This window comes from Vitis riparia, chromosome 16, assembly GCF_004353265.1.
Source record: "Vitis riparia cultivar Riparia Gloire de Montpellier isolate 1030 chromosome 16, EGFV_Vit.rip_1.0, whole genome shotgun sequence".
In the NCBI taxonomy this organism is placed as follows: domain Eukaryota; kingdom Viridiplantae; phylum Streptophyta; class Magnoliopsida; order Vitales; family Vitaceae; genus Vitis; species Vitis riparia.
The window spans coordinates 20,359,527-20,647,884 of NC_048446.1; the positions used below are offsets into that span (position 1 = coordinate 20,359,527).

The 288,358-nt window shown below is 31.5% G+C and overlaps 17 protein-coding genes, 1 long non-coding RNA gene and 4 pseudogenes across 28 annotated transcripts; 7 read left to right on the forward strand and 15 right to left on the reverse strand.

Moving 5' to 3' along the window:
- Positions 1-8,054: 8,054 nt before the first annotated feature.
- LOC117933872 lies at positions 8,055-12,445 on the forward strand. The gene is made up of 2 exons (XM_034855443.1): positions 8,055-8,218; positions 9,312-12,445. The coding sequence occupies exon 2, from the start codon at positions 9,381-9,383 to the stop codon at positions 11,724-11,726; it is 2,346 nt and encodes a 781-aa protein (XP_034711334.1). The 5' UTR covers positions 8,055-8,218; positions 9,312-9,380; the 3' UTR covers positions 11,727-12,445.
- A 6,610-nt stretch (positions 12,446-19,055) lies between these two features.
- LOC117933472 (trehalose-phosphate phosphatase B-like) lies at positions 19,056-26,733 on the forward strand. Of its 2 annotated transcripts, none has more exons than XM_034854846.1 (11): positions 19,056-19,172; positions 24,083-24,156; positions 24,494-24,654; positions 24,780-24,920; positions 25,021-25,092; positions 25,281-25,406; positions 25,519-25,575; positions 25,658-25,759; positions 25,877-25,954; positions 26,049-26,189; positions 26,268-26,733. In XM_034854846.1, exons 3-11 carry the CDS (start codon positions 24,505-24,507, stop codon positions 26,436-26,438), a joined length of 1,038 nt encoding a protein of 345 aa, XP_034710737.1. In that variant the 5' UTR covers positions 19,056-19,172; positions 24,083-24,156; positions 24,494-24,504; the 3' UTR covers positions 26,439-26,733. The 2 variants fall into 2 exon arrangements, with proteins under 2 accessions (XP_034710737.1, XP_034710738.1); XM_034854847.1 differs by having other exon boundaries at positions 26,280-26,733.
- Positions 26,734-27,784: 1,051 nt separating this feature from the next.
- LOC117933488 lies at positions 27,785-41,180 on the reverse strand. Its single transcript, XM_034854866.1, is given in 11 exon segments — positions 27,785-28,506; positions 28,867-29,083; positions 29,086-29,464; positions 30,377-32,853; positions 33,189-33,374; positions 33,485-33,587; positions 33,671-33,853; positions 33,972-34,064; positions 36,892-37,080; positions 39,834-40,116; positions 41,016-41,180. Coding segments are annotated over 10 exon segments (4,068 nt in total). The 5' UTR covers positions 40,065-40,116; positions 41,016-41,180; the 3' UTR covers positions 27,785-28,496.
- Positions 41,181-58,988: 17,808 nt separating this feature from the next.
- Positions 58,989-63,349, forward strand: LOC117933630 (abscisic acid receptor PYL8). Its single transcript, XM_034855085.1, has 3 exons — positions 58,989-59,387; positions 60,477-60,692; positions 62,313-63,349. The coding sequence occupies exons 1-3, from the start codon at positions 59,265-59,267 to the stop codon at positions 62,529-62,531; spliced, it is 558 nt and encodes a 185-aa protein (XP_034710976.1). The 5' UTR covers positions 58,989-59,264; the 3' UTR covers positions 62,532-63,349.
- A 1,888-nt stretch (positions 63,350-65,237) lies between these two features.
- LOC117933697 (ATP-dependent zinc metalloprotease FTSH 11, chloroplastic/mitochondrial) lies at positions 65,238-78,317 on the reverse strand. Its single transcript, XM_034855188.1, has 17 exons — positions 77,514-78,317; positions 75,770-75,923; positions 74,785-74,877; positions 74,472-74,560; positions 74,146-74,269; positions 73,837-73,956; positions 73,297-73,347; positions 72,381-72,442; positions 70,790-70,847; positions 70,343-70,468; positions 70,186-70,266; positions 69,418-69,547; positions 69,115-69,263; positions 68,469-68,750; positions 66,372-66,461; positions 66,231-66,284; positions 65,238-65,682 (listed from the first exon to the last, which is right to left on the reverse strand). The coding sequence occupies exons 1-17, from the start codon at positions 78,086-78,088 to the stop codon at positions 65,527-65,529; spliced, it is 2,394 nt and encodes a 797-aa protein (XP_034711079.1). The 5' UTR covers positions 78,089-78,317; the 3' UTR covers positions 65,238-65,526.
- Positions 78,318-79,486: 1,169 nt separating this feature from the next.
- Positions 79,487-92,853, reverse strand: LOC117933394 (polypyrimidine tract-binding protein homolog 2-like). Its single transcript, XM_034854759.1, has 14 exons — positions 92,448-92,853; positions 90,286-90,537; positions 89,201-89,471; positions 86,299-86,354; positions 85,976-86,221; positions 85,637-85,846; positions 84,183-84,245; positions 84,025-84,098; positions 83,600-83,695; positions 83,340-83,397; positions 81,786-81,890; positions 81,620-81,701; positions 80,498-80,610; positions 79,487-80,245 (listed from the first exon to the last, which is right to left on the reverse strand). The coding sequence occupies exons 1-14, from the start codon at positions 92,802-92,804 to the stop codon at positions 79,892-79,894; spliced, it is 2,337 nt and encodes a 778-aa protein (XP_034710650.1). The 5' UTR covers positions 92,805-92,853; the 3' UTR covers positions 79,487-79,891.
- An 838-nt stretch (positions 92,854-93,691) lies between these two features.
- On the reverse strand, positions 93,692-100,296 carry LOC117934164 (plastidial pyruvate kinase 4, chloroplastic). Of its 2 annotated transcripts, none has more exons than XM_034855800.1 (5): positions 100,180-100,296; positions 99,457-99,553; positions 97,648-98,078; positions 95,205-96,854; positions 93,692-94,061 (listed from the first exon to the last, which is right to left on the reverse strand). In XM_034855800.1, the coding sequence occupies exons 2-5, from the start codon at positions 99,514-99,516 to the stop codon at positions 93,926-93,928; spliced, it is 2,277 nt and encodes a 758-aa protein (XP_034711691.1). In that variant the 5' UTR covers positions 99,517-99,553; positions 100,180-100,296; the 3' UTR covers positions 93,692-93,925. The 2 variants fall into 2 exon arrangements, with proteins under 2 accessions (XP_034711691.1, XP_034711692.1); XM_034855801.1 differs by lacking the exon at positions 100,180-100,296 and adding an exon at positions 100,064-100,150.
- A 1,849-nt stretch (positions 100,297-102,145) lies between these two features.
- LOC117933978 (spermine synthase) lies at positions 102,146-109,946 on the reverse strand. 3 transcript variants are annotated; one of them, XM_034855563.1, is made up of 11 exons: positions 109,754-109,942; positions 107,947-108,167; positions 107,758-107,802; positions 106,638-106,714; positions 106,385-106,507; positions 105,539-105,643; positions 105,374-105,446; positions 105,175-105,246; positions 104,680-104,875; positions 104,126-104,255; positions 102,146-102,649 (listed from the first exon to the last, which is right to left on the reverse strand). In XM_034855563.1, the coding sequence occupies exons 2-11, from the start codon at positions 108,134-108,136 to the stop codon at positions 102,551-102,553; spliced, it is 1,110 nt and encodes a 369-aa protein (XP_034711454.1). In that variant the 5' UTR covers positions 108,137-108,167; positions 109,754-109,942; the 3' UTR covers positions 102,146-102,550. The 3 variants fall into 3 exon arrangements, with proteins under 3 accessions (XP_034711454.1, XP_034711455.1, XP_034711456.1); XM_034855564.1 differs by lacking the exon at positions 109,754-109,942 and adding an exon at positions 109,698-109,721; XM_034855565.1 differs by lacking the exons at positions 102,146-102,649; positions 104,126-104,255 and adding an exon at positions 104,419-104,614 and having other exon boundaries at positions 104,645-104,875; positions 109,754-109,946.
- A 10,870-nt stretch (positions 109,947-120,816) lies between these two features.
- Positions 120,817-123,686, reverse strand: LOC117932873 (protein phosphatase 2C 51-like). The gene is made up of 3 exons (XM_034854174.1): positions 122,845-123,686; positions 122,410-122,515; positions 120,817-121,539 (listed from the first exon to the last, which is right to left on the reverse strand). Exons 1-3 carry the CDS (start codon positions 123,562-123,564, stop codon positions 121,199-121,201), a joined length of 1,167 nt encoding a protein of 388 aa, XP_034710065.1. The 5' UTR covers positions 123,565-123,686; the 3' UTR covers positions 120,817-121,198.
- Positions 123,687-127,790: 4,104 nt separating this feature from the next.
- Positions 127,791-130,901, reverse strand: LOC117933052 (pentatricopeptide repeat-containing protein At3g49170, chloroplastic-like). The gene has a single exon (XM_034854411.1). The coding sequence runs from the start codon at positions 130,869-130,871 to the stop codon at positions 128,295-128,297; it is 2,577 nt and encodes an 858-aa protein (XP_034710302.1). The 5' UTR covers positions 130,872-130,901; the 3' UTR covers positions 127,791-128,294.
- Positions 130,902-141,592: 10,691 nt separating this feature from the next.
- LOC117933395 (rust resistance kinase Lr10-like) lies at positions 141,593-142,195 on the forward strand. The gene has a single exon (XM_034854760.1). The coding sequence runs from the start codon at positions 141,593-141,595 to the stop codon at positions 142,193-142,195; it is 603 nt and encodes a 200-aa protein (XP_034710651.1).
- LOC117933396 lies at positions 141,796-158,200 on the reverse strand (annotated as a pseudogene).
- An 11,878-nt stretch (positions 158,201-170,078) lies between these two features.
- Positions 170,079-171,112, reverse strand: LOC117933397 (rust resistance kinase Lr10-like). Its single transcript, XM_034854761.1, has 2 exons — positions 171,091-171,112; positions 170,079-171,007 (listed from the first exon to the last, which is right to left on the reverse strand). Exons 1-2 carry the CDS (start codon positions 171,110-171,112, stop codon positions 170,079-170,081), a joined length of 951 nt encoding a protein of 316 aa, XP_034710652.1.
- Positions 171,113-172,816: 1,704 nt separating this feature from the next.
- Positions 172,817-177,084, reverse strand: LOC117933636 (rust resistance kinase Lr10-like). 2 transcript variants are annotated; one of them, XM_034855105.1, is made up of 9 exons: positions 176,610-177,084; positions 176,315-176,576; positions 176,180-176,224; positions 176,031-176,054; positions 175,710-175,757; positions 175,561-175,584; positions 175,184-175,234; positions 174,703-174,723; positions 172,817-174,097 (listed from the first exon to the last, which is right to left on the reverse strand). In XM_034855105.1, the coding sequence occupies exons 1-9, from the start codon at positions 177,024-177,026 to the stop codon at positions 172,971-172,973; spliced, it is 2,019 nt and encodes a 672-aa protein (XP_034710996.1). In that variant the 5' UTR covers positions 177,027-177,084; the 3' UTR covers positions 172,817-172,970. The 2 variants fall into 2 exon arrangements, with proteins under 2 accessions (XP_034710996.1, XP_034710995.1); XM_034855104.1 differs by having other exon boundaries at positions 176,315-177,084.
- Positions 177,085-177,771: 687 nt separating this feature from the next.
- LOC117933638 lies at positions 177,772-181,301 on the forward strand (annotated as a pseudogene).
- A 10,895-nt stretch (positions 181,302-192,196) lies between these two features.
- LOC117933634 (pentatricopeptide repeat-containing protein At3g49170, chloroplastic-like) lies at positions 192,197-195,193 on the reverse strand. The gene is given in 4 exon segments (XM_034855096.1): positions 192,197-192,814; positions 192,817-193,026; positions 193,029-194,480; positions 194,483-195,193. Coding segments are annotated over 4 exon segments (2,568 nt in total). The 5' UTR covers positions 195,165-195,193; the 3' UTR covers positions 192,197-192,590.
- A 9,170-nt stretch (positions 195,194-204,363) lies between these two features.
- LOC117933637 (rust resistance kinase Lr10-like) lies at positions 204,364-207,942 on the reverse strand. The gene is made up of 3 exons (XM_034855106.1): positions 207,280-207,942; positions 205,733-205,759; positions 204,364-205,562 (listed from the first exon to the last, which is right to left on the reverse strand). The coding sequence occupies exons 1-3, from the start codon at positions 207,920-207,922 to the stop codon at positions 204,463-204,465; spliced, it is 1,770 nt and encodes a 589-aa protein (XP_034710997.1). The 5' UTR covers positions 207,923-207,942; the 3' UTR covers positions 204,364-204,462.
- Positions 207,943-216,628: 8,686 nt separating this feature from the next.
- On the forward strand, positions 216,629-220,325 carry LOC117933635 (LEAF RUST 10 DISEASE-RESISTANCE LOCUS RECEPTOR-LIKE PROTEIN KINASE-like 2.4). Of its 6 annotated transcripts, none has more exons than XM_034855097.1 (6): positions 216,629-217,528; positions 217,793-217,822; positions 218,482-218,517; positions 218,673-218,735; positions 218,831-218,854; positions 218,998-220,325. In XM_034855097.1, the coding sequence occupies exons 1-6, from the start codon at positions 216,688-216,690 to the stop codon at positions 220,119-220,121; spliced, it is 2,118 nt and encodes a 705-aa protein (XP_034710988.1). In that variant the 5' UTR covers positions 216,629-216,687; the 3' UTR covers positions 220,122-220,325. The 6 variants fall into 6 exon arrangements, with proteins under 6 accessions (XP_034710988.1, XP_034710989.1, XP_034710994.1 ...); XM_034855098.1 differs by having other exon boundaries at positions 218,685-218,735; XM_034855103.1 differs by having other exon boundaries at positions 219,927-220,058.
- LOC117933398 lies at positions 220,275-233,702 on the reverse strand (annotated as a pseudogene).
- Positions 233,703-234,078: 376 nt separating this feature from the next.
- On the reverse strand, positions 234,079-234,599 carry LOC117933495. Its single transcript, XR_004654295.1, has 3 exons — positions 234,515-234,599; positions 234,336-234,420; positions 234,079-234,226 (listed from the first exon to the last, which is right to left on the reverse strand). It is a non-coding gene; the product is annotated as an uncharacterized LOC117933495 (long non-coding RNA).
- Positions 234,600-244,843: 10,244 nt separating this feature from the next.
- LOC117933399 (loricrin-like) lies at positions 244,844-262,703 on the forward strand. The gene is made up of 4 exons (XM_034854762.1): positions 244,844-244,887; positions 245,037-245,413; positions 245,842-245,932; positions 262,343-262,703. The coding sequence occupies exons 1-4, from the start codon at positions 244,883-244,885 to the stop codon at positions 262,701-262,703; spliced, it is 834 nt and encodes a 277-aa protein (XP_034710653.1). The 5' UTR covers positions 244,844-244,882.
- Positions 262,704-284,037: 21,334 nt separating this feature from the next.
- On the reverse strand, positions 284,038-285,180 carry LOC117933400 (annotated as a pseudogene).
- Positions 285,181-288,358: the final 3,178 nt, after the last annotated feature.

Consider the following 288,358-nt stretch of genomic DNA (forward strand, 5'->3'; position numbering starts at 1 on the left):
TGGATGACATGTTAATCTTGAGTGATGACATGAAAGGAATAATAGAAACGAAAAGGTTTCTATCCTCAACCTTCAAGATGAAAGATCTTGGAGAAGTTGATACTATATTGGGTATCAAAGTGAAAAGAAATAGTGGGGGTTATGCTTTGAACCAAACCCACTATATTGAGAAAGTAGTTAGCAAATTTAGTCATCTCAAGATTAAAAATGCTAATACTCCATTTGATTCAAGTATAAACTTGAAAAGAATGATGGTAGATCGGTGGCTCAACTTGAGTATGCAAGTGCAATTGGAAGTCTTATGTATACTGCTCAGTGTACTAGGGCTGACATTTCATTTGCAGTTAGTAAACTAAGTAGGTTTACTAGCAATCCAAGCGTGGAACATTGGAAAGCTATTGGTAGAGTTCTTAGTTACCTAAAGAATACCAAAGAACTAAGCCTCCAATATTCAAGGTTTCCTGCTATACTTGAAGGGTATTCAGATGCAAGCTGGATATCGAGTGTGGGAGATAATTTATCTACCACAGGTTGGGTGTTTACACTTGGTGGTGGGGCTGTCTCTTGGGGATCCAAGAAACAGACTTGTATATCACACTCAACCATGGAGGCAGAGTTTATAGCTCTAGCTGCAACTGGAAAAGAAGCTGAGTGGCTTAGGGATCTCATGATGGACATCCTTTTACTGCAAATAATGTGTCAACAGTGTCGATACATTGTGACAGTCAAGCCACTCTAGCTCGTGCGTACAGTGGAGTGTACAATGGGAAGTCTAGACATATAAGCATTAGACATGATTATGTGAGACAATTGATTCAAAATGGAATCATCTCAATCTCATTTGTGAGGTCAAGTGGAAACTTGGCGGATCCTTTTACTAAACCTCTTACAAGAGACTTAGTAAGGATAACATCTAGAGGGATGGGACTAAAACTCCTTAAATAAAACTCACCAATGATGGTAACCCAACTTAATACTAAGAAATGACTAGTCTTAAGTTCAATGGGTAAAAACAAGTCATTGATAAGTGGGTTGTGGCAGCATTAGAACATGTGAGTTCCATCCGTGATGATTAATGCTGGTTGTTACCGTTGGAGGGTTAAGCTTAAAGCTTTTAATGAAATTCAGTCTATGTGTGACAAGCATCTTAAAGGTAACAAGGATGCTGGAAGAATTTCACCTATGTGAACTTAGGGGTGGTGCCGCCTCTCATGAGAGTTAGAGTTTCTTTCAAGAAAGTTCATGAATGGATTGAGCACATGGCCATAAAAGTGCTAAGCAAGAAAATAATGGGCACTCGTGTGGTTAGTGGAAGTGTGTGTGTTGTTACCGGTTTCGTTACAAGGAATAACTGGTTCAATGCTACAAGCAACCTGGGATTTCAACGGAGCTTTGTGACAATTACACTAAGGTAAAATTCAAATCGAAAGATATTTTATTTTATGCATTTTCACTGTTAAGGTTATAAGGGTTGATGTTTATTTTTAACCAAGTGGGGGATTGTTATATTTATATAAATATATTATTGTTGGTTAAAAAATAAAGTGTAAGAAGAGTTACACTTTTGAAAAAATAACCTTTGAAAATAAAGTGTAAAAAGGGTTACACTTTTAAAGTGTGAATTAAACACATGATTAAGTTTTGAAATGTTACAAAACTTGAAAGGTTAAGGAAGACAATGAGTCTTCTCATCTTTGTAACTTTACAAAACTTAAAAGGTATTTACACATATGATTAAGTTTTGAAATGTTACAAAACTTGAAAGGTTAAGGAAGACAATGAGTCTTCTCATCTTTGTAACTTTACAAAACTTAAGAGGTATTTACACATATGATTAAGTTTTGAAATGTTACAAAACTTGAAAGGTTAAGGAAGACAATGAGTCTTCTCATCTTTGTAACTTTACAAAGCTTAAGAGGTTAAGTGTAAGAGAGTTACACATTTGAGATTAAATCATGTTTAATGTGTGAATTAAACATATGATTTAATTTTTGAATGTTACAAAGATGAAGAGATTGAGGAAGACAATGGGTTTTTTCTCATCCTTGTAACCTTTTTTCAACCCTAAGAGTGCTATATATATGACTTTTCTTCTTTTGAAATCTTATGCAGAAAAGTGAAAAGGCTTGATCAATCCCAAGACTATTTCCATTAGTTCCCTAAAGATTTCTAGAGGTGGGAGGAAATAGAGTCTTTGGACAAAGTTCCAAGAACTTGTTTGAGCCTTTCTTGTGTTCTTCTTCTTGTTGTTCTTATTTTGTATCTTTGAGAGTTTCATTGTATCAAAGTGAGTGTGTGAGAGTGTTTCTTTTCTCCATTGTATCCAATTTTCGTCAACAATTTTGTATTTCCATCATGCCAAATTTTAGTAAAGTTCACTCCATGTCGATTTGACTTCATTATTCATAATTTACTCAACGTTGCTTACATATGTAATCCCGCATTGATTTTGATGTAAAATAAGGCTTTTGGGTTACTTAATGAAATACCCAAGAAATCTCGATTAATTGTTTTATTGATCTATTTTCTCGTCTCAAGTCGTAAATGGAATTACAAATACAAGAACTATTTTTTTTTTTTTCACAACACAAGAGCCTTGACCCCGACCCAATAGATTTTGTATAACTTCGAGTCTTCATAGGTAATGTAAATCACAAGAAAATATATAGTCCTAGATGAAAATGAATGAAACAAGATTATCGAATTAATTTAATATCCTAACAATACCACTCTCGACAATTTTGTGATAAATATAGGTTACATAAAAATCCCTCAATACTCTTAAACCGAGTTTACATACTGCTCAATTTCGCTCGAATCTTAACCAAACATCCTAAAGATTAATTTTGGATATCTGCAACTTGTCCTAAAAAGTCACCTATGATATGCACACACTTTACCAAGCATACCAATGAGAAACAGTGTGAGAAAGCAAATTTAAAAAATGCAACATAGTCACAGTCCATAGTCCAATCAACAATAATTTAATCAATACAAATCCAATTATCCAAGTGAGGTAACTCTGAACCATAACATCAGGCAATAAATCAATCAATTATATGCTATCCCTCCCCCCCCCCCCCCCCCCCCCCCCCTTTTGTCACAAAATGACAAAGAATATAAACAAAGAACACATGATAAAAATAAAAATAAAAAAAATAAAAAAATAAAAAAAAGCTTGGAGAATTTGATTTTGTTTTTTAAATTTGTGCAAGACTAAGATATGTTGTTTTAGGGATATTGAGCAGTAAGAGCACTTGAGTTATCCTACTATTTTTTTTTAATAATTTTCTTGCCTAATTAAAACCCGAATATGTTTGGTTTTTGGAAAGGTTGAAGGAAAATGTGAGGAAACAAAATTGAGAGGAAAATTAAAAAGAGGGAAAAAGTGAATGAAAATAAAAAAAATAAATTTAAAGTAAATAAATTATTTTTATATACCACTTTAGTTTTTTTTTTTTTTTTTTTTTTACTTATTTAACTTTTTTATACAAATATTTAATAATTAAAAATATAAAAATTTCTTAATAATTTTAATTATATTTTATTGTCCCTTATATTAAAAAAAATTTTAAAAAATATATGACTAAGCTTATTCAATTTCTTATTAAAAAAATAATGTTCAAATTTTACAAATTTTAAACTTAACGTATGCAAATGATCAAACAATTGAGGATAAGCAAATATACTAACAATGAATGAAATAGAAATAAAGGGAAGTGAGATGCAAACATTATTTTATAGTAGTTCAGTCCAATCTTAAATTATGTTAACTCTCCTTAAGCTTCATTTGTGTGGAACATTCCGTTATTTCAAAGCTTCAATTCAAGCTTTCACTTTATATAATTGGATTACGGTTCAATGAACTATTTACAATTTTTACTCTAGTGAACATCTCTACACTTGAATCTCTCTCTCAAAGTTCTTAAATAAAAAAGAGATCAAACTAATCATAGTGTGCAAATTTAGCTCATCAAACACAATAGAAGCTACGATTGAATTAAGGCATTCTAAATTTTTATAAATGGAATTTCAAATGTACTCAAATTTAATATTTAAAAACTCTTTGGATAATAAACAATGGATTTCTCAAAATTAATTAAATGTGCTTTTGAGTTTATATAAGTGTGTGGGAAGCATGACAAATCCCATAGATACAATCAATTTTATCGATCGAGCAACCGATTGATTAGTCATCGGGGGATGAAAAAGACATTTCCTGATCGTTACAGTCAAAAGCTCAATTGGTTGAGCTAGCGATGACAACGGGACGAGGTTTTTCGGGTACCCGCCCCACCCTACCCCTAATGGGACAATGTTTAAATTTAATAAACGGGTTTAGGATGGGTATGAGATTTTTTTTTTAAACCCAGGGCGGGTTTGTGTATTGCCCCATCCCGCCCTGTCCCCCCTGTTTACATATAAAATTATTTTTAAAATTAATTTAATTTAAAATTTTATTTTACTATTTTTAATATATAGATAATAATAAAAAATGTTAATAAAATAAGTTATAAAAAATATAATAATTTTATTATTTATAAAATATATTTATTTTAATGTAATTAAAAATTTTAAAAGTAATTAAATTAAAAAAAAAAAAAAAAAAAAAAAAAAGAAGCTAAATGGGGTTTAATTTTTTAAACAGGACGAGGATGTGAATTGTTTTTAATAAACGAGGCGGGGTTGGGATGGGGACGACCTATCTCGAACCCGCCCCGTTGTCATTCTTAGGTTGAGCAAATGGTTGAAACATTATTCTATTATAAAGTGCAATTTCTAACTGGCCTTGATCATTTCAATTGGTTTCCTATTTTTTAGAATTTTTTTATGTAAATTTAGGACTAATTATCAAATGGGAACTACGGTTTGAAACTACGTTTATGTTTTCAAAACACTCGATAAATCCTTTAAATATGACTTTTGAGATGATTGGAGAATGACTTTCGTTTAAAACATAAATCCATTCATTTTTTAGATTTCAAGATCAATCTAATCATGAGATGAATGAATTTGAAAACAATGAAGTGCAGGCAAATTTTAAAATAACCCTAACACATCATGAAACAATCTTACCTATGACCATTAAGGTTCTTGAATGTGTTTAAGTCTTCGTTGATTTGAACTCATCCATCGCTTTAACACTTACTTTGATTTAATATCTTAGAAATTGAAACGTAAAATTCAATAAAACCATTAGTATCATTAATCTTATTTTATTATCATCAAAATTATATTAGAAGAATTTTAGGCTAACAAATGATTCTTAGACATTAAAAGAAGTTTAATAAAAAAAGTATAAATTTTAATACAAAGAATAGAATTTAAGAAAAATTTAGGTTTTATTTTTATTAAATTTTAAACTTATTTTTATTTTTATATAAAAGGCATGCAATTGTTAATATCACCATTCACTTGTTATTCCTTACAATTTAATATCAATTATTGAATTACATCTCTTTATTATTTTTTTTTAAAGAAATAATAATTCTTAATTTATACGTTATAAACTATGAACTTAATAGTGATCTAATAGATCTCTTTGAAAGTTCCATGGTAACTTAGACAAATGAAAAAAGTCAACGAAGAAGAATAACATGATATCTAATAATAATAATAAATAAATAAATAAATGAAAATAAACTAAGTTGTTGTTTGTTCTTTTAACTTTTTCCTTAAAACAACTTATTTTCAAATTTCAGATCATTTCTTTTTCTTCTTTTTTTAATCAACTTATTACTTATTTCCTAAATTTTTTTATTGAATAAAAAGACCAAAACATCTAACATTTTCTTAATACTAAAAGTAACATGTTGGGTTTTCTTTATTTTTTAATACTTAACATAAACAAAATATTAAAAAAAAAAACAACTTAATACTTAAAATTTTAGGTGAATCACTTAAAGAGCGGGGGAATTGAATAATGTTTAAATTTTACAAAATTTAAACTTAATGCATGCAAATGATCAAACAACGGACAATAAGCGAATAGACTAACAACAAATGAAATATAAATGAAGGGAAAATAGATGCAAACATTATTTTAAATTATGTTAACTCTCCTTAAGCTTCATTTGTGTGGAACATTCCATTATTTCAAAGTTTCAATTTAAGCTTTCACTTTATATAATTGGATTACGGTTCCAATGAACTATTTACAATTTTTTCTTTAGTGTACGTCTCTAAACTTGAATATCTCTCTCAAAGTTCTTAAATAAAAAAGAGATCAAACTAATCATAGTGTGCAAGTTTAGCTCATCAAATACAATAGAAGCTAAGATTGAATTAAGGCATTCTAAATTTTTATAAATGGAATTTCAAATGTACTCAAAATTAATATTTAAAAACTCTCTTAGATAATAAACAATGATTGCATAGGGTTTTCTCAAAATTAATTAAATGTGCTTTTGAGTTCATATAACTATATGAAAAGCATGACATATCCCATAAATACAATCAATTTTATTGATCGAGCAGCCCTTGATTAGTCATTAGGGAATGAAAAAGACATTTTCTGATCGTTAGAGTTAAAAGCTCAATTGGTTGAGCAAACAGTTGAAACACCATTCCATTAGAAAGTGCAATTTCTAACTAGCCTTGATCATTTCAATTGGTTCCCTATTTTTTAGATTTTTTTTTGTGTAAATTTAGGATTAATTATAAAATGGGAACTACGGTTCGAAACTATGTTGATGTTTTCAAAACACTCGATAAATCCTTTAAATATGATTTTTGAGATGATTGGAGAAGGACTTTCGTTTAAAACATAAATCCATTCATTTTTTAGATTTCAAGATCAATCTAATCATGATATGAATGAATTTGAAAACGTTGAAGTGCATGAAAATTTTAAAATAACCCTAGTACATCATGAAACAATCTTACCCGTGGCCATTAAGGTTCTTGAATATGTTTAAGTCCTCATTGATTTGAACTCATCCATCGCTTTAACACTTACTTTGATTTAATACCTTAAAAATTGAAACGTAAAATTCAATAAAACCATTAGTGTCATTAATCTTATTTTATTATCATCAAAATTAGATAAGAAGAATTTTAGGCTAACAAATGATTCTTAGACATTAAAAGAAGTTTAATAAAAAAAAGTACAAATTTTAATACGGAGAATAGAATTTAAGAAAAATTTAGGTTTTATTTTTATTAAATTTTAAACTTATTTTTATTTTTATATAAAAGGCATGCGATTGTTAATATCACCATTCATTTGTTATTCCATGCAATTTAATATCAATTATTGAATTACATCTCTTTATTATTTTTTTTAAAGAAATAATAACTCTTAATTTCTAGGTTATAAACTATGAACTTAATAGTGATCTAATAGATCTCTTTGAAAGTTCCATGGTAACTTAGACAAATGAAAAAAGTCAACGAAGAAGAATAACATGATATCTAATAATAAATAAATAAATGAAAATAAATAAGTAAATAAAATTATAAACAAACCATAAAATAAAGTCCCACATGAAGGAATCATATCTGGATCCCACTTGGTATAAATGGCCAAAATGTGATGCTTATTAGAAAAGTAAAAAGGAGCATCACATATCCATTTATTTTGGAGTAAAAAAATAATAAGTTACACCTAAAATATCTCAAGTGGGTCTCACAAGAGATTAGAGTAAATTCTTCACATACCTAGTAAAAAAAAAAAATTATCAAAATTTAACTTAAAAAAAAAATTAAAAATATTTAAATATTTTCTACAAAACATTATGAAAAATAATAAATTAAAGTATAAAAAATAAATGAGAATAAATATGAAAAATATGACTCAAGTACCAAGAAATAAATCAAAATAATTTAAATTCAATGGCCAATTTTTTTCCTTCTTGTAAGAAAAGGAGCCAAATTTTACCCCTTACCCGTTTTTTTTTTTTTTTTTTTTTTAAAGAAATTATAGTTATTTTAAGAAATATTACAAACCCAACTCAAGAGTAAAAAATTAACCATGGTTAGGGGACCAGGTTCCAACCCATTATAAAAAGGTGCATTAGGGTAACCAAAAAGTTAAATATTAACCAAACCTTCACTTGCTTTTTTGTTGTTTCTATTTTTGGGTGAGAGGGGGCATTTGAGGATTGTTCTTAGGTTTTCAAGGGTTTTGACAAAAACTTCAGTTACCTTGTGGTGAAGGTCTGTTGATGGCGCTTCTCAGATTCAAATTCCCTCATCTACAGTGACTTTCTCCAAATGGGTATCCATTCATGTCTCTTAATTTCTCTTTAGCTTTTCAAGGAATCTAGTTTTACTAATTATGGTTGAGTGGCGGTGAAGATCAGAGATTCTAGGGTTTCAGTTTGAAGTACTGTGTTGGAGAATTCAAATTCTGAAATTTGACCGTTAAATTTTTTGGTTGAGTCCTCTGTTTGCGTAGATCAGTTGCCAGTTTCTTGTTTGATTCTAGATTTTGAGTGAATTTTGACCTTCATAAGTTGTTCTTTGTTGCTCAAGATTCATTTCTAGGGTTTTGATTTTGTACATTATGTGTCCATGTTGTACGGTTGCTATTTTCTTATGTAGAAGGATTAATTCTGTTGTCTTTTGTTATAATTTGGAGTTCTGATTGGGTTACTGTTGTACATTCACTGGCGCTATATGAAGATTGAGCGTTTAAATTTATTGAAATTTTGGTAATGTTCGATAATTATTTTCTATTATTCTTTTGTCTTAAACTGAGGGGTGGTGATCCTTAAGCTTCAAGTTTTATAAGGTCAGGTTCAAACAAACAAAAGCCTGAATTCGTCAGCTCCGGCCGTGAGCTTTCAAAAATTTTCAGTTTAAAAAAAAATTAAAAAAAGTAAAAAAATAAAGAAGAAAAAGAAGTATATAGAGTCATTCTGAGTCCCTCTACTGAAACAACTCCAAAGCAGTATTGGAAATTTTAGGATATAGCTGAAGAGTTTTCTTGCTTCAGATCCACGTGTGAAGAGTTTCCTTGAGAGTTTCTTTGAAAGTGTCATATTTGTCTTGCTTAATTTTCCTCTTAGGTTGTTTAAGGTTTGCATTTCTTTTGTTTATATAATACCTATTTCTGTGGGTTTTTCTGCCTACTTAATTGGGAAAAAGGGAAAAGAAGAATTGTTCTTATAATTTGAGGTTTTAATTAGGACAGCCTGCAAAGTTGCCTTTAGTAATACTTTTCACCTAATTCCTGTTTTAATTAGTTCTTTATATTTTTTTCCATGTTGAATTGTAACTGTCTTAGAATGTAGACTATCCCCAAGCTGTAGAATCTGACAATTGTGGATGAATTGCTGCTAATTCATTGATTTTCTAAATTGTTTCAGTGAGAAGATTGGAAAAAAAGGGCATAGCTGCGTGAGGAGAAACGCATAGAGGAGACGTGTAGGAATATTATGGAGTGCAATAAGGATGAGGCCTCTAGAGCGAAAGATATTGCTGTGAGGAAGTTCAGAGAGAAAGACTTTTTGGGTGCAAAGAAATTTGTTTTAAAGGCCCAAAATTTGTATCCTGGGCTTGAGGGTCTTTCTCAGATGTTAACTATACTTGATGTGTACATCTCAGCTGAGAAGAAAGTAAGTGGAGAAGTGGATTGGTATGGGATACTTGGTGTAAGCCCCTTGGCTGATGAGGAGACTGTGAAGAAACAATACAGGAAGCTGGCTCTTATACTTCATCCTGATAAAAACAAGTCCATTGGTGCAGATGGTGCATTTAAGCTTGTTTCAGAGGCCTGGAGTTTATTATCCGATAAGGGCAAGAGATTATCATATAACCAGAAGAGGGATGTGAAAGGATCGCAGCAGAAAGTTCCTAGCCAGAATGGGGTTCCATCCGCACCTGCTAGTGCAAATGGTGTTCACAATTTTACCAGTGGTGTGGCTTCCAATGCAAGGACTCATAGCAATGCCAATCGTCCGAGCCCCACCTCGGTTCCTTCTCCATCCCATAGAAGAACTGATACCTTCTGGACTGTTTGCAATCGATGCAAGACACAGTATGAATATCTCAGGATTTATCTCAATCACACTCTGCTTTGTCCCAATTGTCATGAGGCGTTTTTGGCTTTGGAGAAGGCTCCACCTTCAAATGTTCCAAAATCATCCAAGTGGTCTTCCCGCCAGCATCCTCAGAGTTCAAATCATTTTGTCTCAAACAATAACTCATTCCAGACAGACTTCCAGTGGGATACGCACTCTAGAACAGCGGGTGTAGGTGGCGTGGTTGGATCAGCTTCCTCTGCTGCTCAAGCTGCAAGTGAGAAAAAGAAGAGAGGTCGTGAGGAAGTACAAGCTTCTGGATGGGAGAGGGGCCATTCTAAGAATATGAGTGGTTCATCTTCCGGGCATCCTAGTTCCAATTCTACTTCTGTTCTCAAAGGGGAAAAAACATTGAAAAAGAGAAGAATAGATGATGATGGCACCAATGGTTATGGAGGGAACATTGTAAATCAAACAGCCACTGGAAATGGAGGAACCGGTGCCGTGGGCACAGCTGGATTAAGAAAGGGCAGTTTTGAAACAGAAAGGGTTTATGGTGTTCCTGGGACTAATAATAAGCCCAATAGTTATAAAGAGATGTCACTGTTTGAAATTCGGAATATGCTGATGGAAAAGGCACGGAAAGAAATTCGCAATAAACTTTCAGAATGGAGCTCAACAGCTGCAGCCAAGGCTGGGAACAAAGAAAAAGAGAAGGTGAAACTGAAAGAAAAACAAAAAGGTGCAGTGAATGGTGATGGTCCCGATCCAAATAAAAATTCCAAGAAAAGAGACCAAGCTAAGAAGTTTTCTCCTGGCACTTCAGCTGCTGATACAGATAGCGAGGCCCCTGCGCCTATGGCAATCAATGTTCCAGATTCTGATTTTCATGATTTTGATTTGGACCGAACTGAAAGTTCCTTTGGAGATAATCAGGTCTGGTCCGCATATGATGATGATGATGGGATGCCTCGGTTCTATGCACTGATTCACAAAGTGATCTCTTTGAAACCATTCAAGATGAAGATCAGTTGGCTTAACTCTAAAAGCAACAGCGAATTTGGTTCAGTAGACTGGATAGGTTCTGGCTTTACCAAAACTTGTGGGGATTTTAGGATTGGGAGGCATGAAATCTATGATTCACTAAATTCTTTCTCACACAGGTTGGTTGAATGGACAAAAGGTACACGTGGGGCCATTCGCATACTTCCTAAAAAGGGGGATGTCTGGGCCCTTTATAGAAACTGGTCCCCAGATTGGAATGAAAATACTCCGGATGAAGTGATACACAAGTATGACATGGTGGAAGTCCTTGATGACTATAATGAGGATTATGGTGTATCTGTTACTCCTCTCATCAAGGTTGCTGGTTTTAGAACAATATTTCACAGGCATGAGGACCCCAAGGAAGTCAGGACAGTTCTGAGAGAAGAGATGTTTTGTTTCTCTCATCAGGTTCCTAACCGCTTGCTTACAGGCCAAGAAGCTCAAAATGCTCCAAAGGGTTGCCGTGAGCTAGATCCTGCAGCTACCCCTTTAGAACTTCTTCAGATAATTACAGAAGCTACTGAGGCACCGGTTGTGAATGTTGGAAAGGATGAGGAAGGGAGGTTGCAAAGTGCCCAGCAAATTAAGCTAGACAAAATGGTGGACTATGCTGCAAAATCTAATGATGGGGAGATTGTAGAGAACAGTGAACAAATCAAGTCAGAAGAGATAATGGGGCATGCCAAAGTAGCCAGGGAAGCAGGTGGTGGATAATGCTGAAAAGGCTAATTAGAATGCGGCAAGTGCTATTGGCATGCCTATCTAATTCTGTTCTTTTGATATTGCAAGCCTGACTGACATTGAAGAAATTGATTTCTTGTTGCCAAGTTGGATCCAAAATGATCTAGCATTCTTGGGTTTTTTGTGTCCATAGTATTTAAAACTGCAAATGCATGACCATCCTCAAAGTAAGTCTAACTCAGTTTTGTCTGCAAACTGGAGATAGTTTAGAAGATGAAGGTGCATGATTCTTCAGTGTTATAGAAGAGAAAGGTGAATGCTTCCCTACTTACTGGATCTCCCTTTAAGTTTAGGGGGTGTATATATACATATATTTCCTGCTGGAGCTGATTGTAACCCACAAAAACTGTCTTCTTTCAGTTGCAGCTTTGCATTTTAGCCTATGAACGGGCTATTATCTTGTTCTTTTACAATGATCTGATCCAATCAATTTCCTTTTTCTGCATTGAAACTTGCCGACATTGCCCCCCCTCTCCCACTTTTTTATTTCTTTCTTGTCCTCTATAGCCATTTGAAGACATGTTTCATGTTCTACAGATGAAATCAAGTGGTGAATTAGTGATCTCAGTTTGTTGTTTGAATTATGGGTATTATTGTACTAGGGTCAACCTTTTGACCCCTTCAATTGTTTTTGGTTCCATGATGGATCTTATAAACGACAATTTTAATGTTACTTCACTGCATTGATCTTTTCGGATGTTGTACATATTGCATTGCATATCGCAGTTGTTTTATAAATATTACCTTGCCTTAGAAATTGACCTCTTACCCAGGAACTCTTGCAAGAGCTGTTTGACTATAGAAAGTCTCTCTTGCCTTTGGCTGATCTCGGGCTCTGAGGATTTACCTTAGCCATCTTTCACATTCATATAATCCTATCTTACTTTGTCAGATCTTGCAGGTACCCATCGGATCTGTGCTCTAGCAGGTAAATTCTGAACCAAATCTGTTCGGTTTTGGAGATCCCACTCAGCTTGAAGAAGCTTCATCAGGATCAGGTATGCGGGCTCTTGTTTTTCCATTGTTCTCGGTTTAGGACCATATTGTCTGGTGAATGAGGCTGTCATTTCTTTTCATCGTCTCTACTCATCGCACTATATTGCATTTTGGAACACATGCAGCTACTAGCAGTGCAACTTGGGCGGTTGGCCGACCTAACTTTGACTTTTGGGTAGACTTACACAATCATTTTAAAAGTTAGGGTGGCTTGAGTTAAATTTTTTTCAACCCAAACTCGATTTGGGTTAAGGCTCGGTCCAGGGTTTGAACAACTTAAGTCTAACTCGAACCCAATTTAATATTTTAATAATATTTGTAACTTATATTATCTTAGACAATACCATGTATTTTATTAACTTTTTTTTTTTTTAAGAAAAAAATTCAAATTATAATTGTATCATATATTTTTTTTATTTTTCTATGAAAATATATAAATTTATTTTACATTTTTTGTCATCATCTTGAAATTTTGTCCCCTGTACTATTTAAACTTTGGTATGAATATATAAAAAGGCTTTTAAAAAACATTGAGTGGATTTTGAAAGTATAATACAATGAATCCGAGCTTAGAAAAATGGGTTGGATTGAGTAACTTGAGTTAGAGGTCGGGTCAGATTTTATAATTTGGGTTGAATTAGGTTAGCCACCGATTTGATCCGATCTGTCCCAGTTGCAGTCTTTATTTATAGTATTAGATAATTGGGCTGTCTGGTTCAAAAGCCCACTAGGACCCTTTGTTTTTTGGGCTATGGAATAGGCTAGGTAGGTAGGAAACATCATATCTGTGAGCCCAATCCAGGACAACCCCACTAGAGCTTGGCTGTGGCATGTTTGTGTAGAACATTGAAGTAGCCCCACCAAAGTTCAGCGTCTCTTTTGACCAAAACAGTTGTAGAAATTATATTATTTACTATATATTCAGGAACTTGGAAGTGTTGGAAAGTCCCAGGAACCTCTCCAAAACCCTTGAAATTTAGTATAGATGATTTCAGGAACCTTAGACTCATTGGAACAACCAACAAGCTCAGACACCCATGGATTAAGAATAGACAAAGCTGCTAGACAATGTTGGGCATCTATCCCAATGGACCTTTTTACATTAAGGTCATGGGCTTGTATCTTATTCTTCATTTATTTATAGGTAACTTGTAGAATGTCACCCGGTGTCCTCGCAGAAGACATCCATGGATGCCCAGAGTCGCGTGGTGCAGGCGGAGAATCTTAAGAAGGGTTTAATTATTATTAAGGGCATGTGGTCCTAATGAAGAGACCACCAATGAAAGTCTAAGGAAGTTGCATGAGCAAATTCCTTTATAATGGGGTCAAGTTCAAGGTATATGAAGGACCTCCTCTTCCCCTTCCTTGAATTCTAGAACAGGGCTGAGGTTGATGATAGTCTTTAGCATTGGTGTGAACACATGCTCCCATGTGAAGGTCTTCTCCTTCCCTTTCTTCTTCTTCTCTTATTAATTTATGAATTTATTTACATTTGTTTTATTTATTTTTGGGTGAGTGTGGAATTCTGGATGTCTTAGTGTGAATGATGTTTTGGGATTCTTCACCCAATAAAGACAAATCTTGTAATGATGGCATCTTTAATGAGCTTTATTTTAAGGAATCAGTGAAGATCACAAGGTGTTTTTAAAAATATCTGTCAATAGTCACTACCCTTGTTTGTTTGGCCAGAAAATATTTGGAATCTTTTATATTTTTAATGGAGTATTGGTGGTGTTTTTCAAATACAAAAAAGTTCAGTACTCCACCCTTTTATTTATTTTTGTATGTTCCAAAATAAAAGCATTACCTTTGTATGGTTACAATTACGACTTCACTCGAGTCATTAGCCCTACAATCAACATCCATCGATTCGGTTATCTTATTATGACTTCACTTTAGTCTTATGGTTAAGGAAATGACTTGGGGTATGACCAGTTCTTCATGTGTGAATTGGGGCGTGACCAACTCCCCAAATGTGAATTAAATTCATTGTCGTATGACTAACCAATGATTACTAACAATTTTAATTTTATACAGGTGAGTTATTGTAATTTGGATGTGAAGCAACGTCAAATCAAAATAACTAAGAAGCATTGCCTTTGGTATGGTTACAATTACAAATTCACTCGAGTCATTAGCCCTGCAATCAATATCCATCCAGTCGGTTATCCTGTTACGACTTTGCTCTAGTTTTATGGTTAAGGTAATGACTTGAGGCATGACCAACTCCCAAGTGTAAATTGGGACATGATTAACTCCCCAGGTGTGAATCAAATTCATTGCCACCTAACTGTGAATTGAATTCATTGTTATATCGTTGACCAATAATTACTAGCAATTTTGGTTTTATACAAGTGAGTTATTATAATTTGAACAGAGGACTTTAACCCATTTATATATGTGCGTATGTATACTCTCTTAAGTCCATCCCTACTATATAAATATATTATCAACCGTTCCTCAAATCCAAAGCAAGTAGGGTATAGTTTAGGATCTATTTCGTTTTTGAAAATAATAATTAAAAGGTAGTTTTTAAAAATAATTCTCAATTATTTTTAGGACAAAATCCTTACTAAGAGTTCAATGAAAAATGATTTTTTTAGGTTTATTTACCATGAAGGTAATATACATTTATTTATAATACAAAAATTTCAAAATATTCTTGATAGAATGTTTTTTTTTCTTTAATTTTATTTTGGGTTTATTTACCATGAAGGGTATATATATATTTATTAATAATATAATTTATTTTAAATAAATTTGTCAATATTTTTAATTGTTACTCAAAATATTTTATAAAAAATAATTGAAAAATTCGTTTTCTTTTTGTTATTAAGAGCTTGCCAAATGTGGTTTTTATCATTTTTCTGTTCTTTTTAATATAATAATTTAGAGAAAATAGTTTTCAAACATATCATTCACATAATTACCTTGTCTTGTTAGATAAATAATTACAATTTTTTTTTTTGAAAGTTAATTTGTATATTTTATGTGTTGAAAAGGAAAAGAAAGGAAGAAAATTTTATTTTACAGGGTTGATATACTAAAAAATGTTATAAAATAAAATTTCAAATCTTTATAGACTCTAGATCTTGATGGCACCTCTCTAAATTACCATTAATGAGGATGAGGGTTGATGGATTTACACATAATCGGGTTGATGGACTTACACATAATCGTATAGATATTGTTTGTTTGTTTTGTGCTTAAAGGGGTCATTACGATTTTAAAACATTTATAAACTTAAGATGAACTCATCCTTGTATATTATTAGGAATTTTATTCTCTATCCAATATAGGATATCATAATCATCTTCTTACACGCAGATAAACAAACATCCCTCATGAGGCAAAATAAACTCCACGTTAAGATTATGAATTAATTCTGATATCATTTGTAATATCTCGCACTTAAATGTATAGATATTGTATTTTATGAATTTAATGAACCTTCACGATTTTAAAATGCATTTATGAAGTTAAGAAAAACCTATAGATATAAAATGTCATAAACTTCATTTTTTTTAGGTTCATATCAGATAATATTTACATAGTTGGGTGTGGATTATTAATAATTTTAATTATTAAAATAAATAAGCATAATATTTTTATTCATTTAATACATTTGTAATATGTTTTAAAAAGTAGAGGAAAAAAAAAGATAAAATGATTTTCTTTATAAAAAAAAAAAAACTCGTCCATGAAATTACAAGTTGCATAAATTTATATATAAAAGGATTTATTTATGAGTATTAATTAAAATTTCGTTTAAATGTTTTTAGAAATAGTGTTTTCAAAGAAAAATTAGGTATTTAACAAAATTTAAGAAATGTTTTTAGAAAATTCACTTATAGTAATTTTTGAAGAAACACTAGATTTGTGATTCTTCTAAAATTGCTTTTAGAATTTTTTTTTTTATCTAAAAATAATATTAAATTCATTCTAAATTATTAATATTTGAAGTCATGTAGCATGTAAAACTCTTCCGTGCTCATGATAGTGGAAAAAAGGTTGTTTCACAATATTTTTAAAGACGCTTCTAAAAAATAATTTTTAAAAATAATCACTTATTTTTTAAAATAAAATTTTATTTAGAACCTAATTATAAAAGATGGTTTTTCACACTTATTTTTCTTAAACTTACTATATATTTATGTAGAATACAAAAGTTCTTAAAATATTCTCAATTTTATCAACTTATTATTAAGAATATTTTATGGAAATTAACTAAAAAATGCTTCAAATTTATTTTATAAAAAAAAATATTTTTCAAATAAGCTATGAAAAAAGAAAAAAGCTTTCAAAAATACTAATGAAAAAAATTATTTTCTATTGAAAGTTTGTAAAATATGTTTTATAAGTTAAAAAACTATTTTTTATTCTAAAAAAGGGAAAACAATTTTTAATAACAGTTACTAAACTTTTGGCCTCTTATTTTTCCTTTATACTTAATTTGGAATAATATTTTTCTAAAATTTAAGATAAGTTAAAAATGGAAATAAAATATATTAAAGAATAATTTGGATATATGAAATAATTTTTTTTATTGAGAAATAGGAAAATATTTCCTTTCAGAGTTAAGCTTGTTTTAGAAGCATTTTTTATATTAAAATTATTATAAAAAAAAAGGCTTATAAAAGAAAAAAAAAAGACAAAGTTAGAAATGAAATAAAAATTTTAAAAAAGACATTTTTTTTTTGAAACATTGGAGTCATAATCATATCTTTTAAAATGTAATATTAATATTATAAAAATAAATTATTAAACATTCTTATAATGCTTTTCTTCTACACCAAGTTATTTATTTTAATAAAATTATTCAAATGTATACCGAACTTTTCAAAAGTCCATGGGCATAAAAGTTAATATTTTTATATTAAATTAAAATAATTTCTTATTATAATCACTTAAATATAAATAAAAATTTATTAATTTAAAAAACCATCTAAAATAAATTAAAAAACATACCCTCAATCATTTTAGGCAAGAACAAGTATGATTGCAAATAGTTTAATTTGTCAACACCACATCAATTCAACAACTAGAATTTGTGCTTATTTTGTTAGCGTGACGTGATCTGAAGTTTCAATATAAAAAAATATTATAAGATTCTTCTTAATTTAAATCAATTATATGACTTTTCGTTAGTGGATATTCAAAGTAAGCACGTCATAATAATATTCAACCTTTCATTGTATATAATATGTATAATTTATTGTTCGTGACACATGCTTGCATGAATTCATTATTAAGAAATATATTACCATTATTATTAAGTCAAAATCAAACCAAAATCGTGTTAAAAAACTATGAGCATGTTTGGTAAGGTTTTTGAAAATAATTTTTTGATTTTTTATAACAAAAATCTATTTAAAAACTTAAATATTTTTAACTTGTTTTTAATATTTTTAAATATATTTTAAAAATAATTTTATATCTAATGTTTTATTTTAAAATATTTTACATGTTTGTATAATTATTTAAAAAAAAATAACATAAAACAACTAAAATGTGTTCTTTAAAAACACAATATTTTTTATTATTAAGAATAGAAAATATAAAATAGTTTTTGGTTTGTAAACGTGTTTTTTGAAATACAAAAAATTGTTTTTAAAAACAATTCCCAAACAAATATTATTATTTTTTAATTAAAATTTATATATATTTTTATTATTTCAACTTTTCTTTAGAACCAAAAATAGAAAATAATTTTTTATTATCCAACTTGTTTTTTGTATTTTTTTTATTTTGAAGAATAGAAAACTGTTTTAAAAAATAGTTTTCAAATTGATTATATTGTTTTAAATTAAAAATTAAATATATTTTTTCTTATTTCAATGACTTCCACATGTATATATAATGGGATGTTATTATCCATTGAATGTTCGGATTAAGTGAGACATAAAATTGAAATAATTTGTCACTTGTGATGATAATAAAGTTTACTATTTATAAGAGATATGACGAAATCACAAAAATATTTGTATTAATGAAATGTATTTTTTTATTTTCATATTTATTTTCTTATATTATCGATTTAATGATTGAAATGGTATAATTTATTGCTAATAATATTAAGAAATCCTACATTTATAAGAGAGAGTGGAAGTTTCGAAGAAGTCAAAAAGAGATTGGTAATAATTTCGGAAAAAGTTAAGGTTATTTTGGACAATTAACATTAATTTAAAATACATAAGAAAATTAAATTTAATTCAGAAGATGCTGGTACAAATTTTCCAATCCCTACTCCTCAACTCTATAAATAATCCTCGCTTCCACACTTCTCCTTCCCTCTCTCTTGTTCAATATTTTCTCTCTCTAGCTTTCTGAAGCACATTTTTCTCTCTTTTTCGAGCTCGTCTTCTTCGACTATTCAGAGGTCTAGATTCTCGACCAACTGCGAGACATCTGTAGGCTTTCTCGGTAAGTTTTTTTTTCCTTATATTTTATTGCATGCAGTCACTTTTTTGAAGAATCTGCACCTCGGACGTGTTGAATCCATTTTACTTTTGTAGCTAAAAAAGTATCGGAAAATTTTGAGATTCTGTCGCTTGAATTTTTCGTTTTTTGGCCCCCTGGAAAATTGGAAGGTTTACTCACTCGGCCTAGTGCAAGTCATTTGGCTTAATTAGGGGTGGGTGTTCAGAAATCCTAACATTGTTTTCCTCTATTTTCTCGGCAACCAAACAGAGGTTGAGAAAAAAAAATTATACATTTTCCGGTAGTTTCCGATGCATGTTATTGATGTCTTGCTATGCTAACATTGCGCGGTTCTCGCCTCCGGCAGCTTCCGGCGAAGACCGGAGACTGTCGAAGCTGGTTGAATTTTTAATCTCTCTTCGAAATATATGTGGGCTTAGGGTTTCCTCTGACGTGGGCCTTTTACCGGCGAGGCCGGTGGACGTGTCCATCTCGCTGTTCATGCTTTTCCGCTTAACCGCCACATTTGGCGTTCACTTTATTGTCAAATTTCTTATTTCGGCGCATTTTAGCGAAAGCCACTGCGATTTCTGAGGGGGGAACAAACGAAAAAGCGGTTGGTGTTCGTTTTTTTACCTTACGTATACCCTAGGTTTTCCACACGCGACGTTAACACGCGCAGCAACACTTCTCATCCCACCACTTGTGTGGAACTTAAAATTTGTGGTTTGAAAATTGAAAATTCTTCACACGTAGTTGGAATCCTCTTGGAGGCGAACCACAAATTCTACGATGGAAAAATCTTTGAACTATGACCCAAAATTATCTTATATATTTTAATAATTATCGAAATATTTTTCAATTTTTTTTTTGAATTTAAATTATATTATTATAATATAAAAATAAATTATTTTTCCAAAATTCGTAGCTGAAAATTACCCAAAAACAAATGTTAAATTTTAATTTCTTATCACATTTTTTTAATTCTACATTCGATGGTGAGCATCTCACGCGCCATGTTGAGTTACTCTATTGTATATGTGCTCACTTATTTTCAGTTACTGATTTCCTTTTTAAAAAGCGTGTACAATGTATGGTCAATGCATCCTACACGTGTCACCTCGTAAGGCCCGCATTTTGACTGGGCCAGAGGCCCAGTTGACCCATAGGATCCACTTCACGTCTCATCAGAGCCACATCAAGAACCTAGTTTCAAACCAATCACATCAGCCCATACCCTGGTGCCGCCACGTGTTCGGACCAGATTCTAGGGGCCCACAGAGGAGTCACTCTCCAGAGAAACAACCTCTACCTAATAAAAACGGTTGGTGCATTTTTTGACGGCGAGTGGTTTGGTGACAGCGCTAAAGTGGCATGCATTTTGCCGACTTTGGAGGGGCTTTATGCTCGGTACTTAAAATAATTGGCTTTTGTTTCTAAAAGTACAAATTTTGATAAATGCTTTTTAAATATTACACTATCATTGGTTCTTTTTCTCCCTTCTCCACTTCATTCATTGTGAATCTGATTATACTATTCTTAGTAACATTTCAGTGGATTTGTTTTGGCCATTATCTAGCACAATGATACCTTATTTTTTTCAGCTTTTGTATTGATTCACATACCTAAAGAGAAGCGCTTTTTTACATGGTACATTGAATAAATAGCTTACCTTTTTTTTTTTTTCGGGTTTTTTTAAATATTATATATGCTTCATCTAATCACTTTGTTCCCTAGTTGGTTGCAATGGGATTTGTCGAAATCTCTCGTTTGGCACTTTAATAGGTTTAGATTCTGATACGCTAGTTAGCGTCAAAAAGATTAAGAATATGTTTGGCCCGTGAGGGAAAGAAAATAATAAAAAAAGGAAGTGGAAAAGAACTAACAAAAAAGAAAATAAAAGATGTATTTAAAGTTAATAATTTATTTTTATATGTTATTTTTAACTTATTTTAAATTATTTTATCTATTTTATATAAAAAATAAATAATTTAAAATTATATAAACTTTAATAAAACTAAATATGACAAAATTATTTCTCTTTCATACTTTTTTGGAATCAAATATAACATTATTAAAAGTTGAATAATATGGTTTTTCAAAGAGAGGGCTATATGTGGGTTAGGTATGTGTGAACATGTGTAAATATCTCAAAATGATATAATTAGCCACGTTTTCGGTGACAATTAATTGATTTAAGATTATTAAAGAATTTATTTGATAGTTTTTAAAAAAAAACTTGAAGCGTGTGATGAAATTTAGAAAAACACTTTTAAGAAGTTGAAAAATGACTTATGATATTTGTTTAAATAAACATTTGATAGGTGAAATTAATAGACATGCATTTTGTTAAGGTAAATACATTATTATTATTGAAATGATAAACAAATAAGATTAGAATTTATGGGAAATATATGATGATCATCCATGACATGCAACTTCATTATGTGCATTCTTGAACTACATTGTAATATATGCATGCATGCATGCATCATATGAGAGGGAATATATAACTAATATCCAAGTGGTAGCCGGGTAGGTGATTTATCTAGACTCGGATGTTTCGTCCTATGCAGCATGGACGATTCCACTAGACTTAGCCCACAGACTCACCGGTCCAAACCGTGCGTAGAATCTGTAGTTGTGTCGACCCGACACTACCACACAGGTCCAACCCTTCTGGATCACCTCTTCTGCTAATGACACGTGACTTTTGTCTTTTTTAATTCACCCCTTTCTCGCCTAACAATTTATATTCATATATAATATAATATTTATTTTGTAAATATCTCTTTAGTCCATAATCTATATAGTCTAGTCTTCCCCTTAGGGTAATTACCGGGTTTTGTGCTTTCACACTTTCGGTTTGGAAAAAGGTCAAGGCTTTTTTTTTTCGGCCTTTAAAATAGAGGGAGACAGATCACTTCATGGCATCATAGGATACACGTGTGCTCACCTTACGTGTCATACGTACACTCTCTAGTCTCTAGGGTTTTTGTCCGTCTCTGGGTTTTGCCTTGTGAAAGCGCAACATGGCTTCTCGTTATTCTCAAAGAGGAGTTTGGCTTCTTTCTTTTCATCCTCATTCCCAGTACTCATGTTGGGTACGCTCCACAACATTTTCCCATCAATGTCTCCCCTCCTCGCTAGTCGTGTATATATATATATATATATAGAAGTAGTTCACATCATATAATTATAGTACGTATCAACTTATACTTTAATTAATTTTTTGAACATTTTGAAAATATACTTTAATTTCCTTTCTTTTTGTCCCTAAAAGGTTTTTCCACATGGAACTTGTGTTTGATTCATTTTATTACCTCTGGATTGCAGGTAACATGCAGTTGCATCATAGGAAATCCCTTGTTAGAATAATGATGACGAAATTGAACTTCACTTTATTATAAAAACGGGGGGAAGTTGTTTCACCATTTTTGCTCGGGAAAAGACTTGTATTATTATAGTAGTTTTCCAGCAACGAAAATCATTCATATTTTATATATAGTGGTCGGGTTTCAATTTCTCTTAATTATATAAATGCATTTTAAAATTTGTAAGATCCAGTAAATTAGAACTTACGATATCTCATATGGATAGACTTTGTCTCTCGACTCTTTCTACCTTAAAATTTTGTAATGAGTTTCGTTAAAGGGGGTAAGGCCGAAGGGAGAGAGCTTGAATGTTGAATTATAGAAATTGGTATTATTTCTATATTCTCTCTCTCTATGTGTCTCGTTGTTTTCGAAGATTGGTAGGAATCCTATACAACACTAGTGCGTGATTTCAATTCCATTGACTAGATGAGGAGTTGGGATGAGGTAGGAGGAGTAAAGCTAAAATATAATGGAGTATTTTATGTTTCACAGGTCATGTCATAGTCATCTGAATCAGCTGATGGAACCCTACTAAGATACATTTACTTTCATAATTAGCCCTGTAATGTCCGAGTCATCCCTATTTAACTTATTCGATCCTGTTATTTTTTATTTTGTTCTCTTCCTGCTTTTTCTCCATTCATATTTCGAAAAAGGTTTCATTTGGAAAACGACGTCTCTTAAACTAAATTTATCTCCACTGGGCCCACACCTCTAATGATTAACACCTGTTGTGTGGTGGTCTTAAGTCTTAACACACAATTGCTTGGAAGTTGCCTATGAGTATGTCTTTGACCCATATTTTGTTGTGTTTTTCATGGGTGAAAGTGATTTTCATTTTTCTTGTGGAAATAAAAGAGACCTTTTGTTTTTTCTTTCAAGCCAAACAGGAACTCTGAATTATTCCTAGGAGTTATTTTTCTCTTTATTATTTTTACTGTTATTATTATTATTTATGTGGATCTAATTGTGATTGGGCCTTTTAGCCCGCTAGGCCTGTACAGTCAAGGCCTTATAAACATGGGCCAAGTCTTTCTGGTTCTCACGGCCTAACCTTTGACCATTAACAGAAGGCCACATCATCCGATGAAGTCTAGCGTGTCTAATCCTAGGTCCTAATACCCACCACTAATCAAATAATGTCAAATGTATTTTGTAGACTTCTACTTCGGTCACATTGTTTTCTACCCTCATCCAACGGCTTATATTTCACTACAAAATATTCATCAATGAAGATAATAATTAGGTACTTTAGTATTTTTCACATTCCAAAAACAAAACAAAACAAAGATATCATTTCCTAATATAAATTAAAATGTAATAATAAGAAAAATGCTTTGAGAACATTGCCATTGTGGGTCCCACCTTTTTTATGGATAAAAAGGTTGGGCATATGGCTCAGTGTAACATGGACCTCAAAGGTGGGCTTTAGTAAAGCCTTGAAGATGTGGACCTTAGCCCACTTGCGACTTATGCCGAAAATTGCTGATCTATTCATGAGCTCTCTTTTGTGGGCTGATTTTAGTCTAATTGCAGGTCAAAGGACGCAGAGAAGCAGTCTAAAGTTACAAGAGTTACCTAGAGCGAATAACTGGGTCTCAGCCTTTCAGGTACGTAGCCCAGCCCATCATTGAGAACGTCTTGACATGGGCCTGAGTCAACCAACTGGGCCTAGGCAGATAAAATACTTTTAGGTTTTTAGCTACCACCAATATCTTGTTAATTGCTCTGCAATTAAGGTCGTGTTTGGTTACCTTTTAGCAAGCCCAAACCTCTTTTTTAAGCTTAGAATGAGAGGGATTTTTGTTTTTTGTTTTTTTTGTATAAGAAAATCTATCTTAATAATTTTATTCTTATAACATTTTGCTTATGGATTGGATTCATTAATATTTAGTATATATGTAAATTGGTATCCAAAAATAACATATCATTTTCATTTTTTGTTAGTAAAATAGAGAATGAGGAGAAATTTGTTAAAGGTTTGGAAGGCATTTGGATTCCTGAAAGCGGGGAATTCGCAGAATAAGGAAACAATGACAAGGGTTAAGAATGATGATTGCGATGCTACCACTAATGGCCTCTCTGATGAATGTTACAAGTCTTGGATGGTAAGGAATACTAGTGAAATCATTCAAATCCTCTTAAGCATACACATAGGTTAGGTCAAGTCAAACCTCTTGTTGGTTTTCAACTTTAATAATTCGCCCTTTTTCTAATTATGAAATGTGATCAGATGGAACACCCATCAGCAATAACCTCGTTTGATCAGATGGTGAGCAAAGCAAAAGGGAAGTCCATTGTTGTGTTTTTAGATTATGATGGGACCCTCTCACCAATAGTGGACGATCCTGATCTTGCTTTCATGTCTGATGAGGTACATAATCTTTGTCTTCTTAATCTTACCCTGCACCCTAAACCACTCTATCCTCTCCTCCCCGTTCTCATCCTTCCATTACGTTATAAACTTATAATAGATGCGTTCCGCTGTACGTGAAGTCGCAAAAAACTTTCCAACCGCCATTATTAGTGGTCGAAGCCGAGAGAAGGTAACATTTTACAGCCAAATCTGCTTATTCATCTGAGGATTTTGACAATTTTCACTGATTTTCAGCCAAATTTCTTTCTAATTTTTATGGATTATTACACCATTGCTGAAGTATATTATAAGATTTTAATTGAATTTAAGGCTGAATTTTGCAATAACAATTAACAAGCGTGTATGGGTCTTGTCTAGGTGTATGAATTTGTACAGTTAACAGAGGTATACTATGCTGGGAGCCATGGGATGGACATAATGGGTCCACCACACCAAGTTAAATCCTGTGACGCGCAGTACCAAATCAAAGCCCTTGATAAACAGGTCAACTTTATTTCCAATCATATTACTTTTTTTCTTCATTTTTTTTTTTTTTTTTTTATCTTTTTGGATATTTTTATTATAAAAATTAGTGAGATCAATCTGTGTAATGCAGGGCCATGAAGTAATCCTATTCCAACCTGCTAAAGATTTCTTGCCTGCAATCCAAAAGGTATGCCTCTAATTAATTTTCCTCTGCATTTCCCTCAATGTATTTATCACCCTCCATGAATTCATACATGTTTTCATAACAGATATCCAATGTGTTGGAGGAAAAAACCCAGAAAATAGAAGGTGCCCTGATAGAAGATAATAGATTTTGCATTTCAGTGCATTTTCGTAGAGTTCATGAGAAGGTAATCAAACTTCACTCCTCATGGTTTCCTAAGAAATCTGTACATCAGCTTCAAATTTTGCTACTGAAAGGTTGTGAGTCCTTGTTTTAATTGATTGTTGATTGTTAACATGTGTAGGACTATGACACCTTGGAGGAGAAGGTGAAGTCTGTGGTTAAAAATTATCCCGAATTTCGGCTGACAAGTGGTAAAAAGGTGCAGAAAATCTCAAGTTTTTTATGTGATGAAGTTTGTTTATGAAGGGCAAAAACATGGTTGGTTACTGAGTGTGATATATGATGATGGGCAGGTCATGGAAATTCGACCATCCATAAAATGGGACAAAGGCTGTGCGTTGGAGTATTTGCTGGACACTCTAGGGTTCAGTGACTCGAGCGATGTTCTCCCATTGTACATTGGGGATGATCGAACTGATGAAGATGCTTTTAAGGTATCCTCTATTTTCATTTGAGATCGACATAAAAGATAGTGGCAATTGGCAAAGTGGCATTGTATAATGTGGTAGTAGTATTTGTTGAAGGTTATACGGAGGAGAGGAGAAGGGTATCCGATCATCGTGTCGGCCACTCCAAAGGAAACCAAAGCTGCGTATTCTCTCCGCGACCCATCAGAGGTTTTATCCTTCTTAACTCATCTTGCAAAATGGAGAAACTCATTTTCTGGTCATTCTGTTGATTAGAGCTGGGTTTTAGGCGTTTACAAAAACAGGGGGAAAAAAAAGAGAAAGCGCTTTGGCCCTTTTGGGGTCTTGTAGATAGGGTTTATAAGAAGGCTCAGTTAAAAAGATAGGTGAAGGAAATATATGTTTGGGGGAAAGGAAAAAAAAGGGTGGTGGGGTTCGAGTAGGTTTCAATGTGTAATTATTTATTTGGCGATCCACATTTATTTTGTGGAGTATGAAAGCAGCCATGTGTATGTTTCAGCTTGTAGTTCAGTTTCTCATGAATGAGTACATCTTAATGTTTAGTGTTTAATTAGAAGCAATTTTCTCAACTTATTCTCAACAAAAAATACCATGCATGTATATATATATATATATATATATATATTTAAAAACTAATATAATATATAAAAATAAATTGAAAATTATTAAAATTTATTCTATAAAAATTTAATTGAAAACACTTAAAACTTGTTGTCAAATACTGTTAAATTATTGAAAAACTATTTTTTTTTTTTTTTAAATTTATCAAAGATAAATTAAAAAATTATTATTTTTTATCATAAAAGATAGAAAATTATTTCAAAAGTAGTTTCCAGGGAAAACCTTAGACCCTTTGTTTAAAAAATAATTTTATATTCATTAAAACAAAAAAGTAGTTTTTTGTAGCAATAAAACAAAAGGGACACATTTTAGGTATTTTTAATTAATTTTTTATATTAAAAAATAAATATATGACACCTTTCTAAAAAAAAATGAAGGTTTCATATTAGTGTTTTCAAAATGAGGCACAATTTCCCAATTTTAATTCATAATAATAGTAAATATTGAAACCAATCGGTGGGAGACTCAGGACATGAAAATGCATACGCATTAAGTGTGGCCAATCTTACAAGAAAGAAATAGTAGAAGAAATTCACACAAGGCCAAAATTTGAACTCCAATTGCTTCTACAGGCTGTTTGCCAGGGAAAGAAATTTTGTCCAAATAGCTTGTAGCTTTTCTAGACACGAACTCCACATTGGCAAATCTCCATCACAACGAATTTTTCCCCAAAAACCTCAAACCCTAGTGGCTTTCAAGCTTTACCATGATAGCCATGGAGTTTATGTATAAATGAGGAAAAGAACTTCCCAAGAGGAGCAGTCTTCTGTGATACGGTTACCAGCTAATTGACCTCTCTCAATTGGAAAGCAAAATAAGAACAGACTAATTAAACAGCACAAAATGCTTATAAACACAGACTAATCGTAATGTAAAAATCACAAACCATGCCAAAACACAAGATGACCAAAATTTTGGTCAAGATTGAAGACCCAAGATCAACCCAGGTTGCGCTTGATTAGCTGATTTCTTAGCCTGGGTTTAATGCAAAATAATCAACACGTAAGATATCATTCAGAAAATGTGTCAAAAGTAACAAGGATTAAGAATTTTTTTTTATCTAATTTATCTCTTGACAATGATAATTCTACATTATGCCATTTGAAACAGGGCTAAAACAGAGGGGGGTCACCCTAATGGACAATTGAACATGAGTTATTTGTGATTTGGGGGAAATCCGAAATACTAATAATACATATAGAACAGAGCAAGTCTGTGATATGAAGAAGGAAAGTAAAACCTTTAGTGCTTTTACCTGAAAGGAGATCAGATCCCTCGAGAGTAAAGACACTACAAACCTCTGGCTTCCTCATCTTTGTCATCCCACTTCTGTACCATGGCTAACTCTGGCTGCTCCCCGACCCTGTTTTAAAGAAATCAAGCCAATACCTTCCCTTCCCCTATTCTGCTTCTACCACAAATGGTTGTAGGTAAAATCTATCTGATTCTGTAGAGTGCAAATGACCAGTTGGGTGTGTTACCTAATGGTCATTTACCTGAGTGCAGTCGATGGATGAATGAAGAAGACTGATACTTCCCTTGGGTTGGCCATAAACCAGGCGGTCTTGTAATGGGAGGGTTTATCATTGTAGTTGCTGTCTCCCACAATATCTCCTTGGTTCGGGAAGAGAAGGTTGTGGCAGTTCTTCCTTTAACTGTTGATTCCTCTGGGTCAAGGTTCTGCTGAAACAGTTAAGTCCCCCTGTAAGGACAATACATCAACAATATCATGAGCAAGACCAAGAAAATGGTAGGAACAAAATGATAGAAATGGAAATGGAATGCTTTTCCAAGTAGGAATGTAAAGTTACTGCTGATCAGGCCAAAACAGAACTCTCAAGGTCCACTCATGTATCAAAATAAATCATGGCCGCCAGAAAAACAGGGATGCTAAACTACGTGAAGTAAAGAATGAAGGGACACATGGAAATATTCCACCTGTGTGAAGCCCCAGGCGATAGAAGGAACAAACATATGGGTTGAAAGGAACCTCTGAGAAACTTTGGTGGTGTTATCTGCCTATTACTCGCAGCAACTTTAGATGAACTGGAAGAGAATTTACCTTTGAATCTTGGGCGAAGAGGGCTGATCTGGTGAAGAAAGTGCAGAATCTCCTTGGAAATTTCGCAAATCATTGACCCCCCTTGATGAAACTTCACTGAGTTGAGACACTTCATTTATACCTGAGAAATGAACAGGCCCAAGAGACCCAAACTCAAGCTGATCAGTTGGAGACGCATAGCCCATGTTCTGGTCATATGGATACAGCATAACTACAGGGGCACACCAGTTCCAGATGGAGAAACACCATTTGGATTCATGACTGGCATTGGATACATGCCATATGCCATATTGGCAGAACCACGGTTAGTGGAGTTTGAGGAGCTAAGAGGACCGTTTTGGGAGTAATATGAGGGGAAAGGTTCATGCTTGAATGTATCCCATGATCTATCAGATTGGCTGTTACTTGATGTTGACCGATCAATCCTTGAGTTTGGCTTATCAACTTGGTTCCGACCTTGAGCACGACCAGAAAATCGTGGCTTAGAGTTGATGTTCCAGTTTCCGTCCCTGTCACCATGGTGATCCTTCCTATCGTAACCATAATGCCCCCTGTGGTTTCTGGTATTTGAAGATTGCCGGTCCCTAAAAGACATCTTCTGAAAAAAGGGGAAATTACAAAGGAAAAGGAATCAATTCCTGATGAAAATGGCAACATAAAATTGCTCTAGAGAGCTGGATCAAGTGGAAAGAGGTTAGGATGGGGATGTGGGAGAGTCCACATTTGGGTCCTTGCAGGAACACAAAACAGAAGGCAATAAAAAACGTAACATTCAAAAACATGCATTAGGTTTATGGAAGTTCAACAATATGAAACAAGCATTAAGAGAATATCACAACTTGTTATATATTTAAACAAAGAGTATCTACAACAAAAGAAAGAAAGACATACATGAAAACCACACCCTAATTTCAATAGGCAGCAGCAGCCAGAAGCTAACAATCTGACATTAAGGAAACAATTTTACATGAAAAGAATATCAAAATAGTTCAAAAATCACCTGAAATGCCCAAAAATACAACTCACCAAGAACATCTCAACTTCTTAGATAACCGAATATTTTTCTCTCAGGGAGGGAGGGAGGGAGGAGAGTGTCGACACCCATCAATTTGAGTCAATTAAGGGTAGTTTGAATGCAGAGAGAGAGAGAGGGAGGGAGGGAGGGAGAAAGGGAGTCTACACTCTTCAATATGAGTCAAATAAGTGTAGTTTGTTAAATAAAGTAACAAACAATGAATATAGCTCAATTGAGATAAGGAAAGATATTGAACAAAGACTAGTTCCTGTCTTGACAGAGCTTACGCACTCATCACTTATCCTTTCATCCTACTTGCCTGGGCAAGATTTCAATAACATGGCACCAAAGTGGTAACTCAAATCACCAACATAAATTGTAAACCACATTCATAGAAATAAAAACAAAGTTTCTAATTCAAATCACCAAAGTATTGAACATAAAGTGGAAACCACATTCATAAAATTAACAACTTTTTTGAGACAGAAAACTTACAGGATTTGGCAAGTAAGTCCCAGTCCCACCACGATATCTAGGAACTTCATCACCATAATGTTGATAAACACCAGTAGGCCTATTAGACCCAGGCTGGAGAGGTGAAACAGGAATGAGGCGAGGACCATAACCCATAAGCTGTGCAAAGAGGTTCATGTTTGTAGATAGAGGTCTTCCAGGACTGTCCCATGGACCCTGAAAATACATGGGTGGCATAACAGAAGAAGGATAAAGCAAAGGCTCATGATTTCTGGTATTCAGGCAAAGCCGCCCATATTGCAGATTCTGCCAATGACTAGCAAAATCACTGTTCAGAATGTCTGACTCGTGCTCATCAGAAGGCTCCATAGAAGCAGGCCCTTTCATAGAATTCAAATTATTGAAGATCTCTGACTGATCAAGGTTCTCAGGTGAATCCAAGTTCTGATCAGACTGGCTTGCATTAGAGTTACTAAACTCCTCATCCCCATCTAAATGGCTTGTTGATGAACTGGAATTTCCCATCTCATTTGGGAAATTATATACAGGAAAAGGAAGCATTGCTACAAAAGGAATCGGTGGCCCCATGGGATAAAATGCAACAGGTACCATTCCATGGTTATCAGCTCCTCTCTGTCTTGAATCGGAACCCACAAGCATTGGAGAAATGGGAAGCATTGAACTTGATCCACTCATCTGTGCAGTTTCATAACCAGGAATTAAGTTAGTACGAACATGTGAAGAATCAACAGTTCCAGAAACTGTACTTTCTGCCCCCTCATTGCCTGCCGTTGACAATTGAATCCAGTTTCTGCTGTCATTATCTGGCAGAGAAGAAACATGCTCAGCCAATTCACCCTCATATTGCCGCCCATTCTTACCTGACCTATACGTGGTAGAAGGTTCTGCAGAAGGAGCAGTTCTCCTTCCCCGTCTGTCCCTTGCTGACCTTGAAACCTTTGAAGGTGATTCATCCCAGGAACCTTCAGAAGACAACTTGCTTCTTGCAGGAGGGGCCTGGGAAGCAGGTATAGATCGTGAACTGGCAGCAGAGTAAACATCAGTTCCTTTGATGTTTTGATATTGGGAATTGTCGCCATAGTTTTCCCTGATTAACCCTCTGTTTTCTTTTGTTACTCCTTGAGCTTTCATTAAATAATTGTCAGAGCTGCTTGGTCGAGATGAGGTACCAATGTTAAACCCCACTGAATTTCCATTATCAGGATCAAAGTCTCTCATGGAATCTGAGTCACGCTCAGACCAGAAACCATGATCATTATTCTCCTGATTAATTTCAGTTGATCCCAAATTATCATCAAGCGGTTCAACCATTTCTTTATTTGAGGTCATTCCTACACTAGGAAAATATTGAGAAACTGGCAAAGAAGTTAAACCTTGAGAATAATGAATATTTGAGCCCCAAGGAGGCCCAAATGAAGCCATATTTGTTGGAATCATACCAGCCACATTTCTGTGAGCATGTCCTAGTGAAGCTAAAATAGAAGGCGATATTGGAACCGGCAGATGAGCAGAAGCTAGATTTACTGGCATCTGAATCTGTCCACTAAAACCATGAACCCTGGAAGCCATCATGTTTACACGATCTTGCTCTTCCTGGTGCATCTGCATGGTTTCAGCAACAGAAGGATGGTCTTCTCCTACAGTACTTAAGCCAGATTCACCATGATAGCTATTAGAAGCACTATTTGAATTGACAGCAGCATCAATACTTCGATGGGATGAGCCATGCCTTGAAGATGGTGAATTTTCAGTTGAAGATCTAGCACTATGGTAGTCTGGAACTTCAGAACCCAAGTTTCTTCTCCTGCTATAATCAGACCTTGCAGGAACCGTCTGGCCTTTTCCTGTTTCTGATGTCCTGTTACGCCTTCCTCTGGATGGAACATCGCTAGATGCATCAGTAAGCTCAGGACTAGAATGTGTCCTGGCAAACTGATATCTGGCATGCACTTCATTTCCCAAGTAATCTGGTCTAGAACTTCTCCCCTTGTCAGTATGAATGTTCTCATTGGAACTTGTACTCTGTGCAGTCTGATGATTCTGATCGGCAGTAATTGAGCTAGTTAAGTTGGCATAGGCCTTCTGGTTTTGAGTATGAGAAGCAGCATATACAGCAGCAGTCCTAGAAATTTGTTTTGATGGATAGTTTCCACGCTGTGAAGAAACACTGTGAGAAGCATGAGAACCACGAGTCACCTCAACCTCAGACTCGTGACTAGTAGAATTCTCTTTCACTTTCTTTCTGTTTGGATTACTCCTGAAACCGTCAGATCCTTCAATATGATTTGAGCTAGCCTGTTGCAAACCATAAAGATCAGGACTAGGTGCATCAGGGCGATCGCCTTTCCCATGTCTTTCCCATGTGTTCATGAAAAACTGGTTGACTTCCGCAATGACATTGTCCTTTGGACAATCAAGTAATCGGGCTAGTCTTTGAGCCCCAAAAGCAAAAGCACTACGAATCCTAAAAAAGTTACCTGAATGAAAATATAAAAGCAAACAGTTTGAGGAAACAAACAGATGAAAGGCCATTGAGGGAAAAATGCTCCAAATATTTTGTAGGATAAAATCTTATCAGGCAGCTAAAATGCATAAACCACCACTAACATCCATATCAAGAGAATTAAAACATCAAATAGGAAGCATGGCAAGAAAATGAAAGGAGTTTTACCCCAGATGCCAGCTGGGCACTTGCAACATACAGCATGGTTTTATTTATATTCTTACTAACAGCATCATAAATAACAGTCGTGGTTCTGGACGATGTTCATAAGTGACACATTATTTCAGCTTGAGTTTAGAACTTAAATACCTTTACTGACACTGCGTCCAAGATTATTGTTTGTACGCAATGGATCAATGACATTAAAATATTTGGAAATGAAGGGTTGCTCTGGATTTTCTTGTCCAACAGGCAAAACAGCATATACAGAGCTCCAAGCATCAAGATATAATTTGCTGAGTAATAACTCCCCGCTATCCTTTCGAGGAGGGTCCGCTGTAAAGTATTTTCAAAAGAAAAATCAGCATCAAATGACCCAACTTTATTTGATGATGAATGTCATTCTATCAGGAAATACATAAAGTTTATAGTTAACCCTCATGTACCTGTCACATCAGGAAGCAAACTAATGGGTACTGGACCCCACAGACTAACACAATAATTTTCCCAGTCAAATTTACTGAAGAACTCCAGGAAACGATAAAGTACCTGTACATGTAAAGGAAAATCTTCAGGTGGCTTGGGCAAAAACAAATACAGATTGATAAAGATTACAAATGTCACTATATCACCTCAAGTGGCCCAGCAAAAGAATTATTGAAAACACGAAATATGTACAAAACCAATGTCTCCAGAGCGTAAGTCGAAATAAGTCCATGATGAGCGCCCAAAATACGGCTCTCATAGTAACACCAAGCTTTAATCAATATTATGCTGCGCTTGAACAGGTGCTTTTGCCTTATCAAATGGTCAACCTTCAAAAGTGGAAGTTACTATTTAGTGAGAACTATATGAGAGAGAGACAAGATGTACACATTAGAATCCACCAAAATAATTTTGGAGTCTGGTATCCAAAACAATAACAGCTCTCACCTCCTCAAGGAAGCAAAGAGTACATAACCCACCAATCTGGTTAAAGGATATGTCCACTACGATATTTTCCACTAGGCACTTTATTATCTTGACCTAGAAATAGATAGGCACCAGAAAGAAGAGTGAGTTGAGAAAGATTTATATATTAGGAATTAGAAAATCCAACAGCAGTATCACAGAATTTACAAACTAATTAAACATAATGATCAATGGCAAGTAAGCGAAAGAAAAGCATGGAGATAAGTAATTAGTTAAAACACAGCCCACTTGAGCTCTCCAAAATGCAAAACCACCCCAGTATCAAGTTGAGCTAGTTGAATACATAGAGAAAGGGACAATATGGCTAATGCCAAGCAGAACAGACAATATGGACTATGTCTCTCCTCTCTCTTATTGAGGACTTCCATGCTACACAGACAAAAAAAACATGCTGACATCTCGCCATTCAAGAATTTTATTTTAGGAAACTATTACAAATAAAATATACACCATGGCTATATCAAAAAATTGGAAATAACACGTTCTATACACAATTGCATGAAGCAGAATTGCAACAACATCCAATGATACAGTGAATAGGATCACATATGGGTGTTGGGATGGGTCAGGGGTGGGGGGGGATGAGGATGGTGGTGGAGGACTGCCAATCCTCATTTGCCTTGGAGGAAATCCTTCCTCTAAATTGTATTTAGAAAGAGAAAACTCTAATCCAATACTAATGATGCAGGACAGGAAGTAAAATGCAAGTACAGTAACGGCGTAATTGAAAGAACTCTAGGAATCTCTCCTAGAAACCTTTAGGCTTCACACTCGAGTGCTCTTTGTATCACACAAAGAAAATAGTGGCTGCTTGAAATTTAATCATTTATTCATTTCAAAAGACTGATCAACTACTATGTAGAGCTTTTCTAGGGACTCAGAACTTCTTGGAACTAGTTACATAGTAGTAATGCAACTTGAAAATAACAAAACTTGGACTGACTACTAGACCACATTAAAGACCCTTGGAAAATGACAATATTAATGACTGAAAGTAGTAACTTATAACCATTGACTAGGCCATAGTTTTAAAAGGCTCAAGGCGCAAAGTAGTCCTGGAGCTTGAGGCGCAAGGCGCACCTAATGCGCGGACTTTAGTGAAGTGAGGCGCACCCTAATTTATATATATTTTTCCTCTATTTTTCTCCTATTTTTCCTCCTCTTCTTCGTCTTCTTCACTTCTCCACTGCACAAATGAGACTATGGCAAAATTTGAAAGAGTTGTCGGGTTGAAAACAACCAGAAAAGGGGGCTAGAAGGGAAAACAGGGCCAAAACGGCGTTGTTTTGGCCTGTTCTTTTTAAAATAAAAAGGGCCAAAACGACGTCGTTTTGACCCTTTTAAAAAAGGTCCAAAACGATGTTCGTGTCTCAATGTTACTTAGCCGAATGTGAAGGATATTAAGCTGGTCCACCATCCAAATCGGTATTGACTATCAGTTAGTCTTCCTCTAAAACTCCTAGATTGTGTAGCCATGATATTACCCTTGCTTTGATACCAAAATTGATGTAGGACAAGAAGCAAATTGCAAGGAGAGTAGTGGTGTAGTTGAAAGAACTCTAGGAATCATTCCTAGAAACCTTTAAGCTTCACACCCAAGTGCTTTTTGTATCACACAAAGAAAATAGTGGTTGCTCAAAATTTTATCATTTATTCATTTTCAAAAAACTAATCAACTACTATATAGAGCTTTTCTAGGGACTTATAACTCCTTGGAACTAGTTACATACTAGAAATGCAACTTGAAAATAACAAAACTTAGACTGATTACCAGACCACATTAAAGACTCTTGGAACATGACAATATTAATGACTAAAAGTAGTAACTTATGACCAATAACTAGGCCTATAATTTGATTTCTGGAAAGTACTTTCGAGATTGAACCCATATTGAATTAAGATCCCAACTAAACCCATTATCATTCAGAGTGCCAAATTAAAGTTTGGGCCTTGAAGCCCACTCCTTTGCGCCTTTTATAAACTTTTTTGATGGGTTTGCACCTTTGATAAACTTTTAAAGGTGGTTGTCACTGTCTCCATCAAATAAGCCACAAAGTCCCATTCTTGTCTTTATTTTGTGCAGTCAACATTTTAATTAGTGGAACTCACTTCATTATTCAAGTATATGCCACTAACTTACTTTGGAGGAGTAAAAGAGAATAATATCCAGAACAACCATCAAAGATCCTTTTGAAGCTTTACTGCTTTCAAGCTATACAATTCAATAGCCTCAAAAGTCTTCACTCTCCTCATCAATTATAATCAACAAATATAAGAGTGTGCTTTTACATTGGACCCAAAAATATCTTATGCTTCACCTATTACATTACTCAAACGTATCCATTGAACAAACACTTGGAAGGAGCCAACCCCAATAAGATGTATATGCTTATGTATGACAAGATCATCTTAATCAGTTGTTGGTAAGATACTTCTTAAATAAAATAGAAAAAATGGCCAAGAAGGATTAAACAACATTCTGCCAGTCCTTCCAATTTGACTGTAAAGTGGCAAAAAGCATGACAACATTCTGCCTGTCCTTCCAATTTGACCATAAAATGGCAAAAAGCATGCTTGTCCACACAAAAGGACTGTAAATGCCACTATACCAGGTACCCAAGGTACTTGGAAGTCAACAAATGACTGGATCCTGAACCCATGCCATAAAATTCTAGCCAAAACCTGCTCTGGATGGTCCAGAACTTGAGGACATTTTAGGAGCCTTTTAACATGCTCAGTGTTTGATTGTAAAAGTATCAATCACATAGAAAACGGATAGGAAATCACATCGGTAGTTGACATAGTAGCAGATAATGTGAATTAAATGCAACATAGACAGACATTCTATAGTTGAAACAGAAACGTGATAGATAGGGCGTACCTCTGCCTGGATGTATTGAACTTCTTTTACACGGAATTCAGCATCCCCACTCTTTTCTTCTCTCTCTAGAATATCCCGTACCTCATTAGCCCAAGTGTCCTTCAAATTTGGGCTGGTACTGAATGCTGTTAGATCAATGTCCCCATCTGGTAGATAAGTCTTGAGGGGTACAGACCCAAAGGGGAACACCTGTTGCCCCAAAAACCCGGGAAAAAAAATTAAACAAATTATTTGATATCCATGGCAAAATTAGTGCAGAAAGCTCTCTTTTCTCCCCTCCTTTTGTGCTATAGATTCCACAAGTGGGACATGCTTGAAAGCACAAATGCTTGATAGTCTCACCAGTTTGCGATATCATTTCATGCAACATGACATCAGTAGAGCCCATAACTTAATGGATGAATGGCAGGGCCCAAATGAACTTCAACAAAATTAAATAAAGAAATCAAAGATGAAAGATATATAGGTACTTACCATGACAAGCGATCACAATTTAGGTCAAACTTGGCCCATTTGGTATGTACTCTATGATTCGTAAGGAATTTAACTGTTCTTCCAAATATTAATGAGTTTTTCCATCAGCATCTAATACCAAATATTAGTTATTGAATGTCAAATCTTTCTATTACCCGGTTTTGAGGTTTTCTTTGGTGAGCTTTACTGCTAGTCAACCCATCCATGACAATTCTCCTCAAGACTAACTCAATTACTCTTTTATGGTTGATTTGAAGGAAAAGAACACATGATATATAATTTATAGTAGAAAGTCCTTGATGAAAGTTGTGACTCTAGTTAACTTTAAGTCATTAATAAAGGATCCCATCTGGTTTCGGTCTTTTCTCTCTAGTTCCGGTTTCTCCAATCAAGGATTTCAAGGTCTTATTTTTCATTATTGCACCTATAAATAACACATTCAGGACTCAAAAAGATAGATTTTCACATGTGGCTTTAGATAGGTCCAACATATGAAAACAATGCACATTGGCAGATAACCATGAGTGAGAAGAGAGGAGGTTTGATACAATGTCTACTAATAGAGCTTAAATCTTAAAAATAAATAAAAAATAACACATTGCTCGGAAATTTGAAATTTTTTTATCTGGGCATTGCTAACATTTTGGACATACTTATCTTTTTCTGATGTGCAACTTAGAAAAGCCAAAAAAGACCTCCTATATCTCCTAATCATATAGTCTAAATGGTGCAAATTATGGCAATGAACATGAGATCCAATGTTGTTTTCTCCATTATATCCATGTTCTTAAATGGTTTTTTGGACAGGTAATAATTTACCCCATCAGACCCTACCAACTCAGCCGAGACAACATCCAATCACCTTAATGCCCCCTCTCAGGTTACAAGCTCACATTACTATCCTTGACATGTTTCTTGAATGATAAAATCACTATCTCCAGAAACATAACAGGTTTGGCTAAAGTTAGGTCAAGATCTCATACATGATGTATTTTACTCTGAGATAACCCATGCTAGAGAAGTAAAGCTTCTTAAAAATCATGTCACAATCCAGAAAAAGGTTTAGACAATAACAATGCATGGGAATTCTCCCAATCAAACAACATATATTCTTCAATTATTTTTTTTGACAAGTGAGCGCATATATATAAAATCAGGCAAAAAGCCACAAAGCATACAGGAAGTATACATAGTAGCCTACGCAAAAACAAAAACAACACTCACCACCCCTTAGGGAACGGCAAGCCATTCCAAAAAACCTAAAAGCGAAGAGGACTCCTCTCCCATATACACCCTAGCCCAACTCCACAAATTACAAACAAACGAATTCTTTAGCTTCTGAATAGCTAGAGAGCCCCCCCTAAAAGCTAATCTATTTCTCTCCTTCCAAACCGTCCAAAAAATACACAACGGAATGGAAGTCCAAATCCTTTTCCTCTTTTTCCCCACAAAAGGGCCCCTCCAACTTACTAACATCTCTATGACTTTCTCTGGGAACACCCAATTAGCCCCAAACAAGGCCAAGACAATCTCCCAAAGAGCCCTTACAACTGTACAGTGTAAAAGAATATGATTTACAGTTTCCTTGACCAAGGCTCGAGTCCCACATCTCATTTACCGATGCGTTCCTTTGGACCGCCAAAGCAAACAACTAGGGAAAAGCTTGGGACAGCGCCTCATTTCCGCACCACAGGTCAGTCCAGAACCTTACCTTAGTCCCCTTTCCCACTTTGAATTCTATATTCTCCCAACACCAAGACGACTCCTTCAGGATATCCCTCCAAACCCCCACCCCAAACGTTCCGCGGGCCTCCTTTGTTCTCCACCCAAAACCTAACTGGCCATATTTCACCCCAACCACCTTCCTCCAAAAGATATCTTCCTCAAAGGCGAACCGCCAAATCCATTTCCCCAACAGGGCCTTATTCAAGAGATCAATTTTCCGAATACCTAGACTGTCTGGTAGTGCAACATCTAAAAAATTGTAATATTGTTCCTTTAAGCATACTTCTACAAAATTCAAATATTTCTTGTTAACTTTCAAATACATGATCTTAGACAAACCAAAAATAAACTATTCAACAAAAACCATGCCTATTTGGAAAACCCAATCTTTTGAACACAAGATATTTGTTTTTCTTCCTCTCTTTGCTGTGCAGCAACTAAAGGGGGTGGTAACAGTATGCATCATAATCAAAGCCAAAATGCAACCAATTGAAAAAATAGCAAATTTATGGCTTTTATACCATGTAACTATTCAGGGATGCAATTCTCAAAACTCATTCATTTTATTTAGCATCACCCAGTCGGACAAAAGGAAAATGAAAATCCAAAATAACAATGACAAAGGTGATAATAATAATGCTGATAACAACAGCATCAACAATCCAAAATGATAGCAACAATGGTGATAATAATAGTGCTGATAACAACAGCGTTAATAAAAACAACAATAATGATATTGGTACCTTACAAGAGAAGCATTTCATGATGAGACTCTTCACATAACTCGCAACAGCCTCTCTGCGTTCCTCAGAGGGTTGGTTAGGCTGAATGCAGGCAATCAGCTGTTTAGTTCTCTCTTCAGCAAGTGACAACCTCTCCTGGTCAAGTGTTCTAGTCACAGAGGCTGCTTCATTGGGCAATAGACCATTTGGAGAAAAGCCATTGGGCTGTGCCCAGCCCTCATGACCACCCATGCAATATTACCCGTTTGCAGTCCCGTACTGTCTTGCAGCTCCACGTCTATGCCTTCTTTGAGAGAGAGAGTATTAGCAAACTTTATCTCACAATTTGTGGCAGAAAGTCAAAACATCAACTCTATAATGCTTTTCACGACCTTCCTTTTGGTTGCTAAGAAGACTGAGCAAATTGCTGAAAAGGAAATCAAAATTATCGCAACTTGGCCAAGTATTAGGGTCAGTGGGATTGATACTAGGTTTTCAGGGATCAGAATAGGATTAAAATTTACTAATTTCTTTTCTTTTGTATCTCCCAGCAACCAGACAAAGCACAAAATTCACAGCTTTATATATATCCATGATCAAGTAAAAATTTCCAACGCCGCATCCAAATTCAATTGTTTGAACCAAACGAGGAGCATATTTTCCAAATTATAGGCTTTGGAATCCAAAATACTACCAAAAATAAATAGCAATGCAGGAGTGCGAAAAACAGCAGTAAAATTATGTGCATTTCATCTTCAAAATACTTATATACAAACTCCATTTGGTTGCTGAGAAAATACAGAAAAAAAGGGCAAGAAATTGAAGGCCCCAGTCTCCATTTAACCTAAAACAAGTATTCCCATTCTGCTCTAACAAAGAAAGGAACAAAAAACACAAAATATAAACCTCAAACCCTCGATTATCTTCCCCTCGCCTCAATTTTCTCGACATCCAAAAACACAAGGAAGACAAAACGAAACCCAAATTCGAACAAGAAATTAAAAAAATAAAACCCTAACCTCAAACTAAACACGATCAATCCAAAGCAAAAGTGAACGAAACCCAAACCCGAAACACCCCCAAAAGCTCCCCATTCCATAGACGCATAGTAGCGAAGTTCAATCGCAGCCGTTGATCAACCCAACAAAAAATCCTCAGAATCAAATTCGGAAGAAGAAGAAGAAGAATAATCAATCACAATACCTGTGGAAATGAATCGCCAAATCGGAGGAAATCGCGGCGTGGGCGGAGAGATTTCCCGGCGACTGGAGGGCGGAGATCGCAGGGTTTGGAGATAGAAAGCAGAAGGCCTTCTGGCGTGGGAAAATTTTAGAGAAAATGACGAGAGAGAAAGAGAGATTGAAGGGGGTTTACTGTAGCCAGGTATATTTTTTCTGTTAAGGTTTTAATGGGAAATTGGTTATTATCGTCTGTTGCTGACGTAAATTGGAAAAAATGTTTCCCACCTATGCGCCACCCGATGTGGTATTTTTTTTGTTATTTTTATATGATATTTATTATTTTCTTTTTATTTTTGTCTCATAATTATTATTAATTATTCTTTAATGACTTGGCTGTCATATTTACATTTTAAATAATTTAATACTTTTTAATTATTATTTTATTTCATAAAATTACACTATTATGAATTAATTTCCACTAGTGTCTTTGTAAGATTTTGTAAATTTTTAAATATGTCAAAAAAATTATTTTTAATAAATTCAAATATGAAGTTAATTTGATTTTTTTTCTTTATATAATCGTAAATATTTTAGGCCCACTTGTTCTCAAGAATCTACAAATATATGTTTGAGTGGTTTTATTAATAATAATTCCAATAGGAATAAATAATGAATAATTTAGGCTCATTTACTCTTAGAATATTTACAAATATATGTTCAATTAATTTTATTAAAATAATTTAGGATTTACAAAAGAGTTTGTTACGAAATATATGACAATATTTTTGTAAAAAAATCATACCCAATTGTATAGATATTATTTGCAATTAACTCAAATGAGTTATTACAGTTTTAAAACACGTTTATTTGATAAAAAAACTTCATAGTTATATAGCATTATGAACTTTATCTCTTACCTAATATGAGATATCATAAATAACCTTCCATGTAAATACGACGTTCGGATTACGAGACCAAATAAATCCCCACATAGTAGTTGAGGATCAGTTTTGATACTATTTAAAATGGTTCACACTCAATCGTACATAAATCATCTATTCTAGACTTAAAAAAACTCTCACAAGTTTAAAACATGTTTATAAGGTTAAGAAAAGATCATACTTATATGGTGTTAAAAACTTTTTTCTCTATTGATACTATACATAACAAACATCCTCTATATAAACACAACGTCCTCATTGTGTCTCATAAGATTATAGGGTTAAAAAAATAAACTTTCCTTATGGGCCCAAATAAACTTCTATGCAATGATCAATAATCGATTTTGATACAATTCGTAATGACTTACACCTAACTGTATAAATATTGTCTACTTTAGGTCTAAATGAACTTTCATGGCTTTAAAATGGGTCTACTTAGTTAAAAGGAGTTTATACTTATGTATCATTTTGTTTTTTTGAATCATGTAAACGTGTTTTAAAGCCATAAGAGCTCATTTGAATCGAGAGCGGAATCTATATTTATGTAGCATTATGCTTTTTCGAACCATATAAACGTGTTTTAAAGTCGTGAGAGTCCTTAAATCGAAAGTGAATAATATTTATATGGTTGGGTGGAAGTCATTATAATTTTTTAACTTATACAAAAAGTTGTTTCATGTTTAATCCTAAAACTATCCTTTTAAATTATAATTTCGACATAAGTTTCAATCGAAAAGTGTCCCGAATTATGGCTTTAAATCAATTTCATAAAAGTGCTTATGTTATGTAGAAGTAAATTGAAGAAGTTGATGATGGGGATGTTCTTTCCAAGGGCCTCCCCATCAGTTGGGCTAATTCGAATTAAATGACTGAAGGCCCATCAGTTTAGGCTCTCTGTTTCTTATCTCCGTGGGCTGGGCTGATCTAAGGCTTAGTTTAGAGCCCAAGCGGATTTTATAAATAGAAGAAGAGTGGAACCCGTTTGAGAGCGAAAATGAGAATTTATTTTTTATTTTAACACAAAATATAAAATTACAAAAATAATATTGATTAGACGTTTTTCAAAATCCATCTAAGTGATTTTGATTAACCTAAATAATGTTTTTTTTTTAAAACATGTTATACAACTAAAAAGCGATTTTTTAAAAGAATCATCTATAAATAATTATCCAATAATTTAATGGTCCACATTCAACTCTATAAATATTATTCACTCTAAACCCAAAAGGGTCCTTATGACGTGTTTACAAGTTTAAGAGAAAAATAAACTTACCGTCACTTCATTCCTGTCCTTTCACTCTGTAGCTGGTGAAACGTGGGCCATGACAGACTGTTGTGATGACGTGCAAAACTTGCTTACTTTTGTCAATGATCCGGACAAACATATCCGGATAGGTTATGTCGGTTGTTCGGATGTAATGTTTGTGAGTGTCGTGTGCTTTTTCTTTTAGGAAGTCCGGACAGGAGAAGCGCGTCACGTGTACTCTTGGGGAAATCCGGATGGGGATACTCCGGATAGGATTGCGTGCCACGTGTCATAAGGGGATGTCTGCCACGTGACATCAAGGGGATGAGTCCTTACAATATGTACATGATTGAGTGTCGGTCATTACAAATAAAGTTTAAATGATATTTTAGATTTTTATAAAATTTTAAAAGTAAGTTTTAAAAATTTCACCTACTTGGAATAGATAATTATATATTCTTTTAATATAAATACAACTATGAATATATTGGAAGGACCAATGTATTTCTAAATATCTTGTTACAAAATTAATTTTCGCTTTTTGAAATATGTTGTTAGAATTTCAACTTCAACAATCTACTATTTTCACTTTTGGAAAAATCATTTTTATACCTTCTATTAATTGATAACAAACACGGTAGGTGAATTTGCTACAACGTTGACTTTATGGGTGTAAGTAGAATTGAACAAATGGAAAAGCAATCGAAACTAATTAAAATCAATCATATTAGTTTGATTTTCAATAATTATAAAGTTCGATTCGATTTGAAAATTAACTTTATCAATTTAGTTTTATTATTTTTAAATTGATAAAAATCGAATCTAACCAATATTCTAAGACTTATAATTGTTTCATATTTGTTAAGTTTTTTTATATTAGACTCTATTAAAGTAATTTATTGGTCTAAATTAAAATATTATTATATTTTTTTGGCTAAAAAATTTAAATATATTTTAAATTATAAATTTAAATTAGTTCTAATTAATTTTAACCGTAACTTAGATTAGAGCTTAAATTAACTTTCATCAAAATCAATCGCAAATCAAATAAATTTTAATCAAGTTTGATTTGGTTTGGTTCGATTTTTTTCATCACTAAAAGGTGAGTTTATATTGTTTAGGTTAAGAATTCTCTCTCAATTTTCTCCTTTTTTTTGAATGGTAATGGAGAATGAGGATGACGCATTGCATTATGTCACTGCCCACAACTCTCTCTCTTACCATTGGACTGTTACCTTTTCAACAAAATCTTTGGAAATGATAGAGTTCTTTGAATTAATGGGATGAGTCAAATTTCCAAATTTAGGTTTTTTTAACAAATAAAAAAATGTTTAAAACATTTGTTCCATACTAAAATATTAAAGTTTATTTATTTATTTATTTTTAACATTGTCTTATTTTATCTATTTATTTAGTATATCAAACTAAGACTAACAATTGATATTCAAGCATATCACAAAAGTTCCTTTTAATTAAGAATATTTATAATAAGATGTTAGAACTGTTTGAGAATATTTTTAATGTTTGTCTTAATTTTTTAAAATTAAATAATAAAAAATATTTAAAATTTTAAAATAAAATAATAAAAATATAAATTAAATAATATTTTTTTTATTTAATTGTGAGAATACAATATTTTAGAATGTTTTTATTTAATTTGCAATTAATTGGATTTTTTTAGTTCCAAATTATTCTTAAAAATTTTAAAATTTATTAAATAATTTAAATTATTAATTATGACGCACATATATAATTCAGAATTGATAAATCTAGTAAAAAATTCAAAAAATATAATTATGTGTATTAGATAAATAGTAAAATTGTGACTCATAATATATGAATTTTGATTTATTATTTTTATAGTAATTAGATCTATTTTCAAGTTCCATTTTTTCAATTGTTAAATCTACTAATCAATTCAATAAAAAGTCTCACTTTATTTGAAGTTCATTTCTTTAGTGAGAAAATGTATAAGTATATAATTATGTGCAAAAGAAAAATAATAGTTATTGTGAGTCAATTTTTATCCATAAATTATGATATTAATGGGTTCACTATTTGAATTCCAAATATTTTTAAAGATTATTAAACTCATTAATAAATCTAAGACATCAAGTCTTGTTTACTTTGGAGTTTATTTGTTTGATAAAAAAAATGATTCTATGTAAAAGAAAAACACTAGAGTAGTTCGAACTAATTTTTGTCCATAGTTTTTTTTGTATTAACTGTATTACTATTTGAGTTTTAAATTATTTTTAAAAATAATTAGACTTCTGATTGAATTTAATGTATTAAGTTTTATTTAATATAAAATTTGTTTACATAATATATATTTGAATTAAATTATTTAAATTTTGATTTAAATTATTTTTTAAAATTATGACTTTTTAATGTTATTGAGTTTCAAGACTTTTTAAACTAATTAAATTGGTTTTTGAGTTTCAAATATTTTTAAAAGTTAATAAATTTTTGTATCAAGTATAGTTTGATTTAAAATTTATTTACTTAATGAAAAACTTTAAAGAAGTTAAAATAAATTAAAACAAACACGTGTAATTTAAAGAAAACTTATATTTGAATATTTTAGATGTCGGGATTGGATCATAGAGAGAGAAAAACACTGGTATAATGTTGAATTTTATTTATTTTTTAAAAACAAGCAAAAATAACTTTTACTTATTTTCTTATTTTCTATTTCACTTGGTTTTTAAAAGCTAAAAACAGAAACAACGACTAAACAGTGTTATAAATTTTTAAAAATAATTTTCTATTTTTAAAAACAAAAAAACTCTATTATTAATCATACCACCCAAAAGGCTTAAATTATACATATGATAAAAATATGTATTACATTAATAAAAAATTACATTAGTTGAATTTTTTTAGCCATTTTATTAGTTAAAACAAATTATGACCATTGAATTAGTAAGAAAAAATATTTGAATGGAAAGAAAAATTTTAGAATATTTATAATTGTACATGTATAAAAACCCACGTGGGTAGAGAATGTTTAATAAGGGAATAATTCTTTCTTTTGTCCAAGAAACTTGCTAGTAATTTTTTTCCTTCTTATATTTCACATTTATCTTTAAAATGATATAGTTTATTATCTTCAAGCCACATGCTAATGTCTTCCTAAGGAATCTTCAAAGTAATTTTGGTTTGTTCTTCTATGTTTGTCAATGACAAGAATAGGATAAAGAAAAAGGACAAAAAAATTTTAGCCCTTTTATGCCTTGGTAAGAAAGAATATATCTATCACTTTTAATTTAAAGATAAGACACACATAAGAATAAAATATGCCCAATATGATGTTGATTTATTATGTCTTATTTTAAATAAAAGAAGAAATTAGGTTTATTTTACTTAAGTATATCAGATTTAAAGTGTGAGGATTAAAATAGACAGTATATGAGAATGAATTATTATAAATGATATCAGAATCAATTTTTAACCCTAATGTGACTCGATTAGAACTTTATATTTGTACGAATGTGAATGCAATATTTCATATTGGATCTAATACTATTATGCATGTAACTGTGAAATGCTACATGTGAAATTAGTAAAGCCTAGTTCATCATGTTTTCAAAAGTATTTTTTCTTCTTATTTTATTTTATTTTATTTTACACCTAATAAACCCATTTTGATTTCATTTAGATTCCAAAAAACATGTTAGAATCCTAGTTAATCTTGTCCTTTGAAGTCCATCTTACCCTACCAAAAGATTCTTCCAAGGAACCTTCCAAGTTTAAAGTGTCATTTTTCTTTAAAGCTATAAAAGATGGCTTGAGAACCTCCTTTTGGGTGGTTTGTATAAGTGAAAAACAACTGCATTTAGTGGCATACAAAAGAGGACCCACTCTCTTTACAATGAATTTTTTACTTTTTCCTCTTTTTTTTTTGGGAAAATGTTGTTTTGTGCATTGAAAAAGCATTGGAGGAGAGTGAGACAAGTGTTTCTTCTTCATCATTTATGGGAAATACTTTTATTTTGGTGCCATAGTATTTATTTCATATCAAATAACACTTTTTGGTATCATATCAAAGGTTCTTATTCCATCTCAATTCCATGCATGTAAAAGAATATGATTAAAAATATTAAAAAAAACCCAAAGCATAAAAAATATAATCAAGAATACGAATAACATAACTCAAATACAAATACGAAACTTGAATGTTATTTCGTTTCATAATAATTGATTTTAAAAACTTTGGTATAATTCCTTTTTGATGTGATGAAATTTTGATACTATTTTTAACTTGGTAAGAATTTACATGATAAGTTGTTATATTCATATTAGGTTATTAGATGATTGAGGGATAATTTCAAAAAATAAAATAAAAAATTGCTCATTATTTTTAAAAATGGATTTTATGGATGACAACCTTTAGAGATGCATAATTAAAATACTATATTTAATTCACTTTAAAACTTATTTATTAAAAAAACCCAAAAAATAATATAAAAAAATTAGCATTTAATTTATTTGGGTCCCCAAATTTAAAAATAAAACATGAAAAAATTAAAAATTTAAACCCCCTGAATGAAAAATAAATAAATAAAAAATCATATCTACAAATTGAAAATATCTTCTTTGTGGAATGGGTATATGTTATCACTAAAAAGGACCACTAGAGATTAGCCACACAAAAACATTTTTTAATGACATAAACTATTGATTTATAAAGTATAATGAGAGGACTTTTTGGAGTTAGATGCAGAGATTATAGAGTAAAGACAATCTCATTAATTAAATTGTAACAATGGTGGGTCTGCACCAAGCTTAAATATCTTTATTTTTATTTTTATTTTATTTTTAATTTCAAGTACTTTTCACATACAATATAATGAATACTACAAAGATATCAAGAGATTATACTATGCCCATTAATCTTATTAATTTAATTCTTTGTGGATACCCTCTTGGTGGTTTATGGTTGTCCACAAAGCAAGTGATTCTTATTGATTTGATTAATTATAATATCATTAATGGATCCACAATTTAATAATTCAACAAATTATGAGATGAATTGATGCTTGATCTTTGTTGGGTATGTTCCATTTTTGTTAACCACTAGTTTCTCATACATAGGTGGAAAAAAATTAATTTTTTTAAAATTTTTTTAATTAAGAATAATGTTCTAAGTGGAAGATTCCACTTGAAAATGTTAGATTTATTCAAATTATTTCTTTCTTATTTATGAGTTATGTTAAGTTCTAATTAGGAAAATATGGCAATAATAAGCTCTAAACCATTCAAATTTCTTTTCTTTTTTTCAAAAGAAATTATTGGAAGTGTTTTGCATGAGGTTTTATATTGTTTAAAAATAGAAAAATCGATGACTTAAAAGCCCATTTTAACTAAATTTGTGATAAGACATCTCAATAAAAATAAATAATAATCATATTTTTTATGAATTAATTCATTAAAGCAAAAAAAAAAAAAATCAAAATTAAATAAGAGGTTCTATGCATATTTAATTAAACTTTTATATTTCTAGATAAATGTCAAAATCAAATCTAGATGTTGTGATGAAGTGTAACCAATAACTTTAAAGATAGGATTTTAAAATTTTATAAAATTCCCACACCAACATCTTGGAATAGAATTTTGATGGGAATTATAACTACACCAAAGAAAAAGAAAAAAAACCCTAAATATGACCTCAAAAGCAAATGAGAAGAAGACATACACTAAACCTCACATGCCACTTTTGGGTTCATATAGGGTACAAGGTCCACCAAAATCCTCAATATGCCCTAAGGATTTGTTGTGCCCCAAAATCTTCAATCATACAATTTGAATGCAGAAAAGCCTCAATGGAGGCATGACACATAGCCCCACAAAGTGGAAAATGTACTTCACTTTCACATTCCCATGCAGCCCATGTTGTGCACATGGAATCATGCAAGGCCCTAGTCCTCAGAATCTAGACACCCACAAGTGTCAAAAGCCCTACAAGTCAAGCACTTGGGTGTTCCATTTTCTCCATGAAAATTGCTTCATTTTTGGCCTCAAACCAAACCCTAAATTTTCCACCCACTCCCTATATGTACTTCTATGAGGGTTTTCACCCACCATGTAGATGGGTGGGTTATATGTTATATATTCTATACTACTAAAGGTGATTTGAGTTTGCAGTGTAATCTTGTCTCTTAACCAAGGTGCGTGCACCTTTATGGTTTAATGGGCATGGGCATGCCTTAATGGGAGAGATTTGAATGATTTTTGAATCATGGGATTGTCATTTTTCCATTTTAGTTGGTCAATGGTTTGGCCATTGAGTCTTGTCGTTTGGACAATGTTGGAAAAAAATGTGTCTCTTAAAGACCATTGTACTAATGGGGGGTTGGCACTATTCACTATTATTAGCATTATTATGAAAACAACTTCAATTGATCAAGCATAATCAATAGTAGAGTAAATCCCAATGACCAACCCCTTAAATTAGGGAAAAGTCATTGTTATGACCATGTTTGAATCATGTAAGACTATTTGTCACGAGCAATCTTTTTTAGACTTATGTAAAATTGATGATCACATTCCTCATAAAATAAGATTATGATATTATATTATATTATCAATTTGATAAAAAAATCTTGGGTTGTGTTTGGTTTTAAGAAAGTATTAAAAAAAATAATATTAAGAAAAATGATTTTCTTATATTTATTTTTTTAATATGAAAAATAAAAAAAAGTCAAATATAAGTAAAATTAATTGAAAATTTATGTATTTTAAAATTTTTAATCTTCGTATATAAAAGTTAATGTAAGTGAAATGAATTTAAAGTAGTATATGAAAATAATTTATTAACATTAAATCAGTTTTTTATTTTCCTAACTTTTCATTCTTTTTCATTTTCTTCTTTATTTTCTTGTTCCCAAGAATCAAACATGGCTTTAAAATGTTAAGTAATGATGAATAATCATACATGTGGAACAAATTTGAATTATAACTCTAGCATTTAATGGATTGTAATTATGAGTTCTAAAAGTGATGAAGAAGGATATTTATATGAGAGAGGATATTAAACTTTTACCAATAAGAACAACCCATTAATCATTGTTTGAATTTGATAATTTTTTTCACATATTTTTTTCTTAATGAACAAATTTTGGCTACATTGCCTAGAGGTGACATATAAATGCAATTGGGGCCCCTAATTAATGCCCATAATCTACTATTGCATGCAATTTAATTCACTAAAACATGAGAAAAAAGTCATGGTGCACTTTGAAAGCAAAAAGAAAGTTTTTAATTTCTATGTAGGTGGATTAAGAAGGAAATATTACCATTATTTTTGTGTCTTAGATTGTATATTTGGGGACGGATAATTTAATTTTATACCAAAAACTTTGTAATGGTTTATCAAATGAAATTAGGGTTCAAAACACGCCCAAAGATGTGGGTATAAATTTTAATAATTGATTTTTTTTAAAGCTATCATATTAATGATTTTTTTTTAATCTATTTAGATGATTATGTAACAAAAACTATAACTTAAAAAAAGAAAAAGATGTAATAAGTTATGAATAATATTGACTTTGTGGATATATGGTCACCATCGACTACGCTTGTGTTTATTGCAACCATAGCTTTTATTTGGTTTTACCTTTTTTGGGGGGTTTTTTTTTTTTTTTAATAATTTGAAATTGGGTGGTGATGTGAGGGTTAGGAAGAGAAGAGATTGACATGTGAAAGAGAAATAAGTAAGGAAGAGAAAAGGAACAAAATTAAGATTAGAGTTTTGAATAAGGTTCTCGGAGGCAACAAAAGATAACATGGTTTTTTCGATATATTTTTTTTTATAAAAAAAACTAGAGGGGATATGCTTAATTTAAAAAGTATATGCTTAATGTAAAGGGATAAAAAATAGAGTTCTAATTTGATTAGAATAACTTTTTTTGTTAGGCAAGAAATGACTTTCATAAGAAGTAAGTTTGTTTTCGCTTTTGCATTAAACATTTTTAAGAAAATTTTTAACTTTCAAATAATTAATTCTAACATAACCTAAAGTTATAATATTTAATCTTTTAAGCTTGAAGCTTTTTAAGAGGAATTTATACCTTTATGCTATATTTGATTCCCGAAAATATAAATAAAAGAAAAAAATATTAAAAAATAATTTTTTTATATTTGGTTTATCATGAAAAATATGAAAAGAAATCAAATATAATTAAAATAAATAAGAAAAAAAGTAAAAAAAAAAAAATTAAAGAAGTATATAAAAATAATTTATTAATTTTAAAACTATTTTTTATTTTTTCTGCATTTTTTTCCTTCTTATTTTTTTTTATTTCTCTCTCATTTTTTCCTAAATTTTTTTGAAACCAAACATAGAGTTAAAGATACTAATAGATAATTTTTAAGGTGGAGATTTGCAATTTTTAAATTTTAGACAGTAGAAAAGTTTATTTTAGAAGTTGTGGTGAATAGAAATTAAAAGGTGAGCAAATATGTGAAGGCAAAAAATGTTTGAAAAAGAGCCAAACAGTCCATATTTACATTCAGCCACCTTTTGCGCTATTTAATCCAAGGCAACTCAGTTGGTCCCATGTCAGCCAATTTCTTTGCTTGTTGGATTCATTTTAGAATGATTCTGGAATCATTCCATTTTCTTTTCCTATTACCACTCTTATATTGCTGCTGCCAATATTCTTTTAAAAACACTTTCCCTTCTATCACAATCCATGGAATAATGAAAGCCAAAGGGCCTTGTGGTCCATATGGCATCCAAATAATTTGGTCTCCTTTTTGGAATAGGGGAAACACAAAAAACACTTTTCCCACATTTTTTTTCTCTTGCATATTTATTGAAGTAAACACTCACTAAAAATCTATACTTATCAAAAGAGGGAAACCTAACCCTAACTTCATAAAGTTACCCAACATCATCATAAACCTAATTATAATCATAATTTCACAAAATTATCTAATAACACGGTGCCACGATGAAAAAGCGATAAAATTTTTCAAAATTAGTGGAGAGGCACAATTAAGTTAGGCACAAGCAACACCTTGTATAATTATTAGGTCCATTTTTTATTATGAAATCGATCAAGACATGCTCCAAATTTAGAGAAAGGACAAAGCATTGCAATATATCTTCCCTAACTAGACCATTTCATTCCCTTTTGAGAAGGTTGACCGCCTTTTTGTCCATCTACATGATAGATACATTTTACTTATGAAACTACATTTAGATTATATATTTTCTAAGCCTTAAATTTATTTTTATTATGAAAAAAAATGATTAGTTTGATATATTGTTTTTTGGTTCTATTAAGAATAGCTATAGATATATGTAATTTTGTATAATATTAAGGTTTTTTTTTTTTTTTTTTTTTTTTTTTAAGTTGGCTTTAAAAGTGATATATAAAGTGGAAAAGGTGATCTTGAAAATAGGAGATTTGATTTTGATGAAATCTGACATATTGACATGTATTGAATTTTGGTTCCATACTAGAGAAATTTCCAAAATCAAGGAAATAGTTATCTATTTTTAGTTGATGTAACGATTGAATGATAAGTGTGTGGACAAGCGCAAAGCTTTCCTACGCATGCAAGTTTGATCCTCGGTTAGTGAAAGACATTAAACAATGGAATGCAATATAAATATACAAATTCATAGATAAAAATGTATGTATTATGTAATAAGTTATTTTAAAAAAACTATATCTTGGATATAAATTTGATCTAAAAGTATGAAACTTATGTTGGCCATGACTTAAGATTTGGGCCTAGATAAGGTTGATTATTAAAGATGATAATAGGATAAGATATTCGGGTAATCTACACTAACTCACCTTTATTGAATGGGTAAGTATGGAGAGGTCTCAAATAGAATAGGTGCAAGTTTGAGTTTAAATGCTTCAATTTGATCTAGGTTAGGTTGCAAGTTGGGTTATATTATAATGGCTAGCCTCACTTTGTCCAAGTCATTTATGAAAAATCATAATTTTCATTTAAAAGTCTTGATTTTCATATGATTCAACCTAGAGGAGCTAAATCCAAAATTGTTACCATGTTACTGCCTTCTTCTTTCTCCATCGTTGACGACAACTAACTCCTCTCAATCTTTGCTCTAATTCAATAAAAGAACTTAAGACCTTAATCTCTCTTAATGCAAACTTAATTTTCTTTTATTTTATCTAGTCATACCATGTATAATAACTATTTAGTTGTTTCTTATTTATGTTTTATATCATAAAATAGATGATGATCTTTTGGTGATAATCAATTTTTTGTTTATCGTGCATGAGCTAAGTTCACAACAGAGATACTAAACTTTTGACGAGAAAAAATGGCTCATGACAAAGATGATTAACTTTTGGTGATGAAAGATCTACAAGTGTTAAAACTTGTGAAGAAGTATATGAGAAAGAAAATGACAACCTATTGATAACGAAAGCACTTTACGTGTTGAAGTGCATGAGAGGAGTGTAAGACAAAGATGCTAATCTTTGACCAACGAAACATTTATGGTCAAAGTACACGAGTTGAATGTGTTTTTCTTGTTTTTCTTTTTAATTATAGTTTAAGTAACCTTCAATTTGGTCACACATCAAAGTACATGAATTGAGCATGCTTTTGTGATGTTGTAACATTTAATCGAGTCAATGCATCTAAATGCATGAGATCAAAATATTCTCGAGGTTATACCAAAGCTTTTTGCCGTAAGACAATGAATTGCAAAGTTTAGGTTCGTAACTCTATCTATGATTGATTTTAGATTACAATTATTAAACCTCCATGAATTTGAACAAAATTACAATCGAGCTACTATAATAACAAAATTACATGAATGGTTAAGTTACCCTTTTGATAATATATTAATTTGAAAATGTTGAAGTTGTTTAATTACTTTTTCCTTTCTTCGATTACGATATGCATGATAACCGTGAATTTGTTTTTTTGTTTTTGTGTTATATCATGAAATAGAAGATAATTTTTTGACGATGATAAAGACTCACACATTAATTTAATGCATGATAAAGAAAATAATCTTTTGATGATGAAAGATATACACCCATTGACATGCATAAATTGCATGATAAAAGTGACAACTTATTGATGACAAAACATTTGTTTGTATTAAAAGTACATGATATTTATTTTTCTTAAAAGTACATGAGATAAGTACATGACAAAAATGATAACCTTTTGTTAACAAAACATTTATATACGTAACGTGCATGAGTTGAGTATAATTTCCCGATATCACCACTTATGCAACATTTAATTTGCTTATGCATCAAACAACATGAGTGGAGCGTTCCTTTTTGACACCTTAACTTTTGTAACTCTCAATTCGGCTATGTGTCATAATTTTCTGATACCACCACTTAAGAAACATTGAATTTGCTTATGCATCAAACAACATGAGTTGAGTGTTCCTTTTTGAAACCTTAACTTTTGTAACCCTCAATTTACCCTTGTCATAATTTTTCGATACCACCACTTATGCAACATTTAATTTGCTTATGCATCAAACAACATGATTTGAGTGTTCCTTTTTGACACCTTTAACTTTTGTAACCCTCAATTTGGCTATGTGTTAAGGTGCATGAGCTAATTGTGCCTTTTTAAAGCTACAATTTTTGTACCATTCAATCAAGTCAAGGGTTATACCAAATCTTATGTACTACAAGACAATGATTTACAATCATATTCATTAGGCCTTCACAAATTTGAAGAAAATTACAATCAAACCACCCTAACAAATACAATTACATAAATGATGACGTTACCCATTTGTAACAATTCCTTAAATCGATATTTTTTAACACTAGGTTAATTTTTCATTAAACATTAGAGAATACTAATGTAATTTTTATTTTTTATTTTTACCAATACTTCCATTTTGGGAGGCGCATTCCCCTTAAGTTTGATGAAATCCTCTTGTATGATATAAAGTAAATAAAAAAAAATATCCCCCATCATTTGAAATTATTGAGAATCCAATGATTATTTTAATGAATAAATAAAAAAATTCCTAAAAAAGAAATTAGTTTGACTTTTCATTAAATTCATTTTCCTAATATGTAGTTAAATATGTTTTCCATTAAAAAATAACATATATTATATAACTTTGCTATAAAATTAAAAATATTTTATATTTTCGATTTTGTTATACTTAGTTTAAGAAGTTTTTTCAATCTTTGAAACATGATAAATTTTGCTTTCAAATAACAATATTTTTATCTTCTATTTTTTGAGGTATAAAATTAAATAAAGGTAGTATTAACTTATTTTCTAAAGTATAAGAAATCATTTCCAAGGTGGGTTGGTGCAACATGCACATAAATTACCCTTTATCTATTTACATTTCTAAATAAGATTGTGAAATTTAACCTTAGCTTCTTGCTACTTATGGCAAAATAAAAAATAAAAAAATCCTATACCTTCACCTATCTTTGTTTCTTGAAAATTTGGAGGATAAATATTAAAGAAAGAAAAAAACATGAAAAAATAAAGTTGATAAGTTATTTATATATGTTTTTTTAAACTTATTTTTTCTTTTTATGAAAATATTAAATAATTTTAAAATATATAAATTTAAAGTAATTTGAATGATTTGATTTTTAATGATTTTATGGCAAATCAAATATGAAAAAAAAATATTTTTTAATAAAATTTTCTCCTTCATTTAATGCATTTGGGATAAAATATTAAAAGAATTTCCTTAGAAAAAATAATAAAGATAAAAAAAAAATACAAGACTCTTTGCAACTGCTTTGAGAACAATTTTTTTTTTTTTATAAAAAAAACATGATTGATAACTAAAAACTATTTTGTGTTCTTAAATATTTTGAAAAAATATTTTTTAATTATTTTTACTTGTTTTCTTATGACAGTTTTAAAAAATAATTATATAAATATATAAAATGATTAAAAATAAAATAATAGATATAAATTTATTTTTAAAATATATTAAAAATATTTTAAATTTTCAAATAGAATTTTATTTTATGAAACATCAAAAAATAATTTTTTAGAATTAAAAATAGTTATCAAACCGTGAGACACCACATTTTATATATATTTTTTTTCCTCACATTTTCCAAAGGTAACAAATTAGAAGTTCACCTTTTGATTAAATCGAGAATGATCTTTTATAATTAGAAAAGGAAAATGGATGAAAAAGAGAATAATTTTTAATAATAATATAATTTTTGAATTCCATTAGATCAATCTTCCCATCTGCTAACCAAACCTTCCAATCAGTCACGTGCACCTGACCTTTTCCGCACGCATCCCCGAGTTTTTTTTTTCTTTCAGCGAAAACCCATCGCCATTTTCCCCCATGCGCGTGCGCAACACCTTCACCAATACGTGATACAGAGATCACGCAGCTTCGTCTCCACGAACATTAACGACCGTGGGAAAGGAAGCGTTACGGTCTAACGACCCCATACGGTATTCAGAGCGCGTGGGACCCACTGCTTGATAAATTAATAATGATAAATGTGATGTGGGGAAGATTCGAGAAGCGTGTAAAAGCTATGGATGAGCAAGAGCCATGATAATACGACAAGCAGGTGACCTAATCATTGTCATGGATATATCAACACGTGGGATTCTTATCCATCGTTGATTCATGCTTAGCTCCAAAAAAATGTTAAAGTTTTGAAATACGACAAATTGATCACTCCTTGTTAAAAAAAATAAAAATTTATAGATTTTATTTAATTTACTAATAATATTTTTTGAAATTATTATTAATAATTTTATTTTTACATATTATTTTAAATTTATTTTACTTATTTAAAAATTAAATAATTTAAAAATATATAAATTCTTACAAATCATATTTCTCAGTACCATGTTGAGAAATATTTTAGAAAATTGATAAAAAAAAAACAAAGAAAAAAAAGAAAAAAAAATAAATTATTTTAGAAATTGTTTAAAACTCATTTCACTTTTTTTTATTAAATAATTTAAAATGCATAATTTTATAATTAATTTTAATTCATATATTTTGTAACAAATCAAACATAAAAAATTATTATAATTTTTGTTCTTTCTTTAATATTTTTTACTATTAAACATAACATTATACGTTTTATCAAATAATATTTCCTTATATTTAAATCCCGATCTTTTTATATAAATCTATGTAAAGTTTTTATCAGATAATATTTCTTTATATTTAAATCCCGATCTTTTATATATATTTATGCAAAGTTGAAGACTTTAGATTTTGATTTTCTTGAAGAATCAAGATTGCTTAGAATAAGTATCAATTTGGTAGCTTATAATTTTCTCATTTCATAATTATAAAATAATCATAAAAAATTATCCAAAATAAGAATTTAATTCACTTATAAATGACGATTATTTTGTATATTTAATGATGTAACCTAATAAATAAAAAAATCTTAATTTTTATTCAATAACAAAAATATCAATTTTTATTTTTTTATTTTTTTATTTTTCGTTGCTTTAAGATTGGCTTTCTGGGAAATGGAAAAGCCGAGGATATGGTGGCGCCTGCGGCGGGGTGGTGGTGGCGGCGACCTGAAGGAACATGGTTCAGTGACGGAGGAATTATATACTCAGCTGCACACTGGCTCGTTACGTACACTCTCCGATACTTTCCCATGTAAAGTAGTGTAGGTGTCGTTGGTAATCTGTGATGGCGCGTGGAGAAGCCTTTTTCTCTTACAGCCTAGACCTTTGAAAAAGAGTAGGAAAATGGAATATTTATTATTAAAATAATCAGCAAGTGGTATAATATTTGTTTTTAATTGGAAGCATAATGACAATACTACCCTTCCTTATCAAGTAATGTCTTGCAGGTTTTGTGTTAGTTGGATATCCTGCAATCTTTTTTATTACGTGGATTTTACAGTTGTACTTTTAATAAATATATAATTTTTTTCATAAAAATATTTTATAATTTTTTAAATATTTATTCACAATTTTTTTTTAATATAACCCTTTTATAAATCCATAGTTTCGCTCTGTTGAAAGAAATTCTGTTTTTTCTTAAGAGTGATACGTCTAAAGTGCTTTTAGTACGGTTGAAGTACTTTTTAATAGTATTTTTGTTTAAAAATATTTTTATTTACGATAATATATTAAAAAATAAAAATATGATTTTTAGGAATTATTTAAAATAATTTTTTGTATATTTAAAAAATTTATAAATAATTATAATACGTTTTATCATGATTCTTAAAAATATTTTTAATATTTATACTTTAAAATATTTTGAAGGAATCACCTCTTTACAAAAATATTTTATTAAGATGAATAAATATTCAGAAATTGGATGATTTTTTTGTTTTTTTTTGGTTTGTTGATTTGTACGATGATTTGCTCTAAATAAAATAACATATTCCGACAATTACACGTTAAGTAGGTCCAATAATGAATGAATTTTGACATGCAACAACAAAAGCAGCCATATAAATTGAGCAATGTTACATAAATGGGAATTAAATGGACCACTTTCTACTATTATAACACACATAAATGATTCCATTTTTTGACGACAAAAATGACCTTATTTCATCGCCGACATTTTCCCACCAACAAAAGGACAAAATCGGTCGTTTATAGTTTTTACCGTTACGTTCTCTTTACAATTTAAACCGGATAGGCACGTAAATAGACAATGAGGAAAGGGCATTTTGGGCATAAAGCATAGAAACAGAAAACGACAAAATATGCCACAGTTGTAAATAAGTTCAATTTTGAGGGTACAATTAAGTCTGGTCAGGGATAATACGTGACCAACGGCCATAAAGGGATTGGAAAAAGCAGTTTTCATTACCAGCAGAAAAAAATAAAAAAATTTATTTAAATTATTTTATTGGAATTATTATTATTTTATAGTGTGTTGAAGCTATAGAGCTATGGCGGTGGGGTTCAGAGTCTTCTTCTAATCTGTTGAGAGACTTCATCGGAGACGGTGGTTTCCGGCGACTCTCTCTAGGGTTTCGGCGACTGAGAGAAGAGGCGTTTCGCGGCGGCGGAGTAGGTGGAGGTGGCGGTGGCCGCGGTGGTGGTTGTTGATGGTTGTTGTTGCTGTTGGCGGTGGTGAAGATAAAGAGAGGCGAAAGATACAACCATGAACGGTAATGGATTGAGCAGTATGGAGTCGGAGTACATTCGGAGGCACCACAGGCACGAGCCTGCTGAGAATCAATGCAGTTCTGCTCTTGTTAAGCACATCAAAGCTCCTGTTCCTCTCGTAGTCTCTCTTTCTCTCTCTCTCTCTCTACATCTCCGTCTTTCTCTCTCGAAAAATTTCATATATGTATGTGTATATATTTATGTACGTATTGATATATTTTGTGGTTTTTATTTATCTTTACTTGTTTGCTTTTTTCCCGATTTTCGCTCTCTAGAATTGGATTGTGTTTGTGGAAGATTTTCCTCTCTAGGTCTCTGTTTGGATCGGTGGGCTAATATGTGGATTGAGCTGGTGGAGGTTGTGGAGGATCGGTGTTTGGATTTGAGTTTTTCTTGGGATGATTTCCTAGTTTTTTTCTTTTTTTTTTTTGTGATTTATTATTATTATTTTTTATATTTCGCTTTTTTTTTTGGGTGAGAGGTAATTTGAGTTGCTTTTGTTGATCTGTGGTGTTTTTGTTTCATTTCTGATGATTCTATTGAATCTGATATTTCGGTCTTGGTGTGTTTGATCATTCGGACTTCTTTTCTTTGTAGGAACAAGTTCTGGTGGTTGCTTGAGGATAAAGCTGAGGGAAGTTCATAAAAGGAAAAAAAGAAGAAAAGAAATTGAATTTATGTTCTATAACGATATTTAGTCTTTTCTTTTTTTCTTTTTCTTTTGGTTTCCAAAAGAGGAAGCCTCATCTCTGCTAAAAGAATGACTAGGAGGAGGTCTAGTTCTTTGAAGTCCAAAACAATAAAAAAAATCTGAGACTCAGAATTTCCTTTTCTTTTCTTTTCTTTTCTGAACTTCTCTCAGCAACCAAACAGACCAATTCCATATGAAACTTAAGGAAACTGACATTTTAGGATTGTGTAATTGCAACAAGTTTCAATTTTGGTCAAGCCTGTTGTGGTTTTTGATTGGGGCTTTAAAGATTCCTTTTGTGTTGGGTTCAACAGTTTTCCTCATCGGGAAAAGAAAATATTTAAAAAAGGGATAACTGATAAAGAATTAATCTTTGTGAAACAATCTGGTCTGCAATGATTACAGAGCTTGAATGCTATTTTTGTGGAAGTTGGAGCATATATCATATTAGATTCTAGTTTAGTTGATTTTACTGTGGCTACTTTAATTGGCTCCTGCTTCTCATAATTTGATCAGGTTTGGTCTTTGGTGAGGAGATTCGATCAACCACAGAAGTACAAGCCATTCATCAGCAGGTGCGTTGTGCAGGGAAACCTTGAGATAGGGAGTCTTAGAGAAGTTGATGTCAAATCAGGACTTCCAGCCACTACCAGCACTGAAAGGTTGGAGCTTCTTGATGATGACGAGCATATCCTCAGCATGAGGATTATTGGTGGAGATCACAGACTCAGGGTATAGAATTACTCTCTTTCTTGAAGTTTTCTCTGTTCACTTTGCATGAAACGAATTTGGCTATTGCTTTTTGGCTCAGTTCGTCTGTGATTTCCTAAAAGAGTTCATTTGTGAAGTTTTTGGCTTGTTTCCTCTTCATTTGTGGGTTTCAGTAGAAATTTATTAGACTTTCAGCTTGTGCACTTAAGATGTGAGCATAGCATGAGTCATCTAAAATTTTATTCTTCAAAATATGGAAAATCATGTTTGCAGTCCGATATGTTTTTGAAGTCACAATCACAGTGTTCCCATCACAATGGAGCATAGTAAATTGGGGTTTCTCAGAGCATGGTTTTTAACATTTTTTTATATGGTGTTGAGATTGATTCATATATGATGTTAAATTGAATGCCCCGGAATGTGAAAACAAATTTTGTAGAAATCCGTGTGGTGCTTTAATCTCCTGCCAAAGCAGTGACCCGGATTCCTAACAAATTTTGTTAGGAATCCATATGCACTGCTTTGATCTCCTGCAAAACCATTGCCTGCATTGTCCTCAAACAATTAAAAAGTGAAGCAGGATTGAATTTGGATAACAGTGCTGATCTCAACACTGCTTTAATCTCCTGCCAAAGCAGTGACCCGGATTCCTAACAAATTTTGTTAGGAGTCCATATGCACTGCTTTGATCTCCTGCAAAACCATTGCTTGCATTGTCCTCAAAAATTAAAAAGTGATGCAGGATTGAATTTGGATAACATTGCTGATCTCAATACTGCTAATTTAATCTTTTTATCTGCTTTCTTCTTTCTCATGATGCCTGTACTCAGTATTTTGGAATCACCTAGTTTTCCACACCATGACATTAACTCCGTATGATTCTTAGAAAAGGAAAGGAAATGCTCAAAAAATCTCCTCCTCTATTACATGCATTTTTCCCGTCAATAGTATAGTGTGCCTATTTATCTTTCCAAATCTGGTATATCTCCCTGTCAAAATTATCTAGTGTCAGGTGACCTCACTGTCCAGATATTTTGCATTCTTTTAAGGTGATTAGAAGAAAAATATAATTAGCAGTTGAGAAAATTTCCTATCTGGTAGGTAGAGAAGGAATGGGTAGTTGTGAAAATTTCTAATTATGGAAATTCAGGTGATTCTACCAAGAGATGGTATGAGCATAAAAAAATATAACAATGCTATCTCTGGATTGTGGTTCCATCATTAATAATGCTGCATATTGGGCTGGATATTTGGGTCAAACAGTGACGAATTGGACTTCAATTTCAATTGTCCTGGACTCTGGGCCAGATATGCACCCCTATATGCACACCCCCTTATACGGTTGGCAAACCAAGAAAGGTATTTCCTGCTAACTAAGGTGGGCCTTCTGAAACAAGTTATTGGGACAAATATCTAATTCCACACAAATCAGATTATCAAATTTGGTGAATTTTCTGGAATTCAATATATGAAATCATTTGTTTATGCTGATGACTTAGTCAGAAGCTTCAAGATTTCATTGCAGGAGCTTAGTAGTATGAGAAAGATATGAGTTTGCTTTCAGATTGCTGATCTCTCTTTCTTCTGTAATAAGCCAAACCAACTGTGCTGCTTTTTCTTCAACCATATTTTCTTTTTCAGAACTACTCTTCTATCATTTCCCTCCATCCAGAGATCATTGATGGAAGACCCGGGACTATGGTGATCGAGTCGTACGTGGTGGATGTGCCAGAGGGAAACACCAAGGACGAAACTTGCTACTTTGTTGAAGCCTTGATCAAGTGCAATCTCAAGTCACTTGCTGACGTCTCAGAGCGGCTTGCAGTGCAGGACCGTACTGAGCCCATTGATAGGATGTGAAAGTGGGAATGGGGAGTTGTTGTGGAAGGCTCTGATCGCCATGGATGAAGCTTCCGAGGCTTTCGATTCTCGGGGGTTTTGGAGACTGACTGGTGGTAGCCCTTCTTCCATCTTCCAGATACACTCATTCTCTCTCTCTTTCCTTTTGTTTGCTATGCTCTTTGTCTTCCTTTTAAAACTATGCTGGTTTTCCTTGTCTTTGGTAGCTCAAGAACCACAGCTCTTATAAAGGTTTCTTAAACCTGTTCATGAATAAAAAAAGCTAAAAAGAAAAAAAAAAGAAAAAAAAGAAAAAAAGAAAGGTTAGGTTCTCTTTATCTGTGGTTTTTCAGGGTTTTGTCAGTGGCGGTGTGTCATGCTTTGTCGTTGTATATATACGTGCTAGAAAGAGTTTATGTTTGTATATGCGGTTGCAGTTGATGAAGCATGGAGGAGGAAATGAAACTTTATAGGCTTAGCTCTGAGTCATGGTAGGGAAGCTTGTAATTACTGTTTTATCAGTTCTATGATTATCTTAATCTTAAGCTTGTTCTTTAGGTGCCATGGGATCCTAATCCTGAAATTCGAAAAAAGAGGGAAGTAATCCTTTCGGATTCTGGTCGGAGGAGCACCATCAGAACTATTATATGAAAATTAGCCCCATTTCCTACTCATAATTGCTTATGCCAATTTGTGGTTTTGCCCTGTTTTTGCTAAGCCACTCTGCGATTTTGTCTCTCTACTAGCTTGTTTCTACTTTCAATGAAATTTCTGAAATTTGGTGATGGCTTTCAAGTTCATTCTTGTATGTTGCATAAGCCATGGCTTATTTGTTCCGAATTCCGAGTTCCGGGTTGCCCTTTTTTCATGAAATTGAATGATATGGTGAATTATATGTGTATGGATATGGATTGTCATTTTGGAACTACCTTTTTAACTGCATTCTTGCCTTTTATCTGAAAATGAAGCATGAAGTGAAAAGGACAGAAAAGCATCTAGATCGGATCCATTCCCTAAGGAAATGCCAAATAGTGTATGCCACTAAATGAGGTTTCGAAAGAACTTGTTTCGGGTGCCACTGAAAGCGAAAGTCACGTGTAATTGGAATGATTCCATATCTCTATGATTTGAGCTACTCTTTTTATCTGTATCTTTCTGAATCATTAGCCCATGAATGATATAAAGCATTAGCATTCTCACTCAGAATGTATTCGTTGAATTCCAAAATTGTAATTAGAAAAGTCAACCATATGTGGGAATTTTTGTGGACTTCAGAGCGTAGATTTACCAGAAAAGATGCGTGTAGGGTTCAGACTACAGCCGTTGATGCTCAGCTCCAACGAAAAATAAGCTGCGTAGGCATGCTAACCCAGATTTCCATATCCAATTTCAGACCTAGCTCATCAGAGTATTAACTTTTAGGTTAGTTTTTGGAAATTTTGTGGAAAATATTAGGAAAAAAAAATAGAGAAAAATAAAGGGAGAATTATGTTTTAGGGGTAGATGGATCCCCAAATTAATAAAAGATCTGTGTAACTTTTCAAATTGAGTTGAAGGATAGGACAAATATACCCTTTAAGAACACATAAAATATTTTATAAAATTAAGTTAAATAATTTTTTTTCAAAAATACTAAATTAAATAAAAGTGGTTTTCAAAAATATTAAATTAATTTTTTTTTTCAAAAATATTAAATTAAATAAAAGTATTTTTCAAAAATATTAATTTTTTTCTCAAAATTAACAAAGGGCATTTTTAGAAATACTGAAGGATAATATCTTTCAACTTAATTTTCATACTTTCATTGAGTCTTGGGCTCAATTTAAAGAGTTACACGAATCTTTTGTTAATTTGGGGGCCCATCTACCCCTAAAATATAATTCTTCCAAAAATAAAAAGAAAGAAAAAGTAAAGGAATATATATATATATATATATATATATATATATATATATATATATATAATAAATTATTTTTAAATTTTATTTTATTAATTTATTTATTATAAAAAGATTTAATAATTTTAGGAAGTATAAATTTTTAATTAACTTTAATTACATTTGATTTTCTTTGAAATTAAATATGAAAAAATCTTTAGTCCTCAGGAATTAAACCTAGTGTTAAAACTTTTTTTATTTATTAAAAGCATATATTTTAATTTTTTATTTTTATTTTAATAACCTCGGAGCCTCACCATGGCAAGGTCCTTTGGGCCCACCATGGGTCACCAAACCCCAAATCACTAGCACCAGTCAGCATCGTGTAATCCGTCAGGGCCAGTAATCTGCCTCAGCCAGTGTTGGATAATCCATACTTAGTATCAAGTAATTTGTCACCGTCGACACCGGGGTGTAATCTGGGAATTGAATTCCCAGTGGTAAAATATCAACAACCTAACGGGCTAACTCATCCATCCTATACCACATTCTTGGTGCACACTTTCCAGGCTGAGTTTGAGTTCTAATTCAGCAGCCTGGAACATGATCATATCCCAGATACTCTTTAACTCCTAACTCTTCTATCCAGCAAGTATAGAACAAAGTGGTGATGTTTAATGGTACTATAAAAATTTCGGCTAAAACAGGAGCATGGCATATATCTCACGAGAGGATAATGAAAATTGTACAAACCCGACTAAAAATTACAAGAATAGGAGTAAGATTTTTTTTTCTTTTTTTTTTTTCCCCGAAAAAAAGGGGAAAATAGATAAATCATTTATTCACTAAGGTTAAGCAAAAGAGTTCCTTCCAATCTCAAAGAATTCAAAATTTCATCCCGAATGGGAGAATAGCAAGGATGAAGTTATGGTTTTCCTATCAGATTCTAGGCGGGGTTGTCTCGATGGGATGGATCATAATAAATGTCGTACTCTGGGTTTTTCCGACAGTTGAGAATGCAGGGGGGAAATAATAATTTTGTATAAATAAATTTTTTTTACCTGATGTGATTTGAATACACTGTACAGAGGTCCCCCTACAGGTTTTTAGTAGCTTACACATAAAGATGAGACCTGCATTTTAAGCCAACGCCAGCTCCTCATCCACCTCTGGCTGCGTTTGTTGCTCAGGCAGCCGGCCTTCTCGGTAAGGAAGAAGGATGCGTTTGATATCTTCTGCATTGAGGGTTTCACACTCTAAAAGTGCGTTTGCCAAGGCATGTAGCGCCTTCTCGTGCTGAAAATATGTCAAACATTTTTAGAGTTAAGTGAAGCCCCTTAAGATCAAAGCTGGAAGCATCTAAACACTGAGAAAGGTTTCTGGTTCTTCAAGAAACCAAAACTATACATAAAATTAGAGTCATTAATTCTAGTTATGACGATGTAAGTGTTGGTGTAGCCTGAAATCTGATGACCTAGGTCTTGTGTCAAAACTGTTTTTGAAAATAGTTTTTTGTTTTTTTTCAACTAGAAAACAGTTCCTTGATAATTTGTTCTTAAAATAGGGTTTTTTTGGTGCAATGTTCTGAATAACAACTAAAAATATGGAAAATTCTGTGAAAACTTTTAGTACATAATTACTTTAATGGAAAATAAGCCAAAAAAAAGCTATTTTTTATATTTGAGTTTCCAAACATAATTTTATTCTTGAAAACAAATGTAAACTGGTTCTAAGAACTGTTCTCAAAACCTGGTTTTTGAGAACGATCCCAAACTGGCCCCTAATTTTCTCTCTTAGCTTACTAGTTAGAAGAACTATAAATTATAGAGATCTGATGGACAAACCTTCTTTAGCAGGGCTTTCACACGGTCATAGGCTTCTCTGAGGAGCTTCACCACCTGTACAAACCCGAATGAACATATGAACAACCAAAAACAATTATCATATTTAAAGCAGGATGGGGGATTCAGATATCAGAAACATACTTCTGCATCAATTCGCGATTCCATTTCTACACCTGGTCGATCTTTGATATAAATTGGCCCAATTGTATCACTCATCCCGCAAGTAGATACCTTGCATAGAAAGGGTTGCTCTCAGCATTAAGAGAAATAAATGAAGAAAGCTCTTATTAAGAGGTTTCAGCCATCAGCTATTCCTTAAGGCTATGTTTGGTTCTTGCAAAATTTAAAGAAAAATGCAAAGAAAAGAAAATAAAGAGGCAAAGCAGAAGTAATGAAAAAAGTGAAGGAAAATTTAAAATATATTTAAAGTCAATAAATTATTTTTATATATTACTTCACTTATTCCACTTCCATATAAAGATTAAATAATTTTAAAATGAATAAATTTTTAACAAATTTTAACTATATTTGATTTTCTTACGTATGTTCTATATTAAAACCAAACATGAGAAAATTATTTTCCCTAACATTTTTTTTCCTTAATACTTTCCGGGAACCAAACATAACCTAATATTTTGAGGTATTAGAAATTCCTAGGAGGCTTTGAACTCATGGTTTTTCCAAATTCCTTAGTGAAACTGCTCTATGTTACAGAAACAAAATCCAAGAGTTAGTATAATTTTTTTTTAATGGGTAAAGAAAAGTCGTATATAAAGTAAAGAGGAGACACCAAAAAACAGTGCCCTCAAAGTATATAAGAAGTATACAAAAGAAGTCAAACGGCTCAAACCAAAGGAGGAGGGATAGAAACAAAAAACATCACCTGCCCTTACTTAGAGCCTAACCAATCAATGAAGCTTAAAAGCATAAAAGGGCTCAAATCTATAAACACCCTACTCCAAGACCACAGGTTACAAACAAAAGAATTTTTCAATCTTTGGAGCGAAAGCTCCTCATTGCCAAACGCTAACAAATTCCTTTCATTTCATACTGTCCAAAATATACACAAGGGGGACATTTGCCAAGCCTTTTTACGAGCTTTCCACAAATGACCCATGCCACCCAAGGAGAGTTTCCTTCACTGAACAAGAGAGAATCCAAGACACACCAAAGAAGGAGAAAAGAAGATTCCAAAGAACCCGAGTCTTTGCACAATGAAGAAGAAGGTGATCAACCGTCTTTGCTTCAAAGAGGCAAAGAAAACGCCTATTTGCCAAAAAATGGCCCCTCCTTTGAAGTTGGTCTAGAGTTAAGACTTTCCCCCAAAAATCCTCTTAAGCAAAGAAAGCCGCATTAGGAGGTGCGCTCGATCTCCAAACACTACCACTAGGGAACAAAGGAGAATCTCCGGGCTCCAAGATAGAATAAAGAGATTTGACCAAAAAGGTCCCACACCTCAAAGCTATCCAAATCACTTTATCTTCTTCATCCCTGTGCACCCTAAAAGCTTGGATCTTATGTAGAAAACGCTCCACCAACTCTAACTCCCAATCATTAAAAGGCCCTCGAGAAAAGAGAGGTTCATCCACCCCCATCACCTTCAGGGTTTCCAAATATCAACCACCCAAGCTTCCTTAGACGAAGAAGGGGTAAACAATGAGGGGAAGGACTCACAAAGTGGCTCATCTCCACACCACTTGTCCACCTAGAATCCCACTCTCTGACCATTACCCACTTGGTAGGCCAACCTGCCCCTCAAATAATTCCACTCCTTCCTAATAGCTTTCCACAACCCCCCACCATATCTCTCACTCACCTTGCGGGAGTGCCACCCCCCATCATCATCACCTTACTTTTGACTGATGACTTGCTTTCAAATGGCCTCTCTTTCATTGGCATACCACCAATTCCACTTGCATAAGAGAGCTATATTCATCAACGAGGGATTTCTCACACCCAAACCACCTTTCCTTTTCTCCAAGCAAACCGTGTTCCACCTAACAAGATGCGGTTTTTGCACAAGAGCTCCACCACCCCAAAGAAAATCCCTTTGAACCTTCTCCAATCTCAGCCTCACTTGTCTTGGCATGCAAAAAAGAGACATGAAATATATAGGCATGCTAGACAAAGTGCTTCGAATTAGAGTGAGTCTTTCTCCTTTTGAGATATACCATCTCTTCCACATATTGGGAATAATTAATATTATTAAATGCATGGACTTTGAGAAAATAAAATTACCATATATTGGGCAAGCTCTGTGGCTGTGTTTAGATCACTACTTGCTCCGGTTGTGACATGGTCTTGACCAAAGATAAGCTCTTCTGCTACTCTTCCTCCCATACAAACATCAAGACGAGCTAATAACTGCTTCTTGCTAATTGTTGTCTCATCATTTGAAGGAAGCTGAGTAACCATTCCCAAAGCAGATCCCCGAGGCATAATTGTTGCCTTATGAATTGGATGAGCACCATCTGTGTTGAAGGCAACAATTGCATGACCACTCTCATGATATGCAGTAAGCTGAAAAGAGATGAAGCAAAGTAAGCACATAAAACCAAAAACCGTGGTGCAGAGGCTCTGAATGGATCTAATCAAATTCAGAGTTAGTAGCAATTTACAGGGATATCCCAGCTCAGAGAAGGCCCCTGACTTAACTATCTTTAGCACCTATTGTTCGGGAAAACACATCCTTATCCTTCTCAGTATTTGGTTCCCTTCCCAGCCCCCAAAAAAAAAAAAAAAAAAAAAAGACGTGAGAGGAACATAAATATGCATAAGCCTTATGGTTGAATCTGTGACTCCACAGTAATGAGGTGAAGCATCAACCGAGTGAGTCACAGGTTAAACAGCTAGCCTTGACAGGTCTCGTAAATGATATTCATACCTTCTTTGATTCTTCTGATAAGAACATTGTTTTCCGCTCTGTTCCCATGATTATCCTATCTTTTGCGAACTCCAATTGTGAAGCATTTAACTTGTCAGCACCTTCAACAGCAGCCTTAATGGCAGCTATGTTTACCAAATTTGCAAGATCTGAGTGAGAAGCAATAGAAATGAGAATCATTGATGAGTGGGTCCTGACATGTCCAACCAATTTTTGCAGGGATGCATTCATAGGCTGGACACCTGCTCTCGAGAATCTAAATGAATGAAATGATATTTGAATAGAATGAAAAAGAAAACTCACCAGCCCCATTGAACCCTGGGGTGCCACGAGCAATTGCTTTGACATCAACATCATCAGACAATGGTTTATCCTGCAGATAGAGCTCCAATATCTCTTGACGGCCCCTCACATCTGGATTTGGAACAACAATCTAGAAGCAAATTTTTGTTAAATTTCACTCTTTCCAAAAGCAGAAAAAATTTAATTCAGAATAAATTGATGAGAAAATTTAGAAATTATCCCAAGAAGACGCTCTTAAATAGATTCACTACTCACCATAAAAGTCTAAAGTTAAGCTGCCACTATAATAAGGAATTGAAATCATATGTATCAAAAGACTTATCGATCTCCAAGTATTTATGGGCACCAAAACTAAATGGTAAATACATTCAACTGAATGATAGAATTTCAAGGTTTTTAGGACAAGGTAAAACATAAAAGTGGGGGAGGTTTCTGTTAAGGAGAAGTGCATCGATAAGACTAAAACATGTCTAGTTAATAGAGTGCATTTGAGGTTTCACGTTTGTAACAATCAGCATGATGCCTAACTTCTTAGGTATCATTGTAATTTGCCAAGAAGCTGGACCAGATAAACATTTAAAAGTTGAGATAAGAAGTCAGCCAAATGGAAATAATATTTGGGAAAAAAAAAATGACACCTAAGATAATAGAAATATTCACTTCGTTTTATCACAAAAATCATCTTCAGTATAGGATAAATTATTCATAATGAACAGTTTTAAGCTTCAAGACTTTGCAAACTATTATGATACAGAGAAAATAACTTACATGCCTGTCAAATCTACCAGGTCTTGTTAAAGCTGGATCAAGAATATCAGGCAAGTTTGTTGCTGCCATCAATATTATGCCCTACAAGAAAAATATTATCCAAGTTAAAAAATGCAGAAAAATATTCACTAATAGCACAAGTTTGTCCATATGTTACCTCATTCTGTTCAAAACCATCCATTTCAACAAGCAGTTGGTGCAATGTTTTTTTTGTATGGCCTTCCCATTGCTTTCGTGTAGATCCAACAGCATCTATTTCATCAATGAAAATGATGCAAGGAGCCTATGAAATAAGAAAGTACAAAAAATGAGCTAAAATTTAATGGATCTCCAATTCCATATCTGAATTAACACCATGTACATAAGTAAAAATCTACATAAAGGGAAAAAAAGGAAACACGCTTCAGAGGCATGAAAACAAAAATTAAATATTAATTTCTCCAAACAAGAGAGAGTTTAGAAGTATGTGTTATGACATACAAATTGATCACAAAGATGAAAAGTACCACACTCGATCTCATATTCACTGTCAGAATAGTCATTGATATTCAAATGTTTTTATTTGATTAAACCCACCACAAAGGGTGCCTCTGAAACAACTTACCTTTTTTTTAGCTGCTTGAAATAAGGATCTTACACGCCGAGCACCAACCCCAACAAACCTGCCACACAGAAAGCAACTTGAGCTTCAAAGTACCTGACATCTATATAATGCCTAAAATAATAATAGAGCAACTTCCAGATTCAATCTCTATCAGTTTACTCCAAAGCCATTCATACACAAAAAGAAAACCTTTCCTCCAATCACATGAACAGAAATCTTGGGGTTACTAGTTTTTTATGTTACGCTAACTAGCAACTACTGCAAACCAGTTGGTCAAAACGGAATGGAGATAGATATCATGAATTTTGGCAAGAAAAATAATGCCCCCATATGGAGAACCAAATATTTATTTTCCATTCAAACCTCTAGAAAACAACCACATAAAGGCCTTTTCAGTAGGTTATTCAAATCTAATAGGCAATCATGTTAGTTGCTGTTTTCAGTAGCCTAGTAAAATCAATTAAGTCAGTGCATGAGCACTACTATGTTTTTAGCTGCCAAGTAACAACAATCCAAACTGCTGTTGGTAACCATTTGTCAACAGCTGAAATGCCATGATGACCAATCCAACAACCAATGAAAAGAGGCTTGGACTAATCCAAGTGCTTAGGACAGTTAGTTATGTAGTATCAAAAAAGGCTTCTAAGTCTATCCAATAACCTAAGGGGCAAAACAGACTCAAAAGAAGCTTTTGAGCAGATTTGAGGCCAAAATTATGAACTGCAAGGAAAACTGGTTTGAAATCATACTACTTTATAATTCAGGATTTAAAGGGTCTCACAAAAATTGGCCTGTAAGGTTGCTTCTCAAAGGGTGACACAGGAAATATGACCTACCAAAAAAAAGGCGTGGGAATGTATACCACATATGGAAGAGAAGAGATCCCAAAAGATCTTATAATATAACAAAGTAAACAAGGGAAACATTGCTTAAATGAGATAAGGACAACACACATCAAGCAAAAATTTCTATGTCATTGGAAGGGCACATGGTCTCATGAGAGAAATATGCAAGTATAAAAGGAAATTATCCAAACCAGACCAGAGTCCCGTTGTGGAGATAACATCCAAGGGGGAAGGGACAGTCTAATGATTTGGTGGAGGGTTGTCATTTGCCCTAGAGGAACTGAAGTCCAGCCAAAAAAGGCTTCTCTGTTAAGAGTACTTCCTTGACATCCATCAGGACAGTATCTCGATGCCAATAAAGGAGAAGATCGACCATAGAAAAAGTGAACCTGAATATGGAGGATCCAAAAGAACATCTGAAAATATTTTTGAAGGCTTTATGATAAAAAATCAATGGAACTTTGACTATCAAAGGAAACAACTGCCATCTTATTTAACTAGACCACAATGGAATAGCTATCAAAGGAAACAACTATCATCTTATTTAACTAGACCACAACGCAAAAAGTTCAATAATTCAAAGTAATTATCATCATCATTATCATCCAAACAAGTTAGAAAAAGAGAATATTCCATAATTTGGTTTCACCTGGCCCTCACAAAAAGCCAGCATCAGCGATTAACAACAGAACTAAATTACTATAAGCTAGTGAAGCTTGTATTAAGGAGAGCAGAATATGGCTCACATTTCTTCAAATTCAGAACCTGCTCTATAGAAAAATGGTACTCCAGCCTCTCCAGCAATAGCCTTCAAAGTTCCAAATGAATCAAACCATAGATTAGAATGTAAAAAATATCATTGATTAAATCAAAGACAAATGAAAAGGGCAGAGAAATTAATATGGAAATTCAAAACATCAGAGAAGCTCATATGCAGACAGAAGTTTAATATAGATAATGTCTCTTTGTTATTACAAACTTATAAAGCTCAATGGCCACAAAATCAATACAAGCATGGATTCTCATCCATCTATCGAAAAATTTTAAGATGCATTCAAAAGCATAAACCATTACTTCATCTGATCAACAAGTAGTCAATGTTCCATCATTTGGTATGCAAGGCATGTATGAGAGAATTACCATAGAATACCACTGGTAAACAAGAACCGATGAGGACATGAATTTCATTTAAGCATGAACTGAGCTTGTGCATTAACTGTGGCACAAAAAATAGAGCTTGTACTTTTCCATGACACTTCATTGTATGCATAAACATAAACAGTAAAATGCTTTTATTTCTATTTGTTCAAATAAAGCTTGGAAGCCCAACAGAGACCATGAATTTCTAATCATCTCAGAATATTCATTGACCCACTAGTATTGACTTCAATTTGCAATAGCCACAATTCAAAAAATGAATCACTCTGCAATGTCACATGCAAGAAAAAGAGACCAATCATGCCAATCAAGCTCAATAGTACTAGCTCATAACCCGTTGGACAAGCTTTAGAGGCAAAAGGCCAAGAAAGGATTAAGCTGATATCCACAGCCCAAAGAAGTAATTAAATTGCTTACATTCAGCTACAAAAAAGAAGTCCATATATATATATATATATGAACCAGTAAAGGACCATTTGAAAGAGTAAATAAGAAAGAACATACCTTGGCAAGCAGAGTTTTTCCTGTGCCAGGTGCTCCTGTCAAAAGAATTCCCTGCAAACATGTATGATTTAGACTAATATAATAAAACATTAACCCAGCAGAAGTGAACAAGCAATGGACAGTACTATATATATAATTAAAGTTGTAATTCAACATGGACAGTAACCAAATTTGGGGCTATGATTCCATACTCCAAACAAGAAGATAGTGGTGGAAGTACATGCTCTAACATGTAGAAGCATTAAAGCTAAACCACTGAATCATAAATTTACACATATATACTCATCCACAATTTATTTATCTAGGCAGGTAACATAAAACCTTTTTTTCTTATAGGTTAATTTTTGTTCCCATTGGGACTTGAACCTCCCACAAACCCTCCCCAACCCTTTACCACTTGAGCTAGCCCTCAAGGGTAGACAACCCAAGACCTTAAAAAATCAGAGAGATCCATCATCCATGGTATTGAGCAGAATATATGCATAACCATTTTGTGCAATAAGATTATGTACTTGAAGAACAAAATGTCTTCTTACAAACCTTTGGCAATTTCCCCCCAAGTCTAGTAAACTTTGCAGGGTTTTTGAGGTACTCCACTACTTCCTCAAGCTCCTGTTTTGCATCATCACAGCCTTTCACATCCTTAAATGTCTTAACATTCTGCAGCAAAGGCAACTACTCAGAGAAAAATAGCAGGACTACAATTAACTGGCATGCTTCAAAAAACAGGATGGTCCATATGAAATGAATACAACTCTAAATCACTTGCACAACTTGCTCAATAGACTTGAAATCTCCAGAAACACTCTTAAAACATATAATACAAAACATGTAACATCAGATATCCACCTTCTCCGGCATAACTTCTTTATTTAACTCTTTAGGCGCATAGGAAGAGCTTGAGCCAACACCTGATGCACCTATGCCACCTAAGCTACCTATGTACTTCTGGAGTGCAGCAGCACCCATTACCCTGAAAGTAATATTCAATTAATAATAGAAACGGGAACAATAATCAGTCAGGGAGCACATAAACCTGCATGAGTGTGAGTGACAGTGCAATAGACTTGATTCTCTTTTTTAGACTACTTTGTAAAGATGATTGTTTACAACTCTATATGAAAGAGAGATGATAGTAATCAAGTAGACTACACAAGGAAATGGAAAGCTCATACCACACCAAACCAACAGCAACTGTGAACAAGATGGTTGAGATCAGCTCTTGTGCAAAACGTGATGATCTGCTTGAAACTTTAGGATCAACCTAATAAAGGATACAACATAATTTAAAATTTTAAAAACAAAATATACACACACAGAAACACACAAGATCCCAATGGAATCTAGGGAAAATAAGTTAAAGAAAATGACTAAAATCATCAGTCTTGCAGCCTATGATCAAAGATCATGACAGAAGCAAATTTGTATTAATTCTTTACCCTCATACCAAAAAAGGGGAACCAAAACTACACTTTGTATAATACTTACCATCACAACATGCAATGGCTGCTTCTCAGATATGCCAGGGTTCAAAAAGGCTTCATCCATATTTCCTGAGGCACGCTGCTTCAATTCTTGCAACTACACACAAAATTTAATAAGCATTTAAATGAAACTATCACATCAAAGACAAATTTGGGGAAATACCAAAGCGACATATTTGAATCCAACCATGATAAATAAGATTCAAAAGGAAAAAAAAAAAAAAAAAAAAGGAACATGCAGCCAGCCTACTACAAGCAAAAGGAAGAGCTTACACAAAAACATTAAGACCAGTTTTAATAATTAGATGAGAAAGTTGAGATGGATAAGCAAGAAAACAGCAAAGAAGTAAAATAAAATAAGGGAGGCTAAACGAATTGGAGTCAAAAGAATACAAATGCCACAGCAAGTAACAGTTGGCACAAGATGAAGGATCTAAAGATAAAAGGGAACAATACAATGCAACAAGGGCATCAATATGGTCAAAATGAATAACATACACACATATCTGAAGAGAACTTTTGAATGCTTTACTAAGATATGGCATTAATACATTAGAGGATCTAAAATGTCATTTATTTTGCCTGAATAAAGCACAAAAGCTAAAGCCCCTTGCAAAACCTACATCAAGGAGAGTAATAACACATAAATTATAAATTTATTCACCCATTTTATGGTCGCATCGCCTATCTGTGTCTGCGCAGAGTGGGCTTCTAGCCTTCTCAAATTTCATGCTTTTTATATGGATTTTATACCTTTGTTATCCATGTATAGGCCACTATCCAGTCATATCAACTTGCATGACAAAGTGACTGATACTGATACTTCAAATAGGTGCAAGGTCAAAATCTAATAAGAAATAATAAAATGAGAACCTATAAATGACACCTCACATCAGAAGACAATAAGAATGCTACCATGGGTTTTAACCTTTCATGGTAATTGAAAAAATGACCAAAAAATAACAACAATAAAGGGAACACTTGATTACCAATGTAGGAAGGCTAGAAGGTTTTCCAGATTGCTCATCTGGAAGATATTCAGAAATTGCATTAGTGACCACTAGAGCTCGAAGATATTCTGCAACTCCTCTACTGTCTACTGCATGATCCCTTTGTTCAAATCTCTTGATGACAGACTCAGGACTGAAAAAAAAAAAAGAATGGAACAGCTAAGCACAGTGCTTTTTGTTAATCACTTCATTTGTAAAATAAAAATAAAATATAAAACATGCATAAAGTTATTGTGATATTTGACGACATCCTAACATACTGCTTAGCTTTGGACTGCCACCACTCGCAGCACTGTTCTACTGCCTAAAACAAAAATAGATTTCTAGTTGACACACTAAAAACATCTTCAGCAAACAGGCTAAAGGGATAGAAGTAACGCTTATTAATATATTTAACCAATGTTCTACCTTCATTTTACCTTATATAACACTATGTTTGGTTCCAAGAAAGCACTAAGAAAAGAAAAAAAATTACTAAGGAAATTTTTTTCTTATGTTTGGTTTTATCATGGAAATTTTTTTAAAAAAAATCACAAATAGTTCAAATTAGTTAGAAACGTTAGTCTTTTCAAACTTCAAATTATTTAATCTTTATATTGAAAAGTTAAAATAAGTGAAATGAGTTTGAAATAGCACATAAAAATAATTTATTAACTTCAAAATTATATTTGGTTCCTAAAAAGTACTAAAGAAGTAAAAAATGTTGATGAGAATGATTTTCTCATATTTTGTTTTAACATGAAAAAAAAATACAATTAAAATTAGGTAGAATTTTTTTTTCTTTGATAGATAATGAAGCAAATTGTATTAAAAAGAGCCACCAAAAAAGCGATTCCAGGTATACAAGAAACAAACATCCCACTGCCACCAAGGCTCAAACAGGAGTGAATTAATAAATCATAGGAACTTTTAAAATTTTAAATTATTTAATCTTTACATGGAAGATTTAAAATAAGTTAAATGAGTTTGAAATAACATACAAATGGACTTCAAATCTATTTTTATTTTCCTTCACTTTTTCTTTTCTTCTACTTTTCCTTTCTATTTTTCCTCAATTTTTTCGGCAACCAAACATAGCTTAAATCTGTTTTTTGTTTCCTTTACTTTTTGTTTCCTTTTAGTTTGCTCTCTATTTTCTTTTCCTCGCATTTTCCCTCAAATTTTTTGGAATCAAACATAGCATAAGGAACCAAGAAAATTCACCATTCCTCTCCTATCAATGGTGCAATACTTGTTAGCTAATTTAGATGACCTCCATATCATCAACAAAATGCACTTGATGAAACTGGCATAAAACTAAAGGCTTTTTCAGTTGAACAGTCTCGAAACTTTATTTCATTTTTCCTTTTCTTGTCATGAGGCCTCTTGACAAACTCTATGATGATGATTCTCTAAACACTATCTGTTAGAGGGATTTTTAGAGAGACCTTCTTAGATTGTTTTATAAGATAAAACAAGGTACTAATGGTACCTTTCCTTCCTAAGAAGGAAGAAAAGAGGAGGAAAAAAAAAGACTAGCATTTAGAAAAATGTAAGCTTATCATATTTCAGATTCTAAAAGCAAAGAAACTTAATCGAGTCTACAGAACCATTCAAAAACTCAACCACGGTTTCTCCATTTTCTTCTGAAGCCAAAATCACAGGAACCACAAACTGTTTTACTCCGTTTTCTAGTAAACCAAACAGAGCATAAGCTAAAATCCGAAAGCCATAAAACCATAACCTGTGTTTATTGAGTTCAACCAGCAGCGCGCTCTGCTTCTCAACATCCTTAGGATTCGCATCCGCCTCCGAAATCAGCCGCTCCAACCGCTTCTCCTGCCGCCAAAACGGCCACCAACTGAACCACTCCGACCCCAACACCTTCTCAAACCATGTCCTCACCGCTCCCCACACTCCCATCGCAAACACCACCACCGCAAGCCGACTCTTCTTCCCCTCATTCTCCACCAAACCCTCACTCTTCCCCTCACTCTCCACCGCCTCCAATCCCGAAACCCCCGGCTCCGCCTCCACCAATCCTCCCTCCGATTCCCCTGAATTCATCACCAAATTTTCCACTTCCTGCCACTCACCCTCCATCTCCGCCGCATCCGCCGCCTCCGGCTGCAATGTGCATCGAATTGACAACCGGTGATTGCGAAATCTCGACTTCGGGGAAACAGCTTTGAATGCAGAGAAAGAAATCCTACAAACAGACAGTCTAGAGAGACAAATACGCCTCGCAGACGAAGAACAATAAGGCTTCGAAAAAGCCAATGAAGGTTTGCAGATAAGAGAAGCTTGAAGAGTGGACATGGCTACTAAGCACTTAGGGTTTCGCAGGACAGACAAAGGGAGATTCTCTCTTCGCTTCGCTTTCTCTCTCTACAAGTTTCCGAGCAAGCGAGATAACAGAGATAGGACGAGACAATGGAAACGCCGTTTTATTTTGTATCGAGAATGTGAGCCACAAGGAGAGAAAAGTCGAAGATTAGAACTCCAGGAGAGAAGCTGAAAGCAAGGAAACCTTATCCCTCACCCCTCTATTGAAAATATTATTTCTTGGCGCCCCACTCTCTCATTTACTCATCACACTATTTTATTACATAATTTAATTTATTTTCCCATTTTTTTTTCCCCTCCTTTATTAAGTTAATTAATTATTATTAATATTATTTTTATTTTTAATGAAAATTTTTGAGTTATTTTTCATTTTTTTTTAATGATTTTAACCGTACTACAACAGTTATCGGATAAATTTAAGGTATTATCTGTGGTATGATTCCAACTCGAGAATGTGCTTTTATAAAAATAATTTAATGGATTATTTGTTTTTTCAATTTGAAAAGTTCGGTCTCAGACTCTCAAAGAAGGTTCGGTGTTATTTTTTTATTTTATTATATATATAAATGAAAAATAAATTATATTAACCAATGCACGTGTAACATTACATTAACTGCCAAAAAAGAGGACCTTGTCCATTGACCAATTTCTGTGGAGGAAGCTCAAAACAATCTTACTCATACAAAGTGGAGATCCTTATCCTCATTGGATTTATCATTAAATTTCATAAATAAAATTATTACAAGGTTATTTAATTAAATAATCTCTAATTTGAAAATTTAATTTTTCCTTTTTCATATAAAAATAATCTTATTTTTTAAAACTTACACATAAATAATTTAAATTACGAAAAACATTTATATAAAAAATTAGTTATTTTTTAAATTCATATATGGGTTGGAATAAATTTATAAATTTGAGATATTTTCATTATTTTAGTCAATTAATTTTTATTATAATCCTCAAAATTATTCTTATTTTTTATTAAAAAAAACCATTTGTAAGATATAACCCCAATTATGAAATCAATTGCATAATCAAAATTATTTATCTATTAAAAAATAAAAAAGTAAATTAGTATTTGCTTGAATATATTTCTTATATTTAAAAAAAAATAGAAAATTCCGTATAAAAATAAAACATCCTATACAAAAAATATATCTTTTAAAATTACTTTTAAAAAATGTTAATATTTAAACCATCTAAATTTTTTTATACCTCGATTTTTTTAATAAGCTTTTAAAAAGATTATTTTTTTTCTATCTTAAAGAATTCTTATACCTTATATAAAAATTTATACCATTTCTAATTTTCAAAATAGAGCACAAAGAAATATCCAAATCGACACTTAACAAGCAGTAAAGAAACAGAGGAAAATAAGAGGATTTGTGGGGCCTAGGCACTGTGACCCTTTTTTATCTGAACAATCACATGAGAAGCCGCAAAGGTTTAGGCCACAAGAACGTAATGATAATGGAGAAAAATAAAATATTTCACAGTAGCACAAACGGAAGATCAATTGGCAACGCAAGGCCGCATTGCCCGGAACCTTCATTTCAAAATCTAGAAAAAGGTAAAAAAGAAGAGATTTGAATTTCTGGAAATGGGAGGTTCTTCCCCACATGTAGAGGCTTAGTTTGGGTGATGGACATTGCCCTCTCCCTTGGATTTGCAGATTCCATGGAGGCAGGCTGCTGCTACCATTCACAAGAAGACTGATACCGACATTGGAAAAAAAACTGATCTGAGAGATGATGATGTTGTTGTTGCAGCTGATCAATGGCTGTATGGGGGCATTGCTGCTGACTTAGGTAGGCCAGTCTGGGTCTGCATTGGCATCATTCCAGGGACTGGTTGAGGAGGCATGGTCCCAGGTGGCATGTAGGGGTGGTTGTGCTGCTGCATTGGCATGGACTGAGGTGGTGGTGGTGGTGCTCCTGCTGCTGCAGCAGATGTGGCCCATCCTGCTGAAGGCTGATGTATCACCTGCTGATCCGAAGGTGAGGCATACTGGGCTCCTTCAAACTGATGAGTGGAGGGACCTGGAATTGGAACTGGTTGTTGGCCCAGAACAGAAGGTTGGGAGCTCAACACGGGGCTAGTGTAATCTCTGCTCCTATCATTGTTGACCTTTATACTGAAATTACAATATACCAAGCTCCTAACTTTAGGACATCACCTTATTTTTCAAGGAAGAAGCAAACCGGTTGTAGAGATATTCTGGTTAAGTAGTGCTTTTTGTAAGAAAAGTTACAGTACAGAATATATTCTTTCCTTTCAGGAATTCTAGAAGAAGAGTCAAACGTCATATGACTTCAGTTCTCAAGCTTATATCCCAAGAAAACAATCTTCATCTTTGACATAAAACAACTCAATGTGTACCTTTATACTGAGATCTGTATGGCGTGAATATGAGATGTGGAGCTTGCAAAACCCTCCATCATAAATGCAGTGTCCTTCCAAGGCTTCCTTAGCAACAATTGCTGTCTGAACGTCTGCAAGTCCATTGGATTGTCAATAGACCCGATAGCTCATTCTTATTTAATATATAAACAAACTCCTCAAGATATTTATTAGAAATTCTGATGGATTTGAAATCCATTTTTCTTAAACAACCACTCCTAAAAACAGGATTCATGACCACATTTGGAATAGTTTTTTGCTTTTAACTTCCAACCGCATGGAAGCCCTTTTCATAAAATCATCCAACCACAAGAAGCTCCTATTGAACTTGAAAAAGAGCTTTCAACTTCAAAAAGTCAATCCAAACAGACCTCTGAATTACATTTCAATGCATAAAGAAAATTAAGGCATCAACAAAAACCATATGAAAAGCAACTTCCACTTGACCAGGAATGAGTGATTGAGAAGTTTGAGTCAATGTTATGAGGTTCTATTCTCCCCACCTTTTTATGGAAAGTAATATCAGAAAGGATGAAACACATTGATTCCTTTAAAAGACACCATAAAAGCTAAAAAGAATTTTGAAAAGGTATGGACTATGTTTATACATGAGACAAAGTCACCATTTCTTTTCTTTTTCTTCTTTTTTTTTTTTTGGTTGTTGTTGTTGTTGATAGGTGAGATGATAAACATGAGACAAAGTCACCATTTCTTTTCTTTTTCTTCTTGTTTTTTTTTTTTTTTTTGTTGTTGTTGTTGATAGGTAAGATGAAGACACATCTTTGATAACATGTAGCATTTTACATCTTATGGGTTGCCCAGATAAACAGGGTTGTGAAAGGAGTATGAAATTATTGCCTTTTAAGAATTCTCCCCTTACATTTAAAAGAAGAGAAATCAATAGTCAAGAAAGGTATAGAAACTCATTAACACACAAGTGAAACTAGGAGAAAATCGGGTGTCAATCATTGAGAACGAGGAATTGCTCCAATTTCTCTATGCATTGATTTATGTCATTTTTCTACAGATGACCATGTAGGAACTTGGGCTAGAACTTGCCTAGGCATTTCAACATACATGTCAGTAAGGTTTGAAGGTTACCAGGGTATTGAATCAAAGCCTGAACTCCTCCATTCTTATCAAACATTGCAATCTTTTGGATAGGCCCAAAAGCAGAAAAAACCTGGCCATAAAAGAGCCAAAGAATCAATATTGAGAAAGGAATGATTAACAGAAAATGTTAAAAATCATTGGTCAAAGTAGATACCATGTGTAAGACATCCAAGGTGACGGCATACTGCATGTTCTCAATAGATGCAAGAAGAACATTACTTTCAGGTTCTACTTTTCTTCCATCAAAACCCATGCTAAACTGCATTGATGACAAATGAAAACTATTTAATTTAACCACTAAAGACATCAAAATATCAGTTAGTTCCATAAAAATGACGCAAAAATCTTATACATCAGATGGCAGAAGTATGGATCGCCGCCAATTGCATGTTAGTGCACTTCAACACACATGCAAATGTTTAAAGCAAGCACTCTTAGTTACCTAAGGTTTTGTGCATAAAGGAAGAGCCAAAGAACATATCTTGCATTGGCTCAAAGTGAAATGTATTTTGGGCACTTGCATTTACATAGGTGCAATTATATGTGCTATCTTTATATTTCAAATTATTCCAGCACCATTTGACACCTCAATGACTCAATTAAACACCTTACAGAGAAAAGCTAAGCATAACTTAAACAAGTTCTACTTAGCAGCAGCATTGTCTCTGTAATTCTACACTAAGGTTTTCTAATGTGGGCAGGTGCATAGGCCTACAACATAAACTGATCTCATAAATAAAAAGACACCCATTATATCTAAATCATTTTTCCTCCATGTTTCCATTTGTGTCCAAAAAATTATGACAGTCCCCATTATGTTTCCAAGACCTATTAAATGCTTTTCCTTACGAGGCCAATGAAAACAAATCATTGAAATAAAACATAATATGAGGAGAGAGCATTCAACACAAACATTTTTTTGATAAGCAACAGCAGAAAATATATTAGAGAAGGCCGAAAGGCCGCATCGCATACAGGAAGTATACAAAGCAGCCACAAGGCCAAAGAGCCAAAAACAAAAACACCTCACCAGCCCTTAAGGGGTCGCAACCCACTCCAAGAAGCCTATGAGCGAAGAGGACTCCTCTCCCCTATACAACTTAGCCCAACTCCACAGACTACTTACAAAAGACTTCTTGAGAGTCTGAATAGCCAAGAGACCCCCTCTAAAGGCTAGCCTATTTCTTTCTTTCCACACCGTCCAAAATATACATAACGGAATGGTCTTCCAAATCTTCTTCCTCTTTTTGCCCACAAAAGGACCCCGCCAACAGAACAACGCCTCTTTAACCTTCTCTGGAAACACCCACTGAACCCCAAATAAGGCAAAGACGATATCCCAAAGGGTCCTAGCCACTGTACAGTGTAAAAGAATGTGATTTACATTTTCCTCTTCACAACCACACAAAAAACAACAATTTGGAATACATGTAATATCAAATGCTTGTTGGAATACATGTAATATCAACTTAGCCCAACACAAACATTGTAATAGTTTCAATAACAGATATTATCAAATGCTTCTGAAATTTTTGCTGGCCATACTAGGGAATACATGTGGATGGATGGGTTATATTTGGCATCTGAAGCCTCTCATGAGAAACAAAATAAACAAATTGATTGACCCTGGAATGTATATAACAAGTAATCAACATGTCATAGTATAGGTATGTCATCTTCTACTCAAAATAAAATTCCAGAACCTTACTTGACCACTTCCATCTATGGCTGATGAAGCAACAGGAAGATAAGGGTTAGTGTAGTCCCTGAATTTGCAAAAAGGAAAAATATGATCAAACAGAGTGAACAGAGGGTAAGAATCAAATTTGACAAAAGAGGCAAAAAGGAGTCAGCAATGAGCTAAAGAAAGAGAACTTGTTAACACAAAAACCAATACTTGAACCTGGATACCAAAACGGCCCAATACAATACACACATATACCAAAAAAAATTATAAATCAGTAATACCTGCTGCGGTGGCTTTGGAATTTCACACTCAAATCTGTGTGTGCAGAAAATGTAATCCTAAGAGTGCATGGTCCCAAATGCTCTGGAAGTAGGTACCTAATACCCAAGACAAGAAAGGCAGTTGATCATCAAGCAGGTAAATTGAGTGCATATAGCATATGGATGCATAGCAATAACAGAGTAACACAAGAACGTGATAGGAAATACAATTTTCCAGTCTAAACTTTGAACATAAAAGAAATAAAAAAGGGTATGACATAAAAAAGTTTCAAAAGTCTAGAAGTCTATCTGAAGTTTGATTGGATCATTTATACCATAAAGATTCTCAAAAATAGGGCCAGCAGATATCCAACCAAGTGCATATGCACTGAGGCTACAATCATAAAGTTGGAGTACAACCAGTGTCTAATTAACAAATGTTTTACCTCGGGATGCTCCTTCCATCCAAGGCATTTTTTGCAGCAGAGGCAGTTTCTGAATCTGAAAATTGCACCAAAGCCTGACAAAGATAAGCAGACTCATGTTTGGAGGTAGAAGAACCCATTAATAGAAACCACAACAGAACTGAGTTAAATTTATAAACCTGGAATCCGGCTGTCTTCTCAAAGGTAGTGATCTTATGCACAAATCCAAAAGCAGAAAACACCTGCATCACTGAAATAACTTCAGCAAGAGATTGAAACAATAATCCTACAAATTTAGGAGGCTGTTCCATCTGTTACCCTCTCTGAGTACTGTTACAGAAATCAGGAAATGTAAACGAATCCAGCCATCTATTTTTTGGCAAACAGAAACAATAACAGATTTTATCATCTATATAAACAGGTTGGCAAAATAATCAACACATCATCAGTGACAAATGAACATTGAGAATAACAAGAAAAAATATGAAATTAAAGATAAAAAGGATCACCTACACCATCAGTTTTAAACTTTTAACCAGTGCCAGGAAAACTGTAGTTTTATTGTTCTGTATCAAGGTCATCTGAAAAGACTAACTACCTTAACCATAAAAAACAGTTGCACCTTGTTGGAAACTGAAACGGAACCGACATGTTATTGATAAAGTAATAAGCTGTGAATTGCAAACAAAGGGCGACCACTGTTTGCCTATGAAACTCAGACTTTTACTCCAGGGGAATGTGAACTGTATCATTCATCTTCCACTCAGTATCACTTATTTAAATTGCATCAAATGAAGAATCTGAAACTCTTTACAGAATTTGAGATTTTGTGTTCTGCATTGGAAGGATAGCTTTAATTGGGACAATATATCAAAGTAATAAAAGTGGGCATTTTTGCATCTTTCCTTGGACTGAAAACAAACTTCTATAAGACTTGTTTATCCATTCCCAGATCACTGCAAAAGTAAGAAATCTCTAGGATTGAACTAAACCTTCCAATTATCAACTAAGAATTCTTCTCCTTCTTTTCTTATGATGCTCATTACAGTTCCTTGGACAAAGCAGTGAAAGCCAAGTTTTCTTGAAGCTCAAAACTTCAACCCTTCTATTTTTTAGTAGGCAAATTATACTTATACCTTTTTGGTTTGTGATGTATGTGTGTGTGCTTCCATAGAGGAAAACACAAAATCACCTCATTCTACAACACAATTATGAAACATCTATACCAAACATAAAAAATGCAGTGAATAATTGACCTACAAGTATGGCATTCTGGCACAGAGCATGCTGTATGGAAGGGAGAGGGATGCACAAGAGCAAAGAAATCAAAGCATCCTAAACTCTTAGAATGGTAGGGAGAGGAAGATAAGGAGGAAGAGTAGGGAAGAAAGAGTCAGTTTTAAGGAAAGGAGAAAGAAGACAAACACACATGTGCCCTTTCTCCCAATGCATTAAGCTGCCATCGAAGATATTGCTGTGACATGGGCCTGCTGATTCATTCACATTCATGTCAAACAAATGCCTTATGAAGCATCACAAACTACAACCTAATCATAGAAACTCACAGCAACATCCTTTTAGTGACAAATTTACCTCCCATAATTGTTAACAGAAAAGCATGCAACTTGCTTACCAAGTGTAAAACGTCAATGCTCACAAGGCGTGCATCAGCACCCTCGATTGTCACCAGCAGTACATTTCCAGCAACATCAGCTGATGTTTTGTTGTTTACTATTTCTTGCCGGTTGGAATATTGTAAGTAGACGGTTTTCCCCCGTACTTGAGCCGGCTCTGAAGATGAAGCATAATATGATATCATTGCAATAGCTTGATTCAAATCTGCCTGGAAAAGATTAAAAAATATAATAAGTTCAAATAGTTGACAGAATGGAACAGATATTTAAAAAGGACAAAGGGAAAAAAAATGGAGGAAATAGTGTGTCTAAGAAGATAAAGAACAATTCACACTCACAAATTCAATAAAAGCTTGATTCCTGTTTGCACCAACATTGCATTTTGTGTTGACAACTTTACCAAATGGCTTTCCCAGCTCAATCAATTCCTCCTCTGTGCACTCCCATGGCAAGTTCCTTAAATGGAGCACCTTGGATGGTGGTTGAGTGTAACGGAATTGCGGTTGACTTGATACAGATGCCATTCCGTACAATAACCCCAATTGGTTGAAGGACACCGCAGAGATATGAAGTCCTTTGGACCCCTATGATAAAAGAGTTGTTTGGTTATTATGTTCATTATATTCCAAAAATGTCTGCATATTTGCTATAAGATGCTAACTTGCGCGTCACACTTCGTAAGGAAATCTTTCCACCCCACAACAATGCCTATTGCCACTGCACCATATAACAGGATTCTAACAAAAACAAAGAGCACAACAAGGACAAAAGGCTTCAACATTTTCCATAACACTATGTTCTTGAGTGTTGTCTTGGGTTGTCATTCCAAAATGAAAAGTTTCAGAAAGAATTTCTAAACAAGATAAATATAACCTTGAAGTGCAGAAAATGTTTGGAATTGATGGAAATTTTCGTAAACATAACAAGGACAAGGGGAACAGTTTTAGATGATGCAATGGCAAGGTCAATATAATGGGAAATAAAGCTATTGGAATTTAATATAACCATCTTCATAGTAAGAGATGTAAAAAGGGCCATGCACTAAGACTTGAGGAAAAAAGGATCAAAACCTTTTGACCCACAAAATAAGATACAAAAACTAAAGCTAAGGCCCTTTATTAAGTGGTTGATAATACATTTCATATTGAAGTAATATTAAAACATATAATGCCAATACTTTTCTATTTCTTATATCTACATCATTTTCTTGAAATATCTATAAGTTCAAAACATTTGACAAATGATTCATAGGTTAACCCTATGTTTTGAATTGAAGCAAAAGCCCTTTCCTCAGCTGCTAAAATTAAACCTTCAAACTTTCAGAAACATTTCGTTTTTCAATCAGAAACATTTCATGGTTGAAACAAATTCAAACAAAAGCTCTTTTGAACTTCTGAAATTTGTCAATTGAAAAAACTCAGAACATTGTATTGTGTTTTTGTTTCAGTTAGCTAAAACCCAGGATGTTTTTTGAAGCCTATTGAAATTTCCAAAATATACCATGTCGTGTTTTGTTTCCACTAGTTAAAACTTGAGACATCATTTAAACTTTCATCACAACTGTTTACCAAAGGGAAAAATTTTCTGATCCAAAAAGCTAGAATCCCACATATATTTTGGTGGGCAGATCCAAAATATATTCATAACGAAATCAACTGGTTCACACCATTGAAATCACATTCAAAAGGTTAGATTTAACAGTCCACCAAACCATTTTTTGTTTGACTTTATTCTTTCAATAAACTGAAAGTACAGAAAAATCATATACAGAAAGTACTCAAATTGCTAACCAAAACCACATAACAAAATGAAAAAAAAAAAAAAGGAGGGGGGGCGGAAGTGGAACCAATCAACACGCGAAACACATAAAACTCCACCAGAGAAGGAAAAAAAAATTCAAAAACAACCTACAACATTAGCAGAAAACTGCAACTTCCAATAACAAATTAAATATCAAAATAAAAATAAAAATCAACACGCAAGCACATAAAATCCGCCTAAAAAAATATATAATAACATACATATTAGCAAAATTTCAAGTTCCAAGAACAGATTACACATTAATCTCATCATCGCCTGTTCGATTTCAAAGGAAAAAGCGAATAGTAACAACAAGAGCTAGATCAATAAACAATTTCGATGCATAGCTTTGGAGAGATAAATAGAGATCCAAGCATAATACCAGAAATTAGGGCAAGAACTAAAGAGAATTGAATATTTGGGTTGAAATACCTAAAAGACGAGAGGACCGAGGCCTCGTTTGCAATATTCACAAAATTTAGGGTTCACAGAGAACAGAAGATGAGATAATACTTCTCCTTTATCGCGATTTAGGGATGAATTTTGGCGCGGGTAGGAGTGCGTACGCGCACACCCTGCGCATGTTAACAGAAACAACCCCAAGAGCGTTACTCCAGGAGGCGTACGTTAGCTGAGGGTAGTTGATATCCAAATTTAATATATATATACAAAATGCATTAAAATTTTGAAAAAGTAAAATATATAAATTTAATAAAAATCCATACAATATCAATTATATATATAAAAATAGATTTTTTTTTTTCAATATCCAAACCTTTTATTGCCAAACCCTTAGCACTCTTAATTGAGACTCAAATCTCAAGGTGCTGACCAACTCACAACAATCAACACTGGTAAATTTAAGGTATTATCCGTCACATGATTTTATCTTATTTTTGTTATTAAGATATAATAAAATGTAAAAATTAAATTTTAAAATTTTTTAATAAACACAAAATATATATTTTTTAATTTTTGTTCTATTTTATCTTAAATAAAAATCCTTCAACTTAAATCACCCCGTTAAATGGAATTAATATCATTTGGTATGATGAAGTAAAAAAAAAATTGGCATGATTCAAAAATAAATAAATAAATAAAATTTTAAACCATATTTGATAAATGAATTTTTATTTTATAATTTTTTGTATTTTTAATTTCACACTTTTACATGTTTTTTTATGATTTTTTTTTTATTTTATCCTATTTATTTATATAACTTTATCATTTTTAAATTATTAATTTATTAAGAAATAATATATTAACTTATCTATAGCTTTTAAAAATTTATTAAAATAATACTAGACTCATAAATTTAAATATATAGATTTTTATTATAAAATCATATATTTTTAATTTTACAACAATAAAAGTATTAATTAATAAATAATAATCATTATATTAGCTTTTATATACTTATTTTATTATTTTAAATTTTAATAATGTCAAGGTGCAATTGCGTATCACCTAACAATGGAGAAAAAGATGGATAGTGACAAATACAAACTCTTAAATGTCAAATACAAGCCCCATCACTAAACCCAATTCAAATTTTTGGTAACTTTCCATGGCATATCACCTAACAAGGAGCATTGTAAGGTAAAAATCAATGGGTGGAACATAAAGATCAGAGTCAATCATCAAACACATGCATGCAAGGTTACGATATAAGCACCAAATAAGAGGAGGAAGAAGAAGAAATTAATCGAAAAACCGAGGCGGGGCGGGGCGGGTCGGGTCTTTATCGGTAAGCAATGCTGCTTAACTATGGCCTACAAGGACATCCCTGTAAGGAGTTGGAACCACAACTGGCAATGCTTCCTCCACATGTATTTTTCTCCTCCTCTGATCTTCTAGGATGAGAGGGATTTGGCCTTCCCTTTCATGAATCAGTCTCTCTTGTGCCCCTCCTCGGAGTTTTTCGAGCCTTAATCCATCCATTTGCTGCATTTTGAACACTTTCACCACGTTCATTAGGCCCCCAATGAAGAACAGTAGCGACCCAAACATGCCTAACCACACCCAAGCCATACCCTGCCAAGAAAAAAGACAGTCATCCAAGGTTGTCCCGCAATATTTCTATATGGAAATTTCAGCTAAAATTTCATGGAAACCCTTCATGATCATGCTAGAATGCTTGTTTGTCATGCACCATACAAGGCACGTTTTGCACAAACCTGAAAATTTTGATTAGATATCTCTTAAACTCGATAAATTTCATTCAACATTCCTTCGTTGGTTTTTGTTTTTTGGCTGAATAGAAAAAACCAAAATATTTAATTTTTTATATTCAGCTAAAAGTACTTTATTGATATTAACCAACATCATTAAAATAAATTTGTTATTAATAAGTTTAGTTTAATTATATTAGTTGATGTTAATGAATCACTTTTAATTGAATAGAAAAAACTAAATATTTTGGTATTTTCTAGTTAGCAAAAAAAAAAAACACTACCTTAGAATGGATACAATTTGTGGTATGCTTTGTGCTAATACAAATGCCTTCTATCCATTCTATGAAAATTTATGCACCAAATCATAAACCCGATTAAAGATTCTCTTAGATGCACCATTTCACATTTGCTCAAGTCTGTTTCCGTTTCTAGACTATCAAGTCATTCTTCATGATAGTTACTCAAAGCAAACCAATATTATGAGTTGGTAGATACTCGACAAATAGTTTTTCTTAAATACTTCTCTGAATTATTGTCCGTCTACTTCTAATCGTGATAGTTGTATAAGGGAAATAATTCAATTTAGTAACATGTAATGGCATAACATATAATTTTTTATACCTTTTTTTTAGCAAATCTCTTAAGAAAATAGAACATCGCTCTTTAGAACTTACCAATAAGTCTATACCATGATGAACGAATCGTGCTTGCTCATGGCAGTTTAGAATTGAACCCACCATGAACAACAAGCTTCCCATTAAGAATGGGATGTGGACGCTCTGCTGCAAGATTTGGATGTGTCCATCAGCTCTCTCGTAGATTTGGCATGAGTTATGGATCGAGCCGAGCACCCATAGAACAGGGCCAGCAATAAGCATGTTCAAAGCATGCCTCTCCAATTTGAAGTAACCATAGCCTTTCTCTTCCTGCAATTTTCAGATCCAATATTGTGACAATACATTGTTAAAAAGTTGGACCCACAAAGCCAAATTTGATTTTATAATGATATTATATGGTAATAAAAATTGGTAAAAGGTTTATATGATTCAAAATTCAAAATTAAGACGATCGGACAAGGTTTATATGATAATTTTTTGGTGCAAATGTTATAATATAATGCGACTAAAATATAAAATATTAAAATCAATATTTCTCAACTCAATGTACATAAAACCCTATTGTTTTTTCTTTTTCTTTTTGGGAATGATGGACACTATTTTTTTTATTTTCTTTATATAGAGAATTGAGCTCAAAAAAAGGGAAAAGGTGAAAATACTCTCAATTTTCAAAAGATTAGAAGGGAAAAGAATTAAAAAGCTTATAAAATGTAAAATATAAAAAGAATATAAATATTATAAATAATAAAGGGTCATGAATATATATGAGTTCATGTATACCCAAAATTAATGGTATGTTTAGTTGTGTGATTTAAAAGTAATTTTTTGTTTTTAAAATAACATGATTGTTGGTATGTGAAAACAATTTTTAAAAATAAAATAAAATAGAAAATAATTTTTAGAGAACAAGTATGAATTGTAATCAATTTTAAAAAATAAAAGGAGAATATGACCTTATTGAAACTTGTTTTTGAGTTAAAAAATTAAAATAAAAAGTTTTAAAAAACATGGCTAAACTGAATCTAGACATCATCTTAAAAGTAGATTTTTTTTATATTAAAAACTAATTCATTGTAAATGATGTAATTATTTTTCGCATAGTACCAAATTTTAATAATAAACAAATACAATATTATTATTATTATTATTATTATTATTATTTGACATTATTATTATTATATAAAATTTTAATATTACCCTTTCCTGATGAAACATTTCTATTCTATAAAATTTAATTATACTATTTTTATGATAAGATATCATATCTATATATGTGTTGCACCAAAAGTAAATTATTTATGATTGTTTCCCACTTTGATTCTTCGGTTCTTTTCCCCCTCCTTCGTAGGAAAATATTCTTCCTTCCCCTCATCTTAAGAAAGCATCCACTCTTCATGGCATTTCAAATACTTCAAGTTACCTAAATAGTTGGGATTAAGTCACTTAATCCACTGAATGCACCTCCACCTTATATACATATATATATATATATACTAACAAACCTGATATCAAGTTGACTTGCCACATTGTTATGCATTCTATTTATATATATATATTTTTTTTAAAATGATAATTGTGTTTTGGTCCCAGACCCAAAAATTAAGATGTGTCATATAAAAATTACATAATTGATGGAAATGATATAAAATATGAAGAAACTTATATATTATTCAAAACTATTTTGAATATTTCTATCATATTAAATATTATGATATTAATTTTTTTAATAATTATTCTAAAATTTTATTATTTTTAGAAAACTATTTTTAAAAAAATATATCATTTAAAAAAATAATTTTAACATATTTTTAGTTATTTTTTATATACACTATTTTAAAAATATATATTTTTTAAAATGTTTGATTTTAAATAATAATAATAATAATAATAATTTATTTTTATTTTTTGGAAAATGATTTATTTTTTTCCAAATCATTAAATTAAATTAAATTATTTTAAAGTTTACAAAATAAATAAAATTTAAATTAATATTTTTTTACTTTACATTTAATAAAAGTTATTTTTGAAAAGATAAAAAATTCATATACCAAAGCTTAATTTCTCGCCAACTAGGTTCAAAAAACACAATTTTACCAAAAAAAAAAATCAAATAAACTCAAAAATCTTTCTTTTTTTATTATTTATTGGGAAAAAAATATGACCAATGTAGAACATGGGTATGGGTATTAGATTCTGTGATGGTATATGCTTGAACGTACCTGAAGGAAGAGGAAGAGAATGCCCAAGAAGGAGAGGAGATACCCCATGGCCTGAACAAACGGAACCGAGAACTCCACAAGCCCAAGCTGAAGATCAAACTCCATCAACCCTAATCTGTAATCGATCCCGGCCATGTGCGCCACCAGATCATGAACATTCACCACAAACAAGAGCCCTAATCCTATCATCATCAGCGCAAGCCCCGATTTGGGGTCTCTGGAGAGCTGGGAGACGAATCCGCTGAGGAGAACGATGGTGGCGAAGACGTAGAGGCCGGCGTTTATGTACTCGAAGCGGTTCCGAGCGAGGCGAGTGCCATAGAGGCGACTCTCTCTGGCGGATGCGAGCTTCACCATTGGAGGGGGAAAATGTTGTGGAGCTTGAGATGGGTAGGGTGGATGATCGAGAGGTTTGAGTTTTGAGCCTGCGAGAAGTTGGGGGAGGTGTGGAGAGGGGTGGGTGAGGTGGCGAGTGGCGAGGGTGGTACGTGGCGTTGTGCATGGAGTAGGGTGAATGTTTCTTTGGGAGACGTGGCGGAGAGGGAGAATTGCCTGAGTTTGTGGAGACGCTGTGAAACGGTGCGTTTTGTCGGATTCCAGGTTTTTGTGGGGTTCCTCCAAAACGATGCGTTTTGAGAAAGATGAAAACGGTGTCGTTTTTTAGTTTCTTCTTTTCTAATTTTTATCCGTCTTGGAAGGTTGGCTCGAAAGCTTCTTGGCTGGGTTCGTGCCCGTGTCGGACTAGGCCACAAAATTTCATGTTGGATTCAGATAGCAATTGGCTTTAGGCTTTTTGGATTGGGCTCGTGTCGGGCTAAGTCACCCACACTGGGCTTGGCCTATAAGTATTAGAGTCTAATCGAGTTTAAATACCAATGCACTATATTTGGTTTCCATAAAATACTAATAAAAAAAATTTGAGAAAAATAATTTTTTTTGTTTGATGTACGATAAAAAAATCAAATAGAATTAAAATTAGTTAAAAATTTTATATATTTTAAAATTATTTAATCTTTATATAAAATAATTAAATAAATAAAATCAATTTTAAATTATATATATATAAATAATTTTTTTTTTCTTATCTCAATTTCCTTTCAACCAAACACAGGCAAGGCCATTTATATGCCTGCTCATGATAGGAGAAACAAGATGGACTTTACATTCTATTAATTCAAAATCAGTACAGCATTGCTCACGTACATAGCCATTTTTTTTTTCCTATGTGCCAAACAATGACCCAATTTCTCTCCAGAAAAGCTGATGGCTCCTGGGAAACTTGCCTTGAACCAATCCAAGACAGGAATTATAAAACGAATGCAACTACAAAACAAATTATATTACCCTTTTCAAGCAAATAATATTTACAGGACCTCTGATGGCAATTCTCATGTACTGAAATGTTGCAAATATTTCAAGAAAGCCGCTTAACGTTCTACAAGGAAATTAATCGCTGGAGATTAAGAAGCGGACTGGCATTAAAACAGGTGGCTAGATAGTACAAGAGGCTTGAGCTCTGCTTTCATCTTTGTGGACTTGCCTTGCAGGATGATATCCAAAGTAGAAACTGCATCCACAATGTGCTTGCCTTTGTTTAACATGATGCAACTTGCCCTGTCAAAGCAAAGTGGGGTGAGAGTTAATCCATCTTGCAGTTTATTTTGTTTGTGAAAACCAGGATCATTAGCTGTTAAGACAGAATTAGAAACAATGGTGGTGGGCATTTGATATTGATGGTGATGCATGGGACCATGGGAGTTGACAATTACTATCTAAACATGCATGGAGAAACACCTTTCCAATTATGGAATTATGCTGATTCCAGGAAAAAAAAAGGTTATATTTGGTTCTCAGAGAGTAATAAGAAAAAAAAAACAAGGAAAATAATTTTTTCATATTTGATAAAAAAAATAAAATACAATTAAAAGTAGTTAGAAATTTACGCATTTTTAATTATCTAATATTTATATAAAATAGTTAAAATAAGTTAAATGAATTTAAAATAGTACATACAGATAATTTATTGACTTTTGTTGAACTGTAAATAAAATAGGAGAATTATTTTCCTATTATATTACTATGTGTATAATCAATCTAATAGACAGAATTTATTATTTTTCATCTCATATTTCGTGTCAACTTTAAATTTATTTTTTATTTTCCTTTACTTTTTCTTTCCTTCTACTTTTTCTCTCTTTTTATTTTTTTCCCACAATTTTTTCGGGAACCAAACATAGCCTATTTACCGCCTAGCATCATAATTGTGACATCCTCTAGTCAACTAGTAGGAGGGGATATGATAGAGACTAAAGAAAGAGCTTTGCCTATCATCATAATTGGCCTCTAATTGATACATTTTGGCTTTATTTTTTTTTCCCCGAGGAAACTAAAAAATAGATTTAAAGTCAATAAATGATCTCTATATACTACTTTAAACTCATTTTACTTATTTTAACTCTTTTATATAAGTATTAAATAATTTGAAAATACATAAATTACTAACTAATTTTAATTATATTTTATTTTTCTTGATATTTTCCGTAGTATAATCAAGCATAGAAAAATCATTTTTCTTCACATTTTTTTCTTTCTTTAATATTTTCTAAGAACCAAACATAATCTTAAATTTTCTAAGATGCTCCAAAGTGAGAAGCAATGCATAAAGATGGTTACGGAAACAAGCATTAAATTTTGCAAAGACATTCTCTAAAAAATAAATAAAATAATCAGGAAAGAGTATCTAGTTTGGTCAGTTACCTTCTTCCATTGGCCACATCTGTAAGTTCAGCTCTAGTAGGCACGCCAGACTTGACAAGCGACTCAAGAACCTGAGTAGCCCAAATGACTGGTACATGGGCAGCACTACAAATCGATAGAATTTCTTCCTGTATATCCCCCAACCTTTCCCAACCGCACTCCACTGCAAGATCTCCTCTGGCGATCATAACTCCCAAGGGATTTGGTGATTTCATTGCCTCCAACAGTAAGAGAGGCAGTTTATCAAACCCACTGCTTGTTTCAATCTTTAACACAATTCCTAGGTTGTGAAGCTTCCTCTTCTCCAGCTCTGCACGAAGCACAACAATGTCACGAACGTCTCGGATGAATGAAATTCCCACCATGTCAGCATGAGCAGCAACAAATTCAAGATCCATGAGATCCTTTGTAGTGAGGCCTTCAAACCTGATATTGCTCTCCGGGATGTTGATTGATTTCTCTGCACCAAGTTTAGTGCCTCTTGGACTTGCATGAGTGATTGATACAATAATCTCTGAAGCACTTGTTCCTTGGATTACACCCCAAATCTTCCCATCATCAAAAGCAATGGGCTCGCCTGGTTTGACTGAATCAAAAAGAACACTAGATGGACAAGTTACCCTATAAGCATCAACTGTAGGTTGAGTCAGCTCATCCTGTTTGATTGAGCTATCTAGTGATATGATCAGCAAGTCTCCAACTCTTAATCTGACAAACTGCTCAACAGCGGGAACGTCCACCACTTCTCCAACAGAGGACTTGTGTTTCTGTCCCTTAATGTACAGTCCAGTTCCTGACTGAACATAAGCAGTCCTGTTGCACTCGGCCATGAATGCAGTACCAGCAAAGACAGGAAATCTATTACAAATCTTCAGTGTCCTTTTTTTTCCTCTTGCATCACGGAATCTCACAGTATCACCCAACTGAAGCTTATTGAGAAATTTTTGGCCATCTATAGATAGAATTGCATCAGGGGATATATGCCCAGCAGGGGGATTTGCTCCTTTGTGACATAACCAAACTTGAGCAGGTAGCATTATATCTCCACAAGCATTCTTCTTAGGAGAGATTTTAATCACACATGGACCAGCCTTCATGTTGCCTGTCCGTAGCTTTGGTCCAGCCAAGTCCATGAGAATTCGACATGGCTTCTCCAGCATCTGAGAGCTTCTTCTCACCCTTCTGATTATTTCACTCCAGATGCTCGGGTTTCCATGTGCGCAATTAATCCTAATAATGGTGGCCCCACTCTTGAGTATATCAGTTATAAGTGTTTCATTCTCAGTCACTTCTTGCCCAACTGTTACCATGATATGAGCAGTTCTTTCATCTGCAAGTGGGCCCAATAATATCTTCATATTGGAGGATGCTTTCTTCCTCATTGTATCTATGATAAATTCCCCTTTCTTTTGTTTGTCCAAACTTTTTTTATTGGAAATTTCTCCACAAGCATTATCTTTGATGTTCAGAGGGTAAGATTTCAGGTTTTCCAACATCTGGATGCCAGCAGTGAGATTTGCAATGACACATGGATTGATGGTTTCCAAATTCAGAAGACCTACAGATGAAAGATCTTCTTTGAGCTGCTCAACATCAAGGCATTTCAATGCCAGGTAATGGATTAAGTTTGTAGCACTTGCCATGTAATTTCTGCTAAGATAGAAACATGGCATATTAGAAAGTGCTCCCAAAGTGAAATGCTAGAAAGGTACAAGAAAAACTAAGCTTGGCTTTGGTTCTGAGAAACATGAAAACATTTTCAACTCATCCCAGCATTTCTGCAATCAAATGATCTTGAACTATTTTTTTTTTTTTTTTTTTGATAGGAATGATCTTGAACCGTTATTAACAGTAACTTTTCTAAGAAAAGATATCAATGAGTTTTCAACTACCCAAACTAAGGATACCGAATTTTCTACAAGATACTAAAGAAAATACCTGGCTAACAGCAAAGGAAATATTCATTTCTGAAGACGATTCATAAACCATAGACTAGTGATCACTTTCATAAATAATATTCAAACTGGCAAACACTAATTCAGTTTATTAAAATGAAAAATAAATTAAGAGTGCATAGATTACTACAAATAGATGTGAATAGAATGGCGAGTTTGAAGCTGCAAAATATAGACAACAAGATGGACAATCAACCAAATAATCCGAATCAATGTCACATAGCATATAATTAGATCATATGATGGATAAGTAGGCATCAATTTTAATACATGATGCAAAAATTTCATTTAACATATTATATAATTTCCATTTTGGATGGTTCATGATGTCATTAACTGGGGGAAGAAGCCAGGATAAGTAGTTCACATATCCCAGAAAAAAAGATTTACCAAGATAGAAAAATGAATTTGTTCAATAAGAACAGTACAAAAAAGAATATCGGTATAAAATTTAAATTGTTAAACTGTTAGAACGAAATTAAATATACCTGTGGCATAATTTAATTCGGGAAGCATTCCATTGTTCCATTGCCAATATATGCAAGTGAACAGCCTTTAGTTTGTCAAGAAGGTTCCCTTGGTTTCCCAGCTGCACAGCACTTTGAGAGAGATCTGCCTCTGAGAGCGTGATGGAAGCAACTTCCACATCTGGATCCCTAGAACCATCATTATATTCCGGGGCCATATGCATTTGATCTTCAATGCAAGACTGAGAACTGCCACTCTCAGATTCATCACTTTCTTTTTGCGCAGCAAAAACTAAAGTCCTTGGGGTTAGGCTCCCCTTCTCTTTCATGAATAGTGGAAAGATTTGATACCTAAAAACTGAATTTTTTACTTTTAGTCTAAACTGAAGAGCTCCGACATTCCCACTTGGCATGAAAGAGCTAGAATGTGAGAGATTAGCTGTTCGAATGGCCTGAAAAACAGATGAAGATGAGTTATGCCTAATGTAAATAGAACTAGAACTTCTGATTAGCCTCAACTTCATAGTTCCTAAATCCAAAATAAAAATATTATAGCTAAATAATAAACTCCTAACTTGTCTCATATCAACTGAACTATGGCAATTCACATGGATTGTCCAACAATCACTTATTAGATTTAAAAAAATTGATCGATATTAATATAGGACAACCCTAAGATGGTTGCCTACACTTAAAAGTAGATGGGTTAGGGTTTTGTTTTTAGGGTGTAAGGAAAGAAACAAAGAATAAAGTTTATGGTAAAGAAAAATAAAGAGAAAGAAGAAAAGATGGAAAACCTTGAAAGTCTCAATGGAGAGTTGCAACAATTACAATGAAAAAAATATAACATTATTAATGTCAATCAATTCATCTTTTTTATATGCATTGATTAGTCTTATTTATAGGCGTCTCTAAGAAATCCAAAGTCTATTAGGATTCTAATAATCTATTATGACTCTAATTCTAATTATCATATAACCTAATTAGTTGATCCTAATTTGACTCCAACAAATACTAATCCTAATTTAATCCCAATTAATATAAATTCTAATTGAAATCCAAAGTCTATTAGGATTCTAATAACTTATTATGACTCTAATTCTAATTATCTTATAATCTAACTAGTTAATCACTCCAACAAATACTAAACCTAATTTAATCCTAATTAATATAAATTCTAATTTAACTCCAACTAATATTAATCCTAATTTTATTCTAAGTAATACTAATCTACTTTAATTACAACTTATACAAATTCCCTTTCTTGATATATATCTTAGAGATTCATCCTCATCAGATATGCATACAAATGCATGCATATCTTAGATGTAGTAGATTTCTCATCAGATATGCATACAAATGCATGCATATCTTAGATGTAGTAGATTTTTCTAAGTAAGAGTATAAAAATCAATTAAAAAATCAGTAAAGAAACAAGCCCAATAGACAGATAACTAGGAAGAAAAGAAAAGCGGAAATGGGAGATGGCAGAAAATATAGTATTATAAAAAGCGTATCAGGTTATTAAAAGGGAGCTAGAACCAGCTTGTTTTGAGGATCTCCTAACCTTTCCCAATCTGGACACCAAAAGAGAGCGAGATTTCAAATTAGATGCTAATTCGCAAATTTCTTTCATCAAATGAAATAATCTCCAGGGTTTAAAGCTTTTAAAGGCCCAATTCAGTGCTCTGGGTGACTCCTACTCAGTGATCACAATATAAAATGTTTACAGGTTCAGAAACGAAGAACTTCTTTGCAAAAAACAATATACATACGCTTAAATATAACCAAGTATTATGACTTCGGGAGTTAGAGCAAGTGGATAATTACATGATTAGGAAGTGTGCTTCCTTTAGCACCACCACAGGTTGAAATTATACCCAGCGCCATCTATACGTCTATATGCAGCAACATATACAGTACGGACCTGCAAAGGGAAGGTAAGCAAGCAAAAAGTTCATATAAAAGTGAAGTTTTTTATCAAAATAGGCATAAGGTCATGGAAAATCTAAAATAGAACTGCACAATAAATCTATCATTAATCATTAAACACTCAGATTAAACAGAGACTATGAGATGAAGCTATTTCCAAAACTCAATCAGATGTGGATCAAAATTACACTAGTCATGATTTCTAATTTTACTTCAATAAATCACAAAAAGAATAAAGTTTTTTCATAATTCCATAACACTATGCAAAATCTTACTTCCATTTTTCAGCAACGAAACTAGAAAGTGATAAAGCATAATCTATTCTTCATTTCAATATCCAGACCAAACTATCAACAAAAATACCCTAAATTTACAAGATAAAAACTTCCGATTTTCAAATAACTCGCAAAAATCCAAGAAACAACACGCAAAATATTCTGCGAACATCCATTTTATCTCTACAACCTCTGTTTTTATCACAACAAACAATTTCACAGCGCCTCACCTGAAAATGTTCTATTTTCTCGGTGCAGGACTTTGCCGGAAAATGATAGAGAGAGAAGGAGATGAGAGAGAGTTAAAATCGATAAACCTAGAGAGAGAAACAGGAAAGAATGGAACCTTTTCAAATTTTCAAAGCCTTTGGGCGCACGAGAAAGACTCGAAGCTTTTTGGAACTCGGAAGATAAGACGATTCTCCTTTTTCTACAGCAAGAATTTTCTCGAGAAAGGAGAGGAAAATGTGAAAAGAGACTAGGGGGAGTGTGGCCAGCACATGCTAGATGCAATAAGATTCGACACGTGTCAGAATCTAAAAGGTCAATTTTTTTTAAAAAAAGACAAATAATAAATAGACGAGTAATTCTCGATGTTTACCCTTTTTTTCTGGAATTATTTTTAATTTTTATATAAAAAAATTCATGTGATATATTTTATTTTAATTGAAGATTATAGTCTGAAAAATAATAGTCAAAGAAAAAGAAATAAGAAGAAATCTCATAATTTTTTTATTTGATTTATTGAAAAAAAATATAATAAAAAAGTCGAAAATAATTAAAATTATTTTTTTTTCTATTTTCTTTTTCAAATATTTCCTTTTATTTATTTATTTTGAATAGGTGGTGGGGTCTATAAACGAGCCAAAAGCTTATAATTTTATTACTTCAATAATTACTTTTGTATCGTATGAAATTTGAGGGTGTGATTTTTGCTCAAAGGGAAGAAGCTTCTGGAGAAGCTTCCACAGGACAGCTGTTCAAGTAAGTCTCCAGACTCTCCACTAAGCCCAAAGTTATCCAGCTTTTTTATATAGATCATCACTACAATCTTAACGTTGATTTTTTTTTTTTTTTTTTTCCCTCTCTTGAGCTTATTTTAATAGCTTTTAAGAAGTGAAAAAAGCACTTTTCTATTCAAATTTATTTTCAAGAAAATCACCCCATTTTTAGCCCAAAATTTATGAAACATAATTCTAAATTTGAAAAAAAAAAAAATTAAGGTTATGTTTGGTTCCCAAAAAATTTGAAGGAAAATGCAAAAAAAAAAAAATATAAAGAAAAAGTAGAAAGAAAGAAAAAGTTAACAAAAATTAAAAAAATAGATTAAAAGTTGATAAATTTTTATTTATTTTTTACTTCAAACTCATTTTATTTATTTTAACTCATCAATATAAAGATGAAATAATTTAAAAATATATAATTTTTTAATTAATTTTAATTATATTTAATTTTTTTTATATTTTTCATAGTACAACCAAATATGAAAAAATCATTTTCCTTTGCATTTTTTTTCTTTTCTTAGTATTTTTCGGGACAAAAAAAAAAATCAATTTTCAAAGGTGCTCTTTCCACTTTGTTTGAAATTTGAAGAAAAAAATAAGAAAAATAAAATAAAATTAAAAGATTAATTTTACATTTATCTTCAAACTCATTTAATTATTTTTTTCTTTTATATAAAAATTATTTTTCATGATAAATAATGTATGAGAAAATCATTTTTATTAATTCAAATTTTAACAACAAACATATGTCCTATTAGAGATTAGAGACATGAGAACTGGACAAAGATATCGTTGCTGGACATGTGCCCAAACGTCTCTCTAGAGAACGAGATAAATTAATATGAAAGAAAATGTATCCCATGAAAAACTACAAAAACTTTTTTTTTTAAATTATTTTTTATTTTTTAACTTAAAAACAAATTTTAAAAAATATAACCAAACGGATTAATGCTTTCCTTTTCTAAAAAAAAATTAGTAAAAATAACTTATTTATTAAAAAAAATTATCCATTTCACTTTGTATTTAAAAATTGTTTTCCAAAAACAATATCCAAACAATAAACAGTTTTCTATTTTGAAAAACAAAAAACTATTTTTAAATAGCACAATTAAACAAACTCATAATGTTTTATTTTTAATCATTTGCTTGTATAATTATTTTTTAAAACACAAAAAATAAATAAAAACAACTAAAATATTATTTGAAAATATCTTATTTTATGCTTTCTAATTATCAAACACATTTTCCTTTTTTCCACAAAAAAATAAAAAACCACTTTCAAAATCAATTATCAAACATGGAGAAAAATTATAAAAAGTAATCTCATTATCAGTGTCTTGAAAGTACAAACACAACCCACACAATCACAAATTGCGTTTTCCCAGAACAGAGACGGCTCTCATTTACATATACATATATAGATATAGGGAGAGAGAGAGAGAGAGAGAGAGAGAGAGAGAATACCCATGAGCCATTAAGCATATAAGGTCACACAACTACCAGAGAGAGTGGTGAGGTAGGCAACTGTTATGATAGAAATGATGTTGCAAGTGGCTCATATTACATGCTAGATTTTCTCAAAACCCTCAAGACCAAAGCTTGGTTGAAACATCTACATATATATGATTATGTGATAATTGGCTATTTTCCCATACTGGAAGTGTTGTTCTTCTTTATCCTAAAAATAAAATAGGGACTGCTGCTAAAAGTTGGCTAAGAAACACAGATTCGTTGTGCTGGGGTTGGAGAATTGTGCAGAATGCTCACCTCCCTCCTCACAAATGAAGGTAATGCAAAAGCAGCCGAGTGAATCTGTCAATTAAACCACAAAAAGAAGAAGCTTGAATCATTTTCTGAGACTGCAAGTAATTGTTTCTTGAATTCTCAAAGAACAACTGAACTGTCATATATTTAACAACTGAGGAATTATCATTAGCATTCATGATCAATAGCAGTGGATATATCAATGAATTTCCTATTTGCTATACTGCATTGGGGCACGGAGAATTCCTCGGTTATCGTCTTCTGAATTGAGTTAAACTCAGTACTCTTGGGATTGTCTAAAGTAGAATGGAATAACTCATCTGGTTTTTTTACAATTGTAACAAGATTTATGAGAAAATATAAAAGCACCAATATGCCAATCTAGTTAACAGCTTTTGGGTTTATTCTATCCAACAATTACAAGTACTTAGAACTTTGGCCTTTTGAATTCCAAATTCCATAACCAATCAGGAGAGACCTTAAGGCTACGTTTGGTTCTAGAAAAGTTCTGAGAGAATGAAAATAGAGAAGGTTGCTATGTTTGAAGGAAATAAAATATAAAGGAAGAATATATAGAGAAAAAGGTAAGTAAAATTTATAAATTTTTTATCTTATTTGGTTGTGCAAGAAAAAGTAAATGGAAATGAAATTAAATTGTTGAGGAATGCATTTTGCTCAAATTTTTCTCACTTTTATCTAAGGAAAATACAGAGGAGTTTCTCTTTTCTTTAGTATTTTTTCCTCCACATTTTCCATGACATTCAAAACATAAAAAAATAATTTTCTTTAGCATTTTTTTTTCTTAATACTTTCCAAGAACCACACATATATGAAAAGAAAAAGATGAGAACTCTTTTAAAAAAGAAAAGGATTTTCTCTTATTTGGTCTTTCATGGAAAAGATGAGGAAAAACAAATAAACTATTGAATAATGCATTTTCCCAAAACTTTCCCCACCTTTTTAAAGGAAAATGAGGAGGAAAATCTTTTGGCAGTATTCCTCTCTTTTCTTTAGCAATTTTTTTCTTCCTCAGATCTTTCCATGTTGTCCAAACATAAAAAAAATAATTTTCATTGGCATTCTTTTTCCTTTCCTTTGTAATTTGCAGGAACCAAACATAACTAAAAGTTTGAGAAGAAGTAGATTGCCAAATTTAGAGTTAATTATGGAGGTTTCAAATCTTTTTTTGATGGACATGTTGAACCATAAGGAATCTGAAAATATTAAGTAGCATGTTTAAATTTTCTACTAATTTTAAATTTGTTCTGGATTAACCAAATGGTATGCACACATGACTTACCAACACAGCATCCAAGCAATTTCTCATCAACAAAGGAGATGCAAGGATGAGACTACATCCTGAGTTTTAAAATCAAGCACTTAAGCCTTACTACTGTAGGAGCAATCAGGAAGGATTTGCTGGTGAATCCAATAAAAATAGCAGCTAAAAGTCCATACTCAAGCTAAAAAAAGGGGGATAACACATTAATTTAAGCTAATTTGAAAGATGAGCAGGGTTCTTACCTCCGAGTTATAAAACCTAAGTTCTCTACCACACTTGAGATTGCCTTCTAACTTCTCAATCGGGTTAACAGGATGCAAGAAATCCACAGGTGGCCCCTCAGTTGAGCACAATAGAAATCCAATCACACCACTGTATAAAAATAGAAAAACAGTCGGCAAATAAGAATGACTTCACAGTTAGCCAAAAGTCAGACAATAAAAAAGAGAGAAAAAACCTAAACATTTTGTAAGTAATTATATCTAAAAATTACCCAGCGTCTGAATGACAAGTACAAATTTGCCTCAGAAAAGAAATTATATTTAAAAAAGGAAACAAATTTTTAAGTATCAACTTCACGGCAACAAGAGAACTTTGTAAAAGTTCATTCTATCATTTACATCAAGTTGTATGAAGCAACAATGAACATAACAACATTGAAGAATAAGCAGGACTAGGAACTTGATAGGGTTAAAAATCTTCCAAATCACCCTTACCATTTCTGGAAAGGGTGATAGACAAAAGAGAAAAAATTAGTAGAGCAATTAGCCATATATAGAGATCAATACATGATTACCTTGGATATGTAGGAACACTTGCCCATGCATAATGGACCGAACCCTTGAATGTTTCACGACAAATAGAAAGCATGTCCTGAATAAGATGTGTGTGGAGCCACATGCTTTCAGCCATGTTACAAAGAACACCACCAGGACGCAAAGCTCTGGCTGTTGTCTCAAAAAAGGGTCTCTCGACAAGTTCTTGAGCAGGACCTAAATGAGGAAAAGAAACCAAACAAGGGAAGTAAATAATTACCTTATTTGCCACAAATCCCACTTATTGGGATATTACACCTTGAAGACATAAAAAGTTCAGAATGAGAAAAAAGGAGGCCTTCAGATGTTCTCTCTTCTTGGTATTATAACAGTATCTTTCCTGAATTTGAGAAACGCTTATTTGGCCACCAGAGTCTCTCTATAGTTTTTATTCCAACCCCAACCCTGCTCATGGACACACTATACACACCCAACTTCCCAAGAAATAAATAGAAAAATTATGGAAAAGGACATACCCACAGGATCTGATGAATCAACAATAATTGCATCATACTTCCCTTCAGGTACATGTCTAAGAAATTCAACAGCTGCCAAAATCATGAAAATGAAATCAAGAAGGTACAGCAAGATTTGGAAAAAAGCAGCTGAAGTCATTATTCTAGTTACATGGAATAAAGTAAGATCTCTTTGAAATTATTTTGAAAATGAACATACCATCCCCAACATGAAGCTGGACACGAGGGTCTTCAAACCCAACGTATAACTGTGGGAAAAACTTCTTACACACCTACAAATAAACAACAGAAGGGAGTTGGTTTAAATCACAATGAACAAGCTAAGACCTAATAACATGAAATGGTACATCACACCATCACTTACATCTATAACCATCTTATCTATCTCACAAATATCAATAAGCTCAACAGAGCTATGGCGAGAAATTTCCCTAAGAACCCCACCATCACCACCACCAACAACCAGAACCTGCATCCAGTACTTCAATTAAATCCAGTATACAATCAGCTTGAAGGGAAGTTAGTGCAAAGGCATTAAGACAGAAAGAAATCCAACTCTACAAGCAATATAATCATTATTATTAATGAGGTACCATATAATACATATACATACGGGTGCAATTAAAAAAATCCCAATTTGAAAGAATTATAATAGTTTCCAATATACTTTAAATTAGGTAAGAATGAAATAATCATATCCCACAAAGAGTGATTGTTATCCATCTCATTTCAGTTTATTTTCCTTCTGTTTTTCTCTTCACTAAAAATATGGATATTTATGATAGGCAGGTTTGGAAAGAGGATAAGCATACTATTCCTTCAGATTCATTTGCAACATTACACCCCAGAGCTTCACCAGGCAATTGTATTTTCAATGTTATCATGTTTTTTGTGCAAATGATATGGTAGAATGATTCTCAAGTTTTAATTCTTACATATTTAAATGGTCAAGTTTGAGCATTTTGCTTCTCTCTTAAAGCTTCTTCACTTTATTTTATTGTAAAATCTAAAAAATAGCAAAGTGAACTAATTTCACATTAGTTTTAGATAAAAATACCTTTCCATAATGAAAAAAATATAAAACAATATGAAGAGTAAAACATTGGCAAAGATGGCAAATTAAAAATGGTTGTGAGAAAGATATAATCCAAGTCAAAAGGACATTGACAACATGGAATAAAACTCCAATGCTTGGAAATAGTGAAATTACTCTCTTGGGGGATTCAATTGAACAAAGGGGAAGGTGAGCAATCATCTCCTGATAGGCACATTCATCTTTCTCGCTCAACTGAACAATGCCATCAAGCACAAGCACTTTGCCATATGCTGACGACTGCAAATAAAAGAATCTGCATTAGCTAGCTAATATAGAAGAAAGAAAAGAAGAACATGACAGATAGATAAAAAATGGAAACTAAGTCAGCTTCGAACAACACTAGTATTTGGAGTTCAGAATGCAGAACCTCAAAAACCAGGATCTCTTGAAACTCAGACTTTCCCTGGAATAAAATATTTTCAACTTTCAGTGAATGTGCTTCTCCTGCAAGGAACACAAAAAGGTATCAGACATAAATAGTAAACTTTAAGTAACAGATTAAAACACAAGTTATTACTTTCTAGTAAATATGAGGTGTACAACAAGCTATTTCATCTATCCAGAAAGGAATAACTACTTTGATTGCTACCTAACCTTCTAACCATGTAGGAAACAATCATCCATCAACATGTACCTTCAAGCATTTTTCAAATCTTAGTCTTCATTTCAATTGCAAGAAAATTGAGGAAAACAAAGAGGGATAAAATTTGAATGTTATGTTTACTTGACCCAAGCCAAAGAGTTTTACTTGGAACAACTCATGGCAGTTTCTGGTTCCCAAAAAATAAAAAATCTAAGACTCAAATACTTCAGGCCTGTTTGAGAATTGTTCTAGGTTAGAAAACTATTTTTTGTGAATGGAAAATATATTTGACAAATGATAGAAAACAGTTTTTTCAGAATTTATCAAGTAAACATATTGTTTTTTAGAACAAATTTAAGGTGGTTTCAATTGTTTTTGTACATTGCTTTTGCAATGTACATAAGTGTATAGTACATTCATAGAGAATAAGCCGAAAAAATTGTTTTCATATTTGAGCTCCCAAACAAAATTTTGTTCTTGAAAACAATTGAGAACTATTTTTAATGAAAAGTGTTTTAAAAAATGTTCTTTAATAACTGTTTTCAAAAAGTTTGTTAAGCAGATCCTTAATTTCTTGTCTTTTCACACCTTCCCTCAACAAATAAATGGGGCATACAGGGCAAAAGGATAGAGGTTTATTGGTTTTTTTTTCAATTGTGAAATGTTGCAGAATATGTCTAACCAATCAGAAAAATCACCAAGTAATCATAATATCATCATAATGGGAGGAAAGAAAAAGGTAGACTCCAGTAATGCAGGTATAAAAAGTTAGGGGGGCCAGGGCTGCTAGTTGGAAACTTAAAGGGAAAAAATGTTAATGTGAAAAGTATTAAAGCATATACTATATTCTACAGTAAAAGAAAATCACAGACAGTTATATATTCTACAGTAAAATAATATATACCAGGCCACATCGGGTTGTTGAAATACATCAGATCGCCAGCTTTATCTGGAATAAAAAAGACAAGGAAGAAAGGAAGTTAAAAAAAAGATCCATTTACACCAATTGACATGCTTATATAAAATCCAAGGAAAATTCTGTAGAATATATCAATTAAAAAACAATAAAGCAAAAATAGAAATTGATAATGACCAGAGCATGACTGAGGTTCTGAGAACCACCCAGAAACAACAGTTGAATGGCATTTTGCATCATTCTCAGGGGCCGAAGCCTTAGCTTTTAGGCAACAAGAAGGAATGGCCTTCTTCAAACCCTTCCCATTACTCGCCTTCCCATCCATAATCTTCGGGCATTCCAAACCTTTTCCTGCGCCGCCCTCCATAGATTATCTTTTTCTTCTCCGGCTCCAGTCTCTAGAAATCAAAGCATATTTATAAGAAGAATGGAGTTTCTCATAGTAGAAAAGGCAGTAGCCATCATATTGAATGTTTCACTTCAAAATCCCATCAAAATATGGGCCATGTTTTTTTCCCAAGGCTATTCAGTTGCAGGGAAACTGAGGACAAAAAAGGAAATTTTATTATTATTATTATTATTAACACTCTCCTGGTCAGCTCCTAAGAGGAAAAAAAAAAAACATCTTTAATCCATTCTCCTATTTGATTGATTAATTAAAATAATGAAAAGTAATGTTCACACCATCTCTTCTCTATTTCTTTTCCACAGTTTCTCAAGAACCCACAATTCAGTTGAATCATTTGTCTGAGTTATTATTTCAACAGTTCAAAATTACACAAAAACTGCTTATAACATGATGAAGCCATAACACAGGAAAAGGTAAAGTGTAAGTATAAAATCTGAAGAATTTTCATAAGTTCAGTCCTAAACTAAAGCTTATATAATTCATAACCAACTCATCATTAAGAGAAAGGAAAGAAAATAATAAAAATAAATAAAATCAAGGAGTTTGAAAACTAGACTTCCCTAAAATATGGAAAATATAGCTTACGAAGATGGACTAAAAAAATATTGGGGTGCTATATTTTATACACAAGAAAAATCTAAACTATAATGCTTCAAATAAAAAATTAATTTTTTTCAGCAACTTGATATCAAATCAAATGATGATCTATTTTTACAGACTAATCACGGATTAACTAAAGAAACCACAAAAATTATAATTGGATTCTCACTCACGCAAGTACTTTATGTTATTGAGGAACCATTAAGTTGACCGCCTGTTTGGGCGCCCAGAAAAATAGTGGAAAAGAGAAAATTTTAACTTTTTGATTTCCAAGAAATAGAATATCAACTAAATAAAATTGACCGATGATTTTTTAATTCGGACTCCCAAACAACCAAAAAAAACTAATTTTTAGCACGCAAAAATTCCACTATTTCTTCCTACATTTTCTCAGCAATCAAACAGAGTGTACAGGAACCAACTCCCCCAAAAAGATCGGATTCAAGAATTCCAAACCTTTATTCCTTCACTGCCAAAAGAGAAGGCAAACATTTATACGTCATCCCGAAAGGAAAAGGAAAATCAGAACAGGTTTGTACAAAAGAAAAAAAAAAACCTAAAAAAAAAAAGCTAGAACAAAAACCTCAACCTTTTTTATAATTGGCAGCCAGAAACGTTTTGGCAGTTTCCACGACGACACGAAGCAGATGATTGCATAGCTCAGGCAAAAACTGCCGCAGAAGCAGCCAAAACACTCCGGCCCAACCATTCCCCTCATTTTCCCACTGCTTTCCCGGTAGCCAAACAGTCCCCTAGGGTTTAAAAAAAAGAAGAAAATTCCCTACAACCCCAATACTCAACCTTCACTAAAACTCACGAAAAAGTGAAACAAAAAGAGAAAAAAAATCGCACTTCCCAGTTGCCCCAAAGCAAGCAGATTCCAAAGAAACACTAACACACACATACATGTATCATTTACGTGTAGTAGTCACATATAGGAAATTATAGAGAGAGAGAAAGAAAGAGAGAATTTGCCTGAAGGGAACGCGAACTTGGGCAAGAAAGAGGGAAAGGCTAAAGCAAAGAGTCTTCGTTCCGGCTCCTCTCTCTTCTCTCTTCGCTGTTGAGGTTTGAGACAGGCTTTCAGCTCCTTTGGGCGGAAAAGGCTAATTAGACATCTATATATAGTCTCAGATTTGAGTGCCAAGTTGAATTCAAGTCTTGAGTTTGAAATTTTAAGATTCCAAAAAAAAAAAGAGAGAGAGAGAGAGAGAGAGAGAGAGAGAGAGAGAGGGAGATAAGATGATGTGTAGTGATGCTGCTTTTTGCCTTTTATTTTTTGTATTTTTTTTTTTTGTTTGGGAAAAATGCTGTAAATAATGAAATACAATAGAATAAAATTATTAAAAAGAGTTATTTTCCACTTTTTATTTTACATTAGGCCTAGATTATTATTATTATTTTTTAATATTTTTATCAATTTTAGAAATTAAAAATAATTATTTTCCTTTTTTACTTTTTTTACTTTTTTTAAGAGTTATTTTTTAAAATAATAAAATAAATATGATGAATAATGAAAAATAAAAACACTACATATAAATTTCATTTTTAAAAATATAGAAAATAAGTTAAAAATATTCTAAGCCACTAAAAGACTATTTGAAAACAGTTTTCTAATCTTCGTAACAAAAAATATAAAAATATATTTGATAATTAAAAATTATTTTTTATTTTTAGTTCTTAAAAAACAGAAAACAAAATGTTTTTTTATAATTTTTTTTGTTTTTTTTTTTTTGTTATTTTCACTCATCTTTTTATAATTGTTTTTAAAAAATAATTATGCATGTGGAATGATTAAAAATAAAATACTAAATATAAAATTTATTTTTAAAATATTAAAAACAAGTTAAAAGCATTTTAAGTTTCCAAAAATCAAATAACAGTTTTCAAAAACTATTTTTTTTTAATTATTTTTTAAACCAGTCACCAAACAGCCCCTAAAATTTTTTTAAATATTTTATTTTTATATTATTTAATAAAAAACCATAAGTATGACTTTTCATAATAAGTCTCCTCCTTGTTTAAAACAATGTGTTTTGACAAGTCTCCATCAAAATTGGAAATCAACTTGTGTAGAGTAGTTTAATTAATTAATTAATTAAATTTAATTTCTTAATTAGGAAAATATTATTTATATATTTTTCATTAAGAAACTAAAAATAAATTAAAACCCATTATTAATTTGATTTTTTTTTCTTTGGTATTAATTTTAATTAGTTAGACATGTCATTTTGAATTCTTCTTCTCATCATAAGACATGTTCCTATTGCAAAATTTGACTTTTGATCTTTGAATATTAGGGGAGTATGCAACATAATTTCCACACATTCAAAAAATGTGCCCTTTTTAGCCACCAAAATTAATTTTATTAAATTAATTAATTATATTATAACTTTTCCTTTAAAAATAAACATTTTTTTATTCAATCAACTGTTGTCTTTGGATTTGTGTTAGTGTTTTTATTTAAATCAAACTTATATATTTATTTCAAATTAATTGATATTAATTAAAAATTTTAAATAAAATAATTATTCACTATTTTTTTTTTATATTTGATAATCGTGAATGTCCACGGACCAGGTAAAACCTCCAGTGGCCCTTAGGGGACTCGAACTGGTGACCATTGGGAACAAACCCAACCAACTAAACTACCCCTTAGGGTTAATTACTATTTTTTTAAATCACAAATTTTCATAAAAAATTGTTTTTTCCATAAATTCTTTTACCAACACATCCAAATTTGCCAATTATACCTACATACTAAAAATTAATATGATAAAAAAAACTTATATATTTTTTAATTATTTAATATCAAATGATTAAAATAATAAGTAAAATAAATTCAAAATAACACATACAAACCATTTATTAACTTTAAATCTATTTTTTATTTTCTTTTATTTTTCTTGCTTTTGCTTTTCCTCTCTATTTTTTTCCTTTATATTTTTCCTCAATTTTTTTTTACAAAACAAAAATGACTTTAAAAATAATTTCTTCTTTATTTTTTATTTCTTTATACTTTTTCTCAATGTTTCTTTCTCTCGTATTTTTCTTCAAATTTTCTATAATGAAACATAACCTAAGCGGTTCAAAAAACTTTACGGAATAAAATTTTAAAATTACAATTAAAAAAAAAAACATTTTTGTTGTTGAAGAGCTTTCCCCAATATATTCAAAGTAACTAAAAAAAATCACTAAAAATCAAAACACAATAAATAAATAAAAAAAACAATTAAGAGGTAGTAATAATGTCCAAATTTTATTAAGATTCAAAATTAAAATTATTTTAGTAATGTTTTTTTTTTCACTAGCTTTTAACCACATCCGTTCCTTTCATACATAAGATAAGGCTTTGATTTGACCATTGATGCATACCCACCATTGTTACATAGTATAATTATATTACTTTATATGGTAAATAATTTTTAAAAATATATTTTCTTTGACCACATTAAAACCAAATTTACTTGATAAAAATGGTGTTTAAAGATTCAAAGGGCATTTGGATAAATACATAAATCGTAATTTCTAATCCATATAGTTAAGGGTTTGTTTAGTAACTGTTTTCGAGAATAAAAAAAATTATTTTCTTTTTTTCTATTCATAAAAATAAAAAAAATAAGGTGTTTTGATAAAACATCTTCTAATTATTTTCAGTTGTTTTATAAGAGTTATTTAAAAAAATAATTATACAAACATATAAAATGATTAAAAATAAAATATTAGGCATAAAAGTTATTTTTAAAATATATTTAAAAATATTAAAAATATTTTAGGTTTCTAAACGATCTTTTATTTTACAAAACATCAAAAAAACAGTTTTAAAAAATAGTAACCAAACAAACAGACCCTAAAATTATTCTCAAATTTATTTAAAATATTTTAAAGCAGGGTATTCAAACCTAAATTTAATCCAATAGTAATTATTTTTACTTCTATCTTTTCTATCATTCGATAACTCCGAATAATAATAATATTATTATTATTCAAATCACCTTGATTAGTCCACTTTATACTATTCCTCTTGGCCACAACAATGGGCTCACAAAATTTATCTTTTGGGGACATGTTGTGCCTGAAATGTGGTTAGTTTCTCACCTTTGGTAGTGCATTTTTTCTAAAGCAAGCCTTCAAATTTGATAAAGTAGAGGCATAGTGGAATCCACAATTGATGGATGAGAACATCATGGGTACTATTTCAGTATTTTGTTTGGTGTACCTTGAAGACAGAGAGTCTATCCATTAGGTCATGAAAATGACAGCAACAGGGTGAATTTTTAGTGTTGTTTTTAACACACCATCTAGCATGAGGTAAGAATCCATTGTGTACCTTTCCTTTATAAGACTTTAGCTTTTTCTTGAATGATTTTGGTCATTGCCTTGTAATCATTGCTGTAAAATTGACCACTTTGTACTTATCTTCCTATTTATGGGTAATTTTATAAAATAATATATAATATAACTTTATAATTTATTAAAAGTTTTTTAATAAATAAATTTATTATTTTTAATGAGAAACAAATTTCACATTAAATAAATTTTATTATATTATCAATTTTTATTATTTTTTATGAAATTAAAAGTTTGTTTCACAATTATTTTTTAGAATAATTTTATATTCTCAATAACAAAAAATAAAAAAATATGTTTAATAATAAAAAATTATTTTATATTTTATATTCTTGATAATATTTAATAAGAATTTTTTTAAATAATATCTTTTAATTGTTTTCACTTTTTTTAGAGTTGTTTTAAAAAATAATTATAATAAAATAATTAAAAATAAAACATTGGATATAAAAATCATTTTTATAATATGTTTAAAAATATTAAAAACGAGTTAAAAACATTTGAAATTTCAAATAGACTTTTATTATATAAAACATTTGAAAACAGTTTTGAAAATTTTTCTTAAAAATTATTTTTTAGAATTATTTTTTAAAATAATTTCTAAATAGAACTTAAATACCTTATATTTTAGTTATTTTTAAAAATTATTTTTTAAGAACAATTTAAATTTTTCTTAATTGTTTTGAGGAATAATATTTTGTTTGGGAACTAAAATATAAAAACCAATTTTCCTTATTTGCCCCGTCAAACTACAATACATTTATATATAATATAAAACTTTTTAAAGTATTTTTCATAATTTTAATTGTTTTGAGAAACAATATTTCGTTTGAATACTAAAATATAAAAAACCGTTTTCTTTACTTAATAAGCATTTTTTATATTTTTTTATTATTACTTAAAACATTCAATAAAAAAATAACTAAAACATCAAAAATTATTTAAAAAAATAACTCATTTTTAGAAAAAATTATAAAAAAAATTATTTTTGTCAAATTTTTATTAAACGTATTTTTTGAATTAAAAAACTGTTTTTGATTTTAAAGAATAAAAAATTATTTTTGAACGAGGGTCTTAGCCTTTAGGTTTTAGTTCTCTCCATGGACCATTTTTTAACGTGTCCTAAATCAATCTTCACATCATTTTCCTTAGCATTTCTCCCAAAAATTATAGACCTTCAATAAAGACAACCCTTCTCACGTGTTGCTTTTAGAAGAAGCTTTCACTTTTTGGCTAGACTTTTCCTCTTTTTTTTTTTTTTTTTTTTTTTTTTTTTTTTTTTTTTTTTTTTTTTTTTGGGTGGTTGTGACTTGTGGGTAAGTGGAGGGAGGTCTTCTTTTTAAGTCCTTTGATTCAAGGCCTATGGGTTACAAATTGGGGAAAAAAAGGGGGTTGAATGGTCCTTTTCAAAGGTTCCATGAAGTGGAGATTTGAACACATTTCCCCTAGTTGGAAAATGACTTGGGGGTTTTTTGGGGCAGCTACCAAACCAAAGAGAATCTAAAAGACCTCCAACTCATCTCTATAGAAAACGACACATTGCAAGATGACAAGAAACATATGTAACTTCTTTGTTAAAGTGTCACACGCTCCTGCTATTATCATGCAAAATTAAAATCCTATTCAGTGCTATACTTCTTCCTACCCAAGATAATGACAGTATACAATAATATATACGTTATAAAGTGATGTCATGTATACATTTTTAGGTCCCGTGAATTTGTATTTTATTTAACGACTTAAATTTTATTATACGTATGTAATGCTAAAGATGAAGACTCCAATAGGTACCTCCTTTAACAAGGAGGTAATAAGTATGTTGTTTCCATGGTAGAAATTACTTATTTATATTTGTCATTCGAGTCTTTTATGATATTTGACCGTTATCATTCGTGTGAATTATCCTCGAGCTTAAGTGCAACACTATCATCGCCTCAATCATCCCTCCTCCAATATTAATTATTAAATCGAATTCTAATCATCTCATCCGAAAATCAATTGATGTCTAGTGAAAATATGTTAAATCTTATTACATTCGATTATCATCATTTAGATGATCTATTATCAAGCTTAAAAGCAACATTATAATACCTTAACATTATTTACTAAAAAGAGTTTAAATTTTATATTACTAAATGTAAAATTTCCTTAAAATTATCACCCGATGTTCATACTTAGCAACTTGAGGGAAAAGGAGTTTTCATTTTATACCTAATAGTTATGAGTAAAAGAATATAATTTAATGATTTTCGACTTATTTTATAATATTTCAATAGAGTTTTCCCAAAGTCATTAAATTTTATCAAACATCAAACTACAAATAATCCTAAAATATTATGGACAATTAAGGACTTGTTTGATAACTATTTTTTAGAACAGTTTTCTATTTTATAAATAAATAAATAAAAACTAGAACACATATTTGATAATTAGAAAACTATTTTATGTTATTAAAAAAGAAAAAAAAAAGTGTTTCAAAAAACATCTTTTAATTGATTTTAGTTATTTTTACCTTTTTTTTAGAGTTGTTTAAAAATAATTATACAAACATGTATAATCATTAAAAATAAAGCTTTAAACATAAAAATTAATTTTAAAATATATTTAAAAATAAGTTTAAAACATTTTAAGTTCTCAAACAGACTTTTATTCTACAAAATATTAAAGAACAATGTTAAAAAACTATCATTAAAAACTATTTTTCAAAATCGTTTTAAAAAATAACTATCAAACAAGGTTTAAAAGTGCGTTCGGGAGTGTTTCTATTTGAATTATTTTTAATCATAGTGTTTTTACCTGTCAAGTGTTTCTCCAAAAAACACTACAAGTTATTTTTTAATATTACAAATAATTTTTCAAAATTTTATAAGCATTTCCTAAATTTTACTTCAAAAACATTTTTTAAGTTAAAAATGTTTCATAAAATTACTGTAAAGCAGAGTCTAATATATTTTTTGGCATATAAATTTCAAATCCTCTCGTCTAATATGTTAGAAAAATACTATAAAGGAATTGATATTATTTAAACATCAAACTATTTTTAAAAATAAAAAATAAAAAATAAAATATTAACACAATCACTCTAAAAAATGGGCACATCCTAAGCCATAAATATAATAGAATAAAGAAACGTGTCACACATAAACTCCTATGGTAGCAAAAGCTAGAGGGACATAACTTTTTCTCTTTTTTTAACTTTAGATATGTGCCTGTTAATTGTTATTGAGATATGATCTTTCTTTCTTTTAAGTACATACAAACCCATCTTGTGGTGTGACACATCTAGATGCTAGATTACTATGTGGGAGACAAAGATAGTGATATCCATATTATTTATGAACCACAATTTAAAAAATAAAATAAAATTAAAAAGAGTAATGTTTGTGATAATAGGGAATAATAAAGGCTAGTAGCACTAGTAATGAAATAATAAGGCTTTTAGTGCTAGGGCTTAATGTGGAAAAATCTATGATTATGTAAATTAATATGTAATATTTCATTATTATTATTATTATTATTTAGGTCACGCGGTCTTGAAAATTTTGATGAGAAAAAAAATAAAAAATAAGAAAGGAAATTAGAAAAAAAATTATCAAAAGTTTAATTTTAAATATAGAAATTAGAAACAAAAAATATAACTCAATATTTGAATTACATACGTGCATAATTAGAGTTAATTTGATTCAGACCCTATGAGATTTAGTATAAATACTCTATGTCTTGAGTTTTATCTGTAAACACCCTTATAAATCTTTTTTAAAATTGCTAGATATATCTATCTCAGATCTTTCTAAATAGAATAAATATATGGGGTGCTAACTAATAAAATTTAAAACCAAGAATAATTGGATATATTTATGCTAAACCTCGAAATCGGAATCAAATGAACTCTATATGATTATTTTTCTACTAATTTCATTGTTTTTCAAACCCTAAAATTGTTGAACAAGGAGAAAACACAACAATGGGGTGTGAGAAACATGACATCAATATAACAATGTGTGGACCTTGCATTTCGGCTCATGCGCTTTCACTCGATGGCGAGTTTGTTTTTTTTATTTGAAAATGATTTATTGATTAAGAAAATGACTTAAAGTCGCCACTTATTTTTGTTTTATCTTTAAATGGTAAACAAAATAAGAAAAAATCTTAAGTGTGACTCCTTATTTGGAAAAGGTGGTCTGTGAAAAACCAAATCAGGGTTCAGGGGTCAGGTTACTTATCGAAAAGGTACGGTAAAGACCGTAATACCCCTCTAAGTCCCTAAAAACAAGTCTCTACTAATAAAATAAAGCAATCATGACAATCAATAAGGGAATCGATGGATACTCAGAACGATCATGCACACAATGCAAATGGTAGATATGGGTCCATTATGTTCTTTCATTTTTCATATTCTCGATTGATTGTACCTTGGTGCAAATATTTAATATTATATTTTTGTGTCACACATTATTCCATTATTTTATATACATGTATTTCACATTCCAAATCAATTATTAGACTTTATGTTTAATTTTATTCTCATTTTTTTTTTTTTTTTGGATACCAACCACTCTTTTGACTCCACGAGAATAAATATATTCATTCAAATCTAAAAAAGAGTGGTCATTTACAAAAAAAAAATGATCTAAGACCAAACCTTGGCCATTATTTGTCACTATTTTTTTTCAATTATTTAAAATTTTATAAAAATCTTGAAAATTTTAAAAATGGTTTCAAAGTAAATTTAAACTATTAAACATATATCAAATTAATATGAATGACTCCTAAGCTGAGGTGTAATTTGGACGGATCGGCCTTATCTAACTTAAACCTAACCAGATGTTGGATGAATTTGAACAATCATTTTCAATACTTGAGTTGAGGTTGTGTTAGTTTTTTCAATCTAAACTCGATTTAGGTTGAACTCAAGGCAAGGTTCGAACAACTTAAGCTTGACTCGAATCTAATTTAATGTTTTTATAATATTTATAATAAATAATATCTTATATAATAATATTTATTTTCTTTTTATATTTTTAAGGAAAAATATCAAATTATATTATATCATATATATTTTATTTTTGAGAAAATATATAAATTTATATTTATTTTTTTGTTGTTATCTTTATTATATAAATTTTCATATATATACATAGATTTTTTTTTTTATTATAAAAAAACATTATAAATAAATTTTAAATTATGTAACTTGTTTAACTTCATAGGAGTCTAACTTGAACAACTTGACTATTAAGTTAAATAAATCAAATTTAACTTGAGTTTAGATAAATAAGATTGGATTAGGTTTTGGTTGAATATCTCTCGTCTGAAGTTAGGTCGGGTTGAACTTAAATTGATTATTATTATTTTTTATTTTATTTTATAATTGGGTTGTATTTGAATTAGTTATATAAAAAAAAATTATATGCACAAGCATTTTGGTAGAAGAAAAAGAATAGTAACCCTAACCCACACTCAATGCCAGAGATTCCATTCCCATTCTTTTTCCCATGAGATTTCCATCATAAACAAAAAGGTTGAAATCAATGTGATTGGACAATTTCTTTATGCCATGTGGGACAATTGAGATATGCCATGTGGTTTTTACAATAAAATATTCATTTTTTAATGGACAAACAAAATAAAATATAAAAATAAAAAGACTGTTATTCCCCAAGCTCAAGAAGCCAGCTCCTTCTCTTTAGAGGGTGAAAAAGGAAATTCCAAAGTCTATGCAGAGTGGTTGGTGAAGGGCTTAAGATTCTAGAATAAACTATTTATTAATATTATCTTATAACAAATGTGGAATTCCTTTATCATAAGGGTGGAGAATAACTAATATAATATATTATATAAAGTTGGTGACACTATTAATTAGAAAAATAATGATTGATTTGTGTAATTCATTAGATTTTTATGTTGGTCCACTATGACCTTGGACATTTCTTTTATATAGTATTGACTTCTAAGTCTATAAAATTAGAAGTAGATAACTTATTCAATTTTAATGACTATATTTATAGAACTAGATAGAATTTTTTTAATTTTATAAGAATATCTTAAAAATGATTATTAAATTGAATATTTTAGAATGGGTGTTATTTCAAAATTAGATCGGTGTCGAATATAGCTTTGAGTAGTGCGCTGACTATAGTTTTGGGTAATTAAGTGCGCTGACCTAATCCAACCCGATATTTTAAAGTTAGAGAGAATAATTTTTGGGAGGTTTTTTTAATTACCTATCAATTTCTATTGGAAATATAAAAAAAAAAAATGAAAACTTTTTCGTTTTTGAAAAAAATAACAAAGGTTTTTTATTTAGGCTCTTGTGAAATTTTTGTATGATTTTTGTATTTGCAATTCTATTTACAACTTGAGATAGAAACTTACTAGTAAAATAATCAAATTTTAATTTTTTTTATTAACAATAAAAAATAATACATTGTGCTTTCTTAAAAAAAAAAAAAATCTAAATGAAATATATGAAATCATAGTTGCAATAAAATAAAATAAAAAAACTAAATATTGATAAGAATAATAATTAGGAATTATTTGATCATTTTTTTTTCATATAAGAAAGGGACTATTTTGAAAGTAATTTATAATTGGAGATCAAATTAATTAAGAATGAAAGATTCAATGTATTGAGATTTATAATATCGACCTATTCATGACATGACCTAAATAAGAATTTGTCAACAAGCATCTATGTAATTCTATTTATCGTTTTCATATAAAACTTTTTTCTTAAATCATTGAAATATCATTATTAATACAACACTGACATTATTTGATATATGATTCCAAGAATAAACTCTTTAGATTCTATTAATTCATATATTATTATTAAGTACCTAATACAATTATTAAATAAATCATTATTTGAACTAAAGGAATAGAAAAATCCTTAATATGACTTGCATAATTCATAATGGATTATAAGGAGATAATTTGAAAAAAAAAAAAATCATAAAATAACTTATTATAATGGTGTTATTTAAACTTTTTTCTACCATAATTAGAAATGGTAAGCTTCTTAGTTTTGGCCAGAATTAATAAAAAATAAAATTTTATTATTAATAAAAAATAAAAGGAAGTTTTTTTTTTTTTCACTTAATTATCCAAGCAAGTGGGAGTGAAAAACTAAGTATAGGATAGTGACTTGAATGGATTGGTGGCTAACTTGAACCTAATTTGAATAAAAAATAATCAATTCAAGTTCAATCAAATCTCGATCTAAACCCAATTAAATCTCATTTTTCTAAACTCAGATTGATAAAATTGAATTAGATCAGTGTTAAATTCAAATTGATGGAATTAAATTAAAGTTGATTATATTAAACTCAAATTGATCTAATTAATTAAATTATATAATTCAAAATCCATCCATATTGATTTTTTTTTTTAAATTCTATATATTTATACAAAAATTTAAATAGTAAATAAGACAAAATTGGAAAATGACAATAAAAGAAAAAAAAACTTATAATCTAATATTTTTTTCTTAAAATTTAAAAAAATGAATATTATTATATAAGATATAAACATTATAAATATTATAAAAATATTAAATCAAATTTAAATCCAACTCAAATTGTTGGCTTAAACCCGACCCAAATTGAGCATACGTTTTAAAAAGACTTAACTAAGAGTATTAACATATTTACTCAAACTCATCCAAACATTTGTATCAAATCAACGGGTCCAAGAAGCACCAAAAATTTCATATTTTTCACTACAACCATTCCAATTCAAGCTCCAACACAATTGAAGATTGCTTTCCCTGAAACGAAGGCAATATAATTCAGAAAAGCAATTCAAAGAAAAGGCAATATAATTCGGAAGAACAATTCAAAGAACAAGAAAATTTTCTTTCATATATATATATATATAAGCAAAGGCAGCGAAGGCAATTCGGTTGATATAATTAAAACCCTAATCAATTGAATCGTTGGTTAGTCTCCCACTTCCAAACTGTACATTTCATCTCTCAGAACTACCAACTTCAAGTAAGCCGATAATCCGATGGCAAAATCCACGATTAACCCATGATTAGAGCGATGTTTTGAAGCTAAAAAACTTGGGCTATTCACAGAAATTTCCAGTTTTGGGTTTCTTCAGCTCAACTACTATGGCACTTATGTTATCTCTACTACCTCGTCCCATTGCCATCTCCACCAGCAGCGTGGCTGCCTCTGCAACTCGACTTTTCGCTTCAATTGCATGTGATGATCTTCCATTTTCAATCTTCCGAATTCGCCCCGCTTGGCCGTCCAGACATCTCCTCACAACTTGACATGCTACCTCATTCGATATCACGTCCCACAGGCCATCGCTTGCTAGAATTAGGAACTCGTCGGCGTCGGTTCGCTCACTCACTGTGACTTCTGGTTCTGATATCACAAATGGCTTGAGGTGCTGGTCGCCTGTGTTCAAGTCCCCAATTCTTGTGAGAAAATAAATTTTCCAATTAAGGGGAAAACTTCTTACAACATGTATGAATGACAGCAGAAGGTGACAAAAGAACTAATCTAAGCATGCAGATCCATGTTTGTTTCTGTAGAACTTTTTTCTTGATCAACTTTTTGGGAACAAAGATAAAGTTCATCAAACTTATCTTTTAAGACGATTATAAGCCGAAAACACGAAGAATGAGAGATCTGTGGGTAATCGTTTATGAGATGATCAATTAGTTTTAGGAGACCGATTCGATTCTCTTGTACAAAATGTGAGATAATTTGTACATGTTTGTGACACTGGAATAGAGAATGGGAAAGAGAAATCAATTCCATTCCCATTCATTAATGTGTTTTGAATTGTTTATTAGGCTCGGAATAGGAATAAAAATTCATTGTTATGAAAATCAAATCCCGACCCCATTAGGATTTTTATTCCTCTTTTCTACTAAGGATTATAATTCACCCCATTCTCATTCTATTTCCATTTATGTTCTTACATAACAAAGCCCTAAGTATGTTTTGGGAAATCGATTCCATTCCCATTCATTAATGTGTTTGAATTGTTTTTCCAAAATGTCATTGTCGAACTAAATGTCAATTTCACTATCATTTTAATTCACCTCCATTCTCATTCTATTTCCATTCATATTCCCACAAACCAAACACATCCAATACATTTGCGCTTAGGACAAAGCTTTAATTGACGATTATATATCGATGTAATTAATTAATTAGGATCTCAATTACTAACAATTAAGCACTAACATTATAGAGATCAAATTGAAACTCCATAAAAGACTAGCATATAAGTAATGTAGTGGATTGATTTGTAATTACCTATAGATCTCGAAGTGGCAAGTACTCCCAAGACTCGATATCCGTCCCAATTTATGACTCTTCCTCCCGCGGCTTCTACCCTATCCAGTTCATCTGGTCTGTTTGGCTGTCCACAAAAGACAAAGGTTTTTACTTCTACAAATCTACTGAAACCCAAATGTTATGGTTTTTCTATGAAAATTTGTCCTTTAAATGAAAGATTCTATATTGCAAATTCTGTAATTAATTTCTTGGATAATGAAATGGGTTGATTTGCTGTGCGTTTAGAATATACTATTCATCACTGTTCATGTGTTTTTTTTTTTTTTTAAACTTTTTTTTCGTGGGAACCAAACAGAAAGAAGGATATTCTTTCTTTTTGTAGAGGGCTTTATTTACAAATGTCCAAACAGGGCTAAAACCATAGGAGAATACTGATAAGTATAAGAGGTTTACCTTATGATCGTTTGACAAAGGCACGGCGACACCATCTCTGCAAATCACAGCTCTGGAGTCGCCGCAGTTGGCCACCACTACCACCTCCCCGCCCACCACCGCCACCACCGCCGTCGATCCCACCGTGTTCACTGCCCCGTTCTCCTTCCGGCACCACCCTCCACTCACCACCTCGTCATCCACTTTCCCAAAACATCTCTTCATCGCTCTCTCCCACCCACCGCCACCACCGCAATTCTCCTTCTCTATCTCCTCCGCTAGCACCCTGTGCAGCCTCTCTCTGCACACTTCCGCCACCCTAACCCCGCCATGCCCGTCGTACACCCCAAAGAAGTCGTACCTATCTCCGCCCCCGCTCCAAAACCCCAGTTCCACCCTCACCGCATCCTCCATTTCCCTCCTTCTCCCAATCACCGACACCGTTCCGTACGACGGAGGCGGAAAACTTCGTGCAACCTCTGTCTTCTTAGCCGGAATTGCGTCGTTCTCCGAGGACGACGGGGATGACGAGGAAAACGACAGCGATATCTCTGTCGAGCAGTCTTCCACATTGGATTTCTCTTCCTTCTCATCGACGCCGGTCCCGACCCCTACGTCGGTCTCAGATTGGCATTTCGGCTTCATTCGCCGGAACTCCAGCCTCCTCCGTCGAGCATTCCTGACTCGCTGTGCATTGAGTCGACTCAGTCTCCTATCATCCGACGTCGTTTTACTGACCATCTCCCTGCATGAAACAACCCCCAATACTCCAACCCCAAATACATAGCCTAAAAAAGAACAAATCTCAGCCGTCCATTCTCCAAACCCTCCGATGATAGCCACCTGGGCAGATATGCGGCGGTCTTCTAATGGAAACGGAACCACTCTCTTGGATTATTTACCAGGAACGTGGACGGCATGGATCAAAAGATGGAACACGTGGAGATCGGATCGTACGTATAGTGATTATCGTGGGGCCCACTTGGGATCTGGAGAGTCGCTACGTGGCGAGTGGTGTTGTCACGTGTCTTTAACTTTTTCTGATAAAGAAATTTTCAGCTGTCAGATTCGGGGGGAAGATTTGGTGGGACACGTGGCGAGACTGTGGGGGTCGCGTCTGGGGGCTGAATGTGGGCGCTTGGGATTTCGTGTTGGATGTTGGGAAATTGAAAATTTTTGTTGCGTGGTTTGTTATGAATATTTTAATCATTTGAACTTAAAAATATCTGGAGTGGTGATTAGACTACCTGCGTGGGACATAGCTACCTCACCGCTGCAATCTTATTGGATGGACATTTTTGGTCTTTAGTTTTTGTATTTAAAATTAGAATAGCCAGAGTTATTATTTTTTTAAAGTTTTTTTTTTTGAAAACCAGACATTAATACTCACAATTCACATGTATAAATGGCGAAAACAAAATTGTTTCCAAAGATATACTTCTATTTTTTGTATTTTTTAAAAATAAAACATAAAGGTTTTTTTATTTATTTTGTTTTTCATTTGTATTATTTATTAAACATGTTTTGTAGTTTTAAATTTGATACTTATTTTTTAAAAATAAAAATTTAAAATATATTGGTAATTATGCAATAAAAAAGTAAATGTTTTTGTGATTTTATCATGATTTTTTATTTATTATTTTCCAATATTCATAGGTTGCTTGATAAAATGTATTTAGTTGGTCACTTTTAATATATCCTTAATTAATTTGTATAATATATATGATATTGTCTTTGTATAATATTATTAGATTATTTTTTAAACATATGTATTTATAATTTATTAAATGATTTGCAAGTATTTACAGATGATATGAAAAAATAGTTACAATGATTTTCATAATGTTATAGAACTACAAAAGTGAATGCATATAAGATTTTAGACTAAGCTTTACGAGGATCTAAAAGATAGATAATAGACATCGACATGTCCAACCATTCTTTTGAATAAGATAAATCTATGTTTGGTGTTTCACGAAAATGTTGTAGTAATAAACCTGTTTCAATGTTTTCAAGAATGTCTATCTTATTAATAAATTGATGGACAATTTATATCTAGTTGTATATAATTTCCAAAATACGATAATGTGTCAATCGCATTAAGATATATTATTATTGGATTAAGTATTTCACCATTACTTTCTTTAGGACTAAATGTAGTTCAAGGTTTTTTCAAAGGTAATCACTCGAATTTTTTGGAAGCATATAAAAATAATTTATTGAGTTTAAATCTATTTATTTTTATTTTATTTTTTCATTTTCCTTTTAATTTTCTGGGAATCAAACATAGCCTTTATGCATATCTTCTAGTTAGATAAAACATAAAATAATATTAATTATTTATTCATAGTTTCTTCTCATAAAAAATTTAGAAATTATAAAATATTTCAGTACTTTTTATATGGTTTTTGCCCATGAGAAATTATAAAATAATTTTACTATTTTTCTTCACAATTTCTACATATGAAAAATTATAATTTACGTTATAAGATCAAATAATAATAATAAAAAATTATAAAAATGGTAGGAGAATACAAATGGGAATTTTGCCATGCACCTTCCTTGAAATTATGGAAATGGTGACTAAGTAGTTAAGGTAACAAAATCGTTTAGTCCACGGCTAAAAGGATTCTCCACAAGTAAGATCATAACTACACGGAGTCTTCCACGAATTTTCCTTACCTTTTCACTTGGAATAAGGAAGAAGATTGAAGGAAGATTACCTCTCATTGACCTTAAATTTCAAGGTTTTGTATAGGCTGAGGGTAATTAAGATTATCTCTCAAAAATATGTTTTGTAGAACAATGTTTTTAAAATACATTTTTTTTCTAAAAAAAAAAAGAAAAAAGAAAAAAAGTATAAATCCTATTTTAATAGTTATTTTTAAAAATAATTTTCCATTTTCAATAAAAAAAAATAAAAAAGAACAGTTGACAACCAAGAAACAGAAAACAATTTTCTATATTCATAGGTTGCTTGACAGGGGAGAATGATATATATAAGTTAACAAATGAGTGTTAATTTCCCTTAGAAAATTTTAAAACATAAATTTTAAAATTAATATTTTTTTGTTGCTCCTTTATTTTTTTAATTTGTGTTGTCAAAATTTAAACTTGAACTACAAAAGTGAATACATATAGGATTTTAGATTAAACTTGATGAGAATCTAAAAGATAATAGACATCCACATGTCTAATCATTTTTTTGAATAAGATAAATCCATGTTTGGTGTTTCATGAAAATGTTGTAGTAATAACCCGATTTCAATGTTTTCAAGAATGTGTATCTTATTAATAAATTGATAGAGAGAGTTGTATCTATTTGTATATAATTTACAAAATATATTAACGTGTCAATTGCATTAAGATATGATATTTTTGGATTAATTATTTCTCCATTACTTTTTTTAGGACTAGATGTAGTTCAAGGTTTTTTCGAAGGTAATCAATCCAATTTTTCTGAAGTTCATAAAAATAATTTATCGAGTTCAAATTTATTTTTTATTTTTCTTCACTTTTTCTTTTTATTTACTTTTCCTCTCTATTTTCTTTTCCTTACATTTTCCTTAAATTTTCTAGGAACCAAACATAACATTTCTGGATATCTTCTGAGAAGATAAACATAAAATAATATTAATCATCTCTTCGTAGTTTCTTTTCATGAAAAATTTAGAAATTATAAAATATTTCATTTCTTTTTATAAAGTTTTTACCTATGAGAAATTATAAAATAATTTTACTATTTTTCTTCGTAATTTCTACATATGAGAAATTATGATTTAAGCTGTAAGATCAAATAATAAAAAAAATTATAAAAATGGTAGGAGAGTACAAATAGGAATTTTGTCCTGCACCTTCCTTGACATTATGGAAATGGTGACTAAGTAGTAGTTAATGTAGCAAAAACGTTTAGTCCACGGCTAAAAAGATTCTCCACAAGTAAGAGCAGAACAACATGGAGTCTTCCACGAATTTTCCTTACTCTTTCACTTGGAATGAGGAAGAAGAAGATTGAAGGAAGATTACGTCTCATTGACCTTAAATTTCAAGGATTTGTATGGGCTTAGGGTAATTAAATTTTGGTAAATGTTTTTGTGGATAAACCAAAAGTAAATTATATATGTAGTCACCCACAATTTCCTGTATGTTCCCTTCCATTAGTTATAATTTTGAAGATTTAAAAACTGTTTTTAAGAAATATTGTATGAAAATATATATGCTATTTTGAAAAAAATAATCAAAATCCTTTCTTAATTTTTTGTGTTCTAAAAATTATGAGTGCTTTGTTCATAGGAAAGAGTTACAAAATAATAAGGCTTTTATTTGGGAAGTGTTTTAAAAAATAGTTTAGAAAAATATTTTGATATTTCGTAACAAAAAAAAAGTCTATCTGGAAATTGAAAATGTTTTTAATTTATTTTATATGTTTTTAAATATGTTTTAAAAACAAATTTGATATATAATACTTTATTTTTAATTATTATTTGTATTTGTATAATTATTTTTTTTTAAAAAGTGAAAATAATTAAATGATATTATAAACAAAAGATCATATTCTCTATTTTTTAAGAACATAAACATGTTTTATATTTTTTGGTTGGTGAAACAATGAATCGTATTTGACAACTATTTTTTAAAATACTTTTTATTTTCTAAAACAAAAAAAGAAAATAAATTTAGATTCTATTTTAATAGCTATTTTTAAAAACTTCAATAAAAAAAAAGAAAGTACGATAGACAACTAAGAAACAGAAAACAGTTTTCTATTATTAAAAATATTTAGTTATTTTAAGTTGTTTTAAAAGACTATTTAAAAAATAATTATATAAATATGAAAAATGATTAAAAATAAAATATTATATATAAAATTATTTTAAAACATATTTAAAAATATAGAAAACAGATTAAGAATATTTTGATTCTCAAATAGATTTCAACATAATTCCAAAACAAATCAATCACAAATGTTCCCAAATCAACCACAATGGTTCAATTTATTATACATAATAGGGTTTTGCAGATGAAGGCAAACATCCTACTTTTACAAGGATGCAGCAGATATCAACTACATTCATATATAAGCACTTTTATTCTGTTTATATGATATCAAAACAATAAAAAATGTCTTAGGCTCTGGGCTGAAAGCAAGTTTGCCTAAATCCAACCAGAGAGGCTCCTTTTTGAAGAGACTTTTCATAGAATCTGAGAGAACCCTTTTGAGCTTTAAGCTTGAAAGAAATCAATCCATGCATTGCTTCTGAGTTTGTGAAAGAAGATTCCTTCATATTGAATCTACCGTACCCAAGCAACCTCTTCAGATTCGTCAATGTTCAACTCAATCATTCCCAGTGCCAACAAGTTCGTGAGACTGGCGTTTAGGCAATGGCCCTGCCTTGAACATAGAACTTGTGTTCGGTAGATTTCATCGTCTGTACTCGGTTCCATGTAGATTATCATTTCCATGTAGGTTATCACCAGTAATCATTACAAGAGCACACCCCATTCTTTATATGATGAAACCGGTTAGAGTCCCTTACTACTATTTCTCTCCCTGTTGCCATTGAAATGTACTTTATTGCAGTATGGCAATCGCCACAGACGCGAAGATTCTTAAATATCCTGATGGGTTTCGACTGGATTGTGCTTATAAGCCCAAATGCCACTGCTATTTTCTCACTGTGTTGGAACAAGAATTGCTCCTTTTGTTCTTCTTCTATGTCGTGAAGAACAAAGTCTGTGTCAGGGATGTAACCCATCTCCTTTATTTTGGAAGCCAGTTGGTCCAGTTCTTGATAAATCTGCCAGGCTTGAGGGTGGGAAGTCTCCCCTACATGGAACCTGTGCACCCTATTTTCTACCTCAATCCAACTACAGCCAGCTTCTTTGATCAAATTACGCTCTTTCATACTTTTTCTGATCTTCACTACGTCTTTCCACTGACCTGCTGAAGCATGCAAGTTTGATAGTAAGATATATGCTGCTGGGTCATCTGGTTCCTGCTCAAGAATCATCTCTGCAGCATGTCTTCCAAGCTCTGTATTACCATGAACACGGCAGGCTCCAAGCAGTGTTCGCCAAACCAGAGCATCAGCCATGAGGGGCATTGAGTTAATGAACTCCATGGCTTCTACAAGAAGTCCAGACCGGCCTAGTAAATCAACCATACATGCATAATGCTCCATTCTTGGGACAATTCCATGTTCTTTGTACATTGAATTGAAGTGTTTCTGTCCCTCAGAGATCATACCAACATGGCTACAAGCTGATAATACGGCAACATAGGTGATCTCATTCGGCTTTGTCCCTGTCTCAAGCATTTTATGGAACATTTCCAAAGCTCTGGTTGCAAATCCATGTTTTGCAAAACCCGTGATCATTGAAGTCCAAGATATCACATTCCGATCTTCCATCCCATTAAAAACTTGAAAAGCAGCTTCAATGTTACCACACCTAGAATACATAGAGATCAAAGCATTACAAATGCATTGGTTTGACTTGTAGCCTCCCTTCAATAACCGACCATGAATCTGCTCACCTTTGCCCATTGCACCTATACTTGCAGCCCCACTCAACAAGCTAGCAAATGTAAAAGCACTGATACCAATACCAGTATCTGCGATCTCATTAAAGAGTAGAAAAGCTTCTTCAGACTTCAAGTTCTTGGCATACCCATCAACAATTGCATTGTAAGAAACCAAATTCTTCTCAAAGAGAATATCAAAAGCTTTTTGGGCATCTTCCATTCTTCCACTCCTAGCATACATGCTAATAAGAGAATTCCCCACACAATTCACTGATGCTATGCCCAGTTTCACTGCATAGCTGTACACCTGCTCACCTGTATATGGATCAGAAAGGTTTCCACATGCCTTGAGAACACTTGAAAATGAGAAATGATTAGGCCGTATATGACCGGATATCATCTTGCAGAAAAGTTCAATAGCTTCCTTATCACACTCTCCACTTTGCACATACGCTGTGATAATTGCAGTCCAAGACATAACATTATGCTCAGGCATCCGCTCAAATACCTTCCTTGAATCATCCACTGACCCATCTGCTGCACACTTTGCATACATGTCCACCAAGCTACAACCAACACAAACATCCAATGCCAATCCCAAACGTATTACTCGTGAATGCAATTGCTTTCCTAGTGCTAACAATCCTAATTCTGTACAAGCAGAAAGGACACTACTATATGTAAAACGGTCCGGTACATAACCACTCAATTCCATATCTAAAAACAAATCAATTGCATCTCTTGCACAACCTAATTGCGCAAATCTAGTTATCATTAAAGTCCAAGTAACCAAATTTCTCTCAGGCATTTTGTCAAACACCTTATAAGCTGAGCCCAAATCACCACTACCCTTCACAAACATATCAATCAATTCGCACCCAACACAGACATCAGCCTCAAGGTACCCGGTTTTCACCACAAACCCATAAATTATCTCCCCAACCCAGGCGTAATTGGCGTTTGAACAAGCCCGAATCACGGCCGCAAAGCAATACTCATTCGGGTAAAACCCCAATTCAAGCATATCAAGAAATGTCCAAATTGCTTGCAACTCCATACTGTTATTCGCAAAACATGAGACCATCGCACTCCATGAAACCAAGTCTCTCTTATTTCCCATTCCCTCAAAAATCAACCTAGCGGTTTCGGTGTCGCCACATTTTGAGTACAAGCTGATCAGAGTGTTCAACACAACCGAGTCGAGCTCGAGTCCAGACTGCATTAGCTTCCGGTGGACGAGTTTCCCGAGTTGGAAGTTGCGGAATCGGATGCAGGACTTGAGGAGGATGGAGTAGGTGGTGAGATCTGGTGGGGCGTTTTGCTGGGTCATGAGATCAAGGGTGGAGAATGCATGGTGGAGGCGGCCCACGTCGAGTTGGCGGATCAGACGGTTCTTGAGGGGCTCGAAGTTGGGGTTTTTGAGGGAGAGGGAGGAGGGGATAATGTTTTGGCGGGAAGGGTTTAGGGTTTTGGAAGAAGGTGGGAGGAGGGGTTGGGCGGGAGAGGGAAGAGAGAGAGTTATCATGGTCTTCCCCTAACGGCTAGTTTGAGAGAAATGAAGTTGTTCAACGCTTCAAGCTCATAAAGGAGGAGTGTTTGGTTTACAAAAAGGATTTTTGAGTAATTGTTGGATTAATATTTGGGCAGGGGTGGAAAAATTTTATTTCGATTATCTTCTATTAATTACTATATTAAACCTCGAGGTAACATTTTTATTTGCTGTGGTATAAAAAAAGTTAAAAGGGTTTTTTTTTAAAATTGTTTTTATCAAATATAAAAATTAAAATTTCAAATTTATGGTAATTTATAAGAAATTAAGAGTGTATTTTGGGAATATTTTTAAAATTAGTTTTTCAAATTCAAAAACATGTTTCGTTATTATTATTATCATTTTTTGATAAAAAATAGTTTTTGAGAAATAATAATAAAATTAAATTTATTTTTTGAAAGTTATGGATAACTTTTATTTTAATAATGAATTAAATTACCTATATTTTATACTCTTTGAATGAGAAATGAATTTATGATAAATTAGCAAATATGTCATCAAGAAATACTTTTTTTTCATGTTTCTTAAGAAAATTTAAATTTTTATTTTTATGAATTGTTACTTAAGAATCAAATGTAAAAATTATTTAATTTAAATAAGAAATTAATCTAAAATAAATCCCAAAACTTCAAAATTGAAACTATAATTTTATCACATAAGTTTATTATTTTTGTCTCATAATTTATCCAATTTTTAACAAAATTAAATTTCATAAATTGTAATTATTCAGATTTAAAAATTTAGACAAAAAAACCTTAATATTATATTATAATGTGATTGCCTTCTTATGAATTTTCATTTTCTTGTTTATTGCTCACTTGCTTTCCCATGATAAACTACATTTCTTTTTGCCTTGTCTTAATAAATCAAGAACTGTTTTAGTTATTTGTTTTAATCTTGAAATAAAATTATTTAGATTTTATGTATTAAGAATCAATGTTTCTGAAATTGATTGATTATACTACTGCTAAAGGTAAGATCATATCCTATAATGACTTAATTTTAATTGTTTTCAAAAGAATTAATGAGAAAGACCTTTAAGAGGTGTCAGTTTTCAAATTTAGAAATATATAACATTGTGAGTAGCAAATGTGGTTAACTAGGATTTTTTTTTTGGATAAAAAGAGATTACGAAGCATAATGCTTACAAAGTCGATTGAAAGATGAGTCATAATAATATTTAAAATTAAATTTTTTTAACATTTTTAAGTTACAAGTATTAAAATAAGATAGAAAAACTTGACACACTCAAAAAATGTTTTCTTGTTATTTTTTGGTGAAGAGACAACCATTAATGAATTTTTTCCACAAAATTTATGGGAAGGAGCAATGTTGAGGAAGATGCATGCCAATTAGAAACAATATTAAACATAGTTTGTAATAACAAGCTCTTAAGAAATTGTATGAAAAACTTTAGGTCATATTTGTTAACAGTTTTTTAAAATAATTTTTTTATTTATTTTAAAAAGAAAAACATGTTTACTAATAAGAAAATAGGAAAATTTTCTGATTTAAAAAAATAAAAAGTAAGGTATTTTTTGAAAACATTTTTGGGTTGTTTTCAATTGATTTCACTTATTTTCATTTATTTTTTGAGAATTGTTTTAAAAAATAACTATACAAATATAGATAATAATTAAAAATAAAATACTACAAATAAAAGTTACTTTTAAACAATATTCTAAATAGGAAAAGAAAATTTCAAATTTCTGATAGATTTTTGTTTTATAAAATATTAAAGAACAATTTTTTAGAATTATTTTGGAAAAAACTTTCCAAAAAATCTTCAATTTCATTATTTTCATAAAAAAGTGGGTGATTTTGATTGCAAGAGATTTTATAAGGGAAGGGCAACTAAATGGCAACTTATAGTTTCTTATTTTCCATGGAGAACATGCATTGACTTTTTCCATGAAACACTAGGGAAGGAATAATATTTAAGGTGTCAATTAGAAACATTAAGCATTGTGGGACAATTTCTTCTAAGAAGCCCTTCAGAAAAAAATCTTCAAATCCTTTGACTTTGATGATTCTTGTTTTCAATGGAAAATGGTGTTATTGGTTTCATAAGAATAAGGGGAAGGGCTCAGGAAGGTGTCAACATAGAAAAATTAAAATGCTGTGGGATCGTTGATGGAAATTAAATAAGGGCAGACAAGCTTGAGTAGTTTCTTTGGTTGTTTCCTACCATGGGAATCATAACCAATGATTTCTTGTTTTCCATGAGAAATGGAACTGGTTGGGAAGGTGTCAAAATAGAAACATTTGAGTATTATGGGGTGGTTCATGTATTTAATAAGGATAGAAGCAAGGGTAGAAAATCTTGACTGATTCCTTTTGTGAGTTTTTTTCCATGGAAAACTAGGCAGGAGAAAATTTTCCACAAAATGGGGTAGGAATAATGTCTAGAATGTGCTGACTAGAAAAACTAGACATGATGGGGATTGATAACCAATAATTTTTTTTTGTGAGAAGATAAGTGGTACTATTTTCAAAAGAATTATTTAGAATAACCTTTTAGGAAGGTATCAACAAAAAAATAATAAATATTGTGGGGTAGTTGATGCATGTAACTAAAATAGAAAAAGGGTAGAAAAGCTTGACTCATTCCTTCGGTAATTTCTTATTTTCCATGGAAACACAGGCATCGAAACCATTGTCTTTTGTTTTCCATGAGAAGATGAGTGCTATTGGTTTCAAAAGAATGACTGATAAGGACTTTTAGGAAGGTGTACATCAATATAGAAACATTAAGCATTGTGGGGTATTTGACGTATCCTGCAAGAATTGAAAGGAGGAAAGCTTGATCGATGGTTACACGATTTCTTATTTTCCCTGGAAAAATTGGCTTTGAAATTTCTCCACAAAATTTATGAGAAGGATATGTTTAGGAAGGTCTTAATTAGAAACATTAAACCTTGTAAGGTAATTTCTATCGACAAGCTCTTAATCAAATTCATATAAAACTTGACTAATTCTGTAATGGATGATTTCTTATTTTTCATGAAAAATGGGACTTATTGTTTTCAAAAGAATTAAGGGGAAGGCCAAAATTAATTAATGGGAAGACCATAAAACTATCAAACATATAGAAGACTGTTTTTTAACTATAGTTAATGAGGAAATCATAGAAAAGCTTTTAAAGCACTATCTCTCGTGTGGTTCAATTCACAACTACGCTTTTTACTCTAAAAATGGGTGTTTATCCCAAAGAACACAGGTTGTCTTTTAAAGGCAAACTCAAAGCAGGATTTTACTTTGAAGCTAACTAGCTAAAAAGAGACAATTCCTAATGGAGTTGGTTGAACATGTCGTTTGCATCCTATTGGTGAGATCAATCAAATAGGAGATGTTTGAAAAATATCATTGTTTCCCTTTTACCTTGTAGTGGTTTTTGCAAGTTCTTCATAGTCATGACTTGTTAGCTATTATTTATGAATTTGAAATATACCTATATAAGTTCGTCCAAGACTCTTAGGAAGAAGAAACAACAATCCACAATTTATAATCTAGAACAAATGGAATTAATTAGTATATTAATTCTTTGTTATCTTAAGAGCACATGAGATTCACTTCTTCCTAAAGATATCCTGTAGTTATCTATTGATTGGGATGGACTCTACTCTTCTTGTATCTTCTCACTTGGGGCTGCAAAGTAACAATCCCTAGTTGGAACTTAGAGGCTAAGTATTGATTTATGGCAATACTATATCTGAATTATACTGGATTGGAATGCTTCTGAACAATCTATATATTCTATCCTCTTAATTTCGTCTTATTATATGGAGAGACAATGTTGGTACCCTAGCTCAAGTGCAGCACATTCAGGTGTTGATTACCACTTTTTGATCATTACATTTTTCTTGGATTGGGTTCATCCACATCTTTCAACAAGGAAATCATTCACTTAGTCTCTTCAGCAATAATTAAGCTGAGAAAAGTAACCATGACTTGGGATATTTTGTGAGAAGAAGCTGCTGGCTGTTCTCTTATCCTGTTTTTTCCTTGTCTGAATGCCAAGGCACCAATATGAAAAAAGAGAAAAGAAAAGCAGATGTATTCAGTGAATGCTCTTTGGCACCTTCTCCGAGCGGGCAAAAATTGATGTGTGACCTAACCATGGAAGAAAATATCGCGATATTTCGGCGATATATCGCCGAAATATCGTGTATCGAAGGACAGCGACACGATATTTCATGGAGAAATATCGGTCCAACGATATTTCGGAATAAATCGTGAAAAATCGCCGATTTCTCGCGATATATCGGCGATTTTTCACGATATATCGCTTGGTCAACGCGGGTCAAACGAAGTCAAACCCGCTACAGTGCAGTCAACGCGCTACAGTGCCCCCCGCTACAGTGCGCCACAGTGCCCCCGCTACAGTAAGCTTTCCATTTGCTGCCGAGGGGATTTGAACCCCAAACCAAAAGGTTTGGGGTTCAGCCACTTACCGTTTGGGCTAACCAAGGATGAAAATATCGGTAATCACGGATATATCGGTACTTCGATTTTACGGATATATCGGATATATCGGAGATATATCGGCGGATATTTTGGAAAAAAATATTGATAAGCTTAAAATTGTTAAAAATTCATAAAAATGTAAGGAAAACCTCATAATAATATAATTAGAAGTATAATAGACATTCTAAAGTTATTTTATTGAAAATTTTGATATATGTATATCATGATTTATTATATTTGATAATAATATCGTATGTATCGATAAAAATATGAATTTTATAAGTGTATATTTATTATTAAATTACACCTAATATTATGATATTTGATTATAATATGTCTAATTTTAAAATATATATTAATATTAAAATATGATCCATTTAATTCAATTGTATTAAACAATATAAAATAAATTATGATATATATATAATTTTTTTAATATTTAATTAATTATTAATGATATTAAAAACATTATGAAGAAAATTATATAATTTTTATATTTTTGGTAATTAATTAAAAGATCTTGTATTTAATTATAATTAATTTGCTTTTTAAAATATTCTTTTAATATTTTAATACTGAGTTTAAGTATATATATATGTTTTGCACATTATATAACAAGGGGCTAGTTAGCCCAAACGGTAAGTGGCTGAACCCCAAACCTTTTGGTTTGGGGTTCAAATCCCCTCGGCAGCAAATGGAAAGCTTACTGTAGCGGGGGCACTGTGGCGCACTATAGCGGGGGCACTGTAGCGCGTTGACTGCACTGTAGCGGGTTTGACTTCGTTTGACCCGCGTTGACCAAGCGATATATCGTGAAAAATCGCCGATATATCGCGAGAAATCGGCGATTTTTCACGATTTATTCCGAAATATCGTTGGACCGATATTTCTCCATGAAATATCGTGTCGCTGTCCTTCGATACACGATATTTTCTTCCATGGGGCTAACTAGCCCCTTGTTATATAATGTGCAAAACATATATATATACTTAAACTCAGTATTAAAATATTAAAAGAATATTTTAAAAAGCAAATTAATTATAATTAAATACAAGATCTTTTAATTAATTACCAAAAATATAAAAATTATATAATTTTCTTCATAATGTTTTTAATATCATTAATAATTAATTAAATATTAAAAAAATTATATATATATCATAATTTATTTTATATTGTTTAATACAATTGAATTAAATGGATCATATTTTAATATTAATATATATTTTAAAATTAGACATATTATAATCAAATATCATAATATTAGGTGTAATTTAATAATAAATATACACTTATAAAATTCATATTTTTATCGATACATACGATATTATTATCAAATATAATAAATCATGATATACATATATCAAAATTTTCAATAAAATAACTTTAGAATGTCTATTATACTTCTAATTATATTATTATGAGGTTTTCCTTACATTTTTATGAATTTTTAACAATTTTAAGCTTATCAATATTTTTTTCCAAAATATCCGCCGATATATCTCCGATATATCCGATATATCCGTAAAATCGAAGTACCGATATATCCGTGATTACCGATATTTTCATCCTTGGACCTAACCCATGAATGTTAGACCCAGGGTGAGGAATTATGAGGTGTTATAGATTCCATCTTTCCTAGTTTATAGTCCACTAATGCTATGTTTGGTTCGGGAAAGTATTAAAGGAAAAAAAATGGTAAAAAGAATAATTATCTCATGTTTGATTATATTATGAAAAATATAAAATAAATATAATTAAATTTAGTTAAAAGTTTATGTATTTTCAAATTATTTAATCTTTATTTAAAAAGTTAAAATAAGTGAAATGAGTTTGGAAAAATATATAAAAATAATTTATTAACTTTCAATCAAATAGAGATTGAAATTTTTTTGGAAGAATGCATTACTCTCAAGCCTTCAAGATATTATTATGTTGATATTAAGAGGATTATGAATCAATTTAAGGACAAATTGGGTGAAGCATGTTATGGACTGTACTTAAAGGACAGTTTTTTTGATGAAGTTCTTGTTGTTGTCAAGATCCTTCAACAATTTCAAGGGAAATGGGGAAGAATTCATTAATGAAACGAGAGAAATGAACAAAATCCACCATATTAATATTGTTTGCTTAGTTGGTATTTGTGCTGATGGATTTTGTCGTGCCCTTGTTTATGAGTTCTTATCTAATGGATCTTTAGAGAATTTTATGTTTTCAACAACTATTAAAAAATGCTCACTTGGTTGGGAGAAACTTTAAGATATTGCTCTAGGCATGACCAAAGGTATTGAGTATTTCCACCAAGGTTGTGATCACAAAAGCATCCATTTTGATATCAAGTCTCATCATATTTTAGTGGATTATAACTTCAATCCAAAGATATCCAATTTTGGCTAAGCAAAATTATATTCTAAGGGGGAAATTGCTGTTTTTATGAATGCAACTAGAGGGATTGTGGGTTAGATTGCACCGGAAGTATTATCTAGAAATTTGGAGAATGTTTCCTAAAAGTTAGATGTTTATAGTTTTGGAATGTTGTTGCTTGAAATTGTAGGAGAAAAAAAAAATGTTGATGTGACAGTGATAAACACTAGCCAAGCATACTTTCCAGAATGGATCTAAAATCATTTGAATAAAGGAGAAGAGTTGTAGATTTGGGTTGAGGAAGATGAAGATGCTAAAATAGCAAAGAAATTAACAATTGTGGGACTTTGGTGTATTCAATGGTATCTAGTGAATCGTCCTACTATGAAACTTGTGGTACAAATGTTAGAATAGGAAGGTAGGAGACAATTTAGCCATGTTGCCTAATCTTTTCACCTACATGAATCCAATGAGAACAAATGCAAGCTAGCCTAGAAGATCTCTTCAACAAGAACTAACAATGATCTTAGAACTAGAGTGAAAAAAAACCTAGTATTTTTTATTTTGTATAGTGTAGGATACGATGGAACAACACAATCTTTTAAGTTTATTCATTTCTTTTTTATATTTTCTAGCCCATTTCTCCATTTTGTGCTAATTTATATTCTCCTTGTTTCTTTTTTGGACTACTTCCTATGCTAAATTTTCCCCCCTTTCATTTTCTATTTCCCAAATTTGGATGGCAAAAACAATGTCATTTTGTATCTCAAATTTTCACCACTTAATGGTTTTACCTTTGAGAAGGTCTCTTCATTAAAGACAAGAGTGCCAGATGGAAAGACCTTATGTCTTGTCTCTTTGAAAAAAATGATTAAGGAGTCTTGACATACATACAATTTGAAATAATATTGAGATATGTGTTAGGACAAGGAGTCTACATTGCATTCTTTGTCATCTTCAAATTGAACAATTTCTTCATCAGATGCACCTTATTGTTTGCCGACGGCTTTTCATTCATACCGGACAAAGCCTTCATCAGATCTGCTGTGGTCTTCCCCTTTACAACATTGTGTGCAATAGACCTAGATATAGTTAACCTAATAACTCCTAGAACCTGTCTGTCAAGAAGCGCCAATTCTTCAGCCTTCATACTCTCAGGTTTTATCCTCAAAAGAGGCAGATGCAATTTCCTCCCATAGAGATAATCTTCAATCTGCATCCTTGAATATGCAAAGTCTGTGCCATTAAACTTTTCTATTCCAACGCCTTTCCTGCTTCCTCTGCCATTGCTCCCACTCAAACCTAACCCTAGGCTCTGATAACAGTTGTTGTGCCAGTGAAAGCTTTGATGCCAACAATGTTAGTTTAAAGAACTCAAAGATAAAATAATCACACATACGGTACATGGGGTTTTAACGTGGTTCGGACAACCATGTCTACGTCTACAGATGAGAGATAATGATTCCACTATACAATAGAGAATATTACAGAGGACAGAACAAGATACAACTATTGGGTTCCCGAAACATCCCATGTTTCCCCACTCTTTGTATCCATACCTTACTACGAGCCCTCTCGCTCCACCAGGTACCTCCCATTCTTCCTCACATCTTTATCCACCTCGTATAGTCTCTACGGGTCCATCTCCATCTCATAACTTTTTCCCCTCATGACCTAGAATATTTATAGAGATATTTCCAACAACCTTCCTTATTCTATAAGGAAGTCAATATTACAATAATATATCAACCTAGAAATATTCTATATAATATTCTTTACAAAAAAGGAATCTATACTAATTAGGAATTTGGGACACTTCCTAACATTTGTGTCTTCTTCCGTCTTTATTCTTTGATCCCTCATTCTTTAATAAGTTTTATGTTGACTTCTATCTCTATTTCCTTGATAGTTTAATTTTGTGTCTTTTTCTTTTTCTTGGTAGTTTTTGTTTTATATCTCATGCTACTTATTCTTTTTTGAGCATATACCTTTTCTATTCCTATTGAGTTTCATAATGTCTCTATGTTTGAACTTGTTCGCATTGATCATTTCCACAATGACACAAATAGTTTTCATGTAGATATTGGTATTTGGTACTTCGATTAAACGTTACAAAGCTCGATTGATTGCTAAGGGATTTCTCAACAGTATGATTGCTAAGTTGTCTACCAAGTCACATCCACTTTTGCATTTTTGATTTTTGATTTACAAACTCTCAATGCTTTTTGCAACTGCATCATGAGTTTGTGGGGAATGTTAAAAGTTATTAATATATTTAGTATATTAGAACTATATATTTATTTATTTAGTTACTATATCATAATTATTTTCTTTCTTTTTAGATGTAAAGGTAAATTAAATCTTTATCTTTATTTTTTTATTAGGCCTATTTAAATTGTAACCATGTTGTACTACTTTTAAAAAACAAGAATTCATAATGAGAAATCCTACATTTATTTTCCTTTCTCTTTTTTCTCTTTGAATCTTGTTTGGATTTTGAACACAACTGTTAAATTTTTTCTAAGAAAAAACACGTCCTCCAAATTCTTGCTCCTCAAGAATCATACTTTGCCTTTCAAGGGTTTTTTCTTGCTTGTGCAAAGTTGGGACTTGAAATAGTATTTCACATTAAGAAGGCATGCCATGAAAACTGAATTTCACAGTTCTGTTAATAACTGAGATAAAGTAAACTCTTCATATTTTCTTCCTTCCAAGTTTTATGATGACTAAAATTTTCTAAATGGTTTAATACACGTACAGTATTGAGAGAAGAACTTGGCGATTGCAATCTCCACTATTTTTGCAACATCAGCATGATTGGGAAGGCTTTCTCCACTCAAATCTATGTCTCTATTTTTTCGGTTATATTTATGTCGCTCACTTATATCTGTCCACATTTTTAATCCAATTTATATTTCTTTCTTATTAGGAGCCTGGATATTTCGAATTATCGGTAAGGTTTTCAAATTCCTACTTTTAATTCTGTGTAAAAATACTATAATGAGAATTTCATATGAAAACTCATGAAAAGTACTAAATTCGATTTTGCTTATTCAAAATTTTACTTTGCTGCAAAAATATTTTTATATTTGGAATTTACTTAATTTGAATTCAATTCAAGTACATTCACAATACAAAGAAGGCAAAACAAATGGAATTGAAACTGGGGTCTCCATTTACAAGGCCCCACATCCATGCAACCAACAAAACAAATTGCAACAAGACAACCACCTAATGTTTTCCTTAAACTTTGATAATGGAATGCATGTAGTCATTAATTTGTTTACAATGATCGTATTCCTTTTTCTGAAACCTTTATTCATTTCACATTTGATTTATATTCGGTCATAGGAAGATTTGTGTCGGGGATATTGTGCCTATTTGCCTATTTAGTCTACAAGTTTCGACGAAGACATTTATCGTTAGATGATGATGTTGAAGAATTCTTACAAAGTTATAAAAATCTTCAGTTGATTAAGTACTCATATCTAGATATAAAGAAGATGACTAACAAATTTAGTAATAAATTAGGACAAGGAGGCTTTGGCTCTGTATATAAAGGAAAACTTCGAAGTGGTCAAATTGTAGCGGTAAAAGTTTTGGTTATGAATAAAGCTAATGGACAAGATTTTATCAATGAAGTAGCCACAATTGGAAGGATTCACCATGTTAATGTAGTGCGACTTGTTGGATTTTGTGCAGAGGGATTAAAATGGGCTCTGGTATATGAATATATGCCTAATGGGTCCCTTGATAAGTTTCTTTTTTCTAAACTTGAAAACAACATTCTTTTGAGTTGGGAAAGATTATATAAGATTGCACTAGGTGTGGGTTGTGGGATTGAATACTTACATCAAGGTTGTGACATGCAAATTCTGCATTTTGATATCAAGCCACACAACATTCTTCTTGATGCAAACTTTATCCCAAAAGTTTCTGATTTTGGCCTTGCAAAATTACATTCAATAGAAGAAAGCATTGTGTCTCTAACTACTGCTCGAGGAACATTAGGATATATTGCTCTAGAATTATTCTACAAGAACATTGGAGGTGTTTCATATAAAGCTGATGTGTATAGTTTTGGAATGTTATTAATGGAAATGGTGGGAAAAAGGAAGCATGCAAATACATGTCTAGAGCAAAGCCAAACATACTTCCCGTCATGGATTTATGATCGAATAGATCAAGGAGAAGACATGGAAATTGGAGATGCCACTGAGGACGAACACAAGTATATAAGGAAGATAGTCATAGTTGCATTATGGTGTGTACAGATGAATCCCACGGATCGTCCTTCAATGAGCGAGGCATTGGAGATGCTAGAAGGTGAAGTTGAACTCCTGCAAATGCCCCCCAGGCCTACTCTATACTCCAGGGAGATGTCAGTTGAGGATCATATGAACAATCCAGTCGGGGTACCAATTTCTTCACGAAATGCGACAATGACGATCAGCTTGGAGGGAAGGTAGTGCCTCGCAATAGCTATTCACCTTGAATTATCTAATAATCCATTTCCCTTAAAGCATGTTTATAAGGATCAGAAAGGTTTCCACATGCCTTGAGAACACTTGAAAATGAGAAATGATTAGGCTGTACACGGCCAGATATCATCTTGCAGAAAAGTTCAATAGCTTCCTTATCACACTCTCCAATTTGCACATATGCTGTGATAATTGCGGTCCAAGACATAACATTATGCTCAGGCATCCGATCAAATACCTTCCTCAAATCATCCATGGACCCATCTGCTGTACACTTTGCATACATGTCCACCAAGCTACAACCAACACAAACATCTGAAGCCAATCCCAAACGTATAACTTGGGAATGCAATTGCTTCCCTAGTGCTAACAATCCTGACTCTGTACTAGCAGAAATGACACTACTATATGTAAACCGATCCAGTGCATGACCACTCTATTCCATATCCAAAAACAATCAATTGCATCTCTGGCACAACCCAATTGCGCAAATCTAGTTATCATCAAAGTCCAAGTACCCAAATTTCTCTCTGGCATTTTCTCGAACACCTTATAATCTGAGCCCAAGTCACCACTACCCTTCACGAACATATCAATCAATTCACACCCAACACACACATCAGCCTCAAAATACCCGGTTTTCACCACAAACCCATAAATTATCTCCCCAACTCATTGAACAAGCCCGAATCACGGCCACAAAGCAATACTCATTTGGGTAAAAACCCAATTCGAGAAAATAACAAAATGTCCAAATTGCTTGCAACTCCATACTGTTATTCGCAAAACATGAGACCATCGCACTCCATGAAACCAAATCTCTCTTATTTTCCATTCCCTCAAAAATCAACCTAGCGGTTGCGGTGTCGCCACATTTGGAGTACAAGCTGATCAGAGTGTTCAACACAACCGAGTCGAGCTCAAGTCCAGACCGAATTAGCTTTCGGTGGACGAGTTTCCGGAGTTGGAAGTTGTGGAATCGGATGCAGGACTTGAGGAGGATGGAGTAGGTGGTGAGGTCTGGTGGGACGTTTTGCAGGGTCATGAGATCAAGGGAGGAGAGTGCATGGTTGAGGTGGCCCACGTCGAGTTGGCGGATCCGACGGTTATTTAGGGGCTCGAAGTTGGGGTTTTTGTGAGAGTGGGGGTTGGGGAAAATGTTTTGGCGGGGAGGGCTTAGGGTTTTGAAAGAAGGTGGGAGGAGGGGTTGGGCGGGAGAGGAAAGATAGAGAGTTATCACGGTCTTCCCCAACGGCTAGTTGGAGAGAAATGATGTTGTGGAAGGCTTCAAGCTCATAAAAGAGGGAGAGCTGCCCAAAAATGATTTTTGAGTATTGTTGGATTAATATTTTAGGAGGGGTTGCAAATTGAATTTTGGTTGGCTTCTTCTAGTTACCATGGTAAGCCCTAAAATTTCAAATTTATGGTAATTTATAAGAAAATAAGAGCGCATTTGATGTGTGATTTAAAAATAGAAAATAATTTTTAAAAATCCATAACTGTTATAAAATATGAGATTTTGTACCACTATAATAACTTGTGGATGATCATCCATAAATATCTTTTGTAACTCCCTATAAAAGGGAGAGACCACTAATGAAATTTAATAGAGTTTTTCTATGCATTCTATTCTCTTCCTATATTCTAATTTCTCTTTCTTATTTTCTTCTCCTTTCACTTTATAATTTTACAACACGTTATCAGCATGACTAGTCTCTATAAAAGAAATAGAAATATTTTTCTCTATTTAGAGAAATAGAAAGGTGTTATCCTTTTCAGAGAAATAGAAAGACTCTTTTATCTTCTTTCTTACAAAAAGGTATGTGATAAACTTATATCATGATTTTCTACTTTATTACCTTTGAATCTCTATTTTTACTTATTTTATTCAAATGCATAAACAAGTACAATCCCTATAACCAGAAGTTATGGGATAAATTATAAATTATAGAGTAAATTCATAACCAGAAGTTATGAAAATATGTACAATCCCTATAACCAGAAGTTATGAGATAAATTATAAATTATAAGGTAAATTCATAACTAAAAGTTATGAAAAATATGTGCAATCCATGTAATAAGAAGTTATGAAAAATATGTACAATCCCTATAACTAGAAGTTATGGGATAAATTATAAATTATGAGATAAATTCATAACCAGAAGTTATGAAAAAAATATGTGCAATTCATATAACTAGAAGTTATGGGGAAAAATTACAGAATTACAAATACATGACCAAATGTTATGTATATAATCCCCAATTATTTATTTTTAATTATACGGTATAACTGGAAGTTATACCAAACAATATTATAGCCAAAAGCTATGAAATAAATAAATGTTCATAACCTGAAGTTATGCACAAATCTACTCAATGAATAGTTCATAGCCTGAAGCTATATACAAATTTATATAAAAAATAGTTCATAGCCTGAAGCTATGTACAAATTTAAATATTTTCTTGTTCTGATAAAATAATCATAGCCTGAAGCTATGAAAGATATTAACTTTTAATTTCTTTGATTTCTTTTAATTATATTGTGCAACCAGAAGTTATACATAAATAGTTCATAGCCTGAAGCTATATATAAATTTGAATATTTTATTGTTTCGACAAAATGATCATAATTCAAAGTTATGAAAAATATTGAATTTTTATTTTGATTTTGTACTCACTTATTTTTCACAACAGAAATTATGGAAAACAATTTTTATTAACAATAATTTCATAGCTAGAAGCTATGCATACAATTTATAATTCTCTTGTATAACTAGAAGTTATTCAAAACAAAATTGTCAATGAATCTTGGAGCTATGATCAAAGAAGGAAATCAAGCATCCTTGCAGGATCGCACAAAAACACTGATTTTCCTTCGTTATCATCTCCATGAAGGTTTATCAAAAAATGAGTTTTTGATGAGAAATCACCAATCTCGTCTAATTAGATCTGAATCATTCCCTGAAGTGAATGCAATATTGTCCCAAACTCATGGACGATGATGAGGACATTGTCGTGGAAGAAATCCCCCATACCATGGTTCTTATATAAATAATTTACCAAATTCTCAGAAAATGAAAGCCTTATTGCACCACCAGAAATGGAATAATATTGAGGTAAAACAAGAAAATGGGAAGTGTTTATAAGACAAACCTCCTAAGAACCATGAGAATAAGTGTTATGGATGTGGTATGAAGGGGCATTGGTCGCGTACCTGTCGTACGCCCAAACATTTGGTCGATCTTTACCAAACATCAATAAAAGAAAAGGAAGTTGAACTGAACAACTATGTACCTAGAAGATATATAATTTTTTTTTAATTTTGTTATATAACCAAAAGTTATATAAATATTATTATTCATAACCTAAAGTTATGAAAGTAAGAAAATTAATATTTTTTGTGCTAATCAAAGGTTATGCCAAAGTTGTTAATATGTACTTCTTATAGCTAGAAGCTATAGAGAACGAAATTGTTAATTAACAATTTTGTACAACTTTATGAAATTTATATAACCAAAAGTTATAATGAAATATATTATATCCTGAAGCTATGATAACAAACATATAGATAATATTGACATATTATTAAAGGATTAATATTTTTGTATATAGGTAAGTGTTTGATAGTTTTTATAAATTTCTATTATTAGAAGTTATACTGTCATTAGTAGAAAAATTTACATATATTATTGCATGTTGCCACATATGGTATTTTTATTAATGCAATAATTTCATTATCCAAAATAATTTTGAAATTACAATAGGTTCAACTATTGTTCTCAATATATCATGTTATATCTTTACATATATTATGTTATATCTTTACATATATATTCAGATGGATTTGTAGTATTTCAATTAAAGTTTTGAGACAATAAGATGCTTTAAATTATGATATGTTCTCTTGAAATTTTGATTTATGAATTAATTTTTGTACATTGATTTAGATCATAATAATATTTTGAATAAAATTATTGATCTATCATTACAATTAGTTTGGTTATTGAAATGCTTCCTTGTTATTTCATGTATAAATTGCTCCACACTTACAAAATCAAATGTGTGAGATTATTTAAGAAATATATAACTTTAAATTATCTTTTCATATTTGTTTTATTGTGTTATATATGCTCTCATTGCGTTTACGCAAGTTATTAAGTTAAGTCATCATTGATGACTAATATTTTTCCATTGATTTTAACTCTTTCTCTATGATAATATTTATTCAATTCTATAAAGACAAAGTCTTTATGACAATGTTTTATAACTTGTTACTTTGATGAAACTCTTGTCTCATTAATTGCACAACATTTTTGACAAACAATGTTAATACTATATTAGGTGATAGAAACCAAATTAAAGGCTCTAGAAGAGCTTATACTATGTCACTAGTAGTATTTGATTCCATGTGAATGACACTTTATATGATGATAGATCCAGAAGAATCTTTTAAGACCAACTTGGTCCCCCGGGGTAAAAGGTCATATGGATGTACATTACAAAACCAGAAGTTTTTAATTAGTGACTAGTCTACCTATACACTTAAAAAGGTAGAACGACATGTTGGGTAGATTATCATTTTAATGAGACAATTTTCTCATCGTTAGGAGGAGAAACCAGTTCCAGAAGAACGACGTGAAATTATTTGGAATGGATTGACTTTGACTCATCTTGATCCTCATATAAATCAATGTGAACTAGAAGTTCAAAGAATCATTCATTTGCAAAATCTTGCAAATCAACTACAAGATGCATTCATACAAGGAAAGTGACAAAGTCATATATCTCGACTGCAAATACTCCAGCACGGATTGATGTCCCTATAGGACAGTTAACAAATGAATCTAAGATACGCTTGAAACGTGGTAGACCTGTCAGCTCAAAAGGATGTAACTCCTTAGAAGAGGAGAACCCAAGAAAAACTTAGCACTTTAAAAGAGGCCATCAAAATGACTGATCAGTTTAAAGTTGATAAATCTATAGCCGTAGAAGAGGCACAAATAATGCAGAAGGCCCTGAAGAGGCACATATTGAACAAGAAGCCCCTGAAGAGGCACATATTGAGCAAGAAGCCCCTGAAGAGGCACATAGTAAACAAAAAGCCCTGAAGAGACATAGGTACCTAAAAATTATGAGATCTCAATAAGTTATGTATACACGAGAGAAAAATGGGATCAAAATTATATTATTTTCACTTCCCAAGTGGCCTCCATAAGGAATGATGAAGATCCTGAAACACGAAATGTGGAAGAATGCCGACATATAAATGATTGGCCAAAATGGAAAGAAGTTATACAGACAAAGTTAAAATCATTAACAAAATGAGAAGTTTTTGGACCTGTAGTCTAAACACCTAAAGATGTAAAGCCTGTTGAGTACAAATGGGTATTTGTACCAAAACGCAATGAGAATAATGAGATCATAAGATATAAAGTGCGATTAGTAGCACAAGGTTTCTTGTAGAAACCTGGTATTGACTATGAGGAAACATTCTCTCCTGTCATGGGCGCAATCACATATAATTTCTTAATTAGTTTGGCAATCCTAGAAGGACTAGATATGTGTTTCATGAATGTTATTACAACATATTTATATGGATCCATGGATAATGATATATACATGAAAATCCCTGAAGGATTTAAATTGCCTAAAGCAAGTAGTACAAAGCCTCGTAGCATGTACTTAATCAAGTTACAACGATCCTTGTATGGATACAAGCAATCTGGACACATGTGGTACAATCGCCTTGGCAAATACTTGCTAAAAGAAGGGTATATGAATAACCCTATATACCCATGCATCTTCATTAAGAAATCAGAAACCGAATTTGCAATTATTGCAGTGTATGTTGATGACTTAAATCTTGTTGGAACTCCTGAATAGCTCACAAGAACAACAAAGTACTTTAAGAAGGAATTTGAGATGAAAGATCTTAGAAAAACAAAATTTTGTCTCGGCCTGCAGATCGAGTATTTTCCAAATGAAGTTTTAGTACATCAATCAACATGTATTAAGAAAGTTTTGAAGTGTTTTTATATGGATAAAGCGCATCCTTTAAGTTCTTCAATGGTTGTTCAATCACTTAATGTGAAAAATGACCCATTTTGTCATTGTGAAAAATGATGAAGAATTACTTGGTCATGAAGTACCATATCTTAGTGCTATTGGTGCACTTATATATCTTGCCAATTGTATAAGTCCAAACATTGCTTTTTCTATCAATTTATTAGCAAGATATAGTTCCGCTCCAACTCGAAGACATTGGAATGGTATCAAACATATATTGCATTATCTTCGTGGAACTACTGATATGAGTTTATTTTACTCAAGGGAATCAAAGCAACAATTGCTTGGATATGCATATGCAAGATATCTTTCAGATCCTCATAAAGCTCGATCTCAAATGGGATATGTCTTTACTTATGGTGGAACGACAATATCTTGGAGATCAGTCAAGCAAACAATGGTAGTCATATATTCAAATCATTCAGAAATTCTTGCAATTCACGAAGCAAGCCGTGAATGTGTATGGCTAATGTCAATGATCCAACATATATAAGAAACATGTGGACTACCTTCCATTAGAGACAATGCAACCGTGTTACATGAAGATAATGTTGCTTGTATTGCACAATTAAAGGAGGATTCATAAAAGGTGATAGAACTAAGCATATCTCCCTAAATTCTTCTATACTCATGAGCTCCGAAAGAAAGGTGAGATCGATGTTCAACAGATTCGATCATGCAATAATCTAGCAGATCTATTCACAAAGGCGTTACCTTCGACCACATTGAAAAAGTGAAGGTGTGACTTTGGAATACGAAGATTGAGAGATCTACCATTTGAAATGTTGAAGAAATCATAATCATGTTTACATGAGGGGGAGAATGATAGTATGGATATACTGCACTATTTTTTCTTTCGTCCAGGTTTTGTCCCATTGGGTTTTACTGGCAAGGTTTTTAACGAGACAATTATAGTAATCTAAAAGAATGTTGTACTCTTTTTCCTTCACTAAGGTTTTTTCCCGTAGGGGTTTTCCTAGTAAGGTTTTAATGAGGCATATTCTTATGATCATTCAAGGGGGAGTGTTATAAAATATGAGATTCTGTACCACTATGGTAACTTGTGGATGATCATCCATAAATATCTTTTGTAATTCCCTATAAAAGGGAGAGACCCCTAATGAAATTTAATAGAGTTTTTCTATGCATTCTATTATCTTCCTACATTCTAATTTGTCTTTCTTGTTTTCTTCTCCTTTCACTTTATAACTTTACAACAATAACATTGTTATTATTTTTTTATTTTTTCGTTTTAAAAATAAAGTGAAATAAATAGTAACTCCCTATATATAATAACTTAAAACTTAAATACTGATCCAATCAATACAAAAAAATTTATGAATAAAAACTAGTTTAAAATGACTATTATTTTTCTTTTATATAGAATTATTATTTTTGATTTTTTTCATTAGATAAATGATTTCCAAATTAAACAACACTTAATGTGTTAAATTCATTAATAAATTTAGAAAATTTTAAAAATAATTTAAGTGACCCAATTAATATTATAAAGTTATGAATAAAAATTAATTTATAACAACTCTAATATTTCTCTTCTGTTATGAATAAAAATTAATTTAGAACAACTCTAATGTTTCTTTTCTATATAGAATCATTATGTTATGATTTTTTTTCACTAGGTAAATGAATTTCAAATTAAATAAAATTTAATAGGTTGGATTTATTAACAATACTTTAAAACTCAAACAATATTCTTATTAATACCATAATTTCATGGATAAAAATTGGTTTATAATGACTATATTATTTCTTTTCTACACATAACTATATTTTTATCTAGAAAAATAAACTTAAAATCAAGTGATACTTTTTATTGAATTTATTAGTGAATTTTTTTTTAAAATAATTTGGAACTCAAAAATAAATCATTTTGTCATCAAAAAATAAAAAATAAAAAAATATTAGAGTAAAACTGATATATGAGTTATGACTTTAATATTTCTTCTACATACAACTATTTTTTTTAAAAAATTTACTAGGTAAATAAATTATAAATTAAGTAAAACATAATTAATAATTTAAATTTTTAAACAAATCCTTTAACTTTTAAGAATAATTTGTAATAAAAAAACGATCAATTAATTGTAGAAATTGAGTACTAAATGTATGCAAGTAATAAAACTTGACTCATTTACATGTTAAAAAATTAAACTTTATTCATTAATCATTTTAAATAAAATGCTATTGACAATTATTATTTAAATTATTATTATTATTTATTTTACACAAATTTTTTTTTTTTTTTTTGCAAAAATATGTTAATATTATTATGTTTCTAACATATAATAAAATAGTATATTTTTTTATTAAAAATATAATTGATGATTTTATTATAATATTACTATTCATGTTTTACTAAAAAATATTTCTTTTGAATTTATCTGTAATACAAAATTATTTTCATTTTCAATAAGACTTCAATTACATTTAATTAATGTTATATAAACTGAATTTATAATATTTTTATAAAATCAAAATAGAAAATTTATTTTTAAAAACAACTTATCCAAACAAGTTGGTTTTATTTTTATTTTTAAAGTATTTTTTTATAAACAACTTGAGAAATACCTTATTTTTATAAAACATTAAAAAACTGTTCTCTATTCTTTAATTTAAAAAACAATTTTTTTAAAATCATGGCCAAATGGGAAAAAAGTACATATTTGATTTGTATTAAAAATAAATACTAAAATAGTAATTTTTGTTTCACTAGAATAAAAAATTGTTTCATAATTAAAAAAATTATTTATCTTTATCTCATATATAGTTGTAAATTTATTTTTAATGAGAGTTAACTTGAATTTGATTTTATATTAATATAAACTAAATTTATAAAATTCTCATACAATAAAAATAAGACATTGTCTTTAAAAACAATACAATTCTTTCATTCGAACAAGTTATTTTGTGAATGCATTTGCAAATGCTCTTGTTTTTTAAAAATTCAAAAAACTGTTTTGTTGCTATTTAAAAACAATTTCAAAAACAAGTTTAAAAACATAGCAAATGACCCGAGAATTGCTTGAGGTTGTTTTGAAAATAACTTTCAAACTTAGAACCATATTGCAATTGTTTTGCGAAAAGACAATTGTTGATAACTTACAACAAAATTAAATCTATTTTGAAAATTATGGACAACTTTTCTTAACAACAAATTAAATAACTATATTTAAGCAATTTAAATGAGAAATAAGTTATTGTAAATGAGTAAATATGTTATTAAGAAAAATAATATGAATCATATGATTCAAATAGTTCTCTTTTCGTCCTTTTTTATTTTTATTTTTATTTTCAATTTCTTTGAAATTTAATATTTATTTATTTTGATGAATTATTACTTAAGAATAAAACAAGACAATATAAAAATCATTTAATTTGAATAAGAAATTAATCTAAAATAAATCCACAAAATTTCAAAATTGAAATCGTAATTCTTCTATTGCGTACCTCATTATTTTTGCCTCATAATCTATCGGATTCTTAACAAAATAAAATTCCATAAATTATATTGATTCGATCCTTCATTGAAAATGGAAAATAACAATGTTTAAACTCTTGTCGTAAAGTAAAGTCAAGATAAAATATTATCAATTCTAATGATTTTTTTAATTAATTAAAGAGAATTTTGGAAATTATTGCCTTACATTCTCATTGATAATGTGGAATATTTATATATAAATACATTTCAGTTTTAGTATAATTCAAATTATGTCTTCTACTCTAATTCAAACTTTATATTTTACTCTAATTCAAACTAATAATAAATAAATAAATATTAATAGTTAAATTAAGGATAAACTAATCTTTAAATTATTTAGTTTCTCTATTATACCTCCACAAGATGGGGCTCTAGGAGGAGAGTTCAATCTTGGCTTGAAGAGTGAGAAATCATGCATATGGAAGAGGCTTGGTGAGCACATCAACTAATTGATCTTTAGAGTAAACATGAACCACATGGAAAGCACCACTTTGAACTTGTTCATGAATAAAGTGATAATCCAATTCAATATGTTTCATGTAGGAATGAAAGATCGTATTGGAGTTGAGATGAGTAGCACCAACATTATTGCAATAGATCACAAATACTTGTGGAACATAAGCACTAAGTTGAATAAGAAGTGAACATACCCAACGTAATTTTGTAGATGTATATGCAACAGAACAATATTCTGCTTCAATAGAAGAGTGTGCAACAATTCTTTACTTCTTAGAACTCCATGAGATAGGATTACGACCAATATAAACTATGTAAGCGCTTATAGAAGTAAAATTATCTTTATTATCAACCCAATCAATATCAGAAAAGGCATGAAAAGAGAAGAGGAGTTGTGATAAAGAACTAAACCATGATCATATGTGCCACAAAAGTACCGAAGAAGTTGTTTGACAGTAGTTTAATAAGCATTAGTAGGGTGATGCATAAATTGTGAGGGTTTACTCATTGTAAAAGCGATTTCAGGTCGAGTGAGAGAAAGATACTGAATATTGCCAATAATAGTCTGATACTCTGTTGGATTAGAGAGGATGGTACCAATATAGAGTTCAAGAGTTGGAGATGTAGTAAGTGGTGTGGTGCTTGGTTTAACATTTGACATGTGAGTGTGAGCTAAGAGATCGCCAATATATTGATGTTAGAGAGAAATAATCCATGACGATGGTGTGTGACTTTAATGCCAAGAAAATAAGAGAGGGACTCAAGATCCTTAAGGGAGAATTATTGGGCAAGATTAGGATGAACTTTTACACGACACCATCATTGTCACTTGTTATGATAACATTATCAACTTAAACAAGGAGATAAACCATGACACCACTAGTGTTGAGGACAAATAGTCAAGTGTAAGTATGAGAGTTAGTGAAGCTAGAGGTGAGAAGAAACTAATGGAACTCATGATACTAAGCACGTAGTGCTTGCTTGAGACCACAGATAGCTTTGTAAAGTTTGCACACATAATTAGGATGATCACAGTCAATGAATCCCAATGGTTAAGCCATGAAAACATCTTCAAACAAGTGGCCTTAAAGAAAAGCATTATTAACATCAAGTTAGTAGAGAAACCAAGCATGGTTGATTGTAATACTAAGAACAAGATGTATAATGGTGGGTTTGGCAATAGGACTGAAAATATCATGATAGTCAATGCCTGGTCATTGCTGAAATCTTTTGGGACAAGATGGGTGTGGACCCGCATTTTTCACATGCGTCCCCACTTAATCGGCAAGACTCGCTTTTATATTTGGTGAAAAATTTGTTTTTGAAAAAGTCGGAGTCACCACTTATTTTATTTTATTTTTTAAAAGGAAAAATAAAACAAGAAAGAAAACCCTAAAAAGTGACTCCATAGTTTTTTGGAAAAGTCTGTCTTTGAAAAACCCGAGTCTAGGTCCGAGGATCAGGTTACCTATTGGAAAGGTACCTTTAAAAGGTAACACACCTCTAAGCCCTATGAAGGTCTCTATTGACTAAGTTGAGGGAAATGTGACAATTAATTTTTTGATCATGGATACCTAGGTAGGCTAAGGTGATTTTAAAAAATAGCATGCCAAACAAGATCAAATCACAATAAAGGAGAGTTAGGACGTGTACCTGAACTGCTTCTCAAGCGCAATCATAAAACATCAAAGTTAGTATAGAAATATAGCACACAACATGTATTTAATCATAGTGAATCAATCATACATCTAAGCATCAAAGGATTACATCAAACATAAGTATAGTCTTCAATAGTATACATGTTCATAGAATTCCAAAAAGTGAGCGATAAAGAGTGCACCTGGATAACATGCATAATTTATAAGATTCCTAAAAAATGTTAGAATGGTTAGAACAAGTATAAATTATATAACACCTTTATTATGTCTAATATATGTGACAAAGCCAAAATCGAGCTAAGATGAATCAAATGACTCAAAAAATAATAACAATTCAAGCAAGAACTAAGTCATTAACATGCATATAGTAAAGGGAGCATCACAAAAATAACTTCTAAAAAAAATGTCTTGGAGTGGAATTTAATCACAAAAAATTACTGGAAACAACTCCTACACATCTAGAACAAGATACCAAAATCCAAATGCTCATTCAATTGTCAAATTGCAGCAAAGACGCCCAAAAGTTCCAAAAGGTCTAGATTAGGTAAAAAAAAAATAGTGGCATGCATAAACAATTTTTTTTTTTTTTTAAATAAGACATCACATAAAATCATAAAAAAATCACATACATTGTTCAAGGTGTCTATATCACAAAAAAAAAAAAAAAAAAAAATTCAGGGTTGGGTAGTACTCAAAAATATTTTTAAAACGCTTCAACTAATCAGATATCTATATTCCATCATGCACAGTAGGTACACATTTGAAAAATCATATCTCCCTCAAAGAGGCACATCTTTCAATATTTTATGTGTCTAATATCAATTTCAAGAAGCCTAGATTTGAGGAAAAATATTTGACCAAATTTAAAAAGTCTTATGGTATTTTATTTTTGCAAAAGGGTCTTGGGTGTCCAGAACTGGGTGAAAACGGAGCCCCCTAAAGACTTGTTTATATCTTCTATTCTTGAATGACTTTCTAACTCAAACGAAACTTTAAATTCAAGTTCAAGAAGTGACGAAAGTCATACAAGTTTTGGAAAATTTTTAAAAACATTCCAAAGTTGCTAAAACAAATTTTAAATCTAAAGGGTTAGTGACTGAGTGAAAACTAGTAGCAAGGAGGAGTTTTGAAAAGTTTCTTATGTAGGGGTTTCACCAATTCCCCAATTGGTATACACAAATATAGCCTAAAATCATCCCATTTATTTGGGACCACAGGCTTTGATTTGTGTTTTATTTAAAACCAAAATTTTCATTGAAAACCGAGAAAGATTCGAACTGACCAAAATAAGGTTGCATGTTATTTAAGAAGACGAGATTTTGATTCTAAGGACTCTAGATGAATTTTTTTAAAATAGATTTTTAAAGGGATCTTTTAAGAAAAGTGTTTTATTTTAAAATAAAAGAAATTAATTTGAAAACAACAAGACATAAGGAATAAAATATCAAGCAAAACCAAAATAGAACAAAATCACAAAGTAGAGTTTTTGACAACCGAGAAAATTGAAGTGGTGGGAATGGAGGCCAATCTTCACTATTTTCCAATGGCCTCCGAAAATCAAATTAAAGATAAAATTATTATAGCAACCAACCAAAGATGTTTAGATCAAGTAAACTAACATTTTAACAAATGCAACTTTCAATTTACCACCAAAAATTACATGCTGACCTTTTTTTTTTTTTAAAAAAAAATCTAACTTTCATTCTATTACTAAGAACTATGGAAAACAAGTGTCTAAAAGAAAATTCTATCTTTTAAATGATCACCAAGAATAAAAAAAAAAAAAGACTTCAAGAAAATCTTAAACTAGCATAGATAATCAAGAACTAATTGTTGGAATTTTAAATGCATCTAAACTTAAGATAAATCAATCAAGCACTTAGAAATGAGTTTTAAAATGAAACTAATAATATGGGATTATCGCAATTATCAACTTAGTTTCAAAGAAATAATAAACGTCATCGGGATCACCAAACAACATCTAATAATCTAAAGAACCACATATAACGACATAGATCATCAAAAAGCAGTAACTTATGGCTTGAAATCGAATAAAAATTAACATGGGTTTTTAAAATTAACTACTAAGGATTCAGGGAATAAAAAAACATCATGGATCAATATAGAAAAGAATTCTTAAGTATGCACTAAGGGACCGAAACATGTCATGAGTGTTGATTTATAAAAAAAAATAGTTGATTTCCAATTTGATAGTTTTAATGTATTTTATTTACAAAAGAAAGTTTTGATTTAAAAAAAAATGTTTTAACTTCATTTAAAGAAAATGCTTTTTTTTTTTTTAAAAAATTATTTACAAGAAAATAAATGTTATTACTTTTGTAAAATAGTTGATTTCTAATTCAATAGTTTTAAAGTGTTTTATTTATAAAAGAAGGTTTTGATTAATTTAAATAAAAAAATGCTTTAATTTTATTAAAAAAACCATGATTCTATTTCATTTACAAAGGAAAGAATTTCCTAGGAAAGAAAATGCCCAAAATAATAATAATGACAACAAATTTTATTTATAATAATAATAATAATAATAATAATAATAATAATAATAAAACCTCATAAAAAAAATATTCCACATTTTTAAAAATATTTTATAAATATGAAAATATCTTTTATAATTTTATTTAAATTTTTCTTGAATAATTTTTTTTAGACTTTATTTTATTTGCAAAAGGATGATTTCCATAAATTTTTATTTAGAAAGCAAAGAAATTATTATTTTTAAAGATAATCAATTTTATAAATAAGATAAATAATTATTTTATATTTTAATCCAAGAAAAGAAAAAAAAATGTTTAAAATAATTTAAATATTACGATTTTTTTTTTATTTGAACAAAGCTATCATAAAAAATTATCCAAACACTCAAAAATTCTAACTTTTCCATTATCATCAAGAATTATCCAAGACAAAAAATTAAGCACAATATAACTTTTCATTAATATCCAAATTATTGAAAACTAAAAACTTACAAAATATTCTAACTTTTCATTAACATCACAAAATTATCCAAAACGAATAAAAAATCTAACTTTTAAACTATCATCCCAAATTATCCAAGACAAATTCTCACACAAATTAATATGAGATTAGCAATAATAATAATGATAACTAAGATAAAAAATATTCAAAAACTAACAACTAAAAATCCTAACTTGATTTATATTTTACTTAAACAATCATTAATATATCTCATATAAATCCATTAGATATTTTTTAATAAAACAAAAAAAAAAAAAACTTGCCACTCACATATCCTACACACATTCATAGGAATTTTTTTTTTAACAATCTCATGCCACTAACATATTCTGTAACTAGCTACATTCTCAAATGGAATTTTCAAATCAACTTTTCAATTTCTTATTATTGTTTCTTTCAAAGCCAACACGTCACCCACATACGTTCATGGATTCAAATTTTTTTTTTTTCACAAATCAACATCCCACAAACATCCTGCAATCTGCCACATTTTACACCTTTTAAAATTCATACCATTAGTTCTTAGAGTTAAAAAATATATCCATTAACATCCATCTATGTTAGACACATTCATTTCGTTCATACATAAATAAATAAACAAATCAATTAAAGCCATTACCTTGTTACACGCTGATCATGCATTTATTCCACTCATTCAGTTTTTTTGAATTGCAGAAAAACATCACCCATTGACGCCTCTCACTGTCGACCATATTGTTTTAAATTCATTTGATTATATATATATATATTTTAGTTCAAGAATAGCCATTAACTCCATCATAGCCTGCCATAATCTCCTACACTTACTTGATCTTTAAAGTTCAACAAACAAAAATAAATAAATAAAAGTAACAAGATTACTAACTTGTGAGTCGTCAAAAATTGATGACCCGACTTGGAGCTTGTTCGGAAGCCACAATTGATGGTGCGTGGATGTATCCTTTTTCCTTTTCTCTACGGTGTAGCTGTACCTCTCTACTTGCCGGAATCGTGTGGCTGTTCTGAAAATTTTCCAATGGTGCTCTCTCACTCCCGGAATCGTGCGGCTGCTCCGAAAATTCTCCAATGGTGCTCTCTCATTCTTGGAATAGTGTGGCTGCTCCGAAAATTTTCCAATGGTGCTCTCTCACTTTCAGAATCATGTGGCTGCTCCGAAAATTTTCCAATGGTGCTCTCTCACTCCCGGAATTGTGTGGTTACTCCGGAAATTTTCCAGTGGTGCTCTTTCACTCCCAGAATCGTGTGGTTGCTCCCGTGCTCCAAACTGTTCCTCTTTTCCCTCGGTGCGGCTGCCTCAACTTTCTTTCTCTTTCTCATGGTGCCTCTTTTGTTTCAGATGAATAGCATGCTTATTCTAATAGCAAAAAACGTCCAACATAGAGAATCTCTCGCTCTTCCTCCAGAACGGTGCAACCGACTTTTTCCCTAAGATGTGGGTAAATCTATCTTCAAGCTCTCGCTAAAAAAATATCCTCCACCAACCTGCTCAGAATCGTCTTACTCCTCTTTTCCTTCTAGAATGGTAAGTCTTCTTTTCATGTAACGCTCACTATTTCCTTCATCCATGCGCGTGATGTTCTCCCAACTGTCCCTTGTATTTTTCCAAAAAAACTGGCTTCATTCATTCACTAGAACACTGGAGATCTCTCTTTCACGTGCTGCTGAATCACCCTTTACCCTCATGGTGAATATGTGTTGTCCATTTTTAAGTTCCCGCATCACTTTTCAATGGTGGTTGCGTGTGGACCTTTCTTGCAGATTTCCTCCAGCTCTCCCAAATCCATAGATGCCTTTAAAAGACATTCTTCTTCCCATTCTGATTTTTCATTCCAAAAAATATATAGCCCATTGACCTTCTTTTTCCTTAAAAAAAATCTGACCTTGATTCCCCATTCCCAAATATGTAATCGTTTCCTCATGCAAAAGAAAATAAAATAAACTTAAAAAAGTAAAAAAAAAAACTAATGAAAATCGTGAGATTGATAAATAAAATAAAAGAAGACTAAAAAGAAAAGAAAAGAAAAATAAAAAAAGACTAAATTACGTAATTCTATGATTTAATAATACAACCACATGTATATTTAAAGTCAAAACAATTCAAGCAATTTTCTATTAAATAAGCAAATGAATAAAAAAGTAAATAAAATAAATATAATTATAAAATGCATGCAATAATAATAAAAAGATTAAAAATAAATAAAATAAAAAAATAAAAAAAATTAATAAATAAGATAAAAAATAAAAAAATAAATATATAAATAAAGCACGTGCTATTTATACAAGCCATGCAACCCTACTTGAGAGGTGACCTAGGCAAGACTAAGTAAACCTAAGTGGGCTAAGGCGAGCCAAAATGGGCCAAGTGCACCTAAATGGGCCTAGGGTGGTGCCTAATGGGCCAAGTGTACCTAAGTGGGTCTAAGGTGGTGCCTAATGGACCAAGTGTATCTAAATGGGCCTAAGGTGCCTAAGTGGGCTTAGGGTGGTGCCTAATGGGCCATGTGTATCTAAATGGGCCTAGGGTGGTGCCTAAGTGGGCTTAGGGTGGTGCCTAATGGGCCAAGTGTATCTAAATGGGCCTAGGGTGCCTAAGTGGGCCTAAAGTGGTGTCTAATGGGCCAAGTGTGCCTAAATGGGCCTATGGTGCCTAAATGAGCCTAAGGTGCCTAAGTAGACTTAGAGTGGTGCTTAATGGGCCAAGTGTATCTAAATGGGCCTAAAGTAGTGCCTAATGGGCCAAGTGCCTAAGTAGGCCTAAGGTGGTGCCTAATAGGCCATGTGTACCTAAGGTGCCTAAGTGAGCCTAAAGTGTATCTAATGGGCCATGTGTATCTAAAGGGCCTAGGGGGTGCCTAATGGGTCAAGTGTATCTAAATGGGCTTAGGGTGCCTAAGTAGGCCTAAAGTGGCTACTAATGGGCCAAGTGTGCCTAAATGGGCCTAGGGTGCCTAAGTGGGCCTAAGGTGGTGCCTAATGGGCCAAGTGCACCTAAATGGGCTTAGGGTGCCTAAGCGGGCTTAAGGTGCCTAAATGGGCCTAAAGTGGTGCATAATGGTAAAGTGGTGCATAATGGGCCAAGTGTGCCTAAGTGGGCCTAAAGTGGTGCCTAATGGGCCAAGTGCCCCTAAGTGGGCCTAAAGTGACTAAGTGAGCCTAGGGTGCCTAAGTGAGCCTAAGTCTAAATTAAGGCTGCTAAGAGTCATAACGGGGTTAGATAAATCCCCTCAACCAAAGTCCCCAAGGTGGCTTAGAAAAGATAGACTATAATGGGCCACCAAGGAATTGCTGTAAAGTACCAGACAAATACCTAATTGGACATGTGCTAGGAGGACAAAATGGAGGGTCTACAATGGGCTTTGTACTTGTCAACAGAACTATCAAGTAAATGCTTAATGCGAAAAATCCACTTACACCTAAGAAGATTGTGCTTTGGTTTTGGGGAAACAAGTTCCCATGTACCATTTTGAACAAGAACATCATACTCTTTTGACATAGCTTAACGCCATGTGGGATCTTTAAGGGCTTGGGTGGGTGTGGTAGGTTTAAGATCATTAAATTAAGGAGGAAATTTGAGTGGATATGTTGAGTTTTTGAATGAGTTTGTGAATGTTGTTTTTGGAGTAGGTTATAATAACTCAAAGTGAATAAGGATGCGAGGGTGAATGATGTGGAAATGAGGATGTAGATGACTTAATAGGCATTAGATTTGCACACGGATGGGAGTCAAATATTGGAATTGCATGGGTCAACGGTGGAGACAACATGTCGGGCATCGAGGAGGGCAAAATTAAGACACTAAACACAGAAGGGAGCCAATCAGATAAGGTTTCTAATTGCGGATGATTGAGATGACTTTAAAGAGAATTGAAATGAAAGATGTTTTCAACAAATTTTACATGACAAAAGGAGTAAATTTTGAAGGTATAAGGATTTAGGCAAATATAAACACTTTGCGTGAGAGAATATTCGAGGAAGACACATGGTATGGAGTGAGGTGTTAGTTAGTGTGGAGACTATGGACAAAGCCAAGGATAACACAAACAACCACAAGCACAAAGCTTGGAATAGTTTGATTGAGATCCAAAGAGTTTTGCATATAGAGAGAAAGGTGAAGAGTGAGAGTTAACATGTGATTAATGAGATAGGCAACAATGACAAATGCATATGGACAATAAGAAAGAGGCATAAAAGCATGAGAGAGAAGAGACAAACCCATTTCAACAATATGACAATGATGATGACGATGTCTAGAATAGCCATTATGTTATGGTGTATGTGAAGGAGTGATGAGATGAAAAATACCATTAGTTGCCAAGAATGTGGCAAGCATTTGATATTCCCCACCATTGTTGGAGTAGAGTGTGATGATTTTTTGATTAATTTTTTTTTCATCAAGTACTTTCAATAGAATAAAAACATCAGAGGTATGAGATTTCACTTGAAAAGGTAAAACCAAATGTATTTTGTAAAGTAATTGACAAAGATAATATAGTATTTGAAATCATCAAATGAATGAACAAAAAGGTTTACACATTAGAAAGTAATATTTCAAGAGGTTAAAAAGAAACAATTAAAGAAGTAGAGAATGATAATTTGTGACTTTTATTGCATTGATAAGCATTGCAATTAAAGGATAAAGATAAATGACTTGACAAGTCTAAATTAAAGCTAGAAACAATGTGCCCAAGAATAGAAGACGATAGATGTCCTAATTTATGATGCCATTTAGACAAAGTGGTCTTGACACTTAAGAAAACAATTGAAGGAGAAGACCTGAAAGAGGAATCTGACTACTCATACACACCATTTTTAGTTCAATCCTACAAAAGGATTGCCCTTGTGCGTGGATCCTTCACATGAAAAGTAGAAGGTGAGAATGTAATTGATGCATTATTAGATTTATAGAATTTGGAGATAGAAATAAGATTCTTTTTCATGATAAGAACACAAAAGACATTATTTAAATAAAAGATATGAAAGAGTGTAGAAAGAAATGTAGAACTAGTATAGGTGATGGGACGACCTATGCCATCATCGATCACAATATCATCAGAGCCGTCATAAGGAGTATGAATGGAAAGATAACTCAAGTCAAAGGTGGCATGGTGTGATGCTCCACTATCAAGAAGCTAATTTGGAGTATTGGAGTTGTTTGTAGAAGCAAAGTTGGTACGAGGTTGCCATTGTGGTGACGGTTGTGTGGCTGAAGTTGGAGTTGTTCGACATCGTCCAATAGGTGGGACTTGCCAATATGACCTTGTACACTATAAGCTTGACAGTAGCCATGATAAGGCTTAGTAGGTGGTTGATCACTACGTAAGGCAGATGATTTAGCCCGATGTTCAAAAATACGAGGAATGAGGAGTTTGTTGGAGGTGAAGGATGCCAAGATCCATTATAAGGGTTCCTAGAATTGGGTTGTGGGTTCATCGAATTGATAGGGTTTATTGCAACCATTGAAGCTTGACCATATGAGACTGATTGGCTTATGAACATGGGAGGTAGAGAAAGGTAGTCCTAAGAGGATACTGCTCTGATATCATAATTAATTAATTAAAGAGAATTTTGGAAATCATGGCCTTATATTTTCATTGATGATGGGGAATATTCATATACAAATACACTTGAGTACTATTATAATTCAAACTTTATTTTCTACTCTAATTGAAACTAATAGACTTTTACTCTAATTCAAACTTTATATTCTACTCTAATTCAAACTAATAATAAATAAATAAATATTAATAGTTAAATTGTGGATAAATGTTTGAATTATTTGGTATCTCTATTACTTTTCTTAATTATATCTCCAAAACAATCATACTCATTTAAATATTCACTAGAACCAATGATTTCAATTACTTTTGAAAAATAAAAAGTTAAGATTTGATACTCTTTCTTAAATTAGAAATCCAAAAATCTCAATTACAAAAAATATTTTAATCACAAATCCATAAATTTGAAAATATATCACATAGAAATAAGTGTTAATTTATTTATTTTTTCTAAAATTTTCTTAATAACCAAGTAATTAAAAACTTCAATTATTATCCAACCACCAATTTCTTAACTAATTACATAATTAATCATTACAAATCTTTTTATGGTAATACATTATCATATTTTGATAAGATATTTGGAAATATGTTAAATTACTACTTCTTAAAATTAAAATATCAACAATTAATTTAACAATTAATAGTGTTTGAACAAACAACTTAAGTATTTAATGGCATTCATTTATATTCAATTAGTAAAACCAATCTTATGATACATTAAAGGTTTGTAAAGTAATGATATATGTTCTTTTTGCACATACTAACAAAATTGTGTTTACTGGATACATAAATAGTGATTGGGTATGTGTACAAATAAATGAAAAAGTACATAGGGTTATGGATTTAATCTTGATTTGTCTTGGTCATCAAGAAAACAATAGATGATTGTTTTGTCAATTGCAAAAACGAAATGTATTATAGTTACTAGTGATGCTAATTAAGTAGTATGGTTGCATTGTACGCTTTATGATTTAAAACATACTCAAGAAGTTTCTACAAAGATGGATCACAAATTAGCAATTATATTGACCAAAATATCCAGTTTTTAATGGAAGAAGTAAATACATTGACATCATATTTCACTATATTCATGAATTGATGAAAGATAGTTTGAGGTTTGTTCTTTTGAAAATTAAATTATAGATGTCTTTACAAAATCAATTAAAGTGAAACTAATGTAAGAGTCCAAAAGAAATCAATGTTTATTTTATTAATATTTGATTGTTTGTTGTTTAGGAATTTGAATCTATTAGAATTAATATATATATATATATATATGTGTGTGTGTGTGTGTGTGTGTGTGTGTGAGGGGGGGGGGGGGGGGGGGTTGTGCTAGGAGTGTATTTTTTTTTTTTTTTTTTGGTTATAATTTATAGTGAAGTGAGGACCCTCGGGGTCAAGTAAGTAAGACAAAATGGAGGTTTGTCCTTGTATGTGGAAGACACGATTCTTCTGTCTTTAGAAATGTGCTATAGTTTAGATGTGATAAAGGAATGAAGGTGTGAACTTCATATGGTGGATTTTTGTGGAAAAGTTATATATAAGAGGGAGAACAAACTAATTTTTTTTTTTTTTTTAATGTTTTACCTGATTGACTATAAAAGGTGGCCAATGTTGAAAAATGAAGCATTATGGAAGAAAAATAGGTGACGTATAAGAGGACATGGATAGGTCAAGTTTTTTTTTTTTTTCTTCATTTACTTATTATAAAGGTAACCAATTTTGAAAAATGAAGCATAGTGGGACAATTTGTGTATCTAGACAGGCCAGGTGCCATTATTAATGGACATTTCAGGATGTTTGAAAGATCAATGAACATTGGAATCTACCAAGCAATGTAGAACAAAAAATTGACTTGGCCTCTTCCTCTTGTACATAATACACTTTTCCACAAAAATCCATAGTTGAGAAGTCCACACTTTCCCTTTATCACGTACATCAAGCTCATTGCACATTTCCAAGGAGAGAGGAATGAAGTCCTCTAAAGGCAAAGAAAATCTTCCATTTAGTGCTAAGGAAATTAACTCAATGGGTTCTTATTTTAAAATTCAGTCAACAGAAATTAACATTGGACTACATATGAATTATTAAAGGAGTATGATCCTTGCAACATACCATTTGAAAATTCTGAATTTTTATGTACTTTTAAAAATTTTACACTAAGAATGAATTATTGAGAGATACTTGGGGGTGTATTATCCTAGGCTAAAAGAGCTCAATATATTTTGTAAATCTACTTACAGAGATTTAGAAGCCATACTAATGAGTTATACCATTTAGAATATCCCATCTGTCAATAGGAGAGGAGCAAAATCCACTGAATTATCCAAAAGTCAAGGCAACATCTTCATATCTTCATAGTAATATGGTGTTGTTTATTATTTCTCTATTCCTTAGAAAAAATATTATGACATTTTTTTTATTATGTTTTAATTTACCAAAACTTTTTCATGTGGATAGATAAAGATCACAATAAATTTAAAATAAAATATATAAATTATACTTTAGGAGACCAGAAGAGACTAGGGATATAGATTAAAAGCAAGATTAACATAGCTTCAATTCAAATTGGAAGCTTTATATTTTTACATATGAAAAATAAACTTTATATATTGATCTCAACTTGGTAAATTTTTCTTTATTTTTAAAGATAACTTATTTTTTTTACAAGAAAATGCCAATATAAGATATTTTGTGCAATATCTTTACCTAAACAAATAGAAATAAAATAAAATAAGAACTTATTCTTTTCAAGAATATAAACTATAGAATGAATATCTTAATTAAATGATACTTGTCAAGTTATCGAGAGTTCATAGAACAAATTAACTAGTTAAGGATTTCTAGTTGGTTTTATTAGATGTAATTGAATAAATGTAATGGCCAGACTTAAGAGTTTCTTTCATGCGTTGTTTTATCAACTTAATAAGATTATAAAAAAAAAAAAAGAAAGGAATTTTGCTTTTGATAAAAGGTGTTATAGCAAATTCTAATTAACCAACAACAAATTTGTAGCATCATGAACCTTCAATAATTCCAATGAATTTTTGTTTACATGTGGTTCATTATATACATGTGAAGTCATTGTAATGTGTGGTCCATTGTTCTTACATATGGCCCATCGTTAATTTATAGTGATGGAATCTATATATATGACTTTTCAAATGAAGACCCGTCAATCTTGGCATTGAATTGAGGTTTGTCCTTACATTTGGAGGATTTGATTCCTTTGCCTTTAGATTTGTGCAATGAGCTAGATGTGATAGATGGAAGGAGGTGAGAACTTCTTAGTGATGGATTTTTTGTGGAAAAGTAGATAAATACATATAGGAGGAAAGGAGTAAGTCTGTTTTTGTTGGGTCTTGCTTCACTTTTCAACATTGGCAACCCTTATAGTCTACTAAGTAGGTGAAATAATTAATTAGCTTGACCCTAAAAATCCACGGATGAGAAATTCACACCTTCCTTCTATCACATTAAGCTCATTGCATATTTCTAAAGAGAAAGAAATGAAGTCCTCCAAATGTAAGGACAAATTTCCACTTATTACCAAGGAAATTGATTCAATTGGATTCTTATTTTCAAAGTCAATTTAATCAATAGAAATTAACATTGGACCATTCTTATATTTTGATCTCAACTTGATAATTTTTTCTTTATTTTTCAAGATAACTTTTTTTTTTTTTACAAGAAAATACCAGTATAAGGTATTTTGTGCAATATCTTTACCTAAAAAAATAGAAATAAAATAAAATAAAAATTTGATTCTTTTCAAGAATATAAACTATAGAATGAATATCTTAATTAAATGATACTTGTCAAGTTATCGAGAGTCCATAGAACAAATTAACTAGTTAAGGATTTCAAGTTGGTTTTATTAGATGTAATTGAATAAATGTAATGGCCAGACTTAAGAGTTTCTTTCATGCGTTGTTTTATCAACTTAATAAGATTATTAAAAAAAAGAAGGAATTTTGCTTTTGATAAAAGGTGTTATAGCAAATTCTAATTAACCGACAACAAATTTGTAGCATCATGAACCTTCAATAATTCCAATGACTTTTTGTTTACACGTGGTTCATTATATACATGTGAAGTCATTGTAATGTGTGGTCCATTGTTCTTACATATGGCCCATCGTTAATTTATAGTGATGGAATCTATATATATGACTTTTCAAATGAAGACCCATCAATCTTGGCATTGAATTGAGGTTTGTCCTTACATTTGGAGGATTTGATTCCTTTGCCTTTAGATTTGTGCAATGAGCTAGATGTGATAGATGGAAGGAGGTGAGAACTTCTTAGTGATGGATTTTTTGTGGAAAAGTAGATAAATACATATAGGAGGAAAGGAGTAAGTCTGTTTTTGTTGGGTCTTGCTTCATTTTTCAACATTGGCAACCCTTATAGTCTACCAAGTAGGTGGAATAATTAATTAGCTTGACCCTAAAAATCCACGGATGAGAAATTCACACCTTTCTTCTATCACATTAAGCTCATTGTATATTTCTAAAGAGAAAGAAATGAAGTCCTCCAAATGTAAGGACAAATTTCCACTTATTACCAAGGAAATTGATTCAATTGGATTCTTATTTTCAAAGTCAATTTAATCAATAGAAATTAACATTGGACCATTCTTATATATTGATCTCAACTTGATAATTTTTTCTTTATTTTTCAAGATAACTTTTTTTTTTTTTTTACAAGAAAATACCAATATAAGGTATTTTGTGCAATATCTTTACCTAAAAAAATAGAAATAAAATAAAATAAAAATTTGATTCTTTTCAAGAATATAAACTATAGAATGAATATCTTAATTAAATGATACTTGTCAAGTTATCGAGAGTCCATAGAACAAATTAACTAGTTAAGGATTTCAAGTTGGTTTTATTAGATGTAATTGAATAAATGTAATGGCCAGACTTAAGAGTTTCTTTCATGCGTTGTTTTATCAACTTAATAAGATTATAAAAAAAAAAGAAGGAATTTTGCTTTTGATAAAAGGTGTTATAGCAAATTCTAATTAACCGACAACAAATTTGTAGCATCATGAACCTTCAATAATTCCAATGACTTTTTGTTTACATGTGGTTCATTATATACATGTGAAGTCATTGTAATGTGTGGTCCATTGTTCTTACATATGGCCCATCGTTAATTTATAGTGATGGAATCTATATATATGACTTTTCAAATGAAGACCCATCAATCTTGGCATTGAATTGAGGTTTGTCCTTACATTCAGAGGATTTGATTCCTTTGCCTTTAGATTTGTGCAATGAGCTAGATGTGATAGATGGAAGGAGGTGAGAACTTCTTAATGATGGATTTTTTGTGGAAAAGTAGATAAATACATATAGGAGGAAAGGAGCAAGTTTGTTTGTGTTGGGTCTTGCTTCACTTTTCAACATTGGCAACCCTTATAGTCTACCAAGGAGGTGGAATAATTAATTAGCTTGACCCTAAAAATCCACGGATGAGAAATTCACACCTTCCTTCTATCACATTAAGCTCATTGCATATTTCTAAAGAGAAAGAAATGAAGTCCTCCAAATGTAAGGACAAATTTCCACTTATTACCAAGGAAATTGATTCAATTGGATTCTTATTTTCAAAGTCAATTTAATCAATAGAAATTAACATTGGACCATTCTTATATTTTGATCTCAACTTGATAATTTTTTCTTTATTTTTCAAGATAGCTTTTTTTTTTTTTACAAGAAAATACCAATATAAGGTATTTTGTGCAATATCTTTACCTAAACAAATAGAAACAAAATAAAATAAAAATTTGATTCTTTTCAAGAATATAAACTATAGAATGAATATCTTAATTAAATGATACTTGTCAAGTTATTGAGAGTCCATAGAACAAATTAACTAGTTAAGGATTTCAAGTTGGTTTTATTAGATGTAATTGAATAAATGTAATGGTTAGACTTAAGAGTTTTTTTCATGCGTTGTTTTATCAACTTAATAAGATTATAAACAAAAAAAGAAAAAGAAAAAAGGGAATTTTGCTTTTGATAAAAGGTATTATAGCAAATTCTAATTAACCAACAACAAATTTGTAGCATCATGAAACTTCAATAATTCCAATGACTTTTTGTTTACATATGGTCCATTATATACATGTGAAGTCATTGTAATGGGTGTGGTCCATTGTTCTTACATATGGCCCATTGTTAAGTTATAGTGATGGAATCTATATATATGACTTTTCAAATGAAGACCCCCTAGTCAATCTTGGCATTGAATTGAGGTTTGTCCTTACATTTGGAGGATTTGATTCCTTTGCCTTTAGATTTGTGCAATGAGCTAGATGTGATAGATGGAAGGAGGTGAGAACTTCTTAATGGTGGATTTTTTGTGGAAAAGTAGATAAATACATATAGGAAGAAAAGAACAAGTCGGTTTTTGTTGTGTCTTGCTTCACTTTTCAACATTGGCAACTCTTATAGTCAACCAAGTAGGTGGAATAAGAAATTAACTTGACCCTAAAAATCCACAGATGAGAAATTCACACTCTCCTTCTATCACATTAAGCTCATTGCATATTTCTAAAGAGAAAGAAATGAAGTCCTCCAAATGTAAGGACAAATTTCCACTTATTACCAAGGAAATTGATTCAATTGGGTTCTTATTTTCAAAGTCAATTTAATCAAAAGAAATTAATGTTGGACCATTCTTATATGGAGTGGAAAACTAAGATTTAAGAAACCAAAGCATCCATTAATCTCAAGACCATGGAATGATGCAATCAAACTGCCCATGGATGTTATTGCAACCATTGAAGAAACTTAAGCCACACCAACATACTTTTCCAAAACAAAGTATCTTTATTTCTTTAAAAAAGGACACAAACAAAGTAAAGACAAATCAAAATTTTCTTCTTTAGTTTATCATGTAAAGTACAAAGGAAATCATATATAATAATAGTAATAATAATACAATTTATACAATTTTCAAAATTTTTAATCTTTATGTAAAAGAGAAAAGAAAAGAAATATATTTATATTATTTTTCACTTTTTTTTTCTTTCATCTTTTCACATTATTTTTTTGGTCACATTTTCTCTTAAACTTCTATAATATAAATAATTAAAAGTCTTAAGGTTTATATATCCTATTGTCAATAATTAAAAGCCTCAATTCTTAAGCAACACTGCTCATCTCAATGTTTTTCCATTGTTTCCCAGCCACTTTATATACACTAGATTTGAAATTTTGAAATTTATCCAATAAATTATGACATGATATTGAATCTATAACAGAAAATCTTGTTAAAAACAGAACAATTTTTTTTCCCCAAAGATAGACTACTAGACTTCTTATTGAAATTTGGTAAAATAAGCTGCCCTTTTGCTAGTCAAAGCTTTGCGGAGTTGAACTGAACTAGGTTGAGACTAATCATATATTTTTGCTTGTACTACAGAAAACATTATGAAGAAGAAATCAATTATGTGGGAGAGAACTTTTGAAACATATTGTAAGTTGAGCCTCAAAATGAATATTGTAGTAAAAATATTGGTACATGATAACAATAAAATTGTGAACCTACATTGATGGAGGATTACTATATCATATTTAAATTACACACTTCTAAAAATTGAAAAAGACAGGATGACATCTTTCATTCAATTTTTGAGATAACTGTTAACTCTTGTTGAAGGTATCTTTTAGATGTGCTTGCATTCATTTTTGTTGGACCAGTGCAAGTGAAAGGATAAAGAGGTGTGGATAAATTATGTTCTCCTTCTAACATCTGAACCACAAGCTTCATAGAAGGACGATCTGCTGGGAACCATTGAATACACCAAAGTCCAATAATTGTCAATTTTTTTACTATTTGAGTATCTCCTTCTTCATCAATTTGAATTTGTAGCTCTTCACCTTGATCTAGATGATTATAAATCCATTTTGGGAAGTAAACTTGACTAGTATTATCCACAGTAACATCAATATTCTTCCTTCCTCCTACCATTTCAAGTAATAGCATTCCATAGCTAAAAACATCTGACTTGTAAGACACATTCCCTAAATTCCTGGATAACATCTCTGGAGCAATATAGCCCATGGTCCCCCTAGTTGTAGTCATAGAAACTACACTTTGTTCCTTGGAACATAATTTGGCGAGGCCAAAATCAGCTATTTTTGGATTAAAATTGTGATTAAGTAAAATATTATGAGGTTTGATATCAAAATGGAAGATTTGTTGATCACAACCTTGGTGAAGATATTCAATTCCTTTGGCAATACCTAAAGCAATATCTTGAAGCTTTTTCCAACCTAGGAAATGGTTTTTAATTGTTCTTGAAAATATGAACTTCTCTAGCAATTCATTTGGCAAGAACTCATAAATAAGAGCTTGTCTAAATCCATCAGCACAAAAGCCAGCTAAGCGAACAACATTGACATGGTGGATTCTACCCATGGTTCCCACTTCATTAAGAAACTCCTCCCCATTTCCATTGGTGTTGTTTAGGATCTTGACTGCAACATGAACTTCATCAGACAACTTTCCCTTATACACTGTTCCATAACCTCCTTCACCCAATTTATCTTAGAATTGATTTGTGATCTTCTTAATATCAGCATAAGAGTATCTTGTAGGCTTGAGAGCTATGTAATCTTCCAAAAATTACTACTCTTGAACTTGAATTCCATTCTTTCTCATTTTAGCAAAATAAATAAATAAAATCCCTTTTATAGATGATAATTATTGCAAATTGTTAAATTGTTGGAAGAGGCATATTATAGGGTTTTGCTTTGATATTTTGGTGCTACTAAATATATTGAACCGATTTAGTAGGCTTTTACACTCTCCACATAAGACAATTATATGTTATTTAATGGGGATTGAGGATGGAAATTTCACTTCAAGGCATGATGAAAGTTTTTTTTTTCTTCAAAGAACTGACACAACTAAAGTTGATCTCAAATGCAAATCCATATATATGTGTGAATAGAAAATCACCAGTAATTGTTAGTTTTTCTTTTATGCACCTGTAACAGATAATAATAAACTTAGTAGCTAGTTATGCTTTTGAAATTAATAAATCATAATCTATCATGCAATGATGCCATACAGATTAATTTTAGGTGGTGTTCTTGGACTGAAGCCTATGACTTTGTGTTCATTCCCATGGTTTCCACAGGGCTTTTTTTTTTTTTTTTTTTTAAGGAGGGGGGGGGGAGGGGTCTTTGATGTTTCCATATCAAGATACGAATAGATAAAATGAAATTATGTCAAATTTTCCGTTTCCATATCAGGGTGCAAAAGAATATGGCATGGGCTAATATTGTGTAGCACGTACCTTTTTCTGGCTTCTTTATGCACTCAATTTCAGATTATGCCATTACTCATCTTCAACCTGCATTTCTCACCTTCTGCTTTACAATTTCCACACACAGGTTTTGACCAATTCATGGAAAATCTAGATTTCCCATATTCTATATTTAATGGGAGTGAAGCTTCGGAAATCTAACAAGCAAAATATATTCATAAATAAATTAAAATAGACATTGCTCATAGATACGTACTGGAATACAATGTATGGTATTATCGGCGTAATTCATGTAGTATTATGGTCCTATCACATCTAGCACATTTCATATTTCTAAAGATAAAAGAAATAGTCCTTTAAATATAAGGACCAACTTACTTTTAGTGTCAAGAAAATTGACTCAATGGTTTTATTTGAAAAGTCATATTCAATAAATAAAGCATCAAAATTGACCACATGTACAATGGTCCACAAAAATTATTGAAAGGGTGTGAGTTGTAGGAGACCATTTTAAAATTTTGAATATTTATTTACTCTTATAATTTTATGCTCATAATGAATTATAGTAATAGACATATATCAAGGAAAGGTTTGAGCTCTCAAATTGTTACTTCTTTGTTAATTCTCTCTCTATTAAAATGCAACTTTTGATTTGAGAGCCTGATTTAAAGTGCGAAGGGTAAGATCAAAGTCCTAATTAAATTTCAACAAGAAGTAGAAATCTATGAATGAAGAAATCAAAGTGTCCATTAATTTGAAGAACCATATATGGAATAGTGCAATCCAATGTCCAAGAATGTAATTGTAACCTTTGGAGGGGCCCAAGGACACTTCTCTAACAAAAACTATATGGAATTACTTACAAAAGAAATGTTGTAATTGGCACTATTGATCCTTGAAAGCCTAGATTATTACTAGCAACAAGTTATAACAAAATAACTTACCTGAACATCTACAACCCCAATAATTATTTTTGTAGAATACTTGAAAAAAAAAATAGAACTTCAAAGGAAATGGAGGATTTTCTTTGATAATTTTACGACCAAAAAAGAACACTATTCAAACATCTAAAATGACATTTTATTACTTGTACATAACCTTACTTACAAGAAACCAAACTACTGTTTGAAGAAGAAACTTTATTTTATTACATACACTGATCTCATAGAATTCTTACACATAAAACACAATCACACTTTATTATTGGATTACAAAATAAGCAACTGGATGGAGTAGGACTACCTTCCATTTAAGCTGATTGTACCCATGGAGTTGGATGATGAAATTGGTACCTCTACCATGGATTGCTCATGATTCTCGATAGACCATAGAGTTGGCTTAGGAGGCATTTTCAAGAGTTCAACCTCTCCTTCAAGCATCTCCAATGTTTTGCTCATTGAAGGACGATCCACGGGCTTCATTTGTATACACCATAGCGCAACTATCACCATTTTCCTTACATACTTTTTTTCATCCTCAGTGGCATCTCCCATTTCCATGTCCTCTCCTTGATCATATCTATTATAAATCCATGATGGGAAATATATTTGACTAGAATGTTCTGCAAATGCATTCACATTCTTTCTTTTCCCTACCATTTCCAATAACAACATTCCAAAACTATAAACATCTGCCTTAAATGATACACCTCCAAGGTTTTTGTAGAACAATTCGGGAGCAATGTAGCCCAAGGTTCCTCTAGCAGCAGTGATGGATACAATACTGTCATCTATTGAATATAATTTTGCAAGACCAAAATCTGAAACTTTTGGTGTGAAGTCTTCATCAAGAAGAATGTTGTGTGGCTTGATATCAAAATGGAGAATTTGCATGTCACATCCTTGATGTAAGTATTCAATCCCACATGCCACTCCAAGTGCAATCTTGTATAATCTTTCCCAACTCAAAGGAATGTTGTTTCCTTGGTCAAGAAAAACAAACTTATCAAGAGATCCATTGGGCATGAAGTCATATACAAGAGCCCATTTTGATCCCTGTATACAAAATCCAACAAGTCTCACCACATTAACATGATGAATCCTTCCGATTGTAGCAACTTCATTGATGAAATCTTGCCCATTAGCTTTTGACATAACTAACATTTTTACAGCCACAATGCGTCCACTTCGGAGTTTTCCTTTGTACACAGAGCCAAAACCTCCTTGACCTAATTTATTCTTAAAATTATGAGTCATCTTTTTTAGCTCTGAATATGAGTATTTGATCGGCTGAAGATTTTTATGGCTATGTAAAAATTCTTCAATGCCATCATCCAATGATAAGTGTCTTCGTCGAAACTTGTAGATTAAATAGACAAGCAGACACAATATGCCAAGTGCAGTCCTCCCGATGATGATGATCATGGCTATAAATCACATGTTAAAAAATTAAAAAAAAAAAAAAACATTAGAGGAAGGTGCATCATCATTTGGATTCAATTATCGAATCCATGTTAAAAATATTAAAAAATAAATAAAGGAAGGTGTATCATCATCCACATTCAATTATCGAATCCAAATAAGATAGTTTAAAAAGTCATTTCACCTATATAATTGCTTGTTGGTTGACTCAATAGAAAGATATTTTTAGGTTTCCAATCAATGTAGTCATGTTCCTCTTCTACTTTTGAGGTCAAAATGATAAAGGCCAGAATGAGAGAGAACATTGGTTTAGTTGCTTAAAATCGGGAAATGGAATTGGATGCCCAATTTTCAATTTGGTTGTACTCTAAAGAAATTTAAAATTTAATGCATAACAAATTTGCAAAAATATATAATTTCATTTGAAATTAAAATTATGAAGTTCATAGAAATGGAATTCCAATTTATATTTGTACAACCAAATGTAGAACAATAAAACTAGGCACCTCTATGCAATCTTCTTTGAAAAAACTTTTAATAGACTAAGGCAAAATGAGCTCTAAAAAAGGCATAGTATCCTTTGCTATTTATTGAGATCTGAAAGACTTACCTATGCATCTCATTAACCAACCTGCAAAAATAAAATTAAAAAATGATTAAATTAAAAAAGAAAATTCACATGCATTACATATTAAAGATGAGCAATAGAGCAGTATAAGAGAGTTATTTTTATTATTATTTATTGATTGAAAATCAAGAGAGACAGATATACAAGAAAAATTATTACTATTATTAAGTGTGCATATAAATTATGTGTATTATTAATTATCAAGTTGCAAGGAGATTATGTCCTTCATCTAAACATTTATTATACTAAGGGTTAATAATAAAAATAAAGTAGTAGTTTACTTAATTGAATTATCATAAATAAATAAAATAAATTATCAATCATTACATAAATGACAATCTCAATTTTATATATATATGCATGGAATTAAATATGTAATTGAATATAACATGTCTTTTATATTTTTATTATTATTGCCCAATTTATGAAAATTAGATAATAATAGAAACTCTGGAAGCCTTACCAGCGTAAAGTGCAGATTCATGATAATACTGATCATCATATTCTCTCAAGCCTGGATGATGAAATCAAGTAATTAAATAATGTTAGTGGTAAAACTAGATAATGATATTTTATCTAAAAAAAGGAACAAAATAAAATAGAGAATCACCAACTACCGCAGAATTGCACCCACATGGCTCTCCTCATTTTTTTTATTTAACTAAAAAGTGATTAATCCTCTGTTTTTTGGAAAAAAAAAAAAAATGCCATGACAGCAGTGCTACTTTTTAGTAATTTCACTCCCTAATTGTTTCCCAAATTGGAAAATGCAGTTTAATGGCATGCTTGATTCAAATTCAAAGCAATGCTTCATTCAAACAAGAGTTAAGTAGGCCTCACCTTTGATTGAAAAGGTCCTCGGATCTGTTAATTAATAAATAAAAAAAATACAAATTAAATTTAACATGAAAAAGATACAGGACAATGAAAGATGAAATTTATCAGGAAATAAAAAATGAAAGATAAAAACTTGACTCCCGGAGTCTCACCCGCTAAAGATTCCAAATAGTCAGAGAACCAATACCCAAAAGAGTACCCTGCAATATTAAGCCAATTAAGCAAAGTCATATTAGTTACCAAGCAAAATAATTAAATTAATAAATAAAATTAAACATTTTTCATACTTATGCATTGTACAGTATTATTGGTAAAATCTACTACGCATTCACACATTTGCTTTTGCAACGGAAGCCCAAGAATGAAAGGTCAATACTCTGACATTGAAAGATTGCCGGGTTTCAAGTATCGAGTAACAATAGTGCTGAGGATGGTGCATGAATACTTAATAACAAGAGTTAAGTAGGCCTCACCTTTGATTGACAAGGCCCTCCAATCTGTTAATTAATAAATAAAAAGAATACAAATTAAATTTAACATGAAAAAGATACAGGACAATGAAAGATGAAATTTATCAGGAAATAAAAAATGAAAGATAAAAACTTGACTCCCAAAGTCTCACCCCTTAAATATTGCAAACATGCAGAGAACCAATTCCAGGAGTCGCCTGCATCATTAAGCCAATTAAGCAAGTAATATTAGTTACCAAGCAAAATAATTAAATAAATAAATAAAATTAAACATTTTTCATACTTACCGCATTTTACAGTATTCTTGGTGAAATCTGCATCGCAGTCTAGCCCTTTCACATCGCATTCGTTTTCGCAACGCAAGCGCAAGAACGAAAAATCAAGCCCCAGAAGCAGCACTTCTTGCAAATCTGACATTGAAAGATTGCCAGGCTTCAAGAATTGAGTGATAGTAGTCCTGAGGATGGTGCATGAATACTTAATATCATTCACCCGCAGTTCTCCTCCGACTAGTGCATAAACATGTGCTTGTGAGGAAGATGAAGTCACATTGCTACTGTTGCAAGGAGTGATAGGAATATAGTTGCTATCACTTATTGGCTGCTCGCAGTTCATCAAAACCGTTGTATTGCTCACTCCCAGTATATCATATGACTCAAAGCTGTAATATGACAAGGAATAGAGAGGAGTTGAGAAACAGTTGCCCTTTTTCACCCCAGGATCCACTACCCGAAAGGTATAGTTATCGTAGTTGATATCAGCAACATAGTATTTCCCAAGGTCCACGTTTACCATAGTACGATTGTTTTCGCAGACCAATTCATAGTGAGGATCACCACACCAGGACGGATCACCTTTCAATCGGAAAGGCTTGCTGATGTTTTGAATCTCTCCACAAGAAGAGGGCCGGCATGTCTGGTTTCCATTAGCAGCACAAATTGCAAGCAAGAAAGTGTGGAAGAGCGCTAACACCACAAGTTTTGCTTCTCTAAACATCATAACATTTGAGAGAGATACGGAGCTGGAATTCTTTTGTTTTATGTTTAATTTAAGAGAGAGATATCAAATTATGGCCCCAACAGGGTTGCGGTCCCAATTTTCCTGCAACTTGAAAAGAGTGTGAAATGAGCCTTATTGACCGTTCTGGTCAACTACTTTGATTTTTCTATGTATGGATAACTTCACATTGAAGAAACGCATACCCACTCTTTGTTAAAGATCAGGTTCAATCATTAGAGGCTTCTGAATTAGCATAATGAAAATGAAAATTAAGGATCACCATATTTGATATTAGCCCTAATTGCTAGAATGATTTTTATATAGTTTTTTATTATATTTGTATTTTAAGTATTATTTCTTCTAATCAAATTTTGATTTTTTGAAAAACATACAAAATAAATTAAACAAGACGGTCCACTTAGATTGAAATTATAATAAATCAAGTATTATTAAATTTTAGAGTAGGTAACGTGAATGTTTATACGTTTTTATGTCCGTGTTGAACATCATGACATTTGAGAGAGATATACTAAGCTGGAATTCTTTCGTTTTTAATTTGAATTTCTCAAACAGGCTAAACCAACTTGCGATCCCCATTTGACGACTTTGAGTTTTATGCACGCGGATAACTTCACATCCTGGTGAGTGAAAATCTATTAGTAAAAGTGACTGAATAAAATGTACAACCGCAGTAATCCTCCTTCCTACAATTCTTCTCTATAAATTTTCAGGCTAATCTCCTCTCGATATTTGTATCTCCCTTTCCACTTTCTTTCCTATCCCAGAGACTTCTGTCCTTGGCAAAAATCACAAATTCCTTCCATAAAAATGGATCGATATCTCTGTTTGTTTTTGTTCTTGTTTCTGACCTTGTTTGTGGAGATGAGAGGGGGCCGAGATGAGTGCATGACATCAAATCGTTGTGGAGACCAGGGTCCACTCATCCAGTTCCCTTTCCGTCTAAAACACCAGCCACACCACTGTGGATACCCGGGATTTAATTTATCTTGCACTGAGAATAATCAGACCATGCTAGACCTGCCAGTTTCGGTAAAGCTCTTGGTGAAGAAAATAGCTTACGAATCCCGGGAAATCATTGTCCAGGACCCGGATCATTGCCTTGCGAGACAGCTTCGAAACCTCAATTTAGCTGCCTCCCCCTTCCTCTTCAAATTTGAACGGGACTTCACCTTGTTCAATTGTTCCTCAGATAAAACAGAATCATATGGTTTTGATCAGTCCATCCCTTGCCTTTCTATCCCTGGTAACCCAGTTTATGCTGTTGATTCCTCCGAACTTGTCCAATATTTGGACCTATCCTCTTGCCGCAGGCTTTACAACGCTTCAATTCAAAGTCATAAATTCGGTGGAAGTGCGTTTTTTTTAAAGTGGTCAGATTCAAAAATATGCAGATTGAAGAAGAGTAATAGCAGAGAAACTGAATGTATTAAAGGTAAAGGGACTCTATGCATCTTAATTCCCCATTCATCTTCTATTCATCTTCTTTTCATCTTTCACGCTCACCTCATATCCTCTACTATGATTTCATATACAAATGCTCCATTTTGGAATTAAAAAAACCATTGTAAAGGATATGAGCTGATAAATTCTGCTGATTGATCTCTAAATCTGAAAAAAAAAAGAGATCAATAATTTGATCTGAAAATCACGTTTTATTGGGATTTTGAAAATCTGAAAAAAAAAAAAAAAAAAAAAGAGAGAGAGAGAGAATAATTTGATTACAAGGGATAAAATAATCTCTAAATCTGAAAAAATAATTTGAAATAATTAGTGAAAATAATTTTTTACATTTTAAAACTCTTGTTAGATGAATTTTTGGGTAAAGTAATATATTGTTTTTCTTGCATTTCACCTCAAAACATTGAGCTAAACTAACGGATTCAAACTAAGGCCCCTTTTCTTTTCTTTCTTCAAATTTTTTGTGGTCGATAAAATTAAGGGAAATAATTGAACAAAGAGTTAAATGTTTATTTTGGATTTAATTTTTTGAAAAATTAAAGAAATAAAAGAAAAATGTTGAAGTCCTTTTATAATGCATTCTTTCCTAGCTACTTACAATTAACATTTTTCTTTATTTTCTGCTTATTTTTCCAGGGATGTGAACCTAAAAATACAAAGTAATACAATTGATATTCAAGTATTCCTTTTGGATAACGAAATATTTAATAACAAAGAATTACTAAGATTGTTGAATATTGTTGATTTTCTTAATTTTTTTTTCATATCCAAGTGGACCATACTAACCCTTAATTTTCCAAGTAATTCATCTTTATTTCAACTCTCAGTAATTACAATTGTGTAAAAAACTCCATAAACATCATTTTTCTAGTTTTAATGGTTATCCACATAGATGACTTTTCCCTTATACCTAACATGAGAAGTTCGATGTTAATGGTCAATCGAATCGTCAAGTGTCATCGTACCTACCAATTGGATCACTGTATATAATGGTATAGAATAAGGATAGATATTTCTTCACATTCCTTTTACATAGAGTTTCATTTTTATTTTTATTTTTATTTTTATTTTTGTCATAAAATTGGATGAATTTGTGTTTAGGGAGTCATGAAGACAATACGGTATTATGAAACATAAAACTATGATACATAATAGGGATTAGAAGGGTATGTTTTAATTTCCACTACAAGTTAGGATAGAGTTAGTAGCAGAATTGGTACCGCCTCAAAAATGAACCATAGAATACAAGAAAGGGACCCAAAAAGATAAAGTTGAAGCCTAGAATAAAATTAATTAGATTAAAATCATATCACATGAACATGTAATTTAGCATGTTTTTATTAATTCCAAGAGCATAACAAGCTAATTGCCTTTTTTTCTTAATTTTTTATAGGTGTATCGAAGAAAATAATTGTGACAGGTAATATTCTATTTATACATATTTTATTATAGAGATAAAAATTCTTAATTTGGTTATTTTACCTATTTATTTAAATAAAAAGTTTAAGTTTTCTTCTTTTTATTTATGCAGGTGCAATCTTTGGTTTCTTTCTTCTCAGGTTAGTAATTGATGTGCTTTATCGTGTCTATAGCTCAAATAAAGTAGAAAGAGATAATAGAGTAAAGGTTAAAAAGTTTCTAGAAGACTATGAAGCTCTCAAGCCCTCAAGATACTCCTATGCTGATATTAAAAGGATTACGAGTCAATTCAAAGATAAATTAGGGGAAGGAGGATGTGGAACCGTGTACAAAGGAAAGCTTTCAGATGAAGTTTTTGTTGCAGTAAAAAATCCTTAACAATTCTCAAGGAAATGGGGAAGAGTTCATTAATGAAGTAGCAACAATGGGTACAATCCACCATGTTAATATAGTTCGTTTAGTTGGATTTTGTGCTGATAAATTTAAACGAGCTCTAGTTTATGAGTACTTACCAAATGAGTCATTGGAGAAGTTCATATTTTCAAAAGTTGTCAAGAACTATTCACTTAGTTGGAAGAAACTTCAAGAAATTGCTATAGGTATAGCAAAATGAATTGAGTATCTTCATCAAGGTTGTGATCAAAGAATCCTTCATTTTGATATCAAACCTCATAATATTTTACTTGACCACAACTTTAATCCAAAGATTTCTGACTTTGGTTTAGCCAAATTGTGCTCCAAGGAACAAAGTGCAGTCTCTATGACAATTGTAAGGGGAACAATGGGCTATATCGCTCCAGAAGTGTTATCTAGGAATTTTGGGAATGTGTCTTATAAGTCAGATGTTTATAGTTTTGGAATGTTGTTACTTGAAATGGTTGGAGGAAGGAAGAACATTGATGTTAGTGTGGAGAGTACTAGCCAAGTATATTTCCCAGAATGGATTTATAATCATTTGGATATAGGGGAAGAATTGCATATTCGAATTGAAGAAGAAGGAGATGTTGAGATTGCAAAGAAATTAGCAATTGTGGGACTTTCATGTATTCAGTGGTGTCCAGTGGATCGTCCTTCCATGAAAATTGTGGTTCAAATGTTGGAAGGAGAAGGAGACAAGTTAACCATGCCTCCTAACCCTTTTGCTTCAACAGTTCCAACAAACTTGAGCAAGCCAGGTAGAGTTTTTCAACAAGAGTTAGTAATAATTTCAGAACTAGAGTAAAAATAATTCTCTATATGTTCAACTTATTATGAATGTATAGTTTAATAAAAATTCATATTGTAGTTGTTCATCATCATAGCATCTTTATTTATATTTCTGTTAATTGAACAAATGATTGTATAAAATGATTATACCAGTGGCTCAATTGATGTTAGATTCCAAAAGTTCTTATTCCCATGTAATGTATTTCTTGTGTATTAAATTTTAATGAATATGTCCAAGAATATTCTCGCAACCCAATTTATAGTTCAGCTACACACAACTCTATAGATCACCTTTCAATCGAGTAACTAATGTCCATCACATTCAAGATAGAAAGTATTGCACGAAATAGTAAGAATTAGATCTAGGAAACTTGAAAATAAGAGTCCCATCCACTACACCCATATAGAGTTTCTTTTGTTTCTTTTTTCTTCTTTTTTTTTTCTTTTTTGCCTTTACCACTTTTTATTGGACTGAGAAGTAAGATTAATTAGTTATGTAATGACTAAATTATACTGAATGGTGATGGCTCATTGGAGAACTTTGCATCGAATAAAATGGAGATCGATTTCAATGTGTTTACTCCTTGCATGAAACACTGGATTTGCTGCTAGCTAAGTAGCACTTTGGTTATGGCACCATATTAATGGTGAAGATAGGCAGGTATCCTAACAATAAAGGAGTTAGAGAGTTAGGTGAATGCTTGATCTTGAACTTTATCAATACAAATTACCAATGGACCATATGTACTAGACCACGAAAAATATTAGATTGTGGGAGAAATGAACCATATGATATGTGACCATGTAGTAATCATTGAGAAAGGAAAAAAAACATGGACTCAATAGATTATGTAATAATAATAATAATAATAATAGACTCAAACTCTCTCAATATATGGTATATATTGTTTAACCTAAACAACAAAAAGCCCAGTGGCTGAGAACCTTGATGTAAACAAGCTTGTTTTAGCCGAGAGGTCTGAGGGTTCCTCCATGTGTTTAAGATTAACTGCATTCAAGCCTGAACATCAAATTAATGGAACAATCTACTCTATTTCACTAGCCAAGCCCAATGGTAGGTCCATAGGCAGAGCTTGGATCATGTGCTAGTCAGGCTGGGTTATAGCATATCAATGGAACTTTGTCGGAAAAAGTTCCATGTATGTTGTCAAATGGTAAATTGAGCAAAAAAAAAATAAAAAAAATAAAAACATTATAAATTCCCGCATCATTATGGCTAAGAGAGGAATGGATCGCTACTATAAAAGCTCATATAGCTGGGGAAGGAATGGGTTGCTGCTATAAAAGCTCTTATAGGAATATAAGGCCCAATAGGCACAACCACATGGGCTGGGTTGCTGCTATAAAAGCTCTAATAGCAATATATGGCCCAATAGGCACAACCAAATGGGCTTGTCCGCGACCATAGAGCCACGATATAAGCACTATCTCTCCAACCCAATTTAGATTGTTGAACCCACTGAGATCAATGTCTTTTATCATTCACTCTTCTTAGCCACCATTAGAGACCATTGAACTCTTCTCCCAAATCCATAATACCCATCATCAGCACTGTATATTTCTCCGACTAGATTGTTGTCGTCACTAACATCCTCATCACTGAGGGGGCTTAGATCAATGACCAACTCGCTCAACGACCAATTTCTTTAGCCACTTCATCGCCCACATCTTCCAGGTATTCTTTCGATTCCTTCCACGGCTTCACACTCTGTTATTCCTTTCTTTCTTTCTTTGATTTCAAATTGGGTTTCTTTTCATCACTTCTATTTCCTCCCATCTCTTTTTTTCTGGTTAGGGTTAGGGTTAGGGTTTGTGTTTGGATTCCCTGGTATATATTTACTAATTATTATGAGCATCAATCCCTCACCATACTTTCACATACCTCATCTCTGCACTCTTATTCTTCTTTCCATTTTCATGTGCATCGAAGCTTAGCTTGGAAGCAATGATTGCTCGTGTTCCTTCTCTTTTGTGTTTTTTTTGTCTTCCGTGCATAAGATGAAGTTGAAAATTTTAGTGACATGAAGAAATTCAATGCAGTCTACTATTATTATAGTGCCTTGTCTGCACCTCATGAAATCAAAGGCTATGGAAGCTTCGGATAGAGCAAAGCTCTTCATTTTGCACCCTAATTAGGATGCTACACTTTTGACTCATCTTAATCTTGTTTTTTTTTTTTTTTTTTTTTTTCATTTTATTTATCTATTTATTTATTTTTTATTTTGAATCCATCAAAGTAACCCCCTTAGACTACTTTTGTTCTTCATGTAAACACTAAGAAGAAGGGGGAAAATGAATATTAAGTTTATCGAAATTAATGGGTATGGACTAGAAGCATTTTGTCAAAAATCTGAAAATTCAGATGTTGAAATTCATGTCATTTAACTATATTATCTCATGTATAATTGCTATTCAGGAGAAAAATTTGATAGGTTTTGGGGTTTATGCAATTTTGAAGGAGGGAAAAGGCTTCCTAATTTACCTCCCTCAATTTTCATTTCTTAGGATTCAAGTGGTAATCTTAAATGGACTTCAAAATTTGTTTTTCACCAACCATTCTTTTACTTCTATACAAATCCTGTTATCTCATGTATGGGGCAAATGCAATTTTGTGATTTTCTAACTTCTTAAAAATCAGGAATTGAATTTTTAGGCTCATTTTTTCGTTTTTAATTCAGCTGATTGACATAAGCTTGATATTTGTTCTTTGAGTGGAAATTTTGATGCTTATAGGAGAGACATTTTACTAATTTTATCTACTAGGTTGAAGGCATTTGCTTTTTCTTCCTGACAATTTACTAATTATCAAATTCCTTTTCTTTCTGGTTGGTTTTTCCCTTTCCTTTCTGTTTTCATTTGAGGCCACCATATCTCAGGCAATTCACATCCTGAGAGAGTTAGCTACAAATCAAGGTATAATAGCCAAGATTGGCTTATAAATATCTGAGAATGATAATCTTACCATTCTTTCATTCTCTTTTATTGAGCACCTCTTTTCCTTAATGTAGAATATTTGAAACTCAATGGTACAAAGAGATACAAAATTCAAAAGCAGTTTTATATTCACATATGTCATAGAGGTATAATTGAAAGACCAATTGAAAGAATCAAACTTTGAATCTTAGGTGTTCAGTTATATGTTATAACATGTCTTACAGGTCTAATCCGCCTAATTTGGCAAATCAGATGTTAGCAAGATGAGGGTTAGCTTAGGAGGTCCCACAGCACAAGGCAAACCACTTGTGAGATTAAGCAGTCTGATTTGGAATACATTGTTTGGCTTCACAAGTCAATACAAGGCAAAATTAAAACATTAATAATTTGATTTTAACCAAAATTGATGTCTTAACCACCATGTTTCTCCCACAACACAAGGCAAGCCACTTATGAGATTAAGCAGTCTGATTTGGAATACATTGTTTGACTTCACAAGTCAATACAAGGCAAAATTAAAACATTAATAATTTGATTTTAACCAAAATTGATGTCTTAACCACCATGTTTCCTTTCTAAATGAATTAAGATGGTTCAATTTGAATGGATCCTAATTAATTGGGAGATTCAAATAAGGTCACTTGTTGTTAGAAATCATTGCGAAGAGGAACTAACACAAACTTTTGATCAAACTTTGCCCTGCATCATGTTTGGCCTCGAACCCATATTTCACCTAATTGATTTGGTGGAAGAGGCTTCAATGTATCTATGCTAACTATTTGGGGTTCATCTTTTTTCTTTGGTAGATCATTCTCTTTTTTGCTTTTTTTTTTTTCTTTGTTCCTTTTTGGTTTTCAAGTTACAAATCATTTAATCAAAGAAATGATAACCAAAAAATTTTCCCACAAGTGTAAGATTGTGCAATTATTCTCACAGCCAGTTCATACTTCCTGTCTCCACACCTGGGTCGGTCATCTTTCAGTCGGAAAGGGTAGCTTATATCCGGAATATTCCCACAAGAAGAGTGACAGAGATGATGATTCAGCTTGGCTTTGCAAGTTGTTGGGAGTAACAGAAGTAGAAAAATGGCTGCAAAACCGGCAAATAAGAGCCTCCTCAACATAGCTGGAGATGGTCTCTTTCCTCTCCGTCTCGCTCTTTTATTAGACTATAGATTAAGAACAATCAGTTCTGCTTTTCGTTATAAATGTTCGATTTGGGTCCAAAAAATGGTTTAGGTAAAGTATCACCTCTTACCCACTGGGAGAAAGTGCTAAAAAACATTGACTGGACACATCAACCGCCCCACAATGTTGGCGTCTTTGCAGTCAACTAATAGAACGGGATTTCTCCACTTACATTATCTAGTTCTTCCATACAGGATTTCTCCACTTCCTCAGATAATTTGCTTGCATCCTTTGCCTCTAAAGCATGTAGCTTTACCTTAAAGAAAGGCCCCGTAAAAGTGGATAAACTTTCTAAATGATTATTTATAAAATTTTAATTTTCTATAATGCTGACTTTTCAACTTTGTGACCTTTATAGTCAGTCAGGCAAGATAGAACCAGAACAATTAAGTTGTGCTCTTCCAAAAATACGTACCTTGTCAACTTTTCTGCATAATTCATAGTTGAGAAATTCATGGTGTCATGCTCTATCACATCTAACTACCTCATTGCATTTTTGTAATTGCAAAATAATCAATTGTTGTCAAGAAAATTAACTCAGTGGTTCCTTATTTTAAAAGTCACATCTAGTCATTAAAAATTAAGTAAAAAAGAAGTGAAATATAACTTAGGGAGTTTATTGATCCTACAAATTTTCAAAGAATGTATGCAAGTGATTTTCAAAAAATCTATGCAAGTGAATAACTTAGATGACTTTATAGATCCTACAAATTTTCAAAGAATGGTTGGCAGTTTGCATTGTTTGACTAATATAAAACTAGATATTAAATATGGAGTTGGGCTTATAAGTAGATCTAGGGATTCTCAATGTTAGTCGCACTTACAATTAGGAAAATAGATCTTATGATACATTAAAGGTTATGTATTTAATCTTAGTTTAGAAGTTTTCTCTTGATCATCAAGGAAACAATAGATGATTAATGTTTTGTCAATAGCAAAAACGAAATATATTGTAGCTACTAATAGTGCTAATTAAGTAGTATAGTTGCATTCAATGCTTTTTGATTTAAAGTATACTCAAGAAGTATCTATAAAGATTTCGTGGGATGATAAATCAACATTAATAACATTGACCAAAAAATCCAGTTTTTCATGAAAGAAGTAAACACATTGACATTACATCATGTACTATATTCATGAATTGATGAAAGACAAATTATGTTTGAGGTTTGTTCTTTTCAAAATTAAATTGCAGATGTCTTTACAAAATCAATCAAAGTGAAAGCAAGATAAGAGTCCTAATGAAATCAAGATTTATTTTATTAATATTTGAGTTGTTTTTGTTGTTTAGGATTTGTAATCCTAGTTCTATTAGAAGTTGAGTTTCTATTAGAATTAGATTTTTTATGATTGTTCATATATATATATGTCTGAAATTAAGTGGTATAAGGTAATATTTTCATATGATCATTTGTTTTCTTTTTATATTTTTTATCCCTTTTGTGTGTGATAAATCGTTCATGTGCTAGAAGCTTTTTTTTTGCTTATAATTTATAGTGACTTAATCAATATGAATTTTCAAGTAAGGACCCTCTGTGTCAATGTTAACATTAAATGGAGGTTTGCCCTTGCATTTGGAGAACTTGATTCTTTTGTCTTTAGAAATGTGCTATAAGCTAGATGTGAAAGAGGAATCAAGGTGTGAACTTAATGGTGGATTTTTGTGGAAAAGTTTTATATAAGAGGAAAGGAACAACCGATTTCTTTTCTTTTTTATTTTCTTTTATGTTTTACTTGATTGACTATAAAGGTGGTCAATATTGAAAAATGAAGCATTGTGGAGGAAAAATAGATCATGTATGAGAGGACGGACATGTCAAGTTTTTTTTTTTTTTGTCTTGCTTGACTTACTACAAAGGTAACCAATTTTGAAAAATGAAGCATTGTGGGACAATATATGTATCTAGACAGGTCATGCCATTATTAATGGACATTTCAGGATGTTTGAAAGATCAATGAACATTGGAATCTACCAAGCAATGTAGAAAAAAAAATTGACTAGGCCTGTTCCTCTTGTACATAATACACTTTTCCACAAAAATCCACAGTTGAGAAGTCCACACCTTCCCTTTATCACATCAAGCTCATTGCACATTTCTAAGGAGAGAGGAATGAAGTCCTCCAAAGGCAAAGAAAATCTTCCATTTAGTGCTAAGGAAATTAACTCAATGGGTTCTTATTTTAAAATTCAGTCAACAGAAATTAACATTGGACTACATATGAATTATTGAAGGAGTATGATCCTTGCAACATACCATTTGAAAATTCTGAATTTTTATGTACTTTAAAAAATTTTACACTAAGAATGAATTATTGAGAGATACTTGGGGGTGTATTATCCTAGGCTAAAAGAGCTCAATGATATATTTTGTAAATCTACTTACAGAGATTTAGAAGCCATACTAATGAGTTGTACCATGCATCTAGAATATCCCATCTGTCAATACAAGAGGATCAAAATCTATTAAATTATCCAAAAGTCAAGGCAACATCTTCATATCTTCATAGTAATATGGTGTTGTTTATTATTTCTCTATTCCTTAGAAAAAATATTATGACACTTTTTTTATTATGTTTTCATTTACCAAAACTTCTTCATGTGGATAGATAAAGATCACAATAAATTTAAAATAAAATATATAAATTATACTCTAGGAGACCAGAAGAGACTAGGGATATAGATTAAAAGCAAGATCAACATAGCTTCAATTGAAATTGGAAGCTTTATATTTTTACATATGAAAAATAAACTTTATATATTGATCTCAACTTGGTAATTTTTTCTTTATTTTGCAAGATAATTTATTTTTTTTACAAGAAAATACCAATATGAGATATTTTGTGCAATATTTTTACCTAAACAAATAGAAATTAAATAAAATAAGAATCTTATTCTTTTCAAGAATATAAACTATAGATTGAATATCTTAATTAAATGAGACTTGTCAAGTTATCGAGAGTTCATAGAACAAATTAACTAGTTAAGGATTTCCAGTTGGTTTTATTAGATGTAATTGAATAAATGTAATGGTCAAACTTAAGAGTTTCTTTCATGCGTTGTTTTATCAACTTAATAAGATTATAAACAAAAAAAAAAAAAAAAAAAGGAATTTTGCTTTTGATAAAAAAAAGCTTAGTCTTTAGTTTTTGTATTTAAAATTAGAATAGCCAGAGTTATTATTTTTTTCAAGTTTTTTTTTTTTGAAAACCAGACATTAATACTCACAATTCACATGTATAAATGGCGAAAACAAAATTGTTTCCAAAGATATACTTCTATTTTTTGTATTTTTAAAAAATAAAACATAAAGGTTTTTTTATTTATTTTGTTTTTCATTTGTATTATTTATTAAACATGTTTTGTAGTTTTAAATTTGATACTTATTTTTTAAAAATAAAAATTTAAAATATATTGGTAATTATGCAATAAAAAGTAAATGTTTTTGTGATTTTATCATGATTTTTTATTTATTATTTTCCAATATTCATAGGTTGCTTGATAAAATGTATTTAGTTGGTCACTTTTAATATATCCTTAATTAATTTGTATAATATATATGATATTGTCTTTGTATAATATTATTAGATTATTTTTTAAACATATGTATTTATAATTTATTAAATGATTTGCAAGTATTTACCGATGATATGAAAAAGTAGTTACAATGATTTTCATAATATTATAGAACTACAAAACTGAATGTATATAGGATTTTAGACTAAGCTTTATGAGGATCTAAAAGATAGATAATAGACATCCACATGTCTAACCATTCTTTTGAATAAGATAAATCTATGTTTGGTGTTTCACGAAAATGTTGTAGTAATAAACTGGTTTCAATGTTTTCAAGAATGTCTGTCTTATTAATAAATTGATGGACAATTTATATCTAGTTGTATATAATTTCCAAAATACGATAATGTGTCAATCGCATTAAGATATATTATTATTGGATTAAGTATTTCACCATTACTTTCTTTAGGACTAAATGTAGTTCAAGGTTTTTCCAAAGGTAATCACTCCAATTTTTTGGAAGCATATAAAAATAATTTATTGAGTTTAAATCTGTTTATTTTTATTTTATTTTTTCATTTTCCCTTCAATTTTCTAGGAACCAAACATAGCCTTTATGCATATCTTCTAGTTAGATAAAACATAAAATAATATTAATTATTTATTCGTAGTTTCTTCTCATGAAAAATTTAGAAATTATAAAATATTTCAGTACTTTTTATATGGTTTTTGCCCATGAGAAATTATAAAATAATTTTACTATTTTTCTTTATAATTTTTCATATATAATTTCTACATATGAAAAATTATAATTTACGTTATAAGATCAAATAATAAAAAAAAAATTATAAAAATAGTAGGAGAATACAAATGGGAATTTTGCCATGCACCTTCCTTGAAATTATGGAAATGGTGACTAAGTAGTTAAGGTAACAAAAAACGTTCAGTCCGCGGCTAAAAGGATTCTCCACAAGTAAGATCATAACTACATGGAGTCTTCCACGAATTTTCCTTACCTTTTCACTTGGAATAAGGAAGAAGATTGAAGGAAGATTACCTCTCATTGACCTTAAATTTCAAGGTTTTGTATAGGCTGAGGGTAATTAAGATTATCTCTCAAAAATATGTTTTGTAGAACAATGTTTTTAAAATACTTTTTTTTTCTAAAAAAAAGAAAGAAAAAAGAAAATAAGTTTAGATCCTATTTTAATAGTTATTTTTAAAAATAATTTTCTATTTTCAATAAAAAAAAATAAAAAAGAACCGTTGACAACCAAGAAACAGAAAACAGTTTTCTATATTCATAGGTTGCTTGATAAGGGAGAATGATATATATAAGTTAACAAATGAGTGTTAATTTCCCTTAGAAAATTTTAAAACATAAATTTTAAAATTAATATTTTTTTGTTGCTCCTTTATTTTTTTAATTTGTGTTGTCAAAATTTAAACTTGAACTACAAAAGTGAATACATATAGGATTTTAGATTAAACTTGATGAGAATCTAAAAGATAATAGACATCCACATGTCTAATCATTTTTTTGAATAAGATAAATCCATGTTTGGTGTTTCATGAAAATGTTGTTGTAATAACCCGGTTTCAATGTTTTCAAGAATGTGTATCTTATTAATAAATTGATAGAGAGAGTTGTATCTATTTGTATATAATTTACAAAATATATTAACGTGTCAATTGCATTAAGGTATGATATTTTTGGATTAATTATTTCTCCATTACTTTTTTTAGGACTAGATGTAGTTCAAGGTTTTTTCGAAGGTAATCAATCCAATTTTTCTGAAGTTTATAAAAATAATTTATCGAGTTCAAATCTATTTTTTATTTTTTTTTCACTTTTTCTTTTTATTTACTTTTCCTTTCTATTTTATTTTCCTTACATTTTTCTTAAATTTTCTAGGAACCAAACATAACCTTTCTGGATATCTTCTGAGAAGATAAACATAAAATAATATTAATCATCTCTTCGTAGTTTCTTTTCATAAAAAATTTAGAAATTATAAAATATTTAATTTCTTTTTATAAAGTTTTTACCTATGAGAAATTATAAAATAATTTTACTATTTTTCTTCGTAATTTCTACATATGAGAAATTATGATCTAAGCTGTGAGATCAAATAATAAAAAAAATTATAAAAATGGTAGGAGAGTACAAATAGGAATTTTGTCCTGCACCTTCCTTGACATTATGGAAATGGTGACTAAGTAGTAGTTAATGTAACAAAAACGTTTAGTCCACGGCTAAAAAGATTCTCCACAAGAGCGAGCAGAACAACATGGAGTCTTCCACGAATTTTCCTTACTCTTTCACTTGGAATGAGGAAGAAGAAGATTGAAGGAAGATTACGTCTCATTGACCTTAAATTTCAAGGATTTGTATAGGCTTAGGGTAATTAAATTTTGGTAAATATTTTTGTGGATAAACCAAAAGTAAATTATATATGTAGTCACCCACAATTTCCTGTATGTTCCCTTCCATTAGTTATAATTTTGAAGATTTAAAAACTGTTTTTAAGAAATATTGTATGAAAATATATATGTTATTTTGAAAAAAATAATCAAAATCCTTTCTTAATTTTTTGTGTTCTACAAATTATGAGTGCTTTGTTCATAGGAAAGAGTTACAAAATAATAAGGCTTTTATTTGGGAAGTGTTTTAAAAAATAGTTTAGAAAAATATTTTGATATTTCGTAACAAAAAAAAAGTCTGTCTGGAAATTGAAAATGTTTTTAATTTATTTTATATGTTTTTAAATATGTTTTAAAAATAAATTTTATATATAATACTTTATTTTTAATCATTATTTGTATTTGTATAATTATTTTTTTAAAAAAGTGAAAATAATTAAATGATATTATAAACAAAAGATCATATTCTCTATTTTTTAAGAACATAAATATGTTTTATATTTTTTGGTTGCTGGATTGTGTTTGATAACTATTTTTTAAAACACTTTTTATTTTCTAAAACAAAAAAAAAGAAAATAAATTTAGATTATATTTTAATAGCTGTTTTTAAAAACTTCAATAAAAAAATAAGAAAGTACGATAGACAACCAAGTAACAGAAAACAGTTTTCTATTATAAAAAATATTTAGTTATTTTAAGTTCTTTTAAAAAATAATTATATAAATATGAAAAATAATTAAAAATAAAATATTATATATAAAATTATTTTTAAAATATATTTAAAAATATAGAAAATAGATTAAGAATATTTTGATTCTCAAATAGATTTTAACATAATTCCAAGACAAATCAATCACAAATGTTCCCAAATCAACCACAATGGTTCAATTTATTATACATAATAGGGTTTCGCAGATGAAGGCAAACATCCCACTTTTACAAGGATGCAGCAGATATCAACTACACAGATCACTTACATTCATATATAAGCACTTTTATTCTGTTTATATGATATCAAAACAATAAAAAATGTCTTAGGCTCTGGGCTGAAAGCAAGTTTGCCTAAATCCAACCAGAGAGGCTCCTTTTTGAAGAGACTTTTCATAGAATCTGAGAGAACCCTTTTGAGCTTTAAGCTTGAAAGAAATCAATCCATGCATTGCTTCTGAGTTTGTGAAAGAAGATTCCTTCATATTGAATCTACCGTACCCCAAGCAACCTCTTCAGATTCGTCAATGTTCAACTCAATCATTCCCAGTGCCAACAAGTTCGTGAGACTGGCGTTTAGGCAATGGCCCTGCCTTGAACATAGAGCTTGTGTTCGGTAGATTTCATCGTCTGTACTCGGTTCCATGTAGATTATCATTTCCATGTAGGTTATCACCAGTAATCGTTACAAGAGCACACCCCATTCTTTATATGATGAAACCGGTTAGAGTCCCTTACTACTATTTCTCTCCCTGTTGCCATTGAAATGTACTTTATTGCAGTATGGCAATCGCCACAGACGCGAAGATTCTTAAATATCCTGATGGGTTTCGACTGGCTTGTGCTTATAAGCCCAAATGCCACTGCTATTTTCTCACTGTGTTGGAAAAGAATTGCTCCTTTTGTTCTTCTTCTATGTCGTGAAGAACAAAGTCTGTGTCAGGGATGTAACCCATCTCCTTTATTTTGGAAGCCAGTTGGTCCAGTTCTTGATAAATCTGCCAGGCTTGAGGGTGGGAAGTCTCCCCTACATGGAACCTGTGCACCCTATTTTCTACCTCAATCCAACTACAGCCAGCTTCTTTGATCAAATTACGCTCTTTCATATTTTTCTGATCTTCACTACGTCTTTCCACTGACCTGCTGAAGCATGCAAGTTTGACAGTAAGATATATGCTGCTGGGTCATCTGGTTCCTGCTCAAGAATCATCTCTGCAGCATGTCTTCCAAGCTCTGTATTACCATGAACACGGCAGGCTCCAAGCAGTGTTCGCCAAACCAGAGCATCAGCCATGAGGGGCATTGAGTTAATGAACTCCATGGCTTCTACAAGAAGTCCAGACCGGCCTAGTAAATCAACCATACATGCATAATGCTCCATTCTTGGGACAATTCCATGTTCTTTGTACATTGAATTGAAGTGTTTCTGTCCCTCAGAGATCATACCAACATGGCTACAAGCTGATAATACGGCAACATAGGTGATCTCATTCGGCTTTGTCCCTGTCTCAAGCATTTGATGGAACATTTCCAAAGCTCTGGTTGCAAATCCATGTTTTGCAAAACCCGTGATCATTGAAGTCCAAGATATCACATTCCGATCTTCCATCTCATTAAAAACTTGAAAAGCAGCTTCAATGTTACCACACCTAGAATACATAGAGATCAAAGCATTACAAATGCATTGGTTTGACTTGTAGCCTCCCTTCAATAACCGACCATGAATCTGCTCACCTTTGCCCATTGCACCTATACTTGCAGCCCCACTCAACAAGCTAGCAAATGTAAAAGCACTGATACCAATACCAGTATCTGCGATCTCATTAAAGAGTAGAAAAGCTTCTTCAGACTTCAAGTTCTTGGCATACCCATCAACAATTGCATTGTAAGAAACCAAATTCTTCTCAAAGAGAATATCAAAAGCTTTTCGGGCATCTTCCATTCTTCCACTCCTAGCATACATGCTAATAAGAGAATTCCCCACACAATTCACTGATGCTATGCCCAGTTTCACTGCATAGCTGTACACCTGCTCACCTGTATATGGATCAGAAAGGTTTCCACATGCCTTGAGAACACTTGAAAATGAGAAATGATTAGGCCGTATATGACCGGATATCATCTTGCAGAAAAGTTCAATAGCTTCCTTATCACACTCTCCACTTTGCACATACGCTGTGATAATTGCAGTCCAAGACATAACATTATGCTCAGGCATCCGCTCAAATACCTTCCTCGAATCATCCACTGACCCATCTGCTGCACACTTTGCATACATGTCCACCAAGCTACAACCAACACAAACATCCAATGCCAATCCTAAACGTATTACTCGTGAATGCAATTGCTTTCCTAGTGCTAACAATCCTAATTCTGTACAAGCAGAAAGGACACTACTATATGTAAAACGGTCCGGTACATAACCACTCAATTCCATATCTAAAAACAAATCAATTGCATCTCTTGCACAACCTAATTGCGCAAATCTAGTTATCATTAAAGTCCAAGTAACCAAATTTCTCTCAGGCATTTTGTCAAACACCTTATAAGCTAGCCCAAATCACCACTACCCTTCACAAACATATCAATCAATTCGCACCCAACACAGACATCAGCCTCAAGGTACCCGGTTTTCACCACAAACCCATAAATTATCTCCCCAACCCAGGCGTAATTGGCGTTTGAACAAGCCCGAATCACGGCCGCAAAGCAATACTCATTCGGGTAAAACCCCAATTCAAGCATATCAAGAAATGTCCAAATTGCTTGCAACTCCATACTGTTATTCGCAAAACATGAGACCATCGCACTCCATGAAACCAAGTCTCTCTTATTTCCCATTCCCTCAAAAATCAACCTAGCGGTTTCGGTGTCGCCACATTTTGAGTACAAGCTGATCAGAGTGTTCAACACAACCGAGTCGAGCTCGAGTCCAGACTGCATTAGCTTCCGGTGGACGAGTTTCCCGAGTTGGAAGTTGCGGAATCGGATGCAGGACTTGAGGAGGATGGAGTAGGTGGTGAGATCTGGTGGGGCGTTTTGCTGGGTCATGAGATCAAGGGTGGAGAATGCATGGTGGAGGCGGCCCACGTCGAGTTGGCGGATCAGACGGTTCTTGAGGGGCTCGAAGTTGGGGTTTTTGAGGGAGAGGGAGGAGGGGATAATGTTTTGGCGGGAAGGGTTTAGGGTTTTGGAAGAAGGTGGGAGGAGGGGTTGGGCGGGAGAGGGAAGAGAGAGAGTTATCATGGTCTTCCCCTAACGGCTAGTTTGAGAGAAATGAAGTTGTTCAACGCTTCAAGCTCATAAAGGAGGGAGTGTGTGGTTTTGTACGTGAAGTTTCATACAAAAAGGATTTCTGAGTAATTGTTGGATTAATATTTGGGCAGGGGTGGAAAATTTTATTTCGATTATCTTCTATTAATTACTATATTAAACCTCGAGGTAACATATTTATTTGCTGTGGTATAAAAAAAGTTAAAAGGGTTTTTTTTTTTTAAAACTTTTTTATCAAATATAAAAATTAAAATTTCAAATTTATGGTAATTTATAAGAAATTAAGAGTGTATTTGGGAATATTTTTAAAATTAGTTTTTCAAATTCAAAAACATGTTTCGTTATTCTTATTATTATTTTTTGATAAAAAATAGTTTTTGAGAAATAATAATAAAATTAAATTTATTTTTTGAAAGTTATGGATAACTTTTATTTTAATAATGAATTAAATTACCTATATTTTATACTATTTGAATGAGAAATGAATTTATGATAAATTAGCAAATATGTCATCAAGAAATAATTTTTTTCATGTTTCTTAAGAAAATTTAAATTTTTTATTTTTATGAATTGTTACTTAAGAATCAAATGTAAAAATTATTTAATTTAAATAAGAAATTAATCTAAAATAAATCCAAAAACTTCAAAATTGAAACTATAATTTTATCACATAAGATTATTATTTTTGTCTCATAATTTATCCAATTTTTAGCAAAATTAAATTTCATAAATTGTAATTATTCAGATTTAAAAATTTAGACAAAAAAACCTTAATATTATATTATCATGTGATTGCCTTCTTATGAATTTTCATTTTCTTGTTTATTGCTCACTTGCTTTCCCATGATAAACTACATTTCTTTTTGCCTTGTCTTAATAAATCAAGAACTGTTTTAGTTATTTGTTTTAATCTTGAAATAAAATTATTTAGATTTTATGTATTAAGAATCAATGTTTCTGAAATTGATTGATTATACTACTGTTAAAGGTAAGATCATATCTTGACTTAATTTTAATTGTTTTCAAAAGAATTAATGAGAAAGACCTTTAAGAGGTGTCGGTTTTCAAATTTAGAAATATATAACATTGTGAGTAGCAAATGTGGTTAACTAGGATTTTTTTTTTTTTTTTGGATAAAAAGAGATTACGAAACATAATGCTTATAAAGTCGATTGAAATATGAGTCTGTTTTCTTGTTATTTTTTGGTGAAGAGACAACCATTAATGAATTTTTTCCACAAAATTTATGTTAGGAGCAATGTTGGGGAAGATGCATGCCAATTAGAAACAATATTAAACATATGTGTAGTTTGTAATAGCAAGCTCTTAAGAAATTGTATGAAAAACTTTAGGCCATATTTGTTAACAATTTTTAAAAATAATTTTTTATTTTAAGAAAAAAAAGGAAAACATGTAAAAATTTCTGATTTTTAAAAATAAAAATTAATATATTTTTTGAAAACATTTTTTAGTTGTTTTCAATTGATTTCACTAATTTTTATTTATTTTTTGAGAATCGTTTTAAAAAATAACTATATAAACACGGAGAATAATTAAAAATAAAACACTACAAACAAAAGTTACTTTTAAACAATATTCTAACTAGGAAAAGAAAATTTCAAATTTCTGATAGATTTTTGTTTTATAAAATATTAAAGAACAATTTTTTAGAATTATTTTCGAAAAAACTTTCCAAAAAAGCTTCAATTTCATTATTTTCATAAAAAAGTGGGTGATTTTGATTGCAAGAGATTTTATAAGGGAAGGGCAACTAAATGGCAACGTATAATTTCTCATTTTCCATTGAGAACATGCATGGACTTTTTCCATGAAACACTAGGGAATGAATAATATTTAAGGTGTCAATTAGAAACATTAGGCATTGTGGGACAATTTTTTCTAACAAGCCCTTCAGAAGAATCTTCAAATCCTTTGACTTTGATGATTCTTGTTTTCAATGGAAAATGGTGTTAATGGTTTCATAAGAATAAGGGGAAGGGCTCCGGAAGGTGTCAACATAGAAAAATTAAAATGCTGTGGGATCGTTGATGGAAATTAAATAAGGGCAGATAAGCTTGAGTAGTTTCTTTGGTTGTTTCCTACCATGGGAATCATAACCAATGATTTCTTGTTTTCCATGAGAAATGGAACTGGTTGGGAAGGTGTCAAAATAGAAACATTTGAATATTATGGGGTGGTTCATGTATTTAATAAGGATAGAAACAAGGGTAGAAAATCTTGACTGATTCCTTTTGTGAGTTTTTTTCCATGGAAAACTAGGCAGGAGAAAATTTTCCACAAAATTAATGGGGTAGGAATAATGTCTAGAATGTGCTGACTAGAAAAACTAGACATGATGGGATTGATAACCAATAATTTTTTTCGTGAGAAGATAAGTGGTACTATTTTCAAAAGAATTATTTAGAATAACCTTTTAGGAAGGTATCAACAAAAAAACAATAAACATTGTGGGGTAGTTGATGTATGTAACTAAAATAGAAAAAAGGTAGAAAAGTTTGACTCATTCCTTCGATAATTTCTTATTTTCCATGGAAACACAGGCATCAAAACCATTGTCTTTTGTTTTCCATGAGAAGATGAGTGCTATTGTTTTCAGAAGAATTATTGAGAAGGACTTTTAGGAAGGTGTACATCAATATAGAAACATTAAGCATTGTGGGGTATTTGACATATCCTGCAAGAATTGAAAGGAGGGTACATGGGAAAGCTTGATCGATGGTTACACGATTTCTTATTTTCCCTGGAAAAATTGGCTTTGAAATTTCTCCACAAAATTTATGAGAAGGATATGTTTAGGAAGGTCTTAATTAGAAACATTAAACCTTGTAAGGTAATTTCTATCGACAAGCTCTTAATCAAATTCATATAAAACTTGACTAATTCTGTAATGGATGATTTCTTATTTTTCATGAAAAATGGGACTTATTGTTTTCAAAAGAATTAAGGGTAAGACCAAAATTAATTAATGGGAAGACCATAAAACTATCAAACATATAGAGGACTGTTTTTTAACTATAGTTAATGAGGAAATCATAGAAAAGCTTTTAAAGCACTATCTCTCGTGTGGTTCACAACTATGCTTTTTACTCTAAAAATGGGTGTTTATCCCAAAGAACACAGGTTGTCTTTTAAAGGCAAACTCAAAGCAGGATTTTACTTTGAAGCTAACTAGCTAAAAAGAGACAATTCCTAATGGAGTTGGTTGAACATGTTTGCATCCTATTGGTGAGATCAATCAAATAGGAGATGTTAGAAAAGTATCATTGTTTCCCTTTTACCTAGTAGTGGTTTTTGCAAGTTCTTCATAGTCATGACTTGTTAGCTATTATTTATAATTTGAAATATACTTATATAAGTTCGTCCAAGACTCTTAGGAAGAAGAAACAACAATCCACAATTTATAATCTAGAACAAATGGAATTAGTATATTGATTCTTTGTTATCTTAAGAGCACATGAGATTCACTTCTTCCTAAAGATATCCTATAGTTATCTATCTATTGGGATGGACTCTACTCTTCTTATATCTTCTCACTTGGGGCTGCAAAGTAACAATCCCTAGTTGGAACTTAGAGGCTAAGTATTGATTTATGGCAATACTATATCTGAATTATACTGGATTGGAATGCTTCTGAACAATTATATATTCTATCCTCTTAATTTCCTCTTATTATATGGTGAGATAATGTTGGTACCCTAGCTCAAGTGCGGCACATTCAGGTGTTGATTACCACTTTTTGATCATTACATTTTTCTTGGATTGGCTTCATCCACATCTTTCAACAAGGAAGTCATTCACTTAGTCTCTTCAGCAATAATTAAGCTGACAAAAGTAACCATGACTTGGGATATTTTGTGAGGAGAAGCTGCTAGCTGTTCTCTTATCCTGTTTTTTCCTTGTCTGAATGCCAAGGCACCAATATGAATAAAGAGAAAAGAAAAGCAGATGTATTCGGTGAATGCTCTTTGGCACCTTCTCCGAGCGGGCAAGAATTGATGTGTGACCTAACCCATGAATGTTAGACCCAGGGTGAGGAATTATGAGGTGTTATAGATTCTATCTTTCCTAGTTTATAGTTCACTAATGCTATGTTTGGTTCAGGAAAGTATTAAAGAAAAAAAAATGGTAAAAAGAATAATTATCTCATGTTTGATTATATTATGAAAAATATAAAATAAATATAATTAAATTTAGTTAAAAGTTTATGTATTTTCAAATTATTTAATTTTTATTTAAAAAGTTAAAATAAGTGAAATGAGTTTGAAAAAATATATAAAAATAATTTATTAACTTTCAATCAAATAGAGATTGAATATTTTTTGGAAGAATGCATGACTCTCAAGCCTTCAAGATATTCTTATGTTGATATTAAGAGGATTATGAATCAATTTAAGGACAAATTGGGTGAAGGATGCTATGGAATTGTATCTAAAGGAAAGTTTTTTGATGAAGTTCTTGTTGTCAAGATCCTTTAACAATTTCAAGGGAAATGGGGAAGAATTCATTAATGAAATGAGAGAAATGAACAAAATCCACCATATTAATATTGTTTGCTTAGATGGTTTTGTACTGATGGATTTTGCCGTGCCCTTGTTTATGAGTTCTTACCTAATGGATCTTTAGAGAATTTTATATTTTCAACAACTATTAAAAAATGCTCACTTGGTTGGGAGAAACTTTAAGATATTGCTCTAGGCATGACCAAAGGTATATATATTGAGTATTTCCACCAAGGTTGTGATCAAAGAAGCATCCATTTTGATATCAAGTCTCATCATATTTTAGTGGATTATAACTTCAATCCAAAGATATCCAATTTTGGCCTAGCAAAATTATATTCTAAGGGGGAAATTGCTGTTTTTATGAATGCAACTAGAGGGATTGTGGGTTATATTGCACCGGAAGTATTATCTAGAAATTTGGAGAATGTTTCCTAAAAGTTAGATGTTTATAGTTTTGGAATGTTGTTGCTTGAAATTGTAGGAGAAAAAAAAATGTTGATGTGACAGTGAAAAACACTAGCCAAGTATACTTTCCAGAATGGATCTAAAATCATTTGAATAAAGGAGAAGAGTTGTAGATTTGGGTTGAGGAAGATGAAGATGCTAAAATAGCAAAGAAATTAACAATTGTGGGACTTTGGTGTATTCAATGGTATCTAGTGAATCATCCTACTATGAAACTTGTGGTACAAATGTTAGAATAGGAAGGTAGGAGACAATTTAGCCATGTTGCCTAATCTTTTCACCTACATGAATCCAATGAGAACAAATGCAAGCTAGCCTAGAAGATATCTTCAACAAGAACTAACAATGATCTTAGAACTAGAGTGAAAAAAAACCTAGTATTTTTTATTTTGTATAGTGTAGGATACGATGGAACAACACAATCTTTTAAGTTTCTTCATTTCTTTTTTATATTTTCTAGTCCATTTCTCCATTTTGTGCTAATTTATATTCTCCTTGTTTCTTTTTTGGACTACTTCCTATGCTAAATTTTTTCCCCTTTCATTTTCTATTTCCCAAATTTGGATGGCAAAAACAATGTCATTTTGTATCTCAAATTTTCACCACTTTCTGGTTTTACCTTTGAAAAGGTCCCTTCATTAAAGACAAGAGTGCCAGATTGAAAGACCTTATGTCTTGTCTCTTTGAAAAAAATGATTAAGGAGTCTTGACATACATACAATATGAAATAATATTGAGATATGTGTTAGGACAAGGAGTCTACATTGTAAGTTAATAATTTTTTTTTTCATTTTATTTTTTGGCTTATGAAATTTTTTTAGTAGTGACTTACTCTTTATTGAGGATTCAAGATTGTTATTCGCTTAATTGAAAAGTCACATGCAAGTTTAAAAAGATAGGTGTTTAAAGATTTAAAATTGATTGATATATTTTTTGTGAATTAAAATGCTTAATTTATTATTTTGGAAAAACAGGAGACACTCGAGTGGTGGAAACAACACTCAAGCGTTGAAACTACTTAAGCGCTTATCCAACACTCAAGTGCCGAGGCACTTGAGCGGTGGGTAAGTACACTAGCTCGATCGTCCCAAATTTGCTAGAATATGATAAAATATTTTTGGAAATTCACAAATATTGCATTTGAAAATTTGGGATATTGGTCTCCTAAGGCCTAGAGGCTATATAAACCCTTTTAGGGTTGGACACTTATAGAAGAATTAAACCTAACTTGCCTAACCATTTCCAATCTCTCATGGAAGATTCAAAGTATTGAATTTAAAGTTGTTGGAAGACCTGCATCATTTCAATGAGGTTGAGAAGAATTCAAAAGAGCAATTGGAGATTGTTGCGTCGCAGACGTGGATAAAGTTGTAGGTTCTAGAGAGTAAATCTTTAGAGTAAATCGGTTAGATAATTTCGTGTGACTTGATCTCATAAAGTGGATTTAGATTTAAGGTTTTAAACCCCGTGGTTTTTTATTTTCATAGTTAGTGTGGGGGTTTTCCATGCAAAAAATTCATGTGTCCCTTACATATTGATTTGATTTTGGATATTTTGTTTATATAAAAGTTTATACTTTTTTTTTCCCCACAAAAATTTATTACTTTCCTGGATTACATCAACAACCATATCTAGCTAAATGTAGATCTTGACAACAAAGGAATTAAGTCATTAAGGAATTGTTTAGATATGATTTTTATTTTTTATTTTTGTTGGAAACAAAAAAAGATAGTAGTTGATGATTTTAAAAAATTGAGATATTAAAAAAATTTTAGTATCTCAAATTTTAAAAATTCTAAAAATAATTTTTAAAGATATAAGGTAAGTTCATACTTTTTATATAAAAGTTACTATATTTATTCCTATTTTTAAAAGTAGATTATGGAAAATGTTTCCAAATAAGCACTAAGTTATTAATTTAATCCAACATGAACTCTCATCCTTCTAAAAAAATAAGGCCTTATAAATTTTATTCAAAATCTTAAACTGCTAAGTAATTAATTAGTAATATAAATTATACAGACTGAATTGAATTTTCAACACATCCTCTGATTTGGATTCTTAACACAAATCCTTCAAATAGGACAACTTTGTTGAACCTTGTCCCGATATTTAGTCCTTGAAGAATGATCAGGTAACTAGTACTTTTCATGAACTTTGTCATTAGTCAAGAACCCATTTTCCTTCACAATGGTTACATTATTTTCTCTTGAAAATTTTATCTATTTATGAGCGCAAGTCATATCATGACAAATCCTCATTAGCCAAAGGAAATGGACAAAGAAATAGAGGCATTGAACAAGAGTTAAACATATGAGGGATCATTCCATGTTACCTCCTAGAAAACTTATAGTGGGTTGTAAATGAGATTACAAAGGACAAACTCAATTAGATGGGTCCATTGAGAGGTATAAGGCGAACCTAGTGATAAAGGGATTTACGCAGAAATATGGAGTGGATTACGATGAAACTGTTGGAATCTCTAGGTTGCTCCATACCAAACCCTAGACTGTTGAAGTGCACGCAAAACTAATCCTTCGACTCAACTGATGTTTCTTTGGTATGTCTCAAGAGGACCCCAAGAATATCCTTGTTCATAAAAGTAGTTTTAAACATAAAAAAACTAGAAGAAAAAGTGAGAAAACCGAGCATATACAAGGTAGCATATAATTGACTAGTTGGGGAGCGCTTTTAATGCTAATATCAAGTTTAAGATTTGTGATAATTACCTTTATTATCATGCAATATATAACCAATGTTTTCAAAACCAGATTGGTCATTGAATCGAAAAAGTTATCGGTTCACGATTCACTGGTCGGACCGACGGTCGAACCGGTGACATTATAAATAATTAAATATATAATTTAAATTATTAAAATTTAAAATAATTATAAAAATAAAAATAATAATTTATATATTATTTAAAAATTAAAATTTTATTTGAAAATCAGAAATTTGGTTTCAAATTAGAAATAAATCAAATTATAATAAAAAAACACATCAAATATAAAACATAAAAAATTTCACCTTCCAGCTACTGCCACTGCTCGGAGTGGGGCTTACACGAGGGAAATTTATGGTGGGTTGGGAGAAGGGGAGGATGGGTGTTTTTGACAATTCGAAGGGGGTTGGAAGGGGGGAGGGGTGGGTTTTACACAGAGAGGGGTGAGCGAGGGGGCCTTACACAGGGAGTGGTCGTGGCGGGAGGGGGGAGATTTATAACTGTCGACCACAAGGAGGAGCTTCCAGCCGGTATTGCCGGGGGGAGCTAGTGTCGCAGCGAGGGAGGCTCACAGTCGGTGTCGGGGCGCGGGAGGCGTGACTGTGGCTTGATATTGAAAGAAGGATGGATTGAAGGTTGAAGATGGGAAAAACATTAAAATGACGTCATTTTGACATTGAAAAAAAAAAATAATAATTGAACTGTTCGATTCGTCTGGTTTGTTGGTTACACCACTGGTTTAACCGGTCCGATTTCGATTCAATATCTTTCCGGGCCAATTGACCGGACCAGACCAGAACCATGACCGGTCGACGGTCGGACCGGTAGGCCTGATTTGGTTTTTAAAACATGTATATAACATTAATCGTCAATTGAAACAGTAGATGAGTTTAATTATTACATATTTTACTTGCAATGAAAGTATATATATTTTGTGATAAAAAATGACTTTCATCATTAAAAAAAAAGAAGATATTTTCCATGATAATAATTTCTTATCACAAAAGATTAATGTTTGTGATCAAATTATTTCATCATTAAATTATCACAAAAATATCAGAATAGGAAAAAAAAAACTGAACATCATGCCTAACAAGAAAAGCAATGAAGAAAAATCAAACATTATTATTTAGACATCCATATGTTTTAGTACAAATTATAGCAACATTGTTTGGATGTGTCAAGAGAACTCTCCAAAAAGTAATGAGTTGCATGCATAATACTTGGAGTTAAATGATTTTGATTGGTTTCTCCATAAGGCATGATTGCTTTTTTCTTGTTGAGTTTATTTAAGCACAAGGAATTAATAAGCTTCTTTCAGCAGTTTATTACTAACAATTAAGGAAAGTACTTGTGTAAGAACAAAGAAAGTTGGTGATGTGAATCTCAACAACCCTTCAAACATAATTCATGTAAATTTAGCCTCAAAGTACCTTATTGTACAAATATGAGAATGAAGGACAATAGTAAATAAAAGTTTACATTAATGAAATATTGATTATGACATGATCGACAACCAAAATACAATAATAGCAATAAAGGAAGTAGACAATTTTTTTTTTTACTCTAACTCCGAAATAACTATCAACTCTTGTTGGAGAGATGTTCTTCGTCGTCTAACATTTGTTCTAGTTGGACCTGAAGAGGCAAAAGGATTGGGAGGCGGGGTTATATTGTCTTCTCCTTCCAACATTTTTATCACAATTTTCATGGAAGGGCGATCTATTGGGTGCCATTGAATGCACCAAAGACCCACAATGCTTAGCCTTTTTGCTATTTTAGTGTCTTCCTCTTTCTCGATTCGGATATGTACCTCTCCCTTTTGTTCTAAATGATTATAAAGCCATTCTGGAAAATACATTTGGCTAGTGTTCTCCATTATAGCATCACTATTCTTCCTTCCTCCTACCATTTCAAGTAATAACATTCCAAAACTATAAACATCCGATTTATAGGATACATTTCCAAAATTCCTAGACAACACTTCTGGTGCAATATAGCCCATGGTCCCCCTTGCTGCTGTCAGAGAAACAACACTTTGTTCCTTAGAACATAATTTTGCTAAACCAAAATCAGAGATTTTGGGGTTAAAATTTTGATCTAGCAAAATATTATGAGGTTTAATATCAAAATGAAGGATTCGTTGATCACAACCTTGGTGAAGATATTCAATTCCTTTTGCTATACCTAGAGTGATATCATGAAGCTTTTGCCAACCAAGTGATTGGTTCTTATATATAAACTTCTCGAGAGACTCATTTGGTAAGAATTCATAAATCAAAGCTCGTTTATAACCATCAGCACAAAATCCAACTAAGCGAACCACATTAATGTGATGGATTCTACCCATTGTTCTTACTTCATTGATAAACTCTTCACCATTTTCTTTGGAATCGTTAAGGATTTTTACTGCAACAAAAACTTCATTTGAAAGTTTTCCTTTATAAACGGTTCCATAGCCTCCTTCACCCAATTTGTCCTTGAACAGATTTGTTATCTTCTTAATATCGGCATAGGAGTACCTTGATGGGTTGAGAGCTCTATAATCTTCCAAAAACTTTTGAAGCTTTTTGCTATGCTCTTTTTTTGATTTATCAGTGGTATAGACATTATAGCAAATAATGACTACTAGCAAGAGAAGAAAGAAACCAAGAATTACTCCTGCGTAGAGGGAAAAAAAAGGGTTTTTGAGTAAATATATTAAAAAAATATAAAGGTAGAAATTCAGAAAGGGTTTTAGAGCAAATGAAGAAATTAAAAGAAGGAAATTGAGAATCCTCATGTCTTCCTCATAGTTGATTAAAAAAAAGTATGCGTGAATAGAAAATTACCTGTAATCGTCCACTCTTTTGATACATCTGAAAGAGAAATATAATAAATTTATTAGCTTCTTGTACTTTTGAAATTAATAAAATCATAATATGTTATATGAAGGTTTTGATGCTGGTTTAATTTTAGTCGGTGCTATTGGTTTTCAAACGAACTTAGCCCTATTGTTCCTTCAGTTTCCATAGGTTAATATTTTTTTAGCTAAACCTAATTGTGTGGGTAAGTCCACTTGTAGCAGCTTTTAGTAAAGAAATAACATTGCCCTTCTCATTCCTATCATGTGGAAATACTATAGTAGTTTTGGTTAAGCGATAACTTATGAATTAAGTTACATTCACCATGGAGCCATCTTAGTGATTCAATCCAATTTGGTGAAAAAGAATACAAAAATATAAGTTTGAGTGGAAAAATATTCTTGCTAGCTTGATTTAATTTTTTCCTCAATTTTGAACACTTTTGAAACATAAAAAAAAAAAAGAATTTAAAGATGTATAATTTTCATTAGTTTCTAATTATATTTTGTTTCCATTTTCTTTTATTTATTTATTTTTCTCTTGCCTTGATATTTCTGAGGATGCCTCAATCCATTACTTGCATATGATATACTTATAAGAGACTTATATATAAAACCCTAAAATAAATAATTTGATTAGGTTCTGGGTTAGTAGAAAGGAATATCCTTTGCAGTATATCAAGTTATATATTCTTTTCAAAATAAAACAACCAATTATTAAGATTACGTTTGGTTCCTAAAAAATATTAAGGAAAGAAAAAAATGTTAAGAAAAATAATTTTTTTTTTTTTTTTTTTTTTTTTTTGTGTTTGATCATACCATGGAATATATTAAAGAAAGTCAAATATGATTAAAAGTATTTAAAGTCTTATGTATTTTTAAATTATTTAATTTTTTAAGAGTTAAAATAAGTGAAGTTTTGAGTAATATATATAAAAATAATTTATTAACTTTAAATTTATTTTTTATTTTCCTTTAATTATTTTTTATTTTTTTCCTAACATTTTCCCTCAAATTTTTGGGCAATCAAATATAGCCTAAAATTAAATAACCATAGTAGAAGTTATGTAAACCCCTAGAATAAATAATTTGATCAAGATCTAGGTTAGCAAAAAGGAATATCCCTAACAGTATACCAAGTTATATATTCTTTTCAAAATAAAACAACTAGTTATTAAGGTCATATTTGGTTCCTAAAAAGTATTAAAAAAAGAAAAAAAAGTTAAGAAAAATGATTTTCTCATATTTGATTATACCATGAAAAATATTTTTTTTTTTAAATCAAATATGATTAAAATTATTTAAAATATTATGTATTTTTGAATTATTTAATCTTCATATTTAAGAGATGGAATAAGTGAAATGAATTTAAAAAATAAAGTTTAAAAATAATTTATTAACTTTAAATTTATTTTTTATTTTCTTTATTTTGGGTGTCTTTATATTTTTTCTCCCTCTTTTTGATAACCAAACATAGCTTAAAATTAAGTAACCATAATAGAAGTTATGTAACGAGTGTTGCACAGAAGTACGTACCTTTTGGTGGTTGATCCACACATTCGATTTCAGGTTCCTTGATATTACTCTCCTGCGATCTGCATCTCTTTCCTTTTGCTTCGCAGTCTCCACACGCTGGTCTTGACCAATTCATGACAACATTATATTCACTATATTGATTAGATTCCCCATAGACAGATTCACATGGGATTGAAAAATAGTAGATCACGGAGCACGAGGATAAGTCCAAGTGACTGAGACTAGCCCCGGGACTCACACCGTAAACTACGTTATTGGGGAGAAAACCGCAAAGGGTGGGCATAAGATAATCATATGGATCTGCTTTGCTCTCTGAACAACTGAAGATGATGTAGTCAAGTCGGTACGTACTCATGAACTGGAATGGGGAGGCAGATAAATTAAAGTTTTTGCAAAAATCCCGTCCAGAGACCCAAATTTCCTGAGAAGTGTAATTTATTTCCTGCACCGAGAGTTTTACTGAATAGGGCAGCTCTAGCATGGTCCGCTTCTCTTCTGAGCAAGATATCTCGAACCCAGGATATCCACAGTGGTTTGGCTGGTGTTTTAGCCGGAAAGGAAATCGGATGACTGGGCCATGGGCACTGCACCTCGACTCCTTGCACCCATCTTGCCTCCCTCCAATTTCTGCAAACAATCTCATAAAAAAGAAGAGGAATAAAGTCACGACCATTTTTAACCAACTGCTCGTGGATCGATCTCTATAGTTTTTGCAATCAAGCCAGAAACAGCTTTGTTGGTTTCAAAGCAGCTGCGTTTGACAAAAAAATGGACTGACTCCTATAAAAATCAAGTAGTAAGTTTCTTGTAAGAGAATTATGTTGTGGGTCAGCTGAAAAGGATATAAGATGTTAAAAAGGCCGATATATCCTTCAAATTTCTATATATTATCTTTTAAGGATATAAAATAATAATGGACTAAAATATCCCATGACCTTTTACATAAGCTTTTTTTGTCTTTATTGTACCACTATTCATGCAACCATAATAATTCTATTTTAACAATTTGAATTTTTCATTGTTTTTAATTTTTTTTATAAATAATTGAAAACTAGCATTATTTTCTATTTTAAATTATAAATAAATAAAAATTATGTTCAAAAACTATTTAAAAAAAATACTTTCTAAAAAAATGGTAATATGATTTATATTTTTTATATTTTCTTTTTGAAAAAACATTTAATTAAAAAATGAAAACTATTTTTAAAAATAAAAATTGAAAACCTTGTTTAATATTATTTTTTATATGAAAATAATAAAAGGAATTAAATTTCATTCATTGATTATCCATTTTTATTTTTTTTCCATTAGTTATTTTAATAAAAAAAAAATATAGTATGTTTACAATTAAACAAAGAAATTGATCAATTATGTGTTTTTTGTGGGACTATCTTTTACATGAAAAATAATCAAATAACTAAATTATATATATTTATCTTTTTAATTTTATTTTCTTTATTTATTTTTTGTCTAATAGAAAATTTTAATATATCCATAATTAACAAAGTAATAAATTAATTGTGCACATTTTAATATATTAAAATAAATTACTTTCTAATTTAAATAAATAAAATGAAATAAGTAAATAAATTTGGGGTTATCTCTATTTTTTAACATATTTTATATCAATATTTTTTATGGTTAAATAATTTTATTTATTTATTTTACTTTAATTCCAAAAATAAAATGAAATAAATAAATAAATTTGGTATTTTCTAACTGATTTTCTATTCATATTTCTTATGGTTAAATAAAATTTATTATTATTATTTCTTTATTTCCAAAAATAAAAGGAAATAAATAAATAAACTTGGCTTAAATAACTATTTTTAAGTAATTTCTTTGTCTTATTTTTAATTACATTTTGCATTGAAAATAAATTAAAATAACGTTTTATTTGTTTTAATTATTTTAAATGTCAAACTATTGAGAACATAGTTTACACACTCATGTGGATATAATTTATACATATATATGAAATTTATACCATTATGCAAGGTTATTACACTAATTGTACAAGGGGTGTGCAAAACTGTACATTTTGAACAACTTTTTTTTTTCTTGTCATCTAAGAATTATACGTTCTCCTACCACAAATTCTTTTATTTTATATACTTTATTTAACTCGCATATAACAATTCAAATACTTACCTTAATAGTGATGTTTAAAGAAAAATTTTGTTTTTACGTTTTATATCATTTTTTAAATCAAACAATTAGAAACATGGTTCACACATCATATGTGGCACATAATGTATGCATATGGATGAAATTTGCACCATTGTACAAGGGTGTTATATTAACTGTACAAGGTAAATGTTCAATTAGACAAGTCAAATGTTCTAACTGTACAAGACAAATGTTTTAACTATTAATGATGTTTGAGAGAAAATTTTGTTTTTCCATCTTCCACTATTTTTTGAAACAAACCAATGAAAACATGGTTAACCTACCTATGGTTACACATTGAGTATGAGGTATATGAAATTTGAGTCACTGTACAAGACATTTACACTAAGTGTACATGACAAATATACTAACTATACAAGGGTGTACAATACTATTATTTGTGAAGAATTTTAAGTAATTTTGAAAAACTTGTTTGTTTATTTCCCCTAACCGAGGATAAATGACATTCCTTAAACACATTGGTTAAGCATACATTCATCTTATGCACTTTATTTAACTTGTATATGATCATTTGTATAGGTACCTCACTTATGATGATTGTAAAACAAAATTATACAACAATTTTTTTTTTTTTAAACCAAACCAATGCAAACATGGTTAACTGACCTATTGTCAGATATTCATGAGATGATGTATGAAATTTGAGTTATTATATAAGGGTATTACACTAACTGTACAAGACAAATTTACTAATTGTACAAGGGTGTACAAGACTACTTTTTGTTAAGGATTTCAAGTGATTTTGAAAAACTTTTCCATTTTTTTCCACTCAAAAATTTTTTCCCCACTCAAATTCTCTCACTCAAGAATTATTTCGAATTTTATTTTTAAATTTCATCATCAAAAATTTGTAATTGCATATTTTGTTTTTGTAGTTTTAACAATGTTCTTTCTTTCCACTATTTTTTTTTGGGTGAAATTTTATCCTAATGAATCTATATTTAAAATTACAATCATATTTATCAAATTTTTTACTAAGATTATCTTTAATTCTTTTAATACATTTATACTCATTTATATAAAAATGAAAAACTAATTTTTTTTTTTGTAAACATGCTCTATTACCTTTCAAGTAAAAAATTAGATAAATTTGAAAGTCGATAAAAAAATTAAACACCACTTTCAATAATTTTTAGATAAAATTTTATATAATATATTTTATTTGAAATTTAATTTCTAAAGTTTAACTAAAAAATTGTATTGACAATTTTCTTGTTGTGAGTCAAAATACTTTGCATTAGTCTATCTAGATAAGAAAAATTATTAATATAATATTAGAACTTCATATCTTAGTTATTTTTTTCAATAAATTTATCTTTTTAAAAATTTTAAAATAAAACATTAAAAATTAAAAAGCTAAAAGGATATATATATATATATATATATATAATAAAGTGAAGTGATAGTTAATTTTAAAATTTTTAAAAATATGGTTAATATAGAAAATATAAAAAATAATTTAAAATAAGAGAAAGATATAAATGAAAGGGTAATATAAATTTAAAATAAAAAATAAAAATTAAACTAAAAGATAAATACAAAAAGATAAAAAATGTTTGGATGAAAAATCCCAAAATTTTTATCATTGCTTATAATAAGAGCAAAAAGATTTAATATCTTTAAAAATGAAAAATAAAAAAACATTATTGCTTTTTATTTGATATAAAATAGAAATATAGATTGAAAGAAAAAGAAAAAAAAAGTTAGAAATGAGTAATACTTAAGATGGAATAGAAAAGGTAAAAAAACACAAAAAATTGAATTTCATACTCATTTGTGTCTATATAAGGGTTAAGGGTATTTTAGAGATTAATAAAAGATAATATCTTTCATATTAATTTTCATACTTTGTTTGGGTCTTGGACTTAAATATACATAATATATGGAACAAATATTATCGGCCCAAAACACAATTCTCCCTTTCTTCTAAGGCGACCATGAGAAAAATTGACAAGAAAGCTATGGATGTAGACAAATCAAGCCCAAGAATCTCATCTTCAATGGGGATAAGTACTAAAATGTTTCACCAACATTTATTGAAAGGATTATCTAGCTCTTTTTCCATGAAAAAAGGTCAAATACTTATATGCAATTCCTTAACCCTACCATCTACTAGATTAGATTAGCTAAATTTTCTAATAGGTGAATGACCAGCTGCTTTATTTGACTCTAAAAAAGGTACCATTGACCAGCTGCTTTATTTGACTCTAATAAAGGTACCATTGACCAGCCACTTTAATCTCATGTTCCCTGAAAAATACAATACTAAATTTTTCCAAGCACATTTTCTATAGAAGTCATGTAGGAAGTTTCTTCTATAATGCGTATGAGAAGGATTGACAGGAAAGCTGTGGATGTAGACAAATCAAGCCTAAGAATTTCATCTTCAATAGATTTTTTTATAGAAGTACTGCAGTTTTTAAAAATAATTTCTAAATTATCGAAAAAACAATTTTAAATTTATCATAATTTTATCCAAATAAAAAAAGAAAATAAATTATAAGTAAAAAATCATGTCTTCAAAAAATGATTTATAAACTTTTAAAAAAATTATAAAAAAAATCATCTTTTCAAGACACGATTTCTAAAATTCCATTTTTTATATGAGAAATCGTCTCTTAAAGAGATGATTTCAAATTTAAGAGATTAAGAGATGATTTCAAAAAATCTACGAAATAAATCATCTCTTCAAGAGACGATTTTCAAAATTTAAGAAGTGAGAAATCGTTTCTTGAAGATACGATTTAAAAAAAAAAAAGAAGTGAGAAATCGTTTCCTAAAAAGACAACTTCCAAAAAAAAATAATAATAAAAATAATAAAACCAAGTGAGAAATAATATTTTAAAGAGACGATTTCCACAAAAAAATATATACGTGAGAAATTCTCACTTAAAAAAAAAAAAAAAACCAAGTCGTCTCTTCAAGAAACGATTTCCACACAAAAGTGAGTAATTCTAAAAGACCCAAGTGGGCAGCACAAAAGTGAAAAATTCTCACTTAAAAAAAAACCAAAAACAAAAAAAAAACCTTAAAAAATCCATTTTTTTCATTCTTTATTCTATTTATACAATAATAAAATTATTATAAATATATATTATAAAATTAATTAATTTTATTCACTAAATTTAATATATAAATAATATACTAAATTTAATAAAAATAAAAATATTTATATATTATTTTTTCTTTCACTTTGGAATTTAAAAAAAAACTATTATCAATTTTATGTGAAAATTGAGTTTTAAAAAAATGTTATTAATTTACTAAGTAAAAAATAAAAAAACAAAAACGTTAGAAATTGTCTCTGAGGCGATTTTTTTTTTTTTTATAAAAAACTTTAAAAATCCATTTTTCCATTCCCTATTATACTTATACAATAATACAATTATTAAAATATATATTATAAAATTAATTAATTTTATTTACTAAATTTAATTTATAAATAGTATATTAAATTTAATATAAGATAAATAATATTTATCTATTGTTTTTTTTCTTTCACTTTGGAATTAAAAAAATTAAAAAACTACTATCAATTTTACGTGAAAAATGAGTTTAAAAAAAATTTTGTTATTAATTTATTAAATAATTATTTACAAAATAAATAATTTTGTTTTGTTTAATTTTAAATAATTTTATTATATAAATTTTAAGTTAAAATTTCACTATAAAATAAATAAAATATAAAATAATAAGTTAAATAATTTTAATTGTTCTTAATCTTCAATTTTTCTTTAAATTAATTCAATTATATATTTCACTAAATTCATTTATTTTATTTTATTATATATTCTAACATTTTACAACTATATATTTCTTTACTTTTTAAAATGGATATTTAAATGTATAGAATATAACATTTTAAATGTAAATTTATATTAATTTTAATTGTTCTTAATCTTCAATTTTTCTTTAAATTAATTCAATTATATATTTCACTAAATTCATTTATTTATTTTATTATATATTCTAACATTTTACAATTATATCTTTCTTTTCTTTTTAAAATGGATATTTAAATGTATAGAATATAACATTTTAAATATAAATTTATATATTATATATATTTAATACTCACGGTTACTATTTTATATTATACACAATTACTTATATATATATATATATATATATTATATACATTTAAATATCCATTTAAATAAATCAAATAACATTTTAGTTTTATTTCTATTTTTATTTCTATTTTTATTTTAAGCTCTCAATATCTTACAAGAATTTCTTCAACAATTTAAGACTAATATTAATTTTTAAAAAATATATAAGATAAATTCATAATTTTGGATAATGTTCTATTTATATTTCTTATATTTTAATATTTTTTAAATAATATTATATGCAAAATAATAATTTAATACTAACAACCATTACTAAATTCAGTTTTTTATTATATATTCTAACATTTTACAACTATATCTTTCTTTTTCTTTTTAAAATTGATATTTAAATGTATTTAAACATTTTAAATGTAAATTTAAATATTATATATATTTAATATTTAAATATATATTATATACATTTAATACTCACGATTATTATTTTATATTATACACAATTACTTTATATATATATATATATATATATATATATATATATATATTATATACATTTAAATATCCATTTAAATAAATCAAATAATATTTTAGTTTTATTTATACTTTTATTTATATTTTTATTTTTACATCTCATTGTTTTTCAACAATTTTTCAATGATTTAAGATTAATATTAATTTTTAAAAAATATATAGGATAAATTCATAATTTCAGATAATGTTGTATTTCTATTTTTTAGATTTTAATATTTTTTAAATCATATATTATGCAAATATATAGATATATAATTATTCTATTATTATTATTTTGCATTCTCATTTTACTAATATTTTATAAATTGTATTATTTGATTGATAAACATAAGCAACAATCCTATTATTTCATATTAATTAAATAAACTAATATCACTTTTATTTTTTGAATGATTGAATTCATTTATTTTTATATAATGATAATTTACAACAAATAATATTTTTTAAAAATTACCATAAATCCAATAAATTAAAAAAATACATATAACAACAAATTTCTATCATGCGCATTACACAATAAACATGAAACAAAGGCAAAAATATTACCTAGGAATAAAATAATATAACTTTTATTTTTTTTGAATGATTTAATCTATTTAAAATAATAATTTCCAATAAATATTATTCAAACAAATATTACATAATCCAAATAAATTTAAAAACTTATATAGTAATAAAAACCATACATTACAAAATAACTTGAAATAAAGATAAAACAAAAATATTACCTTATAAGCAGCATGAGTGTCGAAGAAAAGATAGTAGATATGTTAAGAAGTTTCCCAAAGAGAAATAGAAGTGATGGAAGGTGAAAAACTGGTAAGTGAAAAACTGAGTTTCAAATGGGGAAGAAGGGGAAAATGAGAATGAAGAAGTTTGAAGTTGATTTATATTATAAGAGAGTTGGAAAAATGTAGGATGAGTGTAGTGTGTAGAATAGAGAGTGAACGTTTGAATGTTTAAGAAGAAATGATATGAAATGGTCAAATTGGTGGAATATTTTAGCATTTCAGAAGAAATGACAACACGTCTTTAAATTGGTTGAGTGCAATTGTTGGTAAGATTCTCCTATAGGCTATGAGTCTAGTGCATTGTTGGAATTGGGGAAATGAAGTGTGTAGTGAAGGCCTTGTGGTAAGTTAAATTCTCCTACAATAAAATTTTAACTTAAAGCTTAATACTTTTAATTTTAAAATTTATATAATAAAATTAATTTAAAAATTAAAACAAAACAAAATTATTTATTTTGTAAATAATTATTTAATAAATTAATAACAAATTTGTTTTTTTAAACTCATTTTTCACATGAATTGATAATAGGTTTTTTAATTGCAAAGTGAAAAAAAAAAAAGATAAATATTATTTATCTTATATTAAATTTCGCAAATAAAATTAATTAATTTTATAATATATATTTATAATAATTATATAAGTATAATTAATTTTTTAATTCCAAATTGGATTTATAATATATTTTTATATTAAATTGTATTATTATTTTTATAATATATAGATAATTAATAGTATTATAATGTATATTAAATTTTATTTTTTAAATTTTTTTGTGGAAATCGTCTCTTTAAGAGATGATTTCCAATTGCTTATTTTTTTTTTTGGTGGAAATCGTCTCTTCAAGAGACGATTTCCAACTTCTTATTTTATTGGTGGAAATCGTTTCTTCTAGAGACAATTTCTCATTTTTAGTAATTTGAAAAAAAGATTTTTAAAAAAAAAGAATATACATTGTCTTTTGAAGAGATGATTTTAAAAAAAAAAAATCCCTCCCTCCTATTTGACAAAAATTATCATAAATTTGAAATTATTTTTTTCATTATAGTAATTTAAAATTTATTTTTTAAAATTACGTACTCATATAAAAAAATCTCTATTTTTCCAAGAAAAAAGGTCAAATACTTACATGCAATTCCTTAACCCTACCATCTATTAGATTAGATTAGCTAAATTTTCTAATAGGTGAATGACCAGCTGCTTTATTTGACTCTAATAAAACTTTAATCAAGGAATCTCATGTTCCCTGAAAAATATAATACTAAATTTTTCCAAGACTTTTATGGGAAGGATTGTCTTAGCACATTTTCTATAAAAGTCATGTAGGAAGTTACTTCTATAGTGCGTATGAGAAGGATTGACAGGAAAAGTGTGGATGTAGACATATCAAGCCTAAGAATAAGTCATAAAATTTTTCAGCAACGTTTATTGGAAGGATCGTCTAGCTCCTCTTCCATGCAAAAAAGTCAAGTAGTGGGCTTTTCCAATAGCATTTGTGAGACGGATTAATTGACCAGGAATCTAAGGATGGAGAAAACTCAGAAAAGTCAAGCCCAACATTTTTGACCAATGGGAAGAAATTAATATTCAAGAACATGAAGATACAAAGGTAGAAAAATTAAACATTATGGAGTAATTAATTAATTAATGTATTCAAGTAACATTCATACAAGTTATAAAATAAAAATGATGACTTTTGGTCGGAAGTAAGACTCTTGCAACCCAAAAACACAGACACTTACAACCCCAAACGCAGAATCCCTCGTAATTTTAATAACTCTCTACGAAACTTACAACCCCAAAATACAGCATCTTTCTCTCAAAGTCGATGATGTTGAGGGAGGCGCAAGTTTTGGAAATAGGCCTGCTAACACTACTCTGCGCCTGCTTCCTTTCTATATGTGTTGCTAATGATCAACAGCAGCACCAGACATGCAAGCCATCTTCATGCGGAGGTATTCGGAACATCACCTACCCTTTCCGATTGCAAGGTGACCCGTCAGGCTGTGGTGACCCAAAGTATGAATTGATTTGTGAGAACAATCTGACCGTGTTCAAGCAGGGCGGTAAGAGATACTTTGTGGCTGAGATCAACTACCACAACTATACCATTCGGATGCTGGATCCTGGCCAAAAGAAGGGAGACTGTTTCTCCACTCCTCTCTATTCCTCCTTCTCCATGCCGTCCTGTTGGTCCTTCTCGAATATGCTACATAATTTCGATCCATATCCAGATTATAAAGATCCATATTATTGCCCTGATGAATGGGAACGCAATACAATAGTTTTGTTGAGCTGTGGAAGGCCAATCAGTGATCAAAACTACATTCCCATTGTTCTTTGCAACAGATCCGAAGACAACATTTCCTCTTCCTCACGGACATATGCTTATGTGCTAGCAGGAAAGTCTCTGGAGGCGGGACTTATTCGGGAATCATGCACCATCGCCTTGACTTTTGTTGCTCAATCAGAGCTCAGCAGTTATTCAATCTCAGATTTGCAAGAAAAGCTACTTATGGGGATCGAGCTTTCATTTTTGCATCGCCTCTGCATTACAGAATGCAGTGTGAAAGGGCTAGCCTGCGATGTAGACTATAATAATAATACCATACGATGTTACAGATCAAGGAAATGCCTCTACGGGGGCACTTGGTGCTCGGACACAAACTGTGAGTATGAATTTATACGATGAGAGCTTTAATTCCAATTTGAGTTCTCTATTAAGAGTCCTTTTAACAATGATTTTAGAAAGCCTATTCAACTTTTCTAACCAATGGAAAATATTATCTTTCAAGGTAAAAAGCTTCTTAAAATCATTTTCAAAAAATATCCTTGAAAATCCAATTATGTTGTACTTCACTTCAATAACTAGGATTTTCAAATCCATAGGTCGTCAACTTAATTAATTTGACTCTTTTGGTTTAATCATGCAGGGTTTAGGAAGTATCTGTATCCTTTTTTTGGTAAGACTTTGGGAATTTTTGTTATCATATATATATTTTTTAGGTGGTGTTTTTTTTTATTTAATTCGAAATAAAACTTAATATTAAATAGCGTTTAATAGTGTTAAGTTTTAATTATTTATTTTTAAATATTTTATTTGTATTAAGTATTTTAAAGTCAAAAAATAAATGACATTTGTTTTACGAGTACATGTTATTTTTGGCATTAAGAAAATGTTACATATTTTGATATTTTTCTATTTAGTAAAAAAATTTAAGAAATAAGGAATAAGTTAATATAAAATAAAAAACAAATCATCTCAAAAATGAAAACAAGTTGCTTTCAGCAATTAAAACCACCTTAATGTTGTTTAATTTTTTTTAATATAAATTACAAAAACTACTACTTTTACTTTTAGCACTTAAACCACCCCCTCTTTTTTTTTTTTTTTTTGGGGGGGGGGGGGGGGGGGGAAGTATGAACCCTATGCCATGCACAAATGTTTAATAACCTCTTCTACTAGGATTTTTCTTCAAAAATGGATGGGAAGACCACATGAAACCTTGTAAGATGATTTTTATGGGTTAATTTTCTAGAATACCTCATGTAATGTCCAAGTGCCTGCTTATCATTTCGTTTACTTTTAAGAAATACTATTCATGTCCTTTCCTGTTAACAGGTTTTCTACTCGATCCGACTACCCTTCCATTTAAAGGTAATTAAAATTACAAGTTTCAACTGTTAATTTCTTCTAAGAATAAATACATCCTCCAAATCCTAGTTCAGTTAATAACTACGATAGAGTAAACTCTTCAAATTTTATTCCTTCCAAGATTTATGATGACTAAAATTTCTTTAATACATGTACAGCATTGAAAGAAGAACTTGGAAATTATTGCGCTTACAACTATTATTGCAACATCAGCATGATTGGTAAGGCTTTCTTCACTCAAATCTGCCTGTTTTTTAGTTGTGTTTATGTCGCTCAGTCCACATTTTTTATCCAATTTTTATTTCTTTCTTGTTAGGAGCATGGATATTGCGAATTATCGGTAAGGCTTTCAAATTCCTACTATTAATTTTGTGGAAGAATAATATAATGAGAATTTCATATCAAAATTCATGAAAAGTATTTACAATGATCGTATTCCTTTTTCTAAAACCTTTATTCATTTCATGTTTGATTTATATTCAGTCATAGGAAGATTTGTGCCGGGGATATTGTGCCTATTTGCCTATTTAGTCTACAAGTTTCGACGAAGACATTTATCGTTAGATGATGATGTTGAAGAATTTTTACAGAGTCATAAAAATCTTCAGTTGATCAAGTACTCATATTCAGATATAAAGAAGATGACTAACAAATTTAGTAATAAATTAGGACAAGGAGGCTTTGGCTTTGTATATAAAGGAAAACTTCGAAGCGGTCAAATTGTAGCTGTAAAAGTTTTGGTTATGCATAAAACTAATGGACAAGATTTTATCAATGAAGTAGCCACGATTGGAAGGATTCACCATGTTAATATAGTGCGACTTGTTGGATTTTGTGTAGAGGGATTAAAGTGGGCTCTGGTGTATGAATATATGCCTAATGGGTCCCTTGATAAGTTTCTTTTTTCTAAACTTGAAAACAACATTCTTTTGAGTTGGGAAAGATTATATAAGATTGCACTAGGTGTGGGTCGTGGGATTGAATACTTACATCAAGGTTGTGACATGCAAATTCTGCATTTTGATATCAAGCCACACAATATTCTTCTTGATGCAAACTTTATCCCAAAAGTTTCTGATTTTGGCCTTGCAAAATTACATTCAATAGAAGAAAGCATTGTGTCTCTAACTGCTGCTCGAGGAACATTAGGATATATTGCTCCAGAATTATTCTACAAGAACATTGGAGGTGTTTCATATAAAGCTGATGTGTATAGTTTTGGAATGTTATTAATGGAAATGGTGGGGAAAAGGAAGCATGCAAATACATGTCTAGAGCAAAGCCAAACATACTTCCCATCATGGATTTATGATCGAATAGATCAAGGAGAAGACATGGAAATTGGAGATGCCACTGAGGACGAACACAAGTATATAAGGAAGATAGTCATAGTTGCATTATGGTGTGTACAGATGAATCCCACGGATCGCCCTTCAATGAGCAAGGCATTGGAGATGCTAGAAGGTGAAGTTGAACTCCTGCAAATGCCCCCCAGGCCTACTCTGTACTCCAGGGAGATGTCAGTTGAGGATCATATGAACAATCCAGTCGGGGTACCAATTTCTTCACGAAATGCGACAATGACGATCAGCTTGGAGGGAAGGTAGTGCCTCGCAACAGCTACTCTCATTCTCTGTCCTGTAATACTTTGTGGTTGATTGGTTTAGATGCAAGGGTTAGTGCTTCTGTAAGATCCATATATGTACCAAGGTAATGTTTTAGCCAGAGGCAGTTCCTTGGCACCCTTGGACTGAGGGTAGTCTTCTGTATTCACCTTGAATTATCTAATAAATTTCTCCATTTCCCTTAAAGCATGTTTATAAGGATCAGAAAGGTTTCCACATGCCTTGAGAACACTTGAAAATGAGAAATGATTAGGCTGTACATGGCCAGATATCATCTTGCAGAAAAGTTCAATAGCTTCCTTATCACACTCTCCAATTTGCACATATGCTGTGATAATTGCGGTCCAAGACATAACATTATGCTCAGGCATCCGATCAAATACCTTCCTCAAATCATCCACGGACCCATCTGCTGTACACTTTGCATACATGTCCACCAAGCTACAACCAACACAAACATCTGAAGCCAATCCCAAACGTGTAACTTGGGAATGCAATTGCTTCCCTAGTGCTAACAATCCTGACTCTGTACTAGCAGAAAGGACACTACCATATGTAAACCGATCCAGTGCATGACCACTCAATTCCATATCCAAAAACAATTCAATTGCATCTCTGGCACAACCCAATTGCGCAAATCTAGTTGTCATCAAAGTCCAAGTACCCAAATTTCTCTCTGGTATTTTCTCGAACACCTTATAACCTGAGCCCAAGTCACCACTACCCTTCACGAACACATCAATCAATTCACACCCAACACACACATCAGCCTCAAAATACCCGGTTTTCACCACAAACCCATAAATTATCTCCCCAACTCATTGAACAAGCCCGAATCACGGCCACAAAGCAATACTCATTTGGGTAAAAACCCAATTCGAGAAAATAAAAAAATGTCCAAATTGCTTGCAACTCCATGCTGTTAATCGCAAAACATGAGACCATCGCACTCCATGAAACCAAGTCTCTCTTATTTTCCATTCCCTCAAAAATCAACCTAGCGGTTGCGGTGTCGCCACATTTGGAGTACAAGCTGATCAGAGTGTTCAACACAACCGAGTCGAGCTCAAGTCCAGACTGAATTAGCTTCCGGTGGACGAGTTTCCGGAGTTGGAAGTTGCGGAATCGGATGCAGGACTTGAGGAGGATGGAGTAGGTGGTGAGGTCTGGTGGGGCGTTTTGCAGGGTCATGAGATCAAGGGAGGAGAGTGCATGGTTGAGGTGGCCCACGTCGAGTTGGCGGATCCGACGGTTCTTGAGGGGCTCGAAGTTGGGGTTTTTGTGAGAATGCGGGTTGGGGATAATGTTTTGGCGGGGAGGGCTTAGGGTTTTGAAAGGTGGAAGGAGGGGTTGGGCGGGAGAGGGAAGAGAGAGAGTTATCACGGTCTTCCCCAACGGCTAGTTTGAGAGAAATGATGTTGTGGAAGGCTTCAAGCTCATAAAAGAGGGAGAGCTGACCAAAAATGATTTTTCAGTATTGTTGGATTAATATTTTAGGAGGGGTTGCAAATTTAATTTTGGTTGGCTTCTTCTACTTACCATGTCAAGCCCCAAAAATTCAAATTTATGGTAATTTATAAGAAAATAAGAGCCCATTTGACGAGTGATTTAAAAATAGAAAATAATTTTTAAAAATTCATAACATTGATATTGTTTTTCTATTTTTAATTTTTAAAAATAAAGTGAAATAGATAGTAACTATATATAACAACTTAAAACTTAAATACTGATTCAATTAATATAAAAAATTTACGAATAAAATGAGTTTAAAATGACTATTATTTTTCTTTTATATAGAATTATTATTTTTGATTTTTTTCATTAGATAAATGAATTCCAAATTAAACAACACTTAATGTGTTAAATTCATTAATGAATTTAGAAAATTTTAAAAATAATTTAAAACTTAAATAGTGACCCAATTAATATTAGAATGTTATGAATAAAAATTAATTTGTAACAACTCTAATATTTCTCTTCTATTATGAATAAAAATTAATTTAGAACAACTTTAATATTTCTCTTCTATATAGAATCATTATGTTATGATTTTTTTTTTCACTAAGTAAATGAACTTCAAATTAAATAAAATTTAATAGGTTGGATTTATTAACAATACTTTAAAACTCAAACAATATTCTTATTAATACCATAATTTCATGGATAAATATTGGTTTATAATGACTCTATTATTTCTTTTCTACACATAACTATATTTTTATAAATTTTTCCACTAGAAAAATAAACTTCAAATCAAGTGATAGTTTTTATTAAATTTAAAATTTTTTTAAAATAATTTGGAACTAAAAAATAGATCATTTAGTCATCAAAGCAAAAAAATAAATAAAAAATAAAAAAAGAAGAATAAAATTGATGTATAATGAGTCATGACTTTAATATTTCTTCTGTACATACAACTATTTAAAATTTTTTTTTACTAGGTAAATAAATTATAAATTAAGTAAAAAATAATTAATAATTTAATTTTTTTAACAAATCCTTTAACTTTTAAGAATAATTTGCAATAAAAAAAAATTGATCCAATTAATTGTAGAAATTGAGTACTAAATGTATGCATGTAATAAAACTTGACTCATTTACATGTTAAAAAGTTAAACTTTATTCATTATTCATTTTAAATAAAATACTATTGACAATTATTATTTTTAAATTATTATTATTTATTTTTACAACAATTCAATTTTAGCTAAATTTTGATGAAGATTTGGATAATTTGAAACTAATTCAAACTTGACCTAATATTTTTATAATATTTACTATATGATCTTATATAATAATATTTTTTAAAATATCAAATTATAATATATATATATATATATATATATATATATATACATAAATTTATTTTTATTTTTTTATTATTATAAAATGTTATCATAATTATTGTTCAAAATTTAATAAAAATATATATATAAAAAGAAATTATCACATTTCTTAATATTTTGTCCTACTCTAGACCATAAATTAAATATGACCTTAATTTACATAATTTCATCATTTACATTTACATGTGTTTAACATTCATAAGAAGATTATAGATAACATTTTGCGTTTTTTGACAATGATAGTGCAAACCAAGCAAATTTAAATATTGAATTTTCCTAGCTACTTAAAGAAGCTGCCAAGGAACCTTTGCAATCAAGATTAATTAATATCTTATTTGGTTAGTCAAGCAAGACAAAACCAAAAAAAAAATATTTATCACCTTCTTGAAATATACCACCCACTTTTCCACTAAAATCCATATTTGAAAAGTTCATAGATCATTCCCTCTATCATATTTCTTAATGCAAAGGAGTTAAAGTCTTCCAAGTCAAGGTTCATAGATCCATTTATTGCTAAGAAAATCCATTAGTATTTTTTGAAATTGAGACATGTATAATGGACCATATGATTTAGGACAATATAGTGGTCAATGTTAACAAAACCAGTCTTGTTGGAATTGTTGAAGGAATATGATGCTGTCCATTTATTGCTAAGAAAATTCATTGGTAGACCATTGTTTGAAATTGACACATGCATAATACACTGTATGATTTATTAGAATTATTGAAGGAATATGGTGCTTGAAAGGGACCAACTAAGAATTTTGATCCACATGCAAGGGTTGTTGATGTAGTAATTGACATTCATATTCTTCAAAATAATTGATTTATATTTTAGTTTTATTTGCAAATCATAATAACCTTTTTATTTTTTATTTTATTTTTGTTTATTTTATCTAAGATACATGCTATGCTCTTAAGATCATATCAACTTTATTTTATGTTTGGTTGAAAAATAGACAAGATAAATGATTATTCATTTTATTTATCATATCCCTTTATATGAGATTTAATAATCTCATGAAAAACATGGAATATACATGCCTTTTAGATAATAGATTTTTTTCTCATATTCATTGGATTTCTTAAATATTCATTTTGATTTTTTTTTTCATTTCAATCACTTTGAACAAAATAAAAATCTAATTTAAAAAAAATAAAATTTTTATTCCAAAAAGAAAAAAATAAGAGCATATTTATATTATAATACAAATTAAAATTATATATATTTATATATAAAAAACAAATTAATATTTTATCCTAGTCGAAACCCTCTATTAAATATGACCTTAAATTGTATAATTTTATCCCTTTCCATTTGTTTAACATTCATAAGATGATGATACATAATATTTGGCTTTTTTTTACTACTTGAGGAAGGTGCCTTGCCACCTTCGTAATAAAGATCAATCAATATCTTATTTGGTTAGTCAAGCAAGACAAAACCAAAAAGATTATTTGTCGCCTTCTTGAAATATATCACCCACTTTTACACAAAAATCCATATTTGAAAATTTCATAGATTCTTCCTCTGTCACATATCTTATTGCAAAGAGTCAAAGTCTTCCAAGGCAAAGACATCCATTTATTGCTAAGAAAATTCACTCGATAGGCCATTGTTTGAAGACGACACATGTATAATAGACCATATGATATATGATTTATGATAATATAGTAGTCAAAGTCTTATTGGAAGGCTATGATTTATGATATTATTGAATTTAACAATCTCATGAAGAAAAATGGAATATACTTATATTTTGGATAGTAAATTTATATCTCATATTCATTGGATCTCTAAAATATTTCTTTTCAAAATATTTCATCTTAATAACTTTGAATAACAGAAAAAAGAAAATCTAATTTTAAAAGATAAAATTTTGGTTTCAAAAACAAAAAAAAAAAGTATATTCATATCATAATATAAATTAAAATATTGCGCACACACACATATAGATTTCATTGATATTTTATCCTAGTCTAGACCATCAATTAAATATGACCTTATTTTACATAATTTCATAATTTACATTTGTTTAATATTTATAAGAAGATGATAAATAACATTTACCTTTTTCTTGCAATGATAGTACAAACTAAGCAATTTTAAAGACCGAACTTTCCTAGCTACTTGAAGGAGTTGCCAAGGCACCTTCATGATAAAGATCAATCAATATTTTATTTGGTTAGTCAAGCAAGAAAAAACAAAAAAGATTATTTGTCGCCTTCTTGAAGTATATTACCCACTTTTCCACAAAAACTTATTGTTGAAAAGTTCATAGATTCTTCCTCTATCACATGTCTTACCGCAAAGGTGTTAAAGTCTTCCAAGTTTAGGAAAAATGTCCATTTATTGCTAAGAAAATTCATTGGTAGGCTATTGTTTGAAATTGACACATGTATAATGGACTGTATGATTGATGACAATATAATAGTCAATGTCAACATAGCTAGTCTCATTGGAATTATTGAAGGACTATGATTCTTGAAAGGGACCAGGTAAGAATTTTGAGGGAATTTCTATTTACTCCATCAATTTTACACTAAAAATGAATACTAATGATAGACATATACTATAAGGTGCCTTGAACTCTTAAGCTATCATTTGAAAGGCATTCACTAGACAAACATGTTTTTGTTTAAGTATATATATATATACTTATCATCATGTTTCATTAATATTTTATCCTAGTCTAGACCATCAATTAAATTTGACCTTAGTTTACGTAATTTCATAATTTTCATTTGTTTAACATTGATAAGGAGATGATAAATAACATTTGGCATTTACTTGCAATGATAGTACAAACTAAGTAATTTTAAGGATTGAATTTTCTTGGTTACTTGAAGGAGCTGCCAAGGCACCTTGACAATAAAGATTAATCAATATCTTATCTAGTTAGTCAAGCTAGACAAAACAAAAAAGATTATTTGTCATTTTCTTGATGTATATTACCCACTTTTCCACAAAAACCTATAGTTGAAAAGTTCATAGATTCTTCTTCTATCACATGTCTTACTTCAAAGGTGTTAAAGTCTTCCAAGGCGAGGAAAAATGTCCATTTATTACTAAGAAAGTTCATTGGTAGGCTATTGTTTGAAATTGACACATGCATAATGGACTATATGATTGATGACAATATAATAGTCAATGTCAACATAGCTAGTCTTATTGGAATTACTGAAGGACTATGATGCTTGAAAGGGATCGGCTAAGAATTTTGATGGAATTTCTATTTACTCCTTCAATTTTACACTAAAAATGAATAATAATGATAGACATATACTATAAGGTGGCTTGAACTCTTAAACTATCACTTGAAAGGCATTCACTAGAAAATCATGTTTTGGTTTAGGTGCTAGCCTATGCAATCGGCTGAGGGTCAGAGATGAAAAGACAATAATCAAATAAAATCAATAGAGTAGGTCATCTCTTCATAAAAGTAATTTATTTAATTATTTGTATGATTTGAGTTGTGAAAATGGAAAATTTAATAATGTGATGTTGTTTTAAACATTACTCCATTTCAGCCAGAACATTAACATAAAAGGCTTATAAACGAGTTTATCAACTCTTGGCTAATTTCATTTAGTTCCAAAATGCCTTCCAGAGGAGCAAGCCTAACAATAGGCTCTTAGGGTAGTCCTAGTGATCAGCCCATACACAACTAGGCTATTTCATTCGATTCCAAAATGCCTCTCAAAGGATCAACCCCAACAAAAGGCTCATGGGTCAAGCCTAGTGGTAAGCCACAACTTAGGCTGGTCCATATCCATACACAGACTTAGGCCGAGTTAGGATCATGGACTAGTTTTTGGGCTTGTCCCCCTAGAAGGCATTTTGGAACCCAATGAAATAGCCTGGAATATTGTTTAAGAAATCATTTAGCATCTAATAGTAACATAAATTATTATTGAAACTCACTTTATTTGATGACTATTTTCTAACTATTTCTAATCCATGGCATATTCCACAGGCAATCTAGCATCTAACAATTACCAACTTAATATTGTAATATTGAATGCATAGCCACCAGAAAATATTTTAATATTGTAGTGATTTTTATATACTAATTGGTCGTGCATGTGATTCTTCTTAAAGCACATGAAATAATGTTTTTCTTAAAAATTCATCGTATATACTATGTGGTCATGATAGAAAATAAACCATGACTTGTAACTAAAGCATAAGAATTCCAACAATAGAAATTTCGTCCAAACAGCCCCCCAACAACAAAAAAAAAAAAAAACAATAACAATTGTTAAATTGCTTCTTGCTTTCTTACTTTTAGGTTCTGCCTTTCCTGAAAGGACTCCATTTGCAGACCAGATTTTCAGTTTTTAAAGACGGGGTCTCTAGAATTAATATGCAGTATTTGGTCCTTAAAGGCCCAGCAGACCCATGGGCTAGTTGGCAGGGCAGGGCAGGGCTAGCTAGCTTGGATTTGGGCTAGCCCAGCACGTTTGAGGCCTAGCATTATCAAAGCCCAATTTGGCCTAGGAGGCAACTTTAGGGTCAACACAAACCTATCTAGGCTACCCCTAAACTAAGATTAAATGGCTAGGACCCAAAGGGATAGCTCAATATGGGTCTATATTTGCCATAAGATGAGGAATATATTAGCCATTGCTAGATTCTAGCATGCTATATTTTAAAGATTATCTCCAAGTCTTTTTATCTTTTTTTCATTTTTTCTTTGTTCTCACTTCTCCCTAACGTGAAGTATTTGAGACATGCTTTTTCATCTTAGCTCATGTGGTAAAGTGGTGAAGTGGGGTTGTTGCTTTAGTTAATCTTAGGATACGTTGAACTTTGATGATAAACTTTAATTTAAATAAAATTTAATGTGTTGGAATCATGGATAAATCTAATATTTTTTAAAAATAATTTAAAACTCAAATAATAAATTCATTAATTCTAAAAATTTATGGATTAAAATTGTTTCATAATTACTTTATTGATTATTTTCTGCATATAATTATATTTTTATAATTTTTTCCAATTTTCTATTAGAAAAATGAACTTTAGAAGTGATATATTATGAGTTATAACTTTATTATTTCTCCTATACAAACGACTATATTTTTTTATTTTTCTCACTAAGTAAATAGATTATAAATTAAGTAAGATATAATTAATAATTTAAATATTTTAATGAATCTTTTGATTTTTAAGAATAACTTGAAATTTAAAAACCAAACCAATTAATTGCACATTCAATCAAAACATTATAGCATATTATATTCATAATTAAGTATTAAATGTATACGTATAATAAGAAAACTTAGTTTATTTACATGTTAAAAAAATTAAACTTTATTTGTTATTCATTTTAAATGAAATATTATTGATGATAATTATTTTAAAATTATGTTTATTTTTTTTAATAATAAAAAAATTTACAAAGATGTTAATATCCTTATATTTCTAACATAAATTAAAATAGTGTATTTCTTAATAAACAAAATATAACTTATGATTTTATCATAATATTACTATTTATGTTCTACTAAAAGCTATTCATTTTAAATTTATTTGTAATTACAAAACTATTTTTATTTTTAATAAGATTTGAATTAAATTTAATTAACATTATATAAATTAAATTTACAATGTTTTTATAAAATCAAAACAAAAAATTATTTCAAAAAACAATTTATCCAAACAAGGATTTTGTTTTTTTAATATTTATGAACATATTAATTTCGTTATGCTTCTAACATATATTGGAATAATGTATTTTTTAATAAAAATATATAACCTATGATTTTATTATAATATTACTATTTATGTTCTACTAAAAACTATTTATTTTTTTATTTATTTGTAATTAAAAAATTATTTTCATTTTTAATAAGATTTGAATTAAATTTTATTATTATTATATAAATTGAATTTATATTTTTTTTATAAAATTAAAACAAAAAAAATTATTTTTAAAAACAACTTATTTGAAACAAGTTTTTTGGTGTCTCCACAACAACTAGTTTGAAAACAAGCTCTTAAGTTCACCTTATCTTTCATTAACACAATACAATCTTCTCTTTCTATTTTTTTGTTCATTTAAAACATTCAAAGGAATGAAGCAAGCATAAAGAGAATAGGGCTTTTACTAGAAAATTCAAAACTACTCTTATAATGAGAGACACCTAACCACAAAGATGATACAAACAATGCCAACAATATTAAATTATGATATAATATAAAATAAATTATGATAAATGTATAATTTTTTAATATTTAATTAATATATTAAAAACACTATAAAGAATATTATAGTGATCACTTTTATATTTTTTCTAATTAATTAAATAATATTTTTTTTAATGTTTGATGCATATTATTTAACAAATTAAGAGTAAATTTGCTCTAGTGGTGCTTGTGATATTAGCGAGCATATTTTAATAACTTATTAAAATTAAGAATAAAATATGGATAATTACTTATGTCTATATATATATATATATATATATATTAATATTTCGATTTTATTTAAGTTTGAAGTCCACCAAGTCATTTGCACAAGAAAGATGATTACATATGGTGTACTTGGGATGCGTGTACTATTCCCATCCTGGGGTGAATGATCATAATTGTACCTCACCAGCCTGAGAAGGCAGAGGGGTCGACAAAGCCAGCTCATGCAGACAAAACGGTCAGCAATTGTGGGCCATCCGACCTAACAACAAACTTGATGATGAAACGAACCTGAACTCACTCATGCCACGTTTCCACATATCATTGGGTTGACTTGTACAGACTAAAAAAGTTTGGTCTATTTAAAGGGAAAGTTGTGTTTTCATGGGCCAATATGGTAATAATATTGTTTTTGGAACCCAGGTTTGTGAAATATGAAAAACATCTGTTAATGTGGAAACTTATATCAAATTCATGCACTCTGAGATGGCTGTGTTTTTTCTACCGAGCTTGCCCCTCCAAGTATCCACGTCAGCAGCCCATCTCAGCGCGGGCTGAAACTGAACCGGTTTTCTTTTGCAAAATCAAACACAAAAAACACCCTAGGCGACTGACCGTTGTTCCTCCCTCTGTCTCATTTGGTACCCATTCCTCTCATCTTTCTACACTCTGTCACGGAGGCGAAGCAAAGGTTTCCACAAGAAAACCTTAGCGTTCAGCCGTTCTTTCTTCCCTCTCTCTCATTTTGGCAGTCATTCCTCTCATCTGTCTTCACTCCGTCACCGAGGCGAAGCAGAGAATCTTGTATATTTTTCAACAATTTCTCTCATTTAATTTCTAAAGCCTTTAATCCTAAACTCCAATCTAGTTTTCTATCTTCAGCCCCTTCTCCTCTCAAAGTCCTAACCATTTGGACCCGATCATCCCAATTTCGTCACCCCTTCAGATCGAAGAGGGTGTGAAAATTTGCAAAATTTCACACATTTGAAAGTATAAACCTTTACTTGAAAACCTGAATCGAAATTTTTGTTGCTTGTGGTAATTGTGAAGAACCAAATGGAACACTTCATTGAAACAAGGTCGAGTTAAGAAGACGGCTTGAGGAGGGTACGTGTTGACTGAAAATCTGGTTTAGGATAGCGAACCGGAATGGAAACGACAACTCTGATATATTGGGTTCATGAAGAAGAAATCTCGTGTTCTTCTCATTGGATCACATTTTTCTGTAACCTTCACATCAAATGTGAAGGTAATTAATTTGTATTTAGGGTTGTTTTTTTAATATTTTTTTTTGTTTAAAATGGAGCAGAAGAGTGATTTTCGAGTGGTTGTTGTATTTGCAATTTTTCCTCCATTGGTGATGGCATAGGTTGAGGCGAATGTCGATTTTGGATTGCATGAGCAGCTGTTCGATCTCAATATTTTTGTGTATTGGAGACTCATGAAATGGAAAAATGTTGTGGACATATTTAGAAATTGGGTGGAAAACTGGTGTATTTATTCAGATTTTTAGATTGATGGTAATAATTGATGAATATAATTAGGCAATATCATATATTGGCGAAAAACTTGATAATTCAATAATATATGTTGAGAATAATAATAATAATAATAATAATAATAATAATAAAAAAATTAAAATGCATAAATTATGTGTTGGTTAGTAGAAATTGTTGGTAGTGTTTGTGAATTTGTAATGTTTGTTGGAATTTGTAGTGTACATCTTTTGTCAACGAAGACAGAATTGTTTCATCGCATCAGGTACTACCTTAATGCAAAACATGTACTACCTTAATGGTCTTGAGGTACTACATTAATGTACATTAGGTACTATCTTAGTGCATATTTGAGAAATGTTGTTGTTGTGTGACTTAAGACACAATTAGTTCATTTCATTACACATTGCAGCATGACATTGTTATGTTCTCATAGGTTACTCCATCGGTGGCGTATGTAATCATAACAAATTTCATGTACTACCTTAATGCACCTCAGGTACTACCTTAATGGTCCTGAGGTACTACATTAATGTACATCCGGTACTACCTTAATGCACCTGCGAGAAATGTAGCTCTTCTATGACTTCAGACACAATTAGTTCATTTCATTACCTATTGTAGCATGACGTTGTTATGTTTTCATAGGTGACTCCATCGGTAGCTTATGTAATCATAAGAAATTTCAGGTACTACCTTAATGCACATAAGGTACTACCTTAATGGTCTTCAGGTACTACCTTAATGTACCTCAGGTACTACATTAACGCACCTGCGAGAAATGTAGCCATTCTGTGGCTTCAGATTTTTATTAGTTAATTTCATTACCTATTGCAGCATGACATTGTTATGTTCTCATAGGTTACTCCAACGGTACCTTATGTAATCATAAGAAATTTCAGGTACTACCTTAATGCACATAAGGTACTACCTTAATGGTCTTTAGGTACTACCTTAATGGTCTTTAGGTACTACCTTAATGTACCTCAGGTACTACCTTAACGCACCTGCGAGAAATGTAGCCATTATGTGACTTCAGATTTTCATTAGTTAATTTCATTACCTATTGCAGCATGACATTGTTATGTTCTCATAGGTTACTCCAACGGTACCTTATGTAATCATAAGAAATTTCAGGTATTACCTTAATGCACATAAGGTACTACCTTAATGGTCTTCAGATACTACCTTAATGTACCTCAGGTACTACCTTAACGCACCTGCGAGAAATGTAGCCATTCTGTGACTTCAGATTTTCATTAGTTAATTTCATTACCTATTGCAGCATGACACTACCTTAAACCATATTCGATAAATTTTGCTCTCCCGACAATTTTTCACTCTCAGTATTTATTTAATCATACTGTTGTTTTCTCATTTTTCTGGTTATGTCAAGTTACGATGGTTTTGGTTGGATACGGAAGGTGATCATGCGAAGCAAATATTTATTGGTTTTCTACCACATTTATTTTTTCTACAACAACCTGTACATGGTTTGAAGCACAAAATTAGCAAAATGCACAATCATTTAGGAACCCTGAGTAGCCCTTGCCAATGAGGATGCGCAATAGTCCTGAACCCTAGTAGATCAGGATTTGAAGGGCGCCATTGCAAACTATTGGTATACCAGCAAACTGTTTCTAATGTAGTAAATCAAACCAAACAAACCTCCCAACTTACCAATAACATTAACAGAAGATGCTATGTAAAAGCTTACACAATAACTAAATATGAAAGGAAAGCCATCAAACAATTTACTAATGTGAGTATAGAAGGATAACTGAAACTGCATCAGTGTACAAACAAATAGGTTCCAGTCTATGTTTGTTGTTCTCTTATGAAATTAGTACCATACCCATAATAAACCTATCACTTTGGATCACATCTTACAATCACAGTTGTTGTCCAATCAGTCGCTAATACAACACTGACCAGCACCCTTAACTATAATAAAAGAACAAATACTGAGTGTTGTCCATGTTCCTACTCCCTTCCTTTACAATATTGAAGGAAAAATGAACAGCCCTATTACACTGCTGTTATTGCGCCCCATATGCTCCAGCAGCAGCATTACCAGGTACTCTTCCTTTCCCTTACACGTTGGCCATTCTTGTACATAAAGTCCTCATATTCAGCATAACCCAACTGCCACTGTTACAATGGGATGTGGAATACTTCATCAGATACATCACATATAGAACATAAATAATGGTTTTACAATTGGAACAAATCACATCAGCACACAACATGATATGAATTAATAAATTTTGGACAAACTACAATCAACCCTTGGTCATTTTGGTACGTAGCAGCAGATAGGAAGAAACTTATCATGAACTATGAAGTCACAAATGACATGCGGCCATAATTGTATCTCTGACACTGTTGCGTTCATTGAGCACTAGTTGCAACACTAGCTAGAGTCTGTACATGTTTGTCTTGTCCTACGGAAATGGGAAAAAATTATTCCATGCGGTTGGGAAAAAAACAAAGAAAAACAGTCCAAGTTTGACAGTGTAAACCAACTCTAACCTCTACCACTGAAGTAGTTAAGGTCGCCCCATTCCAAAATTCCATGAACTTTAGAACGAGGACACCACAATCGGACCTATAACACATCAGAAATGTGTTAGATGATAGATATCTGATAAATCAAATTATTTAGAAATGTTTGTTTTCGTTGGAATATCTGAATACTTTACCCATTCAGCTGTTGGAGAAGGTGTGGTTGGACATGCACAAAACTTGAGACATCCGCATCCATATGGATTCTATATGCATGCAGTGCTTTGTGGAGTGCCATTGATAATCGTCGCGTTGCAGCACTGATGTTGTTGCCCCGCCTTAGGGGCAATGACGAAAGTATCTCAACTCTTCCAGCTGCAAAATTAACAACATGCACGTGCCAGTGATTATTCTCGCAAACCGGGATGAACATCTGCATAACAATTCAAGAGTTATTAGCTTTTATGTCATTAATTTATAGTCATTCCCAATACCCTTGCATTTATTACTATGGAATTGAACTTTAGCTATGTTCATTTACCATGTCACATGAACTAAGATCATGGCCCAATGTGTCAGGATCCAGATACATAGCGCATCTTTCCAGGATGACTTGCGTGGTTGCATTAGATTTGAGGTTGCTCAGAACAACCTGTTCAAGGGTGAGGTGAATCAATACAAACATCAACATCTACTCTTCTAGTTTCAGACCAAGTGAATTTAGGATATTAGAGGGCTCACCGAGAACGAAGGCTCAAAAAAGTGTGCGCGAGCTGGTGGTGCTTGTTGTCCATTCATCATGCGAGAGACAATCGCAACAATCTGCCAAAGTTGTGTAAAATAACATATTTTACAACCTCCATCAACACTTTATCGATTCATATGACTTATTAATTGTGAATTTAGTAAGGCATAAGGATAAGTAACCTACCATTGAATTAACCCACCGCCCTGCATTTAGACAAGAAAGTTCCTCCCGTCTAATGTACATCCCATACATGTCGCACAAAATCTCACTACAATGACATGAAAGTAAATTTGTCATGATGATGTAGAGTTATTGACCTATAAAATGATTATAAGAATGAGTTTTAGAAATCCTAAGTGTACCTAGGATCACCCATTTCAGCCAAAGCATAATCTGCTACTACCCGATCTGCATGAGGTATTTTTGGGAATTGTTTAACACATTGGGTGACAAACGGACTTTTGCAAGCGGGAGGACACTTGACAATCCTCTTAGTGGTCCGCTTATATCTCTTCATCGATGAAGGTTTAGGGGCTTGGCTGCCACTCCCATCTGTACCTTCACCTTCTTCCGCATTCTCTACTGTCACTACTGTCACTTCAGCTGGAAGGGATGCCTCTACCTGAGACTGTGGGACCAGTCGCTCGGAATAAGTGGGAGCTGGTGATGGTCCCATTCCAACTGGCGAATGGGGGGTTGGTACGAGGCTGTCTTTTGGTTGAATTTCCTCAGCTGATGGTTGCCTCACTGGTGTTGGCTGCATTGGTTGATCTTTAGTGTGGTGCTTTGCTGATGGGCAAGGGACGGAAGAATTCCCCCTGATCCATCGGGCCGGCAACGTAATGCACCCACATCCCACACCAAAGACAAAGCTAATCTAAGCATAGTCTCTGATGTCTCACTGATGCGGGCTTCAATAACCTGTTATAAAGTGGAACAACAAATATTATAAGCATAGTATTGTATGGAGTCTGTATGGAACAACATGTATGAGTGGTTAGTGGCTATGCAATACCTTGTAGCATTGTCACCGGCTGTGGAGGTCGAGGCTACTGATGGTACCTGCATGTGAGGTGTGCTTTGTGGCTGCTCCTGTGCCTGCACAATGCACCATCAGTTGAATTAGAGAAGCAACAAATTGGGACTGACTTGAATAAGCTACTATGGTCATTTAACTAATACGAAAAGCTATGTTCATTTATAGCATACATCCACATGCCCATATCCACCGAAAGTTGATATTTCAGCCGCTAAGCGGTGCTTTATGACATCGTCACTCCATGCGGCAGCAAGCAGCCGGGTCACCTCAACAATAACTGATGGCATATAGAAGAATGCCATATAAAAGAGCTATACAAGGGTAGTATACGAAACAATAAGCATTAAATTATGGAATTACAGTAACGATGAGTTTTAAAATAAAATGTAAACAAAGTTGAACCTAATTGCAGAATATTGTGGACCCTTGACTGTACCTGGAGGAACATGAGGCAGCCTCGGATGTAAGTAGGCTGCTTTTGCCGATATTCCCTAATGTCGTCCTCTAAGTGTTGCAGCAGAAACTTAGCCCAATTCCTTTGGACACCAAGATCAGAATCCCATATGGTGTCCCATAGGTCATGGCTTCCTTCAAGTTTGGAATTAGGTGCCAGCAAAGTAGCACAAGAAAAAATTAAAAATGATTTTAAAAAATCATTACCAACGGGCAGATTGTCAAGGTTTTGCTCCAAAACCCTGAGAGTGTATGTGCGGTTGGAGGAGCCTGTTCTCTTAACAATAACCAAGTCTTCCCCGGAGTTAGGGATGCCCATGACTTGGCTAACATGTTGTTCATTAACATTGACAGCACTACCAGTTGCCATTTTAAGCTTGTGGTAGGTAAAGTCATATTAAGATATGAGCCATCCGCACAGCTCATATCTCAGCTCCCGATAGGCAAATGTTAGCAGACCCCCAAATCCCATATCTATGATGGCTTGGTGTTTTTCTGGTGGTAAGCGCGCAATCACAGTGATGAATTTCCTTCCAGATATCAGGACTTTGGGAGCTTTTTCTACACTTAAAATTAAATATTGGTCAATGATAGGAAAATAGAATATATGGAAATATGCATTAAAGGTGAAATTGAAGATTGAATGCATTGTTGAATGAAATCCGTGTTGCCGACATGTGCACATGTTGCAGGGACATGTTCCTTCCTTTTCCTCCTTTCTGTTGCCATGCCTAGAATAAGATGACCTTCTCGTTCAGATGGATATAATGGAAGCGCAATTAATTAAACCTGCAAAGTAAGAACTGTTAGCGTACAGTTGTGGCTGGTATTGCACAAGCCATGAAGAAGTGTGGTGAAAAATAAATTTTGTTAGAGTGCATGAAAAATGAAGCAAAGGTTAGGGCAAAAATTGGTTTGATCGCACTCTTCAAACCATGGGGAGTATAAAAGAAAATAACACTCAAATCAAAGGATAAATATGCAGATAATTAAATGAAACAAGCCAGCTGACACTAATATTAGCAACCAGCCTCTGAAAATGCCACCAAATGATGCCACTCATTCAAAGTATTTATTTTCGGATAATTAAATGATGCCACCAAATGATACATGGAACACAAACTGCAGTATGGTTAAAATGGCTTAAGCAATGTAATCTTAGCAAATACATGGGATTTGAGTAAATACCATTAAAACAAGATGTGGTGAAAACATAGTTCGGACTTTGTGAAAGAACTGAATCAGCAGAGAAATATAATGTAACTCAATGAACATTGTAGGTGAATGGAAAGGCACAAAACATTCAAATAGTAACGATGATTGGGTGACAACCAGTTAGTTGAAATAGAGTAATACAAGATCAGCATAAAGCAATAAGTAGACAGATATGCATTTAGGGCAAAGGATTTTTGCAGGTTTTTCTGTTGTGGCGGACATATGACAACGAGAGCAATAAGAGTCCGTTTATCTTGAAATTGAGACTCAATGCGCTTCTTCCTTGGCCTTCCGGAGGCGCTTTGTATGTGGAGGCTTTAGAGAGAAGAACACCTCCCCGGTGATAGATCGAACCAAGACATATCGTCCACAATAGGAATGTCATGGGTCTTATGCCGGAGAAAGAGCCCCATATATCAACTCTTGCATTGGGTATTTGTAGCAATCATCGACGAAATCAGTAACATTTTGACATGGAAATACATGATGGCTGTGGCATGCTCACAAGGGATTCCCAACATTGCCAACCCCTACAAGTGCATGTACGGTTCAGAATGTCTACATTCAACAAGGCTCTCCGATACATACCCCAAATACTCCATTCTTGAACGGTGTGACTGGATACACCGCACCCTTTGCAATATTTTCCTATACCTTAGCTTCAATTTTTGGCCCTATACACCATTTCCAATTCTTGGACTCTTCTTCATGCTTCACAAGCATAGAAGCTAACTTGGACATGTGCTCCAATAAAATGTTACAAATAGAGTGATGTCTTTCAATCCGTAACCAAGCATTAAATGACTCAGCAAGGTTTGTAGTCATTTTATCCCATCTTTGTTTTGGGAATTTTGACATGGCCCAATGGTGCGACGCATTTTCTTCAACCCATGTGGCTAAAGCCTCGTTGTATTTTTTTAGTTCAAACATGGAAACGTTATAATCATGTTCTAACCTTTCATACGCAATGCTATCTAGGAATTGCAATGCATTTCTTTACCCTTGTTCCCTCGTGTTTATGCTTGGACAAGAAACTACTAAAATTCTCCTTCAGGTGACGGTAGCAATAAGCATGGTTTTCAATGCCAAACACCTCAGGGACACTACGAAGCAAAACAGGATGTCTATCTGAGATAATAATAACTTCCTTATTTCCCACAACTATCTTCAGTTTTTCCAAGAACCATAACCAATCTTCATAATTTTCCGAGCTCATCACTCCAAAGGTTAAAGGGAACATGGAGTCATTAGCATCGTAGGCGATGGCTGAAAATAGAGCACCGCCATAAGGCCCACTCATATGGGCCGAATCAATTGCAATGATTGGTCGACACCCCCTTACAAACCCTTCGATAGATATTAAATGAGCAACAAAAAGCTTCTCAAAATGGTCGTCATCAGAATAACTCAACTCAACACTCGATCCCGGATTTGTTGCAAGCATTCTTTCACACATCCATGGCAACAATTTGTAATAATTCTTGGGTTGTCCATAAATGCGTTCCTTAGCCTTCTCCTTCATTTGCCATGCTTGTAGGTAAGTTAACTGGATGCCATGTTGCCTTACAAAGTCCTTACAAATTTGGCGTGGTTGGTATTCAGGAGTAGATCGAATGACATCATCAATGACCAACGATGCACGTGTGGATCTCACTAAAGGCTGAGACAAGACAACATCTTCCAAGAAATGGTTATGCACATTTCGGAATGTGTGTACTTGAACAATGTTTTGAATCCCCTATTGCACGCGCAGTGATTTTCCAAGGACAATCTTCAATTGTGCATACTACGGTCATGTGTTTTGGACTATTCCTTTTGTAAGAATATCGAATTTTCCAGCCAAAGACATCAATAGATTGCATCTCGAAACTCCGACTCATTTGGAAAGGTATGTCCACTACCTACAATTAAATGTTCGAACCGGCTTGGTTGAAGTTGAACGGTATTTGTCATAGCACATCTTTAGGAAACCCAATGACTGAATTGTGGGCGACACATTAGAGATGTGTAATGGGGGCTCGCCAATAGAGGAAACATGAGTTGAGTTTGAAGCAACAATGGGGGTTGGGCCACTGCAAAAAACATAAGGAAAGAATTGATCCTCCATCAATCTAAGTGTGAAAAGCGATTATACAAAGGGAACATTATTGTGGAAGGACATTAGGTACCTAGTAGGGCAAATGAGGTCATCACCACATTCAGTACATTGGGAGATGTAGACATGACAAAACATGTCGTTGAATTTGAACATATTGACTATGTCGCCATCATTATGTAGTGGCAATAGACATGATGGGTCAAACTTGACTGTGAATTCCAATTTAATGGAATTGGAATCCAAGTTCAGTTCACCACATACTTTTGAAACGAATTCAGATTGTGAGATATTCTTGCTAACAACACTGCAATTGGTTCGACCTCCCTTATATTCGACGGACCCAACAGCAGTCTTAACAAGCTCACCACCTGCATGAATGTAACAAAACATCTCCTTTTCCATTTCCTTATTGACATAGAGATTTGTTAAAAACAATACAACAACGAAAGATTGAGGAATTATGCATGTTGATTCCATAGACTTTAAGGTTCAAACATGCTAATTGGCTGATGCACACAATTAAGGTTCAAACATGCTAATTGGTCGATGCACACAAGTAGTGTGCAAGTCCAACTACAGTAGTACCTAAGGATATCTAACCTAGTACTTAAAGATTACTAAGGTTAGACCTAAGGTTAATTAAGATAGTACCTATGGTACAGTCTCAAGTAAAGGTAAGGAGAACCAAATGAGCAGAGTAGTCAAACACATAATGTCATGATAGCTTGTATGTGGAAGTGAATACAATTTAATTTATGCATGACTTAAAAACAGCCTGTAGGTCCTATGTTTGACAAACTGAACCCCATTGGGTTAACAATAAAGACAACTTTTATTCACATATGAATTATTTGAATATTAAAAATGAAGTTTCCAGTCGTCACACAGCTTGTACCCAAGGTTGGCTCAGGTAGTACCTGATGTTGACTAATGCAGTACATACAGTCGATTAAGGTCATACATTCAAGAATAATGAGGTAGTACATAAGCTTAACTTACCAGTACAATAAGGTTAACCAACTGATCACCAAAACAAACAATATATAGATAAAAATGCATTTCATCCATTCTGACCAGCATTCCCTATTTTCTATTTATGTTATGAAGGGAATTAAACCAATGCATGGATACCAATAGTTCCTATATAGCCTTTCCTATTACCATCTTCTAAAACGGATCTCTGAATCAATATCAATTACTAATCAACAAGAACATTAACATATAGTAACCATACATATGTTACTATATGTTTGAAGAAATGGGACGTGATTTGAAACTATACATATAAAACAAAAACAAAAAAACACAATGAAAACTTTAGCACCCATCAACCATCAATATCACAAAAACCCAAAAAACTGAGTAATTTGGAACAACTTTCCCATCTAAAAATCACCATTTCTTAAGAACTTTTTTCGTTCTCAAAATGAAAACTTCATCTCGAAAAAATGTTCCCTTTTGGTCATCCACTACATAGCTCAATCCAAAAACACAATCCAATAATTGGGTTTCACTAAAAATGCATTGTTTCCCAACACCCAAAAACACCACTGGGAAAAAAAAATTCCTTTTTTCGCTAATCAATTCAAAATATGTTTTTCTCAGTTCTAAACCAAAACCAAAACAAATGCCTTTTTCAACAAAACAATTCCCAACCCATACTCTTGCCTTCACTTTATATCAAAACAACAGAGTTGAAATAATTTGTCAATCCAAATAAAACAATACAAAATCAGATTTGAAAAAGACGATGATGATTCATTACCAACAGATTTAAAATTTCAGTATCAACTCCTAAATGCCAACATTTGAGCCATGCCTGGTTCAAAAAAAACCCACACAAACAGTAGATTTTCATGAATGAGAATGCGAATCCAAAACACAGAACGAATGGCTTACCTCGACAGAGAAAATCTAAGATGTGACAAATCGGATTAAGGCCTTCTCAACTGAAATCTGCTTCGCCTCAGTGACGGAGTGAAGAAATATGAGAGGAATGGGTATCAAATGAGAGAGAGGGAAGAAAGAACCCTCGGCTACACTATTTTTATGGGATTTTCTGCTTCGCCTTGGTGACGGAGTGAAGACAGATGAGAGGAATGGGTGCCAAAATGAGGGAGAGGGAAGAAAGAACAGTCGATCGGCTAGGGTTTTCTTGTGGGAACCTCTGCTTCGCCTTGGTGACGGACTGCAGAAAGATGAGAGGAATGGGTACCAAATGAGAGAAAGGGAGGATGAACGGTCGGTCGCCCAGGGTGTTTTTGTGGGAAGCTCAATATTTGATTTTGCACAAGACAACCGGTTCAGTTTCAGCCCGTGCTGAGATGGGCTGCTGACATGGATACCTGGAGGGGCAATTTCGGTAGAAAAAACACAGCCGACTCAGAGTGCATGAATCTGATATAAGTTTCCACATTAACAGATGTTTTTCATCTTTCACAAACCCAGGTTCCAAAAACAATATTATTACCATAAGAAAAAGTGGGTGGGTGAGGGGAGGTGGAGGAGAAAAAGGAAGAGAGAGGAGAGAGGAGAGAGGAGAGAGAAAATAATAATAATAAAAAATAAGAAAATAAAAAAATAAAATAAAAAATAAAAAATATAATAATAATAATAATAAAAGATAAAAAATAAGAAAAATAATAAAATAAAATAAAAAATAAAAAATAAAAAAAATTCAAAATAATGAAAACTAGAAATTAAAGGGTAAGTAGGCCTAAAATAACACATGTAATTGGGATTTAAAATTGGGCTCAAAATTAATGTAAAGATAAAATTAGGACAAATTTTGAGGTCTACATAAGTGTTTTTAAATTTTTTTAACACTTAAAAATTTTTATCATTCAAGTGTTAAAAAAGCTAAAAATGTTTTCTAAAATCACTATCAAATGCACTTGAAATCTCATTTATAAGTGGAATTTCAATTCATTCCAACTAGGAGCTATTTGAATTCCTAAATACAAATTAAGTTATTTTAAAAAATAGTTTTCAAAAATTAAAAAAACTAAGGACTTTTTAGATAAGTTGTTTTTAAAAATAATTTTTTATTTTGATTTGTTAAAAAACATATAAATTCAATTTATATAATGTTTATAAAGGGAGTTTTGGGGAAGAGAGAGAAGAGTGGGAGGGAAAAAAATTGAGGGAAAAATCAAAAGTGGCCGGTGGTGAGGAGTATGGGAGGAGAGAGAAGAAGTGGGTGGGTGAGGGGAGGTGGAGGAGAAAAAGGAATAGAGAGGAGAGAGAAAATAATAATAATAAAAATAAGAAAATAAATAAATAAAATAAAAATATAAAAATATAATATAATAATAATAATAATAAATAAATAAATAAATAAATTAATAAAATCAATAAATAAAAATAATAAAATAAAAAATTCAAAATAATGAAAACTAAAAATTAAAGGGTAAGTAGGCCTAAAATAACACATGTAATTGGGATTTAAAATTGTGATCAAAATTAATGTAAAGATAAAATTGGGACAAATTTTGGGGTCCACAGAAGTGTTTTTAAATTTTTTAGCACTTAAAATTTTTTATCATTCAAGTGTTAAAAAAGCTAAAAATGTGTTCTAAAATCACTATAAAATGCACTTGAAATCTCATTTATAAGTGGAATTTCAATTCATCTCAACTAGGAGCTATTTGAATTCCTAAATACAAATTAAGTTATTTTAAAAAATAATTTTCAAAAATTAAAAAAACTAAGGACTTTTTAGATAAGTTGTTTTTAAAAATAATTTTTTATTTTTATGCGTTAAAAAACATATAAATTCAATTTATATAATGTAAATCTTATTAAAAATTTAAAATCATTTTTAATTAAAAATAAATGGTTTTTAGTAAAATATGACTATTAATAATATAACCTAAGTAGTATAAGTATGAAAAACAATAATTCTGTAATAAAGATTTTCGCATTAACATGAATAGTAGGTAATTAATAATTAATTTTCCAAAACGAATAAATGTGAGTATGTAATAGCAAAGAAAGAGATTTTTCCATCTAAAATGTTCAATACGTACAATTCGATCCAGGATTTTAATAGTACCATAGTTGTCATTAGTCTCGGGACTATTTATTGATTATTCCTATATACTCGGGGATTGGGGTTATAGCATCATGTTTTAGCCTGTAGAAATCAATTTTGATATTTTATTGAAAAGTAAAATTTTTTAAGTATTAGAAAGATTAGAAAACTTATTTTTTAAATATTCAAAATATTAGAAACAATTCATAAAATTATTATCAAACGCACTCTAAATAAGAAATGAAAAAATATTTATTCTTTATCACGAGGATGTTTGATAAATCAACTTAATGACTTAATAACTTAATTTAAGTTATTAAATAAATTAAGAATATTTAATAAAATTACTTAATATCACAACTTAAAGTTAAAAATGACTTCAAGTATTAAATCAAAATAATTAACTTATTATCAATACCATTTTTTTTTATTTGCACATATTTAATGATAATATATTTAACAACCATCACTCCAAATTCATAATTAATAAGATAAATATGTCAATTCAATATATAACGTAACATAAATTTTAAGTTAATTTTAGCCCCCATCAACCTTAATACTTAATATAAAAAATAAGTTATAAGTTTTACCAAACACAAAGGATGGAAAAGAACCATTGTAGTGACATATTGGTCCATAACTTGCATGTAGATATGCTTGCTTGCCCAGATCCAAGATTGGAGAATCCAAAACTGATCAGTAGATTGAGTGGTAATCCCCATGCAGCACACTGCATGTATTAAAGGAGGGTTTACTCACATAAAATGGTTTCATTTTTTCTTGTGCCAAATTTTATAATTTATTTATTTTGAAATATTTAATTCATAAAAAAATTACAAACACCGATCATATCTTTACTATAAGATAGTAAGGTGGTGTTTGTTTTTTTACTTAATTCTAAATGGAACCTTAATGCTTAATAGTGTTAAATATTAGGTTGTTTGTTTTTGTAGTATTTTATTTCTATTAAGTATTAAAAAGTTAGAAAAATCAATATATTATTTTTTTCTATTTAGAAAAAATTACATATTTTGACTTTTTTTATTTAGTAAAAAGTTTATAATAAGTTATGAAAAAATAAAAAAACAAAAAACCTAAATTCTAAAAATAAATTAATTTAAGCAAAAAGTAAAAAAAAAAAAACCAAACACCACTTAAGTCAGCACATAGTAAAATTAATTAAATGATACTTAATCTCTTTACTCAAAATATTTTTAAAACGAGTCATTTCTAAAAGACTTCAAATACATGCTTTTTCAATTAAGTTTAATGTAAATTATATCCAACCATCTCTCAATTGAATTTTTCTCAGAGAGACTATAAAAGTAGTTGACACTGAGAGAATGAAGGGAAGTGGGAAGGAAAATGTTGGGTGTGGACTTTTGTCTGCAATAAGGATGTTTTGTAAGTTGTTTACATGCTATATATATATATATATATATATATGATTCCAATGGTTTTGCAACATGAATCAAAACCCAAAAAGACTAAGAATAGTCTACTTACCTCCAGCCATTGTAGTCGGTTTCAAAAACTTGATTTCCAAACTCTGATCTCCCTTTGTTTAGATGGTGTTTCTGAAGATAAAAACAGCAGACGAGTTTGGGACCATTTTTCTTTTAAAATCTTTATAACCGTGGCTTCCATCATACCACGTTGTTTTTGCCACCACGTTGAGCAGTTGCTGGAATGTGCTCCTTAACCGCAGCGGAAGTAAGATGGTGGAGGACGTGGTCAAAGTGATGGACATGATGTGAGAACGTGTGAACGTGTATTCAGCTTACATGTTTTTCATTCAAATGTTTGACAAAGTCTACTTTGCTATTTCCCTTCTCCTCCAAGTAACCAATATTAATAATTAGTTGGCGAAAAGAAGCTCAGCGTGAAGCATGAGGTAAACAAGCATCATTTTCCTTCATTCTTCATCACAATTGTAAAGAAGCCTGCTGTAAACTTCCCTGTAAAACAATCCATCATATATATATAATCAACTTCAGGTAATAGCCCTGGGTACAATAATTCTATAATCTTCCATATTTGCAGCAGAGCAACTCCAAGGAAGATGAAAGCATATGCTATTGTTCTCATAGCTTGCGGTTCAGTAGCCGTAGCAATTGTAGTGTTGTGCTGTCTTTGCAAGGGTGGAAGCAAAAGGAAACTCCCTGCTGTTCAAAGGAGTACTGCAGCTCCCCAGTCAGCGCAGCAAACGTATAGTGATATGGAAAAGGGCCAAACCTCCAAAAGCAGTGGCTCAAAAGACGGTAAAATGGTGATTTTAGCAGGAGCGGGCGCTGCTATAGCCACTACTTCTATTGTAACTGCAAGCAGTGGTGGTTGGAACAGTGGCGGTGGAGGTGGCGGGGGCGGTGGTTGTGGTGGTGGCGGCGGCTGTGGGGGCGGTGGTGGTTGTGGCGGCGGCTGTTGAAAACTGTTGTTCTGCCGGCCTCTTGCCCAGTAAACGACTTTAATTCTGCAGTTATGAGAATTTTAAGTAAATAAACTGTACTTCTAATTAAACTTTATATCCAAAATTAATACTCCACCCTATGAATAAGTTTTGTTGACTCCACTCTTTGAAAGAATTATGCTTGTACCTTTTTCTTTCTTTCTTTTTTGTTTTCTTTTTCTTTTTCTTTTTTTGGCTATTGTCTTCCCTTCACATCAGTGGAAAAAAAAAAACAAAAACAAAAATTCGCATCACCATGTTCAATCTGTACAATTCCAGAATTTTAATAGTTCCATAGCTGTCATTAGTCTCAGGACTATTTATTGATTATTCATATACACTTGGAGATTGGGGATTGTTCCTGAAGTTTGGTCCACACTTGAACTACTTTTTCGGTCTCAGTTGAAGGCCAGACTGATGTAGCTTCGTATGATGTTATAGACACCAAAGAAAGGAGCTCTCAGTGTGGAGGAGTATATTCTCAAGATGCAAGGTTTGACAGACAATCTTAACTCCGTTGGTTAGGTTATCACTGATGAATATCTAATTCTTTATATTCTTGCTAGATTTGGTCAGAAATATGAGTCCATTGTTGTTAATCTTACTTTAAGAAATGATGCTCTCACTCTTCAAGAGGTTCAATTTGCTTTACAAACTCACGAAATAAGGATTTAGCATCAATTGGCCTCTTTGTCTACTGATATGCAAATTTCTCCTTCTATTAATGTTGATTATTGTAAATCCTTTCCTGGTGAATCTAGCAATGCCAATCATGGTGGTAACTCTCAGTTTTGTAGTCCTGGTGGTAGAGATCGTATTGGCCCTAGCCATGGTGGTTTTGGTCGTGGCAACAAACCAATTTTCCAACTCTATAGAAAGATTAGTCATGTAGCTAATAAATGTTATAGAAGGTTTGATATTAGCTTTGCGGGTGTTGGTTCGACCAATTATGCCATCTCCTCAAGCTAGGCAAATGTCCTTTCCACCTCTAACTCTATAGATCACGAGTGGTATGTCAATAGTGGTGCGACAAACCACATCATTGTTGATATGAACAATCTAAATATCAAGGCAAATTACACGGGCAATGACTGATCTTCTCTATTGTCCAAAATACTAAGCCTTTTACATAGCAACTCTAGTTAAGAAAAATCAAAGAAAGAGTCATTATAAATTTTGTAGTACTTTGAGTATCGTTCTTAAGGACTGACTTATGGAAATTGTCAATACTAGGATAAATGAATTGCTTTTGTTTGATTCCTAAAGTGAAAAACAATATGTGAAGTAACTTTTATGAAGTGAAACTAAGTAAAAGAAACTAAATTAATAACAAAATAAATATTGATTTTTCATTTAATTTATTCAAGTCTGGGGCTTTCCATAATCTAACTTAAGGTATAGAAATAGAGAGAACGAGGTTTTCTTAAGTTAAGTGACTTTGAGGTCTTAGGGTCCTTGGCCGTTCACGATCAACTTGAGTTCTATAACTCAAAACTACATCTAAAACCTAATTTTTCCTTTTTAAAATAGATTCCTAAAACTATCAAATGAATGAGATTGATTATTGGTTTAAGGTTTGACTTTTTAACCCTTCCTACTCCTTATAGCTTTATTTTGAGGCAAATAATGATAAGGAAGACCGGGATAACTAATGATCAAGAGTTACCAAGAATCACTAGTATCAGGTAATAACCTACTATATCATTCCCTAAACTAATTCACAAGGATAGGATAAATTGATAAATTGATAAATTCTAACCCAACAAATAATTAATCTCATTGTTATGATAATTTACCCATTACTTCTATAACCTTAGGTTTTCATGCTTCAAGCCCCAATTTGGCTTTTTAGCCTCTCATGGAGATGATGTCACATTCACAATCCATAATAGGGTAAAAATCCATAATTTGAATCAAAAGAAACTAAAAACAATACATTTAATAAAGAAGAAAAGAAAACAAACCAAAGTTCTTGTTTTCTTCCCCACAAAATTGTCAAACTCCTAATAGATGATCCAAGATGCCTTAACCCTATAATTAAGAGAGTTTATATAATATCATCAATTACCTAACATGTGGCACACTTTCATTGGTCACTTATTACAAAATAATTACTTCAAAATGACTAAAAAAATAATAAAATAGTGATTTCTAGTCATGTGGGGCCCACTTAGGGCGAATGGAGTGCCCTAGATGCAATTTCTAAGGTAGAGGAAGCAAAACATCAAAGTGGCAGTAGGTGAATTCAAAATTCGGTCATTTCGAATTCATAAGTTGAATTTCGAAATCATTTTGAAATGGTCATTTAGCTTTGCATAGTTGTCTTCAAATGGCCATAACTTCTTCATTTCAACTCTGATTTGCACACCGTTTAAAGCGTTGGACTCTTGACTTCCCATTGAAATGATATCTAGCATGCCTAAGATGGACTTCAAGAAGTACTCTAAATTTTTCCTCAAAGTTAGAGTACATGTTGCCACTAGATTTTTAGTTCAAAACTTCCATGCAACTTGATGAATTTGCTTCATGCCTCATAATCCATGTTCACTTGCCTTCTTTCTTACTCCATAATGGTCATTTCTCATATTCCAAACTCATGATATCCTCATCTTACCTTTTCTCATGGTCCATGAGTCTTGACTCGCTTATTTCCTCATTTAACCCTTTCTTGATCTTTTAAAATCTAAAATGATTCAACTTGCACCATTTTCCTCCCTTGAATCTAAGATATATCTCCAAAATACAAGTTAAACTCATGGCTAAGGCCTTTGCACCAATCGAGGTCAAGTTGGGTGATTTGAGTGTCCTTTGATGCACAAATTATATCAACATGTGCCATTAGAGCACATATTTTGGCTCCAATCAGACAACGAGAAGCTTATGGTTGGCAATGGTTCTAAACTTGCTATTTCTCATGTTGAAAATTCCTTTTTATAAACCTTTTCTCCTTAATAACATCCCACATGTTTCATACATAACCAAAAATCTCCTCAATATTTCTCAATTTACAAAAGATAATAATGCTTTAATTAAATTCTATAATGACTATTGTCTAATCAATGGCAAAGCTTCAAGAAAATTCTGGTGGAAGGAGCTCTTAGGAATGTTCTCTATCAACTTGATCTCCTACAATCAAGTCTTCACAATCCAAGTCTTTTGTATAAAAAGTATTTGTTCATGTTTAGCTATCTTATTGTGTCTGTGAACTCAATAAATGTTCATTTGATTCTATAGCATGTAATATAGTAGTTGTGACTGATGTAAATGTTTGACATCAAAAGTTAGGACATCCTTGTAACTCTATACTATCTTGTGTCTTAAAATTTGTAAAAATTCTAGTTTAGCTTAATAAAATTAAGTTTTGTTCTACTTGTAAACTTGGAAAATTACATCAAATGCATTTTTCTTCCTCTAAATCAAATACTACACATCCATTCCAAGTTGTTTACTTAAATATTTAGGGTTTTTCCCACACATTGTTAGTAGATGGTTATTAGGATTACATTCACTTTGTTGATGACTTTACTTGATATACGTGGATATATATATCCCTTAAAGGCAAAATTTGAAGCTCATAGTGTCTTTGTTCAGTTTAATATCTTTATAGAGAGACATATTAATCAACAAATAAAGTGTCTTCAAACTGATTGGGGAGGTGAGTACAGATCTTTTCTACCTCTTCTATCTCGTTCAAGCAATCAATTTAGACATTATTGTCCTCACAATCATTAATAAAATGGTAAAGTTGAAAGGAAACATTTGCACATTGTTGAAATGGGTTTCTCTTTACTTGCTAATACTTCTTTGTCATTCAAATTCTGGTGGAATGCTTTTGTGTCTTCAACATTCACCATTAATAGGTTACCAACTCCATTACTTGGTAATATTTCTCCATTTTAGAAACTGTTTGGTCATGTTCCTGATTATAGCTTCCTCAAGGTGTTTGGATGTGCATGCTTTCCTTAATTAGGTCCTTATAACAATCATAAGTTTTAGTATAGATAAACTAAATGCCTTTTTCTTGGTTATAGTCCCTATTACAAGGGTTATAGGTGCCTCGGTACCTATGGTCACTTATACATTGTTCACATAGTCAACTTTAATGAATAAAAGTTTCCATATTCTAAGTTGTTTTCCTCTAAATCTTTTTCTACTACTTGTCTTGTCAATTAACTTGTTCTTCTTGTACTTCTATTAGATGGTCCTAGTCCACCTTCCTTTCACCTTGAAGACAACAGTCATGCACTATACTCTCAGTTTTTTTTTCTTCATTTTCTTCTCTAGCCTCTGATGTTTTGCGTATCATGTCACTTACTCCTTCGGAATCATTAGTTCTTGCTTCTCATCCATCTCCTCCAACCTGTAATGTCCTTGTTTGCTCACCAGCTCAACCTCCTCACTCAGTTCATCCTTTCAACCCCTTAACCAGCACACATCCCATGGTTACAAAATTCAAAAATGGAATTTCTAAACCTAAACCGTATGTTGCAATAATTCCAACATGTGACTCTATTATAGAACCTACTACTATAGCACAAGCTTTATCTAATCCTCATTGGAAGTCTGCTATGGATAGTGAGTTCAATGCTTTAATTCAAAACAACACCTAGACACTAGTTCCTTATTATAAGGATATGCATATTGTGAGCAATAAATAGGTGTTTAGAACCAAATTTAAAGTATATAGCACTGTAGATCATTTTAAATCCAGACTTGTAACAAAAGGGTTTCAACAAACTCTTGGTGTTGATTACTTTGAAACTTCTAATCCTATCATCAAGCCTTCTACCATTATAATTGTGTGTACTTTGGCTATCACTCATCAGTACGTGGATTATACAACAAATTGATGTTAATGACACATTTCTGAATGGAGACTTGCAAGAAATAGTTTATATGGCACAACTAGAAGATTTTGTTGATCAAGGAAAGCCTACTCATGTGTGCAAGCTTGTCAAGGCTTTGTGTGGCTGGCCACGATTCTCGATTGTCCAAAATCTCAAGCCTAAAGTACATAGCAACTCTAGCCAAGAAAACTAGAGAAAAAGTCACTACGACTTTTGTAGTACTCCGGGTATTGTCCTCAAGGATTGGTTTATGGAAATTGTCAAACTAGGTCTAAAATATTGCTTTTTTTTTTTTTTTTTCTAAAGTCTTGAATTGGAAAAAATAAAAATTGGATTTAAACAAAATTGAATATAGTAAAATGAACCTTAAATAAATCGCAAAAGAATAATTGATTTCTAATTCAAATGATTCAAGATTGGGGGTTCCACAATCCAAATTTGGGTATAGGGCCTCAGACAAAACAAGGGTATCAATTTAATTAGTCTTAGGGTATTCAGAATGTGGGGTCAAACAAGATCAACCTGAGTTCCGCAACTTAGGATTGCATCTGTATCTTAACTTTTAATATTTTATTCCATTAATTAAATACCAAATAGATTAATGGGTATGAAAATTGGGTTTAAGTTTAGGAGTTAGGTATTTACCACTCTGTGTAGATTTGTCTTAGGGTAGATAACAATAGCAAAACCTCATATAACTAAGGATCAAGAATTACCAAAAATCCCTAGTATCAAGGAATGAGTTATTGTACCATCCCCTAATTCAAAGTAACATTAGAGGATATTTCTATTTTCATCTATTATGCCTCAACCCTTCATTCATTCCATTTTTAGTTCGATTTTACCCATTGTTTTCCCTTTGCTCTAACCTTAGATTCTCATGTTTCACACCCCAAGATGGCTTTTTAGCCTCTCATGGTAGCGATTTCATTCACACAATCCATAAAAGAAAAATAAAGAACCATTCTTGAATAAAAGAAATTATAAACAATTGATTAAAATAAAGAAAACAAACCAAGAATATTCAATGTCGTCTTCTTTCCCTAAGAAAATCCAAGAACATCTAATAATTCCTCGAACACCTAAAAAAAGAACTCTAATGCCCCATTTATAGGCTAAAAGTTAAGTTGACACATGGTAAGATCCTTAGGAGTATGTAAAATCTTCTTTCCAAATCAAGGGCTCTCAATAAAAGTTGTAAAAATTCGAGTCACAAGAGCTTTTAATAAAAAGATGTTGATTTCGCACGAAGATGATCCCTTTCTCATGGTCATGTGAAATATAAATGGATTGACAACATTCTAGCATCATTTTGGCTCATTTGGCATGGTCATGTGAAAATTCACATGTTCATGCAAAATTGATTTCCAATTTGCTACAAAAACAATCTCTTTGATCTATTTCATACGATCATGCAAAAATTTTGCATGTTCATGTGAAACTAACACTCCTTTGATTTCTCTTTACACAATTTTCTTCAATCATCCATATCTTCCTTGTTTTAGCTTTAATCTGCACACCGTTTAAAGTGTTGGATTCTTGACTTCTCAAGCTTCGGAATGATATATAGCATGTCCAAAAATAACCTCAGGAAGTACTCAAAATATCATCTCAAAGTCATAGTATATATTGTTGCTAGAATTTGAGTTCCAATTGGAGTATATGAACTTTAATCCATATCCTTCAACCTTCTTTCTCATGTTTGCTTGCTCTCCAACTCTTTCCACAACCTTCATTTCTTTTTTTCATGCTATGAATTACTCCACTTTCATTTGTCAAAATTTTCATCATGTTTCACACTTTTGGGGCTCATTCTAAGCATGTCTAGTCTTTTTTCTACCATGACTGAAAATGACTTCTCCAACTTGAGTACTTTTTATCCTTTAAACCTAAGATTTTGCTCAAGATATATGTTAGATCCATGACTAGGGTCTTAGCAATAATTCAAGTTAAGTTGGGTGAATTGAGCCTTTACATTTGCATAATCTATTCCTAAATGTGCCATTAGAGCACAATTTGTGGCTCTAATCAGTGGCCTTAAGCAAGCTCCCAAGACCTGGTTTGAGAAACTTAAAGAGTTTCTTAGTTCAATGGGTTTTTTCTAGTTTCTAACTTAGATACCTCACTATTCTTTTACAAGAAAAATAGAAAATTACTTGTAGTCCTTATTTATATGGATGACATTTTGTTCATAGATGATGACTCTACAATGATCTCCTAAGTAATAACTAATCTTGGTAATTAGTTTACATTTGAGACACTACGAGAATTGAATTATTTAATTTCTTGGCTTTGAGACACGCAGAAATTCTACAGGCTTAGTTACCCAAACTAAGTACATTCGTGATTTGTTAATCAAAACAAAAATGAACTCTTCCAAGTCTTGTTCTACTCCCATCTATCTAAATCAAAACTTGCATTAAATGACAACAAGTCTTTTGATTTTGCCTCTCTTTATTCGAAGTACAATTGGGGCTCTACAATATCTCACCACGACCAAACTTGACATATCATTTGCAATTAATAAACTCACTCAGTTCTTTCATGCTTCAACAAATATTCATTGATCTACTTGCAAAAGGATTCTTATATATCTTCAAGGAACGAGTATTGTTGAACTTCAATTTCATCCTACTTCCAAAATGCTCCTTAAAGGATTTACTGATGCAGATTGGGCTAGCAGTCTTGATGATAGACGCTTTACTAGTGGTTATTGTATTTTTCTTGGTGTAATTTAATCAACTAGAGCTCTAAGAAACAATGAGTTGTTGCAAGAAGTAGTACTGAGTTAGAGTATTGTGTTTTAGCTTCTGCCACTATAGAATTAATTTGGATTTAGTCTCTGTTTCATCAGTTGGTCTTTCTCTTGAAAAATCCTCAGTGTTGTGTGATTAATGTTGGTGCTAATGCATTGGTTTTTAACCCTATTTTCATACTAAAACTAAACATATCGAGATTCATATTCATTTCATGCATGAGAAAGTGATTAGTAAGGAAGTGGGTGTTCATTATACTCCCTCTGAAGAGTAAAAAACTAATGTCTTTACTAAACCTTTGTCCGTTTCTTGTTTTCTTTTTGTGTGTAACAAGCTTTCACTTAGTACCCTCGTTTAGCTTGTGGGGGTGTATTAGTGATGTAATTAATTGATTCTATTCTTTAACTAATTCCTCTTGTAATAGTTGTATATAATAACAAATTTAATAGTGTCGTCATTCTCACCAAATCCATTTCTCTCTCTAAGTCCTTCACAAGTCTTATTAGTTGCAACTTTATAAGCCTATCAATGCTCAGAATGATAATATTTATTTTGTATATCCTTTTTAATAGTTTTTTAATATATAATACATTAATGAAAAAAATATCTTCTTCTACCTCTCTCTCATTATATTTATTTTTTATATACTTTTTAATAGTTTTTTTAATATGTAATACTTTAATGGAAAAAAAAATACCTTCTACCCCTCTCTCTCTCTCTTTATATCTATATATATATATATATATATGAGTAACAGGGTGCAAAAGGCTCTCTTTACATTTACCATTTTCCTTGCACTTTTCTTTCTTTTATTTTATTTTATTTTATTTTATTTTATTTTTTTTTAATACTAGATGTTCAATCATGAACAAGTTTTATGTGTGGATATTTTTATTTTTCTTTTGAAAAATGGCTTAGTTTAATTGTTTGGTTTCTAAAAATGTTTTTTTTAATTCATTATTTTAATTACATCCTTCAAAACAACTATCAATGGGACTTCTTTAAGTTTAATTTTTATTTTTACTGTTATGATGTTTTTACTATTTTTTTCTTTTACTAATTACTATACCTTAGTGTGCATTTGGATACATATACTATTTTTTTTAATAAAAATATTTTATATAAAAAGTAGAACATCTCTTATGAAAAATATAAATTTACTTTATATCTTTAAAAATTATTTTAAAGAATTTTAAAAATTGAAATAGTAAAATTATTTTTATATCTCAATTTTTTTTAAAATATTTTTTAAGATCATTACTTTGTCAACATAAAACCTCTAAAAGTTTTTGTATAGCGTACAAAATTTATTATTATTTTCTAATTTTAGAAATAGAAAGTATATCTAAATAGATAATAAGTTTTTTTTTTTCTTACTATCATGACTCACAAATTTAGTATTACGACTTTTTTCAATTTGTTCAATTATTTATTTATTTATTTATTGAAGTATACATTAAAACCTTTATATAAATTTTGTTTTCAAAACATAGTGATTATTACTCTATATCATTTGCATTCTAAAATAAAAATAAACTTTATAAATGTTTAGCCACAATATAATATTTATCCATTGATTTGTTTTGTTTAAATAGTGGATAAATTAAACCGTTAGTTGAACTTAATCGGCTCCATTAAACTATATATATGATTTGTTTGTCATCTAGTTAGTGTTCGTCTAACAATATAAGTAAAAGTAAATGAAGTTATTATTTCTGTTGGATTAACTTTTTGTTATATTCTAAAAATGCTATTGGTTCTTTGTTCTTATTTCACACTGGTACCTAATAGGGAGGGGGATTGACTAGGCTTCAAACTCAAAATTCAAATTTCTTAGACCTTAATGATCAATCAATTAATTGAATTGTCCGAACCACATTTTTTATGTACATCCTCACTCGATACCAAGACTAGTTTTTATTTGTGAAAATTTGATTTTTTGAAAAAGTTAAAGTTGCCACTTATTTTAATTTATTTTCAAAAAAAAAAACAAAATAAGAAATAAAACTCTAATGTAATAACTCATTTTTTTTTTTAGTAAAAGACGTATTTGCGGAAACCAAGTTTGAATTTGAGGATCAGTTTACCTATTAAAAATGTATGATGATAAGTTGTAGCATCCTCTCTAAGTCCGTATATCTACAGTCTCTACTAAACAAATGAAGAGAGCTATGACAATTAATTAATTAATTAATTATGGATATCAAAAAAGAATAATACAAATAAATGTATAATAAGATAAGCCGAAAATAAGTCATAATAATGTACAACGATGGTAAAGGGATTGCACAAATTAATTTATTAAATTGAGTAAACATGATTTGATTACTTTAAAATATTACAATATTTTCAAGAAATTTCAAAAGATGTTATTTACGTTAAAAGCAAATTCAAATTAATATTTCAATTTATTTATTTACAAATAAAAGGTTTCGATTTATTTTCAACAAATGATTTCATTTGATTTTATTTGTATTCAATTTTTATATCCAAGAAAGTTATTTAAACTCATTTTTATTAAAAGGATTATTAAAATCAAATTTATTAAAAATAATAATTTGATTTTATTTATAGGAAAATGATTTTTATTTACCTTTGTTAGGAATGAATTTTTACAATTTTATTTACAAAAATTTTAATTTAATCTTTTTATTTAAAAAAAAAAATCTACAAACCTAAAGAAAGATATTTATAAGTTTATAAAAAGGAATTTCAACTCAATTTTATTAAATATATATTGTTAGAAAATTAGGTTAATCCAACCTATGGTAATCACCCTAGAGGGGGGGTGAATAGGGTGATGATCTTCTTTTGCAAATTTAAACTATGTGAATGTAAGAGACAAATATATGCAAGTATATAATAAAACAATATAAAGATACTTGTATATAAAGTAAAAGAACAGGGAAGAGGGAATGCAAACACAAGATTTTCTAGTGGTTCAGTGCAACCCGGTCTACATCCACTCTCCTCTAACTTCAATCCCAAACTTGTGGTTCCACTATTTCAAGGCTTCCAAACCAAGCCTTCAAGCAATACAATTGGAGTATGGTTCCAATCCACCCTCTTGGATTTTTTGCTCCAAGCACCCTTTACAATCCTTAAGAGATATCCCACTCTTGAACATCCTCTCAAGTGATACCCCACACTTGAGAAACCTCCTCTCAAAGATTTATGAATAAATGATCTCACAAAATCCTAGTGCAAAAACTTTAAGCTCAAATGATACAAGAAAACTAGGATTGAAAGGTGCACTAATGATATGCAAGTTTTAGAACAATGGTGTACTCAAAACACTCTTCCAAGGCTCAAATATATTCAAAAAAAGGTTTGGAAAGGTTGAGCTCTTCAACAATGAATATTTGGAGCCTTTTTATAGAGGAAAAAAACCAAACTAGCCTTTGGGGGTTCGACCGCTCGAGCTGAGGGTCGATCGGTTGACTAGCCGTTAGCATTTAATGCTTGGCAGGTGACCGTTCGACCTCAACCACCCCTTGACTGGACCTCAACTGGCCCTTGACCGGACCTCGATCGATTGAGGTTCAACATTGACCAGTTGAACAACCGTTCTGGAAGAAAGAGAAATTTTTTTGCACCCTCAACCGGTTCCTCATCTGGTTGAGTCGTTTTTGGCTCAACAACCAACTTTTTCAACTTAAAACCTTTTAAACAAGTTTGTAAAACATTCAACACAAGGTTTTAGTTGAAAACATAAAATCATTCAAATTTAAAATATTTAAAACAAAATAACGCTTGGATGATTTTGGTGCATAAGTAAAGAATGTAATACATGAAAATCTTAGTGCACCAACAACCTTACAAAGAATCTTATGAAGCTTAGGTCTTGAAAAACACTTCTCTTTAAGGTGGTCTTCTTCTTCATGATTTTTCCTTGGCTTGATTTGTCTTTGTGATTACCACTTTGGAAATCGTCTTGCCTAATCACACTTGAAATATAATCAATAGTTCAAAACCATGTTTTGTTATCATCAAAATCGAGATTAACCAAACCTTGGTTTCACAATCTCCCCCTTTTTTATGATGACAAAACCAAGGTTGCTAAAAAGCTCCCCCTCAATATATGCTCCTTTGAATTTAGAAAATATTCAAGTTTAGAAACTTCAAGGAGTATATTAAGGATGCTCAAAAAGATATAATCAAACATAAATAGAATAAAGTGCAATTTAGCAATTGACAAGACATTATTATTAAATATGATGCATGCAATTATAATCAATAAAGCACATAGCATCAATATGATTAGGATTGCTAAAATAATATTGACATTCATTCCAAGTTAGCAACCTACAATTACTTCTCCCACTTTTTGTCATTAACAAAAAGTCTCAATAAAGTATATAAGGGGAATCACATGTTATCAAAAGTTTAAAAAATAAACAATAAGCATGATATGATTTCTCATGAAAATGAATCTCCCTCTTTTTCATTTAAGAACATTTTCCAAATAAATGATTGCTTATCCTTCGAGCATTCCCAATTTAAAGCGTGATTTGGAAAAAATATATGGGAGAACATATGCATTAAAAAGATATATAATCATGCATTGAATAACATTATTAGAGCATACAAGCATATGATCATTCAATTTTACCTAGGCGTATATTAAAAAATCTTCTTTTTAATCCAAACCTTGGTTTAACAAAGATGATCATTCAAGCAGGTGATACCAAAAAGTTATATTATTAACAAAAATTATACCAAGTGTTGGCAAAATGATAAAATGATATTACAAATTAAGCTTTAGAAGGGATACCGTTACCAATATTATCAATGCATTCTTTCCAAGGTAAGCATATCCTCCTTCTTGCATGGATCCCTACAAAATAAATTAAGTAACCTTTGGTACCCATATCTTTTTGGGTCCTAGAGGGTAAGTCTTTCTTCCCTTTGGAATCCAAAATAATTTAGAGTTTTAAAGAACATGAGGAGATTTTCTTAAGGGACAAAAATCACTAATGTGACTTCCTCTTCCACAAAGATTACAAATAGTTGAAGGTGAAAAACTAGAGGCTTCCTTTACAAAATAATTCTTAAAATATTTTTTATTTTTGAAAGGCTTGTAGCCTAACCCCTTTTTATCAAAAATGCACTTTTGACTTGCCATTCATTTTTCTTTTTCAACTCCTCATTTTTATTTTTCAAAAGAGATTTTTACCTTCTCAATATTTTCAATTTTTTTTTCTTAAGCTCATTGAGCTCATTTTATAGACAAGAAATATTTTTTCTTGAGAGAAATATTTTTGAAACCAAGTTTTTCAAGATCAAAATATAATTCTTGAAGTACATCTGGAAACTCATTATGGTTAGAGTTGGAGTTTACCTCATCTTGATGTTACTCCAAAGCCATAAAGCACATGTTGGCATCCTCATTTGTGCATTCTTCTTCCATGAAGTCTTCATCACTTTCACTTTCACTCTCTTCCTCTTCATCATCATTTGTTAAAGCCATAAAAAGTTATACTTTTCTTATTTTCTTCAACTCTTTGATGATTGTTCAAATTTATCTCATAAGTCATGAGTGACCCAATGAGTTCTTCAAGTAAGAGTTTGGTGAGATCCTTTGCTTCTTGAATAGCCATCACTTTTGTTTCCCATTTCTTTGGTAGAGACCTTAAGATCTTCATGACTTTCTCTACTTCAGTGTAGGACTTTCCCAAATTTTCAAGTTCATTCACCATCACCAAGAACGTAGAAAACATTTCTACAATAGATTCAAAATCCTTTATAGAAAATAATTCATAATCATGCACAAGGATGTTGATTCTAGACTCTTTAACTTGGTTGGTTCCCTCATGAGTGATTTCTAATAGTCTCCAAATTTCTTTAGCTGACTTACATTACCAACCACAATTAAATTCATTTCTATCAATATCACAATGTAAGATAAAAATGTCTTTGGCATTTAATTGAACTTTCTTTCTATCAAGTTCATCCCATTCTTGCTTAGGTTTTGGAACCATCACTCCATTTTCTAATTTTGAAGGAATGTGGGGGCCATCTTCAATGACATCCCATAAATCAGGATTAGTAGATTGTAAAAACCAAGTCATTTTAGTTTTCCAATAGGGATAATCGATTCTCGTAAAGAATGGAGGTCGGGTGGTTGAAAAACTTTCAACGTGAGATGAGCTTGATGGATTAGCCAATACCTCTTAGATGGTTAAGTCTTAAACAAGAGGCCTAACTTTGATACCAATTGTTAGAAAAATTAAGCTAATCCAACCTATGGTAATCACCCTAGGGGGGGGTGAATAGGGTGATGGTCTCTTTTTTTACAAATTTAAACTATGTGAATGTAAGAGACAAATATATGCAAGTATATAATAAAACAATATAAAGACAATTGTATATAAGGTAAAAGAGTAGGGAAGAGGGAATGCAAACACAAGATTTTATAGTGGTTTGGCGCAACCCGGCCTACATCCACTCTCCTCTAGCTTCAATCCCAAGCTTGAGGTTCCACTATTTCAAGGCTTCCAAACCAAGCCTTCAAGCAATACAATTGGATTATGGTTCCAATCCACCTTCTTGGATTTTTTGCTCCAAACACCTTTTACAATCCTCAAGAGATATCTCACTCTTGAATAGCCTCTCAAGTGATACCCCATACTTGAGAAACTTCCTCTCAAAGATTTATAAATAAATGATCTTACAAAAACTTTAAGCTCAAATGATACAAGAAAACTATGATTGAAAGGTGCATTAATGATATGCAAGTTTTAGAACAATGGTGCACTCAAAACACTCTTCCAAGACTCAAATATATTCAAGAAAGGTTTGGGAAGGTTGAGCTCTTCAACAATAAAGATTTAGAGCCTTTTTATCGAGGAAAAAAACCAAACTAGCCGTTAGGGGTTCAACCGATCAAGTTGGGGGTCAACCGGTTGACTAGCCGTTAGCATTTAATGCTTGGTAGGTGACCGTTCGACCTCGACCACCCTTTGACCGAACCTCGACTGGTTGAGGTTCAACTTTGACCGGTTGAACAACCGTTCTGGAAGAAAGAGAAATTTTTTTGCACCCTCAACCAGTTGAGTTGGGGGTTGACCCGGACCTCGACCGGTTGAGGTAGGGGTCAACCGATTCCTCATCCAATTCAACCAATTGAGCCGTTTTTGGCTCAACAACCAACTTTTTCAACTTAAAACCTTTTAAACAAGTTTGAAAAACATTTAACACAAGGTTTTAGTTGAAAACATGAAATTATTCAAATTTAAAATATTTAAAACAAAATAACATTTGGATGATTTTGGTGTACAAGTAAAGAATGTAATGCATGAAAATCCTAGTGCACCAACAACCTTACAAAGAGATCTTATGAAGCTTAGGTCTTGAAAAAAACTTCTCTTTGAGGTGGTCTTTTTCTTCATGATTTCTCCTTGACTTGATTTGTCTTTGTGATTACCACTTTGGAAATTGTCTTGCCTAATCACACTTGAAATATAATCAATAGTTCAAAACCTCGTTTTGTTATCATCAAAACCAAGATTAACCAAACCTTGGTTTCACACACACACACACACACACATATATATTGGATTTTATCTGGAAAAAGATCCTTTATTGCCAATTTATTTTTTTATTTTTTATTTAATTTCAATTGAATTCTTAATTAAAAGGTTTTGGATTTCATTTAGAAAGAGAATTTTTATAAATTGTTTAGGGAATTATTTTTACAAATTTATTTATAAAATAATATTTCAATTTGATTTTATTTACTTTTTACAAATTTTATTTACGAAAATATTTTCAATCCAATTTTATTATGAAAATGATTTCTCCAACTTTAATTTGCAAAAATGATTTTCATCCTATTCTTATTTAAAAAAAAAATATTTAAGACTTTTGTTTATAAAAATTACTTAATCACATTCTTATCAAGAAAAGGAAGTTTTATTTAAAAACATTTTTTGGACGATTTTATTAAAAATTAATTTTGGATAATTTTATTTAAAACAACTCATTTTTTTGACAATTTTTATTAAACAAATAAATTTCCATACAGTTATTATTAAAATCATTTTTTTGAATTTTTTAAAAACAATTTTTTGGATTTTCCTAAAAGTATTTTTCTAAATTTTTTTATTAAGAAAACCTCTTTTTATTAAAAAGAATATATTCTAAATTATTATTTTATTAAAACATGATCACGGAATTGTTTATTTTATTAAAATAAAAATTTTAGAATATCAAATTTCAATTATGTATACACGCAATATATATATTTACAAAAACTATTCAAATATAATTAAATAGAAGTGGGGAAATAAAATATGTATACATATTTTATAAAAACATACTGAATTTGTGCACCGACACAACTCTTTAAAAATAGGGTACCACTATTTTATAAAAGAAATACCACCGAAGTGTGCTAAAAGTATTATTATGGTGGAAAATATATACCCCTCTTCTTTAATTTATAGTATGGTATATTATCATTCCTTAGGTGCTCGACATTTTATATAATGATAAAATTAATATGAATGGAGTGGATGTTATCATAAACCTTCACGTACATATGCTTGCTTGCCGAGCTCCAAGATTGGAGAATCCAAAACTGATCAGCCCCATGCAGCAAACTGCATGTATTGATGGAGGGTTTACTCACATAGAATGGTTTCATTTTTTATTTTTTTATTTTTAATTAATTAATTGTGCTAAATTTTATTATTTATATATTTTTTGAAATCTTTAATTCATAAAAGAATTACCAACGTAAAATCTTTAACATGAGATATTAAGTCAGCATAATGGAACCATCCTCTGTCAATTGAATTTTTCTGAGAGAATATGAAATCAATAACTTTAATTCAAGGTATGACTAAACACACCATACATGGATGACAATAAAACAATTAAGGGTAAGTTTGAGGCGACCTCAGTTTCGAAAGAAGACCTGTATAGGTACGTAGTTGATCACTTTGAGAGAAATGAGAATGAAGGGAAGTGGGAGGGAAAATGATGGGCGTGGAATTTTGTGTGCGATAACGATGTTTTTCATTGAAATGTTTGACGAATTCTACTTTGCTATTTTCCGTCTCCTTCAAGTAACCAATATTCATAATTAATTGAAAATAAGCTCAACATGAGGCATGAAGTCAACAAGTATCGTTTTCCTTCATGATTCATCACAATTGTAAAGAAGCCTGATGTAAACTTCCCCGTAAAACGATCCTTCATATATATATATATATATATATATATATATATATATATATAATCAACTTCAGGTAACAGCCATGGGCATAATAATGATATAATCTTCCATATTTGCAGCAGAGCAACTCCAAGGAAGATGAAAGCATATGCTGTTGTTCTCATAGCTTGCGGGTCTGTAGCCGTAGCAATTGTAGTGTTGTGTTGTCTTTGCAAGGGTGACGGCAAAAGGAAACGCCCCGATATTCAAAGGAGTACTGCAGCTCCCCGGTCAGCGCAGAAAACGTATAGTGATATGGAAAAGGGCCAAACCTCTAAAAGCAGTGACTCAAAAGATGGTAAAATGGTGATTTTAGCAGGAGCGGGTGCTGTTATAGCCGCTACTGCTGTTGTAACTGCTAGCAGTGGCTGTGGTTGTGGTGGTGGCGGCGGCTGTGGGGGCGGTGGTGGTTGTGGCGGCGGCGGTTGTGGCGGCGGTTGAAAACTGTTGTTCTGCCGGTCGTGCCCAGTAAACGAGTTTAATTCTGCAGTTATAAGAAATTTAAGCAAGCAAAAAAACTGTACTTGTAATTAAGCTTTGTATCCAAAATTAGAAGTACTCCACCCTTTGAATAAGTCTTGTTGTACTCCACTCTTTAAAAGAATTATGCTTGTACCTTTTTCTATAAATATATATATTATTTATTTTTGGGCTATTGTCTTCCTTTCACACCAATGGCTTCACATCAATGAAAAAAAATAATACCTTCTCTCTTTCTTTCTTTTAATTTTTTTATTTTTTTTTTATTTTTTTATGTTTTTGGGTATTGTCTTCCCTTCGCATCAATAGAAAAAATTGTCTTCCCATCACGTCAATAGATAAAATATCTCTCTCTTCTTTGTGTGGCTATTTACATCAATGGAAAAAATATCTCTCTCTTTCTTTTCTGTTTTTTTTTTCTTTTTTTTTTTTTTGGCTATTGTCTTCCCTTCGCATCAATAGAAAAAATTATCTTTCCTTCACGTCAATGGAAAAAATATCTCTCTCTTTCTTTGTGTCTTCCAAAGGAAAAAGATTGTCTTCCCTTCACATCAATGGAAAAAATATCTCTTTTTCTTTTTCTTCGTTTTTAGTTATTGTCTTCCCTTCACATCAATCAAAAAAATCTCTCTTTTTCTTTTTTTTCTTTTTAAGGTATTGTCTTCCCTTCACATCCATGGAAAACAAGGCTATTGTCTTCCCTTGACATGAATGGAAAAAAATGTCCTCTCTCTCTTTACACTACCATTTTCCTTGGACTGTGCCTTTTTTATAACAGATGTTTAATCATAAACAAGTTTTATGTGTGGGTTTTTCTTTTGAAAAATGGGTCAGTTTAATTGTTTGGTTTCTAAAAATGTTTTTTGAATTCATTATTTTAATTGCATCCTTCAAAACAACTATCAATATTGATGTCCTTCACAGGACTTAGCGTCCTTGGTTATAAGATGTTCAAGCATCCAACCACTAGGTTTCCATTTTTTCATACTTTCGGTTCATTTATACCCTATATCAATTGTTTTAATTAAGAAGGTGTAATTAAATAATATAGATTAAATCATTTTTTTTTTATAATTTTAGTGATTTTCCTCTCATACCTTCACAATTTGCTCCCAAGTTGCTCAATATTGTCCCCTAATCGTCCAATTTTGTTCTCAAGAACAAAATTATTAGTACTCCAAAAGCAATCTACTCAAGTTCTCACTTCTTTGTACCTAATTGCATTTTTTTGTATCTTGATTTTGTGTCTTTGTTATCCAATTTGTTCCTAAAGTATTTAAGTTCCTTTACTATATATCCACTTATTTATTTATAAAAATTTCAAGTAGTTATAAAATTTAAAAAGGTAGACATTATTATATTTTGATTAAAAACTTAATTTATTTAGAATTTTTTAATAAAATTTTTATAGAATAATTTATTTGAAATTGCTTACTTTAAAATGTGACATTACAAAATTTGTTTCACAATTTTTATGGTAATTTATTTTCAATAATAAAATTATATTTATTTTTTATGTTGCGAAAATATTTTTATGGTTGTAGTATAGAAAATAGTAAAGAAAATTAAATATGATTAAAATTAACTAGAAACTTATAAAATTTTAAATTATTTAGTTTTCATTGAAAAGTTAAAATAAGTAAAATGAGTTTGAAATATCATATAATAATAATTTATTAATTTGAAATCTACTTCTTATTATTTTCCTTCAATTTTTCTTTTTTTTTTTTACTTTTTCTCTCTATTTTCTTTTCCTTAGATTTTCCATCAATTTTTTTAAAAACCGCAACCTTACTAAATATTTTTGAAAAATAAAAATAATATGACTAAAAAAAATAGCACATAAGGATTTTATTGTAAAAATCATCAATAAAACCTTGATCATCTGTCAATGATGACTCTTTGATCTTCTCAGTGCTAGTATTATCATATTTTTCACATATCAATAAATCATCCATTAATTGGTCTTTTTTTTTTATCAATTTTTTAAGGTCCAATTTCTTTATATCCTAGTCTTATTTTCTTTGTACCATGATCATATTTGTTTGTACCCTTGTCTCATTTATTTATGCTTGGTCTAATTTCGTTGTACCTTGTCTCATTTTTTTTGTACTAAAGGCTCATTATTTTTGTAAAAAAAAACATAGTATATTTAAGTAATTTTTTAATCTTGAAGTTAATTATATAATTAATTTATTTGTAATATATGTGTGTGTGCGCATGTTTGTGATTTTGCTTCCATACATTCTCATACATTCCACTCCATAGTCTCCCAATGCTCCCAAGTTGTCCAATTTTGCTCTAAAGGAAGAAATTATAAGTAATCCCAAGCGTTATATCTAAAGTCTTATTTGGTTGGACCTAGATCTATCTTTGTGTATTTGTCCTATCACTTTGTACCCTATATCAATTCCTTTAAATAAGAAGGTGTAATTAAATAATACAAATTCTTCTGCTAAGGGAATAAAAGAATTCACGAATATTTAGAATATATATTGTAGACCCCCCTCAGATAGAGGGGTCGGATTTTATTTTATTTTATTATTATTTTTTTGGCCATCATAAAAAGGAGTCGTTCTTGGGCAGCCAAAGAAGACGGAAGGTGAAGGAAGAACAGCTAGTGGGTGAGCTGTTCTGGGCGGGCGGATGGAATGGGAAGAAGAGATGGCAGAGAGCTAGTTGGAGTTATAGAGAGGATGACGACTAAAGTAGGGGGCGAGTACCAGCATTGCATAAAAAGAAAGATATTTTTTTGGGTTGTGACAGGGGGATAGATATAGCTTGGAGGAGAAGCTAGTAGAGGAAGAGGGGATTTTTCTTTTGGCTGTTGGAGAAAAACTAGAGAGGGTAGATTGAGAAAAAACAAGAGAGGCTTGAAAAAGATCAACTAAAGAGTGAGGCGTTTTTGCTATGAGGGAGAAGGGAACTGGGTTCTTGCTTGAGGAAGAGGAAAGACCATCTAAAAGTGAGAGGAGAGGGAAGAGTTTGAGCAGAAAAGAAGCAGAAGGGGACGAAGGGAGCATTCTCAGGAGTACTGATACGTTCAATCTGAGTTCGGCTTCTTGGATTAGAGTTGGGGTCAGATGGATCAGAGTATATTAGGGCGGTTATCGTCTTCATCACTCGATCGAGGGATGTTTATTCACATTACTGGTCATAGTCTCGATGATTCTTGTCGAGATGAGCCTCCAGATGAGCTTGACCTTCGAGTTTTGACCATCTTACTATCCATGACTCTTCAATAGATTGAGATCGCGGTAGTTACCTTGGTGGACTATTCTTTTGAGACTTCCCAATGGATCATTCATTTGAGATGACATGGACTCCTCCAGTAGAGCATTTTAAGTTAGGGGCGTCTGACTTGTTGAAACAAATCATCAGGTCTAGTGATTCAGTCAGATGGATTGTGAGGCCATATTTATAGTCGATTTGATCATTCCAACTCGTTAGTGGAGCATCTTTTGAGACTCATGGAGTCTCTTTCAGACCTTACCCGTGGATTGAGAGTTGTAGCAACACGCTACACTGGGGCATATCTCTCCCTCATTATCTTCTTGCATTTTTAGTTCAACATACAAAGCCATCATGTCTTTTTTCCATTTGACGTTCAGAGTCACATTTTCATTTTGACGTTCAGGGTCACATTCTCAATTTCAGCATTCAAATCCGTCATTTGTCCTTAATTCAATATTCAAAGCCATCATGTCTTTTTTTCGTTTGACATTTAGAGTCGCATTTTCATTTTGGCGTTCAGAGCCGTATTCTCAGTTTCAGCGTTCAGATCCGTCATTTGTCCTTAGTTCGACATTCAGAGCCATCATGTCCCTTTTTCATTTGACGTTCAGAGTCACATTTTCATTTTGGCGTTCAGAGCCGCACTCTCAGTTTCGGCGTCCAGAGCCATCATTGCTTCTCAGTTTCTACATTCAGAGTCATCATCACTTCTCAGTTACGATGTTCAGAGTCATCCTTCTCAGTTTGACATCCAGATATGTCAGTTCTCAGTTTTGGCATTCATAACCACCATCTTCTTATAGCTCGACGTTCAGAGCCAGCATCGTTTCTCAATTACGACGTTTAGAGTCGTCCTTCATAGTTTGGCATTCATAGCCACCATATCTTCTCAGTTTGGTGTTCAGAGTCATTGTCCCTTCACAATTTGGCATTTAGAGCTATCGTCCTATCATGATCGGGTATTCGTTGCCACCTTTTCGATGTTCAAAGCCATCGTTCGCAATTAGGAATTCAAAGTCATCGTTCATTCCTGAAGTTTAGAGCCATCATATCTTTAGTTTGACATTCAGAGCCATTAGTCAATCTGTCATTCAGAGCCACCGTTTTCCTGTAGTTCGACATTCGGAGCTACATTCTTATCATTTAGAGTTCCTAGTATTTAGAGTTGTCTTTCTCTTTTAGTTCAGAATTCAAAGCCACATTCCTAGCATTTGGAGTTCCTAGCATTTAGAGTCATCTTTCTCTTTTAGTTCGGTGTTCAAAGCCACATTACTAGCATTTAGGATTACCATTTTCTTTTAGTTTAGCATTCAAAGTCATTCTTACCATTCAGAGTCATTTTCATCAGTTTTAGGCGTTCAGAGCTGTGTCTTTATTTTGATATTCAGAGCCATTGTCCAACTTGGCGTTCGGTGCCACCATCTTCCTTTAGTTTTGGCATTTAGAGCTATCGTGCATACTCATTCAGGCATTTAGAGTCACCATCTTTCCTCCTTTGGGTATTCAAAGTCGTTTTTCCCCAACCTTGTCATTCATAGTCATAGCTCCTGGCATTCATATTCGCTGGCATTTTACATCTTGCTTTCACGATTTTACGTTCGTCCTCATTTTTCTCACCTCGTTACCTCGTGCTTATCGTTTGTTCATCGCGTTCTTCTAGCCTTCCCCTTCCCCTGCACATGACATAGTCCATTAAGTTCACGACATATATTTCAATCACGTTGTTGGGCACCCTACACTTAGCATTCTCATGTAGTTCACATAGGACAATCCCTTTGGACACATTTTTTCCTGTACTCTAAGGTGGTTCGACCATTACTCATCTTTGACATCGATTTTCGAATCACTTTTGGAGACATCTTAGAGGGAGTCTTGGTCCTTGATGTAGCTTTAGAGGCGTCTTAAGATATGTTTTCCTCTTAGGATCAGAGCCTTTTTATTCGGTTTGAGCGAGTTTGTGTTCTAATTGTATACTTTTGGGGGTCTTTCTTTGTTCTTCAATAGAGTTCACTTCATTCCACTCACTTTTCACACTTTCTTTTCACTCTAGTGTTCATATTCCTTGCACTTGTGAACTCTACCGAAGAGGAGCATATTTATAGACCCCTCTCAGATAGAGGGGTCGGATTTTATTTTATTTTATTATTACTTTTTTGGCCACCCTGAGAAGGAGCCGTTCTTGGGCAGCCAAAGAAGACGGAAGGTGAAAGAAGAACAGTTGGTGGGTGAATTGTTCTGGGCGACCGGATGGGATGGGAAGAAGAGAGGGCAGATAGCTAGTTGGAGCTATAGAGATGACGAATGGTTGAAGCAGGGGGCGGGTGCCAGCATTGCATAAAAAGAAAGATATTTTTTTAGGCTGTGACAAGGGGATAGATATAGCTTGGAGGAGAAGCTAGTGGAGAAAGAGGAGATTTTTCCTTTGGTTATTGGAGAGAAACCAGAGAGAGTTTTTGGATTACAGGGAAGAGGGTGTGTTTGTGGCTGGTTACAGAGGAGCGTGTTCGGCAACTTGAGGAAAATGAGAGAACCTTTACAGAAGCAAAACCGAGATGAGTTATTTCAAGTATGATTGGCGTATTTTTCGGGTTCTTTTCTGCTTTCACTCTTTTGTTTTTATCTTTTCTACTGGTCTTTGGATGTTGTTGGTTGTTTGTTATTTGTTGTGGACATTAAAGGGCCACAAGGTTATCTTTCTGAATCTGATTGTATATATACATGTTCTGTTTTGCTTCCATTTTCGGTGTTTTTGATTTCTCTAGTAAGTATAAGATGTTTTGGCCCATCACTGAATGAGATCCTCAAAGACTGTGTTCTTACTCCTTTTTTATTACACCCATGCCCATTGATCTTCATGAAATGGAGTTGGATTTAACAATGTTATCTTCTCTTGTACCTACCCTGTTTTTCTTCACTTTCACCTCTCTTTCTCTTCTTTGTTTTCTCTTCCATGAATTTCCTCTTCTACTCACTCTTTCTCATCTAGTCTCTCCTCTCTATCGTCTCATTCACTTTTAATTCTTAAAGCCTTCTCTTATATTTTTGGGATTATTATGAGAAAACCGGAGGCAAAGTTTTTAGGCATGGAGTCAGCGTTTTCTAGTAACTAATTTTGTTTTTCACATTTTTTAAAATTTTTTGTCTTTTTGTTGGTGGGTGTTGAACAAAGGTGTTGTCTTGCCTTGTTTATGATGCACTCTTCACAATGCTTGTTTGATTGAAGTCGGGTGCACATGGGTTTACTTTTTGTGGTATTTTTTATAGCTTTACTTTGCTATTTTTAGACCTATTTATTGTTTTGCTGTTAAGAAATGAGAATGCATGTGGGGCAATGTTTGGATGAGAAATATGTTACTAATTTTGTTTTGCACATTTTTTAAAATCTTTTAAAAATTTTTGTCTTTTTGTTGGTGGGTGTTGAACAAAGGTGTTGTCTTGCCTTGTTTATGATGCGCTCTTCACAATGCCTGTTTGATTGAAGTCAGGTGCACATGAGTTTACTTTTTGTGGTGTTTTTTGTGGCTTTACTTTGCTATTTTTAGACCTATTTATTATTTTGCTGTTGAGAAATGAGAATGCATGTGGGGTAGTGTTTGGATGAGAAATATGTTTCTGGTTTTTGTGTTTTATCAGGGTAAAAAGAAAAACTGTTATTTATTTTGTCATGTATGTGTGTTGCGTTGTGTTGTGTTGCTTTCAGTTTGGGTTGTTTACTTTTGGGTTTTGTTTTGTTCTCTTCTTTTATTGTGTTAATATGTTGTTGGGTTCTTCAGCAACTCTATTAATAAACCTTATATTTTTCTGGGGAATATTAGCATCTTTTGTTTCCCTTAAGAAGAGTGAACAACTAATTAGTAGTGAGATTTTCTGGTCATGTCTCTACCTTATGTTAATTAGGTTATTGTAGGGGTTCATTTTGTAGGATGGTGTTGGTTTTTTACTGACCCATGCACATTCCCGGATCATACTTCAAGGGTGTGATTGTTTGATTGCCAACATTTTTCATGATTTACATATGATCTACTTCTGCCAATGGAATTCAGAGGGGTTTACAATACAATGGTAGGGCAAACCATGATTAAAGAAATAGCTTTGGCAATGAAGAAACATATTAAAATCTTTGGAAAAAAATCATTGTATTCTCAAATAATTTTTCGAAATTCCGATTCTCAAATTTAATTTTTAAAACTTTGATTTTTAAATAATTCTTCGAGATTCCAATTTCCAAATTTAATTTCCAATTTTCAAAATTCCAATTTTCACATTTATTTATTTAATCATTATTATTTTCCTTATTATTATTATTTTATTTATTTATTTTTAAAATTCCATCTTTAAATAATTCTTCAAAATTCTGATTTCCAAATTTAATTCCCAATTTCAGAAATTCCAATTTTCCAATTTAATTTCCAATTTCCAAAATTCCAAATTTCACATTTATTTATTTATTTATTTATTTATTTATTTATTATTATAATAATTATTATTATTATATTTATTTATTTTTAAAAACTCCATCTTCAAATAATTTGCAAGATTCCAATTTTCATAATTTAATTTTCATAGTTCCAATTTTCAAATAATTTGCTAATTTCTTTCAAATTTAATTTCCAAAGTTTCAATTCCTTAATTTAATTTTCAAAACTCTAATTCTCAAATAATTTTCAAAATTCCAATTTCTTTCAAATTTAATTTCCAAAATTCCAATTCTTAAATTTAATTTTCAAAACACCAATTTTCAAGTAATTTTCAGGCTTTCAATTTTCCAATAAATTTCAAAAATTTAGTCTTCTTTCAAATAATTTTGATTTCACTTCAATTTTCAAATATTTATTTAATTCTACCACTCTTCATTTTTCCTTAAGGTTCAGGGTCACCAAAAATCTGGTTTTTAATAAACTTGTTGCCTTTTTTCTTTCAAGCAATCACCTTCATAAATTTTGCTTTGATTTTAAAATAATTTTTATGTTTCTCTTGATTTTTAAATAAGCAAAAATGAATTTTTCATAATTCCAAAATAATGGAATTTGTGAGACTTATTCATGCAAGATAAATTGAGCTTTGGTGAGGGTCCTACATATGAGTTTTCTCTTCTGATTGTCAACTGCCATGCTTAATGAATATTGCTTGATTTTGGTCTTGATCTTTGATATATATGTGATAATTTTATACTTGAACTAACCTTGTTTCCATGATAGCGCACTATTACTTATTGCTACGGTACGCTCCCACTTCTCCTTCATTTATTTATTCATTCTCATGCACGATTTGTTTTATTATTTGATCTTTTTATTGGTATTCATTGATTTTCTTATCAATTATCACGCTTGCTTCACCTTATTTAGTAGAGGCCCATTTTTAGGGGTTTAGAGGGGTGCTACCGTCTTCACCGTACCTTTCCAATGAGTAACCTGACCCCCAAACCCAAACTCGATTTTTCACAGACCCGTTTTTCCTTCAGGAGTCACACTTAGGGTTTTTCTTTCTTATTTTGTTTTTACCTTTAAAAATAAAATAAAAATAAATGGTGACTCCAAGTCTTTTCTAAAAAGAAATTATATTTTTCACCAAATGAATAAAAAAAGGAGTTTTGCCATCGAGTGGAAACGCATCGAGCAAAAATATGGGGTCCACATATATATATATATATATATATATATATATATATATATATATATATATATATATATATATATATATATGTATGTATAGATAATTGACATTTGTATTTATCATAATTTTAGTGATTTTGCTATCATACCTTCATAATTCGCTCCCTAATTATCTAATTTGGCTCCCAAGTACAAACTTTTTAGTATTGTACCTTGATTTCATCACTTTTGCATCTTAATCTTGTGTCTTTGTATAATACCCTTATATTATTTTGTACCAAAATTATTTAAGTTATTTTAATATATCTAATCATTATTCACTATTTTTAAAAAATGTTTTATATAAAATATTTTATTTGAAATTTCTCATTAAAAAAATTGTTTGACAACTTTTTGTTGATAATTTATTTAAATTAATAAAATTATATTTTTTATTCATCTTTTTTTTTTTTTTAAACTTATATTTTACAAAATATTTTAAAACTTATTTTTCATTATATTTTTAATATTTTAGTTAATTATCAATAACTTTATTAAAATTTAAAATGACAAATATAAAAAAAATTAAAATTGAAAAGTGAACAATTTTTTTAAATTTGATTAATGTGATAAATATGGAAAAAAAATAATGTGATAACTATGTAATCTATTTAATTCTTTTTAAAGTAAAATTAATTGGTGAATATAGAAAAAATAAATATAGAAAAGAAAAATCACCTATACTTTAGTAAAATTAACAAATTTTCAAATTGGAATTTTTTGGTGATAAATATGCAATCTTTGCTAATTTTTCAAAATAAAAAATTAAAGTGATAAATATGGAAAGAATTAAAAATCATTTTTATTATTTTTTTATATTTTAATTATTTTCAATAACTTTATCTTTTTAATATTTTAAAATTAGAAAATTTAAAATGATTAATATAAAAAAAAAAAATGAAAGCAAGGTTAGGCAATTTGATTAATGTGATAAATATATTTGTCATATGTAATATTTTATATTAATTTTCCTAGTAAAATATTTAATATTTCAATACTAAATTTTCAATAGCAAGTAAAGTTGGAGTTCTCCAAAATGGTTAAAATATAAGATAACTTTATATTTTTAATATTTTAATATTTAAAAATTTAAAGTGACAAATGTATTTAAAAAAAATTAAAGGTGAAGGTAGGACATTTTTTAAATTTGATTAATGTGATAAATAAGGAAAACTTAATGTGAAAAATATGTAACTTTTATTATTCTTTTAAAATAAAATTAATTGATAAATAAAGACATAATTAAATAGAAGAATAAATTACTAAAATTTAGTAAAATCGACAAAATTTAAAACCTCTTTTGATAAATATGCAATTTTTGTAATTTTTTTAAAAATAAAATGAATATGAGAATAATTAAATAAAAAAAGAAAGATAAATTGCTGATTTTATAATAAAAAATGATACATCCAATTTTTTTCATCTCATCTATGAATAAAAAATGTCCCATTCATTTGTATCTTAGGTTTATTGTGTTTAAAAAAAGAAATGTATTTATATGATTAATTTATCATTTTTTGATATATATATATATATATTTATTTATTTATTTATTATTGTTACAACCTAAAAAAGGTGTGAATTTTGAACAATATTTGTGATTTCACTCCCATATACACAACTTCTAGTTTCCCAATTATGCTCCTATAGACGTTGAAGTAATCTTTTTGTACCTTGGTCTACTTTGTAACCTATATAGATATATAGATAAACTTATTGAAAAGTATATTTCTAATTTATCTTAATGATTCATTTTTATTTAAAACTTATATTATATAAAATATTTAAAAAGTACATTGTTTCTTATTTGTTAAAGTGAAGATCATACAATTTTTTTTTTGCAATTTAATTAATGTGATAAATATAGTAAAATTAATGTGCTAATTAGGCAATTTTTTAATTTTAAAATTAAACTTAATTGATAATATAGATATAATTATATATAATACAAAAAGGATAAATTATCATTTTTTTAGTAAGATCAACAAGAAAATGATATTTAAAAATATAATCTTTTGTAATTATTTAAAATAAAATTGATGTGATCAATAAGGAAAAAATTAAATATAAAAATAATAAATCACACTGTGGACCCCGTATTTCGGCTCATTCATTTTTCACTCAATGGCGAGCTCGATTTTTATTTGAAAATAATTTTATTTATTAAAAAATAAATGAAAATTGGATCGGGCTTGAGGTCAGGTTACTTATCGGGAAGGTACGCTAAAGATCGTAACACCCCTCTAAATCCCTAAAGTCGGGTTTTTACTAATAAAACGAAGCTAACGTGACAATCAATAGGAAAATCAATTGATACTTAAATCGATCATGCACATATGAGAATCAAAACATGCATAGAGAATGACCAAAATGGGAGTGGATGCGTATCTAGGCCACAAACGAGCAATGCGCTATCATAAAAATGGGGTCAATGTACAATAAAGAGCACAAAACATATCACATGCATCACCAAACATAAATTAAAACTATTCGGGGGAAAACTGGATTTTTGAAAATTGGAGTCTTAGAGATTATTTAAAAATTGGAGTTTTAGAGATTATTTGAAAATTGGATTTTTAGAAATTAAATGTAAGAATGAGAATTGTAGAAATTAAATTTGAAAGAAATTGGGATTTTGAAAATTATTTGAGAGTTTGGGATTTAAAAAAAATTAAATTACGAAAATTGGGACTTTGGAAATTAAATTTTGAAAGAAATCATAATTTAAAATTATTTGAGAAGCAGAAACTATGAAAATTGAATTATAAAAATTGGAAATCTTAGAAATCATTCGAAGGCAGAATTTTTAGAAATAAATAAATAAAATGATAATAATAATAAGTAACAGAATAAATGCGAGAATTGGAATATTGGAAACCAAAAATTAAGTTCAGAAATTGGAAAATTGGAAAATTGGAATTTCAGATAACTAAATTTGGAAATCGGAATTTTGAAGAATTATTTAAAGATGGAATTTTAAATAAATGAATAAGTAAATAAATAAATGAATAGAATAATAATAATAATGACGAAATAATAATGATTGGATAAATTATTGCGAAAGTTAGGATTGCAGAAACTGAATTTAGGGATTGGAAATTTAAAAAATTATTTAGGGATGAAATTTTAAATAAATGAACAAGTGAATAAATAAATGAATAGAATAACGAAAACAATAATGATTGGATAAATAATTACGAAGATGAGAATTTTGGAAATTAGAAATTGGATTTAGAGATTGGAAATTTGAAGAATTATTTAGAAAGTGGATTTTAAATAAATGGATAAGTGAATAAGCAAATGAATGAAATAACGAAAATAAAGAAGATTGGATAAATGATTGCGAAAAGTAGAATTTTAGAAATTGGAAATTGAATTTAGAGATTGGAAATTCGAAGGGTTATTTAGAGATGGAATTTTAAATAAATGAATAAGTGAATAAATAAGTTAATGGAATAATAATAATGACGAAAATAATCGTTAAACAAATGATGTCAATAGTGGAATTTTTTATATTGGAAATTAGATTTGGAAGTCAGATTTTTGAAGAATTGTTTAAAGACGGAATTTTTTTTAAAAGAAATAAATAAATAAATAAATAGAATAATAATAATAATTACGAAAATAATACTTAAACGAATGAACGTGAATAGTGAAATTTTTTAGATTGAAAATTAAATTTGGAAAACAAAGTTTTGACAAAATGAACTTTAATGATTGGAATTTTTAAAGGAAATAAACAAATAAATAAATGAAATAATGATAATAATAATGAAAACAATATTTAAACGAATGACATAATTTTTTTTTAAAAATAAATAAATAAATAAATGGAATTATAATAATAATAACGAAAATAATATTTAAAACGAATGAACGTGAATAGTGGAATTTTTTAGATTGAAAAATTAAATTTGGAAGTCAGATTTTTGAAGAAAAATAATACTTAAACGAATGAATGTGAATAGTGAAATTTTTTAGATTGAAAATTAAATTTGGAAAACGGAATTTTGAAAAATTGAACTTTAATTATTGAAAATTTTAAAGGAAATAAACAAATAAATAAATGAGATAATGATAATAATATGAAAATAATATTTCGACGAATGAACACGAACAATAGAATTTTTTAGATTGAAAATTAAATTCGAAAATCGGAATTTTAAGAATTGCTTAAAGATAGAATTTTAAAAATAAATAAATAAAATAATAATAATAACGAAAAGAATAATAATTAAATAAATAAATATAGAAATGAGAATTTAGAAAGACTATTCTAAAATGAAATATTTAAAAATTATTTGAGAAGTGGAATCATGGAATAAACTTTGGAAAACTAGGGTTAGGAAAATTGTTAAAATAATAAGAAAATAAGTAAAAAGTCAAAAGCTTACTGGGGCTATGTGCCAAAGTGACCACATTAGAAGTGGCCAAGGTGGGAAAAAGGTTTTCAAATGATGTATGAACATCCTGGCAGCCCAAAGAAAAATAAAACAAAGTCTTGCAACCTGCACATCATGAATTTACATTTGTGGCCCCACCATCAACCATAAGATATTTCTAATTGTAATGCCTTAGATACTTTCTAGCATGGCTGCAACTGCTCTCTTGGCCTTCCTATTATTATATTCCTCTTTTCTTTTTGAACCACGACCCCTTTTTTTTACTTCAACAATTTCACTCTCTTTCTCCTCCACACGATTAAAGGTGATGGAATCCATTTTTTTTCTAGCAAAAACTCTTGGTACAGCTGGGTCTATGTTAGAAGCTCATCCAATTTAGTGAACTGGCTGTCATTCAAGTGGGGGGCCTCCTGAGGCACTCCTTGTTCTGCATCCTCTTCCTTCACCCGTTCTTTCATCAGCATCTCTTCTTCCTTTGCCATGGTTCCGGATATAAGAGAAGAATCTCCTTTTTTTTTTTTTTATCAGACCCCAACTACATCAAACTTAGTGAACGGAATGCAGTCAGCGTTGGGATGCATGATTAATAATGAGACTCATATCGGAATAACATAGTGTGAAACTTTAGCCTGGAAGCATATTTCCCAGGGAATATCACTCTCACAAAGCCATCGGTGCTGCTAGTCTCGGGTAGTAAAATGCGGATCAAAACTTTCCGCAACTAGTTCCATGGGAGCAGATAGGTGTGAAGGATGAAATTGCTAAGAAAAACAGAGTGAAAATGAAAAAATCCAAGAAATATTTGAACAAAAACACGTTTCATGAATGATGGATGAGCTCGAAACTGGTGGGACAATTCGAATGGTTTCAACATACAGACAGGTGGCACCATCATCATGTAACTCATGCGAGAAGAAACAGAGATCAGGCGAGCAGAAATGAAAAACCAGCTTAACGTCTTAGACGGCTAAAAATAAGCACCCCAAACATTAGAAATGAATAAAATGTGACTGTAAGGGTGAAGAACCCAAGGTGGGAGATAATCTAACCTGAATGACTCCCGTTGAGCAAAGTCGCCTGGTCTCCAGCGAGCTTCCAACCCCCTCCTCTGCTACTCCTCTCCAGTTCCCTTTTTTCTCCGCCAATATCTCCCAAAAACCCCTGTTTTTTGTCTTCCCCCGCAAGCCACACTACCCGCTCCACTGTGCATCGCTCAGGGAAGATGTCATCCTCAACCACCACAATGGCCAGCCATGCCCTTCACCACACGTCCATGCAGCTGGTTTCTCTCCAGAAAGATGTCCCCCCACTTAAAAAAAACGAAAAATTCCACCCTCCCCGAGTGGTGTCTCAAAACAAAAGAAAGCCCCCCTCCCCTGTTTTAAAAGGGGTCTCTACACACATACTTTAGTAAAAATCGCCAGAAAACTAATGATTTATCTTTTTTCTTATATTTAAAATTTTCCATATTTATCCATTAATTTATTTTTAAAAATTTATAAAAATTACACATTTATCATGTTAATTTGTTGATATTATTAATCGCATTAATTAAATTTAAAAAAAATGAGCCTTTATTTTGTATTTTTCATACATTTATCATCATAATTTTTAAAATCGCAAATTTTTCCCTTATAAAAAATTATTTATAAGAAAATTATTTAAAAATTATCTTAAAGAAAAATAATTTTAAAAATGTATTCATATTACATTTATTTAAAATTATTTTAAGGATTTAAAAAAAAATTATACAAGTCATAATATTTTCACTAATATAGGAGGGGGGAATGTATTTATACAGGATTTATTTAAATATTATCCTAGGGAAACAATATTTTTTTTTTTGAAAAACAAAATGTTATAATATTGTAACTAATTAGGTAAAAAAAAAATAGATTCATGTAAGATTTAATTACTACAAATTTATTTATGTGGTTGTAATATAAAAAAAATATGAAATTTATGACAGTTTGCTCACTCACAAAAATGCTCTTACGAGTTTTTCACTGCAAATGGAGTGTTTGAATGCATTATTCAATTCACTTTTACAGCCAATCATACTTTGTTATGTTTCAATTATCATATAGTTTATATAATCAAGGTTACAGGTCATCAGTTGTAACATTCACAAACGGTCAACCTCTCGGATTTTTTTAGTTCTTCACCTCTATTCACAATTACACATTAAATACTTGTGTGGATAGCCGTTGAGAGGGTCTATGGCAGGACGAAGCAATGTGGGAATGGATCACGGTTAAGGAAGCAATTTTAGTTTATTCTTATGATCTACTATGAATTTTTCCTCTTACACTTCATTTATTTCTGCTTATACAAATTTTATTTCATGTGTCATTCAATTGAAATTGTTAAAATGTATATGTAAATAATTGATGCATTATTTCATCCAAAATGTAACACATTAATTAAATTACAAAAAGTTGTCAATATATATCAATTCTTCACTTTTAATTTTACATTTATCATTTTAATTTTTTTTAAACTTTTTTTTTTCATTTTAAAATATTAAAAAGGTAAAGTTATTGACAAATAGCTAAAATATCGAAAAACAATTTTGCTTTTCTTGTTCATGGATACACCGGTAAGCCTCATCATCGACGCCCTTGTGAGTTCTAACGAGATGGAGTAATTGGTACTTGGATCGGCTCCTGTTTGCTTTTCTGTTGGACAAAAGGATGGCGGCACCACCCATTCGGAACAAACAGTTTATAAGAACCATTGATCTATCGTTGCCGCTGTAATAATTGGTGTGAAGTTTGGTGGTCCAAAAATTGAGTGGCCACATAAGCAAAGTTAGTTGATTAACTAACTGAAAGCATACCTGTTTCGTTTAGTTTTTCCATGTACTTGTATAAAAGGGTGAAGGAAGAAGAAGAAAAAAATAGAATAGAGGTGTGTGTGAGTTTTCTAATTTATAGAACAGGTGTGAGAGGATTTCGGAGTTTGAATCTTCTTCATTATACTATAGAGAGAGCTTGAAAATTCTCAGAGATTCCAGAGGGTATAAAATGGTTCATTCTTGGTGGATTTTTGGAGGTGATCTTGATCCGTGGATGTAGGATTCCAATCTTGGATCCGACCACGTAAATTCTGCTTGTCTTGCTCTGTTTTTCTAATTTCTGGTATTGTTTTTCTTTGTTTTCTATAATTGGTGTTCAATCTCATTTTATTGAGGAACTTGGATAAAACCTCAACATCTGGTAACAGAGCTGAATCAAGAACAAAGAAAGAAGAATGTCGACTACAAAGTATGATATTGAGAAGTTCAATGGCAGAAATGACTTCGGGCTGTGGAAGATGAAGATGAAGGCCATCTTGATTCAACAGGGCATTGAAAAGGCTTTACTACCTGATAAAGATCTTCCAGAAAGCGTGACTAAAAAGGAAATGCAATAATTTCAAAGAAAGGCTTACAACTTGATCATATTAAGTCTTTCTAATTAGGTTTTGAGAAAAATATCTCATGAGAAAACTATTGTTGGGGTTTGGAAAAAGCTGGAAGAATTGTACAAAACCCGAGCTTTGCCAAATCGCATTTATCTGAAGGAACATTTATATGGTTTCAAGATTGAAGAATCAAATCCAATTGATGATGCCTTAGATGAGTTTAATAAATTGGTGTTGGATTTAGAGAGTTTAGATATCAAGGTGGAGGATGATCGAAGATAAGGCAATCATTCTCTTAAACTCTTTACCTAAATCTTTGAAGCATTTTAAAGAAACCTTGAAATATGGCAGAGATGCCATTACATTTGATGATGTTCAGAATGCCTTGAATGCTAAGGTGTTGGATATGAAGACCTCTGACAAAACTAACAGTGGTGAAAGTTTAACTGCTAGAGGAAGACCTCAAAATAAAAATAACAATGGAAAATGAGGAAAATCACATTCAAGATCAAAGTCCAAAGGCAAGAAAGATTATAGGAATGTCAAATGCTATCATTGCAACAATATGGGACATATAAGAAAAATCTGCCAAGATAGACAAGAAGAAGAAAAGACTCAAGCACAAGGAAGTGTTGCCATTATAGATGATGGTTATGATAACGCAGAGGTTCTCACTGTTACATTGAATCAAAATCATGAAGAATGGGTCTTGGACTCAGGTTGCACCTATCATATGTGTCCAAGAAGAGATTGGTTTTCATCCTATCAAGAAGTTAATGGTGGAAAGGTGTTGTTGGGAAATAGCATGAGCTATAGTGTGGTTGGAATTGGCACGGTGGCTATTAACATGTTTGACGGAATGACAAGAACTCTCAAAGAAGTCAGGCACGTACTAGACCTGAAGAGAAATCTAATATCTCTTGGAACTTTGGATGAATCGGGTTATAACTTCAAAGCAGAAAATGGGAAATTAACAATTTCAAGAGGTACCATGGTTGTCATGAAGGGTCAGAAGAGAAATGGCTTATATATCCTAGAAGGTCACACATTGAAAGGTTTAATGGGATCAGTGTTAAGAACTGAAACTGATAAAACAATTCTTTGGCATAGAAGACTTGGTCACTTAAGTGATCGAGGTCTAAAAGAATTGCAAAAACAAGGCTTATTGTGTGGGGATAGCATCAGCAAGATTGATTTTTGTCAATATTGTATTCTTGGCAAGCAACACAGGTTGGCATTCAAAGCTGCAATACACAAGTCAAAGGATGTATTGGAATATGTGCATTCAGATTTATGGGGGCATGCAAGTGTCTCTACTCATGGTGGAAACAAGTACTTTCTATCCTTGATTGATGATTACTTTAGAAAAGTTTGGCTATACTTGTTAAAAACTAAAGATGAACATACTGTCTTAACAAAGGTTAATGAGTGTAAGGCTTTAGTTGAAAATCAAACTAATAAAAGAGTAAAGGTATTAAGAACAGATAATGGGCTAGAGTTTTGCAATGAGGAATTTGAAATGTTTTGTAAAAATCAAGGTATTTTAAGACACAAAATAGTAAGGAATACACCTCAACAAAATGCCATAGCAGAGAGGATGAATAGGACATTACTAGATAGAGTAAGGTGTATGTTATATAGTTCTGGCTTATCTAAACTTTTTTGGGGTGAAGCTATAATGACAACTTGCTATTTAGTAAATAGAACTCCATCTAGTGCAACAAACTTTAAAACTCCAGAAGAGCTTTGGTCTGGAAAGCCTTCTAACTATGAACAACTTAGAATCTGTGGGTGCACAGCTTATGTTCAAGAAAGTGAAGGAAAATTAGAACCAAGGTCATAGGTTATCCAGAGGGTGTTAAAGGTTACAGGCTATTAAATAAGGAATCTCATGGTGTTAAAATAATAATAAGTCCTGATGTTGAGTTTAATGAAAATGAAATGCTTTCTATGAGAACTAACACTGCAGGTACAGAGGAAGATTCTGAAAATATGAGCTTGACACTTGATAAAGACCATTTTGAGTTTGAGGTGGAGTTATCATCTCAAGATGGTCATGATAAACAAAATGATTTAGCACTTGGTGGCCTAGAGACAGAAGATACTAAGGTGATAGGTTCAAATGTTGAAGGTGGTGCAGGAACCAACTCACAAAAAGTTGGTCTTAATTATCTCTTGTCAAGGGATAAAGCTAAGAGGAACATAAAACCCCCAGACATGTTTAGTTTTGCAGATCTGATTGCCTATGCTCTATTGACTGCTATGGAGTATGAAGAGAGTGAGCCACTCTCTTACTAGGAAGCTATAAACAACAATGAATCAATGAAATGGCTTAGAGTAATGAGTGAAGAATTTGAATCCTTATAGAAAAATCAGACCTGGGTGCATGATTACTACTCAAAACATGCTATTTTGTAGCTTGTAATTAGCTCTTTTAAACACCCTTGAGTAATAATTATTACCTTTTAACTCAATTGGCATGTTAAGGACCCTTGCAATCGTTTCTAATCAAATTGTGTTAAGTTTTGGTGTTTTTGATAGCTTTTTGCTCACCAAAGCAATTTAAGAATGAGGGAGAGCTGTATATAGTTCATGGAAAAGCTTTTGGAAGCTCAAATTCATGAAGAAACCAAGCTTTGGAGCCTCATAGTCCTTTGCCAAAGTCGTTCAAAGTATGCAAGGAAAAAGCAATGGAGAGAGGAAAACAGAGTAAGGAAAATAGAGGACAGCAGCTGTAGTCTTCCTTTGCACTTTTGGAGCACTTCCCGAAGTCCATTTTCTACATGCTATATACCATTTCAAAGCTCAGGAATTCAAGAATCCAACGCTTCAAACCGTGTACGATTTGGAGCTGAAATGAGGAAGATATGGCCTTCGGAAGACAACTGCATCAACCTGAGGGACAATTTCGCACCTTGCGAAATTGGAACTTCAACATGCGAAATTTAAAGTGGATGGCAGCTATGTAGTCATAGTGAAGCCCAGCATGCGAAGTTGATTTTTCAACTTGTGAACTTGGATCTCAATGTGCGAAAGTGGATTCTAAGTTGCGAAATCAACTTGCGAAATTTTCGCAAGTCACCATGCAACGTGCGAAACTGGGATATTTGTGCCGACTCTTTTTCTTTTGATATTTTTTATGTCTAAATTTCCATTTTCTCCTTGTATTCTGCCACTCATGTAATTCCTTAGCTAGGAAGTATCCAAGGAAGGGTAAATTACCTTCCTATATAAACTCTCTTGTAAACACTGAAAAGAGGACTCTCGAGGAGTTTTCTCGAGGAGACCAACTTATGTAAATTTTACACTTAGTGAAATACAGAGATCTCTTTTGCTTTCTTTTTCTCTCTACTATTTTCTTTTTCTTGGAAGCCAAACAACCTCTGAGGATGTTTTCCCAGAGGATGAGAGGCTAAACTTTTGGTTTCTTGGAGTGAAGGAAGCTAGGTGAAAAGTCCAGATGCTAAAGTGGAAAACTCTCGTGCATTAAATACAGGTAGTTGGAGTTCATAAATGGCTTTTAAATCTAAAGTTTTGCTTTAAATCCCTTAGAATCACTTTGAATGGTCAATACATGGGAAGCTTAAGGTCTCTGTGGATACTTATTGCTAGATCCACATCAGTCCATTAGTTATCATGTACGAGCCATTGGAAAGTGGCTCAAGGTGAAGACCCTTATTGTCTAAAGCCATTAATGGAACTTGACTACCACTTCTATTGACTTTTTATGGATTAAATCTTCATTGTTAAACCTATACCGGTTCGGGAAACAACCATCCTTTATGTTGTTGTCCCCAATGCGAGAAGAAAAATCTGGAATTTCCCACTTTGCATCCTGAACTTGATCCTAGCAACCTCTAGCTCCAGGAGACTTTCTTTCTTTCATTTCTACCTAGTTCTATATTAGTTTAGTTCCAAGCACCACTTTCAAAACAAATCTTATTTTCTTTTAAACTTTAAGTTATGACAAAGGAAATCATCAGACTCAATTTCTAATCTTTAGTCTATCACTGGTAGAGTGAAAACCCATCCCTGAGTTCGACCCTAGAGCTGCTATACTATAGTAGCTTTGATACGCCAGTATAAGGTCATAGGATTTATAAATATTTTTTATTAAAATACTCAATCGGGCACGAATTAGTGCATGTAGAAAGAAAGCCAAATAAAAAAGTGGTAAGTTGTAAATGGATATTCAAGCGGAAACAGGGTGCCATTGAGAATGAACCCATAAGGTTCAAAGCTAGATTAGTGGCTCGAGGGTATACTCAGAGAGAAGGCATTGACTACACCAAAGTATTCTCTCTAGTGGTGAGACATACCTCAATTAGAGTATTGGTGTCCATTGTAGCTCAGTTTGATTGGGAATTGGAGCAACTAGATGTTAAAACTACCTTTTTACATGGAGACTTAGAAGAAAAAATTCTAATGACTCAGCTTGAAGGCTTTGAAGAGCCAAAAAAGGAACATCTAGTGTGTTTACTTAAAAAAATCCTTATATGGATTGAAACAAACCCCAAGCAGTGGTATAAAAGGTTTGACACCTTCATACTAAAGATTGGCTTCAAAAGGAGTAATTATGATGGTTGTCTCTATTACAAGAAGTTACAAGGAAGTCTGATGATGTTTGACACCTTCATACTTAAGTTTCAGTATTTTTTGGCCGATGAGTGTGAACAGGAAGAGGAGCTGCTCGGAAGCAGGCAACACAAGGGGTCCAATAGTGTTTATGTTGGACTTCAAGGCCTCCCCAGCAATCAACATCAGGTCTTTAGAGAGTGAAACCCCTTTTATCCATTGTGTGTCTTCTTGTTCATGGATACACCGGTAAGCCTTATCATCAGCTCCCTTGTGAGTTCTGACAAGATGGAGTAATTGGTACTTGGATCGACTCCTGTCTGCCTTTTTGTTGGACAAAAGGATGGCTGCACCACCCATTCGGAACAAGCAGTTTGTAAGAACCATTGATCTCTCGTTGCCGCTATAATAATTGGGAGTGGTGATCTCAGTGCTGACCACTATAGCACATGAATTGGGATGAACCTGAAGAAGTTCCCTAGCTAAATCAATTGATATAAGGCTAGCACTGCACCCCATACCAGAAAGATTGAAGCTCTTTATGTTACTCCTCAATTTGTACTTGTTAATCACCATAGCAGACAGTGATGGAATAGGTGAAACTATAGTGCAATGCACAATAAGAATATCGATGTCCTTGGTCTTAGTCCCGGTTTTCTTCAACTAATCATCAATAACAGAGAAGAGAACAAGCTCCGCTTCATCCCTTGAAGGCTCCAAGCTGGGTGTAGGAGGAAGATATAGATTTGCAGGAGCCAAACACGTCTCATCTCCTAGACCAGACCTCTGGAGAATTCGCCTTTGGAACTCAACAATCTCAGGAGTATCCTTGTTGCTGAGCCTCAAGTGTTCCAGGAGGGTAGCATGGGGAACGCGATATGCGGCTGGGGGTTTGAAGCAAGCATGGTCGACTAGGTAGACAGAACGAGGCTTGGACATGAAGTAGACGGTGCCAAAGAATATGATTATCAAGGAGGAGCCGAGAAATTGAAGGAGATCAAAGTGGAGAGAGCTCCATATTTCATAGATTTGATCAGGACCCAGATTGAGGATTTTAATGAGAAAACCCATGAGAATTGGTATGAGGAAGAAGGCGAGAATGTGGTTGACAAGGCACTGGTAGCCAAGTTTAATATACTTGAGTTTCACAGAATTTGAGAGAGTCGTCATTTTAGTGTGCAGGTGATGGGCGTACTTGAGAGAGAGAGAGAGAGAGAGAGAGAGAGAGAGAGAGAGATTGGAGACGTGAGGTGAAGCTGAGAAGCAGGGGTGGGTTTTAAAGGCAAGTTGAAGTGTGAAGTGAACATCTGAATTGGGTGTTGAAGGCACCACTCTCAGTCTCCCAACGCTCTGCTAGTTGGACCCTCATAATTACTAAAAATATCCCTCCTTTTCATTTTCACTTCTTTTTCGTGTTTTCAATTTAGGTTCTTGACTCTTTAATGTTTTTAAAATATAATTTGTAAAAGCGTTTATAAGTGATTTTATTAAGCATTTTTAATGTAAAAAGTGTTTTTTTTTTTTAAATATCAAGTATTTTAATAAAATTTAGAAAACATTTAAAAATTTAAAACATTACTTATAGTATTGAAAAATTACTTACAATGGTTTTTGAAAAACAATTGACAGATAATTATCTTAAAAACCCTTCTTAAGAAAATAATTTTATTAAAAGTCCGTTTGACAATTATTTTAAAAAACGTTTTTAATCTTTCTAATACTTGAATAATAAAATTTTTTAAATGTTAAAAATATTAGAAACGTTTCCTAAAATCATTGTTAAATGAGCTCTAAAAATATTTTAAGTACAAACACTCCTAAACGCACTCTAACTCATTGTAAAAATAGTTTGATAATATTTTACAAAGTAGATTTATTTAAAAATTTAGTATATATTACTTAAAAATAATTGTATATTTAATATTTTATAACTATTTTTTAAAAACAACTTCTTTCGAAATAACTTTATAAGAACTATTTTTTATAATAAAAAAAAATCAGCTACCATAATTTTTAATTTGGAAAACAATTTTATATTTTTAATATCACTACTAATTACTACTACAAAGTAAGGACTTCACACTTCACACAGAATGAGTGATGTAATAGATATATTATCTATGATTCTACTTTTGTTTCATCAAATATTAATCCACTTTAAAATTTTCATTCATCATCAATTATGTATCCATCATCATTCATGGTTGATTGATGCATCCAACTTGAAAATGGGATTTGTTTTTTTTTTTTTTTTTTTTTTTTTTTTTTTTTTTTTTTTCCCGGTTGTGTTTGCAGGCTGCTATATGGAAGATATATGGTTTTGGAAACCCACGTATCTTAAATATGAGATGTGCTTGTTAATAGGAAAAATATTATATTTCTCATGCACTATATACTGTTTAGGTTTGCATTTCCAAAATTGCCCTTTAATGTTTCCTTGTCAACAGCCACCAGTCTCCATGTCAGCAAGCAGGTGCACAATTTAATAAACATCAAAATCTAAAACTTCAAGCTATCAAATCTGAAACCCACTAAACACCTGCCCCAAGAAACATTTGAAAGTTAGGAAACTCTCTCTGTCACTTCCTCTCGTTTTGCCCTAACCCGATCTCAAAAAATTCCCATTTTTCAAAGCTTGTTTAATACACGAAGGTAGGCATCCGATCTATTTATTGACGTCCTGAGCAGGCGATGGATACCCATATTCCAAAAGCCGTCTTCGTCTGATTTTGGTCTAACCCTAAGCATCTTTCAAAAACCTTCATCTTCTGAAAACCCATCTTTGAGGCATATCTTTATATTTCTTCATCAAATGTTGAATTTTTTTTAAAGGTTTCTGGAAACCGAAGTGGAGCTTCCTCTTGCTATAGATTAATCAATCACAACTGAGTTTTCCATTTAAGGATTCGTTTGGCTGTTAAGAAAATATTAGGGACGAAGGTCTTATATTTTGGAGTTTGTTGTATTTTGATTAATGTTCGCATGAATGAAGATGGGGGAAAATTTGTTTTGGTTAAAGAAATTTTCAGATGGACCCATCTCTTTTTGAATCGGTTTCTTTTTTAATTTAAAGCCACCTAGTTTTCCCTTTAGTTTTTTTGGATTTATTTTTTCAATTTCTTTTGCTTATTTTTTTGTTTCTGTTTCAGGGAAAATGTTGAAATGGATTCTCCTTCTGTTTTTGTTCATATCCATACGAGTTTAGTGTGAAATCAAATCGTGAAATAGGATTTTGATGTATAGAGAAGGGTCGGGGGTAATAGGGTTTGATTTGGGTAATACAGGCCTGCAATTATTTGTCATGACTTTATTTTCTATTTGCTTCTTTTGTTTGTTTGCATGATTCGAATCAACCCAAAATCCAAAAGATCTTCTTAGGTTCTAAATTTTGTCTTTGTTTTTTATTTGTTGCTTTTAAATTTTGATGATGATTCAAATTCAATTCCTATTCCATCATATACTTGTCCTTTTGAGCCTTTTATTTGTTGGATAAGAAGTGGAGGGGGGGGGGGGGGGGGGTGTAAATGATTTCTGTGAGAAAGTGAATACTAACTTATTAAGAAATGAATGATTTTGAAGATAAATAATATTTATTTGTTTCTTATTTTAGCTTATGATGTTCTTTCCAGTTGTGAATTTGATGGGAATTATGATTTCCATTTTTGTGGCACTATTTTCCAGTTACCACTATGATTGTTAACAAGGAACATCTTCTATTTTCTTGATTCATTAGCTATGTGAAAATGCAATTAACAAAATTACTATGATGCATAAGTTTCCAATTTGATTGTGCTTAGGATTATCATTGTATTTTTTTGTTTATAACAATCAGATTTGCATAAATGAAAATATATTAAAGAAAAAAAGGTTGATCTGAGAACCTGTTAGGTACGTGTTGTTTGAATTTTGACAAAATTAATTGATTTGGAAGGTTAATGAAAGTGTTACATGCCTATAACTTAGATTTACCTATAGTTTGAAAGAGTTATATGTGGGGTGGAGTTGAGGTTAGTAGGCAACTCCCATTTGACTAAGTGGCATTTGTGTAGGGGCATAGGGGTTGTACTATTGTTAATTGGTGTTGCTTATGCAAAAGGATGAGGATGAGGATTTCATGAACTACATCATTCTATGTTGTATGGTAGACCAGCCTCTTCAGTCCTAGTTTTTTCCTTGTCTTGTGTTTCTTGTGTTCTGTCTTGATCGAATAAAGAGCTCTCTATGGTTTTGGAGAGGAATTTTTGTGGGAAAGAAAAGAAGTGATGTTATTATGTCTGTGTGTGTGTACACAGACATATAAAGAGGGAGCCTTTGGATATTTGCTCCACTTTGTGTTCTTGGTGTATTT

Bases quoted from the DNA above. Each gene is read 5' to 3' on its own strand.
- LOC117933872 (XM_034855443.1), top strand. From the start codon at position 9,381: ATGGAGTGCAATAAGGATGAGGCCTCTAGAGCGAAAGATATTGCTGTG.
- LOC117933472 (XM_034854846.1), top strand. From the start codon at position 24,505: ATGAGGAGAAATTTGTTAAAGGTTTGGAAGGCATTTGGATTCCTGAAA. The intron at 24,655-24,779 runs GTAAGGAATACT...AAATGTGATCAG, and splicing joins AATGTTACAAGTCTTGGATG to ATGGAACACCCATCAGCAAT. The intron at 25,407-25,518 runs GTCAACTTTATT...TGTGTAATGCAG, and splicing joins TCAAAGCCCTTGATAAACAG to GGCCATGAAGTAATCCTATT.
- LOC117933630 (XM_034855085.1), top strand. From the start codon at position 59,265: ATGAACGGTAATGGATTGAGCAGTATGGAGTCGGAGTACATTCGGAGG. The intron at 59,388-60,476 runs GTAGTCTCTCTT...TAATTTGATCAG, and splicing joins TCAAAGCTCCTGTTCCTCTC to GTTTGGTCTTTGGTGAGGAG. The intron at 60,693-62,312 runs GTATAGAATTAC...TTTCTTTTTCAG, and splicing joins GTGGAGATCACAGACTCAGG to AACTACTCTTCTATCATTTC.
- LOC117933697 (XM_034855188.1), bottom strand. From the start codon at position 78,088: ATGTCCACTCTTCAAGCTTCTCTTATCTGCAAACCTTCATTGGCTTTT. The intron at 70,848-72,380 runs GTGAGCCATATT...TCTGTGTGGCAG, and splicing joins GGTTCTGAATTTGAAGAAAT to GTTTGTTGGGGTTGGTGCTC. The intron at 70,267-70,342 runs GTAACATATGGA...TTTTTCTTGTAG, and splicing joins ATGGTTTTGAACAGAATGAG to GGCATAATATTGATGGCAGC.
- LOC117933394 (XM_034854759.1), bottom strand. From the start codon at position 92,804: ATGGTGAAGCTCGCATCCGCCAGAGAGAGTCGCCTCTATGGCACTCGC. The intron at 90,538-92,447 runs GTACGTTCAAGC...TGAAAATTGCAG, and splicing joins TTCTCTTCCTCTTCCTTCAG to GAAGAGAAAGGCTATGGTTA. The intron at 85,847-85,975 runs GTGAGTGTGAAT...AATCTTTTCCAG, and splicing joins ATCAAGCTTTTATTGAATTT to GCAGATTTGAATCAAGCTAT.
- LOC117934164 (XM_034855800.1), bottom strand. From the start codon at position 99,516: ATGGCGCTGGGTATAATTTCAACCTGTGGTGGTGCTAAAGGAAGCACA. The intron at 98,079-99,456 runs GTAATTATCCAC...TCTGTTTTTCAG, and splicing joins GAAGCACACTTCCTAATCAT to GCCATTCGAACAGCTAATCT. The intron at 94,062-95,204 runs GTAACTGACCAA...TTGCTTTGACAG, and splicing joins GATGTGGCCAATGGAAGAAG to GGCAAGTTGCATCATGTTAA.
- LOC117933978 (XM_034855563.1), bottom strand. From the start codon at position 108,136: ATGGAGGGCGGCGCAGGAAAAGGTTTGGAATGCCCGAAGATTATGGAT. The intron at 105,644-106,384 runs GTAATTTCACTA...TACTGGATGCAG, and splicing joins CAATTGAATCCCCCAAGAGA to GTTCTGGTTGTTGGTGGTGG. The intron at 104,256-104,679 runs GTAATCATGTAT...ATTTTTATACAG, and splicing joins AGTGTTCCTACATATCCAAG to TGGTGTGATTGGATTTCTAT.
- LOC117932873 (XM_034854174.1), bottom strand. From the start codon at position 123,564: ATGGTCAGTAAAACGACGTCGGATGATAGGAGACTGAGTCGACTCAAT. The intron at 122,516-122,844 runs GTAAACCTCTTA...TTTTGTGGACAG, and splicing joins CTTTGTCAAACGATCATAAG to CCAAACAGACCAGATGAACT. The intron at 121,540-122,409 runs GTAATTACAAAT...ACTTGAACACAG, and splicing joins TGCCACTTCGAGATCTATAG to GCGACCAGCACCTCAAGCCA.
- LOC117933052 (XM_034854411.1), bottom strand. From the start codon at position 130,871: ATGATAACTCTCTCTCTTCCCTCTCCCGCCCAACCCCTCCTCCCACCT.
- LOC117933395 (XM_034854760.1), top strand. From the start codon at position 141,593: ATGCAAATTCTGCATTTTGATATCAAGCCACACAACATTCTTCTTGAT.
- LOC117933397 (XM_034854761.1), bottom strand. From the start codon at position 171,112: ATGGAATTCAAGTTCAAGAGTA. The intron at 171,008-171,090 runs GTAATTTTTGGA...ATCAATTCTAAG, and splicing joins GGAATTCAAGTTCAAGAGTA to ATAAATTGGGTGAAGGAGGT.
- LOC117933636 (XM_034855104.1), bottom strand. From the start codon at position 177,026: ATGATGTTTAGAGAAGCAAAACTTGTGGTGTTAGCGCTCTTCCACACT. The intron at 175,235-175,560 runs GTGAGGCCTACT...TTCATCATCCAG, and splicing joins GAGGACCTTTTCAATCAAAG to GCTTGAGAGAATATGATGAT. The intron at 174,724-175,183 runs GTAAGGCTTCCA...TTATTTTTGCAG, and splicing joins TGAATCTGCACTTTACGCTG to GTTGGTTAATGAGATGCATA.
- LOC117933637 (XM_034855106.1), bottom strand. From the start codon at position 207,922: ATGAGATTGTTTGCAGAAATTGGAGGGAGGCAAGATGGGTGCAAGGAG. The intron at 205,760-207,279 runs GTACGTACTTCT...TTTCTCTTTCAG, and splicing joins TGTGGATCAACCACCAAAAG to ATGTATCAAAAGAGTGGACG. The intron at 205,563-205,732 runs GTAATTTTCTAT...CCCTCTACGCAG, and splicing joins AAAAGAGTGGACGATTACAG to GAGTAATTCTTGGTTTCTTT.
- LOC117933635 (XM_034855097.1), top strand. From the start codon at position 216,688: ATGATGTTGAGGGAGGCGCAAGTTTTGGAAATAGGCCTGCTAACACTA. The intron at 218,736-218,830 runs GTAAGGCTTTCT...CTTTCTTGTTAG, and splicing joins TTGCAACATCAGCATGATTG to GAGCATGGATATTGCGAATT. The intron at 218,855-218,997 runs GTAAGGCTTTCA...ATTTATATTCAG, and splicing joins ATGGATATTGCGAATTATCG to TCATAGGAAGATTTGTGCCG.
- LOC117933399 (XM_034854762.1), top strand. The intron at 245,414-245,841 runs GTTGAAAACTGT...TTTCGGTCTCAG, and splicing joins TGGTGGTTGTGGCGGCGGCT to TTGAAGGCCAGACTGATGTA. The intron at 245,933-262,342 runs GTTTGACAGACA...CCATATTTGCAG, and splicing joins GTATATTCTCAAGATGCAAG to CAGAGCAACTCCAAGGAAGA.